Source organism: Girardinichthys multiradiatus, chromosome 23, assembly GCF_021462225.1.
Source record: "Girardinichthys multiradiatus isolate DD_20200921_A chromosome 23, DD_fGirMul_XY1, whole genome shotgun sequence".
Classification (NCBI taxonomy): domain Eukaryota; kingdom Metazoa; phylum Chordata; class Actinopteri; order Cyprinodontiformes; family Goodeidae; genus Girardinichthys; species Girardinichthys multiradiatus.
The window spans coordinates 27,042,813-27,310,985 of record NC_061815.1 but is presented as its reverse complement, the minus strand read 5'-3'; the positions used below and the strand labels follow the sequence as shown (position 1 = coordinate 27,310,985).

General features: G+C 39.2%; 3 protein-coding genes and 1 long non-coding RNA gene across 8 annotated transcripts; 1 reads left to right on the top strand and 3 right to left on the bottom strand.

Annotated features, from left to right (window-relative positions):
• Nucleotides 1-6,126: 6,126 nt before the first annotated feature.
• Nucleotides 6,127-7,015, bottom strand: LOC124860426. Its single transcript, XR_007036349.1, has 2 exons — nt 6,617-7,015; nt 6,127-6,543 (listed from the first exon to the last, which is right to left on the bottom strand). It is a non-coding gene; the product is annotated as an uncharacterized LOC124860426 (long non-coding RNA).
• Nucleotides 7,016-19,958: 12,943 nt separating this feature from the next.
• Nucleotides 19,959-25,337, bottom strand: hrh2a (histamine receptor H2a). 2 transcript variants are annotated; one of them, XR_007036447.1, is made up of 4 exons: nt 23,851-25,337; nt 23,572-23,726; nt 23,184-23,337; nt 19,959-20,441 (listed from the first exon to the last, which is right to left on the bottom strand). XR_007036447.1 is itself a non-coding variant. In XM_047354404.1 (3 exons), exons 1-3 carry the CDS (start codon nt 24,854-24,856, stop codon nt 23,325-23,327), a joined length of 1,191 nt encoding a protein of 396 aa, XP_047210360.1. In that variant the 5' UTR covers nt 24,857-25,337; the 3' UTR covers nt 23,200-23,324. The 2 variants fall into 2 exon arrangements, 1 of the variants encoding a protein (XP_047210360.1); XM_047354404.1 differs by lacking the exon at nt 19,959-20,441 and having other exon boundaries at nt 23,200-23,337; nt 23,555-23,726.
• Nucleotides 25,338-60,654: 35,317 nt separating this feature from the next.
• Nucleotides 60,655-204,105, top strand: LOC124860244 (dedicator of cytokinesis protein 2-like). Of its 2 annotated transcripts, XM_047353368.1 has the most exons (52): nt 60,685-60,827; nt 62,437-62,503; nt 62,589-62,672; nt 64,282-64,322; nt 64,442-64,497; nt 64,586-64,682; nt 64,775-64,923; nt 65,167-65,302; nt 67,284-67,441; nt 69,743-69,824; nt 70,000-70,135; nt 71,001-71,076; nt 71,301-71,377; nt 73,579-73,829; nt 74,082-74,180; nt 74,349-74,421; nt 74,720-74,823; nt 78,804-79,002; nt 82,295-82,392; nt 82,495-82,584; nt 82,833-82,933; nt 86,935-87,069; nt 91,198-91,306; nt 91,619-91,689; nt 93,481-93,587; nt 122,690-122,832; nt 129,212-129,307; nt 177,787-177,885; nt 177,989-178,083; nt 180,384-180,462; nt 180,589-180,689; nt 180,971-181,029; nt 182,734-182,882; nt 183,147-183,232; nt 183,379-183,535; nt 186,269-186,309; nt 191,176-191,266; nt 191,878-191,988; nt 192,686-192,775; nt 193,559-193,663; nt 193,836-193,977; nt 195,702-195,783; nt 195,972-196,056; nt 196,393-196,479; nt 196,999-197,175; nt 198,686-198,769; nt 198,869-199,006; nt 200,245-200,372; nt 202,010-202,214; nt 202,369-202,474; nt 203,023-203,171; nt 203,441-204,105. In XM_047353368.1, exons 3-52 carry the CDS (start codon nt 62,645-62,647, stop codon nt 203,501-203,503), a joined length of 5,421 nt encoding a protein of 1,806 aa, XP_047209324.1. In that variant the 5' UTR covers nt 60,685-60,827; nt 62,437-62,503; nt 62,589-62,644; the 3' UTR covers nt 203,504-204,105. The 2 variants fall into 2 exon arrangements, with proteins under 2 accessions (XP_047209323.1, XP_047209324.1); XM_047353367.1 differs by lacking the exon at nt 62,437-62,503 and having other exon boundaries at nt 60,655-60,827.
• On the bottom strand, nt 129,684-166,162 carry LOC124860245. 3 transcript variants are annotated; one of them, XM_047353370.1, is made up of 6 exons: nt 166,021-166,162; nt 163,177-163,504; nt 162,699-162,871; nt 140,583-142,469; nt 136,654-136,728; nt 129,684-131,503 (listed from the first exon to the last, which is right to left on the bottom strand). In XM_047353370.1, exons 4-6 carry the CDS (start codon nt 142,130-142,132, stop codon nt 131,320-131,322), a joined length of 1,809 nt encoding a protein of 602 aa, XP_047209326.1. In that variant the 5' UTR covers nt 142,133-142,469; nt 162,699-162,871; nt 163,177-163,504; nt 166,021-166,162; the 3' UTR covers nt 129,684-131,319. The 3 variants fall into 3 exon arrangements, with proteins under 3 accessions (XP_047209326.1, XP_047209327.1, XP_047209328.1); XM_047353371.1 differs by lacking the exon at nt 163,177-163,504 and having other exon boundaries at nt 166,021-166,160; XM_047353372.1 differs by lacking the exons at nt 162,699-162,871; nt 163,177-163,504.
• Nucleotides 204,106-268,173: the final 64,068 nt, after the last annotated feature.

Genomic DNA, 268,173 nt, shown 5'->3' with positions numbered 1-268,173 from the left:
TGTGCAGGACTTGTATATGTCATTCCTAAGACGTATTGACGCTGTATTGGCCGCAAAAGGAGGCTCTACACCATACTAATAAATTATTGTGGTCTAAAACCAGGTGTTTCAGTTTCATTGTCCAACCCCTGTACAGGTCCTTCTCAAAATATTAGCATATTGTGATAAAGTTCATTGTTTTCCATAATGTCATGATGAAAATTTAACATTCATATATTTTAGATTCATTGCACACTAACTGAAATATTTCAGGTCTTTTATTGTCTTAATACGGATGATTTTGGTATACAGCTCATGAAAACCCAAAATTCCTATCTCACAAAATTAACATATTTAATCCGACCAATAAAAGAAAAGTGTTTTTAATACAAAAAACATCAACCTTAAATAATCATGTACAGTTATGCACTCAATACTTGGTCGGGAAATTTTTGGCAGAAATGACTGCTTCAATGCGGCGTGGCATGGAGGCAATCAGCCTGTGGCACTGCTGAGGTCTTATGGAGGCCCAGGATGCTTTGATAGCGGCCTTTAGCTCATCCAGAGTGTTGGGTCTTGAGTCTCTCAACGTTCTCTTCACAATATCCCACAGATTCTCTATGGGGTTCAGGTCAGGAGAGTTGGCAGGCCAATTGAGCACAGTGATACCATGGTCAGTAAACCATTTACCAGTGGTTTTGGCACTGTGAGCAGGTGCCAGGTCGTGCTGAAAAATGAAATTTTCATCTCCATAAAGCTTTTCAGCAGATGGAAGCATGAAGTGCTCCAAAATCTCCTGATAGCTAGCTGCATTGACCCTGCCCTTGATAAAACACAGTGGACCAACACCAGCAGCTGACACGGCACCCCAGACCATCACTAACTGTGGGTACTTGACACTGGACTTCTGGCATTTTGGCATTTCCTTCTCCCCAGTCTTCCTCCAGACTCTGGCACCTTGATTTCCAAATGACATGCAGAATTTGCTTTCATCCAAAAAAAGTACTTTGGACCACTGAGCAACAGTCCAGTGCTGCTTCTCTGTAGCCCAGGTCAGGCGCTTCTGCCGCTGTTTCTGGTTCAAAAGTGGCTTGACTTGGGGAATGCAGCACCTGTAGCCCATTTCCTGCACACGCCTGTGAACGGTGGCTCTGGATGTTTCTACTCCAGACTCAGTCCACTGCTTCCGCAGGTCCCCCAAGGTCTGGAATCGGCCCTTCTCCACAATCTTCCTCAGGGTCCGGTCACCTCTTCTCGTTGTGCAGCGTTTTCTGCCACACTTTTTCCCTCCCACAGACTTCCCACTTGATACAGCACTCTGGGAACAGCCTATTTGTTCAGAAATTTCTTTCTGTGTCTTACCCTCTTGCTTGAGGGTGTCAACAGTGGCCTTCTGGACAGCAGTCAGGTCGGCAGTCTTACCTATGATTGGGGTTTTGAGTGATGAACCAGGCTGGGAGTTTTAAAGGCCTGAGAAATCTTTTGCAGGTGTCTAGAGTTAACTCGTTGATTCAGATGATTAGGTTCATAGCTCGTTTAGAGACCCTTTTAATGATATGCTAATTTTGTGAGATAGGAATTTTGGGTTTTCATGAGCTGTATGCCAAAATCATCCATATTAAGACAATAAAAGATCTGAAATATTTCAGTTAGTGTGCAATGAATCTAAAATATATGAATGTTCAATTTTCATCATGACATTATGGAAAATAATGAACTTTATCACAATATGCTAATATTTTGAGAAGGACCTGTATATATACACACACATATATATATATATACACACACACACATATACACACATATATATATATATATATATATATATATATATATATATATATATATATATATATATATATATATATATATATATATATATATATATATATATATATATATATATATATATATATATATATATATATATATATAAATATATGTATATATATATATATGTATATATGTGTATATATATATAAATATGTGTGTATATATATATATAAATATGTGTGTATATATATATATAAATATGTGTGTATATATATATATATATATAAATATGTGTATATATATATATATAAATATGTGTATATATATATATATATATATATATATATATAATGTGTATATGTATGTGTGTATATATATATATATATATATATATATATATTCAAAAATCTAAATAAATGGATCTGAATATATTTCTGAATATATGGAATGAAAGTCATCAAGGATTTATGGGTAATGTGGTCCGTGGTCCTAAACAGAGAAGGGAAGGGCAGAAACTTCAAATTTTTATACTATCATGGCATTGCTGCTAAATTAAGTACTTTCCAGATGTGTTAAGCAAGAAAATAGACCTTAATATGATTCGGTTCACAGATCGCCTTGGCTGCTGAACTAACCGAGCAGTTGGAGTGGGGTTTCCCCTCTCACTCCTGTCGTATGTCGGATAAGCACGCTGTCATTTCCCACTACCCGTTACTTGTTAGCGGCGGTTAAATTTCAGTTTTGTGGCGAATAACAGCAACTACCAGAAAATAGAATATATAATTTTTCTCCTTAATTTTTTGATATTTAATTAATTTTCACATTTTGTAATCTCACAACTCAAATAAATTTTTTGTATCTCCCCAAAATAATTTTGGGTCAAATTCATAGAAACAATGGTATGGTGTATACTGTGGCGATCAAACACTTTAACCGTTCCTTGTACATAACAGAAAAAAAAATCTCTAAGTTTGACTTCATGTAAACCTACCTTGTGTGAACTCTTGTTTTTGAATTTTTCAGGAGGATAGACCACATTTCTAAATTTGAATCTCTAATCTTTTTACCTTGTAAACATTTGTAGACAAAAGCAAAATAATCAAATTCAGTCTCTACCAACAGATAATTGAGTTTGCAGAAGACTCATTCTGGATAAAATCAATTGACAAACCTGTCAGGAGAAATAATTAAATGTGTTAATAATTTCTTGGACTGCCTTAAGATTTCCACAAGCAGAGTTTGGACCTCAATCCTTTGATCTTAAGTGGTTAACATAATCCATCCATCCATCCAACCCGTTTATTGTTTTGGGGTCGCGAGGGTCTACTGGTGCCTATCTCCAGCAGTCATCGGGCGAGAGGCAGGGTACACCCTGGACAGGTCGCCAGTCCATCACAGGGCAACACAGACAGACAGGACAAACAACCATGCACACACACACCTAAGAATTTAGAGAGACCAATTAACAGTCATGTTTTTGGACAGTGGGAGGAAGCCGGAGTACCTGGAAAGAACCCACGCATGCACGGGGAGAACATACAAACTCCATGCAGAAAGACCCCAGGCTGAAATCGAACCCAGGACCTTCTTGCTGCAAGGGCTAACATAATACAAAGCAAAAATGTAATGCCAACCCAATCCTGCACTTGGCACTACTAAACACTTATGAACACACTCTTTTCTTTTATTACCATCTGGTAAGCTCATTTCACATATATAGCACAAATGTAGGAAAAAGGTTTTAGTAAAAACTTTATTGGAATTACAGATACAGTCAGCAAGTACAGGGAATTGATATCTTGGATGTCAAAACACCAGCAAATAATTAAATGAAGAACATGAGGAAGAAGGGGAGTAGATGATGTCAAGACATGAGGGTGAAGATGCCAAAAATGTTGGGAGGATAATGTCACACAGATGGAATATGAAAACTGAGTAAAAGTATTTTAAGATGTAGGAAGAAAATCATGCATTTTATAATTTGGTACTTGCAGTTATTCACCTTATACCTAAAAATGCGTACTCTCACTTTCAGCGGCCACAAACGGAAAACAGGTAGCAAGAAATGACAGCCTACCGATCTGAGATAAGGCAGGGATGAGAGGAGATCCCATTCCAACTCCACTTAGATTACCTTAGCTTACTTTCGCAGGTTGACCGGCTTGTGAACTAAGCTGTGGTGCTCCCAAAACCCCAGAACATATTTCAAAGGTTGCCCATTGTTGATGAACTGACTGGTCACATAAAAATTTTTGTTATACTTCAATGCTTAAAACATCTCGAACGTTTCTGCGACAAATTCAGAAAAGTATGAAAATGCTAAGTGTCCACACTCGCCTTCTCTGTTTACGACTATTGGTGGTGCAATGCATTGTGGGATATGATGCTGGCCCAAGTCTGCAGAAGGATGGATCCTCAATAAAAGAAGAACATATATGGGTTCTTTTAGAGTACTTCGTTTGATGCGTACCTAGGTTTGGAACAATGCTTGAGCCACTGCGATGAAGTTTCAAAAGCACGCGAAAAACACACCTACAGACAACTATGCATGTTTTGAAGCACATTACCCATAAGTCCTCAAGGCCAGTCCAACTTTCATTCCATATATTCAGATTTTTGACATATATATATACTGGTCCTTCTCAAAATATTAGCATATTGTGATAAAGTTAATTATTTTCCATAATGTCATGATGAAAATTTAACATTCATATATTTTAGATTCATTGCACACTAACTGAAAAATTTCAGGTCTTTTATTGTCTTAATACGGATGATTTTGGCATACAGCTCATGAAAACCCAAAATTCCTATCTCACAAAATTAGCATATCATTAAAAGGGTCTCTAAACGAGCTATGAACCTAATCATCTGAATCAACGAGTTAACTCTAAACATCTGCAAAAGATTCCTGGGGCCTTTAAAACTCCCAGCCTGGTTCATCACTCAAAACCCCAATCATGGGTAAGACTGCTGACCTGACTGCTGTCCAGAAGGCCACTATTGACACCCTCAAGCAAGAGGGTAAGACACAGAAATAAATTTCTGTACGAATAGGCTGTTCCCAGAGTGCTGTATCAAGGCACCTCAGTGGGAAGTCTGTGGGAAGGAAAAAGTGTGGCAGAAAACGCTGCACAACGAGAAGAGGTGACCAGACCCTGAGGAAGATTGTGGAGAAGGGCCGATTCCAGACCTTGGGGGACCTGTGGAAGCAGTGGACTGAGTGTGGAGTAGAAACATCCAGAGCCACCGTGCACAGGTGTGTGCAGGAAATGGGCTACAGGTGCCGCATTCCCCAGAACTGGGCTACAGAGAAGCAGCACTGGACTGTTGCTCAGTGGTCCAAAGTACTTTTTTCGGATGAAAGCAAATTCTGCATGTCATTCAGAAATCAAGGTGCCAGAGTCTGGAGGAAGACTGGGGAGAAGGAAATGCCAAAATGCCAGAAGTCCAGTGTCAAGTACCCACAGTCAGTGATGGTCTGGGGTGCCGTGTCAGCTGCTGGTGTTGGTCCACTGTGTTTTATCAAGGGCAGGGTCAATGCAGCTAGCTATCAGGAGATTTTGGAGCACTTCATGCTTCCATCTGCTGAAAAGCTTTATGGAGATGAAGATTTCATTTTTCAGCACGACCTGGCACCTGCTCACAGTGCCAAAACCACTGGTAAATGGTTTACTGACCATGGTATCACTGTGCTCAATTGGCCTGCCAACTCTCCTGACCTGAACCCCATAGAGAATCTGTGGGATATTGTGAAGAGAACGTTGAGAAACTCAAGACCCAACACTATATATATATATATATATAAATAATTTCCTGAACTACCTACACACACACATACTAATACAAACTCTAGACAAGACACAGTACAATAATTTAAGCACAATATAAACAGAACATGTAAATGAGATTAATAAGTATTTGCTGTATTGTACATGATGTCTGTAGCCTAAGCCTAAATGGTCATCTACAACACCCCTATCTATGAAGTCCTCTGGTGTGCTGCCATCTCCTCTCTAGCTTCTGAATGCAGCAGGTACCAGAGCTGCTCACATTCCAGGCTGGTGCTAAAAGCAGAGGGAACCACGCATTGATCTGCTGAGGAATGCCAGTTTGCACTGTGATTCCAGGCTAAAACTACCTTTCAACAATCCTCTCTCCTCCATCAGAAGGCTCTTCTCCTCTGGCCAGTTTGGTTTTTTCCAACTTTTTTTCTCTATTTTGTTTTTGCCTTTTTACCAAATCTCTTTAAACAATCACAGCAAAATACTGAATTTTAATATTAGTATTAAATTAATATGACATAGATGCAGTATGAAAATGACCAGCATGGCAAGCAAACATAAGCAAATCAAAATAATGACGAGCGTGTAAATAAGCAACATGTTCAAACATGTTGATGCTGTGTGACAATTTAATTTTGTTGTGTTTCATCATCATGATTTACACATTTCTGAATCCAGTCTACATTCCATCATTTGTTAATTTCTGTCCATTGATTACTAGGAGCACATTTTGTTTTGTCATTTAACAGCCAATCACAGCTCTTAGAAGACAACGTCACAGACGTTGCGAGAGGACTCTGAGAATCTGTAAATATGAGCCCTAGTCCAGTATGAAAGTCACATTTACAAGTAAGAAAGAACATCCTCTCCAATACCCCATAGCAGTGGTGTCCAAACATTTTGCACCAAAATCTAAGTTTACAAAGGACATGATTATACCCCCAGTTTAAGTATTTATTAACAATAACAATGTATTAATTCAGGCAATTGGGTTTATCTGTGTCTGGAAAGGGAGAAGAGAGTTAGCAATAGTGGTAGAGATCTCTGCCAGTATGATGATCAGACAGGTGGCTTACCAAGTTCAGGGGAAGGCGAAGGCTGAAAGGGAGGCTAATGATCCTGGTAGCAATTGATCCATGTATTTGAAGGCATGGGAGCCAAAGGGTCTTAAGAGGTCAGTGGGTAGCATGCACAGAGTCAGAGTGGACAGGCAGGGAGTGCCTGGAGGAGAAAGAACTGTTTGTTTGGCCCAAAACGTCTTTGAGAGGTTCTTGTTCTTCTGCCACAGGGATTCTGGTAGACTAGGCAGTAACCAGACTTTTCCTGAGAGGCACAGAAAGCAACAGATGGTCAGCTTACAGATGAAACAGGCAAAAACATGGAACTAGATAAAACTATGAAGGAACGAGGTTCATTGGGAATCAGCAGCAAGGTTGATCTTCAGGCAAAGACTAGTTGGCAAACAGCTCCTTAAATCTCCAGCAGCCTGGATTAGATGATTGATAACAGGTGTGCTGTCAGAAGCCTGCAGTCATCAGCAAAGATCCTCAATTCTGGAAAGAACTCAGACTCCACACAAAAAACACTCACACACAAAAACCCACCAAGATCATAATGCACAATGCCCAAAACCTTTAGCATCTCAGGCTGTATTTTTTCTACACCTGGTGCCGTGCGGCTGGGGAACTTTTTTAGTGCCTCGGTGACCTCTGCCACTGTAATGGTATTGCCTTCTCCTGAATCTCCTTCATGGAGGAAGCAGAGCCTTAAATAATCATTTAATAAACAAAAATGGTATTTTAAAAATGAACTGATATCCAGACAACACCTCCGGCATTACAATGTCATTAATTTGCCAAGACCTTGTAAATTTCTGTTAATCACCATGACTGATTGTATGTAATGCAACCTCTGTTGAAAAATATGGAATCACTACTCTTGGAGGATGTTCAACGAGTTTTAATAAGAAAAAAATCCTACAAATACCATGACACTGTTTTGTTTAACAACTTAACATAACAAAATAAATTAAGATTTTCATTTAAAGTGCAAAAACGACTTGTTGCAACCACCTTCTTAATATGGTGACATTATTTATGAGCACTCATGTTAGCTCTTGACAGATGTTGGATGCAGTAAGAATTATCAAAGGATGTAAACCTCTAAACCACCTTTGCAGTTTATACTCATTTACTTTTGGCCTCCACTGTCCACTTGCAGACTATTGCGTTGGTGTATTTGCATTTATAAATCAGTAATTGGCTTACTACCAGTGTATCTAACTTCCTATATAACATCTAAACAGATTAACTGCAGCCATTGATATGCTTTTATTACATTCAGCATTCCTTCAGTATGTACAGAACAAGCTCCTTCTACAGGAAACAAACTACAACAGGACCTGAAGCTGTGCAGCTTAATTGAACAGGTTAAGGACAATGAGGAAAGCATCATTGAATGGCTGATCCTGTTCTTAATGTTTTATTAATACTGTCTTTTTTTTATTTTTTATTTTGTTTTCAGTTGCATCTTTGCACTTAATTGGTTACATTAACTGTAATGAATATGCTATACTATAATATGTAATTTTGTATGTATATTTAAAACAGATCGATCGTGAAAATTAAACCTTGTGTCTCACGATCGATCTGTTAAAAAACAAAATTAAATAAAATACCTAAATTACATTGTTTTGAGCTAAGTACAGGGTACAAATATGGAATCATGAAAAGGCAATGAAATTAAGACTTCAATTTTTTGAGGTTCTTGAATTCCTTGATGCATGGTCATTACAAAAATAACCACATTTTTATCTGTCAGCTTGCAACATATATATCAAATTTTAAAACAGTTTTGTGTCATGTATGTGATTTGCTTTTGATATATATATATCTATATATATATATATATTTTGCTCCACAGTAAAACAACTGACTGAACACCCTTCAAAAGAAGATATTTTATTCATATTTTTGTGAAGGATTGTAAATGACAGTGTTAGGCAGTTTACATGGTCTCAAAGGAGATCACAAAGGAGATTTCAGCTTGAGCTGAAAAAATTTGTTCTGATAATTAAGAACATTCTAAACGTTTGCCATAAACTGGATGTCGCTTTAAGTTTATTGTTGCAATTGAGACAGACAAATTAGATCGAGTGAAGCAAAACCAAGTTGTTTGGCTACAAAGAGCAGAATCATACATGAAACAGAAATGTATAGGCACTTAATCCCAAGAAAATTAGGAAACTTCATCATTTTGGGCTCCTTTGCTGTCAGTGGAGCAGAATTCTCCAGCCTAACAATAAACTATTTGTTCAATAACCTTGAACTCAGTTACAAAAATAATCATAACAAACGATTTTTGACATAAATAAAGCAAACTTTGTCCTTAGAGTTTATGTTTTTTGCCAAGCCAAATTCAGATATCAGGTAAGTGGGAAGTATTTAATCTTTTTTGCATGTATGTAAACGTTTGACCAACAATGTAAGTAAAAGCCAAATAATAAAATTCTTTGCTTCCTTTAAAAAACTGTGTGTTTTCTGTCATTGTGGTTCAGGGACAAGACCAGTCAAGATGCGTAGCTGGAAAAACCTCCATTGCTGTGAGATTAATGTGCACGATGACCGAATGTAAACTTTCTTGTCTGTGCATGTGCAATTGTTTCTCCTTCTCTATTTGATGACATACATGCAAACAAATCCTCGCAGCATCATTGTAAATGGCCCTGATATCTTATTCATCAGGTTTATTCGTCCTCCTACTGCCGTATTTCTCTGCACGTTCACAATCATTACTGGGGGGGGCATTTCAGTTGTTGCCTTTGTTTGTTGAATGTTTATAGCTTCCGTTAGCACAGTCTCAACGACCACTGAGGAACCAGTAGATACAAAATCCAAATCCTCCCATAAAAGAGGAGATGCCCTCTGGGCAGCCATAGCTCATAGTTGGCCTGATTTAGTGGCAGCCAGGAATCTGGGCTTGAATAAAGACAGAGAGAGCGAGGGCAGAGTGGGAGAGATAGAGGAAAAGATAGCTCCCTGCGTGATAAATAGCCCTGGCTCCCTCTATTGCATTAGCCGTCCAGGCCGATAGATTGCGAGCCCAATAGACCCAGACGTATGCGATTGGTTTCTCATATAAAAGTTGCATATTAAATTCCTCCACAGGACTGTGCCCCCCAAGCATGAAGGAGGGATGGGAGAGATGGGAGTTAAAAAAGCAGAAAGTGGAGAAAGAAATGGAAGAGCAAGAAAAAGGCTTTTTATGAGAGATGAAGCGAAGGCAGACTTGGGGAAGCCTGAGAAGAAGGGGGAAATCTAATGGCAACAGGAAAGTAGTTTGATGGTAGGAAAGACAAATGGTGATGTCATGTATTTAATAAGTCCGTGGATATTGGGCGATGAGTGCGACCGTACGTCCATTTAATCAGTATTGCCTCCCAATGAAGATTTCTCTCTTGTTTTGCACACGCCCTCCCTTCCATCTGTTCTCAGCCTTCCTCCACACACTAACGACCCCTCTAATTGTTTCCAAGCTCATTAAGATGCTGCTGTTTTAATAGTAATTAATCCGTCATTTGCCTACATGCAAACGCAGGCCACTGAGGTTTGTTCATTGCTGTTTCAACACACTGATAATGCAGTGGATGATTCAAAGCAGATAATATCCAGCTAATTTAGCTCATCACTGTTAATTGGTTGTTAAGTGCCTTTAATTACCAGGCAGGCTTTGGGATTTGGGTGTGCAGAAAGAGAGCATTCACTGTGATTGTCCCTGCCCATATGATGAATCTTGAGTGAACTTTGGAAAGTGAATCAAATGACCAAAGCAGAGACCCACTCTGACCCTGTTTTCTCTTTTATATAGGCTGTTTTCTCTCCCTTCTTTCTCCTTTGTCCTCCTGTCCCTTCCTTCATCTCCTTCTCTCTCTCTCCATTTCTTTCTCCAGATATTATTAACTCATTAAGTTTTTTTCATTATTTTTAATAAAAGATGAGTTATGGCTTTAGCCTCACTGTGGCAGCACACCACACCCCTCCTCTCTCTCTTTCCTCTTCAACCATTTACTCCCTCCCATATTTCTCCTCTTCAACCCCCCACCCCACCACAAGTCCCTCCACGTTTTTGCCTTGTCTCTCGGCCATGTTGCACGCTGTCGCTCTGATGCGTTTGACCCCTGAACCGCGGCTTCCGACCTCGGCGCATCCTCTCACAACCTTCTGTCCATCTCCTTCGCTTTTGCCACAGCTACACTCGTCTATCAATCATCTCTTTCTCATAGTGCTGAGCAGTCTTTAGATGGCATTCATGAGATTTATGATTCATGATCCGCTCTGTTTTTGTGTGTGTGTCTGTGTGTTTGTGTTTGAAGAGAGAGATAGTGGAAAGAAAAGGGGATAAAGCGAAAGACAGACTATAGAGATAGGAAAAAAGTGTCTTGTCGATGACACAGAATAATGACAATATCCATGATTTATAGCCTATCTAGAGAGAGTCGCATGTGTGCCCGCTTTTTGTGCTTTTGTATGTATGCGCATGCTGCTCTGTTTCCTTCACATTCATCGGCTGTTAAAGAAGCAGTGATAAATGGTTTTCATGGGGTTTGAGATGTCAGTGGTCACAGGAAAAGGGTGTCAAGTGACCAGGATTATCAAGGGACAGGGTATTATTTTTCTTGCAAAAGAAGGAGAAGAAGAAAGCTGAATCAATTTGTGGCAAATAGGAGCAGTTAACCAGCGTCCACTTGTCTTGTCCTCTATACTACAGGCAATATTAGATTAAAAAATCTTTTTAAAGGCTCTTATTACATTTGGGTTTGGGTGTTTTGCTGCTAATAAATACTCACAGTCCTCGTGTCGATGGAAAGATTTGTGTACAGTAATCATTCTTCCTTACTCCTCTGAGCATTATTTTGGTGTGAGCCTTTAAGGAGAAAATCTGCAGTTACTGTGCAAACAAAGGCTGAAGAAGAGGTTCAGGCAGCGTCTGCACCAAAATCAAGAACGGTTTTAAAACGGTTTTGTTTTGTGTTTTAAACTACGACAGATGAATGTATCTGAGATTAACATTTCTATTTTTTTACCTAAGCAAAGCTCCAAATTAAAAGACTAAAGATGGTGAAAAGTATGGTGACATTTTTTCTGTTTGTTTAATATGTTCTGATTGCAGCCCCAAAGACAGAAAAATATTGGTTTGTCTTGCGATCAGTTTTCAAGAACTGCAACTTTATTTTCTTGGGCGTCAACATAATACCATGATCCAAATATATTCTACTTTTCTCTCTATTGAAAGAAAACGTAAGACTGCTGTAGAACTGAGAACACCGTGACTGTGGGTTTTTCTAACATATTTAGATACAACAAAATTCAAGTTATATAACAAAACAATAAGAACTGAAAAAATACATGTTTGCAAATGTTTTTAAATGCAATAAAAATTGCAATATCTGGTGAGAAATAACTTTGGACACATTTATTCACACTTAAAATTATTAAAACTACACTCAGGCGTATACTAATTTGCATGCTTAACACATTCCTAATCCGTATTTTTGAAGGCGGTGTACATATTTTAATCTTTAGACATTCAGTTTGAGAGTGAACACCATGGTAAGATCTTAAGAGCTTTCCTAATCCTTCAGAAAGAAGACATTTTCATTGCTTGATGATATGGCAGTTTTTCTGAGAGAGTCATATAAGCGTATGCAAGTGTCCTCTGAGGACAGGCATCACAGGAGACTGATTCCAATGAAACCAGCTGGTGGGCCAAGGATCGGCTTCTCGGTAAAGTCTTTGGGGGCTTTGGTAATCCACAACTTGATGTATTGTATGCTGTTGACCCTAAACATAGTTATAGCAGATGGGGTTATGAAGCATTAAGGGCAAAAGCAAGGGGGTTCATTGCAACTCTTCTAAAACTGAAGAGCTCAAATCTTTCTACGCATTTTTCAACACATTCACTTTTCTCTATACTTGCAGACCCAACGCATGGACATTTTGTCAGATCATAGGCTTGTTGGGGAAACAGAGCAGAACCTTAAACAATGTGTCAGAAACTTTAAGGCAGTGAAAGAGCAGCTGATGTGTTTGTTAATTGGGCTAATGAAAAGCTCCAGGAGATGGAAAGGTGTGAGCTTGTGGTACAAGCTGTACTTCCAGAGAAATGGGTGAGAAAAAAGGAAAGGATGCCTGGAGAGTTTTTAGAGGATTGGCCACGAGCCTCACTTGAGGTTGCTTTTAAGGTGAATGTCCAGAATGCAATTCTGGACACTGTGGCAAGTAACATTCCTTTGAGGCTTATAGCCAACGCCAAACTTGTCTCGGATTTAGTTTGCCTTGACCCTAGAAACTTTTCGAATATCAGGCTTAATGGACTCACCAGCTCAGCACTTCAAGAAATAAGTAAAAGTCTGTTTAGGTGTGACGAGAGAACCACTGTGAGTACTTTACATACAGATCTGTGCAGTCCAGCATCCCAGTGATATATGCTAAGAAATACCCCTTTGGAAGATTTGGAGTCAGTTGAACCAGAGATAGATCTTGAGAGCAGGACTCAATCTTGTTCGCTATATACTGACACAATATAACCATTTCACGCCTAAATGTGTATGCCTACCCACTTAGTGGGCTGGCATACACATTTTGTTGACCCTTTTATTGTCTCGGGTTGCATGTGAGAGAAGCTTCTTTACTCTCAAGTTCATCAAGAATAAGCTACAAAGCAATGTTCAATTGAGCCTTAGTTTACACAATCAAACAGAGAAATATTTATGTATCACCCTACATTTTTTTAACCATCATTATTTATGATTTTTTTTGTCGTACTGCAATAAAAAAAAGGTATATTACATGCTGAGCTTTTTTTTTTTAATGGGAAAAAATGGGCTGGTCTTGATCATTAAACTCCTGGGCTGAAAAGTTGCCCCATTCCGCCCCTGCCCCCTACATAAATAAGTGATTCATTTATTTAATGATGACCAAACCAATTCAAATTCCTTTTGTTGGTTGTTCTTACAAACAGACATTCTGCCCATGGAAATAAAATCTAAAAACAAATTTTCAAATAAATCATATTGAAATTCTTTTCTCTTCCAATTTTTAAATGCTGTGTTTTTGCAGTGCTTAGAACTGAAAGAAGGGCGCAGCACCTATTTTTTGTACCCAAGAAGACAAAGAGAGGGACTGATTGGGACTGTGTACTGTAGGAATGTTGATAGATCTTCACATTTAACCAAAAGTCATGGACAGGTGGACACTGCCTGAGAGCCTGTAGATAGTCATGAGGTAAATTTCCCATGCAGTTTGGACATTTATTAAGTGAGAAACCTGGAATAATGCTCTTTGAACAGATTAGTCTAAAACAGAGTCAGTTGGACACTGGAACAGAGGGTATTTTGGCACAAACTAAATATATTATATATTATTATTAAAGAACCTTGTACCAACTCTGAAGCATGGAGCTGGAAGTGTTGTGGTTCAGGGATGCTTTGCTGCAGCAGGAGCTGGCCAGCTCACCATCAAGAATTCAATATTAGTTATACATTGTAGCATAAGTTAAACAATGTTGAGCTTGCAAATAATTAACTCTTTAGGTTAAGGCAGAAAACTACTAAGGAACTTATTATGAATTTGATTTTAAATGCTCAGTTATTTTACTATGGTATTTTCTTATGCAGTCCAGGCTATTATATTAGCCTGTAAAGCAACCCTTAAGTTATCGAGAAATAGGTGCTTGCGCTTTTAACTAAGGATTTGATGTATTTTAAGATAAATGAAGTTTGGACAGAGTGTTGTTTTCAAGCTCAGTAATTTGTCCTAACATATCACTATTACCATAGATTTTTATTTGCTCATTCTTGCATTGTTAAAAATGATCTATTCTTTGTAATTATTTATTCACACTGATTGTATTATCTAAAGGTTTTGCTTCTGTTGGACCACTTGTTTGCTGAGTATTGGACTATTTGCACGTTGTTGGACGTCACTGTGCCTCTCCAATGGCATCGGCCATTTTGTATCCAGGACAGCCCACTACTACATATCCCGTCGAGCATTGCAACTGATATGACAAGCGTCCCAAGTCTGACGTCACAAGACGCTAAATAGGAAGGCCCCTGTTTTAAACACCCCGCCTTCAGCTGGAGATCGTGACCCGATCATCAACATCTGAAGCATCACCTGGAGAAGAGTTCTGAGTGGATTTCATTTATTCTCTCTCGTTGACCAACGAACAATTCATAACTGAGGTTTCTGGACTAAGAAGGCCAGAAATTTCACTTTGCCGATCGAAGACGTGAGCTTAACACGTAACTAAAAACACGGAGTTCGAGGAAACGAACCGCCACCGTGTTTCATCCTAAGTCGACTTTGATGGTAAGATCATATTTTTCCTTTTCGCCAAGAAGGCCAAAGGACGAGGACTGACCGCTTTCTTGGAGTTTAACTGCGGACGCGCAGCAACGCTTCACCCCCCTTTTTTTTCCCTCTCACTCGCTGCCCCAGAAGGAAACTTCACCAAGTAAAACCCATCCTTTATTTTAATCTTTTATTTCTTTATTAGGAATAGCCGGGTAGAGGAGATTTTTAGTGCAGTCAGAATCTAATGTGTTCTGAATGATATGTGCATGTAACCTTGTTTATTGAGACTTTGATGTACTGTGTTGATGTCTGAAGCCGCTGTGCTCCTAGCTCTGGATGTGTTTTACCATCTGAGAGTCAGCGCAGGTGTGCTGTAAGACTTGACTGTTAAAATAACCTCATGGTGAAATTCCCCATTTTCCTTTGTCTCCAATCTCACTGCTCGCTAGCTTGCCGCCAAAAGTTTAATAACTCTTTGTGTGCTAAGGAGTTGGGGGTTTTATGATTGGACATCACTGAGTTACAGTGGAGCTGCGCCCCACCTCCACTCGCCACCACACCCCTTTTTCATATTCTCATTCCTTCTTTTTTTTTTGCCATAGCTGCTGGTTGATTCAATACACACCCGCTGCTGTTTGCTTTATTTTTGCTTAGTTAGATGTGTTACCCTTGTTATGTAGAACTTTGCATGTTGAGTAGGTGAAGATTAATAAATATTCACATAGATGGTAACAGAAGGCGTTTTGTGTTCATTGTGTGCAAAAGCGATTCGTCAGTCAAGATAAGGTTAAAGTTCCACACGTTTCGGCAGAAACGGTCGATTAAACAGTGACATCTTCGGCAATAGTTATTAATTATTAGGGAGTATTTAACGGTTGTAATTGTCAAAGGCGTTGAGCCACAATTACAACACCAGAAACCTCTCTGGTCTCGATTCAGAAATGAGGATTTTGGTTAAGAAGTTGATTTTGTCAAATTATGATTTTTAATTATAATTATTGATCAAGATTACTTAATCAATAATCATACTTCCAACACTTCCCAACCTCAGGACACTCCTGTCTTGCATATTTTAAATTTATTCCTGATTCTGAGAAATTATGTACTTTGACAGCTTGTAATCAGGTTCTGCAAAAGACCTACAATTTAAATCAGGTTTGATAGTTTGGGAAACATTAAACATGTAAGGAATTGTTCTCTTGAGTTACTTTCAAACACCATTGTTAGCTTGTGTATTATATAATAATGGAAAATAAAGTAATTACATTGAAATAAATGAATTTCCTGCACTATGTAACTAGCAATAAGTTTTGTAAGTTATCTTACAGGTGGCATTACAAACTAAAACATTAGCGTTTTTTCAGAGCAGCAGTAGTCTTCACTTTCAGTATCTGGTACTTATGTTCAGTTAGCACTTCTGTCAGAGTCTGAGAGTGCATGTGTGTGCGTGTGTGTTTTGTGTACTTGTTTAACCAACCACTCAGTGTTCCAGTTGGTGCTGGAGTTCTCAGGTGCGCTGGACGACAGGTGTTTCCTGTCTGCTGATTGCTTGGAGGAGTACTTAAGCGGGAGGCTGCCAGCACTTCGATGCCCTCAGTGTTTGACTTAGTCGTAACAAGCTCTTGTAATCTTGCATTTTTGTTCCCTCGCAGATTTCTACCTGAGGCTTTGTTTACTTTGCTGAGTTCCGGCTTCGTTTCCAAAGTATCTCTGAGCTTCTGGATTATTAACTACTGAGTTAAGGAACTACCTTCATGTGGATTTCTGTCACTTCCGTCTGAACCTTTCGGACACGGACCAAGCTGGCGGCTTCCCGTTTCCTTCGACTCCAAAGACCCAGGCATCAGCACACCCTGCTTCTTTCTCCTTCTCGAACATCGGCACCTGAGCTCCTTTTTGCTGGCACCAAGCTCACAACAGAAAAGACAACTGGACAATTCCCCTTCGCAAGTTAAGACTCTGAATCTCTCTAACCCTGGCGGTTCTTGCTACAACAATTTAGTAAGTCATTTCTCAGATCTAAGTAAATAGTTGCCTCATATCATTCGTTTGTTCACCAATCCATTCTGCTTCCTTAGTAGTGAGGAGAATGAGGAGATAGATCTCTCACATGTACCCTTAGAATGTCATGACCTCAAGGGAGTCTTTAGTAAAAACAAAGCTTTGTCCTTACCACCCCATAGGCCTTACGACTGCGATATCGACCTTCTCCCTGGCGCCCCATTACCATCTAGTAGACTATGTAATATCTCCCACCCAGAACAGAAATCCATGGAGAAATATAGTAGTGAGTCTTTATCAGCAGGGATAATCCGACCATCTTCTTCGCCTCTTGGGGCCGGATTTTTCTTTGTAGGCAAAAAGGATGGTTCTTTAAGACCATGTATTGTCTATAGGGGTCTTAATCAAATTACCGTCAAAAATAAGTATCCTCTTCCACTACTTTCCTCAGCTTTTGAACCGGTTCATGGTGCTACAGTATTCTCTAAACTAGATCTGAGAAATGCTTACCATCTTGTTAGGATCCGCCAGGGGGATGAGTGGAAGACGGCCTTCAAGACTCCTCTCGGTCATTTTGAATACCTGGTCATGCCTTTTGGACTATGCAATGCTCCTGCTGTTTTTCAGGCACTTGTTAACGATGTGCTTAGACACTTTTTGAACATTTTTGTTTTTGTATATCTTGATGACATATTGATTTATTCTAAGAACACTGAGGAGCATCGTTGCCATCTATGCCAAGTACTACAACGTCTTTTGGAAAACCCTCTCTTTGTGAAGAGTGAAAAGTGCGAGTTTCATCAAACCTCTGTCACTTTCTTAGGATACATTCACGAGACTGGACAGGTTCGATCTGATTCCGAGAAGATTAAGGTGGTCCTGGACCAGACATCTGCAAAACACTACAAAGATTCCTCGGGTTTGCAAACTTTTGCAGAAGCTTCATTAGAAACTACAGTCAGACAGCCTCACCACTTACTGCTTTAACCTCTTCCAAGGTCCCATTTTCATGGTCACCCGAGGCTGAAGAAGCATTTCAGGCTCTTAAAAGGAAGTTCTCTCAAGCTTCCATCCTAATTCACACTGACTCTTCGAAACAGTTTATTTTAGAGGTTGATGCCTCTGACATTGGGGTAGGAGCAGTCTTATCACAGAACTCTGAAGATGGAAGATTACATCCTTGTGCCTTTTTTTTCACGCAGACTGAACAATGAAGAAAGAAACTATGACGTCAGAGATGGGGAATTACTAGCTATTAAGCTAGCTCTTGAGGAATGGCGCCACTGGCTTGAGGGCGCGGAACATCCAGTCCAAGTCTGGACGGACCATTACAATCTGCTAAACGATTGAACCCACGTCAGTGCCGGTGGTCTTTGTTCTTTTCACGTTTTGACCTTTGTATTTCTTTCAGACCAGGAACAAAGAACGCTAAACCTGATGCACTCTCCAGACAGTTTGCAGATGACGAATCTGTAAAGGAGCCTGCACCCATCTTACCGCCAAATTGGACGGTCAGGCGCTCAGGTGGGAGATGGAAGACGTAATCCGCAGAGCACAACAACAAGAACCTGAACCCGGCACAGGACCACCCAATCATACTTACGTCCCACTTCAGGTTTGTCATAGACTCATTGATTGGTTAGACACAGCTAAGTTTTCAGCCCATCCTGGAGTTAACAGGACAATAGCACTAATACAGAAAAGGTTTTGGTGGCCTTCAATCCATAAAGATGTTAAAGACTTTGTTCAGGCTTGTTCCACATGTGCCAGAAACAAGACCAGCAATCAACCCCCCGCTGGTCTCCTCCAACCGCTCGGTATACCTGGCTGTCTGGAAGCAATTTTGTTTAACTTTGGGAGGTAGAGTTTCACTAACCTCCGGCTACCACCCCCAATCCAACGGACAAACTGAGACTCAATCAACAACTTGAATCCACCTTACGCTGTCTCACTTCTACTAATCCTACAGACTGGTGCTCATACCTACCATGGGTCGAATATGCTCTGAACTCTCACGTTTCCTCTGCTACAGGACCTTTTGAAGCACCGCTAGGTTACCATCCACCTTTGTTTTCTGCGGATGAGACAGACATCACGGTCCCTTCAGTCCACCAACACATCCGTCGCTGCAAGACGATATGGAACTCCACCATTCAAACCCTCTAACGAAATGCAGAACAGAATAAACTGTTCGCTGATCGTCGACGCCGACCTGCCCCGGACTATCAGCCTGGCCAAAAGGTTTGGTTATCTGAACGTGACGTAACATTGAAGTCCATGTCCCGAAAACTTTCACCTCGTTTCATCCAATTTTCCAGTAAGTTACTTTTTGGTTTGGACAGACTGCTGCTTTGGCAGAACCAGAACAAGTTTTAAGTGTTTTATTGATTTTCTTACGTGAAGTTGCACTGCCACTATATCTACTGTTAAATTGGTGCCCATTGCCTCACAGTCTGCAAGCTGAGTCTGCCATGTCAGCTGTCAGGAGACCACATCAGGATTGGTAATGCATTCAGAGTGTGACACATTTGAATAATTGGATATGTTAAAATGGGCTCCAATCAAATCTGTACGCAACTTATATTCTTTAAGTGCAATGAATATACACTAAGTTAATGAAATTATTTTATGTAAATTCTGAATAAAAAATCCTGTCACATAAAAAAAAAAGACTTTTCAGCTTTAATGCCCAACTGAAATAATTTGTAAGATAATTTTTTAGAATTCTGATTACATACAACTAATACTTCCTTCTGGTGAAATACACTGTAAAATACTCTTTTACAGAAAATGTCATTGTACACCTCCAAATAGTTCCTCAAAGTAAATAACTTACTGCTTATGTCACATTTTGAAGCTGTGTTTTTTTAGACAATATGACCTTTTTCCATTGCACTCATCCTTCAAACACATATGTATGCACATATGCTAAACAACCTGTATTGTCACCAAAAAAGGTACTGGATTTTTCTTCCTTTGGAGTTGCTCTTTTTTTAGCATAACTATATTTTTTATTACTTATTTTGTAGGAACAGCACATATGCTTTTTTTCAGTCACTGGTAGTGTTTATATTGCAATTTAATACATACAGTTGTCAACATTTCACAAATGTATAAACAAGAATGTCAGGGGTGGGTTGTAGTTTTCAAAATGAACACATATCACTACATTACTTGCTACACATTCAACTCATGGGACTATTTACTGAAAGTCTTTTCATTGCATTTCCTCTCTTATAAACTGATTTTTATAGAACATGCATTTGCTGGTAAATGTCTCTTTCCAGAAAGCTCTCTACAAGCTGGAGATGCTGTACTTCAAGTTTCCACTGGAGTGCACTCTGGAGTCAGGATGAAAAATATCCACTAGTTAATAAAGTGGTGATCCACAAGCTAATTTCCTGGTGTCATTTATTCCTGCAGAACTTCAGTACTTTTCATTTGGCATCCTGCTGCGAGGGCACATTGATTCTTACTGATGAGGTCTGGAGTTATTGATGCCTTCGGTTCGCCTTTCTTGTTTTAAGATTAGCTGTGTTGAATACTATAGGAAACACACAAAGACAATGAAAGTTTTTCTTTTCATTGTAACATATGATGAAAAAGTAAACTGATAAAGTAACTGTAACTGAAACTACTTTATTTCTTTGTGATAAATGTGTCAAACATGGCAGCACTCAAAACCTTTAGAATGTAATCATTTCATATATAAAACTACGTTCAAATATAAGAAATATATTGCTGCAGTAGTGCTCTGGTCTGTTGTTGTGAAGAAAAAGGTGAGTTAAACAGCAAACCTCTCTATTTGAAGGTCTGTCTTCATTCCAATCCTTTCCTATGATCATGAGACATGGATCATGACCGAAATAAATAAGTACCTGAACCCTGAAATGAGCTAAATGCTGCATTTGGGGTGCAGGTTGAGGTAGAGCTGCTGGTCCTGTTAAGAGAGTTGGGCATCTACTCAGGATGACCTGGTTTGGAACATGTCTCACTTAGAGGAGACCCTAATGCGACCCAGAATTTACTGTGGAGACAATATATTCCTTCTAGCCTGGGAATGTCATGGGATCACACATAATAAGGTGGAGAGTGTCACTGGGAGGAGGGATGTTAGGTTTTTCCTACTGGGCCTGTAAAACCAGTGGAGGAAAATGGATGGGATCTGTAAAGTATGTACTTCTTTCTTCAAACTTGAAAATTACTGACTTTGTGTTGGTCTATGACATACAATTTCAATGAAATGCGCCAAATGTTTGACAAAACAGTAAAATGTTCAGTGGTAGTGTTATTCAATAAGTATTTACATATACAGGTCCTTCTCAAAATATTAGCATATTGTGATAAAGTTCATTATTTTCCATAATGTCATGATGAAAATTTAACATTCATATATTTTAGATTCATTGCACACTAACTGAAATATTTCAGGTCTTTTATTGTCTTAATACGGATGATTGTGGCATACAGCTCATGAAAACCCAAAATTCCTATCTCACAAAATTAGCATATTTCATCCGACCAATAAAAGAAAAGTGTTTTTAATACAAAAAACGTCAACCTTCAAATAATCATGTACAGTTATGCACTCAATACTTGGTCGGGAATCCTTTGGCAGAAATGACTGCTTCAATGCGGCGTGGCATGGAGGCAATCAGCCTGTGGCACTGCTGAGGTCTTATGGAGGCCCAGGATGCTTCGATAGCGGCCTTTAGCTCATCCAGAGTGTTGGGTCTTGAGTCTCTCAACGTTCTCTTCACAATATCCCACAGATTCTCTATGGGGTTCAGGTCAGGAGAGTTGGCAGGCCAATTGAGCACAGTGATACCATGGTCAGTAAACCATTTACCAGTGGTTTTGGCACTGTGAGCAGGTGCCAGGTCGTGCTGAAAAATGAAATCTTCATCTCCATAAAGCTTTTCAGCAGATGGAAGCATGAAGTGCTCCAAAATCTCCTGATAGCTAGCTGCATTGACCCTGCCCTTGATAAAACACAGTGGACCAACACCAGCAGCTGACACGGCACCCCAGACCATCACTGACTGTGGGTACTTGACACTGGACTTCTGGCATTTTGGCATTTCCTTCTCCCCAGTCTTCCTCCAGACTCTGGCACCTTGATTTCCGAATGACATGCAGAATTTGCTTTCATCCGAAAAAAGTACTTTGGACCACTGAGCAACAGTCCAGTGCTGCTTCTCTGTAGCCCAGGTCTGGGGAATGCGGCACCTGTAGCCCATTTCCTGCACACGCCTGTACACGGTGGCTCTGGATGTTTCTACTCCAGACTCAGTCCACTGCTTCCGCAGGTCCCTTAAGGTCTGGAATCGGCCCTTCTCCACAATCTTCCTCAGGGTCCGGTCACCTCTTCTCGTTGTGCAACATTTTCTGCCACACTTTTTCCTTCCCACAGACTTCCCACTGAGGTGCCTTGATACAGCACTCTGGGAACAGCCTATTCGTTCAGAAATTTCTTTCTGTGTCTTACCCTCTTGCTTGAGGGTGTCAATAGTGGCCTTCTGGACAGCAGTCAGGTCGGCAGTCTTACCCATGATTGGGGTTTTGAGTGATGAACCAGGCTGGGAGTTTTAAAGACCTCAGGAATCTTTTGCAGGTGTTTAGAGTTAACTCGTTGATTCAGATGATTAGGTTCATAGCTCGTTTAGAGACCCTTTTAATGATATGCTAATTTTGTGAGATAGGAATTTTGGGTTTTCATGAGCTGTATGCCAAAATCATCCATATTAAGACAATAAAAGACCTGAAATATTTCAGTTAGTGTGCAATGAATCTAAAATTTATGAATGTTAAATTTTCATCATGACATTATGGAAAATAATGAACTTTATCACAATATGCTAATATTTTGAGAAGGACCTGTAGACATGTTTGCTGATTAAAAGCTTTTGAAATTTATGAAATATCTTTTAGTAAAACATAGAAACATAGAAATAATGTTGAACCCACAAAACCAGTGTTGGCAGAGAAACAAGCAACCTGCTCTATGAAAACAAGCCCAAAAAAGGCCCAACGGGCAACCACCACACTGTGTAAAACAGAGGCCACTTGTAAACAGTAAAAATGTATACATGGAAAATAAAAGCAAGCAGTGAAACTGGATAACAAGTGTTTAAAGATATTTTCTTGGCCTAATAAATATATTGCCATATGGCCCAGTGCACTGAGGATGACACAGCAAGGATCTGTGTCACAGTTCATTTGTTCTGGGCAAGACATGGCCTGCAGGGGCTATAGTGATGTCAGTATGTGGCGTATATCTACTTACATGTGGCATTATGGTTGGTTCTGCTGTGGCACTGAATATGTGGGGAGTTGTCAGTTCATCTTCATTCATCTTCATCTGTCTGTTGTTTTTTTTTCCTCGGGCTGACTAACGCCAGATCAGGGGTGTATAATGAGTACAGGCTCAACACAGCCAACTGAATACAAAGAGATGACACACATATATTTAAAAAATCAAATTAACATTGTTTAAGAGAATGACAACATAACTTATAAAACAGAGCTAATCTTGATGTTTTAGCGTGGGGCCTTTATAATACATGGCAGATACATTATCAAAGTATGTCAATTATGAATTAAAAGTTTAAGTTTAATTTAAATACACAAAGTTCCAAAAGCTGAAAAGCAAATTACCCCTGATTGCTACTAACTTCTTTGGTAGCTGTGCCATTTGTAGAGTGAGTGGTTGGAGCAGTTTCACTGCTGCTCGTGTCTTGAAGCATGATGTTCTGAGCTGTTACTGCTGCCGTGCAGGTGACAGAGGTGTGACCACACAGCAGTGTCACCTCTGTGAGCTGCTTTCTTGCTAAGGATTAAAAGAAGAAAGGCAAAATAACTGTAGAAGAAAAACAAGCTGAAAGAAAAACAGCATAATCTGGTTTCTGGTTTTGCTATGGCCCAATTTAAGAGCTTCAAAGCAGTTGCATCACCTGTTGTAAAAGTGGGAGAGGACTGCTGATTTCTCCAGCCACTGTAAGTAGGGAACCGACATCTCAGTAGATGGGCATAAGCTGACCTGAAGTCCCTGTTGAGGGCTCCATAGATGACGGGGTTAAGGGCTGAGTTGGCGTACCCCAACCACAAAACAATAGGAAATTCTGGTACTATGCCAGGGTCTGGATGCTCCTTTAGACCCAGCACTGTGAATAGTATGAAATAAGGCAACCAACAGACAACAAAAGCCCCAATCACAGCTGCTAATGTCAGTGTGGCTTTGTGGTCTCTCAGTGCTACAGCTGTAACACCAGAAACCATAGCTGTACCTGTGGTGGGGTTGTTCCTGCAGCTATTGCTTGTGGTGCATATAGGTCGGGTGCTGATAATACGCTTGGCCTGAGCCTGAGCTATGCAAAGTATCTGAAGGTAGATCCAGCACATAGCCAACAGAGGCAGGTAGAAGGTAAGAAGAGAGTCTGTGAGTACATAAGGCCTGTTCAGCTCAAAGCGACATTTTCTCTTAGAAGCCCTGGGCCCATGATTCTGTACTGTCCCATTAACAGTGTTCCATCCCATTTGAATTGGCAAGAAAGACACAGCCACTGACACTGTCCAGACACTCACCAGGCCTACAGCAACTCTCCATGGCAACACCAGAGAGGCGTATCTCAGAGGCATGGTCACTGCCAGGTAGCGGTCCACACTTATGGCCAGTAGCGTTAATATAGAGGCTGTGCACAGCATGACATCCATGGAGATGTAGAAGTTGCAGAAAGCTGGGCCGAATGGCCACTCGTCAGTGAGCTGGAGGAGGGCAGAGAACGGGAGGACCAAGAGGCCGAGCAGGAGGTCGGTTACAGCTAGCGACACAATGAAGCAGTTTGTGAGGCAGCGGAGGCGTCGTGAGGCACAGACAGCTAGACACACCACCACATTACCACCCACAGTCAGAAGAATGAGGAGGGACAGGATGACACCCAGCATCACTTTTGACAACATTATTACTGGTGCTGCACTGGAGACAACTTAAAGTCACTGCTGTTGAAGCTGCTTGTAAACCATTGCTTTATGCTCTGTCTTTTAATTTGGAGAGAGATGCTCACTTTTTATGAAGGAGACACATTTTATAAGCCTTAAGCTGGCAGTATAAATTTAAAATGTTCTGTTGATGTTTAGGGGCTCCATGTTTAATGAAGATCTTAGATGCTGTTCTTTCAGCTTCAGCTCTCCAAGTATGTGCTTATTTTCCTGATTAAACCCAGAGGTTCTGACTTTTCTGTTTTTCCTTGTAGACTAACACTGACTTAAAGGTAGAACCCTTTACTTTCTGTTGGCTGGTTTTCGGCCTCCCCTTCAATGTCATTTTCTGTGGATGTAGTGATACCTAGTGGACAAAGATGATAAGTACAGTTAGAAACATAAAAATGTTTCTTTCAATCTTATTCCATTACTGAATGCAAACTAATTGGCCATTTTTTCCCACTGAGCTGTATAATCTGCTGGATTACAAAAAGCCTATCAAATCTCAGTTTATATGATTCGGATACATGTTTTACACATTGGTACTAAAAATACACTAAATAGTAGCTAAAAAATGCATTTAAAGAAGATAACAGTGATAAAATATGACATGATTTTTTTCATTACAAAGAAAAAAAACGCACCACATTATTCAGTGAGCTAAGTGACCATTAGTCTGCAGGAGGTGGATTATTCATTACCTCTAATGAGAAAGCTTGATATACAGGTCCTTCTCAAAATATTAGCATATTGTGATAAAGTTCATTATTTTCCATAATGTCATGATGAAAATTTAACATTCATATATTTTAGATTCATTGCACACTAACTGAAATATTTCAGGTCTTTTATTGTCTTAATACGGATGATTGTGGCATACAGCTCATGAAAACCCAAAATTCCTATCTCACAAAATTAGCATATCATTAAAAGGGTCTCTAAACGAGCTATGAACCTAATCATCTGAATCAACGAGTTAACTCTAAACACCTGCAAAAGATTCCTGAGGCCTTTAAAACTCCCAGCCTGGTTCATCACTCAAAACCCCAATCAAGGGTAAGACTGCTGACCTGACTGCTGTCCAGAAGGCCACTATTGACACCCTCAAGCAAGAGGGTAAGACACAGAAAGAAATTTCTGAACGAATAGGCTGTTCCCAGAGTGCTGTATCAAGGCACCTCAGTGGGAAGTCTGTGGGAAGGAAAAGGTGTGGCAGAAAACGCTGCACAACGAGAAGAGGTGACCGGACCCTGAGGAAGATTGTGGAGAAAGGCCGATTCCAGACCTTGGGGGACCTGCGGAAGCAGTGGACTGAGTCTGGAGTAGAAACATCCAGAGCCACCGTGCACAGGCGTGTGCAGGAAATGGGCTACAGGTGCCGCATTCCCCAGGTCAAGCCACTTTTGAACCAGAAACAGCGGCAGAAGCGCCTGACCTGGGCTACAGAGAAGCAGCACTGGACTGTTGCTCAGTGGTCCAAAGTACTTTTTTCGGATGAAAGCAAATTCTGCATGTCATTCGGAAATCAAGGTGCCAGAGTCTGGAGGAAGACTGGGGAGAGGGAAATGCCAAAATGCCAGAAGTCCAGTGTCAAGTACCCACAGTCAGTGATGGTCTGGGGTGCCGTGTCAGCTGCTGGTGTTGGTCCACTGTGTTTTATCAAGGGCAGGGTCAATGCAGCTAGCTATCAGGAGATTTTGGAGCACTTCATGCTTCCATCTGCTGAAAAGCTTTATGGAGATGAAGATTTCATTTTTCAGCACGACCTGGCACCTGCTCACAGTGCCAAAACCACTGGTAAATGGTTTACTGACCATGGTATCACTGTGCTCAATTGGCCTGCCAACTCTCCTGACCTGAACCCCATAGAGAATCTGTGGGATATTGTGAAGAGAACGTTGAGAGACTCAAGACCCAACACTCTGGATGAGCTAAAGGCCGCTATCGAAGCATCCTGGGCCTCCATAAGACCTCAGCAGTGCCACAGGCTGATTGCCTCCATGCCACGCTGCATTGAAGCAGTCATTTCTGCAAAAGGATTCCCGACCAAGTATTGAGTGCATAACTGTACATGATTATTTGAAGGTTGACGTTTTTTGTATTAAAAACACTTTTCTTTTATTGGTCGGATGAAATATGCTAATTTTGTGAGATTGGAATTTTGGGTTTTCATGAGCTGTATGCCAAAATCATCCGTATTAAGACAATAAAAGACCTGAAATATTTCAGTTAGTGTGCAATGAATCTAAAATTTATGAATGTTAAATTTTCATCATTACATTATGGAAAATAATGAACTTTATCACAATATGCTAATATTTTGAGAAGGACCAGTAGGAAGAGCTCGCTAGAGGATAAAAAAGAACAGGAATCAGAGACATTGCAATCAACCTAAAGAAAAGGAAATCCTCAAGATCCAAAAAAGGTGTAAAAAAAATCACGTATTAGAATTACTAACAAAATGGTATCAAGAATGATCAGACTGGCTTTTAAATAAAAAATAAAAGAAATACAGCATATTCTGAAAAAAACGTGGCACCTGCATGATCCGTGCATTTAGTGATGCTGGGTCATCAAAGTGGTGTTGGGATTATGAATCTGAGAATATTATTTAATATTAATAATTTATCAAATAATATTTTGGTCTGTTAAGGTTTGTCCTATGAATACCAGTCCAGTAAGGTGATGGTATTAGGACAAAATAGAAATGTGTGAGACAAGCTTTGACATTATTGAACAGCATAAACTCTGCACACACATGGAATGAATTCACACAATTTCTTAAAATACAAGAATTTATTAACAGAAATAAGTAAACTCAAAGTCAAACATATTTCAATTAACAAACCCTTTACTATGCTAAAACAATCCAACTAAACTACCAAGCATAATTAAAAGACTAATGGGCTATGTAAAATATAAACAAGTTGATTAAAGATGATTGAAACCATGACCAAAAGATTGATGCAACATTACCATGCAATGTTATTTATGTTTGAGAACCAATGATTATCTTGAAGAATCTGGAAATGAAGTTAAGTTAGTCTTGGAACCAATTTAGGCAATAATCAGCAACATCTAGACAACCCTTCACAATGCAAGATCAGATCAAATATTATTTTAATAAAATAATGTTTTAAAGAATGATCTTCTGAATAAAACCAACCTTCTGGATGACCATTTCTCAATGGTGTCTCATTAGCTGCCTTTATTTATTAAAATAATATTTGAAGAAATATTATTAAGGGAATATTTTGGAAAGAGCCAAATCTTTCTGGAGAAATGGGGCTTAATGGTGTTTACTTAGTTATCAAATTTAGTAAAATGATGTTAGGGACATATTTACTGGATTGAAAACTAAACCTTTCTGGGTAAATATTATTTAGCAGCAAGCACATGTCCTTAGCTGTTAGCAGTTAAGCTAACAAAGAAGCTGCTAGCTTAGCACCAGATTCAAACACACACCTTTAAAAAATACCGTTAATAAAAGGGTTAAAATGCATAAGCGTGGACGGCGCGTTATGATGAATCTGTTGTTTAAAATCACCCTTTAATAAAGTTTGTCTTAACTTTAAAAACACACAATGAACACAACCAGAGCACGTGTGCTGCAGATAGCCTGCTAGCATCAAGATAGCTGAGTTCAACACAAACAAAACTTCATAAAATGAAAAACGTTTAGATCATTTCAACCTAAATCACTTCTGTTTTTCTGCCCAAACACTTATCCTCATGAACTGTGGTGAGGAACGTTGTCCAAGCGACGATAGAGGTTTGAAGAAAGCTCTGTGAACAAAGGGTTAGCTTCCAGCTAACTTCCGTAGCTCTGGATGGAAGACGGCTCGTTCTGTCCGCTGATCTGTGAACAAACGGTTAGCTTCTAGCTAACTTCCTTAGCTGTGGATGAAAGACAGCCCGTTCTGTCCGTTAACCACACTGCACGTTACCACGGTGATGGGGTCTTTGTTGTCTTCCTTCCAGACTGAGAGACCGCTCCGCTCGGCTTCATATAGACCGCTTCTCTGTAGGGGACTTCTCTGGGACAGTTTGCTTCTGCAGGCCTCAGAGATAAAGTAAGCAATTCTTACACCTTAATTTCCCCATTCATGAATGAAAATACCGGATACACAGACAATATTTCATTCATTCTTAACTTTGCATATGATTGATGATCGTATGACATCCTTGGATCCAGTTGAAGAGTTTATGTCTGTTTGCCAGCAAAGAGAGATCAGCGCGCTTGTCTCCCCTATCCGGTCCATTTCAAAGCCCGTGTGGAAGAGGTCAGCTTGTTGGAGAGGGGGTGCTCTTATTCAGACAGTGGCATCATGGGAAGTTTGCTGCTATCCCCCCTTTCCTCAATTGCTGGAAGTCAGTTAAATGCAATTTATTTTGAAAGTTCCAGAAAAGTGTGTACCGGAGTTTTAATGTTGAAATCCATGGCTGGGTCCCAATAGTGGTTTTTGAGACGTTGACAAGGTAGAAGCATTTGGATAAAGTGTTGAGTGTATATGCACATACTCTGTCAGCTAAGAATAAACTACATCTAATACCTTTGATTGCATCTGCCTTGCAAATGACTAAACAAAAGGCACACACACTTTAAAGATGTTTGTTGATTCTAAATAGCGTGAATTGTCTGCCTTTATGCAAAACGTTTCATACATGATCATATGCACATCATTAATATTTAGGTTGTTTTACTTATTGTTTTTTATACCATTTATCTTCTAGATACAGTAAATCTTTTACAGTAGTACATAAAGAGACATACACTCATATAAAATATGCCTTTCTTTATCTCCATTTTTATGCTCAAAAAAACTGCACAGCAAACAATTCATTGAAGCATGATAGAGACTAAAGTACACCCTTCAATCAAACTTTTTGACAGGTGACCTTTGACCTTAAGGGGGTCATGGCGCCATTGGGGCGGGGAGGTCATGGTGTCAACAGGGGGTGTGTCCGAGGGACGTAACCGTGGATGCTGATTGGTTGTCGTCATTAGGGGCGATACCTTAAACGAGCCAATTAAAACACAGGGGTGTGTTTAAGGGTGTTACGGGGAAGGCCTTAAATGAGCCAATTAAAACACAGGGGTATGTTTAATGGTGTTATTAATAATCTGTAATCTGTATAATCTGCATTAATACATCTGTGAAACACTACAATTTTTAATACAAAAAAAAGACATGCATCCTTTTATATTTTAAAGGTATAATAAACTTTAATGTTGACCTGTCACGTGAAATTCTAATAAATGAACTGTGTAACCTGACAGAATTGTGAGTTCATTTTGCTTTACAGCAGGACCTATTTGCTGAATATATGAGCCAGTCTAAATCAGTTCAAAAATAGAAAAGACCTAAAAGTAAATAAAGATTGTGCTTCCCTACATCGATGGAACGAGCAAACCTTCCACTTCTGCATCAACAGACTGGAAAGCAGGAGAAAGAGGTAAGACAAATATGAGATTAACAGAAAAAACTTTACGAGCCCTCAGTATACTGTTTCCAAGTTATAAATCGACTAGCAATGATGTGTTTGTTTTGAATCATGAGAGACTCCATTTTAGGAAAAGAAATGATAATTTTAGTTACCTGTAGCTTTTCTAAAACATTTTCTTTTCATCTTAGAGCAAAGGTTATTGAGAGACATACTGAAACAGTTAATCTGTAACTGAAGTCCCAGTCAACATCAGCCCTCGGCCTTCTGATTCAGTTTCCTGACCAAGGGTGACACAGGGTAATAAAGTAATTAGAACTCTCCCAGCCCCCCGTTCCAAAAAGAGTCAATACACAGGTTCATGAACAGGTGAGACTCCCAGGGCCTGATAAATATCAAAGTTTGCTGGTTTCTCATTGCTAATACGTGCTTCTAAAAGAAAATTCTAGTTTTTGATTTTGGTAACGTCTACAGACACAGCGTCCCCATGTCAGACATTACTGACTTATGTCCACAAGAAACAGTGCAATGAATAGCCAATATGGTAATTGGACCTCTTTTTTGCATTTCAGTGTGCTGGCAATAAAAAACAGGTTTAGTTTCACAGTACTCAGAGCAGAGACATCAGAGCTGTGTACATCGTCAAGCGTCAAGTCTGGTACAGCTAAGAAAGGTTTAAACTTGTTACACTGAAAATGCTAGTAGAACTCTAGTTTAAACTTGTTACATTGAAAATACCAGTACTGACAAGAAAAATATGTCGGTGCATATTTCAGAAAACGAAGAAATTGCTCCATCTGCTTCTAATGATTCACAGAAGTACAATGACATCTTTAAAAGTAAGTAAGTATTCATCTTTAAGAAATCATTAAATGCATGTCAATGTTCTCTAATATTGTTATACATATATATATATATATATATATTGTTTCTTTGTCATAGAACCCACCACTGATGACCTTGAGGATTTCATCTTGACACAATCAGAATATGGTAAGTAAATGTTAAATGCAAAAATATTTTATAGTTAACCCTTGACAATGTTGCAATTTATAGATTTGATGAGAGAGGTAAACCCGAATGATCAAGTTGGAGAATTCAGCGGCTGGAATCGACAGTCAAAATTGAGAAGGCGAATTATTTCCAAAAAAGAAATACCAACAACAACATCTGAACTTTCTTCTAACAAAGAAGTTATAGCTGAATCTTTAAATACCCCTCCGCCAATTATCATCATTTCCCCAGAAAACACACCGGATAAGTTACCAGCTGCTCCCGGGCCAGAAAGTAAGCCCTAAAAACTATTTGTTTTCTTTGAGAGTGAATGTGCATTATTAGAGACTCGTTTCAAACCTCAGATAAAACTGTTTACAGATTCGACAGAGAACTCTCTGGAAGAAACAGCACCAGCTGATCTGATCAAGCAAACTAAAGCCGAACTTGGAATACTGCCTTCAGCTGTCGAGCAGCAAGGTGGTTAAAAATAAATAAAAACAACAATATATATATATATATATATATATATATATACATATATATATATATGTGTGTATTTTAAGCATAGTTCAATAAAATATCATATAAATCTGTTTACAGATACACCCAAAGATGCGACCCTGAAGATCCCTACCAGAAGGTCACTTTTCAAAGATCAAGACAGCGTTCAACAGAAACGCATCTGTCCTGTACAGCAAAAAGCGAAATCTGGATGTTTTATCGCACAGACTCGGAGTAAGATAAAAATTCGTTTATAAACCTACAAGTAATAAAGTTATAGGGGTTCACTTCCCCCTTAAAAAACTTGTTTATTTTAAAACTATTATCGTTTATTTATGAATGCTGTGCAGCGTAAGTTAACTTTATTTTATTCTGTTTTTACAGAATATTTAACCCCGGCCAAAAGACAGCGACTCTCTGTTCTGCATACTAGGGCGACCCTCGTGAGAGGTTTAATGAGCGGTACGTTTTAATTCATACCTACTGAATTAATTTGAATTCCCCCTTTTTTCAGCTTTAATTTGTTTATTTCAATATATATATATATTTTTTGTTGTTCATTCTCTTTACAGAGGTAACGTTGATGGTAGGACAGATTGGTTCCAAACCCGGACAGCAACGTCGCAGCAAGAAGGCCTCGCAAGCTGCATAGAACCGTCGGAATAAGGTCTCATCCTTAACGCTTCTGGCAGCACATCAGATTCTGTTACAGAAGCAGTTTGGTGACATCAAGGTGATTTTAAAGTGAACTGATCACTGTGTTTTTTTTTTTCTTTTCAGTTGGTTTTTTCTCTGTAGGTTTGTCTGATTTTTCTTATTCTCATATAAATGGATAGCCAGATCAGACTTGCACTGGATGAAATAAGGAATGTTGTTGCTCAACTTAGTGAAATTCCCGTTAATGCTGATGTAGCACATAACATCGGGTTAAATGCATCTCCTGCTAACAGTGAAAATGTAATAAATCAAAATCTGCACGGTGACTTTTTAAGCTCATTAGAACAGGCTGTTGAAGATTTAAATAGAGCACCGTCTCCACTCAGCATTCAGCAAAATGAATCAGCTGACTTACAAAACCCTTCAACGTCACACGCCGCTGATCATACTGGGCAGCATGGGGGTCATTTCAATCCGGAGGTAGCAGTCAGTTTTGATCAAATAGGGCGAGATCCTCCAGCGGTTGTTGTTGAACTTGAACGTTTTAATAACCATGAAATAAGGAGACCTTTTACCATCCCGCCGCTCTGTCCAGGAAATGTTCCAGATTTAGCTGCATTCTATACAAACATCATGCGTATTCTCATTGAATTAGCCGACGCCGCAAGATCTTTAACCAGACGTAACGACGTTGTGCAGCTGGAATTAGTGGGTGAAAATCTCAATCGTCACGTCACATTTACTGTTTCAGATGACGAAATATGATCCTGCCTGCTTTTGAGAACTTTCTAGATGATTTAATACAATCGAATGCAGATGTACCTGTAGATAATAACCTGGAATTTGTTCTTCAGGTTGTTAATGATCCTGCAGGAGGGGTGAAACGTAAGGCTACAGGAACGTTAGACAGTGAACCGATTAATAAGAAAATGCGTCATCTGTATGTTATAAATAATACCGGTAATCAGTTATGCTTTGCAATCTGCCTCGCACACGTCTCTGACCCTGAGCTTACGGATGGCCGTGCTGTAGAACTGGGGAGGAGATGGCAGGACCAAGCAGGCCTCGATGAGCAGACAGCAGTTACTTTTAATGATATTGGTAAATTTGAAAACATTCTGAAGAGAAAAATTGTAGTGTTTCACAGAACCACGGGCTCTACTGCTCTGTGTAAATTTGAGACCAGTTTCCCTGATCGTTCAAACCCTTTGTTTTTGCTGTTATTTCAAGGTCATTACTATGGGATAAAAAATCTCAAAGGTTTTATGGGGTGCAGATATGTCTGTGGTTACTGTTACACCAGCTATGAGAATGCAAACACACACCATTGTGAAGGTTATTGTTCAGTGTGTCAAACATATAAATGTATGCAAGAAATTAGCAATCCTGTAAGCTGTACAGGCTGTCAAAGAATCTGTCGTAATTCATCATGTTTCAGCAGACACAGGGAACCGCGCATCAGAAATAGTGCTCACCGTCCTATGAGTGACTGTGACTTGGTAAAACTAAGTAAAGTATGCAAAAGGATATATGTTATTCCAATCAGTAAACTGAATAAACCACACTTGTGTAATGTAAAATGCTGTATTTGCGGTGAAAATGTACCTCCCAGCCTAGACATTACATGCGATGATCATAAGTGCTACATCCAACCTTGCAGTGCAATTAATCAGCTTGATGATAAACTGATTTTTTATGATTTTGAATGCCTCATCAATGAGAGCGGCGTGCATACGCCCTTTCTGGTCTGTGCTAAAACGTTGAAAGGAGATGAATAGTACGCTTATGGGTTAGACTGCACCCAAAAATTTCTTCTACATTTCAGAAGGCCGATGTACAAAGGATTCACTTTAATAACGCACGACGCGCGTGGATATGACAGCTACCTGATTCTCATAGCTATGCTGAAGTTAGGTATTAAACCTCATCTCATCATGCTAGGAAGTAAAGTTCTCTGTTTAACCGACCCTGATTACAGGTTAAAATACATTGATAGCCTGTCCTTCATGTGTATGAAGCTGAGTGCCATGCCGAAAGCGTTAGGTTTTAGTGATCAGACCAAAGGTTTTTCCCCCATCTATTCTCATCCGAAGAGCACCTCCGGTACATGGGGTCATATCCTGCATCATCCTGCTACGCTGTGGAACGCAGGAGTCTTCAAGAACAACAGGTGTTTAACAGCTGGTACAGAGAAGCGAGCAAAGAGGTTTTTGACTTCAAGAAAGAAACTATTCGTTATTGTAAAAATGACGTTGAAATTCTTTCTCAAGGATGCTTAAAATTCAGAGACGAGTTCTTTAAGGAGACAAGTGTGGATCCATTTAAATGCATCACAATAGCATCAGCGTGCATGAAGATTTTTGTAACCAATTTCCTTCCTCCTAAAACCTTAGGCATCCCATCACCTCTGGATTACAGACGTAGCAGTAAAATGTTCTCCAGCGCGTCCATTCAATGGCCCGGCTGGATTGCAGACAGCAGAGTCATATTTATCGAGCATGCATAGGGGTGAAAAGAAAATCGGCCCATATTCTGTGGATGCGTTTGCAGAGATTAACGGTGTCAAAGTTGTGTTTGAATTTTACGGCTATTTTTTCCATGGCTGTAAAAAGTGTTACATGCCTCATGACAAGTGTCCGTTGAGAGGGGTCGCATTTGAACAGTTTTACGCTGCGACAGTCGAGAGAAGCAAGGTGCTCCAAACTGTGTACGGCCTTCGTCTCGGGGTCATCTGGGAGCATGAGTGGACTGAAATGAAAAAAACCCACCCGGGGTGATCAGCTTTCTTGTGAAAGTTAACGCACCCGAACCGTTATTGCCCCGGGATGCTCTGTATGGTGGACGCACCTGCGCAATGAGACTGAGGTACACAGCGGGGCCGGGTGAAACTGTACACTATGTGGATTACACATCTCTGTACCCTTATGTAAACGCCAACTGCGTTTTTCCCCTCGGTCACCAGACCATCATATGCAAAGATTTTGATGACCCCAGCAGCTACTTAGGAATAATCAAAGGTGTGGTCTACCCACCACGTTGCCGGTTGTACCCCGTTTTGCCCTACAGAACTTCCCGAGGTAAACTTGTGTTTACTCTCTGCCGCACATGCTCTGAAATAAATAACCAGTCAGGTCCCTGCAGGCATAACGATGAGGACAGAGCTCTGACGGGTGTGTGGGTGAGTGTAGAGTTTAGTAAAGCGTTGCAGTGTGGTTATCGCCTTGCTAAAATCACAGAGGTGTGGCATTTTGAAAAGAGCAGTGACACAATCTTCAAAGGGTATATCAACACCTTCCTGAAGGGTAAACAGGAGGCTTCAGGCTATCCGTCTGAAGCAGTGGATCAGGAAAGCAAGTCAAAGTATGTAGCAGACTACAAACTCCATCAGGGTATCCAATTAGACCCTGAGAAAATCGAGGTGAATCCTGCCAAAAGGCAGGTTGCAAAATTGTGTTTAAACAGTTTTTGGGGGAAATTTGCGCAAAGAAGTAATCTGTCTCAGACCACAGTCATCACTAACCCTGAAGAATTGTTCAGCTTCATGTTCTCGAGTAAATATAGAGTTAACTATTTTCATTTTTTCAACCCTGAAATGTGTGTAGTGCAGTGGAATTTTAGTAAATGTGTCATCTCTCCACCAAGCAAGGCAAACAATGTGTTGCAGCATTCACCACCGCTTACGCACGTTTAAAACTTCTCAGCAGCATGGAGAAATTACAGGACAGATTGATTTATATTGACACGGACAGTTTGATTTATGTGACAAAAAGTGGTGAAACTCCTTTGGAACTGGGGAATTATCTGGGTGATTTAACAGATGAGTTAGATGGTGACAGCATTTCGGAGTTTGCATCGACAGGACCCAAGAGTTATGTATACCAGATCAAAAACCGTAAAAACGTAGTGATACGTGCTAAAGGCATCACTCAGACGCATGAATGCAGCGAGAGGGTCAATTTTGACAGCATCAAAGGGCTGGTCGAGGGCTACTTACAGAAGTCAGGCGAGAGTTTCATTGAAATTCCTCAGCACACGATCAGGAGGGATAAAAAGAGATTCCACTTGACAAACGCAACATTTCTTAAAAGGTTTCGATTGGTCTGTGATAAGAGACGTCTTTTTTCTGACGGGGCAACTCTGCCTTTAGGTTATTAGAGCTTAAGAAGAAGAAGAAATAAAATAAAAAGTCACATGGATTTACAGGAGATTGATTTTGATCCTAGATTTAGAGCACCGTTCTCATGTATGATTGTTGGACCCAGCGGCTGCGGGAAAACTTTCTTTGTAAAAAGTATTTTGCAAAATTGTAATCACGTCATGGATGTTGTTCCAGAAAATATTGTATGGATTTACACATCTTTTCAACCCATGTATGCTGAATTGCAGAAGATGAATAAAAATATTACCTTTGTGGAAGGATTGCCTCATTCTTTTGAAGATGAAAACCTGTTTCCTCCTGATCAGAATCATCTGATCATTCTGGACTATGTTATTGCTCAAGCCTCAGATGATGAAAATGTGATGAAAGTCTTTACCTAGTTTCGTCACCATCGTAATATGAGCGTCATGATGTTGACTCAGAATGTATTTCATCAGGGAAAGTACATTCGCACCATCAGCCTGAACGCTAATTATATGGTGTTGTTTAAAAACCCGAGAGATAAACTCCAGCGGAACATACTGGCCCGCCAAATGTTTCCATCTCAAAAGGGTCTCTTCTTGGAGAGTTTTGAAGATGCGACGAGAGAAGCTCGTGGATATTTAATCATCGATTTTACGCCTACCTGCCCAGAACATTTCAGACTGAGAACGGGGATACTTCCTCACCAGTGGCTTGCTGTGTATGTACCCAAAACAAAGTAAGTCATCATGTCTGCGCGTATAAAAAGGAATGTCCCATTATTCAGAACTACCAGGTTACTCCGTAGAAGCGCAAAGATATTCTCGCACACTGCTCACCCGACTTTCTTCAGGCTCTGTGTGAGATTGCTCTGAATATTTTAAAAGGTAACATTAAACTATCGCCCTCTCAACACCGACAATTGAAGAAACAAAGAAAAAATCATCAGATTGTTGGGTGATAAAAGAACCGGAATAAAAACTAAACAGTTAGCCCTCAAAAGGCAACGAGGTGGTTTTAATCTCCCCATCTTAACGGCTCTTGCTCCCTTGATCGGTGATCTAGTGGGTGGTATAATCAGGAGATAATGTCTCTCAGAACATCGCAGAAGATGTTTCTCATTTCACCTCATCAATTCAAGCGTCTGACCCAGTCAGACATGTCCATCAGGCAGACGGCGGAGGAGAATTTGGATGCTGAAATGAGAGCGATATTAAATGAGCCCGGTTTGACTTCTTATGAAAAAATCAAGAAAAATATCTCCACATCCTTGTTTTTAATGTGCGGTTAAATCTCTCGACCACTAAAGCTTTTGCTTCACTCGCTGTGGCAAAATGTTCAATACCGTGTTTCTCCATTAAAACCTTAAATTTCTTGTTATAAAATTCTTTACCGGCATCAGTCTGAAGTTTTTTTGGGATCTGACTTTCTTTAAAAACTGATTCAAATGCCTTTACCACCTTAGCGGCTGTTTTCCACTTCAAAACTCGTACATACGCCCTTTTTGAAAAGATGTCAATGACGGTTAATAAATAATTATAACCATCATTTTCCTTGGCCAAAGCTTGCATGTCACAGATATCGGCTTGGAACTGTCTCAATGGTCTGGTGACAAAAACTCTGTTTCTCGGGAACTTTATTCTTGCAGGTTTGTGTAGAGTATAGGTATCTTCTCCTGATAAAAAATCTTTAACTTTTTCAACCGCAACCTTCTTTCCCGTTTCATCTTGCATAACTCTCCTCAGCCTATCTACACCCCCAAAACTTCCCGGATTTGAAGGGCTATAATATACTTTCTTCATCAGCCGTCTTCCTGCCATCTCTGCCTTATGCTCACTCTGACAATTACTTGTTAAATAATGACAAAAAACACACCGGAGGGTAGATTTATCCCTTTTTTTATTTTTTGTATTTAATAGTAAAAAAAATCAGATAAAATGCAGATTAATGCAGATGAATTCAAACACTACTAGCTTTTAAACAACACTTTTGGGAAAGGTTAATATGTTCCTACTTTAATTGTATTTAATAGTAAAAAGAAAACAAAGAAGAAAAATCATATAATGCAAATTAATTAAAGTACTGGAATACTAAAAATGACACAACAAGTCATCAAACATGTGAGATCAGTCCGTAGCACTCTGAAAGTTGTTTGAGGTGTTTCTCTTCGACCATGCGATCATAAACGTGCGCTATTGCACTGTGGATGCCTTGTACCGATTTCAGTTCATATAAAACTGTCTCTGCAATCATCTTCACTCTGAAGTCATCCGCTTGTATGCGTCGAAGTACCAGAAGATTCTGAATAGCAGGAACGAGTTTGGGGGTTACGAGTCGTCGTACGATGCGTTGAAAGTTGACTTGGTAATAATCCTCCCCCAATACCTCCAGGCATTGGTGCTGACGCTGGCTTGGGTGGTTCGTTATACACCCATAGCAGGTTTCTCTGAGATAGTTCAAACAGGTTATGTTGAATAAATGAAGTATCGCTGTTTTCACCGTATTGATGAGGGTGGTTGAGAACCAACCGTCAATTTCGTCCCCTGGTTACTCTCATCCTCCGCTGAAGGCTGAGGGTCCTCCATCGGTTCCAGGGTTTGTGTAGGGGCTTCGGTAGAGGGTGAGTAGCTGGTAGCTACCTCATCCTCCACGACCATCTTCATGTCTTCAGGCAGGACATTTGCGTCTACAGACTCGGCCATGAATAGCGGCGATGGTGAGTGGAGGTCTGGAGAAAGCGGTTGATACATTTTCATGTTGTATCCTGTAGGTGATGCAGGACTGAAGTGGGTCTCTGAGAATGAGGACGTTGAGGTGGATGGTGAGAAGAGGTCAGGGGAAGGCGGATGATATGGTCCAATGTTGAAGCTTTCATCGTGCTCAGGAGAGAAGTGGATCTCTGCTCGGTGGTTGTAGAGATCCCTGTATGGTGTTGGCTCACTCATTCTCAGGATTCAATTGTCAGTGTCTGTGAGCTCGCTGTTATCCCCCCGTATATATATCATAGGAAGGGGGCGGGTCCTCAGAAGAGGGTTTGTTCTAGACGTAAAACAGGAAACGTCAGCGTTTTTTTCACTGACATGACATCTATCCAACTGCGTGAGTTGTGGAAAAGGTCGGAAAGACGCTGTCCAATTTCACTCATCTTCTCTGCCCAAGCTTCAAACGGCAGAGCCAGCATTGTCTTGAATATGCCGCAGTCCTGATTGAAAGCCTCCAACACAAACAGATCTGAGGGGTTCGTCCGGTTGTTCCTGCGTCTGCTTGCCCGAAAAGACCAGCGACCATTTTCTGTGGTTTTTGACCCCCACACTGCGCTAAAGAGAGGTTCTCTCTCAGCTATTTCAACATCGGATGGTATATGAAACATTCTCGCTCGTTTTGCAAGTCGAGGAGACAGTTCATTTTCTTCTACCTCCCTCTCCTGCATTGAGACTGTGTCAGGGCTATCATTAAGGTGCGGGATTGCAAGCCTTAACACAGCCCAGTCGCTGTGGGTGAGAGTACACAGAGCCAGTGATCCATTAAATACCTCGTCTTGATCCAATTGATACAGGCAAAGCTCTCCTATTTCATACCTGAAAATATAACCCCAGCTACCAATCAGGCCATATGGCTCCAAAGACCATTCTTTCTGCAGAGTGTTGAATGGGGGTCTTTGTACCCTGCAGATGTAGTATGTTGATTTCTTAGGAGCATTCAATTCACGGGATGAATGCTGGTAGACGGTCACTGGGGTTTCGCACAGAACTGACATACCTCTTGGCCGACCCGAGGTCTGATTTTCAACCGTGGTTGTTGAAGTTGATGTTGGATCCTCATCATCGGTAGAGTATGTTATGACGGGAATTCTGATAGGTATCTCAGATGAGGAAGTAGATGATATAGATGATGCAGTTGCTTGTTCATCATCATCTTGGCATGCGTTGCGTTTCTCCTCCGCTTGACGATTAACTCTCTTAACTCTAGCCATTGCTGAACGGTTGTTCTTTTCCAACGAATGCTGCATGTAAAGTGCAGAGTTTTATCCCTGTATTTAAAATAAACACTAAAGCACGCCCCATTGTTTTCATTGGGTTATTCAAGGTTTAACGAGGCTTACAAACACACCCCTCTATTTTTAATTGGTTCATTTAAGGTATCGCCCCTAATGACGACAACCAGTCAGCATCCACGGTTACGCCCCTCGGACACACCCCTGTTGACCCCATGACCTCCCCGCCCCCATGGTGCCATGATCCCCCTTAAGGTCAAAGGTCACCTGTCAAAAGGTTTGATTGAAGGGTGTACTTTAGTCTCTCATGATTGCCACTGCAAGTCCTGATACTTGTTTGTTTTCTTAATGAGTGGGGTGAATAGTAATGTTTTATCCTGGTTTTGTGTTGTTTTGCAGTTCTCCCTTTGTTTGATAATCTTTGGGGACTTCATGTTTTTTTATTTTTTATTTTGCTTTAATTATCTTCTACACAAAGAAATGTATTCATTCCTACCATTCATCTGCCATTGATTGTTGAGACAAGACTTAAAGACTTAGTGTGGGAACCTAACATCTTCAGACCTATTTCAAGAATTTTCTTTGCATAAACTCAAATCTTCTGTATTTTTATCTTTCCTTGTTTCACAATAAACACGTAAAAACCTCTATCTTAGCGGTCTTTTTAGCATTACTATTTTAGATGAGAGGCAGTTGTCCTGTGTCATGCTTTAGTTTGAACCAAGAAAACAACTTTTGCTATGAATAGTGCGGTCAAATTACACCACATCTAGTATCTTATGTAAATAAAAATACCAACATGCAAGCCTTCCTATATGCATAGTTTTATTGCTTAAATTTAGTCTTGCTGTTTTTGCAACGTGTCAAAAACTAATGACTAAATCATTAGCAGGCTGACAACTTAGAAAGCAACAGGTATGGGAGGTTTAAACCACTACTTTTCTCACGCTTTGCCATTTGTCAGTTGACCGAGCAGCTCTGGCTTCACAACTCTGTGCTTCACGTTAACACGGTTGCTAGGCAACAGAAGTTACCCTGAGGTAAGGGGAAACGCCAACCGACATAACACAGGCATGCTGATCAGGCAGGTTAAGCTAATAGCTACAGGTAGCATAAGTGTTACTGTTTGACCATCATTTGTTTACATGGCACTTCTTATAGATGATCAATTGACTTGTTTGATTGATGTTTGCCAAGCTCATGTATTCTGCACTGCTCCAGCTCAAAATGCCGTAAAGGAACCTGATGTAAAATGTAAATTGATGAATCTATGTTTGATTAATCTGGCTTTCATCAAGGAGCCGGATGTGTGACACAAAAAAAAAGATATTTTGGAACTGAAGTTGAATTTACGAACTAAAAGTGAAAGTAGTCAGACTGAATTTTTATACAACAAAATACATTTTAAAAGCAAATTAATTCAGTTTTAAGCCATTAAATTCAGTTTCATTTTGGTGAAATTAATTTTCAAACCAATGGATTTGATTTCAAATTACCTGAATACAGATTCAGTCTGAGCAATTCAAATTAGGTTTCTGATGGCACAAGTTTCTGCCCATAGTACAATGTCTTACACCAATGTACATCATGGAGCTATAAAAATGATGAGGACTCACAATGTGTGTTCCTTATTATCTAATCAAATTGGATACTTATGTTTTCTCTGTATATATGTGAGTATCCAGTTTTTATTTGTGAGGTTTATAGTCCAATTCAAATTTGTTTTAAAATGCCTTAATAGTATTCTGTCTTAACCAGACACCATTCAGAATTTGGTGACTGCAAGTCTAAGGGAAGGATGTAAATGTCTGACCTTCAATATATTTAGTAACGTGCCCCTGCCAGAGTTGCTTCATTGAAACAAAATCAAATGACTCATGCTGAGACATTGTCCTATTGCTGAAAAAGAAAACCAAAATGAGCAAAAACTGATACATTATTTATACTTTGCTGTTTTAACATCTGCTGTATCTCATAAATGTCTCCTTATGGTAGTCCCTAATAAAAAACAGCTGCAACGGTCACTGCATCTTTATTTATAATCTCAGGGACACATGGTCACAGTGGCTCAGATTCTTGCACAACCAGTACCATATCCTGGGTCAATGGGTTTTAAGGACAGTAAAGGGCTGGAAAGGAGCACGGAGTGCTCTGTTTTTCAGATGACACAAAGGCTGTGCTGCTTTCAGATGTTTTCTGAGTAGGACTGTTTCATGTTGTCGCACAACAAAAAGATCTCTACCTGTTTGTAGTTTTAAAATGTTCTCCAAGGTCTGCTCACTGACCCTGCCAGTCAATGATTAGATGGACGCAGACAGCTAAAATTCTTTACAGGGTGATTCCCCATTGGAACAAAGTGTGTCAGTAACAGTTAAAGCTGTAAAGTTGCACCTATATTCTCCAATCTTTCACAAGCAGTTACATGATATACAATCAGCAGTGACACAGTTCATGCAACAACCCTGACCACATCATACTATGTCAAGCAGGTATTATTTTATCTTTTTTTATATATTATTTGTATTTAGACAGACATCTCATTGAGACTGGTAGTTTAATCTAAAAGAGTGGCCTTTAAACTGCTACTAATTAAGTTTTTTTTTTATTTTTAAAAAGGGCAAACAAAACAGCACAAATTTGCCAGGTCTTAAGATATGTGTTAGTAGCCAGGACTTGGAAGATTTGGCAAATGAGTTCCCAGTTCTTTATCCATAGAATAATATTGCAATACAAAACTGATTGCTTTACAAAAGCCATGGTGCATCTTGCTAAGAAACATTTATCCAAATATTAGTGAAGCTGTACCTAACTAATTTGTATATATAAATTTTACCATATATGGATTAAAGAAAGTTCACCATAAATTCAAACTTGTGCAACAAATTCCTGTTTTAAACATTCACTCATGAGTCATTAATGATTGTGTATCTGAACTTCTCATTGGAACTGAATTACCGGTATATGGTAGAACAATGTGATATTTATTTATTTATTTTTAATTATGGCAGCATGTGATATTGAGGTTTTTGACATTGGAAAAAATGTTTTTATTTCTCATCTAGCTAGCTTTGATAAGAGTTTGCCTCTGGTTTAATTTACAAACTCCCACTTCTTGTAGCTGGTTAAAAATCCTTTCTTTAATACCGGGCTGTTTCAGGCTTAAAAGTTGGTGGTTCATCAGTTAGAATCTATATAAAAAGTGGCGTTCTCTTTCCATATTCTTTTTGAATAAAGCCTTAATGATAACGAAACGTGTGATTACAAAAATAAAGGGGCATTTCAAAAATATTTGCAATTAAATTTATCCCTAGTTTTATTGCCTAACTTCCATGTCACATAAACTACTTCACTGATCAATTACTGGATACATTTGCAAATGTGCAAAAAAAAAAAAAAAAAAAAGATGAACCTCAAAAGATATTTTAAGTACAAAATTTTTGTTGCTTGTTAACAGCTTCCTTTGCTTTTTGTCTATCCTCCAAAATAAAAATGCAAATGAGCCCCGTAGGTTCCATTTGACTTTATGTAGACCCCCGCTGCTCAGAAAGTCACTGGTGAAAAGAGTCCAATTTTGCATATGATAAAAGGCAAGCACAAAAAAGAAGCAAAAATCTGCAGCAGTGTATCTTCAGATTATATAATCTAAAATCTGAAACAAGTAATGGGGTATTCATCACTCAGCTGGGATCGTTGCTTAAATCTCATGGTTGTGAGCATAGCAGGTGTACATCCTTTGCCTTTTTTGTTTTCTATTTGTTTCACCACCCTCATTGGGATTTATGAAGCACCAAAGCTATATTTCTGATCTCTAACCTTTATCAGAGCAATCACATCTTCTGTCACAAATGCAGAGTCATTTATTTGTCATGTTTATGCACAGATAAAAAAGTGGGAGTTAATTTCACACCTCGCTGATTTGTCAGTGGATTGGGAAATCAACTTTTATATTAAACTTATTCTCATGAAACATGAAAACAACTATTTAAATTATTTACTGTAGAATTTAATTTTATGAAGACAATGTGAATGCCAGAGAGTAGTTCCCGGTTGATTACAATGAGAGGTAAGGTGTAAATATTCCTCAATATAAATTATCACTCAACAGATCTAAGGCTGAAAACAATATCATGAAACCTATTACACTAGGTTAAACAAAACTACAGATAATATAATCTAATAGGAATAGAAGTAAGAAATGATCTGATTAAGTGATTTCAGGTAAGTAAACATTATTTTTAGTTCTTGTAATACTGAAAAGGTCTATAATCATGAAAGCAAACACATGGTTCATCAGAGCAGCATAATGCAATCAGGCATCTGAATGCTTTATTTTTCCTAATTAATTTCAACATATAGCCAAACAGTAGGCTCACTTGCCTCTTTTGCTTCTATAAATTACCGGCCTGCAGTGTTGTGTGTGCAACTGTTACAGTGTGTGTGTGCGTGTGATGGCCTGTGCTTGTTTGTGTGTCCATATCTGTCGACTTGTCTTTTCTTTGTTTGGGTCTAGACAGAAGGACAGAGATAGTAGGGAAAAGGTCTGGGATGGTGGGTTGCTTGGTAACCATTGTTTGTTCTACCCAGTGGAGGGGACCTCTGGAAGCAACTCAGGTTTTATCAGAGACCGAGAGAGGGGATCTAACAAATGAAATATTAATGCACACTAACAGCACGTATTTGTCACACACACCTAGACACACATAGGTGCGCTAATGAGTTCAGGTCAGGTAGGGATAATTGATTGGCCTCAGTTTCAGTCTCAATGCTCTTCTATTATTGTAACAATGTAGCTGTACAGAAAGCTTCAACAAAATGGTAAAAAAAATAATGGAAAAAAATACATGGAGTGTCAGATCTTGAATTTACATTTTTTTTTTTGCAGATCTTTTTAAAGAGATGCTTCCTCTAAAGAGCTCAGCTCGATTTAATGCTCTGACTGTGTCATAAGACTAAACCACATGATCCCAACATATAACAGGTCCACTATGCAGATTCACATTTCTTGCTAAGAGGGGTTTAGTCTCCACTTTCCCACATGTAATTAGTTTTCAACAACTTCACTGCAATCAGTTTTCATACAGACCATTTGAACAAAAAGTCTGTAAAATAAAGTTCTAAATCAGACAGTCCTTCAAAACAAAAAAAGGAACAGCAGCATAATGGTTAACAGAACCCATTCTCTCTCTTACATTGACACATACAGTATCAGTGCTCGTCCAGATATTGACTGCTAAAGGTTCCCCTTTTGGTTGACATTTTTTTAAATATGTATTTATAGTATACATAGAAGTACATTAATATTGCTACGCTATAGATGTTTATTACAGAGAAAAGAATATTAAAGGTGGAAAGGTGTTTCCTTACAAAGTTAAAATGGCCACAGAGGATATTCAAACCCTCAACCTGATATTTTCCCAAACCTTGTTTCTGAACTGAAACTTAAGAAGGCAACTAATATGTTTAAAAAAGAAAAGTGAAGCCTGAATAGTCTAACGTGGGAACAGACTAAGGTTTGCTGTGAATCTGGTTTGTTTTTATGTTTGCTTTCAGTAAGATGTTGAAAATTAGGCATAATTAAATCTGACTTAAATTCTTATTCCAAGGTCTGATTAAGAATGTCTTATTCAACTAACTTTCTTATTTAATGGCTCCAAAACATTTGCAGCTAGAAATTAACAAACCATTTAAAATTACCATTATTAATTTTGAAGAAAAAGGTTTGCTTTAGGTTCTCACTTTTCCTAGTATCCCCAATGTTTATATTTGCTCAGTCTTTCTCTTTGTTCATCTACCTGTCTTCTTTGCCTGCAAGACATTGTGCTTCTATGGATACGATTTTTGAACGGACAAGTCTAGAGGAGAGGTTAAATTCAAACCATCTACTAACAAGTAGACGACCTGTATTTTTTCCTACAGGAGCTTCATTAAATGTCTATATCCAGCTTTAATTTTATTTCAAACTCGTACATATAACACTTTTAAAGCAAAAATGTAACCCAAAGTAGCAAACAAAAAGTAGAGAAATAAAATCATTACAATAAAGCAAAATTATAAAACAGACAATCCTGATTAAAAATTTTGCATTTTCACACCAGCCTCACAAATGAAAATGTGTGAATCTGAATTCATTGGTATTTTCTCTTATAAACCATATACCTTTGTGTGAGCTGATCTGTTAAAAGAAAAAATAAGTAGTTCTAATGTGGTCAGAGTATTCCTGAGCTAGGACACATAAAACTTACCACAGATTCTGCTTCTCTAAACTGATGTTTGTCTGCATCTACATTTGAATTCAAATCATTCTAAATCAACAATGTAGAAAGGCTCCTAAATCTCATAACAAGTGAAATAACAATAAATTTAAATGTTCATTATCTTGGAAGCATTTAAGTAAATAATAAAACAGACATTTACTGATATTAAATAGAATAAGATGTGAAATCATTGAAATACATTACTAGGAATTAGCTAAGAAAATACTGAAAAAGCTTACCTATGCATTTGCACAAAAAAGGAAAAGTTGAAAATCAGAAAAGCATGTCACTTCCTTTCCCCCACTAGGTCATTTAAGTTTAAATACACATTATATGTAAAAAAAAAAAACAAATATTTTCTGCAAACATGAATGTCTGAACTCACCTCGGGGCTGCTCCCCTCTGACTGTGCTGATACTCCTGCTTCTCAGCTGCTCTCTCAGAGAGAACCACAGTGTGACTCATGAGGAGTGTGTGTAATGAGGGCTTGAAAGAGTGAGAGAGAGAGAAAGGAGAAAAGAGCGAGGAAGGTTTCTAGAATAACTCTCTCTCTCTTTAACTTTCATTGAGTCTTCTCTATTGTTCTTCCTTTACACAGCTCTTTAGGCTAATTTGCTTCAGTTAGGATTTAGAAAGCTTCTTCATTCTCTTGTCATTTCTTCAAATCTGCTTGTGAAAGCTACAGGAATTTAGCAGGTTCCCCTTGATAATATGTTCTTCTTAATATCACCTTTTAATTCAAGCAACCTGCTACTTTCAAGCCCTAATGGAAATGCTGGTGAAGGGGTCTGTGAGTTTGACATTAGACATTCTTTCTTCACCTCATGTCTTATAACACACACATACATCTGCTATGTAAACTCAATGAATCTTAAAGGATTTTGGTTAAATCTCTGAGAATCAGTCACAGTTCCAAAGGAGTGATGTTATCAATAGCAAGGTTCTTTAGCTCAACCTTCCATTTCCTCAGCCTTTCTATCTATTTTTCATGTGCTTAGGTCACTGTCGTGAGGTGACCCCTTTCTCCTTTTCTTTCCTGTTACAATTCATCTTCTGAGATCAAGGCAAAGTCATTATCATTTCTCTTTTTATTGCATTTGTCCATATTTTCTCTCTCTTATCACTCTACCAGGCAACTGTGGCTCAGTGAGAAGAGTAGTTGCCTTCCAATCTGAAAGTTGTGTGTTTGATTCCAGCTTCCTCACATGTCAATGTGCCCCTGGGCAAGGAATTTAACCTTAAATTGCCTACCGATCTGTGTATTGTATGAATGTGTGCGGGTTACTGAGTTTATCTGGGTGAACATGGCTCTAGTGTAAAGCGCTTTGAGTGGTCAGTATGACTGGAAAGGTGCTATATAACTTCAGTTCATTTACCATTTTACCAGAGTGGATCAAACCAGAAATAGAACATCTGGTTTGATCCAAACCCATTCTGTCCATGGTCTTGTTCTAATCTTAAGTTAATTATTCTTTTTCTTTATGTGTCACCTGCCTCTCTTTATGTCTTTATCGTTACATCAGTCCATCTTAGCCAAAATCTGGAAGTGTTTCTTTTTCCCTGCTTATTGAGACTCCATCTGCAATGCTCAATGTGGGTCATTGTGGGCGGCACGGTGGCACAGTTGCTAGCACTGTTGCTTTGCAGCAAGTTTGACTGCCGGGCGGGGGTCTTTCTGCATGGAGTTTGCTTGTTTTCCCGTGCATGCATGGGTTCTCTGGGTTCCTCCCACAGTCCAAAAACATGACAGTTAGGTTAATTGGTCAGTCTAAATTGCCCTGAGGTGTGAATGGTGCTTGCATGGTTGTTTGTCCTGTGTTGTTTGTCTCCCGCGACCCTATATGGAAGAAGCGGGTATATAAAATGGATGGATAGTTTTGTTCTACTACAAAACCCTGTGAGAGAACCTATCTCTCTTTATCTCACTTTTCTTTATCTCGAAAAGCTCAGATGTTTCCCTACATCTACCAGGTTTCCTCCTCACCTTCACCAGAAATTCTGTCGCAGTTAGAGTGTAACGTCTATTGATATAATTTTTGTCTTTCAGACTGTCGAATCCATAGTAATTTGATATGTGTGACAACAGGAGCACCTTTGAATATTCACAACTATGACAGACACATATAACCATGAGTTAGCCTGTGGCATCTTCTGGAGATGTTCATTGGCTGTGATGTGAATAAAGACAACAAGAAAGCATAAAAAGTAAGAGGAAAAGGATAGAAGATATAACAAAATTGAAGTAAGAAACAAAGAATAGATAGGAGCTATTGATTTGCGAAAATGATTAAATGTGGTCCCAGAAGAGTTGATAGAACAGCAAATCTTACTCACTTTCCATTTCAGAGCCTTGCTAAAGTATTCTCACCCAATTTTTCCACATCACAGCCACAAACCTCAGTGTAGTTTACATATATTTTATGCAATACACAAACATACAGTAATGACTAACACTGAAGTGGAAAAGAAAATTGTACATGTTTTTTTTTTTTTTTTTTTTAATTTAAAAAAAGATAATCTGGAAAAATATGGCCTGAATTTCTATTTTGCACAGAAACAACTTTCCCTGCAGTTACAGATGCAAGTCTTTTGGCGTATATGGCTTAAGACCAGTCAGATTGGATGCAGACCATTTGTGGACATCAACTTTCAAGTGTTTCCACAAATTCTCAATTGGATTAAGACCTGGACTTTGAATGTGCCATACTAAAGCATAAACAGATCAGAACCATTTAATTGTAGCTGTATTTAAGGATGATTGTCCTGTTAGAGTTTCTCTGACTCGGTCTCAAGGCTTTCGTAGCCTCCAAAAATTGTTTTACCAGGATCTTCTTGTATTTAGCTCCCTTTATTTTGCCATTAACTCTTACCAGCATCCCTGTCCCTTTATGTTGGGGATGGTGTGTTTAGGGTGTTCAGTTTTAGCTCTCTACCAAACACATCCTGTTGGAAATACCACAACAAAATTTAAATTTAGTTTTATCCAGAGCTTTTGTTTTCACATGTGCCCCCTACAAGGCTTGTGGCAAACTGCAAACAGGACTTACTACTCTTCCATAAAGGTGAGATTTGTGGAGTGCATGAATAATAGCTGTTTTGTAAGCAGATTTTCCTCAGTGGAGGTTTTCTTATGTGTGCAGTGTAGCAAACTGCCCAGGAAGCCATTGACTTGGTAATGCACAAGCCAAGAAAAAAATGTAATAATCTCTCACTTCTGATACTATAACATATGATTTTTTTGCTTGTTTGTGTCTGCAGTCAATAAGGCATGTAAGGGATATGGTTCTACACCACAGGTGGCCACTGAATATGGTATTTGATTGCAGCTTCAAATTCTGTCCATATTGAATGGATTGTATTGTTATTGATGCTTTTAAGGACTTTGGACAGCATTTGATCATTTCTGGTTTAGAATCTAAAATACTTATACTGGTCATCCCTGAAATGCGTTAGTCTACACTGATCATAACCTTTAAATTGGTTTAAGGGTTTCACAAGCCTTTATAAAACTTAATTCTGTTTTTAAAACTCTTTATGCAAAGTTAAATACTACTGTAGATTGAGACATGGACTTGATTATCTATACAATTTTATTTTAAAGCACAAGACTAACATTGAGCAGATTCATCTTTTTTTTAATTTGTGGATGTGTAACCAAATGTTCGTTTTTTGCAAAATGGGTTTCATTAGGTGAGTATGGATTTGGCCGCATTGGGGTGGTGTAGGCCACAGAAAGAAATGGTCACCAAAGGATAATTAATGCCACAACTGTCACAGTGCTTCATTCTAATGCATGCCACATGCATTTTTGGAATTTTATTTGTTAAAAAGGTTTTTAAAACATGCATGTTTTTTCCACTTCACAGTTCTGTACAACTTTGCATTGGTCTGCCTCATTAAATCCCAATAAAATACATTAATGTTTGAGGTTTTAACATCACAAAATGTCACAAAGTCCAATTAATGTAAAGACATTTACAAGGCAGTGTACTTTTTAAAAAATGTAATAAGTCAAAAAAAGGATTGATGGCTCCATCATTAAAGGGCGTAGATAATGTTTGAGTTTACTTTAATTTTTTTGCTCTCTTTTCAGTATAAGCCCCAAGCAGAAGGATGAATAAATTGTTAGCTCCAAGCTGTTTTAAAATACCTGCTCTTCTTTTTATATCATACAAGTACCTGGGTTCTATGCAGAACAAGATTTTTCTAGGAACTAAAACATGTTTTTTCTATTAAAAATTATGTTTGGATTCGAATGGTTGCTCTATATAAAAAAGGGTAATGGTTATCATTCTGGGCAAGTTTAATTAAATCAAAAAGTGATGTCCATGATAAGTTAAATATAAACAGTCATATTTTCAAAAGGTGTTATCTATACCATCAAGGATGCTCTCTGAATAGGATGGTTACCATGGTAATATGACCTGAATGGGTTCAGGAAAAATATACATTTTAGATGAGGGCACACTTTTTTTAACATGTGCTGTCTGGTAAAGGTGCACTCAGAATTGTTGTGTGCCAAGAAGAAGGCCAACAAATTTACTTTCACAAGTGGAGTATTACAGCTAATGCTATAATGCTCCGCTTGATATATGTATATGCCATATATATGCCATGATATATGATATTTATGTATAACATTATTAAAAACTGCTTTGGGACCATTTCAGATGCAATGGACATGAAGGTGGAAAAGAAAAAAAAAAAAAGAAGAAAGAAAGAGAGAGACATCAGGCAAAAAGGAAAAAGGGAGAAAAAGAGAAAAGAATAGAGGGGAGAAAGAAGGATGAACAGAATACAAGATACTAGGAGACAGGTTCTGCACCTGCAGAAACATCAATGTTCAAGCAACAGCAATTTTACCGAAAAGTGCACGGTACTACTGAATGCAAGATGTATTTGGTGGTAACTGCGGTTCAACATATGAACATCTGTGTATCTGTTAACACCTGAATCAAAACACCTGTGGGTGTAAGTGTGAGCACACTTGTGCATTTAAGGTTTCTCCATAAAAATATGCAATAGAGAGTGTGAGGAGCCACAGAACTGCCCCCTGGACCCGAGACAGACATGCAGGAGATCTGAACCACAGACATCCAAAGGCCACCAGAACACGGGAACCCCAGGAGGACCACCCATAGGACTACCGCAATCCCCTAGAGAAGAGCAGAGGAGAGCCCCAGGGGAATCACCCAGCAGTCACAGTGCATCGGCCCCAGGGACCTGCGTCACATCCTCACATTCAATGTCAGGACACACAACAATGGACATCATACACTCACTCACACTCCCCATATATACTCTATACACCCAGGTATAACAGAGGGGTCTACCTGGTCCAAATAGGCCCGCCAACCAAAGCCGTCAGAAGACGAAACAGTCCCTAACCCCCAATGAATTTCAATCTCAACTCCATGAGCCCCCAACCCCTCATAAACCCCAACATGTATTTCCCCACAGGGGTACTCCCAACCAGGACACAGATATCGAACACATGCCCCCGAACCCAAACGTCATGAATCCCCTCTCCACAGGGGCACACTCCCACAGATGAGCTCCACCCCCGAAAAACCGATGAAGACACATCCACACAGCGCAAGCTCCAGACACGTCCCCACTCCAAGCACCCCACAGCATCCTGCCCTCCACCACACAGTGTTCCGCAACGGCAAGGCAAGTGCCCGTGCAACTCTGTGGCATCTGCCCACAAGCGCAACAGAGCAGACACCACCGAGGACTGTACTCACAATTGACCCCCCAACCCCACACAAAGATAGGTCAAACTCATCTGGCAAGAGGTCCTTGGTCAGCAAAATGCACCTGAGGTTGGCGACCTCCACCATGCCCCCGCAACCACACAAACACACCACATCACCGCCACTGCATCGACAGCCCAGGGAGAAACACCAGCCAGCTTAGCTCACCGTCACCGCTCAGCTGATCCAAATGCCCACAACCATGCATCCAAAATGAGGACACAACCCCACACGCTGCAACTCCTCCACACCACCCTCCAGCCCAGTGTCCCGATCAGCCCAATCCCCCCACTCGCTGCTCCGGAGGCACCCCAGCATGCCAGCTGGACAGACTCCTGCACTGCATACCCCGCTGCTTCTAGCAGGCCGGCTAGACCCTACACCAAAGTGAAGCCACATCCTAATCATCGCTGCGCACTGCTTGGCAAAGAACAACCAAGAACAACCACACCAGTACAGTACAGAGAAGCCCAATGCATCAGAAATGTTCCTCTTGTTGAAGAGACATCTTCACACATAAATCCTAAATGAAGACAGCGTGGTGCCGATGGGAGAGAATTTAAGTGCACCCTTTCATCAAACATTTTGACAGGTGGGCGGGACTTCCGGTGAGGGCGGGACTTCCGGTGGGGGCCATGTGGGCGCCATGTGGTTGCCATGTGGACAGGAGGTCACGTGGTCAAGCAGGGGGTGTGTCCAAGGGGCGTAACAGTGGATGCTGATTGCTTGTCGTCATTAGGGGCGATACCTTAAATGAGTCAATTAAAACACAGGGGTGTGTTTAAGGGTGTTACGGGGAAGGCCTTAAATGAGCCAATTAAAACACACAGGGGTGTGTTTAAGGGTGTTATTAATAATCTGTATGTTTTTTCAGGCGTTAATACATCTAAAAAAAAAAAAAAAAAAGACATGCATCCTTTTATATTTTAAAGGTATAATCAACTTAATGTTGACCTATCACATGAAATCCTAATAAATGAACTGTGTAACCTGACAGAATTGTAAGTTCATTTTGCTTTACAGCAGGACCTATTTGTTGAATATATGAGCCAGTCTAAATCAGTTCAAAATAGAAAAGACCTAAAAAGTAAATAAAAAAATTGTGCTTCACTACATCGATGGAACGAGAAAAACCTTCAGCTTCTGCCTCAACATACTGGAAAAGCAGCTGAAATAGGTAAGACGAATATGAGATTAACAGAAAAAAAAAGAACTTCAGTATACTGTTTCCAAGTTACAAATTGACTCTAGCAATGATGTGTTTGTTTTTGAATCATGAGAGACTCCATTTTAGAAAAAAGGAATGATAATTTTAGTTACCTGTAGCTTTTCTAAAACATTTACTTTTTCATCTTAGAGAAAAAAGGTTATTCGGGGGGGGGGGGGGGGGGGGGGGGGGGGGGGTTACATTAGGTCTGTTCCTTAGATAACCATGTCACCTTTGAACTCAAGAAAGGGTTTTGGTCTTAAAAACATAGTCTTTGCAGTTGAGATAACACTGTCGTGTTCTGGTATAAATACTGTGAGTAAATGTTGTCCGGGGGCACAATCAGATTATGGTAAATAAATGTTAAATGCAATAAAATATATATATATATATATATATATATATATATATTATAGTTAACCCTTGACAATGTTTCAATTTATAGATTTGATGAGAGAGGTAAACCCGAATGATCAAGTTGGAGGGTTCAGTGGCTGGAATCGACAGTCAAAATTGAGAAGGCGAATTATTTCCAAACAAGAGAAACCCCCAACAACAACTGAACTTTCTTTTAACACAGAAATTAAAACTGATTCTTTGAATACTCCCCCGTCAATTATCATCATTTCCCCTGAAGACACACCGGATAAGTTACCAGCACCACCAGAAAGTAAGTAAGTCCTAAGAACTATCTATTTTTCTTTGAGAGTGAATGTATTTTAAACCTCAGATAAAAACTGTTTACAGATTCGACTGAGAGCTCTTCCTCCTCAAACCTTAGCCATTCCATCACCTCTGGACTACAGACGTAGCAGTAAAACATTCTCCAGCGCGTTCATTCAATGGCTCGGCTGGATTGCAGACAGTAGAGCCATATTTATCGAGCATGCATTAAATAGGGGTGAAAAGAAAATCGGGCCATATTCAGTGGATGGGTATGCAGAGATTAACGGTGTCAAAGTTGCGTTTGAATTTTACGGCAGTTTTTTCCACGGCTGTAAAAAGTGTTACATGCCTCATGACAAGTGTCCGTTGAGAGGGGTCGCATTTGAACAGTTTTACGCAGCCACTGTTGAGAGAAGCAAGGTGTTACAAACTGTGTACGGCCTTCGTCTCGAAGTCATATGGGAGCATGAGTGGATTGAAATGAAAAAATCAGACCCAGGGGTGATCAGCTTTCTTGAGAAAGTTAATGCACCCGAACCGCTATCCCCCCGGGATGCGCTGTATGGTGGACGCACCTGTCCTATGAAGTTGAGGTACACAGCGGAACCGGAAGCCTCAGATGATGAAAACGTGATGAAGTTCTTTACCCAGTTTCGTCACGTTTTCATCATCTGAGGCTTGAGCAATAACATCGTCTAGAATAATCAGATGATTCTGATCAGGAGGAAACAGGTTTTCATCTTCAAAAGAATGAGGCAATCCTTCCACAAAGGTAATATTTTTATTCATCTTCTGCAATTCAGCATACATGGGTTGAAAAGATGTGTAAATCCATACAATATTTTCTGGAACAACATCCATGACATGATTACAATTTTGCAAAATACTTTTTACAAAGAAAGTTTTCCCGCAGCCGCTGGGTCCAACAATCATACATGAGAACGGTGCTCTAAATCTAGGATCAAAATCAATCTCCTGTAAATCCATGTGACTTTTTATTTTATTTCTTCTTCTTCTTAAGCTCTAATAACCGAAAGGCAGAGTTGTCCCGTCAGAAAAAAGACGTCTCTTATCATACACCAGTCGAAACCTTTTAAGAAATGTTGCGTTTGTCAAGTGGAATCTCTTTTTATCCCTCCTGATCGTGTGCTGAGGAATTTCAATGAAACTCTCACCTGACTTCTGTAAGTAGCCCTCGACCAGCCCTTTGATGCTGTCAAAATTGACCCTCTCGCTGCATTCATGCGTCTGAGTGATGCCTTTAGCACGTATCACTACCTTTTTACGGTTTTTAGTTTGGTATGCATAACTCTTGGGTCCTGTCGATGCAAACTCCGAAATGCTGTCACCATCTAACTCGTCAGTAAGATCACCCAGATAATTCCCCAATTCCAGAGGAGTTTCACCACTTTTTGTCACATAAATCAAACTGTCCGTGTCAATATAAATCAATCTGTCCTGTAACTTCTCCATGCTGCTGAGAAGTTTTAAACGTGCATAAGCGGTGGTGAATGCTGCTATAAACACATTATTTGTCTTACTTGGTGGATATATGACACGTTTGCTGTAGTTCCACTGCACTACACACATTTCAGGGTTGAAAAAATGAAAATAGTTAACCCTGTATTTACTCGAGAACATGAAGCTGAAAAAGTCTTCAGGGTTAGTGATGACTGTGGTCTGAGACAGATCACTTCTTTGCGCAAATTTCCCCCAAAAACTGTTTAAACACAATTTTGCAACCTGCCTTTTGGCAGGATTCATCTCGATTTTCTCAGGGTCTGATTGGATGCCCAGTTTGTAGTCGCTTATATACTTTGACTTGCTCTCCTGATCCACTGCTTCAGATGGATAGCCTGAAGCCTCCTGCTTACCCTTTAAAAAGCAATGAATGTAACCTTTAAAAATTGTATCACTTCTCTTTTCAAAATGCCACACCTCTGTGATTTTAGCAAGACGATAACTACACTCCAACGCTTTACAGAGTTCTACACTCGCCCAAACTCCCGTCAGAGCTCTGTCCTGATCATTATGCGTGCAAGGACCTGACTGGTAATTTAATTCAGCGCATGTGCGGCAGAGAGTGAACACAAGTTTACCTTGGGATGTTCTGTAAGGTAAAACAGGGAACAACAGGTTACGTGGTGGGTAGACCACAGCTTTGATTATACCGAAGTAGCTGCTGGGGTCATCAAAATCTTTGTAAATGATGGTGGGGTGTCTGAGGGGAAAAACGCAGTTGGCGTTTACATAAGGGTACAGAGATGTGTAATCCACATAGTGTACAGTTTCATCCGGTTCCGCTGTGTACCTCAACTTCATAGGACAGGCTAACCTCAGTGTCAGGGTCTTCAAATGCTGAATGTCTTTGAACCATAACACTTGTTACATTGAAAATACCAGTACTGACAAGAAAAAATGTCGGTAAATATTTCAGGAAACCCGGAAATTGCGGAATCTACTTCTGATAATTCACAAAAGCACAATGTGGTGGGTAGACCACAGCTTTGATTATACCGAAGTAGCTGCTGGGGTCATCAAAATCTTTGTAAATGATGGTGGGGTGTCTGAGGGGAAAAACGCAGTTGGCGTTTACATAAGGGTACAGAGATGTGTAATCCACATTGTGTACAGTTTCATCCGGTTCCGCTGTGTACCTCAACTTCATAGGACAGGTGCGTCCACCATACAGCGCATCCCGGGGGGATAGCGGTTCGGGTGCATTAACTTTCTCAAGAAAGCTGATCACCCCTGGGTCTGATTTTTTCATTTCAATCCACTCATGCTCCCATATGACTTCGAGACGAAGGCCGTACACAGTTTGTAACACCTTGCTTCTCTCAACAGTGGCTGCGTAAAACTGTTCAAATGCGACCCCTCTCAACGGACACTTGTCATGAGGCATGTAACACTTTTTACAGCCGTGGAAAAAACAGCCGTAAAATTCAAACGCAACTTTGACACCGTTAATCTCTGCATACCCATCCACTGAATATGGCCCGATTTTCTTTTCACCCCTATTTAATGCATGCTCGATAAATATGGCTCTACTGTCTGCAATCCAGCCGAGCCATTGAATGGACGCGCTGGAGAATGTTTTACTGCTACGTCTGTAGTCCAGAGGTGATGGAATGGCTAAGGTTTGAGGAGGAAGAGCTCTCAGTCGAATCTGTAAACAGTTTTTATCTGAGGTTTAAAATACATTCACTCTCAAAGAAAAATAGATAGTTCTTAGGACTTACTTACTTTCTGGTGGTGCTGGTAACTTATCCGGTGTGTCTTCAGGGGAAATGATGATAATTGACGGGGGAGTATTCAAAGAATCAGTTTTAATTTCTGTGTTAAAAGAAAGTTCAGTTGTTGTTGGGGGTTTCTCTTGTTTGGAAATAATTCGCCTTCTCAATTTTGACTGTCGATTCCAGCCACTGAACCCTCCAACTTGATCATTCGGGTTTACCTCTCTCATCAAATCTATAAATTGAAACATTGTCAAGGGTTAACTATAATATATATATATATATATATATATATATATATTTTATTGCATTTAACATTTATTTACCATAATCTGATTGTGTCAAGATGAAATTATCAAGGTCATCAGCGGTGGGTTCTATGACAAAGAAACAAATATATATATATATATATATATATATATATATATATATATATATATAAACAATATATATAAACAAAATTAGAGAACATTCACATGCATTTAATGATTTCTTAAAAATGAATACTTACTTACTTACTTACGTTTAAAGATGTCATTGTGCTTTTGTGAATTATCAGAAGTAGATTCCGCAATTTCCGGGTTTCCTGAAATATTTACCGACATTTTTTCTTGTCAGTACTGGTATTTTCAATGTAACAAGTGTTATGGTTCAAAGACATTCAGCATTTGAAGACCCTGACACTGAGGTTAGCCAATGAAACAGAGCCCCTGGACAACATTTACTCACAGTATTTATACCAGAACATGACTATGTTTTTAAGACCAAAACCCTTTCTTGAGTTCAAAGGTGACATGGTTATCTAAGGAACAGACCTAATGTAACCCCCCCCCCCCCCCCCCCCCCCCCCCCCGAATAACCTTTTACTCTAAGATGAAAAAGTAAATGTTTTAGAAAAGCTACAGGTAACTAAAATTATCATTCCTTTTTTCTAAAATGGAGTCTCTCATGATTCAAAAACAAACACATCATTGCTAGAGTCAATTTGTAACTTGGAAACAGTATACTGAAGTTCTTTTTTTTTCTGTTAATCTCATATTCGTCTTACCTATTTCAGCTGCTTTTCCAGTATGTTGAGGCAGAAGCTGAAGGTTTTTCTCGTTCCATCGATGTAGTGAAGCACAATTTTTTTATTTACTTTTTAGGTCTTTTCTATTTTGAACTGATTTAGACTGGCTCATATATTCAACAAATAGGTCCTGCTGTAAAGCAAAATGAACTTACAATTCTGTCAGGTTACACAGTTCATTTATTAGGATTTCATGTGATAGGTCAACATTAAGTTGATTATACCTTTAAAATACAAAAGGATGCATGTCTTTTTTTTTGTTTTTTAGATGTATTAACGCCTGAAAAAACATACACCCTTAAACACACCCCTGTGTGTTTTAATTGGCTCATTTAAGGCCTTCCCCGTAACACTCTTAAACACACCCCTGTGTTTTAATTGACTCATTTAAGGTATCGCCCCTAATGACGACAACCAATCAGCATCCACTGTTACGCCCCTTGGACACACCTCCCTGCTTGACCACGTGACGTCCTGCCCACATGGCAACCACATGGTGCCCACATGGCCCCCACCGGAAGTCCCGCCCTCACCGGAAGCCCCGCCCACCTGTCAAAATGTTTGATGAAAGGGTGCACTTAAATTCTCTGATGGGCACCACTGCTTAGAAAGGTGAACCTGATGTTGTTTTTACTGTACTTAGATATTTAAACAATTTTGGTTAAACCCACTTAAATATACCCTTTTTAGTAGTTTTATTACTTTCTTTAAAGTACCATTGCTTTTAAACTTTTTTTCTCCTGTCAGAACTGTGTACAGGTTAGTGTTTATGTGTCTCTGTAGCTGAAGCTCACTAAGGAGGCTGCACCTGGCTCATCAGGAGGAGCTTAAATAGGAGCTGGTAATCAAGATCTTAATTCTTGCTGTATATAACTCCTCAAAGTACTAATAATTATTTTCGTTGTTTCTCCTCAGCATTAACCAGATTCCTCCTTAGATGTCCAATGTCGGGGCTCCAGTGGTCTGCTGCCTTGCTTCTAGTTTTTCCATGGAGAAACCCTTTTGGGCTCCCTTCCTCTTCTGCTCCTCTGGCAGCTCCTCTGGTTATAACAGAACCGTAGTCGTAGTTTTATCAGACCAAAGGACATGTCTCGAAAAACCTTTTGCTTTTGTTCTGGGATTGATGCATACATTTCATACCAAAGCATGTTCATCTCTGGAATCCAGAACCTGTCTCCCTCCCAATGATCACTGGATATTCCCATTGTGTTGATACTTGTCACCTTCAGGCATCTAGAAAATATTACTGAATGATGAACAAGATTTGCTCAACAATTCTCTTCCTGACATCTTGGCAAATTTATTCTGAATGCCACACAAGGAAGGAGTATGGATTTTTGCCTTAAAAGGCCTTCACAGGTATGCATGTGGTTCTGATTTTAAAGAAAGTTGTAAAACATTTATAAAAAAGATTCTTTTATTCTGGCATTTAGGAAATAGAAATAATTGTTGTAACACTAAGTGGCCCATAATAGGAAGGGTTTAGCTTATTTTTAATACCAAACAGTGAGGGAATAAAGATATGTTTTTTTATGTGCACTGTGCTTGTATGTATACTTCAATTTAGCTATGTGTCTGAATATAAGGTGGATCTATTTGTAGGGTAAAATGCCTGGAGATCACAATTGTTTTGAATTGGTTTTATTTTTAAATAAACAGAATTGAACTGAGCAGAACTAAATATGCTCTTTTGCATTTTTACATGTACTGTGTTGGACTTTGAATAGTTGATGATGTTACAGTCTGTCTAAATTAGCAATCTGGAGGCACTGCATAAACCTGGGTGTGACTCCACCTTGTTGTATTCTACCACTTCCTCTTAACCGCTCAGAGGCAGGAAGCGAGAAGAGACAGAAGAGGAAGAAAGGCAAAAGGGGTAGGGCCTATTGCTTTCAGTTAATCTACAAAAAATGCAAAAGAGAGAAGTTTAGAGGAGAGATAAAAAAGGAAAGGAAGTAGAAACACACTAGTAACAGTGGCTATTGTAGAGCAGACTACATGAAATCATGGCTCCTTGGACAAGGACTACTACACAGCGGTATGGTGTTGGTAAGTCAAAAAAAAAGGTCCTCAATTTTTAGTTCCTTCTTATGTGTCTGGATGCATAATCTGATAAAGTACATTTTGCTGTCCTAAATTACTGTTTTATTGAAGAGTCTTTGAAAAAGAAGTAAAAATGCATAAATTCCTGTGTGTTGCTGGTGCAAAAATCTTCAGAGGTCTTCAGGATGAGAACATTCTCTTCAACTCCAACCTGCAGATTTGTCAAGCTCAAATGTTATACAACATTGACCTTCGACACAAGGAAACTCAAGGGGGTTTGCAGTAGAATGGCAGTCCTTTGTAAAAATTCAGACTGTCTGGGACATGATCCAACAGAAAAAAACTAAATGTAATTTTAAAAGAAGTTCTTAGAGTTTGGCTTCGCACAAGACTGTTAGCACAACCTCAGTACAGTCTTTACAAGGTGTGTGGTTTAATATGGCGGAGCTTATCACAGTGTGTTTCTATTAGATTTGCAATGCTGCCAAAAACTTGTCAAGGACACAGATTTTTTATCTTTCATTTGGGCTGAAATTGCTGGAACGGAAAAGCTTTTTGCTGCCATTACATGGCGTTATTAGTTGATAAAATATGCTGCGTATTTATTTCCTAGGAGGAGTTAAACCTTTTACCAACCCGGTAGTCCACCTTTTAACCCGAGACTGATAATGAAAGGAGCATTGACTGATGAAAAGAGTTATTTGAAACAAGTATTGCTTCAACATTTACTGTATGTTAGAAAATAGTTGATATTCTTAGCTTGTGTGAGTCTAGAACACAGGAAGTGCTGGCAGATGGAAGGAAGTTTGTATGAGTTTAAAGCTTTAAAACTGAAATGTGTACCAAACATTCATGTTAAGATGTACTGACCACATGTTACAACACAAAGCTAAAAGGTTTTAATTGTAGCCTAAAGTCTTTCTCTGTGGGGGAGAAGCTAATACTAATGCTCTGCTACCCGGTTTGCTTTTTCCTCCATCATCCTAATATCGTAAAACACACATTAGGCTGTTTCTCAAACTGTACAGAGCAGTAAAGCAGCTTTTTCCCCCCTAACAGTAAAACCATACCAACAAAATGGCAATAAAATAACAAAAGATTTTAAAAATGTTTATCATCAAATAAAAAGATATCAATTTTTGTAATGGATAACATCAACATTTTGGCTTATTATTCCAAACAGAATATGCTATGTATCGTTTTTTAACCTTTTTTTAGTTGTAAAACTATATAAAATATTCACTTGTTTCAAATTAAATATTTCCTGCTGCAGTTTATCTTCAAAGTGAATGTGGCAACTGTTGCAATAAGGTTAGCAATGGACCAGAGTGTCTCATTCATGAAACTAAAATTATGGCTGTGCTAAAATTTGAAAAGGAACATCTTGAATGGCCCAGTCTAATTTGTTGGGTTTCTTTAGATGGATAATTTTTTACCAACTGGCATTGCATGATCAACTGAATTAGATTTTATAGCAATATAATTTGGACTGGATTGGATCGACATTGGACAATATGCTTGGGTTGTATTATGAAAAGGACTGATCTGACATGAATTTGGACTAATGTGGAATTTATATACTTTTATATTAACTGAATCTATTTTCCTTTTAAAGTGCCCCTGGGTAACGTTGGCTATGAATTTGGTGCAATGTAAATAAAATAAAATGAACTGAAATAAAGGTGAATGTTTCCTTTTTGGGCAATTTGCTATTTCATGTAATCGTGAAACATTACCCTTTAATGGCAGTAATTATTTATGTTTTAGTTAAGTGGAATTTTGTCAGCCGAGGAGAGAAGCAACTGTCCCTGGAAATAGGAGACATGGTCCACATCCAGGAAGCCTGTGATGGTAAGTGTTGTGATAATAATGCTCCTATGCAGTGATGTTTTTATTTACTAGTCAAAGTTAATACTATAATTTATGATGCAAATGATAACGGTCTAATGCATGGGTGCTACTTTTAGTTATTTAAATTTCATGGTAAAACAGCAACAGGTTAAAATGTGAAGTTTTTACATTTTACTCCCGAATTCTATGAGAATACGATTGATTTTGGACCAATAAATGTTTAAAAAGAATGCACAATTTGGCCCAGGAATGATGATGAACAAAGTTATTTTACACTCTGACTTCTTTACATACCGAAACACATCAGTTGGACAGATGGTGCCGAAAAGCATATTTGACATATGAATGAGAAAAACAGGAGTGGGGATAATTTGCTAATAAATAAAAACTACTAGATATAGCATTATACATTAGTAATTACCGATGTGCACTGACCTTTAAGGGTGCAGCTGCCCATAATGCAGAGGGTAATTTTGATCCCTTTTTGAATGTAAACAGTACTTTTTTTTCAGATAAAAACACCAGTCAGCATTTCTAGTATTATGTTTTATTATTATTGCATTACATTTAGAGGCTCCTCAACAATACTAAAGTTAAACGTTATCATAATGTAAAGAATTTGAAGAGTTACAACAGACAGATACTTTTGTCAGATTATATCATATAAACACTAAAAGAAGTTGGGAACAACACTTGGTCATGTATTTTCTTAAGTAGATGTGAAGCAAGATTTCAGTGTTAGCTGATAACAATGACAGATTGCATTTTATTACAAATTTATTACAGATTAAGTTTACAAACAGTGTCCAAAACCTGGCAATACGGGAAAATAATGTCAAAGGAAGATAAGCATTTCAAAGCTTTGCATCATAATCATAAGCTCAAAGACAAATGACTCTGAGTAAATATCTGCTCCGGATCAGTTCGCCCCCCTTTTAAATTTCATACTCTCATTTCATACTCATGAGTTGCCATTTCGATGTTTCCCACTTCCATTTTATTCCCTTGCACAAAATACTTTTGTATATATTTTTCTTAAAGTAGAATATCTTTATGAATTATAAACATAAACATTCATAAAATTCTAAAACTAGTTCTGTTTTTAAATTGTATTGCATACTAGCTCTAAATTACACCCCATTTAGTTGATTATGGCTGGGATTCCTGTTTGGGCCAGTTGAGTCCTATGAAATATGGTTATTACCCCTGATGAAACCAAAACTATGATGGGACTTCCTGCTGGTAGATCTTATTTACTGGAAATACAGTACAAACCCACATTTACCGTATTTACTGTAGATTATAAAAAGACTAAATAAATTATTTCAAAGCTAGTATGAAGTATGAGTACTAAGTGACACAAGGTCGGTACAAAACGTTTCTCAGCATATGACTCTATTTTGTTCCCAAAAATGTTGGGTACAAAAGGTCAAAACTACAAATGTATCAAAAGGTAAAGGGGTAAAATGACCAGAACTCTTAAATATCTTATCACAAAAAAACACTGTAGAATGCCTGCGTTCATCCCTTTGTTTTATTACATTGTAAACATCCTTTATACATTGTTTTTCTCATGCAGTCTTATGGTGATATTTGGACTGTTTTTCAGGGTGGTACAGAGGATACCTGGCAAGAAACAAATCCCTTAAGGTAAGAGGCCACATCGTGTTTAAACTGTGCATCACAATGACATAATTTACAATAACATGATTGTCGATCTTTTACTGACTTCCTTCTTGTCCATCCCTGACACATGTTTTCCACTCCAGGGAGTGTTCCCTTCATGTTTTGTCCATCTGAAAGAGGTCACCATTGAAAAACGAGGGTGAGTGAATTTGTAAGACCACCTCCTACAGTTAAAGAAGTTCAAAGTCCATAATGTCCATAATGTCTTTTTGTTTGTGCAACGTTAGAGATGAGGAAATTGTGACATCTGCTGAGATGCCCTTGGTGAAAGAGGTGACCACCACACTGAGAGAATGGGGCACCATATGGAAGCAGCTGTTTGTGGTACAAACCAAACCATTACAGTTTTGTTTATGAATGTTTGCTTCTTTGTGTTTGAATTTAACACCATATTTTTTGCCTGTCTATCTTTCTAGAGTAACAAGCAGGCGCTTGTGAAGCAGGTCCAGAGGCTGATGTGGGAACTGATGGAGTGGCGCTCTCAGCTGCTGTCCGGAACACTGCCCAGTGACGAATTTAAGGAGCTCAAGCAAAAAGTTACTTCTAAGATTGATTACGGCAACAAGTATGCCTACACTGATAATAAAGTCACTGTTTTAATCTAATATTTTACCCCTGCTGTGTCACAAGCTATTAAAAGTGTCTGTTCATCTTCTGGTTTTGTCACCTGATTACTTTGTCTTTCGACTCCTCTTTTCATGGTCATCCAGTTGCTCCTCAGTTAATTGCTTTCCTTTGTAAAATCTCTTTATTTTCTTCATCCTCATTCTAATTCCATTAATCCTGTTTTTGCTATTTTCCCATCAAGGATCCTTGAGCTGGACCTGGTTGTCCGAGACGAGGATGGGAATATCTTGGACCCTGAGCAGGCTAATGTCATCAGCCTTTTCAGAGCACATGAGGAGGCCACAACCAAGATCAATGAGCGCATTAAAGAAGAACAGGTACAGGACAGAATGTGAAGAGGAGGGCTACACAAAGGGTTCAAAAGCTTTGACAGTAATGTGATTTGTTGTATGTCCATAAGATCCTTGAAAAAAATAGTTTTTTGAATGAAGTATACTTATATAAAATTGCAGGTGTATCATGTTATCTCTTTTGTCTCTAGTTTTGCACAAAAAGCCCTACAGTGAAACTATTTGTTTGAAGCGAGAAAATCGGATATTTTCCTCTCTCTTTCTCAAACCAAAAGCCTGAATACTGTCGTTGATTTATTTCAAATTACTGTCACTACAATGCCAGTGTTTTATAAAGATGTGTAACAATGAAGAAATTAATATTTTTTTTATTGCAGTAGCACACTTTCACACTGAAAATTAAAGAAAAATCCAAAGTTACTGTGTCCCCAATAATTGGGGTCATCTACTCTTCGTAAGAATGATTAGAGTCAACCATTAGGTTTGGAGGCTTACTGGTATAAATTATTTTCCGTCCTACCTCCACCTACATAGACATGTGGAGTTTTCTGAATGCTAATTGAACTTTAATTGAAAATGTGCGATTTGGTCAGCCGACACTAAAATTGAGCATTTTTGTAATAAACCCCTGGGTGGTTGCACACAAAACAAAGTATGAATCTATAGGAAAGCACCTCATGCCCACTGTTATAAATGACGACAGATCTGTAATACTGTGGGTGTGTTTCTTTCAAAGTTCCTGAAAACCATGTTAGAAGTTATGACATCATGAACTCTTTAAAATACCAGGAGATTTTAAAGAAAATCGAAAATGAATAATCACTGGGACTAACATATGACAAAGCAGAAGGTGCACCATACACAAAATAACCTTCTACCGTGGTGATGTCAGCCGTAACACCCAAATATTACAGAAATCCTGGTGAGCTGAATGAGCTCTCTTTATGCAGGGGCAGCTCTTGGTGTGGGCCCAGTGCACCAGCTCCTGAAGGGGGTGCTGCTTTTCCAAACCTACATAGAGACAGAAAACCATGTGAACTGGAGCTTCCACTTTGATTCTAAGTTTTATTCTTACACTTATTTGATCTCATCAGAATGACTCTGTTTTAGAAAAACCAACAGCATCAATCATTTAAAACCTTTTTTCAACCTTCTATTATTAGTGTAAAGATGTGAAATAAATTGAAATAATTGTTTACACAGGGGGCTGCACGGTTGCGCAGTTGGTAGCACTGTTGCCTTGCAGCAAGAAGGTCCTGGGTTCGACTCCTGGCCGGAAGTTTGCATGGAGTTTGCATGTTCTCCTTGTGCACGCGTGGGTTCTCACTGGTTCTCCGGCTTCCTCCCACAGTCCAAACACATGCCTGCTAGGTTAATTGGTCACCCGAAATTGCCCTTAGATGTGTGAATGAGTGTGTGCATGGTTGTTTGTGTGTAGCCCTGCAATGGATTGGCAGCCGGTCCAGGGTGTACCCCGCCTCCTGCCCGTAGACTGCTGGAGATAGGCACCAGCTTCCCTGTGACCCACTATGGAAGAACCAGTGGAAAATGACTCACTGCCTGACTGTTTACAGAGGGACCACAGACTGAAACCATAAATTAATTTGGTATAATAATCAAGTTTTCTACATAACATAGTAAATATTAAATAGCTTGTATACATTAAACTTTTACACATGCTGCTGTGGAGGGGGGCACCAAACCATAATCTTGCCCAGGGCACCAAAATGGATAGGGCCGGCTTTGTCTGTAACCTTGTCAATTGTTATGGAAGAAGACTAAGTGCTGCAAGATTGTACAACGTTTTAACAGCAAGGAATGTTAATAATCATCACACACATGGGTTCAAGTAAAACATATTTTATATATAGGATATTTTCTGTCCTGAAGAGACATACTGAAATTAAAGAGTTGATTTTCAAAAATCAGTAACATAAGATTATAATATTGCAAGAAAAGACAAGATTCCAGATAGTGATCAAATGTATATTTTTGTTTTTCTCTGCAGTCTAACATCCAGACAGACCACAGTGGGATCTCAGCACGAATTCAATCTTCCCCCACCCACAGCCTCTATGTCTTCGTCAGGAACTTTGTATGTCGCATAGGAGAGGACTCAGAGCTCTTCATGTCCCTCTATGATCCCGTCAAACAAACCATCATCAGGTATCAGTAGTCATTCTGCCCCGCTTTTCTCTCTAAAGGATTTCTGTACATGATATGTTTTGGAAATATTTCCAAAACATATCATGTCTGAAAAAGATTGGCATCAATAATTAATTTGTTAGGACTTTGAAACTCAGCTTTTCAATAAATATTAAATGCTTTTTTGTGATTTTACAGAAAATTGTATCTCATGATTTAGACATGTTGAAGGGAATTTAGTTTTCTATTTTTCATATAAAATCATATGAACACTTGTTGAAAATAGAGGACACTTTGGAAATGCATTTAATGGTAAGAAAATCTAAATTTCTCTTTAAACCATTTTATCTTTGCCTCCATCTCTAAGTCGCATAAAACAAGTATGAACACTCACACTCCAAACTAAACATACTTTCCTCCATGTTTTCTTTATTTTCTGGTCCATATACCTTGCCTTCGTTCCTCCATTGTTGAGCGACACTAAATTATGACAATTTGCCAAAAATAGACATAAGGAAATTAAAATTATAGGCCAGCAGAAACTGAGTGGCAGGACTGTATGGAGCCTGACAGAGCTGATGTTAAGCCCCATCACTCACTGTCATGCTGGGTATATCTGTTTCTCAGCCAGGGTGGCTGTAAGTATTACATTAGACCTAAATCAGTCATCGCTTTTTCAGTACAAATCAACTACTATAAGATTGTTCCTTCACTGCGCGGTCATTTGTTCAGAAGTTTTATTCGCTTTCATCTTATATGTTCGCTGTGTTTCTTTCAATTGGCTTTTATTGTTGCACTGTCTTTGGTTTGCTTCATTCTTACACTTTTTTATCTGTCCATAGCTCTATAAAAAATTATTTACAGATATTTGGTTTTCATGCCTTTCTCACATTCAGTCACATTTCAACCACAAATGTCACTGTTTTTTGTTTTTTTTAATAGATTTAATATGACTAATATAAAATAGCGCATGATTGTGGGGAGGGAAAAAAAGTATATTGATTTAAATTTTTTTTTATAACCAATAAAATTTGGAAAGTGTGCTGTGCATTTGTCTAAAGCCCGTCTGAGTCAATACTGTATGGAAGCACTATTTGCTGCAATTATAGCTGCAAATGTTTGGTGTTATTTCTCTACAAGACTTGGTAAACTAGAGACAGAAATTTTTGCCCATTCTTCTTTGCAAAATAGCTTAAGTCCAGTTAGATTGGACAAAAGAGTATCTCTGGAAATTCATCTTCAAGTATTACCAAATGTCCTCAATTAGATTTAAGTCTAAACCATTCTACCATAAAAATGTGAATGAATTCATACTGTTCCATTGTGGCTCTGGCTGTATGTTTAGGGTTGTTGTCCTGCTGGAAGATCGGACTCTGCCCGAGTCTCTAGTCTTCTGCTGACTCTAACAAGTTTTCTTCCCACATCGCCCTGCATTTAGCTCTGACCAGCTTGTGTGTCCTGCTGGAGAAAATCATCCTATCAGCAAAATGCTGCAACCACCATTTTTAACTGTAGGAATATTTTCTTTTGCATTGAGGCCAAAAAGTTCAGTTTTGGTCTAATTTGCTCAGAGCCCTTTTTTCCACGTTTTTGTGTCCTTTTCACAGCTTGTGGAAACTGCAGATGGGACTTCTCTTGGCTGCTTCTCTGATTTATGAACTTTTTATGTTGCCTGTCAGTTTAGTTTAAAGGCCATGTTTTGGCAAATAAGCAGTAATGCCATATTGCTTCCAGTTTCAGATTATGGAGGAAATGCTGGGTGAGATGTTCAAAGCTTGGGATGTTGTTTTGTATACTAATGGGGATATAAAGTTCTACAAAACGTTACCTGCTGTGTTCCATGGTATTAAAAATGCTGTTTGCTCACTAAAGTTCTCTAACAAACATCTGAGACCTTCAAAGAGCATTTATATGGAGATTCAGTTACAAATAGGTGGACTCTATGGACTAATGAAGTGATTTTTGATTGTTTCCAAGGGATTTTATCTGTTTAGGGGTTGAAGAATAAAGAGAGCATTTTCTTCATAATCATGCATAACATTTTGCCTTTCTTTGATAAAATAAAGTTCAAAGAGTATCAACACTTTTGTAACACACTGTATATGCACATCCGTTTTTTCTGTCTGTCTGTTTATACTTTACCCATTTGAACGGCACATTATTTTTTAGCTGTAAGAGGAAAATGTGTTTAGAATTTAAAGATTGAGACATTTTCATTTTAGTAATAACTCTTTTTATGTTTTAATACTACACTAAATAAAATAACAATGGAAGAGTGATGAATATTTTACATAGAGCTAATGTTTTATCATCCTTTTGCAGTGAGAACTACTTGGTTCGCTGGGGCAGCAGTGGTTTCCCAAAAGAGATTGAGATGCTGAACAACCTGAAGGTTGTCTTCACAGTAAGTGACCACAGGAGGGCACTCTTATACTGTCTTTCATATTAGCAAGATACTGCACAGCAGGACAATGAATGAACTTGTTACCTGTCAGAGGATTACATTGTTGTCTTATTTTCCTCTTTGGCTTGCCCCGAGGGGTTGTTTTGCTTACTTGTTCTCTGCCTTTGTCCACCAGGACTTGGGAAACAAAGACTTGAGCAGAGAGAAGATTTATCTGATCTGTCAGATAGTGAGAGTAGGCAGGATGGACTTAAAAGAAGTAAACAACAAGAAGTGCACTATGGGCCTCCGGCGACCTTTTGGGGTGGCAGGTAATTCAAGTGCAGAGAACTGAATTTGTTTTGGGCCAGTGTTGAGCTAAAATGACATTCCCAGAAGTCCACATATTTGCATGTCAGTGGTTAGTGACCATGTGTACCAGCTATTTTCAAATGTTTCAACTTAATTTCATAAGGAGTTTACAACAATGAAGCAGTGACTTAATTTCATACAAACATTCATGTTGGTTTAGGAAACTCCTGACATGTTACAACAAATAGTCTAGGTGTCACTGTAACCTATTAGCAAACTAATACACCAACAATGAGGTAAAGAAAAATGCAAGAATCTAGATCAGTCAGTAATCTATTCTTAAGGGGAAACCATTGGCATTTTAGTAACTTTTAGCATAAAACACAAATCTTATTCTTAAGAATGCAGCAATGTGCTTCTAACCTATTTAAGAATTTTTAGAATAGTTTATAATAGAATGACGTATTCTGTTGTTATTTTATCAGATTTTACCAGTTAAGCCAGCAAGTTCGACTTTCAGTCAAAACTGCGGCGTTTTATTTTTTTTGGACAATTATTATTATTTATTTATAAATGAAGTAAATTATGCTTCAGTTATATTTCCCCATTAGTGAATTACTTAACAGGGCCAAAATTATTTTGCACAGGTAGCATTAAAATGGGAAATATGATGTTGATGATGACATTTCTTTTTCCTATTTATACTGCTGTAGCTCACTATTGCTTAAACAAGTGCTGCTGTTCTCATATAACTTGTTTTTGGTTCAGATTTGTTGATTTATTCCCTATTTGTTCAAGGAGAATCTGACATATTTAAAAAATGGCTGGGCAGCGTTTGTTTAGATTTTTTTCATCAATGACACATTTACTTTCTCTTCTTGGTAGTGATGGACATCAGTGACATCATCAAAGGGAAGATTGAGTGCGATGAGGAGAAGCAATTTTTCATTCCCTTCTTCCCGTACGTTTTATTTTCCTGTCGCCATAGCTTTTTCCCTTTGTTTTCTTTAAATGTCCAAGAAAGTATCTATTTAAAAGCTGTTTTTTGGATTTCTCAAAAGTTCCTTCATGTTGTTAGAACTGAAGGGTTTTGTGTTCTTGCAGCTATCAACAACCACAAGATTTAGAAAAGTTTTTTTCTGTACATTGAACTGTATTTCCTTGTTGTTGTAAATGTGGTTTCAGGGTAGTGGCTGAAAATGACTTTCTCCACTCCTTGCTGAACAAAGTGACAGCATTACGAGGAGACAGTGGCGGCCAAGGTACTGTTCCGCTCTAAGAGGCTTTTTCTTTGTTTTACCATCCGCATGACATTTCTTGCTGAAGTAAGTTCCGGATGCAGCCAAGACGTCCACAGGTCTGAGGGTGCTGCTGTCATTTGTGGCCAGATAAACTTGTTAGTCATTGACTGAATCCTTCCTTCTTCTGTCTCCACCTTAAATGGGACAGGCAACATTTTTCCTTGATCTTTTGTTTTTAGGTACCTACTACACCATGGTAACGTATGCAATCTGAGTTGCTGACACCGTCATGTTCGAGAGTAACTTTGCATGTTAAACTGCACTGTTATATCTCTCAGGCTTTATCTTTCCCTTGTACCCATCGGCTCCAAGCATAGCCTAGATATGAAGGGAGCACCTGTGGCAACCACATTTCAGGCTCTAATATTACTTGCCTCTAATCTCCTTCTCTTCTCACTTCAAAATGCATTTGCCATAACACACACACACTCCACACTAACACTTGCAACATTACAAAAATCAAAAAACAACCCAATTATTAAATTTCAATTCAATTCAGTTTATTTATATAGCGCCAATTCACAACACATGTTGTCTCAAGGCACTACACAACAGTCAGGTACATACATTCTAATTAATCCTAACAATTGAACAGTGCAGTCGGAGTTAGTTATTTATTCAAATTGGATAAAAAGTTTTTCTGTCTAAGGAAACCCAGCAGATTGCATCCAGTCAGTGACTTGCAGCATTCCCTCCTCCCAGATGAGCATGTAGAGACAGTGGACAGTCACTGGCGTTGACTTTGCAGCAATCCCTCATACTTAGCATGCATGTAGCGACAGTGGAGAGGAAAAACTCCCTTTTAACAGGAAGAAACCTCCAGCGGAACCAGGCTCAGTGTGAGCAGCCATCTGCCATGACCGACTGGGGGTTTGAGAGATGCAAATTTGAATTATGTTTGTCTGAAGCTGTCTATAAATGTTCAGGTATTGTATTTGCGCAAACTGATCAGATACAAAAGCATTTTTTTTTTCAGACATATACCTCCTTACACTTTTGCGTATGTGCCTTGCTGCCAATCTCAAGTAAATTACCATCACCTTCCTACATATTTGAAACTTTATCATATATAGTTTTATCATCAGCTAAGATAAGCTGCCAAACCTTGATTAGCAGGCTGAAAAATTTGCAATCTCACAGAGAGAAATGCAGCACATAGGTGCCACTACTGCAGAATTGATAAAAGTGCTACTTAAGTTTTGTACCAATGACCGAATATTGTTACTCGGTCTGACGTTACACCATGCGTGTGCAAGGTTTACTTACCCTTGAATACTAAATGCTTAATCTGAAAACTCCTGACTTGCTTCTCTTTACAGCCAGATAGTTCATAGATGTGACAGGACTTGATGCTCCACAAAATCCACCTAATTAATGTTTCAGGTTTTAACTCAGGTAAGGTGGGTGTTTAGATGCATGTGGATGTATGGCAAGATAAGAAACAGGGGGACAGCAGTTTTATTCTGAACTAGCTTTAGTGTAAAAAAATAATTTAGCTCTCATGCCTCAACTTTAATTTGTGTTGGAAACACTTTCAAGCGCTGTTTTGACACAGACTGAAAGTTTCATTGATATTCTTCTTAGCTTTTTACCTTTTTTTTAGCTTTTTTCTTAACACTTTTTTCCTTGAGCGTTTCTTTAAAACAGGCTGAAGTGACTACATTTGCACAAGTAAAATGTAATAACACTGTTTTCTTAATTTTTTTAAAAGTTTTCAGTTAAACTGTCATATTTTTATTAACTTTTTATTTTCTTTAGACTGAGCTCAGTTTTGCTTCCAGCTCAAACAACTGAAGTTCCCAGGCAAATATCAACATGGTTTGAGTTTATGTTAGTTATTTTTTATGTGGTTGATCACATGCAGGCAGTATCACAGAGAAAACCTTCGTTTGTTTCCCTCTGGACCTGCAACATTTTCATAGTAGTCCATGCAAATAATGTACAATCATCTGGAAAAAAAAGAACATCAAATGTGTAAGGATCAGATTTTGCTGTGATTAAAAAACATCTTAAAAATGCTTCATCCTGGTCAAGTCTCATGATCATTGAAGGATTTTGAGACTTTTTTAATAAATGTCTTGCTTAACATAGAATATTTTCTCACGGAAATATTCATTTATTTTAAAGGACAGCTTTTCAATATCTCTAACTGTGCTCTTCAGGATTATGGGTCACCATGAAGGCTCTGGTGGGCGACATAGTTCAGATTCGAAAAGAATACCCTCACCTCGTGGACCGCAGCACGGTGGTTGCACGCAAGCTGGGCTTCCCGGAGATCATTATGCCGGGAGACGTCAGGAACGACATCTATCTTACCTTGCAGGGCGGTGACTTTGACAAGTACAACAAGACAACACAGAAAAATGTGGAAGTCATCATGTGGGTCTGTGACGAGGAGGGCAAAGTAATACAGGTGAGCAGCACACAGCAGAGATAGAGCGTTGGTGGGTTTAAACTGAAGGATTTGGCTTATGTGTGGGGCAGTTTGAAGCTGAGTTTGCAGGTGCAGAATTATGTGTCATGTATTATTAGTCAGCAGTAAGTATTGACATCTTTATCCAACAATGGCAATCCATCTAATACATATTCACCTCAACAGACAGATGTGTCTAAAACAAATCTGACATGTTACACTGACATATTTTTCATTGACCTGTTTTCATAGAACTCCATATGTCTGGGAGCTGGGGATAAGGCGGTCAGTGAGTACAGGTCCGTCATCTACTACCAGATCAAACAGCCCCGCTGGATGGAGACAGTCAAGGTAGGTTTGCGGGTGTGTGTGCGTGTGTGTTCCTCAGTCCTCCCCAACCACCTATTTAAGTCTTTTTGAAATAACTTGCCATACATTATTTGCATTGCTCACTTCATTTTACAGGGCCTTAGAACATGCATAGCATTATATTCTCTTATAACATGAGATATCCTGCAGGTAACAGTCTCTCTGGAAGAGATGCACCGAATTCATCTACGTTTCATGTTCAGACACCGCTCTTCACAGGAGTGTAAGTAGGATCCTCTGTTCCTCCCCAGCACCTCTCTGCTTTCTCAATAAGATCAGCACCCCTAACACCTCTCCTCATCCTTGTTCCCTGGAGCATAATGCGATACTGAAAGCACCTAATGATTGTAACCAATTTGCAAAATGACCTATGGCATCATTACTCATGCCTGATTATTCAAATGAGCATTTTTCCCTTCTAAGACGTCTGAAGTCTTCACCCTCCTTGCTCTTTTTCCATTTTTCCCTAATGTGTTTTTTTTTTCTGGTTTGTTTTACACGTCCCACTCCTTCCTCTACAGCCAAGGACAAAAGTGAGAAGAACTTTGCGATGGCATTTGTACGTCTGATGAAAGACGATGGGACAGTTCTGCAGGATGGACTACATGATCTTATTGTCTTTAAGGTGGGACTTTATTAAAGATAAAACAAATGTCTTAACATGTGCATGCTGCATAACAATTCTCTGACAAGCTGGTTCACTTTGCAATGCTTATTCAAATTATTGCTTATTGAGTTACATCCAGGAAATGATAGCGATGCAATCCTTCATTTGTGTTTTACACAACATGCTCAGTGCTGAGTAGATTAGGTGCTTTTTTTTCTTATTTTTTAACCAAAACATATAAATCCCTCAAAAATAAGCAATCAAAGCGTTGCTATGAGTTTCTGACAGAGTAAGCTATGTATGACAAAGTTTTTGAACTAAACAGCACCACCTTAAAACCATAAATTGGATAGAAAGTTTTTCTGAGTTTTTCTATTTTATGAAACAATAAAAAACAAAAAGACAAGGATTACGGTTTTCCTGGTAATTTGGCCTTAACTTTATACATAGTAGCCTATTACGCAGCACAACACTGAAGCAACTTTACTTCAATTAATCACATGCGTATGATTACCTCTTATTTTACAGGACACAACCAGATTTATTAAACAACAGGAGATATTTTGTTATGAACAATTTACAAGGTAAACTCCAAGCAAATTGATTGCTGCCACTGTGATGGAAATAACTGTCTTATAACAATGCTTCCAAACAAAAATCACAGACAAGAAAATTGCAGTAAAAAAATAATTATATAACCTAGTGAACGAAGTTAGTTGTAGTGGTTACTAAACTTAAGCAGCATCAGTAAAGCCTCTAGATCTGCTAGCAAAATAGTAAGTAACTTTGCAGCATATTGTTTTAAATTTGTATTCAGTATGAGCTAAGAAAAGTGTGTGGCCTGCAGCTTTTTCTTCTATGAATGCATAAAATCATCATATCTTAATGACTCCTTCAGCCAAAGATAAACAAATGTTGGACAAAAAGGTTTTTGTGTATTTTAATTAAAAAAAACAAAACAAACTGAACAAGCTCAAGTTCTGCATTCAGCACTGAGCTGGCACAAAAAATACGTTTACCATTTGCCCGTGAGAGACACATTGACGTCTCCAAGCCTCTAAAACAACATCTTTATTGGGTAAACCTTACAAAAACCTTATGATTTCAAAATAAAACCTACAATTTGCCATAAGAAAGCTGTGCAAAACTTAGATGCAGCTTGTGATTTTCTGTAAATAATTTCAAAACTTTGCTTATGACTTATTTAGTGTCATGTAGTGGAATCACTAAAACCTTGATGGCAAATTGTTGCTGTGAATGTGCAGCCTGAAATCGGGCATTGACTGTGTCATACAATCATATGAATATGGATCAAAATCTCCAGTTAATGTTTCCAGGACTATGAATCTGTGCCACAAAGAATAAAATAAAACTAGCAAATGTTGTAGCTCACTAAAATTGTAGATCTATTCAATAAAAGCACGTGTGCATCCTCTCCTGGATGAAAGTGATCACCCGTGGCTCGTTGGACTGCATATATCTGTGACATCTGTACTGGTATTGTTTTGTTTGAATGCAGGTACAGTTACATTTCTAATCACACATACACTACATAAAGCTTTATACGTACACATACTGATTTAGAGCTTTTAAAAAAGCATTGGCAGCTGTTACTGCTTCAAACCTTTGCTGCTTAAGCATCTGAACTACATTAAATTAGACATGTTTGTTGAAAAAGACTCAGCTGGTCAAATGAACGTTAAAACCCATGATAAAGGTTTTCTCAGAAACAAAAGAAGTTGGCAAACATTTCTGCCTACAACATGCTTGGAATACAGATGCATCTTCAAAACTTATTAAGCCAGTAGAAACATTTTGTAATGTCACTGCAGTAATAAGAGTCATCAAAGCAGAACTAAAGATATAGTGAGTTTGGGCAGAAGATTACGGCCTCACTGACAGGTTGAGTGAAACCAAATAGACTTCCTGTTAAATGAGCCCAAGCTAAGATTGAATCCCCATATTGATTATGTGTCAAACGCGGAGAAGATTAATTACTCATGATTCACTCAAATACCAAATGGATGGCCCCACTGTGCCCTCTTAGGCGATTATCTCTCGTTATCCCGACATTCCTCTTGATCTCTCTGCCACCCTTGGCTTGTGTCTCTTACTCTGTGCTGGGGTGACTTGCTTATAGCAAACTGGCAGAGGTGAAAGGAGAGCAGGGTTGTAAAGATGAACCTTCCTCTGTTGTTCTGGTAAAAGTTTTCTCTGTAAAAAGTATGGCACATGTATTCTTTTTCGTCAAAATGTTTAATGACTTTATTCACAAATAGCATTTGAACACATACAGGTACATCCCCCCAAAAAATTAGAATATTGCATAAAAGTGCAATATTCTTTGCCAGTCATCTCAGAAAGTGAAACTCACATACTATATAGAATCATTACACATATTCAAATGCTTTGTTTCTTGTAATTTTGATGATTATGGCTTACAGGTAAAGAAAACCCAAAATTCAGTGTCTCAGAAAACTAGAATACTGTGAAAACGTTAACTATTGGACACTCATGGTGCAGCTAATTAATTCAAAGCACCTGCAAAGGTGATTCCTACCTGAAAGGAGAGGTTGGCTTCCCTGTCATCAGGATGACCCCAAGGGCTAATTAATATATTGTTTGTGGCTGTTGGTCTTCAACAATAATAAAAACACATTGCTTCAGTATTTACACATTTTCTCATGTTGCACTCTATTTTGTGAAGTGCACCAGTCCCTCTTGCAGCAACACAGCCACACAACATGATGTGGCCACCTCTGTACTTCACAGATGGCATGACTGCAACCTCTAAATCTAATGATGGTATTCATGGCTGTAAACATCTCTCCAAAAATCAAGATGTTTGAGTGCATTTGCAAAATTTAATCTGGCTTTTTATGTTGCTTTTGGAGTAATGGCTTCTTCCTTCATGATAGGCCTTTCAGCATAGCTCGGTATATGACTCATTTAACTGTTAATAATCTCCAGCCAGCATCTTCACAAGGTTTTTTGCTTTAGTTCTGGGATTATTTCACACATTTTGCACCACAACGCATTCATCCCTGGGAAACAGAACCTGTCTCTTTCCTAATCGGTATGTTCGCTGCAATTTCCCATGCTGTTTATACTTGCTTTTAGCTGTTTGAGGAGAGAAATGTGGAAATCATACTCAAGGATGACTCCAAAAGTATATTCCTTATATATTGCCTGATATAAGGAAGAGACTTCTTGACTTTTGATTTTTCCGTGTCACACAACCAAGCAGTGTGTTTGAGCTGAGACAAAGCCATGATATCATTATCTGGGCCTTCCCAAATTGTTTAAAAGCATGTTAATCTAATATGTAAACTTCTAAATTTGAACACAATAAAAAAAACATATTCTTTTAAACATGTTCCCTCATTATTTAAAAAAAAGTGCAGTATGACTGGATCTCAGACAGTGAAAAATAAAAGGTTATGTGTCTTTTTATATTGTATTTGTAAATATCTGGTGTCAGCAAGTTTCAATTGCATAATGTTCATTAGAGCTGGTGTTGTTAAAATATCTATTACATTATGAGGTAAAATATATTGTTGTCCATATTTAATTAAATACAGTAACCTTAAACGTTGTGACTCCTACCTGTCATATATGTAACAATAGCAATTTGTTAAATTCATGTAGGAACAACTGACAGTACAGTATTTAAAAGGAAATGAAAGCAAAATTTTATTCCATGAGAAAGATCTGTATCTGATTTCATTCTATTTTTATTCTAAAATCAGGATAAAAAGGATAGATTGTTATTGCTGCTGGTGACCTCAATCATTTTTGTGATTTTTATTCAAAGATTGAACAATTACGTTACAATTGGAAATTCCTAGACTCCGGTCTTTTTCATATTTAACTGAACACAGAATAAATCATTCTTGTTCCTGTGCTGGAACACCTTTTATCATACCATCACGTTTTTACCAAAGCTACGCTGCATCACTGTTTCGTGTAATGGATTGAAATTTACATTGTCTTGCCAGGGCGACAGCAAGCGCATGGAGGATGTGAACTCCTACTTGTCCTTGCCCTCGACCCGCTACCATCACAGTGACACCCACAAGGGGGCAGGGCTGAACCGCAGTGCCAGCAACTTGTCTGGAGGAGGAGGCCTATCAGTGAGCTCCAGAGACAGCTTTACCATCTCTACCCTGGTCTGCTCCACTAAACTCACACAAAATGGTACGTGCAAGTGTTGGTCTAGACATGTGTGGGCTTGTGGAACCACAGAAAATTACACAGGCCAGATATTAGGAGCAGAGAGGATGCTTGAAATTAAGCCTGGCATGTGAAAAAACGTTAATTAACACCTTCACTCGAAGAGGATATAAGGCCAAGCCTAGACAGTGAATAATCAGCTGGCGGTGAAGATGACAAAGGTCAAACTTACTGCTTCCAATGAAAGTTCTTTCAATTCTGTGGATATAAATGATTAAAACTTTACATTTCTGCTTAGAAGTAGAGAGGTAATGCAATGCAAATTTTGGTTTAGGAAAACATCTTGCCAGTTAACACTGAGTGGAACGATTTTGTCATCATAAGTATTATATTCACATAAATATAAGGACAGGCTTTTTGTTTGTTTGTGTTTCTAGATATATTGTAGGTTTTAACAGTGACGAGTGTTTTGCTTTTGTCTATAATGCCCACTTATGCAGCTCCACAGGCAAAATACATTTACAAAAAGAACCTCATCAACAAGAGCTTAATTGCATGTCCACTCCAGACAGAAAGGTGCATCAGACACAGGTGCAGAGCAACAGCTGTTCTCGAGGAAGTCAGTCCATCACCATAATGAACATTTTCCAGAAATATTAATCCCTTTTATCTCATTCACAAACACACACACAGACTCTTAGGCCTGTTTGCTCACAGGTTGGTTCAGGGCCACATTCCAGATGTGCTAACTTGGCATAGTGTGTCAGAAACTGTTGGACCGGGAGAACAGAGAGCTCTTAAATATCAGACAGAGAAATGTGTCCCATGTCAAAAACTGTAACAGATTTGTTTTACAGAAAATTGAATTTGGATGCTCAGGTGTAAACACAAGTAGGGACACTGTGCATATTTGAAGCAGAGATTTTGCTGATTAAATACAAGAAAGATGGGCATAGGGTAACAGGAAAAACCTTGTACAAATAACAAAACAGGTTATTCGCCTGATGAACCACAGCAGGGGTTTCAAATTCTGAAAATTAAAGGATTATTTGTTTGAGCTAATTTGGCCTTAACCTGACTTTTATCCATAGTTGCCAGGATGCTGGATGGAATTGCTCATTGAAATCCAGCGTGGTGCCGTGATGAGTGGCCTCCTGTGCAATAAATCCAGTAATGTAACTTCCTCACCTCTAAATATTCTTCAGTCAATTGTTAGTGGTATTGTAAGAAAGACACAGATAGGTAGGCCACTTAAAATCAGAGGGTAGTCAACGTATTCTGAGGCACATAGAGCTCTAGACTTCATGTGGCCTTTAGATTAGCTCACATACCATGCATAGAGAGCCTCATGGTATGAGTTTCCAAGGCCAAGCAGCTGCATCGAAGCGTTACATCACCAAATGGTGTAAAGCATGTAACTGGATTTAAAGAAGGTAGAGACATTTTCTTCGAAGCAACAAATCTAATGAATGAGTCTGGGTTTTCTGGAGAATGGTCAGGAGAATATAATTTGTCTTACTGCATTGTGTGAAGTTAAAGTTTAGTGCAGAGGGGTTTATAGTGCGCAGCTGTTTTTCAGGAGTTGTATCAGGCCCTTAGTTACAGTGAAATGAACTCTTAATCCTTCAGCATATCAAGGCATTTTATATAATGACATACTCCCAACTTTGTGGGAGATGCCCCCTTCCTGTTCCATCATGACTGCACACCAGTGCACAAAGCAAGGTCCATAAATACATGATTGAGCGAGTTTGGTGTTAATAAACGTGACTGTTCTGCACAAAATCATCATCTCAACCTGATAGAAAACATTTGAGATACATTAGAGCTGTAAGCCTGTAGGCCAGACCTTCTCTTATAACATCATTGTCTGACCTCACATATGAGCTTCTGGAAGAATGGTCAATATTCACATAAACACCATCCTTAACCTTGTGGAAAGCCTTGGATTTAGAATGGGATGTCATTCAATTTCATGTGTGTGAAGGCAATAGGGTGCATGTTGCAACCACAAACCTTATTATATATTTTATTTCAATTTAATGTGGTGAAACAATACAAAGTAGAGCACACCATTAAAGTGGATATAAATATGGGATAAAAAATGTTATAAGTAAAAATCTAAAATGTGTTGTGTGCTTTCGTTTTCTTTACTCCAACAGCCTTAAATAACATCAGTGCAACCAGTTGCTTCTAGAATTTACCTAATTAATCAACAGAGTCTACCCATGTGTAATTTATTGTCACTATAAATGTATCTGTTTTGTGAAAGTCTCTGAGGTTTGTTAGAGAACATTAGTGGACAAACAGAATCATGAAAACCAAGGGATACAGCAGACAGACCAGGGATAAAGTTGTAAAGCAGCTTTGATTATAAAGCAATATCCCAAGCTCTGAACTCCCTCACTGAGCACCAGTTAATACATCAACCAAAAATGGAAAGTGAATGGCAACAGTGGAAACAACATCATGCTGCTGGGGATGCTTTTACTCAGCGGGCAAAGGGTTGATGGGAGACAGCTGAATGGAGCTGAATACATAAAAAATACGGTAAACTCTTGGAAATCCTGTTAGTTGTTGAAAAAGATCTGAGACTAGGTTGGACTTTCAGCTTTTAGTAGGACAACAACCCTGAGCATGCATCCAGAGGAATACAGCAATAGTTTAGATCTAAGCATATGCATGTGTTACAATGGGCCAGTCAAAGTCAAGACCTAAATGTAATTGACACAAGATGCCATCCTTCCAGTATGACTAAACTTGAGCTATTTTGCAAACAATTGCCAAATATATCTCTAGATGTGCAAAAGGGAAGAGCCATACCTCAAATGGCTTGCAGCTGTAACTGTAAGGAAAGCTGAATACTGATTCTGTCAGGCTGACAATTTGACTAATCTTTTCAAAATGTTATTTGTAAAAAATGTCCAAATTTATTTTTTTAATGAACTGCTTGTGAAGTTGAAGGTGTATGAAAACTTTTGCAAGGCACTGCATCTGTCTTTATGTACATCCTGTATATTCTGGTAAATCCACAACCAGACAGATTTCATTTATCTGTGATAAAAATCAGTGAAAAGAGGCAAACTGCTGATTTCCTAAATTGTCAATTTTTGTTTTAAATGTTTTAAATTAAAAAACAATAAGAAATTGTTAATTGTTTTAGTAACCCAATTACACATTGGAAAAGCTTCCCAGTGAATTAGGAAATGCCTTTTAATTATTTTACGTTTTGAGCAGCCTTATCAGCCAGGCAGTATGTGCAGCCACCTGTATACAGGAAATACATCTGGACTGAAAATGTTCTTTGGGATTTCAGTGGGTCTTTTGGGGCTGCTCAAATGGAGAACCAGGCCTGAACTCCTAAGGGAAAACCTGGAAAAACTCAAAATCATCGATGGAGAAGAGGTGGTCAAGGTCAGTGTTAAAGAAACAATGATGACTAAAAGCAAATATGTCTCTGTATAAGTGTGTACACCAGCACTGAATGTGTGATCCCGTTGGCTCTGTTGCATGCAGTTTCTGCAGGACACTCTTGACGCTTTGTTCAACATCATGATGGAGCACTCTCAGACTAACGACTATGACATCCTTGTGTTTGATGCCCTGGTGAGTGTGTGGGGTGTTTCCTTGCTGGGTACAAATTTTTAAAGGTATGACTCTGCATGTGTGGCGCGTCAACTCACACAGCAGGGTTTCTTGACAAGCTGTCTGGAGTATAACATATCTATATGCCCATCTTTCCAAAACAAGTGCGTTAGTCAGATGATTGTACCTCTTATCTGCCTTGTAAACGTTTGCTGCAACTGTATGTAAACATGTCACTAACTCTGTATGGCCTATTTTTTCCATGGCAGATTTATATCATCGGGCTGATCGCTGACAGAAAGTTCCAGCATTTTAACACTGTTCTGGAAGCCTACATAAAGCAGCATTTCAGTGCCACACTGGCCTACAAGTAAGTTTTTCTTTAAGACTCTTGTCGTGTGTTTTTTAACTGCAGCCATGCCTCTACCAGTTTAACAGTTATAAACTCTATCTTTGGGAATCCTAACTGTTTTAAATATGCTGATTTGTGTAGAATAACAGTGCACAGGGCAAACAGGTTTTGTAAATTTGTTCATTTACTTTGTTTGTGTTGACTGATATATTGACATTTTAATCATAACTTCAGTGATCTCCCTGCTCTGAAACAGCTCTACCTATCTTCCTAGCTTAACTTTGCAGCGAGAGTTGAATGATAGGTGTCTAGTTTTTGCAATGCTGTTAGAGATTGATGAAAATGTTGATATTGTAGCTCAATGGCATTAACCAGAGTTTTTATCTGTTGTTATTGTAGCATGATGAATGTATGTCAAATTAGTTTAAGGCTGTAGTATATTCATTACTACAATGATAAAAATAAACCATGCTCATGATGTCAAAGTCAATCTGAAGGATGATTTCTTTGTTTTTGTAGTGTGAACTTTAGCACATGTAAAAGAAAACTAAGAGATCTTTATATATCTATCATTCATTTAGCCCGCTTATGCTAAAGATTATAAAAATCTGTGAGACCTAACAGTCACTGAAATTGAGAGTAAAACTTATTGATCAAACTAATATTTACTCTTAAAGACCTATTGATAGAAGTAAAAGAAGAAGGACAAATGAATCTAAAGGCAAGAAAACTAGTAAATTAAAGATCCAGAGCAATCTGTGAGCTAATTTACATTTCCTCCTTCATGAACATCCTAATCTTCATTTGTCTGCACTGATTTAACCACTCCCTGCTGCCTGGAAGTAATTGATTAAAAATTAACAATTTCTTCATGCTCATTATTCCATCATTACATCTCTCTTCGTGTTTGCTCCTTTTCATAAAAGATTGTTGCATTAGGGTCTGGTATGATGAAGATACCAACAAGATACTTTTAACATGAACCATTTAACAACATGTAACAAGCATTTTTATTTTATGTATGTCCAAAACACAACAGCAGTTTTCAAAAATACTTCAATTAGGTAATTTTAGATTATTCTTTGTTTGTTTACCCCACTGCAAGATATCTAATATTTCAAAATATACTTCAAAGTCACGAGAAAGAGCAGTCATGTTAACTTTTACGTGCCTATTGTTGTTTGACAACTTACAGCTACAAAAATGAACCAAACTAACAAAGTAAATAGAGTATAGATAGATAGATAGATAGATAGATAGATAGATAGATAGATAGATAGATAGATAGATAGATAGATAGATAGATAGATAGATAGATAGATAGATAGATAGATAGATAGATAGATAGATAGATAGATAGATAGATAGATAGATAGATAGATAGATAGATAGATAGATAGATAGATAGATAGATAGGTAGATAGATAGATAGATAGATAGATAGATAGATAGATAGATAGATAGATAGATAGATAGATAGATAGATAGATAGATAGATAGATAGATAGATAGATAGATAGATAGATAGATAGATAGATAGATAGATAGATAGATAGATAGATAGATAGATAGATAGATAGATAGATAGATAGATAGATAGATAGATAGATAGATAGATAGATAGATAGATAGATAGATAGATAGATAGATAGATATAAATGAAAATCATTAGACTCAATGACTACAACTCAAAACGTTTGATTATGTAGCCAAATTCTTTGTTTAAAATAGTTTGTTTAAAAATCTTAATATACAGTACATCCAACTCTTGCTTTCCTACTTTCTTTCCTACTTTCTTGCTCCAGCTGTTTTTACTTCTGGTCTTACTGTTATATACAGTTATCCTCACCCCTCTTCTCCTCCTTCCCCTCTTCCTCATGGCACGTCTTTCTTGTCTCTGCCCCATTTAAATATCTATTTAGGTTGGCCACACAACTCTGCAGTTACTTCCTGGTGTACTTGTATTCACACTGTTTAAAAAAGGTTATTGCAGTTTAATGCCTGTCAGCTGAGAGGCTGTTATGTAAAAGTCTTTAACTCCCTTATTACCACATTTTAAACTGCTCTAAAAAAGAAAAACCCTCTCGTGATGGTCCTAAAGCCAGACATATGTAAACAAGACTAAATGGCATTAAATTGAATAAATCTTTACAGCCACCATGATGGCAGCAAGACTAAATCACAGTTTTCTTTTTTTAAAGGATGAAGTAGTTTAAAACTGGTTAGGGTGCGATCTTGTTTTCAATTTCATAAAAATGATGCTGTGACACAGACAAACTTGACCTATTGTATTCCTCGTGTAGATATACAGGGGTTGGACAATGAATCTGAAACACCTGTCATTTTAGTGTGGGAGGTTTCATGGCTAAATTGGACCAGCCTGGTAGCCAGTCTTCATTGATTGCACATTGCACCAGTAAGAGCAGAGGGTGAAGGTTCAATTAGCAGGGTAAGAGCACAGTTTTGCTCAAAATATTGAAATGCACACAACATTATGGGTGACATACCAGAGTTCAAAAGAGGACAAAGTGTTGGTGCATGTCTTGCTGGCGCATCAGTGACCAAGACAGCAAGTCTTTGTGATGTATCAAGAGCCACGGTATCCAGGGTAATGTCAGCATACCACCAAGAAGGACGAACCACATCCAACAGGATTAACTGTGGATGCAAGAGGAAGCTGTCTGAAAGGGATGTTCGGGTGCTAACCCGGATTGTATCCAAAAAACATAAAACCACGGCTGCCCAAATCACGGCAGAATTAAATGTGCACCTCAACTCTCCTGTTTCCACCAGAAATGTCCGTCAGGAGCTCCACAGGGTCAATATACATGGCCGGGCTGCTATAGCCAAACCTTTGGTCACTCATGCCAATGCCAAACGTTGGTTTCAATGGTGCAAGGAGCTCAAATCTCGGGCTGTGGACAATGTGAAACATGTATTGTTCTCTGATGAGTCGACCTATACTGTTTTCCCCACATCCGGGAGAGTTACGGTGTGGAGAAGCCCCAAAGAAGCGTACCACCCAGACTGTTGCATGCCCATAGTGAAGCATGGGGGTGGATCAGTGATGGTTTGGGCTGCCATATTATGGCATTCCCTCGGCCCAATACTTGTGCTAGATGGGCACGTCACTGCCAAGGACTACCGAACCATTCTTGAGGACCATGTGCATCCAATGGTTCAAACATTGTATCCTGAAGGCGGTGCCGTGTTTCAGGATGACAACGCACCAATACACACAGCAAGACTGGTGAAAGATTGGTTTGATGAACATGAAAGTGAAGTTGAACATCTCCCATGGCCTGCACAGTCACCAGATCTAAATATTATTGAGCCACTTTGGGGTGTTTTGGAGGAGCGAGTCAGGAAACGTTTTCCTCCACCAGTATCACGTAGTGACCTGGCCACTATCCTGCAAGAAGAATGGCTCAAAAACCCTCTGACCACTGTGCAGGACTTGTATATGTCATTCCCAAGACGAATTGACGCTGTATTGGCCACAAAAAGAGGCCCTACACCATACTAATAAATTATTGAGGTCTAAAACCAGGTGTTTCAGTTTCATTGTCCAACCCCTGTATGTTTGCATTATATGCCATTGAGACATCTTAGAAGGGGGATTTGCTGGGGAGCTCAGGTAGGTCATAAACTCTGTGCCTCCCACACCTCTCTCCAGCTGCTCTGACACACTGAAGTATTTCTGTCTGTGTCTAAAGACGCCTGCAGGGTGTACATTTGTTGGAGAGATTTCTTTTTCCACAATGCCTCTGAGTTCAAATAAAAATGTCTGAGTGTGACAGGTACATCTGTTAATGTATGTAGAACTATTTGGCTTTTATGACAAAACCAGCAACCTCCCATTTTTTCTGTTTCATCGGTTCACGTTGTCTCTCTGCTCTATGGAAGATAAAAAGATTACTTAGTGGTTAGCTTTTCAAACTGTTAAACATCAGGAAATTAATAAAAAAAATGTCCGAATGGTTTTGATTTACTTCTGTCCCTTCTTTATTCCCTTACAGAAAGCTGATGTCAGTTTTAAAGCGGTACCTAGATGTGTCCAGCCGTGGAGAACAGTGTGAGCCTATCCTGCGTACCCTGAAAGCCCTCGAGTATATCTTTAAGTTCATTGTCCGTTCACGCATGCTCTACTCCCAGTAAGTTCTCCATTTTTCTATTGACTTTTTTTTACTAGAAACCCTTCAGATTTTGTTGTTCTGTTTTCAAGAATGAAAACACGATGTATTGAATGCATGCGGCACCCTGTGACTCTTCATTGTTTAGATAATTGTGTTTGACCGCTGTGGGAGAAGATCCTGCTGACAACAGCACTAATGTTGCTAATAAGCATTGATGATGAAGTGCAGCATCCAAATAAAAGCTAATCCAAGTACAGGACTGTAGCCAGCAGACAAAAGCTCCACCAGGAGAAATGTTCTCTCTACTGGGAGAACTTCCAAACCTGCATCATGTAATGAGGGCAAACACTTAAGTTTGGGTCGATAGGCCTGGCATGCCTAAGTATCGCTTAGGTTCTTATGGTTGTGAAGTGTGTAGAGAATATTAGGCAATTATCTTGTTCATATGTGAAAAGCTGGTAGCTTTGTTGTTATGTTTGGTAGGATCTGTATTTGAGCAGATAAAGAAAAAATAAAACAATAGTCATTTTAAATCCCAGGGTTTTTCTTGGTATTTTTTCTAAATATGTTGGGTATTTGGGGTGAACTTTTCACAAACTTTTACACTTGAACTTAATCTGTGTCTGATAAATAATGACATGGTGGAATCTATGATGTGTGGTTTGTTTTATTTTGTATAACTTTAGGAACTGGTAGAAATCAAATCATTTATGTATTGGAGCCCTGGAATTAACAGAGATTCATTTCTTTCTACCATGACTGAACTAATTTTATTGAGTCTATTCAGTCAACATGGAACAACTGTCAGTTTTGTTTTTGTGTGGTTAATTATTTTAGTGAAGCCTGTTAATTAAACTATAGTTTGTTTAGCAGATTTATCATATATCTTAGAAGCAATAGATTAAGAGAAGATTTTTTACACAGGTTAAGATATTTGTGATCAGTAACAGAAAATCCAGGCAACATTGGTAAAATGAAAGAATACCATTGATATAAAAGACAAAGTGCAAAGATTTATTTAGATTTTCAGTTTAGTGTTTATTTTTGTGAAATATCTTGCTGCTTTGAAAACAGGATGTTCATATGCTTTACATACATGTGTAGGCATGTGGACATTAATGGCAGAGTTTTAACAAGCCTCAGTTTGTTTTATTTCTTTGCATTTACCTTCCTTTCTTTGGATTGATTTTCTTTCTGTCCCACTCTGGTATTGTTTTCTCTACCTTCTGCTTTGTTTATAGTTTTGTCACTATATGGGCTATATGTAAGGCCTCATCAAAATCAAGACAACCAGTTGTTAATTGCTATCTAGCTGGCCTTTAAAATGGCAGTCTTCTGAAATTGTCTTTAAACTCATGGTATGTAAACCAGAAACGTGAGATATTTACCTCAACATAAAGGAAGCGCATGGGCCCTCACGTTGACTTTCTTAAGCTACTTGATACAGAGTTTCTATGCAGTTTGGAAAAGCCTGGAAGAGTATGGGAAACCTTTCTTTCACAGTTCTTTCATGAATGGCGCCCTAGGGAAGCCCCTCCTTATAACACCAAAAGTCTCCCTGTTCTCATCAACAAGTAGATGGCACCAACTCCTCATTGACTGTCCACACATAAAAGCAAAATAAAACCTGTTTAAGGCCCAACTGACTGATAAGTTATATATATTTATCTGGTGATTGCAAGCCTTCTTTCCAATGCCACCCTGTGCAAATGCCCAAATGGCCCATAACAAAAACTGCCTCCAGTTGTATCTAAATCTCAGTCCCTGCTCTTCTGTGTCAGTTAGCCTCCCTCCTCCAGTTGCATGCTTTGTCTCTTTCACCAGCTGCTCCTGATTTCCCCCTGATTAACCTGTCCGTCCATGTATGTTGAGACAAAATACTCACTTGTTCCTGCTTGTTGGATGTTTGCACTTTTACAAGAGTATTTTTAATTAGACGCAGGTCATATTATCCAAGATGCAGCAGTTTTAGCTGAGTGTAAATGCATGGTGTTAGTGCACAGCTGACTGTGATAACACAAACACTGACCCTGATACAACCGGATATCTCTCTAAACACACCGTTAAACACAGATAGAGTTCATGGATTAAACAGGACAATGCATCTGTAATCATAACTATACTCTGCAAAGAGCCCTGTGATAATACCTCTGTGCATTACTGCCTAATCTCTCTCCACCCATGCTAAATTCACTGTGAGCCTCTAATCCATCCCTCCAGCTCTCACAATTATAATTAACAAATGCACAGCCCAACTGAATCACACAAAGATAGTGAGGAGCTGGAGGGATGTGGAGATAGATGAGAGTAACATTTGCTAAGGGTTGGTAGAGGAGAAATGTAATAGATGATGGCCAGTGTGGGTGTTTAAATAGATTGTAAATAGCAGCGACAAAGACAACCAGCTTTTTTACGTTAATGGTTGTTGTCAACTCAGCGGTCCTATAAATATCTATCTATGACTTGGCAGCATAATGTCTTGCTAGCATGATAGTATATTTGTTTGTGCCTGCTTGTTGTGAAGTTAATATGTTGCTTTGTCGTATAATTACTCAGGCAGCCTGACTCTGATGTCCCATTTCCATATGAACACAATTTCAGTTCATAATTACTGTAGTTTAAGAGCTAGCTCTGGCTCTCCTGGTTATTATCACCATCTGAATTAATATTAGATCATGGATTAAAACAAAGATGGCAAGATAGTTTACACATAAAAGAAGAAACAAAATGTTTCACAGGACTGCTATGAGTGTACAAGGGTTGTAAACGGTCGTTTTTATTTTTTATATTATTCAGGGACCTCTATATTTATAGGTAGCCCTGATAAAGATGTAAAAAATGCTTTAAATATGTTTGCTGTGTTATTGAGATCCTTATGGACAATTCTTTTCAGCTCATTGATCTTGAATAGTGACTGCGATGGCCATGAAAGAAGATTTATTGTTTTATCAGCAAAGGCATTTTTGCAATTATTTGGTCATATTTTGGTTCATTATCTTGCTGAAACATCCAACTGCAACTCATTTCTAGTGTTTCCAGCAAATCATATCACATTTTTACTTCAAACATCCTGACATTTCAAACAGTTTTCCATGTCATGCTTTCTAACAAGGTTTCTGGGTCCTGGAGAAGAGAAATAAGCCAACAGCATCACATATCCTCCACCATAATTAATAATGGGCATGAGTCACTTTTTCTCATATTTATCTTTTGTTTCACAACAAAGCTCACATAGAGAGGTTGATATGTAAGAGCCCAATTTTAGTCTCAGCTGGCGAAAGAAAGAGTTCCTGTCAATGCACAACTAGTGTTTGCATTTGTAAAGGTAAGACAAACAAGGGCTGGCTCCCAATTAGCCCACTGGCATATTAATGGTTGTTGCAGAGACTGACCTCTATATGCCACTCTTACTGAAGTAAAAAAAGGGAACTTTTCAGTTGGTTATGCCTCACTTACATCCTTTACCCTGTGTTATGTTAGCAAGATACATTTGGGTCGTTATCCAGCCTAGTGGCCAATGGATATGGAAAATGGACTTCTTAGTCAAGTCATATTTATACCACAGGGAAACAAAAAGTCATGGATTACTAAATATAACTTTCCAGAGACATTTAAAGAAGTAAAACACAAATATATTTTTTTTCAGCCACAATAATGTATGTTCTCTTTGAACCCATGCACTCAATTTTTTCAAACAAATGTTTAATGTACGAATATGCTGCTGCAAAGTCCTTCATAAGTATATTGTTTACTAAAAGTAGCTTGGTCTAAAATCTCCTCAGAATGTCAGCTGATGATTCACGATGATCCACAGTTTTCATCACAAGAGTAACCTCATGTTCACTCCTGTTGCAAGTGAAAGATAATGTATGACTTCCCACAAATGTTGTAAATTAGGTTTTGTGTTTGTAACAGACACTTCTTGCTAAAGCAAAATATAGATAAGGACCCTTTTTAAAAAAATATTTACCACACCTGTTGTTTGCCTTATCCTCTCCTTTTAAAAAGGCTGATATTTTTTACGATCACTTTGGATGCTGCATTGGCATTCTATCATGCCCTCTCCCTTTGTGATGGATAATGTTTTATTTAGGTTTTGGTTGAATTTTTTGTTGCACTTCCATAAACTATCTCCTGTCTTCTCAGGCTCTATGAGGGGAAGGAGCAGGCTGAGTTTGAAGACTCGCTGAAGAGGCTTTTTGAGTCCATCAACAGCTTGATGAGAACAGACTACACCACCACGCTTCTGCTCAGGGTAATTACATGTCCTCAGACCTCTTTAACTTTTGCTATATTTCCTGCCTTTCTTTGTTTTATCTTTTCCACATTTTCACACTTCTGGTTGTATCTGATTCTGACAACATCAGTATTCCACTGCTTAAATTGTTTGTCCTATTTTGACTACATCAATATATTGAAACAGATCCAGGCACAAAACGTTAACAGAGAAGCCGTGTAGTGGAGAAATGAGACAGATCAGTTTTAAATGTGAAAAGAGCCTGTTTGATGGCATAGTCACCTCCTAAACCAGTGATTTTAATGTGTTTTGGTACATGTATGTCATCAGGTTGCTGCTCTGAAGTACCTGCCGACAGTGCTGCATGATGTCGAGAAGGTTTTTGATGCCAAACTCCTCAGGTAAACTCACCATTAAAACAAAGTCTTACTAGCGTCATTCAGGTGCATTGTTGGATGGGATGTGTGGGAGCTCTTAAACTTCTCTTAGTTTTGTTTACTGACCTCTGTTCACCTCATTTTCCCACACACTCCTCAGTACTTAAGCTTTACCTCTTTTCACCAGGAGATATAAATCTCATCAAACTGATGCAGAAAGAAGGACAAAACTCCCAGCTGCTGTGCTGCTCTTTCTGTATGCCCTTTGCAACCTAACTATTCTGTTTTTCTGTCTCTTAAAGATCAAAATGACTTGGAATGACCCACTTAACCTCTCCTTGAACCAAATTCAAACATGCATCCTATTTCTTTTATCAACAAAAAGACATGTTTGCCCATTCCTCTTCACTTCTTATAATGTTTTCAGCTTCATATGTTTTAAGCATTTCTTTATTTATCATGAGGCAGTCCAACAACCAATAGATCCATTTTCTTTAGATGACCTTTTTACTTTACAGAAATAAGATGTTAACTGATGTTTTCTTGACGATCTGCGTTCCATTTCGAGGACTTTTGTCCTTATAATTTCTCATTTCACCTTTCTCTGACCCGTGTGTGTCCTTTTATAGGCATGCATTATCTACAGCCACCTGTTTATCTCTTATGGCTTCAATATTTTTATCCGCTTAACTCACAGCCACACACAACAATGCAAAGACACTGAGGTGTAAAGTTGAAAGTCAAGACATGCATCCTCATATTCTGTCTTCCGTCATTTAGTTTTCCTTTTCCTCCTTCTGTACACAAATTCCCTCACCCTTTTTTGTCTTATACACTTTCTTACGCTCTCATTCACAAACCTATCAGAGCCATCCAAACTTGAAAGCAAGGTCCCCGATGCATTTCTGATAAGATTTGCCCCAAGCATTTTCCACAAGCAAACAGTTTGAATTACAATCATAGTGCAGGAGGTGGACATCAAAGCTTTGTTATATCCTCTATATTTCCTGCACATTGTAAACGTAGCTGCAGTCTGATCCACATAGTGCTGCATAAAAATATTTTGTCATATGTGCCTGTGTTTTATTGTCCTTTCCTTGGCATTTCAGATTTTAATTAGATTCAGCTCAGATTATTAGAGGGCCTGATAAGTCTCTGATGTGCCTCAGCATGCACCCATGTCAGCTTACGCACATCAAACAGTTTACAAACCTTTCTGTTTTGTTATCTTTCTTTGTTTTTTTTTTTAGGGAGCATGTTTTATTATTTCACACTGTTGTCCAGGGAGGCATAAGATTAGAAGAAGAGTGAACAATTTAGAGAGCAAATGAAAACCTGGGACAGAAGGTTTGCTGGGCTCAGAGTATTCAGTCTTTTCTAAGTGACATCAGGGCTAGCAACCAGGCTGTTTAATTATTGAGAAATTGAATTAGAGGTGCTGGCGTCATTAAAGAGTGTATATGCTCTGGCTCATTTGTTTTCATGCAGCAAACACTGCTCCCCTCATGTTCCTGACTCATGTTTTCTCCTTTCTACAAATGTTCCTTTAAGTAGCTGTGCAATTTTAACCTTTAAGGTGAGATGATTAAAGCTAGAAATACTAACAAGGTGCTTAAAATGCAGATGTTAGTCATGACTATGTACAGAGGATTGCCAAAGACAATTCAGACAAAATTAAACATATGCCTTAATAGAATGTCTAAAGAAATATCAATTGTTTGCTCTGATTATTTCCTGGAAGACAAATTTTTGCTGTTCACACATGTACTTAACACTCCTGTTATCAATACCCCTCCTATTGGTTTCTTCCCTCAGCAAGCTGCTGCATGACTTTTATTCCTGCATCCCGCCTGAGAAGCTCCAGAAACAGAAGGTTTCCTCCATGACTGAAATCGTCAGCAGCCAGCTCTTCCAGAGACAAGGTTTGTCTTATTGTTTTGGATTTGTTTTCCAATGTCTTTCCTTTACACTGCAGTATTAAACAACAGCAGGCCTAATCCTGTGTGGAGAACCAGTCACAAACTCACTTTATGTCAGAAAAGTGTGTTAAATCCCAGGAAAATCTCTTTGAGCATTTGTTTCTTGTCACATAATTGAATACATTACAACGAAACTCTGTGAAACATCATCATCATTAATTCCAACAGAACAGTTGAGAACTGCCTCTACTCTGTTTTTGAAAGTGAAAGGTTTTTTTTAGCTCTAATACAATGTATTTATGTTTTTATACTGAAATCTTAATGTTCCATTTTATTTGGGGACTTCTTAGTCAAGCATTATGCATAAAAGCGTGAGCCAAATAGATAATGAGTATGAGCACCTTGAACCAATTCAAAATTGAAGGCTGAGCTATATGTTAATATTTGGACAATATTGCTTTATGGCTTGCATGACCCAATTTCATATACGCTTAGCATTCAAGCAGATGGCCTCACGTTTGACTCTAGAATCACCGCATCATCATCCTTTCACCACCTTGCTTGACAGTTGAAATAAGTTTCTTGTGTTCATATGCTGCCTTTTTTTTCCCCAAGTATGGGGCTGTACATTATGGTCAAACAGATCAACACATCTGTCTCACCTTAGAATGATGTATTTCAGATTATTTGAAGACAATCCTGCATGGTGGCACAGTTGGTAGCACTGTTGCCTTGCAGGTTCTGGGTACGACTCCCGGCCGGGGGTCTTTCTTCATGGAGTTTGCATGTTCTCCCTATGCATGCGTGGGTTTTCTCTGGGTACTCCGACTTCCTCCCACAGTCCAAAAACATGACTGTTAGTTTAATTGGTCTTTCTAAATTGCCCTCAGGTTTAACTGAGTGTGTGCATGGTTGTTTGTCCTGTATGTGTCTGTGTTGCCCTGCGATGAACTGACGACCTGCCCAGCGTGTACCCTGCCTTCCACACATAGACTGCTGGAGATAGGTGCCAGCTCCCCTGTGACCCACTATAGAAGAAGCGGTAGAAAATGACAGACTGACTGAGGACAGTGTAGAATTAGTTGTCTGTGGGACCTGTTAGAGAGCAGATATTTTTTATTATCTCCTGGTTAGAGTTGCAGCAAACAACTGGCCAGACGTAGAACCTTCCTTTAATTGGCTCTGATTAGTGATTGGCAGGTCCAATTCTAAAAAAATCCGATTTTTTTTGTCCTATTCATCAAATTCATCAAAAATCAGAGCTCCCACCATTTATGCTCCATAAATGATCCAACAGAACATATGGTTTCATACATAGACGTGTACTTAAAACTGTGTTAGTGTTTTGTATGTTTTAGTCTGGAAAAGAAAACATAATCTGTCAAAACTGAAATTGTCAGACCTCAAAAAAAAAAAAAAAAACAGAAATAGGCTCCAGTCAGGAAAATCCTGATTCTGAAATCTTACTTTTATTCTTTAATGCATAACTAATTAGACCTAAGTTGGTATGTTTATTAAATTTATCTTTGTTTTATGTTTTTTTGTCCTGCATTCTACACTGCATCAACTGCATCCCTTAAGAAATTATTACATTATTATTCAAATCCATTTATTTCATTCCAGTTCGCTTCAATAAGATCAAATTGTCTTCATCTACAGTTCCACGGGTGTCCCTTAGGATCTATTTTTATAGTTAGAATATAGATGTTTGGTGTTTATATCATAACATACAATTTTAGGGCTGTAAAGTTTACCCACAATCATAACACAATCAGAGCAATGACCCCAGTTAGATACCATCTTATTACAATCAGTCCAAGTGGCACTATTAATGTAGACATTCCACTGATGGTAAATGTCACTTTAAGGCCCTCTCTCTTTGATTAACCTGTCTCGAGGTTAAAAATAACACAGACCTGAGCAGATATTTACAGGGCATTAGTCACTTCTGACTTAAGGTTTTCTTATTTTTGGCTCCAACCCAACATTCTGTCTGGACTTTTAAATTGTGGGCAATTCAAATACCGCAATAAGTGCTGATAGAATATTAGTCAAATTTATGTCACTGGTGGTACCTGTAAAGGGAGGTATATCATGCATTGATTGTAAAAGAATCGGGGGAGGAAACGTTTTCATAGCTCGGGGTTTTGACTTTTCTGATTTTAGACCACAACTGCTTCATTTGAAAACATTTACAAAAGATTTTTCTCATGGATGCCACATTTTAAAAGCCCATCATGCATTAGTGATCACCCCTTCCCCCATTACACAGCCGCTTTTTAGACCTGTTGTAGCTATTTAATTTTCTTGTGCTGAGCTGATAAATGCTTGCTTTCCCCACTGAGGTCCAAATAATGATAGGTGAGATCGATCAAATGTTGTGATGCAGTGTACACAATAATTGGAACAATAATCGGACTCCTGTGGACTCTAAAAGGCTGTGGTGGACTGATATAGTTTAAAACAGAAGCTGCTCTGTGCATGATGGACTCACAGAAAACCCGATTTACTATTCTTGATTTGATATGCATCTCATAGTTTGTACAATGGTAGTTGTCAAGTTAGCACTGCACTAAGGATTTTTGCCAGGCAGTTGCTGCAACTCAAATTTGTAGCAAACAGCATGGGTCCAGGATATGGTTCTTTGGTATTGATTCTGGCTCAGATGATTGATTCCCCTGGGGTAGGGCCCTCTGGGTTGCTGTCAAAATGCTCTGAGTTGTACTTTGTCACTAAAAACAAAGGGAGAAAGAAAAAGGCAGGAAAGAAAAATAGAAATCTGCATCAAGCAGTGCACAAATCTATAAAAATGCACATCAACCTTCTTTAAGCATCTCTATTACAATATCTGTTCACATTTTACACTGCCTGGGATCAGCCAAGTGAAATCAGGTGAGATAAAGTTAAGATGTGATAAAACAGTGAAGGGGTAGATGGAAAAGTTTGACTGATACAAGGATTCATACTGTAGAACAACAAAACAGAATGGGGAGAGTATACGTGTGTTTTAAAGAAACTGGACTGTTGGCCATGGAGAGCCAGTGATGGTTGGTAACAATGGACCAGGCAGAGGGTTAAAGATGGAATGTGAGAGCTAGATTATAGATGAACGAGAAAGAAATAAAATCTGATTTATAACATGAAACAAGGAAAGTAAAGGCTTTTTAATAGTAAGTTGTTCTCACTTTCAGGTAGAAATACCACTAAACTTTAAATAGGTCACAAGGTAGTGAACTGTTTTCATTTGATACAGCTTTTAAATGCCCTTTCAAATGAAAAAAAGAAAATCATAGCTTAAGTGTGTTTCAAAAAATACATGCGTTGCCATGGTTGCCAAGAAAGACAGTGGGTGACAAAACTAGAAAACTTCTCCAAGCAACCTCAACTTACTCCCACAAATTTCACTCACTATTAACCATTTTCAGCTCAAAATGTAGGCTTTGTGTCTACTTTCATTCAATGTGCATTTCTTGTGATTCTCTTTAAAATTCCCCTCAGAGCTCAGAGAACTCGAGCCTGGTTTTCCTTTCTATTCCATACAGTCTTTCATCTCATTTCTAACTTGTTATATTTCCTATTTAAAAAAATGTAGAGGCATTAGCTGATACTGTTTAGACTTCAGACGTTTCTGCCACTCATGTTCACGTCACATTTATAGTTAAAACCAGGTATTTATTCACTGTTTAACAGACTCGTGACCTTTTTCCCTCACTGTCTGTCATTAAATCAGAATAATTAGCAAGATAATTTTTAGAGATCTCTTCGTTATTTTATTTATTAAATTTATAGGTTTACATACAGTATATCAAGATTACTAAGCCCTTTGAAAAATTTTAAAAGCCCAGATGATTATGTACCTGTTTTTTAAGCTTCTAATTGGTCATTTTCAACAGTTATGATATTTACTGGCACACTTTCGATTGCATTTTAGGAAAACTACTGAAACACACTGCTTTCTTGTGTGAAATCATAGAAATATAAAAAACTATAGTCAGTTTCATCTTTGGGTACAATTTCCTAATGCATGAAGTTTCCACATAATCGGTTCCAACAAGCATAAAAACCATGATAATGTCTAGCCATCATGTCTTTCAGGATCGAGACAGTTTCTGTGTTCTATAGATGAATGTGTTGTGGTCAGAAATATAAGAAAGAACGGCAGAAAAAAGGCTAGACATCTTGTGAACATGCTGACTGAAGCTGGTAAGAGTCATTATCCACAGTGAAATGAGACCAGTACCAACATGAGTGTGGAGGAAGAAGCCAATCCACAAAGCAACATAAGAAGACAAATTAGAGTTTTTCCACAAACCTGACTCAGCTACACCAGTTCTGCTAAAAAGGAATGAGCCAAACGTCCAGCAAACCATGGTCAAAATTTGTGGAAGGACCAAAAGCCTTTGACCCGAGTCTTGCCGTTTTAAAAATAAAATATCTCAAAATTATTTTCACACATTATTCTGGTATTTAGATTATAAATAAGGTAATTAATAAGGTATAAGGAGTACCAGTTGGCCTCGAAGCGATTCTGGCAAACCGTTCGGCGTCTCAGGAGGGGGAAGCAGTGCTTCGCCAACACTGTTTATAGTGGGGTTGGGAGGCTGCTGACCTCGACTGAGGACATTATCGGGCGGGGGAAGGAGTACTTCGAGGATCTCCTCAATCCTGCCATCACGCATTCCCTGGTGGAAACAGAGGCTGGGGACTCGGGGTTGGACTCTTTCATCACCCAGGCTGAAGTCACAGAGGTGGTTAAAAAGCTCCGAGGTGGAAAGGCTTCGGAGGTGGATGAGATCCGCCCTGAGTACCTCAAATCTCTGGATGTTGTGGGGCTGTCATGGTTGACACGCCTCTTCAACATTGCGTGGCGGTCGAGGACAGTACCTCTGGACTGGCAGACTGGGGTGGTGGTCCCTGGACCAGAGGGTGTGTTCCAACTACAGGGGATCACACTCCTCAGCCTCCCTGGTAAGGCCTATCCCAGGGTATTGGAGAGGAGAGTCCGGCGGATAGTCGAACCTCGGCTTCAGGAGGAGCAGTGTGGTTTTCGTCCCGGCCGTGGAACACTGGACCAGCTCTACACCCTCTACAGGTTACTCGAGGGTTCATGGGAGTTTGCCCAACAGGTTCACATGTGTTTTGTGGACCTGGAGAAGGCATTCGACTGTGTCCCTCGTGATGCCCTGTGGGGGGTGCTCCAGGAGTATGGAATCGGGGGCCCTTTATTAGGTCCCTGTAGGAGCGGAGCAGGAGTTTGCTCCGCATTGCCGGCACTAAGTCGGACCTGTTCCCAGTGCATGTTGCACTCCGGCAGGGCTGCCCTTTGTCACTGGTCCTGTTCATAACTTTTATAGACAGGATTTCTAGACGCAGCCAAGGGCCGGAAGGGGTCTGGTTTGGGGACCAGTGGATTCCGTCTCTTCTTTTTGCAGATGACGTGGTCCTGCTGGCCCCCTCTTGCCAAGACCTACAGCATGCGCTGTGGCAGTTCGCAGCCGAGTGTGAAGCGGCTGGGATGAAGATCAGCTCCTCCAAGTTCGAGGCCATGGTTTTCGACTGGAAAAGGGTGGCTTGTCCTCTTCAGGTTGGAGGGGAGTTCCTGCCTCAAGTGGAGGAGTTTAAGTATCTCGGGGTCTTGTTCACGAGTGAGGGAAGAATGGAGCGGGAGATCGACAGACGGATCGGTGCGGCTGCCGCAGTAATGGGGGCACTGTGCCGGTCCGTTGTGGTGAAGAGAGAGCTGAGCCGAAAAGCGAAGCTCTCAATTTACTGGTCGGTCTATGTTCCTACCTTTACCTATGGCCATGAACTTTGGGTCATGACCGAAAGAACGAGATCCCGGATACAAGCGGCTGAAATGAGCTTCCTCCGTAGGGTGGCCGGGCACTCCCTTAGAGATAGGGTGAGGAGCTCGGAGTAGAGCCGCTGCTCCTCCACATCGAGAGGAGCCAGTTGAGGTGGCTCGGGCATCTATATCGGATGCCTCCTAAACGCCTTCCTCGGGAGGTGTTCCAGGCACGTCCCACTGGGAGGAGGCCCAGGGGACGGCCCAGGACACGCTGGAGGGACTATGTCTCTCGGCTGGCCTGGGAACGCCTTGGGCTCCCCCCGGAGGAGCTGGAGGAGGTGTCTGGGGAGAGGGACGTCTGGGTGTCTCTGCTGAGTCTGCTGCTGCCCCCGCGACCCGGTCCCGGATTAATAAATTTTTTTGTTGAGCAATTTCATTATATTTCATTTAGATCATGGTAATGAAAAATCTGAGTAAATCGAAAAATTGTTGGTTTGTAGCAGCTGGTTTTACGTCTCCTTTCCTTTCCTGCATTTTTATGCACAGTGCTCTAATTTTTTTTTTCTTGGATCTATCGGCTCATTCCATTTGAATTCTTGCTTCCCCAAATGAGGGCTGACACTCAGTCTAATTGAGATGCATTTTAGTGTTGGGATGCTAATCAGTGAGCTTGTATAGTCAGGGAGCCCTCGTTCAGCAGGCAGAATATATGCAGCAGAGTTAAATTACATATTTATAATAGCTAATGGCCTGGTGTCCTATCACTGCATAGTAATACATATTTAATATCCCACCTGTCTGTCCAAATAGAGTTGCCAAGCTCACTCTTCGGGGAAAAATAGCAAATCCACTGACTCCTTTTCAGCTGTGCTGTGGAAGGGGATGTTGTGTTGAACAGGGAACAGTTGCTTGTTCAGATGTGACTCAGCAGCACAAGTTTTTCCTAGGCTCCTACACTATCACTGCACAAGATTAGGAGATGTTTTCTCCGTGTGCAAGTCCTGTTTCCAGCAAGCTACTTCTGCAGCATGTTTTCGCTAAATCTTAAGGAAACTCTTGGTTTTGGGAGGACTAAAGTGTGGAATTAACACACCCCTCGCTGAAACAAATATTAGAGTATTTGGGTGGGCATCTGTGAATGCCAGAATTGTGTAAGTCCCCGAATAACATATGTAACATTATCTTAAAATCATATATAATGTTTACATTTTTATTTTAATTTTTTGGAACAATTCATTTCATAGACAGTTTCTATGTCTATGGATGAATGTTTTCATTTTCTACTATAATTCTGGTTTTGAATGTTGGTACCTGTGTGTCAGTGTTCTTAAAGGCGTCTGCCCATGTGCATAACTTTGTGATGACCGGTTTCATCCAGGGGCAGTATTTGAAGAGATTTAGACTTTTTACCCTACAGTCACTCAGAAATGCTCATTGGACTTATTCAGCATACGCTCCAGGGATTAAAAGTCTTGGCAAGCACATAGTGTATCCCCACACACATATAAACATGCTCAATGTGTATACACCCATGCCAGTCCACATGCACTGACAGACATGTGCATCCTGTCATGTGGGTTAATCTGGCTTTGAGACCAAATTAAATTCACAAGGCGCATTATGGCTCAATTTGGGCAAATTATTATTTCATCAGGCAATCAGTGTGACAGATTGAGAGCAATAAGTGAAAAAGAACAGGAGATATGAAGTAAACGCAAGATATGAGTCAGTAATTTCTCTGCCTCCTCATTGATGGACCATGTGTCCCCATTTCTAGTTTTCATCTACTTTAAACATAAATAGCTAAAAGCAAACTTCACACGTAACATAAAGCAGCTTAAAAAATATTCACACAATTTGAACTGTTACTCATTTGCCTCATTACATTAGAATTGTGTGTGACAGAGCCAAACAGTGGTGTCTGATTCTAAAGTGGTGACATTATTTAAATTTGTTTTTTTACAACTAACAATTTGAAAATTGACAGTCCAGGCAGGGTGACCATTAACATCAAAGAAGTGGTTTGAGAGGCCCATAGATCCTTTGGAGGATCTGCAGAGATCCAGTGCTCAGATAGGAGAATCTGTCAACAGAACAACTGTTTGTCATATACTGCACTAACTTGGCCTTAGTGAAAGGATGGCAAGATGAAAGATTTGCCATAACAAATGTGTGGTAAAAAGGTTCCTTGTTTAGATGAGGCACTCATGACACTTCTGGCCTACATAAAAAATGCTATTTTTGGCTTCAGACTAATGCCGTAAATCCCCCTGAACACACAATTCTTATTGTGTTCCGTGGTGGTGGGAGCATCATGCTGGGTGCATGCTTTTCTTCAGCATGGACAGGAAAACTGTCTCAGAACATATTAAAACATATTTATGTCATAAAATGACCCAAACCTATAACTGCTGTAATACTCGAAATGTCCGATTTAATTTAAATCAACTTCAGCTTTCTTGCAAGAATGACTGAGGAAAGATTTTAGTCTGTATACATGCAAACAGGTACTGTAGAGACATGCCATAACTGAAGACTTGGGTGGTTGTGGAAAAAAAGACTCTTGCAAAAGGAAAAAAAAAGTTTGTTGGTTCAGTTCAAACTTCCCCCACAAAATGTTGAAAATTTTAGGAGGAATGAACACTTTCAGAAAGCGCAATACTGTTTTTGTAAAAGTAATGCGAAAAATAGCCCATATTGCTGAAAAATTAGATGCTGGCTACATCAGAACATGTTTCTCTAACCTTTATCAATTATGATAAAAGACAGCAGACTCATTACTGGAATTGCTTTTGTTTTACCACAACAATCACAGAACGCTGTTGACCCCAGTATGTGTATTTCCCCTGTTTTAATTACTTAGCAGAGGTGTACAAGTGCTTGATTGAATATGGGGGAATGATGCACTGTAGATTAATTATTTTCAGGATTTAATCATTGCTGAGTGTTCACAGTTGGGCCTACTTTGTCAACCAATCAGTAATATTGATATGTCACTCAAGGCTACCTCTTGGCTATAACGGCGCTTAAAGTGACAAAGTAAACTTGCAACTTTGTGTGATTTGCCTACAAAAAACATACACATGTTCTATACTAATTTTAAACAAGGGTGCAATAAGGTTGTGATGTGCTACATGTAAGTGTCCAGCTTGTATCTCAGCAAGTCTATGCATAAACCTCGAGAGTCTTGCAATTACCGTGATGCATATTTAGCAGTTGCCATAATAACGCAGCAGCTTGAGCTGTAATTTCAAATCTGTCTTCTGAGCTGCAGCAGTCAGTGTGTGGGCATAAGCATATGAAACAGGTTGCCTGTTCATCAGAGAGCTCTCCTTTGCACCATGCTGCATTTGTAAGCTCGAATAAGAGCTGCAAACATATAACACAGTAGTAAAATCACTATCCCTGCTGGCTGTCGCAAATTACTTCTCTTTCTTCTGTCATATTTTCCTGCTTATAAGCTAACTTGTTTTTAGTTCTCATGCCCTTCTTTTTCTTTTCCTCTCATAAATATTGCCATTAAATGCTGTAACAGATCATATTAGTATTTGTTATATCGCAGTAGTATTCAGATCATGCTTTTCTCTACTGCTCACAAACACCCATGAAGATTGATGGCCAGAGCTACGGAGAGTTACAAATGTAAATGAGGTCGTAGCGGTGACATGTGTTCGTAAAAATCTATGCTGAGGTTTGACAGCAGATGAGCCATCTGCTTCCTGTGATTTTAAAATGTTGCTCAGGCTGACCCAAAATAGCTGCACTTATTGTGGGGCTGTGGCTTGATGGGCTTGGAAGGTTAATGAGAGTGGAAGAGGTAGTGGCTGTCATTCAATTTCTGTAGAGACCATAGTTTGGGAGGATGTGATCGGACAAAACGAGGGATGGATGAGACTAATGGAGTAAAGTGAAGGGAGTTTAATCATTTTGGGAAATGCCTCTGACTCACACCTTCCTTCTGTCTCATTTATATTCCCGTTGCCTGCGCCTGTGGGATGATTTCAGTGGAAACTGAATGCAGACAAGGACAGCAGAGGGACACTCACGTATATTTCATCTGGTACAGATGTGCAAATGTGTTAATGTTAAATACAGATGGGAGCAACATAACAGAGCACTCTTATTTGGTATACATCTCTCTTAGATCAGTTTTCCAGCTTATAGAAACACATGATTTCTGGGAGTGCTAAAAGCTAAAGATACTCCAGTCAGATGCTCTCTAATTGTACAACAACTGCAAAAACCGTTGCAGCAGACTGGATATACTTCACTAATATATCATCAGTGGAGATTTAAGGCTTGAGCATAAGTGCCTGCCCTGTTATTCAATCAGAACACACACAAAGCTGGATTTGAGAAGAAAGATCAGATACAGGCTTTGCTAGAGCAAGCAGCTTTGTGACATAATGCTTTCTGGTTGTGGAATAAATCAACTTATCAGCCGAGGCATTGACTTGTTAGGGCCATTTAATTCACCTACTTTTGATCTGCTTTGGTTAAATGATTGAAATGTTGGAATTTAAGTGATTTAATGGAGGATGGAGCAGAGGAAAGAGGAAGAGATAAGTGGAGGTATTCGAAAGATAACTCTATATACCAAGACAGATTGGTGGAAAACATCTCCATTAATGTTTGCACAGTTTGTCACATAACAAGCTCAAAGTTCAATGTATTATATTGGGATTTTAAGTGATAGACAAAAACGCAATAAACATAAGTCTCAAGGAGAAGGAAAGTAATACCTGAACTTCCTTTTTATTGTATATATATATATATACATAAAGGGAACACTCAAATAACACATCCTAGATCTGAATTAATGAAATATTCTCATTGAATACTTTGTTCTGTACAAAGTTGAATGTTCTGACAACAAAATCACACAAAGATCATCAATGAAAATCAAATGTATTAACCAATGGAGGCCTGTATTTGGAGTCACACACAAAATTAAAGTGGAAAAACACACTACAGGCTAATCCAACTTTGATGTAACGTCCTTAAAACAAGTCACAATGAGGCTCAGTATTGTGTCTGGCCTCCATGTGCCTGTATGACCTCCCTACAACACCTGGGCTCCTTATGAGACGGCGGATGGTCTCCTGAGGGATCTTCTAACAGACCTGGACTAAAGCATCCACCAACTCCTGGACAGTCTGTGGTGCATCGTGACGTTGGTGGATGGAACAAGACATGATGTCCCAGATGTGCTCAATCCGATTCAGGTCTGGGGAACGGGCGGGCCAGTCCATAGTTTCAATGTCTTCATCTTGCAGGAACTGCTGACACACTCCAGCCACATGAGGTCTACCACTGTCCTGCATTAGGAGGAACCCAGGACCAACCGCACCAGCATATGGTCTCACAAGGGGTCTGAGGATCTTATCTCGGTACCTAATGGCAGTCAGGCTACCTCTGGCGAGCACATGGAGGGCCATGCAGCCCTCCAAAGAAATGATACCCCACACCATTACTGACCCACTGCCAAACCGGTCATGCTGAAGGATGTTGCAGGCAGCAGATCTCTCTCCATGGTGTCTCCAGACTCTGTCACGTCTGTCACATGTGCTCAGTGTGAACCTGCTTTCCTCTGTGAAGAGCACAGGGCGCCAGTGGCGAAATTGCCAATCCTGGTGTTCTCTGGCAAATGCCAAGCGTCCTGCACGGTGTTAGGCTGTGAGCACAACCCCCATTTGTGGACGTCGGGCCCTCATACCATCCTCATGGAGTCGGTTTCTAACCTTTTGTGCAGACACATGCACATTTGTGGCCTGCTGGAGGACATTTTGCAGGGCTCTGGCAGTGATCCTCCTGTTCCGCCTTGCACAAAGGTGGAGGTAGCGGTCCTGCTGCTGGGTCGTTGCCCTCCTACGGCCTCCTCCCGTCTCCTGGTGTACTGGCCTCTCTCCTGGTAGCGCCTCCAGGCTCTGGACACTACGCTGACAGACACAGCAAACCGTCTTGCCACAGCTCACATTGATGTGCCATCCTGGATGAGCTGCTCTACCTGAGCCCCTTGTGTGGGTTGTAGAGCCCGTCTCATGCTACCACGAGTGTGAAAGCACCACCAACAGTCAAAAGTGACCAAAACATCAGCCAGAAAGCAAAGGTACTGAGAAGTGGTCTGTGGTCCCCACCTGCAGAACCACTCCTTTATTGAGTGTGTCTTGCTAATCGCCAAAGATTTCCCCCTGTTGTCTTTTCCATTTGCTAGACAGCTGTGAAATTGATTGTCAATCAGTGTTGCTTCCTAACTGGACAGTTTGATTTCACAGAAGTTTGATTTACTTGGAGTTATATTGTGTTGTTTAAGTGTTCCCTTTATTTTTTTTGAGCAGTGTATAAATATATAAAAAAACAAACAAAAAAAAACAACAATATTTGGCTTGAATTAGTATAAATACATCTGTTCTGTAAAGGCTTTAGAGGTTTGTCAGAAAAAATCAAAAACATGTCGAACACCCAGGAACACACCAGCCAGGATAGTGATTATTTGTGAAGAGAATTGTGGAGAAGTTTTGGAGAAGTTGGGGAGCAGTGGTCTAGTGATTAGAGAGCAGGGCATTTGCGTCCTGGAGAGGCAAAATTTGGATGGTATTCTGGTTCAATCTCCCCAGCCTGCCAGTCTCAGTGCCTGAGCAAGACCCTTAGCCTCTGAATGCTCCCTGGGCGCCGCACAATGGCAGCAGCCCACTGCTCCCTAGGGGATTGGTTAAATGCAGAGGATAATTTCTCCATTGTGAGATCAATAAAGTCTAAATTATTATTATTTGTTGCCAGGTTGTGTTATTAAGCAATATCTCAGGCTTTGGACATCTCATAGAGCACTGTCCAATGAATCATCAGACACAGACCAACCAAATATGGCCATTGATCAAAACTGACAGGACAGGCTGGGAGAAAATTAATCAAAGAAGTGGACAAGAGGCCCATGGTAACTCTGAAGGAGCTGCAGAGATCCACAGCTTAGGTGACTGAACAAAATACGGGGGTTGGACAATGAAACTGAAACACTTGGTTTTAGACCACAATAATTTATTAGTATGGTGTAGGGCCTCCTTTTGCGGCCAATACAGCGTCAATTCATCTTGGGAATGACATATATAAGTCCTGCACAGTGGTCAGAGTGTTTTTAAGCCATTCTTCTTGCAGGATAGTGGCCAGGTCACTACGTGATACTGGTGGAGGAAAATGTTTCCTGACTCGCTCCTCTAAAACACCCCAAAGTGGCTCAATAATATTTAGATCTGGTGACTGTGCAGGCCATGGGAGATGTTCAACTTCACTTTCATGTTCATCAAACCAATCTTTCACCAGTCTCGCTGTGTGTATTGGTGCATTGTCATCCTGATACACGGCACCGCCTTCAGGATACAATGTTTGAACCACTGGATGCACATGGTCCTCAAGAATGGTTCGGTAGTCCTTGGCAGTGACGTGCCCATCTAGCACAAGTATTGGGCCGAGGGAATGCCATGATATGGCAGCCCAAACCATTACTGATCCACCCCCATGCTTCACTATGGGCATGCAACAGTCTGGGTGGTACGCTTCTTTGGGGCTTCTCCACACCGTAACTCTCCCGGATGTGGGGAACAGTAAAGGTGGACTCATCAGAGAACAATACATGTTTCACATTGTCCACAGCCCAAGATTTGCGCTCCTTGCACCATTGAAACCGACGTTTGGCATTGGCATGAGTGACCAAAGGTTTGACTATGCAGCCCGGCCGTGTATATTGACCCTGTGGAGCTCCCGACGGACAGTTCTGGTGGAAACAGGAGAGTTGAGGTGCACATTTAATTCTGCCGTGATTTGGGCAGCCGTGGTTTTGTGTTTTTTGGATACAATCCGGGTTAGCACCCGAACATCTCTTTCAGACAGCTTCCTCTTGCGTCCACAGTTAATCCTGTTGGATGTGGTTCGTCCTTCTTGGTGGTATGCTGACATTACCCTGGATACCGTGGCTCTTGATACATCACAAAGACTTGCTGTCTTGGTCACAGATGCGCCAGCAAGACGTGCACCAACAATCTGTCCTCTTTTGAACTCTGGTATGTCACTCATAATGTTGTGTGCATTTCAATATTTTGAGCAAAACTGTGCTCTTACCCTGCTAATTGAACCTTCACACTCTGCTCTTACTGGTGCAATGTGCAATCAATGAACACTGGCTACCAGGCTGGTCCAATTTAGCCATGAAACCTCCCACACTAAAATGACAGGTGTTTCAGTTTCATTGTCCAACCCCTGTATGTTGACTGAACAACTATTTTTCATTCCTCCCAAAGGATCTACAATGGCTTGGTTTAGTTTGAATCAAATTAATGTCTTTAAATGGCCCAAATAAACTACTGATCTTAATCCACTTTGGAATCGGTTCCAAGTAGTGGGCTTTCCATCCAAGCTGACTGGGTTTGAGCTATTTTACAAAGGTGAATATAAAAAATCTAAATCAGGTGATATGTAAAGCTGGTGGAGTTATACTGTGCTACAAAATACTTGTAACCCTAACTGCAGTAAAAGTGGTTCTACAAGGTACTGTCTTAAGATGGCTGAAGACACATGCATGCCATTTTAAGCCATGTTTTGTTGGTATATCTCATTAAATTCCAACATTCCTAAAGGTTTGTGGTCCTAAAGTTGCGAACTGTTAAAAAGGTTCAAGGGGCATTATTTTTTTACTGGCATAAATAAGTAAATAAATAAATAAGTAAATAAATAAATGAAGGGTCTAACATATAAAGGTCCTCATAAATTGTTCCACACTCTTCTGTCACTATCTTTGCAACAGCATAATGTGAAAAGCATGACAGTAAATCATGTTTACCCTAACCCAAACCCCTAACAGCTGTTTAATTCAAGAAAGCATCCTTTGAAGTCACTCTATTTACTATTATTTTGCTATCAGCATGTGTTCTGCCCAGTCTTATCAACATCACAGCAAGAAGTATAGAGGAAAAAATTTGCAAAAACATAATTTACTTGTGCATGGTTTTAGGCAGTTGTTTCACAAAACAATATAATGTACTTTGTAAAGATCTTAAGACATCTTTTCTTTCTTTGTCAATCCACACATGCCACATATGTGTACGCAGACAGGCAAAGTCTAAATATAAACAAATAAAATGTGTGAATTTGAATGAAAATGACACCTTACGATGGTGCATGGAAAAAAACTAAGAAAGGAGGGAGGATTATACATGAAGAATGGAAGGCGAATGGATGATAGGAAACACCCACAGTGACATGAAAGAGACATTTAGTCATCGCAGAGCAAGACGACATTTGGCACGGTCCCATCCCCATTTCAACTCAAAAGATTTACTTGTCATTGCGCCTCTGAACCTCCTCATTATCATCTTTCCTATCACTTTATCTTCCCGACAGCAGAGAACGACAGACAAAAGAGGGATGAGACAGGGATGGAGAGACAGAGGAGGAAAAGTCTGATTTACATACCTCTTAGAAACTGAGATTGCATCTCATTATTACGTGCTGTAGTTTATTGTGTTTAGCCACAAAAAAGTAGAAAGAAATGGAAGAGCAAAGGAATGAGCTGGCTGCTGAGCCATCAAAGCTGCTCTCAGTGTGGCGACGTGCCAACATGGGCGACTGTCTGCCGTTTCAAACTTGGTAACCCAAACACATAACCACATTTTCACACACCCGAAAAAAGATCCAAGTGTGCACACATCAAATGACAACAAAGCACCAAGCCAGACACAGACAGAACTATTCAGGCAACACACATACGCTGGCATCAATAATCACCATCTGGGTTTGAGGTTAAAAAATAGAAAATTTGATTTGAATGTAAATGAGTTCACAAGGGTCTGTTGGTGTGTGCTTTGTGCTGTATGTCAGCACCTGTGTGTATGTGTGTGGTGATCCGTGCAGACACATATACACACCAGTGTGTTGGAACAAACGCACTTATACAGTTTAGTAAATGCCAGAAAAGGGTGAAATTCAGTCCAGTGTCTGTGGCAAGATCCTGATTTTCATTTATCTGTCAGAGCAGGTTGACAAAGGTTTTTTCAAAACATGGAAGAATTGATTTATTGGACCATTGCACCACAGGCAGTGACCTACAACATATAAGTAAATCACAGGCAACTGGAACATTGAAATGCTGGAACGTTCCAAAGTGCTTATGTTAGTGAAGTAACTAATACATTATAATGTTTTATTTCATACTTTATGAATAAATATATTTAATTAGATACATATTCATGCCTGAAAATTGCCACTGGATAGACTATTGTACACTGGAGATCAGCACCAGCCCCTCTAAAACCCTACAATATTTAAACTGGTATAGAGAATATTATAAGGCTTGACGGCAAGTGTGATGATGTCACATCTGGTGTTAGTGGCTCAGTTATCAACAAGGCAAATAGTGATCCTACTTTAGCAACCACCTTTATTTCCATTTGGGATTAATAAAGTTTTTTTGAAGTCACACAACTAATAAAAATATTAATGTGTTAATTGTTGTCACTGAAAAGTACTGGCTTGTGCTGATTGAGGTGACCACTCCATGACCTAGTGACAGCAAGGAAAGACCCCAGGCAGTGCAGCAGGTATAGAAAAGGAATAAATGAATTGATCTAACATCAGGTAGCTTCAAAGATAGGTAAAATAAATTGATTCTTCACCCCTTAAGGCTCTTGGAAAATCTCTGTTTCTTGCCTGCATCATTACAAATTAGCAGCCTGTGGGCCTGTGCAAATATGGTTCAAGTTTATATGATTAGGAGTGACATTCTTACAGTTCTTACAGGTTGATAATCACTTTTGGCTTGTTGGATTACTGTACAACAACAAACACAGCAGCTGCAACAAATTACATTAAAAGAATTCTGGGAACAAAATGCAAAATTGGAGTAAACTGCAGACACTACTGATATAAGGTTAATAAAAGCAGGGTCAATAGAGGAAAACAGATAAGAATCAGATACATTAACATAAGGTGAAATTCCAGAATATATTTTAAAGACAGGACCAAACAACAGAATGAAAAATAACAGAATGAGGGAATAGATAAAGATGTGTATAAAGATACACAATGTGAACTGTACCCACTACTGTACCACATATTCATGTCAGAATCAGAGGTCTTCAGTGTTTTTGACTTAGACAAATCATCATATGGTAAATATTCTATATTATGCATGGTAATGAGAAACAGCTTTTTAGTGAAAGTCTGAATAAATACTACCAAGAAAGCCTGTGCTCTTTCATATTTTACATATTTATATATTTCAGGTATGTTATGCACACACACTCAAATTCGTCCATTACTTGCCAGACTGGTAAAAAATAATTGTTCATGCATTCTTTGAAGGCTCTGTTAAAACAATTGGCCATAGTTGAGCTGATTTAATTACAGCAGTGCATAATGTTTCCATACTGCAGGTGAGGGTTGCATGACTGTGAAGCATAGATAAAAACACACAAATTAACCAACATTAATTTAATCAACAATGAATTCAGTGAGGGCTGCATGGTGGCGCAGTTGGTATCACTGTTGCCTTGCAGCAAGAAGGTCCTGGCTTCAATTCCCAGCCTGGGGTCTTTCTGCATGGAGTTTGCATGTTCTCCCCGTGCATGCGTGGGTTCTCACCGTGTACTCCGGCTTCCTCCCACAGTCCAAAAACATGCCTGTTAGGTTAATTGGTGACTCTAATGAATGTGTGTATGGTTGTATGTGTGTTGCCCTGCGATGGACTGGCGACCTGTTCAGGGTGTACCCTGCCTTTCACCCATAGACTGCTGGAGATAGGCACCAGCTCCCCCGTGACCCACTATGGAATAAGCGGTAGAAAATGATTGACTGACTGACTGAATTCAGTGATTTTTACGAGAAAATAGATCACTATATTCCTTCTACACTGCTACTACATGTTTGTTGTGCCACATTATTTATGTACCACATTAAGTTATGTATTAGCCATTTCAGCTGTTTGTCGGGACGCAACGAAATGAAGCTGTCTTTTTCTCAGCCAGAGTAGAGGAAATATAGCGAAACTACATAACAGTATAGTCCAAATTATCTGCTGAAAGTTTAAAGTGAGCTCAGGAGTTAATTGGGGTTAAAAACTGGTGCATTCAATACCTTTGGTTTGCTTTATATTAGCAGAGCACACATTGTCGTTTAAGTGTCAGAAGATAAAATTTGGACTGGAGCTTAAATTTAATTAGTTGAACAATGTGCTAAGTTTGTAAAATGACATGTTAAAAAACACATTTGACACAAGTCATTAAACATTAAAATAGAGGCTCCTACTTAGATTTTCCACTTTGCAACCTTCTAACCACAATGCACCTAAAATAACAATAGGGTTTGCTTATGTCAGTATAACAAAAACAGGTGAAACTGGGTTTTCTTTTGCATGGAACGAAGCGTGCAGGTCCACAGGTTCAGAGTTACATCCTCCCCAGAAGGCAGATGGATTATTTCTTAAGCTCGTTCAACAATAGTAGCATAAAGCACAACCCACTGTGTTCTATCTGGAAGGGCAGAAGATGAATTTCTGCTTTCATGGATTAACAGGATTTAGCAGGATTTCTAGGTAAATACTCAGCTGGTAGCATCTATGGTACCAACTGCTGTCCATTATCAACAAAACAGGATATATCTTTATTTAATGGTGCCTCTATATTGTTTTAAAATTACCTTAATTTGTTTTTTTTTCCATCTCTGCTTTCCCATTGCCTCACTTAAATGTATTCCATCCACTGTCTTGGAGGCCTTTCAGTCACTTGTGCATTTTCTCATCTCTCAGTGATTTGCCTGTATGAGTTTGTGTTTTTGTGATTAGTTTGTGGTTAGGGTCCAAATGCAGGCATAAAGTCTTGGCTCAGTTAATAATTTGCCTAATGAGCATGAGCCCAAATTAGCTTTTAATGGTCTCTGTCTACCTAAGGCTACAGATAGAGGGATGGGGTGGATGATTTGAAGTAGCAGAAAGATGGCAGAAGAAAACATACAACAAAGAGGTCAAGGCTATAAGAAGGATCAGTTATTAATAAACATATTGGGATTATATTTTGTTCTTGTTCTCGGATAATAAATGTTTTCTGCTGACAAATTGCGCTCATACCGGCTCATAAATGGGCTTTAGTTCTGGTGACTTCAAAAAATATTAAAAGGATAGCCTTGTTAAAGGAGCATTACATTCATTTCCAGTGGCAACAAGCTCTGCAAATCTTGTTTGCTCTGAGCTTGAAGTACATGAAGGCAGCTGTTAATGCAAACGGTAAAGCACTTTTTCATGCCTTCTGGGATTTCTATTAGTTCAAAATTATTGTGGTATGTTTTTCAAAATCAGTTCAGACTTTAAACTTGCTAAACACAACTGATGCCTGAGCTGAAAACACGTTGTTTTGATGATGATACTTAATTTTTGAGCCGTTAACACTGATGAGATAACTTTGTGAGCTTTAAAATCATCCTTGCATGCATCTATTCATTTAGCTGCCACATTCAATTGCTCTGGTTGGTATTTATATTTTATTTTCAGCTTTTAAAGTGAATATCATATTTAAGCAACAACACAAGGTTATTGTTTAAATATTTGAAATCAACAATGAATATTGAAATTAAAGTCAGTTCAATATATGCCATGTTTGTTGATAAATGGCTTCCTCCAAACTCCAAACCAGAAGCAGTAGATCAGGGAACAAGCTACTAATTAAAATGAGAAATAGTTTCTAAATCCAAAAGGAAAACATAAATCCAAAGCAGTCATAGTACAAAACTACAAGACTGAGAATGATGTAGAAGGTAGAAGGAAACCCTGATGAAGATCTTCATGCTCAACTTGGGAAACCAGTGTATTCTGGTACACTGGTGGGCAAGCTGGACACATTGAGCAGGTGAAAAACTTAAAGCATAAACAAGATAAGAGTAACTTAGAATAAGCTAGCGTATTACATGTAGCCAAATACACACAGCCACATAAAATGCTCATACAGTACAGTAGATACAGAAGAAATACTTAGAAGCGGCAAATAATAATACAACAGGACAGTTAAACCTAAACAGGACACTCACGCTAAAATATGCCAAGATCAATAAATAAGTAAAGGAAAAAGGAAGCTTGTCTGGACTAAATATCATTTGTTTTCGCAAAACTACAGGGGCATGTATTGCATATGTTTTATAAACTCCAAGATGAACAGGCAAAATATGGATGGTAGCCTGGGTACTTTGCTCTCTAGTATTTTGTGTGATTTTTTTGTAATTATTTTTCTAATGTCTTCAAGTGGAACTAAAGTCAAATTAGTTTGTGTGCAAAAACCTGGTAATTCCAATAACATTTTTTAAACCCCACTGCAAATTATGTGTAAATGCAAAATCCATAATCATCCATTTGCAATAACAAAAGATCAATTTAAATAACTCAACACAACTAATATTACAAGTGGTTTCTGCAAATTAAACACAAATTTCCAAAATAAATTATCACTGTATTCCCAAAATTATTAAACCCCTTAATGACACACATATTGTGAACTTAGCATCCTTTCGCTGTTCTGACCTTAAAAAGGCTGTTCTCCAACAGCCTTTTTCATAACCCACCATATATTTTTAATATGTCTGGGATCATTGTGCTGAATCTTCAGCTTCCTCACTAATAGCATGCCATTTTCTCCCAGGACATCATGATATTTGAATCAATCCCTCAGGTTTCTAGTGCCACAGCAAGCAAAGCAGCTTCACAGCATAGGTGAGCCAATGCCATGTTCTATTGTTTGAATGGTGCTCTTTTCAGCTTACTGATTCCAACTTTTATAGCTGATTGTTTATTTTTGCTTTAGGTCATTATACAGGTCCTTCTCAAATTATTAGCATATTGTGATAAAGTTAATTATTTTCCATAATGTCATGATGAAAATTTAACATTCATATATTTTAGATTCATTGCACACTAACTGAAATATTTCAGGTCTTTTATTGTCTTAATATGGATGATTTTGGCATACACCTCATGAAAACCCCAAATTCCTATCTCGCAAAATTAGCATATTTCATCCGACCAATAAAAGAAAAGTGTTTTTAATACAAAAAACGTCAACCTTCAAATAATCATGTACAGTTATGCACTCAATACTTGGTCGGGAATCCTTTGGCAGAAATGACTGCTTCAATGCGGCGTGGCATGGAGGCAATCAGCCTGTGGCACTGCTGAGGTCTTATGGAAGCCCAGGATGCTTCAATAGCGGCCTTTAGCTCATCCAGAGTGTTGGGTCTTGAGTCTCTCAACGTTCTCTTCACAATATCCCACAGATTCTCTATGGGGTTCAGGTCAGGAGAGTTGGCAGGCCAATTGAGCACAGTGATACCATGGTCAGTAAACCATTTACCAGTGGTTTTGGCACTGTGAGCAGGTGCCAGGTCGTGCTGAAAAATGAAATCTTCATCTCCATAAAGCTTTTCAGCAGATGGAAGCATGAAGTGCTCCAAAATCTCCTGATAGCTAGCTGCATTGACCCTGCCCTTGATAAAACACAGTGGACCAACACCAGCAGCTGACACGGCACCCCAGACCATCACTGACTGTGGGTACTTGACACTGGACTTCTGGCATTTTGGCATTTCCTTCTCCCCAGTCTTCCTCCAGACTCTGGCACCTTGATTTCCGAATGACATGCAGAATTTGCTTTCATCCGAAAAAAGTACTTTGGACCACTGAGCAACAGTCCAGTGCTGCTTCTCTGTAGCCCAGGTCAGGCGCTTCTGCCGCTGTTTCTGGTTCAAAAGTGGCTTGACCTGGGGAATGCGGCACCTGTAGCCCATTTCCTGCACACGCCTGTGCACGGTGGCTCTGGATGTTTCTACTCCAGACTCAGTCCACTGCTTCCGCAGGTCCCCCAAGGTCTGGAATCGGCCCTTCTCCACAATCTTCCTCAGGGTCCGGTCACTTCTTCTCGTTGTGCAGCGTTTTCTGCCACACTTTGTCCTTCCCACAGACTTCCCACTGAGGTGCCTTGATACAGCACTCTGGGAACAGCCTATTCGTTCAGAAATGTCTTTCTCTGTCTTACCCTCTTGCTTGAGGGTGTCAATAGTGGCCTTCTGGACAGCAGTCAGGTCGGCAGTCTTACCCATGATTGGGGTTTTGAGTGATGAACCAGGCTGGGAGTTTTAAAGGCCTCAGGAATCTTTTGCAGGTGTTTAGAGTTAACTTGTTGATTCAGATGATTAGGTTCATAGCTCGTTTAGAGACCCTTTTAATGATATGCTAATTTTGTGAGATAGGAATTTTGGGTTTTCATGAGCTGTATGCCAAAATCATCCGTATTAAGACAATAAACGACCTGAAATATTTCAGTTAGTGTGCAATGAATCTAAAATATATGAATGTTAAATTTTCATCATGACATTATGGAAAATAATGAACTTTATCACAATATGCTAATATTTTGAGAAGGACCTGTATGTGTTGGAGTTCAGCTATTGATTGCTTCAGTGTTGTGTTGTGCAATGGAGCAACACAACAAGTTGAAGCCAATACATAGAAGTCAGAAAAGAAAAATAAACAGTAAAGCCTTTAACTTTTTATTTATTTAAAGTTGGTTCCAATTCAATTCAATTCAGTTTATTTATATAGCGCCAATTCACAACACATGTTGTCTCAAGGCACTTCACAACAGTCAGGTACATACATTCCAATTAATCCTAACCATTGAACAGTGCAGTCAAAGTTAGTTATTTATTCAAATTGGATAAAAAGTTTTTCTGTCTAAGGAAACCCAGCAGATTGCATCCAGTCAGTGACTTGCAGCATTCCCTCCTCCCAGATGAGCATGTAGAGACAGTGGACAGTCACTGGCGTTGACTTTGCAACAATCCCTCATACTGAGCATGCATGTAGCGACAGTGGAGAGGAAAAACTCCCTTCTAACAGAAAGAAACCTCCAGCAGAACCAGGCTCAGTGTGAGCGGCCATCTGCCACGACCGACTGGGGGTTAGAGAGAACAGAGCAGAGACACAAAGAGAACAAAGAAGCACTGATCCAGGAGTCCTTTCTATGGGAAGGAAAAGTAAATGTTAATGGATGTAGCTCCTTTAGTTGTTTCATCCAGGAAGAAAGAACAGATAAACTCTGAACCAGTTTTTAAGGTAAGAGTCTGAAAGAGAACACATAGAGTTAGTCACAGTAAAAGCTCAGTCAATTGCCATGTCTAGGAGAGAGAAAGGGTTAAACACTGAAAGACAGGGCTATGTGGATCATCGGTAGAGGGTGAGCATTAAGTTGTTGCCAGCAGAAGCTTGGACGATGCCCCTCTCCAGAAAGGTGTCACAGGTAGACACAGAGTCAGGCCAGGTGTAGCTTCTAGGAAGAGAACAGAGGGAGAACATAAAGTTAAAAACTGAAATAACAGCAAATAATGCAGAATTAGAGAGTAGTGTGAGAATGTAGCAAAGAGGGTGAAAGTGGTCATTCTGTCCTCCAGCAGCCTAAGCCTATAGCAGCATAACTACAGAGATAGCTCAGGATAACCTAAGCCACTCTAACTATAAGCTTTATCAAAAAGGAAAGTTTTAAGCCTAGCCTTAAAAGTAGACAGTTTGTCCATCTAGAGCCCACTGATGGCCATTGTTGTACTAAAAACCACGATTGGGATACCTCTCTCTGTCAGATTGACCATAACCATTGGAAAAGAGACGGGGTCATACAAGTAGCAGAAATGGAGGGTGTGTTTGCACCTCAACCATAACTGAGCCGGTTTAGGCTAAACCTGACTCCCCCTTACTCCATCCAACAGGGAGAGAAGAAGATGGAGGTAAAAAATACGGAAGATAGCTCAGGATAACCTAAGCCACTCTAACTATAAGCTTTATCAAAAAGGAAAGTTTTAAGCCTAGCCTTAAAAGTACACAAGGTGTCTGCCTCACGGACTAAAACTGGGAGCTGGTTCCACAGGAGAGGAGCCTGATAACTAAAGGATCTGGCTCCCATTCTACTTCTAGAGACTCTGTAAAACCACCAGTAAACCAGCAGTCTGAGAACGAAGTGCTCTGTTAGGAATGTACGGAACAATCAGATCTTTGATGTATGATGGAGCTAGATCATTAAGGGCTTTATATGTGAGGAGGAGAATTTTAAATTCTACTCTGGATTTAACAGGGAGCCAATGAAGGGAAGCTAAAATAGGAGAAATATGATCTCTCTTTTTAATTTTCATCAGAACTCTTGCAGCATTTTGAATCAGCTGAAGGCTTTTAACTGCATTTTGTGGACATCCTGATAGTAACGAATTACAATAGTCCAGCCTTGAAGTAACAAATGCATGGACTAGTTTTTCAGCGTCACTCCTGGACAGGATATTTTTAATTTTGGCAATGTTCCGGAGATGAAAGAAGGAAACCCTAGAAACCTGTTTAATATGGGATTTAAATGACATGTCCTGGTCAAAAATAACACCAAGGTTTTTATTTTGTTATCGGAGGTCAATTTAGTGCCATCCAGGTTAAGTGATTGACTAAGCAGTTTCTTTTTTAAAGACTCCGGTCCAAAGACGACAACTTCTGTCTTGTCTAAATTTAGAAGCTGAAAATTTAAAGTCATCCAAGTTTTTATGTCTTCAAGACATGCTTGTAGTCTATCTAACTGGTTGGGCTCATCAGGATTCATGGATAAGTAAAGCTGAGTGTCATCAGTGTAACAGTGAAAATTTATTCTATGCTGACTGATAATTTGACCTATTGGAAGCATATATATAGTAAAGAGAATTGGCCCAAGTACTGAACCCTGTGGTACTCCACAATTAACCCTGGAGTTTAAAGATGATTTATCATTTACATGAACAAACTGGAATCTGTTAGACAAATAAGATTTAAACCAGCCTAGCGCTGTTCCCCTGATCCCTACAGCATATTACAGCCTTTCTAAGAGAATATTATGGTCGACTGTATCAAATGCAGCACTGAGATCTAACAGAACCAGTACAGACACAAGTCCATTATCTGAGGCCATAAGAATATCATTAGTGACTTTCAGCAGAGCTGTTTCAGTGCTATGATGAGCTCTGAAGCCTGACTGAAACTCTTCAAACAGGTCATTGCTGTGTAAATGCTCACACATTTGATTAGCAACTATTTTCTCAAGAATTGTAGATAAGAATGGAAGATTGGATATAGGTCTGTAATTTTTCAAGTCATTTCGATCAAGCGAAGGTTTCTTAAGTAAAGGTTTAATTACAGTTAACTTAAAAGCCTGTGGTACATATCCATTTACTAAAGATAGATTAATCATATCTAAAATGGGGCTGGTAATCAGAGGGAACACTTCCTTAAATAATTTGGTTGGGATAGGGTCTAACATACAAGTTGAAGGTTTAGATGAAGCTAATATTTCTGATAACTCAGGAAGCTCCACAGGATCAAAACAGTCCAAACACAGATAAGGTTCTACAGTTATTTCCAATGTTGTCTCACTTGCTGAGGATGAAGTAATCATCTTCGGGAGTATGTCAAAGATTTTGTTTTTAATAGAATCAATTTTATTTTGGAAGAATCCCATAAAGTCATGACTGCTGAGAGCTAAGGGAATGGATGGCTCAACAGAGCTATGACTCTGTGTAAGTTTAACAACTGTACTAAAGAGAAACCTAGGATTATTCTTGTTCTCTTCTATTAATGATGAGAAATAAGCTGTTCTAGCTTGGTGAAGTGTCTTTTTATACAACAGTAGACTATTTTTCCAGATTAAGTAGGAATCCTCTAGGTGTGTAGAGCACCATTTTCTCTCCAATTTTCTAACATTGTGCTTTAAAGTATGCAGCTCTGAATTAAACCAAGGAGCTAGCCTCCTATGAATAATTACCTTCTTTTTCAAGGGGGCTGCATTGTCTAATGCACCACGCAATGATGAAGTAACACTATGAACAAAAAAATCAATTTGTGAAGGGGAAGAAACAAAATTATTGCCCTCCAGTGTGCTATTCGGTGATAATGAGGAAATTAAAAGTGGAACAGATTCTTTAGAGGTTGTTACAGCATTGTCTGATAATGATCTACTATAATGAAATTTTCTTTCAGGTGTGGAGTACTCAATTAAATTAATCTCAAAGGTTATTAAAAAAAGGTCAGACAGGACAGGATCATGAGGAAATATTGTTATGTCTTTACACTCAATGCCATATGTCAGCACAAGGTCCAGAGAATGAAGACAAAGGTGAGTAGGTTTGTTAATGTTTTGAGCAAACCCAATCGAGTCTAAGATAACATTAAATGCTATATTTAAGCTATCACTTTCAGTGTCAACATGAATGTTAAAATCCCCCACTATAATAACCTTATCTGTATTTAACACTAATTAAGATAAAAGGTCTGAAAACTGATCTAAAAATTGAGAGTAAGGACCTGGTGGACGGTACAAAACAACAAACAGAAGTGGTTTTAGTGCTTTGCAATTTGGATGAGGAAAATTAGGATTAAATATTCAAAAAGTTGTAGCTATTGATTGGTCTGGGACTAGTCAATAAATCAGACTGAGAGATGGTTGCTACTCCTCCTCGCTCAGTATTTCGAGGAATGTGAAAATTTAAATAATTAGTAGGAGTTGACTCATTTATAGTAACATAATCCTCTTGCTGCAGCCAGGTTTCAGGGAGGCAAAATAAAATAATCTAATTGTCACAAATCAGGTCACTAACTAGCAAAGTCTTTGAAGAGAGAGATCTTATGTTCAGTAAGCCACATTTAATTGTTTTCTTTTTCTTTTTAGTTTGAGTTGTGTTTATTTTTATTAGATTTTCCTGATTTCATCGATTGAGATTATTTTTTAATCTATTCAATTTTGGCCGTGGGCGTGACACTGTCTTAATAGGGTAATGGGTGGGTAGCAGTACAGAAGCTGCAGAGAGGAGTGTTAAACTACGACCCCGCTTCCTGGTCTGAACCCTGGGTTGTCAGAGTTTTGGAGAACTAATAAATTCGGCCAGATTCCTAGAAAGAAGAGCTGCTCCATCCAAAGTGGGATGGATGCCGTCTGTCCGGATCAGACCAGGTTTTCCCCAAAATGTTTGCCAATTATCAATGTAGCCCACATTGTTTTCTGGACACCGCTTAGACAGCCAGCGGTTGAATGACAGCATGCGGCTAAACATGTCGTCACTAGTCAGATCGGGGAGGGGACCAGAGAAAATTACGGAGTCCGACATTGTTTTGGCAAACTTACACACCGAAGCAACACTAACGGTGACCTCCGATTGACCTAACCGGGTGTCATTACTGCCAGCGTGAATCACAATCTTACTGTATTAACGCTTATCCTTTTCCAGCAGTTTCAGGTAGGATTTGATGTTTGATGTTCAGGCCCCATTTTGCACAAGGAGTGGTTTGGTGACTAAACAGAAGCACAAAAACGCACACTTAAAATAGTAGCTACTACTAGTAAGAAGCTGGGCATCAATCTGAGTAACTTACAAGGCATCTACAGCATTAAATCACCAGCAGAACATATTCTCAATAATTAAAAATATCCCTGGCTTTTAAACCGTTACCTTGAGGTAGAAGGTATTCCTACCCTTTTAAAACAAAACCTTGACAAAACAGCCCTGAATACCAAAAGTAAACAGTTTCCTAAACAATCATTAAAGCAACAGTTTGTTTTCATTTTTTTTCATCAGTAGGCCTGGTCAATTTGTATTTCTTGTATTAAAAGATGTTTTATCATTACAGAACTTCTCCTTTGTGCATTATCGGGTATTATGCACCAGAGCCTCTGGTTGCAAAGGATTTTGTTGGTGTTTATAGTGTCTCCATATTGTCTGTTTTAAAGTATGTTTAGATGGAAATTGTTTGTTTTAATTTTTGTTTTAAAGATAATGTGAATGGAAAATTTCACATTACACTCACTGAGCAAGCCATCTAATTTGGGAAAATAAAGTACCTATCCTATTAAAATGTTAAAATTTGAAGAGAATTAAAAAATGTTTACATGAAAAAAACCTGAAAATGTCAGCATCTCTGTTCAAAAAAATGTAGTTCATTTTCTGAGAAACTGCAGGTTAAACTATGTAAAAAAAACAAAAAAACAAAAAGATTTTAATATTGTCAAAAGCAGGTAAAATTTCGTTGGCAAACATAATTAAAGAAGAATGACTCCATGGGGTGTAAAATTTTTCATTTGATTTATCACCCATCACCAATAACAGCCATATCTTAGTGAATTGTTGGATTATGTCTATAGAGCTTTACTGAATTCATTTATGCTATTTAGTCTCTCAAAATATATTTTTGTATTTTATGTGTTCACTAATGATGGAGCTATGACAATATTTCAATATTCACACAAATGTACAAATATAATAAAAAAACACAAATTCTACCAAGACCAATCTTTAAGTCACAATTTTACTTGGTAGTTTGTATCTGTTCTTCCTAACAGTGAAACAGGGAGCACAATAACAAAGTGGTTCCTCACTTGCTGAAGAAATGAAGACTAAGATTAATTCGAGAGATACGCAAAAACAAAAAAATGTTAGACAATTGAGATTAATGTGTTGACTGTATATCTGAGAAAGCAGCAGAGTGACATGAATTGGACAGTAAATATTCTTGATTGATACAACCTCGTTGTGCTGTCTGGAGGTAGATTTGACGTTCTTCTTGGGGGTCCAGTAGCATCATTTTTCATAGCTGTGTGGGTTCACCTTTGTTTAAAGGAGCAGCAGCAATGGATGTAAATCATTGACTTTTTTCCTTTGTGGAAAAGATGTCCACAGAGGGATTAGTTTGGATGCAACCTTGTTGTTGTGCCTTTTAAATATATTTTTTGCCCTCTGCCTCCAGTTAGATAATCTGTATTTTGCAATTAGTCTGCTTATCAAACAAATAATATTATGTTTAATGTAATTTCTTTTTTTATTAGAATATATTATTCTTGTTTTATTAAGTCTATTCTTACCTTTTCTTTTATCTGCATGGCACGGGTAACTTTCAGCCAAACACAAATCTTGTTTTTGGCTGAAACCAGATCTGTACAGAAGACTATAATCATCTTGGCTGATGGCAGCCAGCCCTTATAGGGAGAATTCCTTCTGCTACTTTCAGGAAGGAGGTATAGGATGCTACACTGTAGAATGAACAGACTGAAAAAAATCTTTTTTTCTGCTGCTTACAGCTTGGTGAACTTGACAGTGTGAGGATGAACTCACCTTTTTTCTATTAATGTTCTTGTTGTGTGCATGTTTTTATGTGACTGCTGTCTGAACAACAAATTGCCCCTTGAGGGTAATAATGTTTACCTTCAACCTTTAAAACCATCTTTAGACATTTGTTCTTCCTTTTTCACAGAATGCCGTGATGTGTTATTACCCATGATGCTGCGGGAGCTGAGTGGTGCACTGGCCAGCATGGCTGATGGTCCTCATGATGAGAGGAGAAACAGTTTGGAGCTTCTCAACAATATTCTGGAGGTCCTTAGCAGAAGAAATGTGGTAAGTTACACAGTGGGGGATTTATTATATTGACTAAGAATAGAATGTTATATGATCGCTTATCGTAACAAAGATAAAGTTATATTGCAGAATCCAAATCTGCAGGCCAAGAAAAGCTTGGACCTGTTGCTTTTATCACAAGTTTGAGGAGAAACTATTTGGATAAAACAACGTTTTCTCCTGCGTTTTCTTCAGCTGTCAGTAAGGACACAAAATTACAAAATACTACATGGTCACTGGAGATGTGCTCAGGTTACTGAACAGCAAGCAGCAATAAAGCCAAACTGTATGTGGCCCTAATCTAAATTTAATAATAGATGAGAAATAAGATTAAAAAGTCAGCCACAGTTATAAAAGCTACTGTATCTGCTGACAGTGAAGCCAGATCCATGAATATAACTGATGATTAAATTGTCTCTCCTTGCCTGGTTTAACTTAAATTTCAAATATAATCAAATATTACATTATCTGGTACATGGAAGTTTTTGTGATATTTGTCAATGGCTCCTCTTTATCAGAGGATAAATTTAAACATACATATGCTCTATTGCTAATGTTGTCCTGTTGTCATCCAGTTGTGCAGTGAGGAGACCTCAACTGGCCTTGACCAATTACTTCATTTTGTCTGACACATGTTGCTTGTATTTTATTGAATCAAATCAAAGTAAGCTCTTGAACTGAACACCTTTAATATAAATGCACAGGCACACTCACATGCAAAACAAACACATAATCAGCATCAGGATGAGGGCTTTTTAATTGCCTGTGCAAGTTGTTGAAAGCCTGCCTAGACTTTGAAGTGGAGATATGGCTTTTTTTGGCTTTATTTATTTGAATGTGCTAATGAAGCATGAGCCAAGAGAAGAGAAGCATTGGGAAAAAAAAGAGCAAATGTAATAAGTGAACAGGAATGGAGTTAATTCCATGAGATACATGTTGTGCAGCAATATTTTGGTTTAGCTATGAATAGCTATTTTATAAGTGCCAAAAGCAATTATTAACAAACTTAGTACTTTTAATTAAAAGTTGGGGCACCACCTGATTATCAATAAATAATAGTTGAACATCTCTCAGTATCATAATTCTTGGGTGTTAGGTGTTTTTCATTTTTGTTCATTATGTTCCTTATTTTGCTATATGTTGCGTTCTTTATCATTAGATAGATGTTGCTTTCTTTGTTAGTCCTTGTGCATACTATCCTAGGTTGTTCCATGTGTATTCTAGTTTATTCCCTAAGGTTTATATTTTGTCTTTTCCCTCTTTATCTAGTGCTACTGTATATTTCTGTTTAGCTCAATGTTGTGTTAACTAACTATCACAGTGACTGATTGAATGGAGTGTCGTACTACCAAGATGGCAGCAAAAAAAGGATTCACAAGATGATGAACAAACAAACTGTCACATTTGGAGTTAGCAACTCAGTTAACAGCAACTCCGTATGAGCGCTGGGCCGTGCTACGCCTGATGGCAACATGAACAGAACAAGCTATGCCATAAACACAGCAGAACAAATGGTAGCTTAGCAGCTTTTTGGCGCTGGCCGGGAAAACAGAAGAAACAATTTAGCATGTTTTTAAGGACTAGAGGACATATTTTTGGGAAAGTTAGGAAATTGAAAGGGAGAACACCAGTAAAACGGGGCAATCTTAAAATAATTTTATCCCAAACCAGTTTTCTCTGCTCAGAGACAACATTTTACTGTGAACTGTTCTGATAAACAGGAGAGCACATTGAATTTAGGAGGTCTGATTAACAGAGAAGACGTGGTGGCCCGCTTTCTATGTAACAGCTGCGGCAGGCGGTTCCTCGGTACCGGTACATTCATTTAGTGCCTGGTGCTGTGGTTTCAAATGTCATCTTCTTTAGGGCAGTGGAAGGACCACCCGCTTTGTAGTTAGTGACAATCCATCTCTTCTTGGATAATCTATCTATCTATCTATCTATCTATCTATCTATCTATCTATCTATCTATCTATCTATCTATCTATCTATCTATCTATCTATCTATCTATCTATCTATCTATCTATCTATCTATCTATCTATCTATCTATCTATCTATCTATCTATCTATCTATCTATCTATCTATCTATCTATCTATCTATCTATCTATCTATCTATCTATCTATCTATCTATCTATCTATCTATCTATCTATCTATCTATCTATCTATCTATCTATCTATCTATCTATCTATCTATCTATCTATCTATCTATCTATCTATCTATCTATCTATCTATCTATCTATCTATCTATCTATCTTGTACCCCTCATTTTCTTGGATTTTTCACGGTTCTTGGTTTCTCACTATGGGTGGTACCTAATTAAATTGTCACACCACAGATGTCCTCAAACCACATTGATATTCAGGGAGAAAAATAAAGACAGGCGAAAAGATTATGTGAAAGACAGATGCTCGTGTCTATTGGTTTTTGCCTTAAATTTCTAAGTGACTTTGTCACTTTCAATTGTGTATGCTGATTGTGAGCATGTGTGTAAAAAGGGGATACTGACAGAGCAAGACAAGCGTTGCTTATCAGAGCCTTCCTTCTTTTTTCCTACCACACACCTAAAAACAATTGTTTTGTTAGAGAATAACTACTTTTTTCTTGGAGAGTGGACAAGAACAGCAGCAGGGGAAAAAGCTGTGTCGACAAAACCTCTAGCAGCTTTTAGAGCAAACTAGCAAGAGGTAATAGAAAAACAAACTTGTACTTGAATATCTTCCAATTCTTGATGCAACCTTTTGGTAATTATTGAGGATATTTGGTTAAATTTGCTAAATAAATTACTGTGGTCCACCTAATGATGTAGTCTTACCAGATATTGTCACTAAGCTAGGTATATACAGAAGGCATGGGTTTAATATGTAAAATATAGCATGTTTTAAAACAAACAAACAAAAAAAAGCATTTAGCCTTTGCACTGCAAAGTGTTAAGTACCTCCTGCTGAAACTGTTAAGGAAAAAACAACAGTTGTCCAGTTGTCAGTTGTGTTCCCCAGGGCTCTATATTTGGCTCCTTTTTGTTTATTGTTTATTTGTTACTTCTTGGACCATTTTTAAGGAATATAACAAACATTTCTGATTCTTACTCTGATGATACCCAGCTCTCTCAACTTACCAATCCTTTTATTTCCTCCTATTTTACATTTGTATTTTCTTTTTTTTTAGTAGTTCTAATATGGTAGATTTTTTATTTTCTATCTTGTATCAACTTTTGAATGTTTGGTGGTTTGGAAATTTCATAATTTATTTGTCCTTGGTGTCCTTGAGAGGCTTGAAAAGTCCCAATAAAAAAAGGCAATATTTTTCAAAGATTCAGTCACTTTCCCCATTATGTACAGGTACGTGCATTGGATGTTCTTATACTGTATACTAAGAATTAACCATCTTAGTAGAACATAGAAAAGCATAGGATCCTTGTTCAATAATATATATTATGTTTCTGATGAGCATTTGGCACATTTCACATTCTGCCACTATGCCGCTCATAACACCCTGTGTGATTTGGCCTCTCAGCAACATTCATCCAAATTGTGTATTGTTTCATAAATATCAACCCATATTCAACCCAAACATGACTAATTCTAGGATTTAATGTAATATTGCATTTGTTTGTTATTTTTAATATGTTTAATTTGTTTTGCCAGTAGATTTGAAAAATATACTTTGGCCAAGATAAGAAGCATTTTACCTCTTAGTGCTCTTCCGGGTCTCTGCCTGTTAGAGGACGTCTTTCCAGGAAGCCAAAATACCTACTGTGAGCCAGAAAGATTTACTGATTTATTTAGTCTTAACAGCTGCTCCTCAGCCATCCTGAGTTTGTGTGTGTGTGTGTTTGTGTGTGTGTGTGTGTGTGCAGGACAACACACACATACATAGTTGTTTATCTTGCCCATGCCCCTGGGTGGTGAGTCACTGCTTTTAATGTAGTTTAATCATATCTACCTAATATTTGTCAGATGCTTCAAATAATCTGCCGTCATGCTGGCACACGTGCACAAAAAAACATTGGAAAAAGGTCAACAGATGTGTTTTTCTGTCTACATCTCTTAGTTTTGAATCCTCCTTTTTTACATACATTTTGGTCATGTTATCCTTAAAGAGCTTCACAAATACAACACACATTCATACCCGGCAGTATTAGAGAGTATCCCACAAATTTCTGTCACATTCGAAAACTATGACTAGTTATTGCTTGGTTTGTTGTTTTTTGCCCTAATTGTCTAAATCTGTTATTTTACAGTCTGGAATAAAAGATTTACAATGATAATGCAATGTCAACTAAAAGAGATTTAGAAAATGTACACTTCATATTTAAGAAATACACTTTATGTGATTGAGTATGAACAAACTTTTATGGTGCTACAGATAGTTTTACTTCTTTCCTTTTAATTTTTTAACACGAAATGTATTTATTTAAACCTGCAAGGCTCTCTCTTGCCATGAAACTAATTTGACCAGAACTCTGATGTTTTCCTCAGACAGAGGAGGTGGAAGAAATGTAATAGGAATGTAGGTTCAAAGAGGTTAAAAATGTAGTAGAAAACAGATCTGTTCAGAAAATCCACATGCATGTATCAAAAGTATTAATTTCTTAGGTGTGATGGTCACTGTCGACACAAAAAAGAGAGTTGAAGTTGACCTTCCTCACATTGGGAGAAAGTCAAGGGTTTATGGGCCATAATACAGGTCCTTCTCAAAAAATTAGCATATCGTGATAAAGTTCATTATTTTCTATAATGTAATGATGAAAATTTAATATTCATATATTTTCGAATCATTGCACACTAATTGAAATATTTCAGGTCCTTTATTGTCTTAATACGGATGATTTTGGCATACAGCTCATGAAAACCCAAAATTCCTATCTCACAAAATTAGCATATTTCATCCGAAAAAAGTACTTTGGACCACTGAGCAACAGTCCAGTGCTGCTTCTCTGTAGCCCAGGTCAGGCGCTTCTGCCGCTGTTTCTGGTTCAAAAGTGGCTTGACCTGGGGAATGCGGCACCTGTAGCCCATTTCCTGCACACGCCTGTGCACAGTGGCTCTGGATGTTTCTACTCCAGACTCAGTCCACTGCTTCCGCAGGTCCCCCAAGGTCTGGAATCGGCCCTTCTCCACAATCTTCCTCAGGGTCCGGTCACCTCTTCTCGTTGTGCAGTGTTTTCTGCCACACTTTTTCCTTCCCACAGACTTCCCACTGAGGTGCCTTGATACAGCACTCTGGGAACAGCCTATTCGTTCAGAAATTTCTTTCTGTGTCTTACCCTCTTGCTTGAGGGTGTCAATAGTGGCCTTCTGGACAGCAGTCAGGTCGGCAGTCTTACCCATGATTGGGGTTTTGAGTGATGAACCAGGCTGGGAGTTTTAAAGGCCTCAGGAATCTTTTGCAGGTGTCTAGAGTTAACTCGTTGATTCAGATGATTAGGTTCATAGCTCGTTTAGAGACCCTTTTAATGATATGCTAATTTTGTGAGATAGGAATTTTGGGTTTTCATGAGCTGTATGCCAAAATCATCCATATTAAGACAATAAAAGACCTGAAATATTTCAGTTAGTGTGCAATGAATCTAAAATATATGTATGTTAAATTTTCATCATGACATTATGGAAAATAATGAACTTTATCACAATATGCTAATTTTTTGAGAAGGGCCTGTATGTATGGGAAGAAAGATAATCAAGAACTGAGTGTGACATGCCCAGCAAAGAGCAGCAGCATGAGTTTGGTGGTGGAAGACAATTTGCACGACTTTGTGATCCTCAAATCTTGGTCTGATCTGCTGATCATCAGAATCTATTATGGATAACAACATGTTGAGGATGGCACATAACAACACTGCTTGTATGTGATGTACTGAATGCAGTTGGGACATAATGATTGTCTCGACACAGAGGTCTGATGGACTCTATTGAGTATTTTGGAAATGCCCCACACACATTTTATGTAACATGTACCTTTGATTCTGTGAGGCCTGCTGCATGCTCTGAAAACTCACACAGGCCTGCCATCTTGCTGGATAGAGTTCTATGATGTAAATGAAAGAATTATTATCAGCGACGGTACATAGTTGTTTATTTATAGTTTATTTATTTATTAGAAATGTGCTACAGTGTTGATTAGCTAACACTGACATCAAATTGAATAAAATATGATCAAAAAAATCCAAAAAGGTTTACACTATTAGAAGTGAAATGCCTTAAGAGGTAATGTGACATTCTTTTTTAGTGTGCAGTACACTAATCTGTATGTGTTTTTTACATTTTTATCAGAGAAATTAAAGGATCTCTTGACTTTAATATATTTCCCCCCGGATTTTCCTAATCTTATTCCTTTTGCAATTGTTTTGTTTTATCATCTGTTTCCATTAGGAAGAAACATTTCGGCATATCCAAGACATAGTGGTGTCTCTGCTGCGGATAATCAACAGAACAGTCATCACGATGGGCCGAGAGCACGCCCTGATTGTAAGTACATACTATCATTCCTTCTTATTTAGATCCAGGGTTCCTACATTGGAAGAAATGGAAAAGCGTGGGATCTAATCAAAGTATTTTCCATGTCTGGATAAGCTAAAAAAAAAGAAAAATGGGGAATGAAAAAATCTTTGTGATTGCAGAATTTATTTCCTATTGATTATCTAAATGTGTTATCCATCCGCCCTTATGCCGTAGATCTGTAGATATTTCATCATAGATTGGCTTTACATAGATTTATGAAGGATTTGTCTTCATCATATCACATCTATTGTTTAAAGTTGACCCGAAGAAATCCTCCACTTCTTTATGTACAGTGCAACATTCATTGTCATTCTAAAACACAAAGCATGGTCACAACAGCAACTTTTGTTCAAAATACACGTTTTATTGGACATACAAGTGGAAGATCAGAGGAGAGGGCTTTGCTGGAGCTGACGCGCTGTTAAGGAACAGATTAGAAAAATGCTATGACAGGGCATTCTGGATATAGATTGGATAATTAGTGAGTGTGCTGTCATCCAGGATTCTAATTGGGGGCAACTTGTCAGCCACAACATTCTGAAGTAGGCCTTTGTAAGATTAGTGGTTATACCCTCAATGGCTAGGAATCAAGCTTGGTACAAATAATGTGAGAGTATAAAAAAAAAATGCCCTCTTTGTACATAGATGGTAGAGAAGCGAACAATGCAGAACCTAAACAGCTTTTATTTTTACTAATTTATGCATCCCTTCCCATGTTAATTGTGTTTCCATTGTCATTATACCCAGTGTTGCATAAATTCTCAAAATTTTACTACCTAATAATTTTTGAACTTTTTGAGAAACATTTGCAGTACCTGAACAAATAATCCTTCTGTTCTTTTTGAGTCATTCAAGAAAAATTCAGACCTAAACTTTTAGTTTAACTCTTGATCTTAAATCAGTTTTACCGTATTGACTCCAAAGGCATAAATAATGATGCAGTTCTACATTATTAATGCTCGCTAAGTTTTAAAAGCAAAGTGATAGATGGTCTGGATCGCAAGTGGAATAAATTTTGACTTTATGCATGCATATGTAGGGAAGTTATGTCTTGTGATTCAGTTGGTTTATTGAAGGTGTAAGTCAGTGCTCATAAACCCTTTTTGTGCAAGTATTTGTATGCACACTGTGTGAAACTCTTTAAAAACAAACTGAGCTTTCCGTTTTTGGATGAAAAATAAAAGAGAGAATCAATCACTCTGTCAGCCAGCGTTGACAGATTTATTTTAATTATCTGACACAGACTTGTCAGTCTTTCATCAACTTCCTATCACATTGTCCCTTCATGTATTCCGAGTTCATTCTCCGTTGAGCAAGCATTGTGTTTCCAGATGGGTCATCAGCTCGTATTCCCCAGCATGTCTCTAGTAATACAAGTGCTGCTACATTCACATTTCAGCGGTCAAGACTTCCAAATGAATATTGCAAGCAGTTAAAATCCATGGATTTACATGAAGTCTTCTGCTTATTGCTGCAACAGCCCATAGATCTGTCCATCAATTTAGTCAGTTACTCAAGCCATTTGTATGAAGTCTTAGTTAATCCTCATTTATCCTCTATAGCTTTGGTTTAAAAAATAGCATCCTTACTCTAATTGTAAGTTAGCTGAAGAATTGCTGTATCCCATGAAGTCTTTTTCTTGTTGCAAAAAACAGGGTCATCTTTTCAGGCTGAGGGGAAATCTCTGTGGCTTCTCTGTGGCTTTAAAGAAACAATGGTATTCCTTTTTGTCTCTGTATTTTGCCTGCGTGCTTACCATTATATTCTGTCAGGCCCTAGGATAAGCAGCTGCAGACAAAAATCCACTTACATGGAAACTTTTGGAAAGAACATTTCGGTTTGGGTCTGATGAAACTTTTGCTCTTTGCACATCCACATGAAGACATTTCCGCCACAGCAGAACATTTTGGTTCATGTGAAATATAATTAAGTACACCTGCACCTGCTACCCAGAAAGGTGTTTATGATTTCTGTGACACTTAGAGCCACCAGAAACACTTCTTGCGCAGTTTCTTGACACGTGCCTTGGTGTTGGGGCGGCTGGAGGACAAGGGAGCTGGCGTGGGCTTGGTCTGAGTTGGGGCAGGCACATCATATTCACCCTCGAGGGCTTCAATCACCCCCTGGAAGTGTCCCTCCTGCTGTCGGAAATCATGCTCCACACTGGAGAGGGGAGACAGAGATCGAGTGAAAAAGAAGAAAAGGAAAAAATAGAAAAAGTAGGATTACGAGTTGAGGCTGGGTTTCTCTATATTCAAGTTGAATATATTTAAACTAGTTAAACTGTGTAAAAAGAAGAAAGATTAAATGAAAAATGTAAGGATAAGTAGAACAAGTATGTGAAAAAGTTTTTATCACAGTCACAATAGTCACAAAATGCTGACATTGCACTACAGAGGGTTGCAAAATGCATCTGAAATTAAATTGTGCTTTTAACTTAGGATGTATGCACCTTCAGCACACACCCATGCTTTCAAACAGGGCTCAACTCAGCACTCATTTCACGTCCAGAGTATACCTCTGCACTTCATGCACCAGTAGATCACAGACTGGTGAGATGAGAGTGGGAGGAGAATGAAAAGGGGATCTAGAAAGAGAAGAGAGGAACATTTGCACAATGGAGGAGCTTAAGGAAGGAGTGAGGGAGGAACTTCTTTACTCTTCGGAACTGTTCAAAGCAGACCCTCCTGGCTCTCTTTTTCTATGGTCTCATTCCCTCTCCCCTCTCGTCTCTCTCTTGCGCTCCGTTTCTCTGAAGTGCCCATCGCTGCAGGTCATAATGTAGTAGTGTATGAGCTTCTCGCTCCATTTTGGTAACAGTATTTGTGTGTTTGTGTGTGGGCGGCAGTATGCTGAGCTGGATTAAAGGGGTGGAGCTGAACAGGGCCTGGCATCTGGGGTTAATGAGGCACATGATGAGGCAAGGAGAGCAGATACTACTAACCATCCTTCCCTCCTCCTATATCCAAATGCCACAACATAAATACTCACTGAGAAACACAGTATAAAGGCACAGATGCACTGCTCTGCTAAACAACACGTACAGTACTACATCCCTCAGTAAAGGCTCACAGCTAAGTAATGAGGAAAAGTGATGCTGTGGAATGTTTGAAAGATGTAACGCCGAATAAATAAAACTAGAGTGCACTACAGATTAAAGGACAGACAATAAACTGAGAGGTATGAGTGCTACCAGAGATACTGACAAGTAAAATATGACCTATCTGGGCTCCCTGAAAAAAAAAAAAAACCCTCAGAGATAAAGAAAAGGAAGGGAGAAATAATTTAGTAAAAGAGGAAGCTAAAGTCCTACTCGGCATAGAGGAAGGAAGATGTCTTCATAAAGAAATTATAACAATAATAGTTAAAATTTAGACAACACATACAAGTAGATACTGTTCTTTGATTAAACTATACCACACACAATACAAGAAGTTCCTCATCAGACCAACATTTAGTTTTTATTGTCTTAGATGTCTTGGAATAGATCTTTTTTTTTTGTCAATCTTAATTTATGTCTCATTGTGTCTCTATTGCGGTTTGAATTGCCTCCTCAATCACTACTTAGAATGTGAGTCAGCCATTTTGTTTTGTTCAAAACTTCAACCATATATTTTTATACAGTGCAAGGTGATCCGGAAACTCATCCTCTTGTGCACTAAAAGTACTGTACCACAGCTGGACAGTAATTCAGATGAAAATGACCATCATATGTTTGCAGCAAAGGAACTAACAAATCATGCTAATGTTAACTTTAGCATGTTCGCTTGTTCTGAATTTGACCCAATGAGCAATCTCTTGGCCAGATGACTTGAAATATATATTTTCAACCTTAATTATTACATTTGATTAATCCTCCAAAAACTGGATGTCTATGGACATCTTTTTATGGTTATTTCAGGTTATCTATTGTGTTGTGCTGGATGTATCGTTACACTGCTAACATTTCTACATTCTTTACAGTCTTACTTAATCAATTAGAATATGTGTTCTAATGAGGCTTGTTTTTCAGATTAGAAAATAATCTTTAAGCAGGTATTAAACACACTGTTCATTAAGCCCATATTTCTGTATTAAAATGTCTTTTTTTCAATTGGTCTGATGTAATATTAAAATTTTAAATGTTGTGTTTTCATCAAAATAATCATAATTAACAGAAATAAAGGCTTGAAAACATCAGTATGTTTAATTAGTCTATATAATGTGAACTGAGGTACTGAAATAAACAAATTTTTCAAAAATCTAATTTATTAATATGACTGTAGAGAGAAGGCTGTATGATCTTTTTCTGCAATTTTACTAGGAGGGAACCTGTCAATGATAGCTTTAAGGGCTGCTACATTTTGGTAGCTGTTTGCATACAAAAAGGTAAAACAATTTATGAAATATATTTCTCTATAAACTGCCTCTTTTAATGGCAGACAGTAAACTAAAAAAGACATAAAATCATGCAAAAAAAAAAAAATCTTAACATTTAGGTTGTTGCTGCTGACACATTAGTTATTTTCCTGCTGATGTTTGTTCATATAGCATGTAATTAAAACAGAGCAGTACTAAATTAATGTCTGAAAACCAGTTGCCTATTCCTGTATCCTAGTAAGTCTTCTGCATAGTAAGTATTTTATCATGGTTAAGTGAGCTACCGACAGAACAGAAAATTCCAACACAATCTGGATTTTAGTCCTAACTGTTGCACTTATATCGATAGTGGAATTCGGTCATTGTCGAAAAATCCTCATACTTGTAATTCACACTGCAGACTGTCTATTTCAATATCAATTCAACAACTTGTTTGCCATTGTATTGTTGTTACATGTATCCTTGTATCCTTGATAAAAGCTGTGACATTTTTTTATTTTATTTTTTTATATTTTATTTTGTAGTTGAAATAGGATGAAGTAGGATTAACATGCAGTGGAAAAGGTTTATGCATTACATGTGTGGATATGACACATAATGTATGTTTCCATAGTAGTTCATTGCTCAGGAAGAAAAAAGTGACAGTAGAACTTTGATTGGCAGGTTTGCAGAAGACCTATATATTTAATGTGCATTTATGTTGTTTAAGTTTTGGGTGTAAACACCAGCCTTCTAATATTACTCTTTCACTTTGTCTCACATCTTAAAGATTCATTAGAACTGACAACGATAGAGGATCTCCTTTAAGCCAGCCTCTGTCAAACCCCTGTTTTTTTCCAATGCAAATCATTTAGATGGATGTTTCAGCCCCACTCATAAATTATCCTCTGCTTGTAGGTATATTCTGCTATGTCCTTTCCTTTTTACTCAGCTGAACATATCTAACAACAACCAAATTATTGCTATGTTGTTTTTGAGTAGTATTTTCTTCATAGATGGGCACTAGGTTACATCAGAGGGCTTTTGCACCATATGTCCCTGGCAGGTCCCCAAGGTCATATGAACAGGGCCTGCTGGTGGTGCCCAATACTAAGTCAAAGGAAGCAGAGCATCCTGTTCAGTTGCTGCAGACTCTGGAACTCTGTTGGCCCTTTTAAAAGTCAGTTAAAAACAAATATTTTTAAATCAGCTTTTTGTTCATTTCTCTTGTTTTTTATGCATTGTTAACTTTTGTGAAGCACTTTGTAATTTTATATCTTGAAAGGGTCTATATAAAAAAAGTTTTACCTACTTAATTACTAGTCATTTCTTATATAGTCATATCTCTTTTTTACATTCTTGTTAAGTGGCCACTCTGTATACTCACTGCAGTTAGTGGTTTCTTAGAAGCTATTTTCCCTACCTTTCCATTGAGTTTGATCAAATTTATTACCATTTCACTGTCTGTGAAAATGCCTCTGGAGGTTGTGATTAAATTTGCATACAAAGCTTTTTGTGTGTTTTCCATTTAAGTGAAATGCTGTGTAATTTAAAGTGCAGTCACATCCTAATTTCTGTTCAAAAGATGGTGGTCAGTCTTTGTCATGCTAAAATTTTGTGTTTTAGCTCAGAAAAAAGGCAACAAAAGCTCACTATACACTTTTATATTTGAGAGAAAAAGTAAACTGGATCTGAGTTGAACAGTTTTTATCATACTTAAGGTCAAGTGTATGGCCTGGAGGCTGGTGCAGGAATTGGTGTGTGAGAGGTGGGGTCATTTTTGACATGGTTCCATTAGGATTCAGTGCTTATTAAATAATTATTTTATAACAAACTAATTAATTTGCAAACTCTTTAAGTTTCACTATGTTTTATTTAATGTAACTGCATATTTCTCATCATATATCCATATAAACGCATGTGTGTTGATCAGTCTGGATTCATACGTGGAGTCTGTTTTCATGTAACTGTCCCTCCCCCTTGATGTTAATTATCACTTAATGGGAAAATAATTCTGCTGCTGCTTTAGATCAAAATGAAAGAATGGATGGAAAAAGAAGGGGAACCAGCTGCAAATGAGCTATAAAGAAAAGAGAGGTGCATTAATGTAAGAAAAACAAGCTGTGAGGCCCTGAAGTAAATGGCTTACAAAGTTAAAGAGAATTAAAGAAACAATGGTATTCAGAAACATTTCTTTGTCCTCAGGGTTAGACACACAGTAAACTAGATAAAGTGAATGATTTATATAAACACAGAGATAGTTTACAAGTCTAAAAAGAGAACTAGGCCTGCAAGGGAGTTTTTCTGTTGACTGTAAACTACATCTATTTATTTCAAGCCTGCTGTGTGCCTGTGAATGTATTGGGGTTTTTTGTTTTTTTGTTTTTTTGTCTTTTATCATAACGCAACATACAGTATGAGAATCTGCATTTCTCCATTATATGTGCACCTCTTGGCTTAATGTTGGGCAGTGATGGCAAAAACGTTGCAAGCAACAGATGAACAGATGGAATACTATTCATAATAAAGCTATGTGAATGAAATATAAGATTTGATGGAAGTAAGAGGAGGATTAAAATAGAGCTGATCTAAGGGAGTAGCTTTCCGAATTGTATAGAACAGTTGTGTTACTTATTTAGGTGAGTTACATATTAGATGGCTGTAGCTGTACAGATGCATCTTCTAAGTCCCTGAATATTTGGCTTGTTTGCATAGGACATTTTTTAAACGTAAGTAACTTTGTGGATAAATCATTCGCCTGTAGTATAAAGTTTGCATTCCATAAGCAGTTCTTTAGGAAACTCCTAATGTTTTTTTTCTTGTAAAATAAATTTAGGAGTTAATTAGTCATATAAGTGCAAGGAAACAATGAAGAGAGAGTACTGGAGAGGCAAAAAGCTAAAAAAACATCCAGCTAATTTTGAGTTGTCTATCCTTGGGATGTGACATTAATTTCATTTATTTATTTTGGTTACCTGTAAATGATGCAGGCCGTCTTCTGGCAGGCGGAGCAGTTGTTAATGTCTTGGCCAGTTCTGTATGAGCTGCGACTGCAGAAATGACAAATGTCGACACACATAAAGACATGGAAAAAAAAACAATGAAGCATGCTGTATTTGACAATGGTAAAACAATTGTCTTTATCTATCATAATATCATTATATATGAAAACATTTTAAATATTTCATTTTCAATTGATTTGTATTTTTGTCCCTTAGTAATATTGTTTGCCTATGCTGCTGTCACACTTGTTTTATATTGCTCCACAGTTGTTGGTGTATCTTAAAAGAAAAGAAGTGCACTTTGTGAAACATTAAGTCCTATCACTTAAGTATATGAAGTACATCACTCCAGATGTGACCTTTTTACACGCATTGCATGTTTATTGGGATGCATAACATAAATGTGTGTGCTACTACATAAAGAAGTGCCTATTCTTGTTTTAGTTTTCCTTGCCTCCCCCCTCACATGTCTCCCTGATCCTACCCTTATGTGTTACACCTGGTTTGTAATTTCCTTCTCCCCTATGTAGGCCTGCAGGTTTCCTCCTTTCTTTGCTAGTTTTTCTTGATTTCTGTTAGCAATCCAGCATTTGTTGTTTGTCATGTACCCTTGGATTTTTGACCTTTGACTCGTTTTTTTGGACTTCCCCTTCTGAATTACTAACTATTGTTGTGAACTCTTATCTCCAGTAATAAAGACAGAGTCCGTACATTAGATTCTATTCTGTGCTCTTGTCAGTTACTTTTGATGTAGAGTCATCATCTAATTTTTTTCTTTTCCTATACATATTACTCACCTACGTATCTAGGGCTAAAAGGTTAGTGCTCAATAAGCAGTCTATTCGAGCGTCCAAGTGGTCAAGTAATAATTAACTGAACTACTTAGAAGGAAGGGCCAAATTGTCTGCTACTTCAGCCACTTCAAGAATTCACAATATTAAGGTGAGGACATTTTTATCAGTGGAGACAGAGTTTGTGCATGGTGTAGCATTAGATAAACTAAACAGTACCAGATGATTGGTGATACATTTGTGTAGCACTTATGCATTTTTTGGCAGTTGCACATATGCTCATACCACTGTATTTTTTGGCATGTCCAGCTGGAACATATTCTACAGTATCAGATGTACAAATAGGTGTTGCTGGACCCACTAGCACCTGTTTATGTTTTAAAATGATTTAAAATGGGGAGAAAAGTTGAAGAAATACATAGCTATAAGCCCACCACAGCCCACCCTCATTGACCACCTGTTCTGTTCTGCAACAGACATGTACGGCATAATTCCTGCATGCCTTCATAAATTGCTACTGCATACTTTAAGGGTCTAAGCAGTCTGTAGCCTCCAACTGAATAGTCCAATATTGTGCAAAATACCACAATTTTTAAAATGGGGGAGCAGTTGCTACCCTTGCTCCATTTGCTGGCCGCATGTGACTATGGTGCTATTTACCTGAAGCCACATTTTTTTATAATCCATTGGAATACAACGCAGAAAAGCAATAATGTGATTGTGGTATAAAAGATATATCACAGATGTTGATGAACTATGTTATGCTATCAAAGATTAACACATTTTGCATTAATTTGTCAACACCATTAAGAGTTGCATTGTCTAGACTGTCCTAAATGTTAATACTTCCTATGTTAACATTTATTCAGTGAACGTTGAGTTCAAACATTGATTCTCTAAAACTGTGTTTTTCAACCCTGGTCCTCAAGGCACACTGCCCTGCACGTTTTAGATGTTTCTCTGCCTGGACACACCTGATTTAGATGATTGCAACTCAGTAAAAGCCTGTTAATCAGTCATCAATTGAAATTAGGTGTGCTGAAGTAGGGAAATATCAAAAACATGCAGAACAGCATTCATTGAAGACCAGAGTTGAAAAATATTACTCCAAAGGCAATCCAAGACAATATCATGTTTGCAGTACATGGGTAGATCATGTCTAGAGCTTTTCATAATATGACACAAACATAAAATGCAGAAGGTCTGGTTAAATTAAACACTGATTTCATTTTCTGTTTCAAAGTTGTTCAGGTAACTTAAAGATGCTAAATCATAGCATGAAACCTAAAAACACATTTAAATATCATCACACAAACTGTGTGTAATCAAGTGTAAACAAGGACACAAAGGCATGGAGTGTGAGAATTTGTGAAGCTGATAATCACTTCCATGTAATTAAAATACTTTTTTGCTGAGATGCTTTGGTTGGCCTTTGGTTGAACTGATTAGATGAAAGAGTAACTGATTTATGTTGATAAAATTGACATTTTAATTACAGTTATGTTAAGAGAAACAGCATCACTGGCATCATTCTTCTCCCATCCCACCAACCTTTTCCCAAAGGCAACAGCAATGAAGACATGTATTTGCTTTAGGAAAGAAAATAATATACGAAGCAGAACAAAGCATCAACCTTTAAGCTCAACTGATGCTTTTATCACAACAGTCCACTTGGAGACCCTCTAACATGGTGGTTCTGCTCTGTCTTTCATGTCTATCTGTCTCTTAATTCCCCTCTTTGTGTCTCGCTGTTTCCCATCTTTCTCTCAGTCTGCCTGTTAATCTTAGATATAACCAAATACACTCACACCGACACACCCAAAAGCTAGGATTCATGATATTGGACAGGGCAGGACAGCTTAAACACTAGGTTTAGGAGTCTTATTGTGCAGCTTAATGATTAATTGCAGGGTTTTCTTATAGGGATTAGTCTTTAGAGAAAAACATCTGTTAACCAGAAGGATGTGCAATAAAAATGGGCTAAAAACATGTAAAGCTGAAGATGTAGTTCTTTCAGCAGTTGATGTTTTGCAGACAAGATGGGTCAGGCACAAATGTAGTTTTGTGTAGAGGAGTGATCAATCAAAATATGAAGATTTATTTGATTTAAAGTTCCCTCAAAGTAAATTTGCAAGGTTTTATTTTTCAAATCACTGTCCTGTTACCATATTATGAAGATGACACGCTTGTGTACATAGCTGTATAACCATGCAATTTACTTAATGAATTCACATAATTCAGTATTCAATATGTTTTGTTAGTTAATTGAATTGATATAATTGTTGTCCTATGGTAAGGTGGTAAATTGTTATGCTATCCTATGGCGGATGGTGAAAAAGCAGAAGGTGGTAAATTGTTATGCTATCCTATGGCGGATGGTGAAGAAGCAGAATTAAATATTCACAGCTTTGAGAGGCAGAAATAGTTCATATGTGGAACTGTGAAAATGAAGATGGGGAATTAAAAACAGATACTAACAATGAAGTGTTAGTATCTGATGTAAAGGTGGAAGATAAATTGCTTTAAGAAATTTAAACAGCAGGGATGAAGAATTTGCACATAAACAGACAGGGATTATTATTGGAACTATGACTGCTGCTCTGAAAGGGGAATTAAAAGAAAGACCAAGGGATCTATAAGGATACTAATATTGACAAAGGGTAACCAAGTAAGTAACTCTGATATTGCATTACACAGTTGGTTTGCCCACATGCACACACATACACACATAGCATGGCTATTCTCTACAGACATAAAATTTAAGAATCTATTACAAAAACTTGAAAGCTTGCTGGTATATATTGCTATAAAAACTTAAATATACTCTCTTCTCAATCTTTTGCACTTCCTTGACAATCTCCTCGCCTTCTCTATTTACTCTTTTTATCACTCTACAACACTATTGCTTGAACACTTACTCTTGCAATAATTGTTTTTTAAATTTTTTCTTCTTCATTATCATTGACTCCACTTCTTCCCTTTTCCCTTTGTTTTTAGTGCTTAGTCTTTATTCAGTTTTACCTTGCATTTCCTCTTCCCAAACCTTTTTTTTTCATTTCCCTAACTCACCCCTCTCCTTGCTATTTATTTTTATTCCCCCATTGCTCTTACCCTTCGCTTAAAGCTTTGCTCTTCTCCAGGTCTTGAATCACATTGAGAAGCACCTTGATCTTCTCCTGATTGGATAGAAGGTTCTCCTCTACACTCTGTAGCTGCCTCTCCAGCCCAGGTGGTGCATAAACTGTATGTCCATCTAAAAGTCCTCCTGGTGCCCCATTACATTGTGCTTTCATATGAGTCTTACAAGGGAGAGTGTTGTCATCAAATGATTTGCTCTTCTGCTTTGTGTCCTTGAATTTGATACGTTCCGAGGATTGTTTAGGCGACTTTGTGGTCTCTTGTGTTATTGTTTGCGATGCAGGTGTGGCTGGTTTGGAATGGGTCACCTTAGGAGAGTGTTTTGGTGGAAGGGGTGGGATGCTGCTGGATTTTGAGTCACTGAGAGAGGAAGGAGTCTGAGGTCTGGAAATGTTGCTGACTGATTCATCAGTTGTATGGCACTGACCCTGATTGTTCTTGTTGTTATCTATTAGATGTGGTTGGGTTGCCTTTGTATTTTGTGTGTGTGGTGCATCAGCTGTTGTTTTCTCTGTGTTGAAGAGTGTGTGTGTTTCTGACGTTTGTGTGGCTGAGTCCTTATAACAGGTAAAGTCTGCTGAATGTGGCCTTGTCTGCAATTGTGACTCTTTTGTTTGGCTATGAGTATGTACTGTGTGGTTAAACTGAGAACTGTGTGTTTTTGGCATGGTGTGGGACAGCTGGGGTATATGAGCAGTCTTTATTGATGTGTGCTGCTGTGGGTTGGCTCTGTCTGTGCTTTTGGAACAAGACTGAGAGCTCAGAGCAGCAGAGGCTTTCCTTAACTGGGGGGGAGCTACAGATGTTTTCCGTGCTGGATTAGGTAAAGTCTGGCTTACTGTTATTTGATTGACTGCTCTTCTGCGACATGCACCTGTGCACTGTGTAATCTGTGAACGTCTCCTCCCACATGTTGCACAAAGACGTTGCGGTGAGGTTGTCATTTTTTGACAGGGCCGAGGTGTAGTGGCGTGTGCAGCTGGACAAACGCTCGCTGTCTTTAACACTGAGCGATGGCCTTCCCCTCGCAGAGATTGCACCCTTCTCTTTTCCTGCGCTGGCTCCTTAATTTCTGTGGCTTCACTGCAAACTCCTCCCACCAAATCCGAGGCTACCACACTCCCATTTATATACCGAGTGGTCCTTTTATCTTTTGTGTCCTTGAGATTTGTTTGTATGGTCCTGATCTGGCAATAAACTCCACTGCCTGACCCTTGCGACCCCATGTCGTCTTGTGTAAGGCTGTTGATTTCGTTCTGAGATGTCTCTTTGGACACTGGCCGGCTCTTGCTGTCACTTCTGATGGCTCCTGCTATGTCCGCTGCCAGTGCTTGTTCTGTCGCCATGGTGTGTGGATGATGAGTGCTGATCTGTTGGCTGCCAGGTTGTTTGATAGAGGGGAGAGTGTGCAGTCTGGGAGATGTCTGCACCCCAATGCTGCAAAGTGGACCCCATCGCCCCCCAGCTAGAGGAACTCCCAGCGCAGGCACCGGATTAGTTGGATCTGCCACTCGTCTGCCCATGCTCCTCTGTAGGTTGGCTCAGCCCCCGGAGGAGCTGAAAGCGATGGAGGCAAGCGATGACATGAGCCAGCCTCAGCAAGGTTGTATCCAATAAAAAGGGAAGAAGTTCTTGCTTATGTTTACCAAAATAAATCCAAGTGTTGCAGTGGCAGATTAAAAGAGTTATCTATTGAAGTTGTAGACAGGAATTCAATGTACAATAAACTCTGGGGATTCTTTCATTATTGACCTCCTTAGTAGTTTAGCCAACTCTGATTGGACATCACTGTCAGAGCCTTTCTCACTTTTTGACCAATGGCCTGCAGGTGATGACTTCCTTGGGCATTCCTGATTAGTTCTAGACAGAAAAGAAAGAAAGAGAGAGACAATAAATGGGATAAATAAAAGAAGGGACAGAGGTAATAAATGCTAAGGCCGGCAAGAAGACACAGACATTAGGCACATTAAGCACCGTATAAAAGCTTCGACCTCCACTGAATGCTCCCACTGACCAGATCGATAGAAGTCTATCAAGTTCTTATAACCAAGAAGGAGAGTTGCATTTATAGTGGTAAATCGTTCCATCTCATGTAAAAGAAAGTGTATTATTTCCAGAGATACTTTAATAGACATAGTGCATATCTAGTAGTTCATCACACAGTTAATTCCCAACAAATCTTACAAGCATTTTGCTGCAGATCTTGCAGTCTTTTATCACAAGGTGACACTATGTGTAGCTCGCAATATATGATACCAATTATTGATTAGAACATTTAATACATTCACCATAATTTCTGCAACAGTCTCCATGTCCCTGTCAATCCAAAATTCTGATGACACCAAAATAAGCCTAAAAATATGGGGACCATGTTTGCAGAAAAACAATGCATTTTCTTATTGTGGTGGAGAAGGTCAAAATAAGTATGTTTGTGTGTGTGTTTTTTTAAAGCTGATTTGGCCATCTAATCATTGTTGCTTAGTGGACACCTCTGTTTGGAGGTTTTTCAGACACATACCACCAGGAGGAGCCTGAACGCTGAACCATAACTCCCTAGAGGTACTATAATTATCCTCTTTGGTCTTTGTATATGTTAAGACCCCCTAGAATAAGCTGGTGGTGAGAGGGAGGTCTGGGTTCAGCCCTGCACAGGTTGCCTCTGCGACCTAGCACCTAATAAGCATAAAACAATGCATGGATAGAAAAATTATTTGCCTTGAAAGTGTTCAGTTTTCATAGCAAAATAACACCCACTAAGGTGATCTTTTAGCATGAATCAAATATATTTTGTCTGATAATTCCTCTTATCTTCTTATCTATCTGTCACCATAACCATAAGCAAGTGAAGTTGGTTAGCATTGGTCTATGTTTCCAGGATCCCGTTTCATAAAAGAGCATAGATGGTAACTTTAAATAGCAAGGTGTTTTCTTTTTTTTTATTTGCTCAGGCAAATAACAGCAAATGTTGGGATATTTAAACTCTGTGTTTGAGTTCAGAAACCCTGATTATGTAAGAACTAAATTTAGTGGCAAAGACAGCTAAGTGTCTGAGCCTTGACAATCTTCATGAGCGGACACAGATTTGTGCAGTGTCACACTGTGAAAATAAAAACCTGGGGTAAATATAGTTTATTAGCTTCTAAACTAGTTGAGAAAACAAATGGTGGTCCTTTGCATATCCATATCGAATAGATTCTGTATTTAAGAGCATCGAAAAGGGATTGAAGCCTCATTTGTTTAGAAGCTTTCATTTTGCTGAATTGAATTATGGTGTTAGACAAATTTAGCTCTTAGTGTAATTGGCAATTTAGAGTGTTAGCTTTCTGACTCTGCACAACATAAAATCCCTAATACATTTTAGACGTGTTCAAATTCAAAATGGAAAACAAATTTATTTTGTTTTGTGTCTCCTCTTATCCCTACATTTAAAACATTACAAACAACGGTGCTCTTTAGAAAAGTTCAGTTTCATATAGAATTGGAGAGTACTAAAGTTCTTATTTAAGGTCCTGAATATTTCTTCTCCTATAAACAAAATGACCTTTTTGAAAGATTGTGCTCAGAATTAGCATTACAATGCCTGAGCATCTAGAAGTGCTTCCTTAAATGATCTCTGAAAGTCTAAGTTTGCCTCAGAAAACAAAGATGGGATGCAAGCAGGATCTTTTGCATAGCACCTGGCACTACATGCATGTTTTTACTTTGTAACAGAAAAGAAAGGAGCTTGAATAAGAGATAGAAAGAACACCAGGCAAGTCATTGTGGGTAACTTATTTAGTCGTAAATTTTAAAAGGATTTTTCTCCGTTTAGGAGAAGCATGCTGTTCTTGGAATATGAGGAGGAGTTGCCTACAGTTACAGCAGGAGCAGAGTGACTGCTGTGTATGGGGGCTTGGTTACCTTCAAACTGCCAATGGGAGAATGGACACTGTTGACAAGAACCATTTTGAAAATAGTATCTGTGCTCTGATCTGTAGGAGTCTTAAGCCAATTGTAGAAGAATTCCCACACAGCTCCTCTTTGTAGGCGTACAGACAGCACACAAAGTTTACCATTTTTGGCTTTGTTACCTTTTAAGCATTTAGCTAAAACTACAAGCACAGTCAGGCATTCATACCTCACCTTTTTTTGGTAGCTCTGAGCATATGGCTTTGGTTTAGAAATGTGCTCCAAGCCCAATCTGAGGCCTCAAGGTCTAATGTGTTATCAGACACTACATTACTCCGCTTAATCTACAAATTCAAGTTGGTAAAAGAAGGAGTCCTTACCTAGCTTGTCTGACATGCTATTTTCTACCAAGGAAATCACTTCATGAAAACAAGTGTTACTTTACACAACACTATGAATTAATAATGAAATGCAAGCAAGATCTTTTGCGTTTTCTTAAACTGGGAAACTGTACTGTTAGAGCAGATGGTAAGACTAGTAGCTGGTACATTACAAATGATTCTAAACATAGCTCTGGAAGATAAAATGAAAAAAAAAACACATCAAAAGCATTGCCCAAAATTCAAAATGCATGTTTTGAACAGTAGAACAAACAGCAAAAGTTCAAGAATTTAAAACTAACTTTTAAATATTGCATTTAGGATCAGAAAGCAGATTATTTGATAAGATTGTTGTTGCTGTGAGATTTTGTTATTTTTTTTAAGTGTGACTTTAGAGATTAGAGGAAAACAGAAGAAGCAGAGGAGATGAACAGTGATGGAAGCACACAGATGGGAACACATGATCTGGATTAAAGAAAAGAAAAGAAACAGATTTATCACAATTTGTCAAACTAAAGACAACCCTAATAGAAGCAAAAACTTTGAGGCATCAATTGGTGAATTATGTCTAGTAAATGATTTTGTCATAAGAGATTATGTTTAAATTTCCTCAGGCATTATCACAAAGTTGCAGACTAGTTCAATCTGTACTTATTTTGTTTGACTTTATTTAATATTCAGCCCTTGCAAATCAGTGGCAAAGAATTTTACTTTTAGATAGCTTGAAAATGATGCAGTATTTGTATAAATGTTTATAAATTTCTGACCTGTTTCAGTAGCCTAAAAATGCCTCCAACAGGCAATGTTAGGTGCTAAATCTGCAGCTTCATGCAGCATGAGCTGTTTAGTTTATCGAGCTAATAAGAAAGCAGTAAAATATTTTACAACTTAATATAAAACAAAGTTTATGGTAGTGGTAATAGGGACATTTTTATGTAACACTATATCTAAATTTCTTGGAGTTTTCCACTGAGGTTGAGAAATGTCTGATGAAAATATTTATAAATATTGTAGTGTTCTCTCATATGTCCTGTTTGATTAAAACATTGGGGAATGCAGATAATAGGAGAAGTAGAAAAAGTAAGACATTCAACTCTTGAATTGACTTTTTAACCACCACTGCTCCCAACAAGCTCAATAAGTTTTAACATTAAGGCATTTATTCAAATATGGCATTTCACTTACTGTATTAGTTCAAATCAAAGTGTCCAAATGTTTTTTTTACATGAGTCGACATTGCCAAATCAAAAATGTCCTTGGGCCAAATAAAATACAATATAAAAAAAACTAAAATCCCCAAAAATGAAATGTGATTTTGTTTTACTTTAAATATTTTAAATATTTAAAGTGCAAATAATTGAAGATCTAAAACTTATTAAAGGTTTTTCCCATTTGTATTATTTAATGAAAGACATGCAGTTTAAAGATTGAAAAAAAGTCTATTCTCAGCAATAAGAACATGGCTAGGGTCACTTTCTTTAAAGATGCTTGGTGTATTTAGCTAAGTGTAAGAAATAATTACTTTAATTGCTTTTGGTTTAAAGTCATCGAATAGATGGAGTCCTATTGGCTATGACATTACACAGAATACAAAAGGTGTGGTAATTAAAAGACAAAGACCTTGTGTCATGCCTAACATTGTAAGATTTGAATTTGTCAGTAATAATTTTGTCCCAATTAAAAGCAGAAAACTCCATCAGTGTCAACCATCTGTGCTGGCGAACCAAATGTGTATCATTTTTACAATGCAGTGGGGCTGCAAATGGCTCCCAGGGCTGCAATCGTTCGCAGGCCGCAATTTAAACACCTCTGGTTTAAATAAACATATTATCAATGACATTATTGACAAAAGGAGGGAAACACTTATATAAGAGCGGCATAAATATCACCAATCTGTTTAGAGGTCACACAGTCAGCAGTAATTACAAATATATTTTCATTAGCTGACAACTCTTAACTCACTTTGACTGCAATGAGCTTCTCTAATTGTTCTTAGGTATTACAGAGTCACGCACATGTTCCATCATACCAATGGCCCATCATGATTTATAGTGACTCAGACTCAGCCTGATGTCTCCACGCTGTTGAGCAGAATGACAATGGGCACTTTACTTTCCTGTTTTGGCAGTAAGTGAAATGAATATGATCATTCTCTTTTAGCTTTCAGTTTTCATTCAGGTGTACAGTGTTAAATATTAAAAAACTGAATTAATACACTTCATTGTGATTGCCAGCATACCCAAAGGGGGGCAGCACTACAGAACATATTGCTGTGTAAGTTTAGATTGGGCTGAGTCTGCTATATTATGAATGTTTTACCTGCAATTTTTTAAGTGTAGAACAAGTGTTGAATATTACTTTGTTAATGCTTTAGCATGTCTTCCAAAAAAATGACTGAAAGTAGTGTTTCAGGATTGTTTATGGCTAATTAAAGTAAATCCTGGTGATCACTTACTTGCAATAGACAGCAAAGATATTGGGCAAGAGTGTACATCACTATAGAGTCACAGTGGATCTCAAAAGGGTGCAAATGTAAAACCTTTTCTTTTCTCCACCTTTAGTGTGATATCTGTCCTCTGCAACTTTACTAAAACTCAAACACATTTATTAAGAGCTCATTTTATATAAAGTGGTGCAACAACCTGGTTGTAGAAGCATGTGAACCCTTAAAATGATCCCTGATCTTGAAGCGGTTTTTCACTGAAAGCTGCAAGGAGCTGCTAGTGATAGGAGCTTGCAAACATCCCATATCTTCACTTGGCAATATCCACTCTACTTATCTGGCATATGTGAAAATATCTTATGTTCACAGCTGTTTCCAGGTGACCCTAGATTTCTGTTAGATTTAGTTCTGGACTCTGAGTTGGCCATTCCAAAGATGTTATATTCTTTTGGTGAAGTCATTCCTTTGTTTATTTGGATCTAGGACTTGTGTGATGTCTGGAGTTTACATAAATCACGCATTGATATGTTTTAATCCCTTGCATAAGTTCATCATGAATTCAGCTCAACTTGGAGAAAGGAAGGATGTGTCCAACCAAAGAAAAGAAACAAAAAAAAAAAACAGCTGTGTCTGGGAGACATAACCCTTTCCCTTAGCATAGTAAATCTTGAAGCCCTGTGTCAAGATAGTGTTCATCCATGCAAGGAACGGAGAATGCCTGGTCCTCTCCGATAAGATTGACATCCTGAGAATTGAGGCTTCCAGTTCTGGTAATGTCACGGTCTAACATTTTTCTCCAGTTTCTTATTAGCTGTCCTCTGGTATATATGTGTAATACTGATTAACCTTTTTGTACCTTTGTTCTCACTGATACCTTTGTACACGTATTTAATTTAAATTCGTTGAAATCTCTCTGAAAATCATGGCTTTAGCTAAAGAATGCAAACATGATAAAGTCAGAAAAATCCTATGAGGACAGCTGAGCTTTATTTCAGGTTATTCAAATTATTAAATTAAAACTATTAATTGATATTAGGTGTGTAATCTGATTGTTGTAATTTAATCAAAAGGTGCGTCTGCAAAGTATTAGTTTAACACATTTCTGCAATCAGGGTGGGTTTTGCACCTATTTCATTTTTCCCCCATAAAAGATTTGTTTATTTTACAGTTCACCTTTACAGGGTTTATGTAACGTTAAAGTTGGGAATCTTTAAAACAACCACTTAAATTTTGAGATCCACTGTAGGAACATTTTTTATTTATTTTTTATTTACTAAGAATTCAAAAATTGCTGGGTGGATGAGATAAGTACAGAGGTGTGCTGCTTGCCTGTACCAGTTTGCAGATGACAATGATACTTATCCAGATAGAAAAAAGATGAACACTGCTAACAGTAGAAGGGACTTAAGAGAAAAAGGGACAGGAGATATGTTAAAATACACAAGCATGTGTTTCATCTTGGTTACATGAGCTGATAGGAGTTTTTAGGATTCAGCTTAACTCGGCCAAAAATTGTTTTGTTATTGCTTCAGCAGACGCACAACAGATTAGAGCCTCTGTTCAACAACGTTTCACATCCATTTTCTCTTTCTCTCTTTTCAGTCAGAATCTGTGTGTGCCCCTTTGTTTGTGTGTGTCTGTCTCAAGTCTCACTCTTCATCTTTGAACTGAGGGCTATCAGGCAGAAGGAGGTACCATGTCCTCAGAAATCAGTATTCATTCCCTCATCATTTTCTGTCTTCCTACCTCTGACTCTGGATTTTCTGTCTCCTTTACATCCCATTGGATAACGCCCTATATCCTCATGTCACTCTTTTATCATTACCTCTGTTTGTTGTTGCACTTTTCCACACAACAGCCCCATTTCTGTCATGCTGTCTCTAATACGTTGTTTTTCTCCATCGCCTCTTTCCATCTCTATATTTAATCTTAGTCTCTCACCCACACTGCACCTCGTGCTGTGCTAAATAAACAGGGAGGAGAAGGGGAGGAAACACTGTCAGCTCTAGAATGAAGGTGAGGCTACAGGGGGGTGAACAGGGGGCGACAAAATAAGCTGAAAAGTGGTGGGATGATTACGGATGAAGAATCACAAAGAAGGACAATTGGATGTGTGCTCCTGCATGTACAGTGCCTTGCGAAAGTATTCGGCCCCCTTGAACTTTTCAACCTCTTGCCACATTTCAGGCTTCAAACATAAATATATAAAATTCAATTTTTTGTGAAGAATCAACTACAAGTGGGACACAATCATGAAGTGGAATGAAATTTATTGGATGTGTCAAACTTTTTTAACAAATAAAAATCTGAAAAGTGGGGCGTGCAATATTATTCGGCCCCCTTGCGTTAATACTTTGTATCATCACCCTTTGCTGCAATTACAGCTGCAAGTCACTTGGGGTTTGTCTCTATCAGTTTTGCACATCGAGAGACTGAAATTCTTGCCCATTCTTCCTTGCAAAACAGCTGGAGCTCAGTGAGGTTTGATGGAGAGCGTTTGTGAACAGCAGTCTTCAGCTCTTTCCACAGATTCTCGATTGGATTCTGGTCTGGACTTTGACTTGGCCATTCCAACACCTGGATACGTTTATTTGTGAGCCATTCCATTGTAGATTTGGCTTTATGTTTTGGATCATTGTCTTGTTGGAAGATAAATCTCCGTCCCAGTCTCAGGTCTCTTACAGACTCCAACAGGTTTTCTTCCAGAATGGTCCTGTATTTGGCCCCATCCATCTTCCCATTAATTTTGACCATCTTCCCTGTCCCTGCTGACGGAAAGCGGGCCCAAACCATGATGCTGCCATCACCATGTTTGACAGTGGGGATGGTGTGTTCAGGGTGATGAGCTGTGTTGCTTTTACGCCAAACATATCGTTTTGAATTGTGGCCAAACAGCTTGATTTTGGTTTCATCTGACCAGACCACCTTCTTCCACATGTTTGGTGTGTCTCCCAGGTGGCTTGTGGCAAACTTTAAACGAGACCTTTTATGGATATCTTTGAGAAATGGCTTTCTTCTTGCCACTCTTCCATAAAGGCCAGATTTGTGCAGTGTACGACTGATTGTTGTCCTATGGACAGACTCTCCCACCTCAGCTGTAGATCTCTGCAGTTCATCCAGAGTGATCATGGGCCTCTTGGCTGCATCTCTGATCAGTCTTCTCTTTGTTCGAGATGAAAGTTTAGAGGGACGGCCGGGTCTTGGTAGATTTGCAGTAGTCTGATACTCCTTCCATTTCAATATGATTGCTTGCAGAGTGCTCCTTGGGATGTTTAAAGCTTGGGAAATCGTTTTGTATCCAAATCCAGCTTTAAACTTCTCGACAACAGTATCTTAGGTCTGCCTGGTGTGTTCCTTGGTCTTCATGATGCTCTCTGCACTTTGAACAGAACCCTGAGACTGTCACAGAGCGGGTGCATTTATATGGAGACCTGATGACACACAGGTGGATTCTATTTATCATCATCAGTCATTTGGGACAACATTGGATCATTCAGAGATCCTCACTGAATATCTGGAGTGAGTTTGCTGCACTGAAAGTAAAGGGGCCGAATAATATTGCACACCCCACATTTCAGTTTTTTATTTGTTAAAAACGTTTGACACATCCAATAAATTTCATTCCACTTCACGATTGTGTCCCACTTGTTGTTGATTCTTCACAAAATATTAGAATTTTATATCTTTATGTTTGAAGCCTGAAATGTGGCAAGAGGTTGACTAGTTCAAGGGGGCCGAGTACTTTCGCAAGGCACTGTATCTTTGTCATAGAAAGATGTGCAGGGACCTGTTGTAACAGTAAGTTTTAATCCATGACACTCAGTTGATTGACAATATTAAATAACCACATAATAGAGATGCACAAAGAGAAAGACAATGAAAGTGAGGGATACAGAAATCTAAAATGTGCTTGCCAGAAATCAATACACACTACAAGTGTGTTTCAGCATCTGTTTCCTTGCATGCAAAGTCACTCAGCCCTTAAACGCCGCAGGGAGCATCTTGACAGTGCACGACATTGGTTTATATACACAATGATTTTAATTTACCAGTTGGTGGCTTTGCATTTTTAAAGAACTGTCAACAAAACATCCTATGTGCGGCCCTATGGGTCTTCATGCATGTGAGTGTGCACCTACACCTTCGCAGTAGCAACAGAGCACTGAATGCTCCAGCGAGTCGAGTGCACCTGTCGTTTCAAGGTGAGACTCATTTTTCAACTGCCGATTGACAGGCCTTCTGTGTGTGCGTTTGAATGTGTGTTACGGTGACTGAGATTTGCTTTACTGCTCTGTAATCACTGCTTCTCCCAGTAACTATCTCTTACCCACTCACTGCCAGAACAGAACAAACACAGCACGTTATTGGCCTTTTGGGACACGGCTGCAGTTTAGGTTGTACAGTCAATTTTTCCTCTTTGTTGTCTGGGGTGCAATCCAAGGCAAAAGAGAAACTTTGTCCTATTTACCACGTAACAAACATGGAGAAATTTGGTAAAGCTGTGTAAAAATCCTTAAAATTATATTTCATTGCAGTAGAATGATCTCACACTGAAAAATCCAGAGAAATCCAACATTTATTTAAGAAAATTTATTGAGTATGGGGGGAAAAATTAAGAAATATATTTTTTTCACAAAATCTCCAGTGCCGAACATATTATTGTTCCTTCTGTTTAAACTTTATGTGACTCTGGTTGTTAGTACAATGGGATTTATTTTTCTCCTACAATAATTCACAAAGTTGGAGCATTCAGACAAATAGATCTTTGTCCATTTTTTTTACACAGTCTCACTTGATCATCCAGTATCCTGGGGTGGATCTGGTTTTCTCTTCTCCTCTTTTCAGCTCACCATACTGGGTATTTTATTAAATGGTCATATAAGAAGTTTGACTTTGTGTCTGGTGAATCATATATGTGTCGATTAGGCCATACATTTTAGGCCATTATTTTATTCAGAGACACCAAAATTTGTTGAGGTTTTGTTGAAAGACACTCAAATTAAGAGAAGGCTCTGACTGATTGAATTGATCGAACCTTGGACTCATGAAGAGAAGGGTCTTTGGTCCTGGCCACAGAACAGTGGAAGGGGTTTTCAGCCCACTGGACATTGTGAGAGGGTTGTGGTAGCATCCACAAGCATTTTGTGGATCTGGAAAAGGCCTACAACCATGTCCCTATCTTCGAAGGCTGGTGTCCTGCAACCTTTACATGTATCTTTTGTCCAACACATCAAATGTGTCACAATATTCATGCTCTTCACAGGAAGGGTCAGAGCAGACTATCTACTAAGGAGACTTTTGGTGTGCAGGTCGTGCTCCTGAAAACCTTTTTTTACTTTGTGGTGGCATCAGCTATCTTCTATGGTGTAGTTTGTTTGAGCAGCAGCTTATCTACAGCTGAGAGGAAGCAGATAGATAAGTTAATCAGGAAGTTCAGCTTTGTCCTAGGATGCCCTCTGGACACAGTGCCACTGGTGTTAGACAGAAGAACTCTAGCAAAATTACATCAATGTTGGACAATGTCTCCCACCCCATGCATGAACCTGTTGCAGATCTGGATAACTCCCCTAATGAAAGACTACTGCATCCTAAGTGCACAAAGAAGCTCTATTGCAGGTCCTTCCTCACAGCAGCTGTTAGACTTTATAATCATCACTGCTCCCAACAAGCTCAATAAGTGTTTACATCCCTGCTGTTTTTGCATAGTTTTTCAATTTTTGTAAATGGCCTGTTGTTTTTTTTCTTTCATAAGTATACATGCATTTTGTACCTTTTTAAAATCCCCCTACTCAGTTGCACATTTGATTTAATCTGAGTATGCCATTTTTAATCACTGTACAGTATTTTTTTTATTGCTGTATTTTTTTCCCTATAGTCTATTATTATTAATATTTATAGTGTTTAACTTTGTTTGTACCTGCATGCTTCCTTTGGCCTTTTACTTTGCTGCTGATACACCTGAATTTCCCCACTGTGGAAAAAAATACATATCTATTCTATTCTATTCTATTTTAATTAAAACAATTTAAATAAATAGTTCATGATGCTATTCACTCTAATAAGATGTCCAGGGCATTTGAAAGATAAACAGACCCACAGCGTCAAAAATCCTCCACCATACTTAACAGTAGGCATGAGGTGCTTTTCCAAATATCCATCCCACACTGTGCTTTGCGACAAAATAAATATGGATCCTTGACTAGCCTAATGACCAGTAGCTAGACGAAATAAGCTTTTGTCTCATGTTTTGTTCAAACGTCATTGATCATTACATTCCTAGAAACTCTGGTCAACTTGAATAGTTATTGTTGGGCATCCTGATAATGGAAGAACTTGTGATTTTGTTAAAAGCAGTGATGTGAAATTTTCTTCCCCTTACACAAAATATGTATTCAAATTCAAGGTTGGATTTTTGGATGTGTTTCCTCCTGATATTGTGAAAATATATTAAATAAATTATTTTAATCTATTTTATGAGGAAAAAGTCTCAGATTTAAGTAGCCATTTACAAAAACGTTATTTCATTTAATATACTGGATATAATAAGACATAGTGATTTTCATCATGTGTTATTTTTACATTTTGACATAAAAAGCATTTGATTATGACATAATTATAGTGCAGAAGGCACCATGCATCCCTTTATCTAGGTAAGCAAATAACCTTCCTAGTTAGACTAGTTTTTTTTAGGTCAGTGATACTAAAAAATACTAAAACATCACAAGTTACTGACTTGTTTTTAAGTCAGTTAGACTTGTACAAATATTGTAAGTATCAAGGAAGTATAGTGTATAGAGTTGTACCACACTAAAACGAAATTGGTTACAAGGTAAACAGCAATACGAACATGCCTTATAGATATGCATCCAAATACATTCACTTTGGCATTGAATACCCTTTAAAACCTGCCTTTACAACATTTCCATCTATCTTGGGAAGCTGTCCCAAGCTCCTTGGGAGCTCGCCACACTTCCTTAGACCGTCTTAATGTAATCTCTCACTGAACCGATGATGCTGAGATCAGAACTCAGTGGGAGGTTCATTACTTCTAGCAGGACTTTAGGTTCACTGCTAGACTTCAGGGTGTTTTGTGAAAAATGTGAAAAAGGACAAACAAAGGACAAGTTTTTGATTTTTTTCTCACAATTAATTGTTTCTCATCATTAAATAAGCAAAGGCACTTTCCCACAATTTGAGACTTCCACGAATCACAGCGAGAGCCATTATCCATATATTGAGACAACGTGATATAGTGGTCAACCTTTCCAGGAGTGGTTAGCCTACCAAAATGACTCCAGGAGCATAAAGATGACTCATCCAGAAGGTCACAAATGAACCCTGTACAACATCTGAATACTGGCCTCGTTGCCTTAATTAATGTCAGTGTTCATGATTCAGCAATAAGAAAAAGACTTGGCGAACATGGCATTATTTGGAGTGACCAATAAGAGCACCGAGGCTTGTCTCGCATTTACCAAAAACTGATGATCCCCAAAAGATTTAGAAATTTTAGCATTTTAAAAACTGCGTTTTGCATTTACTCTGTTTCTTATGCTATTTGCTTGTGTCATAGTGTCCAAAAATAATCACAGACGTGTCTTGAATAAAAATGCCTGCATGGCCATAGGTTTCAAATGCAGCATTGCAGATCTAATCATGTATGCTCTGGATTCGCTGTTTGCTTTTTTCTGTAATCGGCTGCTGATCTGGTCTGTTACGCTGTAACATTTCATTTTTCCTCACAGAAGCACAAATCTGGCAAAGATCATTGAAAAGAAACAATAAACTGGCTCAGCCTTTTCTGCATCTGGCTTCTGATACAATTTAATTGAGTCCAGCTGTATTGCGTGGTGACAGTGCACTTCAATCAGCATTTTTAAGTGAAGAGCCAGATGTCATAAAAGGTTAATGTTCATATGACAAGAGCCAAACATCTCTGCTGAGCACAGATAGTAAAGGATGCAAGTGTCTCTTCAAGTAGTCCAATGAAACTGCCAAACATAAATCATAAGACATTAATAAGTGTTCATACACACAGTTCCTCTAATCCCATTTGTTTTACAAATAACTGAATGGGGGTACAAACCATTGCCCCCCCCCTGCTCCTTGTGTGGTAATTGTCACAGTAAAATAAGTCTGGACAAACTCCTTTATGTGTGTAGGGTTTGGCATGTGTTTTTCTTTTCCATTATGCATACAAGCTAAAAACAAATTAAATACTATATTTGGCAGAGAAAATTGTCTTTTTCTTTGAGAAATGTTCAGATTAGGACAAACACATTCCAGCTTGAAGTCCATCTAAAGAACATTTGTGTATGTACAGTAGTTATATTTAGCATCCATAATATAGGCAGGGATTGCTTCTTGTTTTGCTCATTTGCATCCACTCAGAAATGATACAAAGGTGAGGAATTAGTGAAGTAAAATGTAATTTCCCAGTAAGTTGCATATTCAAACATCATAAATAACGTGTCTATAGTCTTAGAGTCTAATGCTGCAGCACAGATCAAGGAGCAATATGCAAATTCTGTAATGATACAAAAACAAATTTATTATCAGTTTTATTACAAATTTAGAGCCTTGTTAAGCCGCCTTTTATAAGATGGAATTACAAATAGGATGGTTGAGGAGCAGTGTGCCATTTGAATTGAAAAGCCTTCAGAGAGTCCTGACAACAAACAAGAATTTAGAAAAAGAGCCCAATATTGGCAAATCCATCTGCTGGTCTGATTCATTTGTTTTGTTTCTGGTTGGAGGAATTTATGTGCTGTGTTGGTTGAGCAGCAGAGCAGAGAAACAAATGAAAAGCTGAATATTTATGAGCTATTTGCAAACAAACATCCAATAATAGGAGATAAATTTGATATGGTGAAGAAATCGTTCCGGTGAGCTAACACGGACAAAACAAAATGTCGGACTTAAGCGACATAATTCAAATGCAAACCAAAAATAGTGGCTTATAGTGTGTGATGTGTAGGGTTTTTTTACTCTATCTCCTTCATTTCAGCTGTTGTTTCAACTCAGCTCTAAAATATTTGCCTTCTTTTTATCCCGGTTACTCAACCTTCTCCAAGTGCTTTTCAGTCATTACAACTTTGACAACTCTTGAATATTAGGAAAAATGCTGCTTTTAAGGGTTTAACAGAAGAGTGTGCAAGGCTAAACATTGCACAAATAAACAGATTATCAGCAAATTCTAGATTTCTTCACTATGAAATGTAAAAAAATCAGTTTTCCTTGGTTTATTACCTTTTCTTATAACTATGTGTTGCCCATATCAGTTTCTCTCCCACATTCTTATCATTCTGCCCTTCTGTCTTCCCAGTCCTTTCTCTTTTTCTGCATCTCATCTGTGTCTCGTCACTTTATCACAGTCTGCCGGGCTAACAGAGCAGCTAAAGTGCCAGTGACACACACACACACACACACACATTTTTTTTTATCCTTCCCGTTGTCTCCATGTCAGTCCTCCTTTAACCTCCATTTGCTCTTTCTCTCCATCATCCGTCACTCTCTGGGGAAAGGCAATGGACTGAAAGCAAATGCGGTTTTAATGTTGTCACCTATTGACGTGCTTTGTCTGCTGTGATTTGCATTAAACTCTTTTCAGATTTTAACTTTGCCTTCAATCTGTGCTCTGTTATGTTTGACAGCCTTTTTATTAATAGACAGGTAAGTATCTACTGCAAGTTCCTCGTTTGTAATTACAAAATGCATCATTTAACATCAGTAACAGCAGAACTATAACGATACAACCCGCTGTTGAAGTAAAACAAGTAAAAAAACAAAACTGTTACAGGAAACTTATCAAGTAATTCATTCTTAGGAAGATCTTTTTTTTTGATAAGGAAAAGTTTTAGATCTCTTATCATCATGTATTTCTTCTACTTTTGTCATTTTCGATATAGCACTGAGCCACATACAGAGAACACTCAGAGAAAACAAGCTGAAAGTGTAACGGTGTTTATTTACAGTACGTGAACACAGGGACATGAATGGGTAAATTCGCCAACTGAAAGAGAGGGGAAGAGAACTGGTGAAACAGGGAACGGTGTTAACGAAAACGATACTTGTAAACAAGAAAGTGTCTTACTAAGTAAATGCCGTCAGGTCGCCAGGGGTAGAGGGAGTCAGAACCTGGGTGTGCGAAGCTATGTTGTCCAGATGTTTCAATACGAGCTGGGGAGTGAATACTGGTGAGTTCATGAGAGAGTTCAATGTTCAGGTACTTGCATTGGAGGGTGGACAGGGTACGCCTCTGCCTTGGTTCAGGAGTCAGGAATTTCCAGGAAGCTGCCAGCTTAATCCAAAACGCGAAATCCAGAATGTAATCCACAAAACGTAGGTAAACTTGAGACGAACCACTGGGGATCACCGGCTTAATCAGAGACGTGGAATTAGGGAGAATATGAAGGCTGGCTGGAAGGCAAAGGTGAACTGCAGAGGGGCTGATAACAGTCTCAATTTCGTAAGGACTAATGAAGCGAGGCAAAAGTTTCCTAGACATAGACTTGAGTGGTACATCTTGTGCCGATAACCACACTTTCTGGCCAGGCTGATACTCAGGTGCAGGTCAGCATCTTCGATCAGCAAAACGCTTATTTTAGTCAGCAGTTTGTTGGAGTGCTTGAATGGTTGTGGTCCAGATCTTACGGCAGCGACGAATGTGTTGTTGAACTGATGTGACTGTAATGTCCTTTTCGTCGGCTGAGAACATAGGTGGCTGGTATCCGAGAGATGCTTCGAAAGGTGAACATCCAGTTGCAGAAGATATGTGAGAGTTGAGGGCATACTCAACCCAGGGTATATATGAGCACCAGTCTGTGGGGTTTGTGGATGTGAGGCAACGTAAGGTGGATTCCAGTTGTTGGTTTAATCTTTCTGTCTGACCATTGGACTGAGGATGGTAACCAGAAGTGAGTGAAACTTTAGCTCCTAAGGCTAAACAAAACTGTCTCCAAACCTGAGAGATGAACTGTGGGCCGCGGTCAGACAGAATGTCCTGAGGAATCTCATGGAGGCGAAAGACGTCCTTGGTCAGGAGTCTTGCTGTTTGTAATGGTGATGGAAGTTTTCTGAGGTGTATGAGATGACATGACTTAGTAAAACAGTCAACGATTGTGGGTACAGTAGTCATACCTGAAGAACGAGGCAGTCCTGTAACAAAATCTAAGGCTATGTGGGACCAAGGTCAATTAGGTACACTGAGGGGTTGGAGAAAACCTGCAGGGGGCTGATTGCTGGACTTGTTCCTGGCGCAAACGGCGCAGGCCTCAACAAAATCTTTGACATCTTTATGTATGGATGGTCACCAAAACCTTCTCTGGACCAAAGCTATGGTTCTGCTCACACCAGGATGAGCCGAACATTTGGCTGAATGAAGCCAATCAATGAGTTTAACATGTACAAGAGGGAACATAAATGCGGTTCGGTGGTCCCGTGCCAGGATCAGGTTCCTGTTGTTGAGCCCTGTTAATGACATCCTCAATCTCCCATCTAAGGGCTCCTACTGTCCAGTTGGAAGGCAAAATGGGAGTTGGTTCCTCCACCGAGTCGTCAGTGGCAAACTGTCTGAAGAAGGAATCTGGCTTAACATTCTTGGGTCCAGGCCTGAAAGAGATACATAAATCAAAACGGGAGACAAATAAAGACCATCGTGACTGTCGAGGATTGAGTCTCCTTGCTGACTGGAGGTAGGCCAAGGTTTTATGATCAGTCCAGACTTGCACAGGATGCTTGGCTCCCTCCAGCTAGTGGCGCCATTCTTCAAGGGCCAGTTTTATGGCTAGTAATTCTCTGTCCTCCACATCATAGTTCTTTTTAGTGTTGCTTAATCTGCGAGAAAAAAAAAGCACAGGGATGAAGTCTCCCCTCCTCAGAGTTCTGAGAAAGAACAGCCACCACACCGATGTCAGAAGCATCAACTTCAAAGATGAACTGTTTTGAGGAGTCGGGGTGAACTAAGATAGGGGCTTGTGAGAACTTTACTTTTAGGGCCTGAAAAGCCGCACAAAGTTAGTGCGGTGAGGGGTGCAGCTATGATACTATAGTCCTTGATGAAACGCCTGTAGAAATGAGCAAAACCAAGAAAACGCTGAAGAGTTTTTCGGGAGTCTGGTTCAGGCCATTCCAGAACTGCCCTTATCTTCTCCGGATCAGAACGTACCTGTCCACCCTCAAGGATGTAGCCCAAAAATGTGACAGACGGCTGATGAAATTCACACTTTTCGGCCTTAACAAACAGGCGGTTCTCCAGGAGACGCTGAAGTACCTGGCGAACATGTGTGCGATGCTCCTCAATGTCCTTGGAGTAAATCAAAATATCATCAAGGTACACGAAAACAAAAATATTCAGAAAGTCTCTGAAAACGTCATTGACTAAAGCCTGGAAAACAGCAGGAGCATTGCACAGTCCAAATGGCATGACCAGGTACTCGAAATGGCCCGACGGTGTTTTGAAGGCCGTCTTCCACTCGTCCCCCTAGCGGATCCTGACAAAATGGTAGGCATTTCTGAGATCTAATTTGGAGAATATGGTAGCACCATGGACCGGTTCAAAAGCGGACGCTATGAGAGGAAGTGGGTATTTATTCTTAATCGTGATCTGATTTAAACCTCTATAGTCAATACAGGGCCGTAGTGAACCGTCCTTCTTACCTACGAAGAAAAATCCTGCCCAAAGTGGTGAGGAGGAAGGCCGAATAATTCCTGCAACTAAAGAGTCATTAATGTAATTTTCCATTGATTTTCGCTCGGGATGTGAGATATTGTACAGTCTGCTGGACGGCAGGGGGGCACCAGGAAGAAGATTGACGGCGCAGTCATAAGGTCTATGGGGGGGTAAAGACAAAGCCTTATCTTTACTAAAAACTCTTTAAATCATGGTATTCAGTGGGCACACGAGACAAATCTATTATTTCATCCTGTACTTTAACCTGTAATGGGTAACTAGGGGTGAATGCTGACTGAAGACAAGACGAATGCCAATTAGTGGACCAGGATTCGATACGACACTCAGACCAGTCTAGGTGAGAATTATGTTTCTTTAACCACGGGAAGCCTAAAACCATAGAACCCTGAGATACTGGAAACACGTAAAACAAAATCTCTTCCTTATGGTTTCCTGACAACAGCAGTTCAAGCAGTTTAGTTTGTTAGATTATCTGCTGTAGTTTCTTGCCATCTAAGGCTAGGACGGAACAAGGTGAAGTGAGTGGTTCCACCTCAATTCCAGCTCTTGTAACCAACTCGGAATCTATAAAATTTTGTTCACACCCAGAATCAAGCATGACAGACAGAGTCACCGTATGCTGATTGACTCTAATTGTAGCAGGCAAACTGAATCTGGGGGCCTTGTTCTCCTGTGAATGGTCCACCAACCCCCCCTTCATAGCTGGTGGACCCTGCCTTTTGGTTGCCTAGGACAAACAGGACAAGACGCTACAAGGTGGTCAGGTAAACCGCAAAAAAACATTGTCTTCTAAGCCTGCGTTTCTGTCTTTATTCAACTGATAACCGTGTGCGACCCACTAGCATGGGTTCAGGTTCAGATTCAGACTGTTGGGGCGGAGTTCTGACTAAGTGTGGTGAGTTGGTTGCAAATTGTGGTGTACGGTTTACTTTTTCTGCTCTGGATCTCCTTCTCTCCCTAATCCTATTGTCAATTCTAATACCCTGGGAAATAGCTACACCTAGTGTAGAAGAATCGTCAATCAAAACTAACTCATCCTTTAAGGAGTTGTCAGAGCATGAAAAAAGGTTGAATTCAAAACGTCATTATTCCAGCCAGAAGCTGCGGCCAAAGTACGAAACTCGACTGAAAATTCAGTATGGGGTCTATTATGCTGCTTTAAAGCCCTCAACTGTCGTCAATTATGAGTCTTGTCACAAACAGGTGAGAATGTCTGTTTAAACTCTTTAATAAATTCTTCAAAAGTACAGCCAAAGTCCTTGCAATTCGAGAAACGGGCCTCTGCCCAATGTAAGGCTTTGCCAGTCAATAAGCCAATAACATAAAAAATCTTCATGTCGTAATGGGGAAAAGAATGTGGCCACACTGAAGCAAAAACTATGGGGTAAGAACGCTGTCAAAAACAATGTGCATGTAAAGACGGAAATGTGTGCATATTAGTCAATAGTTGTGCATAAGTAAAATCCAAAAGAGGTATTGTATATTTTCTCTGTAAGAATACAAAATAAAATTTTACAGCTTCAAGAAATTACAAATACAAAGTTCAAGTTTACAGTTGTGGTTTATTCTTTATGAATACAATATGCTACAACAGTTTGTGAATACGATTTATTTTCTTTGAGAATACGAATTTACATCAGCGACTTGGTGTCATGTGATCTCAGGCTGGTTAGTGGAGCATAGAGTTAGTCGATTCGCGTTGCGCATGCGCTGTCACACTCCTCACCGCCAGTAAACGTAGTGCCGGAATGGGAGGTAATTCAGTCTAAAAAGAATATTAGGAACGGAGGGGATATAGGGAGGAAATCAAGAGTATTATAAATAAAGCATTGTTCTTATTTTTATGAAATACAAAACTAAAACATAGAATATAGTGGGTGGAGTTATACAATGATGTACAGTAGGTGACAGTATGCACCTCTGAATTTGTTGCGAACCGCCAGCAGAAGAAGAAGCAGCACTAGCGCCAAAAGAACGGACCAAGAAACTACGGTACAAAGCCAGGTAATGTTAAAACGTTTGTATATATCTTAATGTCGTTAATATATGCTCTTGGTCCGTCATATTGGCGCTAGTGCTGCTGCTTCTTCTTCTCTTCTTCTGCTGGCAGTTCGCAACAAATTCAGAGGTGCATACCGCCACCTACTGTATATCATTGTATAACTCCACCCACTATATTCTATGTTTTAGTTTTTGTATTTCATAAAAATAAGAACAATGCTTTATTTATAATACTCTTGATTTCCTCCCTATCTCCCCTCTGTTCCTAATATTCTTTTTAGACTGAATTACCTCCCATTCCGGCACTACGTTTACTGGCGGTGAGGAATGTGACAGCGCATGCGCAACGCGAATAACTCTGTGCTCCACTAACCAGCCTGAGATCACGTGACACCAAGTCGCTGATGTAAATTCGTATTCTCAAAGAAAAGACATCGTATTCACAAACCGTTGTAGCATATTGTATTCATAAAGAATAAACCACAACTGTAAACTTGAACTTTGTGTTTGTAATTTCTTGAAGCAGTAACGTTTTATTTTGTATTCTTAAAGAGAAAATATACAATACCTCTTTTGGATTTTACTTATGCACAACTATTGACTAATATGCACACATTTCCGTCTTTACATACACATTGTTTTTGACAGCGTTCTTACCCCATAAAAAACCCCTTACATTTACCAACCTCTCCTGAAAATTTTTCCGGGTTTGGTGAGGTGACGTCACGGACATACAGAAGCTGTTGCGATGGTGGTGATGCTGCAGCGCCATCTACCCATGGGGCGGACTGAGTATTCGAAGCCTGTTGAAGCATGGAAGTTATCTGCTCTAACTGTAGGTTTGTTTGGTGCTGTTGTTCTGAAAGGGAACAAAGAGATGAGTCAAGAATATGGATTTGTTTAGTGTGTTCAGATAGGTTTCTTCTGAGCATTTCTGCTGGGTCTCGTTGGCCAGAGTGTTCTGTCATTTTCGATATAGCACTGAGCCACATACAGAGAACACTCAGTGGAAACAAGCTGAAAGAGTAACAGTGTTTATTTACAGCACGTAAACACAGGGACATGAATGGGTAAATTCGCCAACTGAAAGAGAGGGGAAGAGAACTGGTGAAACAGGGAACGGTGTTAATGAAAACGACACTTGTAAACAAGAAAGTGTCTTACTAAGTAAATGCCGTCAGGTCGCCAGGGGTAGAGGGAGTCAGTACTTGGGTGTGCAAAGCTATGTTGTCCAGATGCTTCAGTACGAGCTGGGGAGTGAATACTGGTGAATTCATGAGAGAGTTCAATGTTCAGGTACTTGCGTCGGAGGGTGGACAGGGTACGCCTCTGCCTTGGTTCAGGAGTCAGGAATTTCCAGGAAGCTGCCAGCTTAATCCAAAACACAAAATCCAGAATGTAATCCACAAAACGTAGGTAAACTTGAGCGTCCAGGAAATTACTGGAGCCAAAGACGAAGCTCAACGAAGATAAACAAGGTTCAGGTTTCAGCCTGCAAAAAATCAAACACAATGTCAGCAAAGATTCATGGAATGAAGCATTGCTTGGGTAGTGGCTAAGTTGTTACCACTGAAGGCAAACACTGGCATCGAAGTGCTGGCAGCCTCCTGTTTAAATACTCCTCAAGGCAATCAGCAGATCAGTCGCACCTGTCACCCCGTGCACCTGAGAAACTCTGGAACCATCTAAAAGCTAAAAACAAAGTGAACACACACACAAAAACCCAGAACCCTGACAACTTTTAGATCTTGATCATTTTTAAGAAACACCATATTGGAAGATTCTCATCAGATTAAAATAATGCAGCGTTTTTCCTTGGAACATCTTTAATTAGTGATCATTAAGCCAAATACAGAAAAATATTTTTGTTTGCCATTTTATTAAATGCAGCAAGTCTAAGAACTCCCACCATTTTGCACCTATAAACTTGTCAAAAACCAACGCTTTTTGAGTTTACCACAAAATCAGATAAAGATTAGCAGATGTGCTTTGGTACATCAATCGAGGTAATATTGCAATTCCTTTAATTTTTGTTAAATTTTTAAATATTGCCACAGGTTATTAACCAGCAGCCAGGTTTGTTATTTTATGTGTTGTAGCCCCTATAGTAGAAAATCAGGATCAGTCAAAATCAGAATTGGCAAGGTCAAACCGAAAACAAAACAAAATTAGTATCGACCATGGAAAACCTGACAGGTGCGTCTCTTGGTTTCTTGTGTGTTGGAGAAAAAAACAATTACAGTTCAAAATAATTCATAAAAACTCTTTAAACTTTGTGTTGCAGCTAAATAACTAACTTCTATAAGTAAATCATAGAGGATCTTTGCTCAGTAATGTAGATGCTAAAAGATAATGTGTCAAACAATATGAAAATGATAGCAACTTTTAGTATCAAAAATCTCACTAGAACTTAAACTGACAAAAACTGAAAAATCAAGGAAATTTTCAGATAATAATGTGTCTCTGCTGGGCAGAAATTGAAAGCAGAACCAACAATAACAGTGATTGAGCAAATAAATTCCTATGCTGACTTAGGTGTACTGCTGCATTATTAAAGTGTGCTGGAGCAATGTACAAACAGCAGTTGTTTGCACATGGAAGAAAGAGACTGTACCCCTGCCTTAACACAGAATCCAGTACAGTTTCTACCAAAAAAGAACATCTTAGAGTTCTCATATTGAAAAGCTCTGCTGCATGAAAGTGAATTTGGAGATGAGCATTTTGCAGCAATCAACAAATATCCTCAGAGGAAAAAAAAATTTGATCCAAAGCAAAACAACTTTGACAACTCATGAGTATTAGAGAAAATACTACTGTTAAGGGTTTTGCAACAGTCTGCACCAGAGGAAACACTGCACAGATAAACAGATTATAGGAAAATTCCAGATTTGAACAACATACACTTAGAACATTTAACAAAATCAAGAAACAGCAGAAATCTACTTTTTTAGATTCACACTTTGTTTAAACAGGTCTAGAAAATATTGTGCTGAGAGATTTTAACTCATACATATGTATGCAGGGCTTTTTTAAATACTTTCCTTAACCGAGTCATTAGACTACATAAATTTAAGGAGCACAGATCTTATTTATCCAGAGTGTCTCTGCAGTACATTCCTGTGTGCTCTCAGACTGTACTCATTGTTCTGTTTAAATCATTTTGGTGGACATTTACCTTGCGTTGACCTAACATCCACACAAGCAGCTAAGTACTTCAACCATAACTTGAACATTAGGATTCAATTACATACATTTGTGGGACTTTAAAAAGGAAACACAATGCTATGATGGGACCACATTAACCAGATTTATGTCTCCACAGTTAAAGTCCAACCTAGACAACACAAACAGCGGACACATAAGTGTCCGCTTTGAATAAAGATTTAGAATCCTTATGTATAGAAAGAAATACCATTAGTATTGTGCAACACAACACGCAAAAAAAGCACGCACTGAGCACAACGACACACACTGTACGCAAACACACACTGATGCCTTCGTATGCTTCAAATCCTCCTGTTCCAAATGGATGGAATTTCATACCTGCTACATATTTACAGTGAAGCTCAGTGTTGATGTGATCACACAACCTCCTTAATAAAAGCACACTAAAAAAGCAGTTTATACTCAACATACAGGTTTTGTGAGTAGAAATAGACTAATTGATAAAATACTAATTATAAAAAGAAGACAAGCGCAGGTCAGATAGTGTTTTTTGATATTTAGTTGTATTGTGCAGAGGTTTTGCCCACTGTTGCAGCTGCTACCAAACAATCCCAGTTCCCTCCATTCAAATATCCAGCCAGCGTCTTTAATCTTAAATGAAGTGCTTTGATTCAGAAAGTAATAGCTATAAGCTATCAGACCAGGAACATTCCTGAGGTCAATTTAGACCTGGAAATAAAAGTACCTTGTAAGCTTTAATGCCATCAATCTTTACACACTCCTCTTCACACACAGTGATATTTTCTAACAGCTGTCTTTGCTTTCGGTTTCGGAGTCACTTACCTTTTCTTATGGTCGTTTTTGGTCAGCATGGTTCTCCTCCCTCATTCTTGGTGTGCGTCTCTTGTACCTTGTAGTCCTTCAGTCCTCAGTAGCTCCGCTTCGCTGCTCTCTATCTCTCCCCGTCTCATTCTGACGCTGCTGATCCTCGCCTGCTCAGTGACTCTCTCCCTCCCTCCTTCCCTCCCTCCATCCCTCCCTCCCTCCATCTCTCTCTCTTTCTCTTTACTTCCCTCTCATTCTTCCTCTCCTTAATCGATTTCTATCTCTGCTTCTACCTACTGCGCTTTTCTCATTGTCTCTCACATGTCTCTTAAAAAATAATCCTGTCGCTCTGTTGTTAGGTCCCCCTCTTTGACTCAATCTTTTTCCGTGTGTTTCCCTGTTAGAGGCTTATCCCAGTGGAATGCTGTGGTTTTGACTTTCGTGTTTGTGTATTTCACTACATCGACCCTGGCACGAGAGTAGACCCAGTGAAACTTTGGCAGCACAGAAGTGTCTGCTCTCGGGAGTTCAGCCAGGACACACACATACACAGAAATGTGCACTGTTGCTTGGGTTCCTCACTTTATTTATACCTTTGCTTTTCTGTCTGAACAGTCTACTACTGCTCACTTAGTGACTTTCTTTCTGTCATACATCCTCTGAGCTTTTTGGCCTCTTTCGTTGCCCCATTTCGCCATCCAGTCCTCCTCTTTTACCCTTGTTTCTTGCACTTACCTAATTCTCTGCCCTTGACTTCCCTGCCACTCATCCTGCTTTGATCTGATCTCATTCCAGCTGAGGATGACATAATTGTCTTGTGACAATAACAGCAAAGTAAAAGTAAACACTACTTTGCATCAAGTTCTAATTATGCTTAATGATGATTACTTTGTCTTCTCAGCGTGGCAGAAACTCTCTGATCACTAATTAATTTCCTCATTTGTCTGACATGGTAAAATACTATAATGTTGCACGGATTTTAACCTTCGCCAAGGAGGTCATGATTTTGTTGCCGTCTGTCTGTCCGCCTGTTTGCAAAATATCTCAAAATGGATTTGGATTAAATTTCCAGACAAGGTGTATATTAGTACAAGGAACAGATGATTAGATTTTGGTGGTGATGCAGAGTACCATCGGGATTTTTTTGAAGGGTTCTTTATCATTGCCAGACAATGATGCAACAACTTGGAATTCCCACATGGTTTGTCACCCAGTCAGCAGCTGACATACAGTGGCCAGGAGTCACCCAGAGTATAGCTCATCAATATAGAAATAGCTGACATGCGTCAATGACCCTATTGCGTTGGTGGAGGTCTGCGCTCTGTGAGTGCTTTTCTAGTTAGTTAATATTTTATCAAACATATTTTGAACACATCTCTTCCAAAAGCAATCATAACCTTTTAATTTTTCCCACATTTTGTCACCTTATTATTGCACACAAACAATTCTTTACACCCTAAATTTAAATCCAGTGCAATCAGCTCCCTTCAGAAGTCACTTAATTGGTTAATAGGGTCAACATGTTTGTAATTTCATAAATATGGCTGTTCTTTGAAAGCCTTGGAAGTTTGATAGACCAAAAGACCAATACACACTCCAGACAGGTCAGGGATAAAGTTGTGGAGTAGGATTATTTTATAAAGCAATAAAGCAACCTAAACTGAAAGGCCATGCCATGCAGAGAATTAATCTGAGAAGCAAAAGCACCTACGGTATCTCTGGAGGAGCTGGAGCTCTGGTAGGAGAACTCCATAAATCTGGCCTTTATGGAAGAGTGGCAAGGTTGTTGAAATGCTAAATGAAAGCCATAAGAAGTCACCTCTGGTTCACTACAAGCACTGTAAAGGACACAGTATGCAACCCTAACAAACCATACAAATATGGTGGTGGCAGATGTATACTGTTAGGTTGCTTTTCTTTCGCAGAGACAGGGAAGTTGGTCAGAGTTGATGGAGGACCCTGCTGGATGAAAACATGACAAAGGAAAAAGACTTGAGACTGGGCTTAAGGTACCCCTTGCAGCAGTACTACAGCCCTTAATATACAGCCAGCGTTGTGGTTAATACTTAGATATTACAATGGCCAGTTCAAAGTCCAGACCTAACTCTTTCTGTAAATCTTATGTAAGACTATAAAACTGATGTTAACAGAAGCTACGTTTACATGGACATAAGTAATCGGAATGAACGGCCGATCGGAGTAAAAATATGTCATGTAAACATGTCAGTTGGAATATTGTGATCAGATTTGGCAGGATCAGAAGGAAAATGTAAACCTATTGTGAGGGGTTGTTTATGCCGATTGACAATCCGAAACCTGCATGTAAACACTTGACAGGACCAAGTTATTCTGAATGAGGCAAACTGACCTGAGTGATATATTTTCGCCGTGAGTGGCTAGTCACTCTGGCTAGATGCTAACAGAATATTCAGATCAGCAGGTTTACGTGACACATTTTTTGTCCGACTGGCCGTTTTATTCCAATTACTTATGTCCATATAAATAGTGCAATCCAATTTTTTGTTTTTTAATGTGAATACATTTTAATCAGATCGTGAAATCTTGTGCATGTAGCTAGAGACTCCTTATCGAATCTGAATACAAATGTGTGCCACACTTTTCAGATTTGTATTTGCTGAAACTCTGAAAACCGTGTATCATTTTTGCCACTTCACAAAGATGCACTACCTTGTGCTGAACTAGTCACATAAAATCCCAAGAAAATACAATACATTTTGTGGTTGTAATGTGAAACAAATTGAGTATGAGTATTTTTGGCAAGGCACTGGATTATCACTTTTGGAGATGCACCACTTGATGTTGTATCAGTGTGTAAAATGTTTTTTTTTTATGTTTCTAAGACTTTCCAAACACCCTGAGTGACATTTTATGTGTTACAATTGACTGTTTCTCTTATGCAGCATCTCAGGAATGTCTCTGGTGGACCCCTTCCTCATCTGAGAATAACCAGTGATATATGCACCAAAGCAAAGTGGTTGACTCACCTTGTGTTGTGTTTTGGTTGACCTCTAGTAAGAGAGAGAATAGTTCCTGTATGTGTGCTTTTAGTGATGTAAATGAGTTTTGCATACACTTACAGGCTAAGCTGCAAGCAGGGTTTGATACAAGTGATAGCCGTGTTAGAGCATGGACACAGCTATTTGATTCTGGAGTGCTGGAAGAGAGGAGAAACATGTCATTGTCGAACAGGGACAGGGAGGAAGAGTACGCTGTCTAGGTGGGACCAAAAGGAAAATCTCCTCTTTTTAGCCTGCAAATATTTTATTCTATCCCATCGTTCTATTCCTCCTGTCCTCTCATCTTCACTTTTATTGCTTCTTTTGTTCCTTTCTCCTTGAACTCCCTCCCTTACTAGCTGTTTTCTCTCCTATTAGTATCACCTGAATTTGTCTCCTTGCACTTGACTTGGAAAAAAGAGAACGAGGACACATTTATCTGTTTCTTTACCAGACCTCTATATTCACACTCATGCTCCAGATGCAGAGACCCCCTACATCTTTCTCTCAGACAAATATAACAGCTCTAATTAAACCTCCTGACAATCCATCTTTACCTTTATCCCCGTCAGATTTATATCTCTGTATCTGGGTGTCGGAAAACATGTGGGCTTATGTGTGTGTTTTGTGTACCAGAGCGAGGTCAGAGGAGCATGTGTCTGTGGAGCAGTTGCCGCAGGCTCCCAGTGAGGCTTTTTTCTTTTTAAATGTTCTGTTTAAAACATCTTGGAAAATCACAGTTGAGAGTAATGTAATGATTTCCCACCTGGGAGGATGCCTCAAATGGGGCTATAAAAGATGGAAAATGGAAAGAAAGACTCATGTACTAATATTTTAGCTGTGTTATAACATGTCTTCTTTTCCCATCACCAAAACCCTAAATGCCTCATACAATTGCAATCTTAAATGTGAAGACCTAAAAAGACATGCTAAAATCATCAATGTGCACCTTCCTTTTTCACACTAGTAAGAATAATGCTTGCCCATGTGACGGTCATTTCTTTGGATAACAATCCCTTCCAGCTTTTGCATTCAATGCTTACCTCATTCACCTTAGTTTAAAAGTAACGATATGTTAATCATATTAAATTGCCTCAATCGTGTTTTTTTGTTTATCCCTCTGTGTATCTTTGGGGAATACTTCATGCAAAGGATTCAAACTTGGCAGCTTAACTTTTAAAATGAATGCAAGTGAAAGATCACTATATGTTCTGAATCCAGGGAGAAAAAGAAATGGTTCTTCCTGTTCCCTTTCAAACTGATTTTGTTTTTCTTTTACAGATCATTTTGTTGGAATCTTTTTATTCAAGTTTTTCCATGTCCTGTTTGTTTTGTTGAAATTTTAATTATGTGGAAAGAAAGTTGGTAAGCACGCAAGTTAAATCGTTCTTGACTCTTGCTACACCAATCCTAAAACCTGTATTTTCTTCAGGTATAGACATTCTTTTTTTGATTAAAATTTTTTAACTCGACTCACTGAGATGCTGAAAAGTAAAACTCCTCTTCTTGAGTTTCTCTTATTTCAAATAAATTATGACTGGTAGTGTATTTGGAACTGTTTGCAATTTCATCAGCCTTTCCAAAAGAACAATTTCTAGATGAAAAAATGTAAGCCCACAGCATGATCCTGCTACCACTGTTCCCCTGTGGCATTGTTGTTCTTTTGGTGATGCGCATGGTTGGTTTTGTGACAAATATACATTTTATAATTGTGGCCCTGAAGTTTTAGTTTGGTTTCATCAGACCCTGACACCTTCTCCAAGAAGGTTTTAGGAGATTTAAGTCGGACCTAAATGTTTTTCTTTGCAAGGAAAACCCCTGTATATACAATCTAATAAACCATGTGTTTCAGTTAGTCATCACAAAAGCCGCAATGTTAGCTAGTAGATCCTAATATAGAATTGATTTCACTGTATAATTGTAATTAAAAGTCACTGGTGTATTTTGAGCAGTACCTGCATATACAATGAGCCAGTAAAGACCAGTATGCTCCACTAGTGCAGTGATCTGTTTCTAGTTTGGCTGTTCTTCACATTTATTTATTTATTACGTAGCAAAGTAAGTCTAAATACATGTTTTATGATTTAGTTCAGGTGCATGAAAGAGAAGATTACAAGTTTATTTTTTTATGCTGTAAGCTCGCTGGTAAGGCCAGCCTGATAAAAAATGTATTCAAACTAGTCAGTTTAAAGGATGAAAAGTTTTTAACATTTAATGTGGTAATTTCATCTCTTTGACGCCATGAGTGGGGTTTACATAAATATGTCTACCTTCACCATTAGTGAACCCATAATGTGCTTTGGCACGCAACAGCGGTCCTATTATAATGACTAAAAGTACTTTTTCTAAAAAAAGGGAAATAGGATTTCAATTATTCCCTTTTCCTAACTTTTTCCTTAGTGCCACAGTGAGGCTTAAATATTTATAAATCCCTGACACTGCTATGGTTAAACAAAAACTAAAATGTCATTATGCTGTAAAATTCGACCAATTTCCACCATGCAGTTTAGTGAATATTGAATCTTTTGGGCGTTTCTACTGCAGTAAAGCTGGTATTTTTGTTGTTTTCTGTATCACAGACGTTTTTCAAGCAACTGTCATTTTGAAAGCAAGTCAGAAATTTCAGTTTTTAATATATTTTAATTGACTCCGGCCAGAGTGAGAAAATGAAAGTGAAGGACATTGCCTCAACAAGTCTTGAGATCCCTTCTTTCTCTGTTTGGCATCAATGATAATTTTATTAGTATGCAGCAGGCAAATGTGCTCTCTAGATTTTTTAGCATCTCCTTGAAGGTGTTAATGAAACACATTATTTATAGAGAAGACAAACAGTTTGTCCCCTTGATGGAGTTTTAAAGGAGATGTTGATGGTAATTACAGTGAAGTAGGACAATAAAGCACATGACCTGCACTTTAAAATGCAAACATGCACAGACAAACACACACAGTGATCATGTAGGCCAAACTTCTCCGTGGATTAAAATTTGTAAGTGACCAAGTGTGTGGGTGGGTTCCCAATCTTGTTACCATTCAGTGACTGCACACTAAAGTGGAAACGATGAAGGAGAAAGGCAGAGGGAGTTAATTGTGCACTTTAGCCCCATCTTTAGATGCTTGCTGTTTGGGGAAGGTAGACACAAAAAATTGTATAATCAGATTAAACTCCTGATATGATGTAATTGGAACTGCCAATAACAGTATTTTCCTTACCAAAGTTAGGTTTTAATGCCAGAAGTTAATTATATTATTTTCACAATTGAATTCTGAAAGAACACTAAGACAGCTGAATAACAGATACTTCCGCTAATTAGTTAGTGTTTGGATGTCAGATTAAAATGGTCTCCTGGCACATTTAATTGGAAGGCATGGAGGGTAGGAGAGGTAGAGGAGAGGAGAAAGATCAAAGATGCGAGTCTTTTGAAGTGGTCTCTGGTGCCACTAAACTGCAAAAGTTACGAGGAGGTTGAGGCTTCCCATGTACCAAGTTGCTTCTTAGAACGTTCGAGTCTTCATACCTGGTCAGATATGTATTTAAATAACCTTTTAATGTAATGGAAAGGTGCTCTGATGTTCGTTTATGGCTCTGTGTTTGATTTATTATTGTAAGAAGCTTCTTGATTTCCACTTTAGAGGAAAAAAAGCACAAACACAAACCCTGCCTCTTAACGCAACAAGATGAGGTGAAAGTTGTCACCACACTGGATGCAGTTCATCTTTCATCTTCAATTAACCATCCATCATCTCTCATCTCTGTTGCATGTTTCCCTTTTTTTGCTGCCAACTCGGGGGGATAATTTCACCCAAGTGCTGGCTTGCAGAAATACCTGTGTATCTGTGGTGTTCCCTGAAACAGATATGTGAACTTTATGTAGGCTTCAAGGGGTAAGCAATGACACGGAAAAACATCAGAAAGCACTGATGCAGAGGGAGAAAAAAGGCTAATAATAACAGCCAATAAACAAGGTTATTGGTATTGTGCTCTGTGCTTGTCAGCCTCCCATAACTGTCTATATGATATCCAAAATAGGTGGTCATGATTTTTGCTCACCATTTACTGATTAGGACAATAAATGAGTATGTGTCCTTGCGGGATCTACTTCTTTTAACTCATGATCTAAAATCTGTAGTACTCCCTATTCCACTTGATGATATGGTGACAATTGGACATTAACTTTGTAACAAGTTAGTAATTTTGTTTAGTTACTGAAATAATTACAGTGCAATTATCTGGCAATAAAGCTTGTAGTAAGAGGCTAAATGGGTAAAACTATTAAATGATTATTATAATTAGAGTGTGATAAAAAGGTAACGATTGGTAATATTGTGTACATGTGTACCAAAATAACTATAATATTATTACATACCAGTAACAGCTTGTTATGAGATTTTACCAGTAAAATTGTAACAACTGCCTCATAGATAAATTATAATAACTGTGTAATTATAATAATGCATAATTTTTGTAATGTTAAGCAATTACCAAAATGATATTACTATTTAATCACCTGGCAGTAATAGAATGTAATAACATAATACAATTTTAATATAGTAAATTTATTAGTTATTGTTCGTTCGTTCGTTCGTCGTCTTCCGCTTATCCAGGACCGGGTCGCGGGGGCAGCAGACTCAGCAGAGACGCCCAGACGTCCCTCTCTCCAGACACCTCCTCCAGCTCCTCCAGGGGGAGCCCAAGGCGTTCCCAGGCCAGCCGAGAGACATAGTCCCTCCAGCGTGTCCTGGGCCATCCCCTGGGCCTCCTCCCGGTGAGACGTGCCTGGAACACCTCCCGAGGAAGGCGTCCAGGAGGCATCCGGTATAGATGCCCGAGCCACCTCAACTGGCTCCTCTCAATGTGGAGGAGCAGCGGCTCTACTCCGAGCTCCTCCCGGATGGCCGAGCTCCTCACCCTATCTCTAAGGGAGTGCCCGGCCACCCTACGGAGGAAGCTCATTTCAGCCGCTTGTATCCGTGATCTCGTTCTTTCGGTCATGACCCAAAGTTCATGGCCATAGGTGAGGGTAGGAACGTAGACCGACCAGTAAATTGAGAGCTTTGCTTTTCGGCTCAGCTCTCTCTTCACCACAATGGACCGGCACAGCGCCCCCATTACTGTGGCAGCTGCACCGATCCGTCTGTCGATCTCCCACTCCATTCTTCCCTCACTCGTGAACAAGACCCCGAGATACTTAAACTCCTCCACTTGAGGCAGGAACTCCCCTCCAACCTGAAGAGGACAAGCCACCCTTTTCCGGTCGAGTACCATGGCCTCGGACTTGGAGGAGCTGATCCTCATCCCAGCCGCTTCACACTCGGCTGCGAACCGCCACAGCGCATGCTGTAGGTCTTGGCTAGAGGGGGCCAGCAGGACCACGTCATCCGCAAAAAGAAGAGACGAAATCCACTGGTCCCCAAACCAGACCCCCTCCGGCCCTTGGCTGCGTCTAGAAATCCTGTCCATAAAAGTTATGAACAGGACCGGCGACAAAGGGCAGCCCTGCCGGAGTCCAACATGCACTGGGAACAGGTCCGACTTAGTGCCGGCAATGCGGACCAAACTCCTGCTCCGCTCGTACAGGGACCGGATGGCCCCTAATAAAGGGCCCCCGATTCCATACTCCTGGAGCACCCCCCACAGGGCATCACGAGGGACACAGTCGAATGCCTTCTCCAGGTCCACAAAACACATGTGAACCGGTTGGGCAAACTCCCATGAACCCTCGAGCACCCTGTAGAGGGTATAGAGCTGGTCCAGTGTTCCACGGCCGGGACGAAAATCACACTGCTCCTCCTGAAGCCGTGGTTCGACTATCGGTCGGACTCTCCTCTCCAATACCCTGGCGTAGGCCTTACCAGGGAGGCTGAGGAGTGTGATCCCCCTGTAGTTGGAACACACCCTCCTTCTTATAAAGGGGGACCACCACCCCAGTCTGCCAGTCCAGAGGCACTGTCCCCGACCGCCACGCAATGTTGAAGAGGCGTGTCAACCATGACAGCCCTGCAACATCCAGACACTTGAGGTACTCAGGGCGGATCTCATCCACCTCCGAAGCCTTGCCACCGCGGAGCTTTTTAACCACCTCGGTGACTTCAGCCTGGGTGATGAAAGAATCCAACCCCGAGTCCCCAGCCTTTGTTTCCACCACGGAATGCGTGATGGCAGGATTGAGGAGATCCTCGAAGTACTCCTTCCACCGCCCGATAATGTCCTCAGTCGAGGTCAGCAGTCTCCCGCCCCCACTATAAACAGTGTTGGCAAAGCACTGCTTCCCCCTCCTGAGGCGCCGGACGGTTTGCCAGAATCGCTTCGAGGCCAACCGGTAGTCCTTCTCCATGGCCTCACCGAACTCTTCCCAGGCCCGAGTTTTTGCCTCTGCCACAGCCCGGGCCGCAGCACGCTTGGCCTCACGGTACCCGTCAGCCGCCTCAGGAGTCCCACAAGCCAACCACAGCCGATAGGACTCCTTCTTCAGCTTAACAGCATCCCTTACTGCCGGTGTCCACCACCGGGTTCTGGGAAGGCCGCCACGACAGGCACCGCAGACCTTACGGCCGCAGCTATGGGCAGCAGCATCGACAATAGATGCAGAGAACATGGTCCACTCGGACTCTATGTCTCCAACATCCCCCGGGATCTGGTCGAAGCTCTCCCGGAGGTGGGAGTTGAATACATCCCTGGCCGAGGGCTCCGCCAGGCGTTCCCAGCAGACCCTCACTATGCGCTTGGGCCTGCCGAGTCTGTCCGGCTTTCTCCCCCTCCAGCGGATCCAACTCACCACCAGGTGATGATCAGTGGACAGCTCAGCCCCTCTCTTCACCTGAGTGTCCAAAACATGCGGCCGAAGGTCTGATGATACGACAACAAAGTCGATCATCGACCTCCTGCCTAGGGTGTCCTGGTGCCAAGTGCACTGATGGACACCCTTATGTTTGAACATGGTGTTCGTTATGGACAATCCGTGACTAGCACAGAAGTCCAATAACAAAACACCACTCGGATTCAGATCGGGGAGGCCATTCCTCCCGATCACGCCTCTCCAGGTGTCACTGTCGTTCCCCACGTGGGCGTTGAAGTCCCCCAGCAGAATAATGGAGTCCCCGGGAGGGGCACTATCCAGCACCCCCGACAGGGACGCCAAGAAGGCAGGGTACTCTGCACTACCACTCGGCCCGTAGGCTGAAATGATAGTCAGAGACCTCTCCCCAACCCGAAGGCGCAGGGATACAACCCTCTCATCCACTGGGGTAAACCCCAACACGAGACGGCTGAGCTGGGGGGCAACAAGCAAACCCACACCAGCCCGCCGCCTCTCCCCGTGGGCCACTCCAGAGTAGAAGAGAGTCCAACCCCTCTCAAGGAGATGGGTTCCAGAGCCCACGCTGTGCGTGGAGGCGAGCCCGACTATTTCTAGTCGATATCTCTCGACCTCCCGCACAAGCTCAGGCTCCTTCCCCCCCAGCGAGGTGACATTCCACGTCCCTAGAGCCAGCCTAAGCATCCGGGGATCGGGCCGTTGAGGTCTCCACCTTCGTCCGCCACCCAATCCTCTTTGCACCGGTCCCTCACGGTTCCCCCTGCAGGTGGTGGGCCCTGTTATTGTGATTGTGAAATAACAAAGAATTAATTTGGGAATACTACATAATTACTAATATAATCACCCCGCTTGTATTAAGATGCTAACCATTTAGTGACTGTTCGGTAGTCCAAAGGTAAATATTGTATAATATTATGCAATTATTCAAAATATTGCAATGCCATCATAAGATAATAACAGAGCACATAAAGTTGATTCTGTCAGGGAGAAATATTTGTGTCTGCAGTCAAAATGGTGGTTACTGTATTATACTGATAAAATTCCTAAATGTCACCAGGGAATCCAGTGGAGTCTGGAAATAATAGCCATGGATTCTTATTTTAAAGTGATGAAGTAACTGTTTCTGTTTCAGTGCAAGGTAATTTTACATTTAGCCAACAGTAGAACACACAAAGACTATTAGCAAGCAACTGCAGTAGTTTAAAAGCAATCAGAACGTTAAATGGTGATATATCGAAGTTCACTGATACCACTGAGAATTTAAACCTTATCGTTGCATCTCCATTAATTGAACAGAAGATACAATAAAAGTTGAGGTATGTGTACATTATTAATGTAAAATGAATCATACTGAAACTATTAGGCTGCTGCAACTATTCACTACAAATTGTTGCTACCATTATGTAGCAGTAGTTTTAAAGTAGTTTCAATCCTTAGATGATATGTTCTATTGTTAACATATCAACACCAAGATGAAATAGGAAGTACACCCATAATGAATTAAAATTCTGACAGCTTTAGTTCCTTGTGTGTTTGAGTCATACAGAAACCTCTGATAAATCTTTACCCACCTCATGTAAACCGATGTATGTATTCTCAAAATATAAAAGACCTCCAGACAAATTGGCAACAGTTTTGTTTGCTTGTAGCAGTTATAATAATTTAAGAATAACATTTGGTTGCCCTCTCGTTGGCATATGCAGCCGCTTTAAAAATATCAGGAATATCTCAGTTTCCTGCTGAGTCCGCAGTCCTGTATCACGTCATTGTCGATGCTTTTTGACTGGAATACTAATGACATAAATTAGAAAGTGGCAGAGCTGGTCTGCAGGTAGTTACCTTGAACAAGAACCAGCAACAATTGCTTGTTCAATTATTGGTTTTAGAAGAAAATCCTGCAACAAAAGTAATGTTGTTTTTTTCCCTTTCTGTTTTATTTTTCCTTACCTCTTTAGTCAAGAGTTGTTGCCTGCATGACAGCTATCCTGAGTCAGATGGATGATCATCATTATGCCACATACATAGAAACCTTCACTGGAACTACTGATCTAGTGGTAAGTTCACACATGCCTCTGAATTTGTTGGTAATAAACAAACTTTGCAACTAGATTGCTTAAGGTTTTATAGAAGGTATTCACTTCTTTTTTTTTATCACAGGACTTCCTGATGGAGTCCTTCCTGCTTTTTAAGGACCTGATTGGAAAGCATGTCTATCCCTCTGACTGGATGGCTATGATCATGGTGCAGAACAGGTATAGTACTTCACCATGAACAAACACCATGCTTGCATTTATACAGGAGACCAGAGTTTGGAGGGTACACATTATGAGATCTCTTCATTCTGCTAAATAGGCCACGGTAGCCCTTGTAGAGCCTACTGTTCGGCCCATGAGGCATGGCACTGCATCTTAAAGGACTGTCAACATCCACAATGAATTGTTCATCAGCAGTAACCCACACTGGGATGAGTTAGAGATAGTAAAGCTGGGATCAAGGCTGTAATGATGAAAACGGCTGATGAGACAAATACGCTGGTGTGTGCAGGCTGATAGAGTGAAATCTATCAACGAAGCCAGAAGAGAGGCTAAAGCTGTGTCAGAGGAAGAAGTCAATAGGTAGAAGAGAAAGCAAAGTAGAGGAAACAGCAGGCTGTTCAGACTGAGGTTTGGGAATAAGTGTGCAAATAGAGCATGTGAGTCCCACTACATAGAAAATGTAGGAGGAGGGGGAAAGAGATGGGGATGTCATTTGGCTCTTGATAATGATGATAGATAGTGTTTGGGCCCAAAGAGGCTGGAAGCAGTTTCTCCGTAAGTTCAAAAATGCATTAAATAACATCTCACTGATACCTCTGCACTCTGTGTGTTGAGCTCTTGTCATGCTTTTACTGAGATAGAAGAATTGTAATACTTTAAAAAATCCCTGAGCAGTTTACATTGTGAAAAGCCATGAAATACCTTATCTAGAATAAAAAACTGTTTTGATGCATTACATCTTTTTTTGTTGGATTTTTTTCTTCCACAAGGTTAGTTTGGTATATAATTGATCATTACAGTGCCAATGAAAAGGTTATGCACATTTACATTTATCATGTACCTAAATGTGTTATGTAGTGTGGTTTTGAAATAGGACCCATAGGGAGAAAGAAAGGTGGGGTGAGCATAGTAAAGTTTTAATAATAAAATAGAAAAACACAAGGAAAACAGGACTGAAGCACAGCCATGAGTCTGAGGCGAAAATGCGAGGAGTGTAGGGGACATAACAGGCAGACTAACGGGATGATCCAGCGAAGAACAATTCGAACCAGAGAGCTTATATGCTGAGGGAGCTGTGGAGAATGTTATTGGATGCCAGTGTGTAAATCAGGGGTTAACGTGGAGCAGCTGAGGAAGAAGGTAAGCAGGGAGACTGAGGGAGGGAGACTAAGACACACAAAGGGTTAAAGATCCAGTCCAGTTAAAATTGACTGGTTTTCTGAAACAGAAACATAGTTGTCAAATATATATTAGGTGTTGAGATTGAGGGTATTCCAAAAACATGATGTTAGTCTAATTAGTCCATTCCAAAACCAGTTTGATGTATCATTTGCATCATTGGAAACACCCAATTGTGCTCAAGTTTTCACCATCTGACCCAACCTTTCACAGTCATATAGAAGGTAACCAGGAAACATCAAAGCTAAAGCATATTATAAACTAGAAGCAGAGGGAACACCAGTGTCACTGTCCACAGTGAACCATGTTTTACATATTTATGTACTAAGAAAGTCCTGACCAATGCTTTGCTCTAAAACACCTTCAAACGTTTCCTCTAAACAGTTAAAAGGTTTAACCTTAGACGCAATTGGGTGTTCTAAGGGAAACCCAAACACACCCTAAAACCGGTCATTTTATATAGCTTTTGGAAAGGCCTTGATCTTAACCCTATTAAAAATTTGTAAGTTATAAAAGATTGTCAGAAAATCAACCAATTTTGTTAAACTTCCCATTTTCTGAAATCAAGAGTTCTTAAACATTGCATCAGATTTATGCCAAAAGTTTGGTGACGGTTCTAAAATGTTTCTTTGTTTCCTTGCAACTTCTTGAGTGGCAGTTATCCACATATTAGTGGAGGTGTATGTATATATTTGAAGGAGCATGTAAATTTACTATGTGTGGATCAGAGAAAATCTACAATAAATTCAGACTTGTGCAACCTTGCTGTCTGTTCTTGCTTGTCTGTTCTTCAGTAGTGGTGATTTTAGTGACATGTTAGGCCAAACAACTCCTCTGAACTTTTCTAGTCTTAAGTTTTATGGGGGAAACAATCATCACATTCCTTAAAAAAAGTTCAATACATATCAAAGCACTATTTTTCTATTATACGCACCTGTGCTAGTAAATTTTTAAATTTACAATTTATTCCCAACACTTGAAAGAGTACACATTTCATCTAACATTTAAATTAAGAATTTACAATACTGTCTAGAAATATCTCATAATACATTTGCAATTAAACAACATAATAATAAACAACATAATAATTGCTGTTTTTACATGGATTTGTCGATTAGGGTGTTCCTGAGAGCCATCAATACATATGCTGACACAATGAACCAAAAGTTCCTCACTAATGATGACTTTGAAGTACAGGTAAATGTGTTTTGCATGCTGTAGGCATAAATACTATGTAATTATGATAATTTTTCTGCTTCACTGTGTAACTTCTAGCATCCTTCCTAAAGACTTTCACTGCTCCCTCTCTCTCTGTCTACCTAGCTGTGGAATAACTACTTCCACTTGGCGGTGGCGTTTATTACTCAAGAGTCTCTGCAGCTTCAGCATTTCTCTCCAACCAAGAGGAACAAGATTCTGGTCAAGTGAGACTACAGACATTTAATTTCTTCCTTTTTACCACATCTGCTCCTCCTGCACTAATGGTACTCCCTATTAAAAACCTTTGTTACCTGTAGACAGGCGATCGATTTTGTTGAGGTAGAGCAACACAGCATTATCTTTCCTAAGGGGTTGTTCAGTTTCTGAAAGTGAAAATAAGTATTGATTAAATAATTGTTTACAATCTGAGGGGCTGACCTTTCTTTTCTTATGCATTTCTGTGTACTTTTCCTTTTATTTTTGCTCTCACACATTTTTTTTCCAGATATGGAGATATGAGAAGGCTTATTGGCTTTGCTATACGTGACATCTGGTACAAACTTGGTAAGAAACTATAAGACAAAGTAAAAAGTTTGTATATTCTAGTATAAACACAGCTTTTTTTTTACGGAAGGTTCACAGGTTAAAATTTAAAATCCAGAGCACTCAGGTGATGCTGTATGCTAAAACAGAGACGTAAATGTGGAAAATACTGTGAGAAGCAGAGTGAAAAGAAAAGGAAAACATTTTCTTCAGTTTTGTGCACAAAGACTCAGGGAATGAGTTGAAAGAAACTATAGGGAACCAATAGAAACCATGCAATGTTTTTTTGTTTTTCCTATTTTCTTTAACATTTTTTCTTACAAAACTCCAAATCAGGCTTAAATGAGACATAGTAGCTCCCATAGATAATGTAATCTGTGAACTGCCTCAAGGGTTTAGTTCAGGGGTTCTCAAACGTTAAGTTCACAGGTTTAATCTGATTTATATATAAGGTTAAATGTCCAAAAAAGTACTTCAGAGCAAAACCTGATTATTTGTTCTTACAGCTTAAAAGCAAAAGCAATAGCATTTTATGCCTGTAAGTCAATAAAATGTTTGACAGAAAAGCATAATTAGCACTCTAACTTTATGAGAAGTATAAGATGAATTCAATAAAGAAAAACATTAACTTAACAGTAGATAGTAACAGCAATATTTACTAATATACAATATTTACACCCATAATATTTATGCATAATCCAAGTTTACTAGTGTTTAAACTTGATCAACTTGTTTATTATTCACGCCTTAGAAAATTAAGTGCTGTTCTTTACACACACACACACAAAAAAAAAACAAACTTAAATATAAAATGTACACAGCACTGTTATGTAAAATGGCACTAGGTGCCTAAACCTAGGGTTTTCTGTATTTTTTATTTTATTTTAATGTTTTTAAAAATTCTGTTTTTTGATGTTTTTTATTTTTCAACATTTTCCGTTTTAGAAAGTAATGACATTTTGTTTTGTGGTTCTGGTTTGTCTGCGTCCAGTTTTTTTGATTCGTGTTTGGATTTCTCTATACAACATTTTATTTTGTAAAAGGAATGTGACTCCTTTGATATATTAGGTAAATAACCCATGTTTAAAGATGGTAGATGAAATGTTGTAGAAGAGAAGGTTTTACGGAGAGAAATTGCAAAGACTTGCTGTAATTAATACATATTAGGGTTATGACAACACGTAAAAGAAAATTAAAATAAAATCCTGCAGACAATCATTAGTTTGAATACTCATTTTAAAGATGGGTGACATGGGTTTCAGTTTTTCATGAAGATATTTTGGTATTTATAGTGATAACAATAAAACTGATGATTAAAACTATGTAAAATGTCTTCTATTTGCCAGGGCATCTGCCATTGCCCCAGAAAGCACATAAATTGCTCTGAAAACAAAACATTATCATATAGGCTAGTTCAGGTATGTTAAGTAGTACAACTGTATGGTTCGTAAGTATGCAATACTTGCATTCACTTATATTTTCAAATATATATAAATTTTATTTATCCTCTCATGGAACCAGTAGTGAAAAACAATAACTGAAACAGCAGAAATAACAATCACAACCATTCTTTCAGTATTTGGGGCTTACAAATGTCATTAATTAAAAATTTGTGTTAATTGAGAAATCACAATACTTATAATAATGTTTTTTTTTTCCATTAATGATAAAAAAATATGATAATTACGCATCCTTTCTTCTTATGCATATATGTATCTTTTGTAGGAAGTCATAAGATCTGTTTTATCCCTGGTATGGTGGGCCCAATCCTGGAGATGACTTTGATTCCTGAAGAGGAGCTGAGAAGAGCCACAATTCCCATCTTTTTTGACATGATCTCCTGCGAGCATACCCAGTTTGGAAACTTCCACAAGGTGGATAAATACTGAATATGAAAACAGGCAGGAGCCAGAAGTGTCTATATCAATACAGTGAATCCATGGACACTTTACAGAGAAATATCTGGTTTTTGTTGGAAAACAGTAAACACACATTAAATGCTACTACACTAATTTCCTGCAAACAAGGGGCATCTTAATTGCATTTGCATAATTCATGTTTCTTTTACGGTTTTTGTTTCCCTATCCTCAATTTATCCACTCCTTTGCATTCTTTCCCACCTTTGCTTTTCTCAACAGTTTGAAAATGAGATCATCCTGAAGTTGGACCACGAGGTGGAAGGTGGAGGAGGAGATGAGCGATACATGCAACTTCTAGAAACCATGTAGGCCTGAGTTCTTTAGTGTGTCTGTAACTAGTATTGTTTTTCTTGTTTTGTTAACATTAGACAGATGCAGAGACCTTGGAGCACTGAAAAACAGACCTTGTTGTAAGTCGTTGATGATAAAGCTGCTGATTCTTTTTTACCAGTTTGTTGGACTGTGCAGCTGAGAAATCCACTCTGAAGCCACAGGTCCAGCACTTTGTCTCTTTGGTCAAGGGTCTCCTCACTCGTCTCCTTGACTACCGCACCGTGATGAGTGATGACAGCCGCAACAACCGCATGAGCTGCACTGTCAATCTTCTGGTAAGTAAAAACACCACTAAAAAAATAAATAGTCAGGTGTCAGAGATGCCATTAACTTGCTTTTGAAAAACATATAAGCATATTAGGCTGTATAGAGTGGTTTACATGTAAAAGGGGAGCTAACATGGGCTTTAAGTGGGTCCTAGAACTTATTTAACTTTTTTTTTTATTATTGTTGAAAGCTTGCTGAATTTTTTTTAGACTCACATTTAGCCATGTGAAGAAATAGGAAACCCCAATAAATGTGTTGTTTTCTATTAAGAAAGGATCAAATATTGAGGTGTATCCTTGTTTTTTATTTATCTTTGGAAGTAAAACTGAATGAACTGCACTAAAACCACCAAACAATATTCTTTTACTCATTAAAGAAAATATAGCAGGAAAAATGTGCTTTCTAGCTGAAGAAAATATGAGAAATGATTAGAAAACCTTACCCTCTAATAGTTGGTGTTACCACCTTTGGTTGAGATAATTTCAGTTTCCAATCCTTTCCCTTTTACAGATGCTTCTTGTATTGTTCTGACTGCTGTGTCTGATATTGCTCCGAGGAATGTTTGCTCCACTTCTCACTGTTATGTTTGAGGGACTTCTTACATTTGCACCCCATTTTAACCACCCTTTTCTTTTCCTACTTTTCAGACACTTTTTGCTTGATTTACCAGCTCTTGGGAGACTTCTTGTAGCTTCTTGTGGTCTGCTTTCAGTGTGAAATTATTTGATCAGTCAGACCAGAGCATGCTGGCAGTTGTTTAGAATATCCTTCACTTATGTACTATTTTCTATACGACAGAATAGCTGATTTCTTTTCACACCTTTTTATATCCACTACCAGACCCTTGGGCTGTTGCAATCTTCTGTCTGAAGGCTCTTTCAATCTCACTATGGTGTTCACTCTCACTTTAAATGTCTGAGGTTTAAAGAGGGCAAGCCTCATTCACAATGCTGAGTAACAATGTTCTAGTCATGTTCATTTGATCTGTTACAGCTCGTTTCAGTGGGAATAAATGCAGGGTTTTCGTAATGTGTTCCCGTCTAGTAATTGCATTTTGTATTACATTTTACTATTATTTACTTTGAAAGTAAAAAGAAAATCTGAATATATTGGTAATGTTGTTCTAACATGATTATTATGCTATGTCTTCGATGATGAGATTATCTTTAATATTTCTTTTTACCTCATTTGATTTGAGGTGACTGATCTAAAGAGTTTTCAGTCTTTTGCTTCAGGCTGTTTACACTAGGTTTCATCAGCCTAGGCCTTTTTAAAATATTTCCCTTTAGATGTCCAACTAAATTGTATGCGGTAATCTCAAGGTTGGTCATTTTTTGTTAAAAAGTTAAATCATCATTTCAAATTATGTCTTCATTCTGCTTTCTTTAATAAGTAATTTATAACCATCTGAAATATACTCATAGATATTCTGTAGAATTGCATAAAAATTCATCCGTGTGTCGTTGTTCACATCTAGTATTGTTGCTGCTGGCAAATGGCAGAAGTATTTAACTTAAAGCTTGTGGCAGTTGCCCATTAGGTATTCTATGTATTTATTTCATCGGCTGAAAAGTCCTTTCTCCAGGCCAGCAAGCACTCCCATATTTACACTCCAACCTAGGCTAACACACATAATATTTCTCATATAGTATCTGTCGAGCCTCCTGATGCAGATGCATTTTCAAAGTAACGGACATGTATTTTTAAATGTATAGGCATTTATACTCCTCTGGCCGAAACAAGCTCTTCTAACTAGTGCATACAAGTTTCTGAGACATCTTTGTGCTATCAGCGTTATACCAAAGGTTTTTCATTCTGCTGATGTAAATCCATCCATCATCATGCACATGCTTGCAAAAATACATTTTTGACCCATCATTTAAAGCTTATTTCAGTCACTTTTGCTATAGGTTACATTTTTCTGGTTGCTAAGCATAGCTCTAAGCAGCTGAAATTTAAATAGACAGCTTTACCTTTTATGTCAGCTCCCTCTTCACCAAAGCAGTTGTGTACAACATCTTCATCTCTGTAAACACAGCCCCAAGGCCCCTGTCAATCTCCTGCTCTGTTCTATCACCAAAGACGAACAAGACACTTAAACTGTCCCTCTCATGGCAACTTCTTTCTTCCAACCTAGAGTGGAAAAACAGCACTTTTCCAACTGAAGACCAATGTGCAAAATTGGAGGTGTTCATTGATATTCAGGCTGTTTAAGATTCAGTTGCAACCTCCCCTCATTGTATTTTATCTTGAAAAATGAAAATGTAATCTGAAAAACAAAACAACAGACTTTCTACTTGGCCATGTTGTTCAAAATATACATTACAGAATTTAAATAGCTCTAAACAGTCAGTGATATATATATATCAATGTCCAACTCTTCTCTTTTTGCATGTTTGGTGTTGTGTTTAGGTGTGTTTATTGTGTGTCTCTTTCTCTGATAATGAGAGGTGGAGTTGAATCAGTTTGTTCCACTTCTCAGTTCTCTGTAGATGTCATTAAACTTAATTAAACTGGGAAATGCAGATACCGTCACACATTAACACACTCAAGATACCAGAAGCATGCAGTGCAATATTTGTGCTGTAGGACAGACTTGCGGACAAACTTGCAATGCTTGAATGTAAAATTTTAAACTTAAGGTTTATCTAGCTCCACAGAACTGCTGTAGACATTAGGTACTCTTTTCTGTCAGGCACACACTCAAAATGCACTCCAAGTAAACTTCTTCTTTTTTGCAGAACTTCTACAAAGACATCAACCGTGAAGGGATGTACATCAGGTATTTGCATTATGAGCTTGATTTGACCTGAAATGCTTTTAAATGTTGCACGTCTGTCGTACAGTTTGCATGCATCTGCATGCATGCCTAGTTCCCCGCTGCTCTATGTGTGTGTGCGGCTTCATAATCTGACAAGGGATTATATGAGTTCTGCAGAGCTAATGTCAAAATCCAACAGATCAGGTGGTGGTCTGACTGCAGAGAGAGCAGAGGAGAGGGAGACATGATGAGCACCAGCGAGATGTAAAGGCAGAGAGAGGCAGGATGTTTGTAGGGGAAGAGACAAAAATGACTGACAGAGAACCAGACTATACAGTTTCTATCAGGTCATGTAACTCATTTTGCTTGTGTTTTGTTTTTTTGTCATTGCCTTTTAGTTATAAATGTTGACTGATGACTGCCTTTTATTTATAAGGCAAAAAGTTCAGATTCTAAAAGTCCTTGATGTGCAGCTATAAGTAATGCACTTTTTGCTTACTACTGATAAACAGGTCCTTCTCAAAATATTAGCATATTGTGATAAAGTTCATTATTTTCCATAATGTAATGATGAAAATTTAACATTCATATATTTTAGATTCATTGCACACTAACTGAAATATTTCAGGTCTTTTATTGTCTTAATACGGATGATTTTGGCATACAGCTCATGAAAACCCAAAATTCCTATCTCACAAAATTAGCATATCATTAAAAGGGTCTCTAAACGAGCTATGAACCTAATCATCTGAATCAACGAGTTAACTCTAAATACCTGCAAAAGATTCCTGAGGTCCTTAAAACTCCCAGCCTGGTTCATCACTCAAAACCCCAATCATGGGTAAGACTGCCGACCTGACTGCTGTCCAGAAGGCCACTATTGACACCCTCAAGCAAGAGGGTAAGACACAGAAAGAAATTTCTGAACGAATAGGCTGTTCCCAGAGTGCTGTATCAAGGCACCTCAGTGGGAAGTCTGTGGGAAGGAAAAAGTGTGGCCTGGGCTACAGAGAAGCAGCACTGGACTGTTGCTCAGTGGTCCAAATTACTTTTTTCGGATGAAAGCCAATTCTGCATGTCATTCGGAAATCAAGGTGCCAGAGTCTAGAGGAAGACTGGGGAGAAGGAAATGCCGAAATGCCAGAAGTCCAGTGTCAAGTACCCACCGTCAGTGATGGTCTGGGGTGCCGTGTCAGCTGCTGGTGTTGGTCCACTGTGTTTTATCAAGGGCAGGGTCAATGCAGCTAGCTATCAGGAGATTTTGGAGCACTTCATGCTACCATCTGCTGAAAAGCTTTACGGAGATGAAGATTTCATTTTTCAGCACGACCTGGCACCTGCTCACAGTGCCAAAACCACTGGTAAATGGTTTACTGACCATGGTATCACTGTGCTCAATTGGCCTGCCAACTCTCCTGACCTGAACCCCATAGAGAATCTGTGGGATATTGTGAAGAGAACGTTGAGAGACTCAAGACCCAACACTCTGGATGAGCTAAAGGCCGCTATCGAAGCATCCTGGGCCTCCATAAGACCTCAGCAGTGCCACAGGCTGATTGCCTCCATGCCACGCCGCATTGAAGCAGTCATTTCTGCCAAAGGATTCCCGACCAAGTATTGAGTGCATAACTGTACATGATTATTTGAAGGTTGACGTTTTTTGTATTAAAAACACTTTTCTTTTATTGGTCGGATGAACTATGCTAATTTTGTGAGATAGGAATTTTGGGTTTTCATGAGCTGTATGCCAAAATCATCCGTATTAAGACAATAAAAGACCTGAAATATTTCAGTTAGTGTGCAATGAATCTAAAATATATGAATGTTAAATTTTCATCATGACATTATGGAAAATAATGAACTTTATCACAATATGCTAATATTTTGAGAAGGACCTGTACAGGGGTTGGACAATGAAACTGAAACACCTGTCATTTTAGTGTGGGAGGTTTCATGGCTAAATTGGACCAGCCTGGTAGCTGGTCTTCATTGATTGCACATTGCACCAGTAAGAGCAGAGTGTGAAGGTTCAATTAGCAGGGTAAGAGCACAGTTTTGCTCAAAATATTGAAATGCACACAACATTATGGGTGACATACCAGAGTTCAAAAGAGGACAAATTGTTGGTGCACGTCTTGCTGGCGCATCTGTGACCAAGACAGCAAGTCTTTGTGATGTATCAAGAGCCACGGTGTCCAGGGTAATGTCAGCATACCACCAAGAAGGACGAACCACATCCAACAGGATTAACTGTGGATGCAAGAGGAAGATGTCTGAAAGGGATGTTCAGGTGCTAACCCGGATTGTATCCAAAAAACATAAAACCACGGCTGCCCAAATCACGGCAGAATTAAATGTGCACCTCAACTCTCCTGTTTCCACCAGAACTGTCCGTCGGGAGCTCCACAGGGTCAATATACACGGCCGGGCTGCTATAGCCAAACCTTTGGTCACTCATGCCAATGCCAAACGTTGGTTTCAATGGTGCAAGGAGCACAAATCTTGGGCTGTGGACAATGTGAAACATGTATTGTTCTCTGATGAGTCCACCTTTACAGTTTTCCCCACATCCGGGAGAGTTACGGTGTGGAGAAGCCCCAAAGAAGCATACCACCCAGACTGTTGCATGCCCAGAGTGAAGCATGGGGGTGGATTAGTGATGGTTTGCGCTGCCATATCATGGCATTCCCTTGGCCCAATACTTGTGCTAAATGGGCGCGTCACTGCCAAGGACTACCGAACCATTCTTGAGGACCATGTGCATCCAATGGTTCAAACATTGTATCCTGAAGGCGGTGCCATGTATCAGGATGACAATGCACCAATACACACAGCAAGACTGGTGAAAGATTGGTTTGATGAACATGAAAGTGAAGTTGAACATCTCCCATGGCCTGCACAGACACCAGGGTGTCTGTCCAGGGTGTGGTCTAAAACCAGGTGTTTCAGTTTCATTGTCCAACCCCTGTATTTCAGAATGTTTTTACAATGTGCTGGGTAAAACCTACCAGGATGTACAAGGTTTTTCCTTGCAACAAAACACGGTACTTAACTGAATGAGCCATTAACCGTCTTCTGCAGAAATGGATGACATGTGGGAAAATTGTTTAAATGTCTCAACCATCTGTGGTACAGCAGGAAAGCATAAATAAAACGCAGGACAGTAGGCTCGAGAACATGGATTGGGATCCTCAGTACTAAAGTACAAATATCAGTAGATGTATCTCACCCCAGCAGTCGGTGCAACCAGCAGGGCAACACAAATCATGAAGATCTGCAAGATATGCACTAAAAACACCTTAAGCCATAAAGTAATGTTGATAAACAACATACTGTTGTTGTGAAGAAGTATTATCCCCCCTTACAGACACACAGTGATAGACCCCCTAAGGACCGACTGGCCCACCAAAATTACTCCAAAAATGCATAAATAACAACACCAGAAGGTTAGAAAATAATTCAGAACAGTTACAGCAATGCAGGGAATCACTAAGGCCTCACTTACCTCAGTAGGTCAGTGTTCATGATTCAGAGAAAGACTGGTAGTAGACATGTTGCAGAACCCATGTGAAAGTTCCAAGGCTGAAACCACTGATGAAAAAAAAGCATATTCCAACAAATATCATGATGATCCCCAAGATTTTAGGGAAAATATTCAGAGAATAATAAGACAAAAGTGGATCTTTTTGGAAGGTAACACAGTATTTTAGCGTTGTGGCGGTGGCTTTGCTTTATTGAACATGGATGACTTACCTTTATTGATGAAATAATTCATTCTGATCTCAACTATAAAGTCACATAAATTTTCACATGAATAAAATAAGCCAAAAAAGTTTCAGTCTTTTGATTGAGGCTTTTTCCTGATTTACTTATCACTAAAACAAAATCTAAAACCTGTGGACAACTAGAAATGCATAACCTGTGGTGTTTATGTATGTTAGCCAACATATATGACATGTTGCTGCACCTTAGCATTAATAACACATGCTGCATTGACAGCAGTACAATGTTGTTTTTCTCTTGCCTCAGACTACCTAGACGATCAATTATTTAAATGGGCGAAAGGGCATAATAGTGATAGCATTTACTAAATGATGAAAAATCCTGCTCTTTTTGACTGAAACAACATTGCGACGTCTAACATTAGCCCTGGGAGCATGGCTTTTTTGCCGCATGATGCATGCATCCTGGACCATTACAACGTTAAATATCACACAAACACATGAATATTTGATGAAAGACAGATTCTAATGTTATGGCTCAGCAAGTAAATATTAAAGACTGCACATGTATATTCAACTTACCTTTATATTGAACATGGTGAAGCTAAACCATTTCATGTTACAAAGCACTTTATTCATTTTGTATTCCAATAAATTTCAAATGATGGTATCACTTAAGCAAAATATTCTACATGCTCTACAAAGCTTCACAGTCTGATAAACAGTTTCATTTTTGGATGCACTTCCAATTTTGTATTTAAGCACCCAGCAAGATGAAATGAGTACAAATTAAAGACTATTTTTCTTAAAAGCACTTATTTTTACCTGCAAGTCACTCATAACACAATGTTTTTTCCCTCTGGCATGCTCATAAACATTTAAATTAGCATTTCCATTCAAGTAACCTATATAACATTATTTCCCTTGAAGCGGAGAAAATACTTTGTCATACCTCTAAAAGAGATACAATATGCTTTGTTCGCATGTGTGTGCTCTTGAATGACCTTGTGCTGTGCTCATATTTCAAGGTTTGTACACTCAGAGTAATGCTGATACATGCTGTGTACTTTGGTAATTGCTTTATTCGCAGATGTTCAAGCTGTCCAACACTGGCATCTAGTGGAGTGATGTTTAAAGTAATTTGTATGGATTTGTGTGCATTCAGGTATCTGTACAAATTACGAGACCTTCACCTGGAGGGTGAAAACTACACAGAGGCAGCCTACACCCTGCTGCTGCACTCCCGTCTGCTCAAGGCAAGCCTCACATACAAACACAGGAGGATATGTTTTCTTGTGTAATGCTGCACCCACTACCTCGCTCAGCCTAATCACTTGTCTGCCTGCAACAAATGAGAGAGTTTCTTACTTGCTGATAAATGGTTGCTACGTTGCTGGCCTCCAAATGATGAAGCCCCGAGGTTAGTTTATGGCTCTGCGTCGGCCACGGCAGTCATATCACTATGGTGATTGATGCAGTGCACTTCCACAGTGAGTGTGTTTGTGCGCGAGCGGATGCGCACGCGCTTGTTGGACTGTGTTTCACCTCTTTTGTCCCCTGATCATTGTTATGTGACGTTTACAAGCTAACAAAGAGGTCCTAGGAATTTCTTTCTGTTTCATGTGACTGCAGCACAGTAACTCCACAGGTTTTTTTTTTTTTTATTCTTGCAAAACTCAGTTTGCATGGAACGTCATTCACATTACTGGAAACTTAAATCTTTAACACATACTGTATGATATAATAAAAAAATAATAATCAATATATTTTGATGTTTTGATTAATTATATCCTGTATGGCTTGGTTATGTCATGAAAGATGAACTATTAATTAAGATAACTTTAGATAATCGCCGTCTCTGTTCCAGTGGTCTGATGACATGTGTAGCCCCCAGTTTGAGTTCCACGGTTCCCAGACACAACGGCAGCTCAAAGAAACGCTCTATGACACCATCATTGACTACTTTGACAAGGGCAAGGTTTGTACTGAAGTCTTAAATTATAACTCCTAACTGTATGCCAATTGACCATGCATGTATGGTGTAGAGCAATTATTTGATGTTCTGAATAATGGTTAAGAATTACTTTCAGTGAGACCTGTAATTACAAAGCAATGGTTTCCTTAAAGACTGGTCAGTACACTCATTAGGCCTGTAATTTATAAGCTGACATGATTTAATAAGACTTATACAATTTATATGACTTGCTCTGAGGAATGCTTTCAGAAGGTGAGAAGATTACTATACTGCAGCATTTCTTCTAGCCTTATCTTTATGCATTTAGGTTGAGAGAGCATTGGGAGCCACTCAACTCCAAACTATGCTTCTTTACATTAGCAGGCAAACTAAAGTTTGGAATCAAATTAAACTTAATGACTCATTACACATTACACTAACACAGATTTGAACTGAAATATACAATTTAACAATGATTATTTAAGTTGTCTGTTAGGCGTGTCACAACACAAGGACATCCCTTGAGTTCAAGGAGCTATTTATGGCACAATGATTTCCCCATCATCATCAGTAGCTTAGCAAATAAGATAGTCTTCCAATAAAATAAGCACAACAACTGGTCTTGACTATTACAATTGATGACTTCTCTGAACCAAGTTTAGCTGCAGATTGTGTATAAATGCACTGTTCTGTTTCTCTTCTTTGTGTTCTCTTGTTTTAGATGTGGGAAGAGGCCATTACTCTTTGCAAGGAGCTAGCCGAGCAGTATGAAAATGAGATCTTTGACTATGAGCTACTCAGCAAGAGACTGGTAATACATCATAGCTTAAACCTTCAAATCAGCTGCACAGCAGTGCTGATCAATGGTTTGGCAGCTTCTCATTTCCCCAGCCATCTTCTGTTTATTTTTTTTTATTGATATTTTAAATGTTGTTAGATCACTTGAAGGAAACAGCTTTGAAATAGCAGTGGTTAAATTATCCACAGCTGTTGCTTGTTCAGACGGTGTTGAAATAAAGATTTAGGAAACAGCCTACATACGTATAGTATGTTTGACTTCAGCTTCTCGGTTACATGCATACCTTTCAGCATACCTAGTTGTTCATGAAATGGATTTAATTTTTGAATTTTGTTTTGGAGTTTGGTAACTAATTACCATTTCAATCACCATCCATAACCTCCTTGGTGCCACATATAGACTTGCTGTAATAGTATTTTCTGTAAACTGCTTGTTTCATATCTCGAATGCACTAGGTCACATGCTAACTCGTAGCCCCTCTCCTCTTGTTCTCCTGTTTTCTTCCCACTTTGTATATATTACTATATCCCCTAAAAACCCTTTTTTCTCTTTATATGACTGCAGCAGTGGCTCTCTCAGCTGTTGCTGAATTTATGTGGTTATATAAATGACAGACATTGTCCTTGGAAGGGGTGCAGATTTTTTATGCATCTATCACCCTCACAGAGCCAGCATTCTGCTGATGGTAGCTTTGTCATTGGCCTGAGCTGATTAAACTGCCCTGACTGCACACATTGCACATCTGAAACTCTCCCCCTGGACACATCCTTGGTTTCTCTTTATCTCTCCCTGCAGGAAAAACAAGCCAAGTTCTATGAGAATATTATGAAGATCTTGAGACCTAAGCCAGACTACTTTGCAGTGGGCTACTATGGACAAGGCTATCCTCCTTTCCTCAGGGTTTGTAGTTATATGTCCGGTATAAATCATTAAATCAAAGGGTATTTACCTATTTTCTGTTATCTAATAAAGCAGCTATCAATACTGAAAGTAAATACATTAAAGTTTGCTAACTCTTATAGAGCCTAATTCAGTATCACCACTATAATGGGCTCTTTTCTTCCTGCTATAGAACAAGGTGTTTATCCACCGAGGTAAAGAGTATGAGCGCAGAGAGGATTTCCAGAACCAGCTGATGAGTCAGTTTCCCAGCTCTGTGCGCCTGAACACCACCACCATGCCGGGAGAAGACATCAAGAACTCTCCACTGCAATGTATCCTTCAAGAAGCTAAAGTGTTTTAATCTTTATAAGTGCATACAAAGGAGGAAATATAAATGGAACACATGGACTGCAGCCTTCACAGGCAAATTAATGCAGGAACGGACATTTAATTACACACAGTACCTGTGGTATTAATACGTAATTGGTCACTTGAGGAGTCTGAATAGATATCAGTTAATATTGAACTTGACATAATATCTTCATTTTCATAAAATGACACAATTTTCTTTGGGCTTAAACAAATCCAGTGACGTGCTTCCCTCAAGGTTCAAAAAACAACCCTGAAATACTCTTATTCAGTCGTTCTTCTGGGATTTTATTTTCTTAGAAAATATTAGGGGAAATGATAAATAACTGATATGCAGATCCGTAGAACTTTTCCACATTTTGTCATGATACAAATCACAGACCTCAGTGTATTTTTTGAGATCTAATGCAATAGACAAACACTTATTAAGTAATTGTAAAGTAAAAAAGGAAAATTTTTCCATGATTTTCAAAACAAAAGAAGAAAAAGAAGAGTGTACTTGATTTCAGCCCCTGATTCAAAACATTATAGCACAATGATTTGCTGCAGTTGTAGCCGCTTGTCTTTTAGAATATATCTCTAGCAGATTATTTGCATATGGACACATTATTTTCTAATTCTTCTTAAAAGAATAGCGCAAGCTCAGTCAATTTAGATTGGGAGGATCTGTGAATATCAATTCCCAGATCTTGCTATAGATTCTTAGTTGGATTTAGGACTGGACTTTGACTAGACCATTTTAACATATGTTAAAAATATATGTTTTGATCTAATTTCCCGAAGTCTTAAGTGTTTTGCAACCTGTAACTATCTTCATCCATCTTCCCATCACCTTTACCTCTCTGTCTCTCCTAAAGAAGTGCATTATGCTGCCATCGTCATGTTTCACTATTGGAATAATGTGTTCGAGGGATGTTCAGTGTTTTCCCCCACACTGAGCTTTTTGCATGTTGAACAGAGAAAGACAAGAGCACCTTCTTCTACATGTCTGGCCTGTCATTGACATGTGGTAATAAACTTCTAACTTGACATCTTATGGATTTTTCGACAATGACTTTATTTTTGCCTTGAATCAAAGTCCCAATACAATTTGTGGGAGTTTGTTATTGTAAAGTAAACAAAATGTGAAAAGGTTCAAGCAAGTTCCTGTAGCCTAACAGATTCCATTATCACACACAGCCCACTGAGGGCTCGGAACACCCTGGGATCGCACATCTACCTGCCTAAATATAGGTATAAACAAACCAGGACAGACTGAGATCCAGTAACTCAGTCCCAATCAGAGGTGTTTGGGTCAGTCTGTTCACCTCTAGCTGGGAGAGCTTTTTATGTTCCCCGAGCGAAGATTCTCAGCTGTTGGTGACTTTGGAAAATGAAAAATAGTTATGGTAGTTCCAAGATAGAAGAACACATTTTTCATGCTCTCTATAGAATATGTGGAAATGCATTGTTTTATAAAATAATATAAAAGACCTCTTTGCTTGAAAAGAAAAGACATTACAGCCTAGATGCATTATAACCTTTTGACGTATGACGTTCTTTTTGATCAGAATTTTTTTTTATTACATCTGTATCATAAACCTAGGCTATGGACCTTAAAATCACATAAATCAGAATGGCACAAATATAGTAGGACATTGTACATCATGTGGCAGAATATTTAGTTTTTCTGAGCATTTTGAACCAGATATCCAGTGTTTCACTGTTCAGCCAGTTCTGGAGATCCCTCCTCGCCTGAAAAACAAGCCCGTCCCTGACCAGATCATCAAGTCAGTGGTGTCTAACAACAAATGCTTATGCAAAGAAGTTTGCATTTTTGTGAAGTTAACACTGATAATTCTGACTAATGCCCATTTACTACATCACTCACCTTTCTCAATCATTTCTTTATACTTTTGATGAATAATTTTTTTGAATCCCTATCTCTGCTTCGTCCTCTCCCTGTTGAATAATGTAGCTTCTACAAGTCCAACTATGTGCAGCGTTTCCATTATTCAAGGCCTGTGAGGAAAGGACCTGTGGACCCAAACAATGAATTTGTGGTGAGTTACTCCTTGAATGTCGATTTACAGCTCCCACCACTGGGACTGTGAAAGTATATCATGAGCTTTCGTAAATTTGCATTGTCTTTGCTCTCAAATGAAATGTTCCCTCTTTAGCAGATAACAGTTTTATAGCAAACTGCAGGGTGTAAAGTACACAATTAAAGACAAAAATACCAGCTTATATTAAAATATTTCAGATGAGCTGATATGATTAGATAAGATAAAGAAGGACGAGTTTGATAAGAGTTAAGACGTATAACAGTATTCTCATGTGGAATAAAACTCATTAACAGATTTTACTCTTTTTCTATGATCTGTTTCTGTTTGTTTCAGTCCATGTGGATCGAACGCACCACTTTCACCATCGTGTATAAGCTGCCCGGGATCCTGCGCTGGTTTGAGGCTACAGACATAAAACATGTAAGTCTGTGGGATATGTTTTTTTCTATTCTATGTTTTACTTTAATGTTTGCTGTAAGACATGCCGTCCATCTTGTTTCCCAGCTTAACTTTTTCTTTTTTAATGATGGCTGGGGTGAGCCTCCTCCAATAAACTGCAGAACAGTACAAAGGTTCCATCATTGTCAATTTGCATTTTAATGTGTCTCTGCTCAGTGCAGAATCATCCAGCTTAGTATTTACAATTAAGATCAAATACTATTCAGATCCATTAAAACATTGAAATTGTCTTGTAATTAAATGGGAGTAAATCAGATAGCATTAAAAGAAAACTGGGTGGTAGAAGTGATAGATGACCACAACCCATTCACCACCCCCTAACATCCCCAACCCTTCACCCCCAAAGTAACTGCATGGTCCTATGGCATACCCCCCTGGACAGTCAACAACATGGCCTATATCAAAAAAACACACTTTGTACATTAAAACTTGCCTTTGCTGATTTTGTTTTCTCCTCTTTCCATCATTGTCCATCTCCAGACTACTTTGTCTCCTCTAGAGAATGCCATAGAAACCATGGAGTCCACCAATGAGAAGATTCTGACCATGATTAACCAGTATCAGGCTGACTGGACCCTACCCATCAACCCGCTCTCCATGTTGCTCAATGGCATTGTTGATCCAGCTGTCATGGGAGGCTTCGCTAAATATGAAAAGGTAAATAATCAAAAAAGATTTAATTCTATGAGAGTAATAATGCAATGGTTTATGAAAGTTGCTTTAGTGGGTAGAAATCCATCTGAATTTTACCCTTTGAACTGTTTCACATTTTTTTGCTTTACAACCACAAACTGCAATGTTTCTGGGAGATTTTATAAGACAGGCCAACACAAAGTTGTGCACAAATGGGAGAAAAATCCACAGGGCGTTTTAGAAGAAGGCAGTTTACTTTTGGCCTAAACTTCTTTGAAATGCAGTGCCTAGCAACAGGAGACCCTTAACGTTTTTTGCACGTTTTTGTCATGTTATAACCACAAACTTTTAAATATTTTACTGGGATTTTATGAAATGGACCAACACATAATCTCATGGAACACTGTTCATAGAATATGCCACAACAGCATATCTGCTACAGGACAACACTTCACAAATCTGGCCTCTATGGAAAAAAAGACACAAAAAAAGGCATTTTAGAAAGAATTGTGTATCTTTTTTTGTGCTTTTGAGAGACGAGACTACAAATGAACTGTTTGGCATGCATGCATAATTGCATACTATCTGAGGTGAAAAAACTAACAATGGATATCACCTTGGTAAAACATGGAGGTGTCTGCGTCATGCTGTAAGCTTGCTTTTCATCAGCAGGACAGGTAAGTAGACCAGAGCTGAAGGGAAAGTTCGTGGAGCTAAATGCAGGGCAATACTGCTGGACGAAAACCTGTGGAGACAAAACAAGTCAACAACCCTGACAAAACAACCGGAGCTACTCTGGAAACAGATGATCACAGACACTCTCCATCTCATCTGACTGAGACTAAAATATTTTGCAAAGGAGAATGTGCTTTAATTTTAGTTTTTAGATGTGGAAAGCTTGTAGTAACATACCCCAAAAGACTTGCAGCAGCAATCACAGTGAAAGGTGGTTGTACAAGGTATTATTGAATTCAGGCAAAGCTTTTCAGATTTTGTTTTGTAAAACACTGAAAACCATGTATAATTTTCCTTCATTACTTTATTACTTTGTGTTGGTAAGTCACATAATAATACATAAAATACATTTAGGTTTGTAGTTGATGCATAACATAATGTAAAATAACTTAAAGGGGTATAAATACTTTAACAAGGCACTGTAGAAAATTATTTTGTAATAATTGCAGTCTGAGAATCAAGAAGCAGTTACTCTGACAAAATGTGAAGCCACAGTGGTTCCCTAAAAATTACTAAACTTCAGGAGCTTTTCATCCTGCAATACTGAGGATGTCATCAGTATCTCAAGTCTTTATATCTTCCTAAAGCTTTGAAAAAGATTTGGGACAAAGTCTGCAGCCATTAATATTGTCAAACATGTTTGATTTTATTCTCAGCCCACACTTTTAGTACCTCATCACTAATAGTTTGTGCTAAAATCTCTACCACTTGAATTTTAAAACTCAACTTTGCAATCTGCCAGAGGTAATACCTTATGTGGTATTCTCTAAACAAATGCTAAAAATGTCTTCTGCATCAGGCATTCTTTACTGATGAGTACACCCAGCAACACTCAGAAGATCGAGACAAACTTCTGCGGCTCAAAGACCTCATCGCATGGCAGGTACAGAGCATGTTGAACCAAACATTTGCACATCCACCATGTTTGAGGTCTTACTTCCATATGTTTGTTCTTTTTACATCATAATATTGTCATTTGCAGATCCCGTTGCTTGGTGGAGGAATCTCTCTGCATGGGAAGAGAGTAACAGATGACCTGCGGCCTTTCCATGAACGCATGGAGGAGTGTTTCAAACAGCTGAAGAAAAAAGTGGAGAAGGAATATGGAGTGAGAGAGTTGGTAAGAATTAATTAGAAATAATATAAGGGGAATAGACGTAGAAGTACTAATTGTGAAATCCACAAGACTGCCTTTGGACGACTGGGCGAAAGAGTTACTTTGGTGGAACTTTATAGTGAAGATGTAAATTAGTCCCCCCCCCCCACCCCCCCCCCCCCCCGCAAACTTAGCAATTAAAATATTCCTAAGACCTCTTGAGTAGAGCATTGATTGGGTTTTGTACTTTTTAAATTTCTCCACAGCCAAAACAAAGTTGAATCTGTTTTAAAAGAACAGTCTAAATATCTGACTTCAATAACAAAGTACACTGATGTTTGAACAGATGATGATGTCCTGTTTTATTTAGTCATTGTTGCCTTTTGCTGTTTTATTTTTATAATGCACAGCAACCTTAAAAATCTTGATTTTTTGTGATGCAAATTTTTCTTGTTTCACACCAAACCCACCAGGAGTGTTTGTTTCCAAAAATCTCAATCTTACTCATGTTTCAGCCATTTAAGACAACTTCTGTTTAAGTTCTTTAAGACAGCTTCTGTTTAATGCCACATTTGAGTTAGAGTTTAGTAATCAGAACACAATTATGTGTGAGATGGTAAGTGCCTCCTAAATTGATTAGCATGTTCTGTAGATACCTTCTAGTAGTTGTTGTGGGCAGACTTAGTGACCCCTTTTTGCAGTTCTTTGCTCTTAAATTTATTAATTATCTTCCTTAACCTTGCATTGTGTTAAGGTTGTAAAAAACTCCATGTTTTTATTTAATTTTTTTATTAGTCCCCTAGACATGCTGACTTTAGGTGAACACTCTTTTCCAGTGGCAGTTTCCTTACTTATGAAGGCCAAGACACATCTGCCTCACTTCTATCCCAGGTTCTCACGTTTTTTCCAATTTGGAAAACAGGGTCCCAATCACTGTTACTTTTTATTTTAAGACCTGTTCTTGTACCGAATAAAAGTACTCAAAATAAAGTTAGATTTTTTTCTGTATCTTTTGGTATGGGATTGTAAATTATAATAAAATATAAATCAATCTTATGCCTTTTTTACACACCTTTATCAGAGGTGTCAATATTTTTTAAAGTTGCTGGTTATTTTAAGAAACCAAAAAATAACAAATTACTGTAGTCCTTATCAAAACAGTATATTATATTCTGTTCCACCTTTATACACAGTCAGTACTATAGCGATATACAATTGTATATCCTTCTACATGTTATATATATTTCTCTGTGTTTCTGCAGCCGGATCTGGACGAGAGAAAATCTACACGTCCTCGATCAATGCTGCGCTCCTTTCGACAGTCCATCATCTCCATCTCTTCACTGCAGGGATCTGAATGTGGAACACCAACCAAGTCTCATGCAGACAGGTAGAATAAAAGTTTAAAGCCATTTGACATTTAACCTCTCATCTAGAGCTACAAAGATTTTCACCAACAAAACAATATTGATATCAACACAGCTGAAAAAAATAGAAGCAATACTTTGATCAGATTGCAATAGGAAAATATATTCATATATCTGTACCGATATGGAGTGATTAATTTATTTGCTGTAAATAGATTCCACATCATTTCATGAAAACAAAACATAAGTCTTAATTTTAGAGAGTACATGTGTAATCATGTTGTGTTTTTGTTTTTAATTGCCAATGACAATACAATCAGAATCTGAAATTGATTCTGATTCTAAATTTAAAGACACCCCAGAAATCAATGTAAAAAATTGACAAACCTTTATTGTAGGAACTGAAAATAATACTCAATACTTTTAATGGCTAGACTGACGACCTGTCCAGGGTCTACCCCGCCTCCCGCCCATAGACTGCTGGAGATAGGCACCAGCTTCCCCACGACCCACTCTGTAAGAAGCGGTAGAAAATGACTAACTGACTGACTGACTTTTAATGGTTTCCACATCTTTAAATACATGCCTGACAAGCATGCTCCTAATGCAACTAGGGCTTGTATCCTGGGCAATCTCCTCCCAGTTCTGGACCGGGGTGTCACTGAGTTCCTGGACAGACTGAGGTGCAACCTGACCTGGACTGAACAGAACGTCCTAGAGGCCTTCTATTGGGTTTAGGTCAAATTAGCATGGAGGCCAATCAACTGTATCAATTCCTTCACCCTTCAAGAATTGCTTGCTTACTCACACCACATGAGACAAAGCATCGTTGCTCACCAGGAGGAACCCGGGATCCATTGCACCAGTCATTACTAACCTCCCACCAAACTGGCCATGCTGAATGATGAAACAGGTAGCATCTACATACTCTTTCACAACTTTCACAAGTGTGCAGGGATGAACATTCTAGGATGTGTGAAAAGCATTGTGACCACAGGGCCCACAAGAGGATAACGGGCCTCCAGTCCAGCCTCATCAAGTCTCTTTCTGATTGTTTGGCCAGAGAGGTTCACACCAGTGTCCTGCTGGAGGTCTTTTTGTTGTGTCTGGTAGAGCTTATCCTGGTTCTCCCTGCACAAACGTGCAGGTGGAGGTCCTGCTGATGGGTTAAGGAGCTTCTATTGCATTGTCCACTTTTTCTAGAGTAACTCCCTGTCTCCTACTCTTGAGAATCTGCTGGAAAACACAGCAAACTGGACAAACTGTACACCCTCTACAGAGTTGAGGTTTAGCGTCAAGCTGGCAGTAGTAACACTGACCATGGACAAATCCAGTACTAGTGAAAAAAACAGCAAGAAAAGATGAGGGAAAAATAGCTGTGGCCTTTACTTGTAAATCCATTCCTTTTTAGAGGGATTATCCTATTGTGGCCCCTCTACTGCAAATGTTGTTAGCTTTAATAACAACTAAGTTACTGAAACTAATTAACATCCACATCTGCTACATAGCAGACAAGATCAACATTCCAGGTGTTGAAATGACTTGGGGCTATAGCCTGAATAAAACATTTGCCTTTAGTCTTTTGCTTTTGAGCCATGTAAAACAGTCTATAACCTAAGACAATATTTTAATAATATGCTTTATTCTGTCTCCTTTTAAGGGATATCCCAGAATCACCAAACTCCTGGTCCTCCACCCTGCCACGCTCCAGCGGTAGTGTTAGTGTGAGCATAGATGAGGAGAGCGTGGTGACAGTGGGTGATGCAGAGGTCAAACTGAGGAAGAGCAAGAAGAAGAAGAAAAGAAGCAGCATGATTTTCATCACAGAGGAGAGAGAAAGGACAAGCACGCTAGACTGCAAGCGGGTAAGAGTTATTGGCTGTAGAACAAGACAGGAAAATATAAGAACAGACAGATCAGGTGGGAGGTGCTGTGTGTATATGCTTAAGCCAGAAAATGCAAATGCAAAGCATAGGCGAAGTTGTTGTTGAGTTTTCTGTGATCTCTGTCTCCCTCTAGCTGTCCAAGAAGCAGGAGTTCCGCAGTGACACCAACTTGTCTGAACCAAATAATGAAAATGTGCCGCTGACCCATGCCAACTCTCGATCCCTGCCAGCCATCACAGGTAACAGACACACAAACTAATTCACCTGTCCTGGAGGGCAATAACCACACAGAAACTCATGGCCCTAAGAGAAAGATCTGACTGAAAAAAAATACAGGCCATGGTGGGAATATTACATGTTTACTACAGGCAAGCATAAAAATGTGGCTCTAAAAATATAACACACAGCTCAATGTAAAGCAGCAGAAAACAAACGCTGTAATGTTTAAAACTAAAAAATGTAGCAGTTGCATCTAGTTAATGTCATTTTATCATTTACATGACCTTGCACTTGTAGTTGTGCATCACAGCACTGTTCACTGATGCTCCGCTGGCCTCCTGCCACTTTCAGACAAGCTGAGCCAGCACAGGCGACGTTGTTAATACACTAACTGTGTTTAGTCCTGCTGGCCACAACTGAGCAAACACACATATCTGGCAATAGCAGATAATCATCACCAGGACAGCTGCAAGAGCAAAAATGTTTTCCCAAAAAGTGTTTGCAAAAACAGGCAGATGAGTCGATTTAAGAAAGCAAATTATTGAGTCCTGCATCTTCCTTTCTGTAGGTCTGTCTCTGTCAGTGGTTGGTGGGGCAGAAGAGGTGGACGCAGCCAAAGCCAAGAGGGACAGTAAGACCATGTCTGCCTCCGGGACATCTGACCGAACAGCAGACAGACGCTCAAAGGGCGTCATTAACCTGCTCTTTAAGTCCAAGGTAGGCAAACAAGACAAGATGTTTAATGATTTTTAATAGCATATTATTTTGTATTCATTGGTACCCATAAAAAAAGGTACTAGAGTCAAATACGTACTATGTATACATGTATTGAATTTTCCACTTGTATTCCTCTTGCATTAAAATGTTTAAACAAACACTAAGAAGTGAAAGATTAAATTATGCTCAGATGCATTTTTTTTTTATTGTGTATTGTCTTCAATAATTAAAATTATATTCATACTAAATCGTCCTGTTTGTTTCAACAGAGCTCCAGATCAGAAGATCCAAAGCCCAGTGATCCAGCCAAAGACTCTGACAATCATTTCTAAAATGTCCTTCATTAATGTTATTTTTACTTTACTTTAACTTACTTATCCACACGTATTTTAACACCATATCCACATTTCCACACTCACTCCCAGTCTCTGTCACTCTCAGCATCTCTGTTGCCTTAATCTAATTGATCCAACCTATCAATAAAGGCTATTTTTATTGGATGACCTTTTTTTTCCCTGGTAATTTGAATGACGCTCCGCAGATGCTAAATACCACATTACAGCTTTTAAATCAATTCAGCTTCTACAAGAACGAGCAAACACAAACCAGCCTCCTGATGTTGCTGTTTGAAAAGCTTCTTATTATATGGTTTCCAGCCCTGTTGTGACAGGCAATAATGAGAAAGTGATAATTTAGTAAAGCGCTAAGGGTACCATGTCCTCACGTAGGACTCTGAGCCCGAATAACATGGCAAACAGCACTGATGCACTGATTCAACAAATGAGGAAGACAGGAATAAAATGCAGACAACAAACATTGAGATTAAACTGCTGTGTTTTTTTTTTTTTACTTCATTCAAGACCATTTAACTTTTATGTATGCTTTTGGCATTATTTGTAAAACATTTCTTAAAATAAAATATGACTGTAGTACATTTGGGTTTGTGTAAACCACTTCAATATGTAGAGATGTAGTTTTCTGAGCATTCTGTGTGATACTGGTTTTACTTGTAAAAGTCTTCATACCCCTTGAACTGTTTCCTATTTTTATTTGTATTAACCCACAAACTTTAACATATTTCAGTGGGACTTTATTTAATACACCAACATAAAAGAGTGCATAACTGCATGATGAAAGGAAAAGGAGACATGATTTTCATTGGTGAAAATCTCGTACTTGTACTCGTCGTCTTCCGCTTTATCCGGGACCGGGTTGCGGGGGCAGCAGACTCAGCAGAGAAACCCAGACGTCCCTCTCCCCAGACAGCTCTTCCAGCTCCTCCGGGGGGAGCCCAAGGCGTTCCCAGGCCAGCCGAGAGACATAGTCCCTCCAGCATGTCCTGGGCCGTCCCCTGGGCCTCCTCCCGGTGGGACGTGTCTGGAACACCTCCCGAGGAAGGCGTCCAGGAGGCATCCGGTATACAGGTCCTTCTCAAAATATTAGCATATTGTGATAAAGTTCATTATTTTCCATAATGTCATGATGAAAATTTAACATTCATATATTTTAGATTCATTGCACACTAACTGAAATATTTTAGGTCTTTTATTGTCTTAATACGGATGATTTTGGCATACAGCTCATGAAAACCCAAAATTCCTATCTCACAAAATTAGCATATCATTAAAAGGGTCTCTAAACGAGCTATGAACCTAATCATCTGAATCAACGAGTTAACTCTAAACACCTGCAAAAGATTCCTGAGGCCTTTAAAACTCCCAGCCTGGTTCATCACTCAAAACCCCAATCATGGGTAAGACTGCCGACCTGACTGCTGTCCAGAAGGCCACTATTGACACCCTCAAGCAAGAGGGTAAGACACAGAAAGAAATTTCTGAACGAATAGGCTGTTCCCAGAGTGCTGTATCAAGGCACCTCAGTGGGAAGTCTGTGGGAAGGAAAAAGTATGGCAGAAAACGCTGCACAACGAGAAGAGGTGACCGGACCCTGAGGAAGATTGTGGAGAAGGGCCAATTCCAGACCTTGGGGGACCTGCGGAAGCAGTGGACTGAGTCTGGAGTAGAAACATCCAGAGCCACCGTGCACAGGCGTGTGCAGGAAATGGGCTACAGGTGCCGCATTCCCCAGGTCAAGCCACTTTTGAACCAGAAACAGCATCAGAAGCGCCTGACCTGGGCTACAGAGAAGCAGCACTGGACTGTTGCTCAGTGGTCCAAAGTACTTTTTTCGGATGAAAGCAAATTCTGCATGTCATTTGGAAATCAAGGTGCCAGAGTCTGGAGGAAGACTGGGGAGAAGGAAATGCCAAAATGCCAGAAGTCCAGTGTCAAGTACCCACAGTCAGTGATGGTCTGGGGTGCCGTGTCAGCTGCTGGTGTTGGTCCACTGTGTTTTATCAAGGGCAGGGTCAATGCAGCTAGCTATCAGGAGATTTTGGAGCTCTTCATGCTTCTATCTGCTGAAAAGCTTTATGGAGATGAAGATTTCATTTTTCAGCACGACCTGGCACCTGCTCACAGTACCAAAACCACTGGTAAATGGTTTACTGACCATGGTATCACTGTGCTCAATTGGCCTGCCAACTCTCCTGACCTGAACCCCATAGAGAATCTGTGGGATATTGTGAAGAGAACGTTGAGAGACTCAAGACCCAACACTCTGGATGAGCTAAAGGCCGCTATCGAAGCATCCTGGGCCTCCATAAGACCTCAGCAGTGCCACAGGCTGATTGCCTCCATGCCACGCCGCATTGAAGCAGTCATTTCTGCAAAAGGATTCCCGACCAAGTATTGAGTGCATAACTGTACATGATTATTTGAAGGTTGACATTTTTTATATTAAAAACACTTTTCTTTTATTGGTCGGATGAAATATGCTAATTCTATGAGATAGGAATTTTGGGTTTTCATGAGCTGTATGCCAAAATCATCCGTATTAAGACAATAAAAGACCTGAAATATTTCAGTTAGTGTGCAATGAATCTAAAATATATGAATGTTAAATTTTCATCATTACATTATAGAAAATAATGAACTTTATCACAATATGCTAATATTTTGAGAAGGACCTGTAGATGCCCAAGCCACCTCAACTGGCTCCTCTCGATGTGAAGGAGCAGCGGCTCTACTCCGAGCCCCTCCCGGATGGTCGAGCTCCTCACCCTATCTCTAAGGGAGTGCCCGGCCACCCTACGGAGGAAGCTCATTTCAGCCACTTGTATCCGGGATCTTGTTCTTTCGGTCATGACCAAACGTTCATGGCCATAGGTGAGGGTAGGAACGTAGACCGACCGGTGAAAATCTAAGGCATGTTTTTGTATTCAGCAGCCTTCATACAATATTTTGTAGAGGCATGTTTTTAGGGGTGTGCCTCCAACAGCTTTGCACAGACATACACTCTTACATACTCTTATTTGCCCTATAGTTCAAGCTCTGTCAGATTAGATGAAGAGCAGCTGTGAACAAGTCTTACCATTGATTCATTATTAGATCCTGGTCTGGACTTTGACTGGGTCCCTTTGACACATTAATATGCTTTAATCTAAACCATGCAATTGTAACTCTGATTTCATGTTTAGGTTCATTGTCTTGCTGGACAATGAACCTCTGCCCCCGGTCTACAGGCTTTGGCAACCTACATGTTTTTTCTTTGTAGGACTTCTCTGTATTTTGCTTCATCCATCTTCCCACCATCTTTGAATAGTTTCCTTTTCCACGATGAAGAAAGCATTCCCACACCATGATGCTGGCACCATTATGTTTTGTATTAGGGGTGGTGTGTACAGAGTGATATGCAGTATTCGTTTCCTGCCAATACAGAACATTTTGAATGAAGGCCAGGAAGCTCAATGTTGATGTTATCTAACCAGAACACCTTCTACCACATGTTTTTTCTTTTTACTTCTTGGCTCTTGACAAACCTTAAACCAGACCTGTTTTGGCTTTTTTTTTTTATTTCTTCCATAAAGGGCCAATTTATGGAGTGCACAACTAATAGTTATCCTGTCAACAGATTCTTCCACTGGAGCTGTGGATCTCTGCATCTTCTCCATGAATTTTTCAGCTGCCTCTCTGATTAAGGTTCTCCTTGCCTGACCTTTCACTTTGATTAGCTGGTTTGGAAGATTTTTGTTTGTGCCATAGTCTTTCCATTTTCCTGATGATAGATTAAACAGTGCTCCATTAATTGTTTGAGGCTTGTGTTATTGTTTTATAACCTTGCCCTAGTATAGTAAAAAGGGCTTGATAAAAACGCACACCACACTTATAAGACACACTTGGCAGCCATTTATCATTTTATTTTGTCCTCACAACTGTTTACCACTTTGAATTAGTTTTCACTAAGGTTTGTGGTTATCATATTCTAAAATGTGTTAAGCCTCAATAGTTATGCCTTTGCAAGGCATTGTATTTCAGATGGTTTTAGGCCTTAAGTTAACTGTCTCTTTGTAAATTAAAGCACTAACCTCATCATCTACTGGCCTTTCACAAAAATAGTCACCTGCCTTGAGAGTAAAGTCAGGAATTTTATTTTTCATTTACCTATTTGTGATTTTTCCCCAGAAATATGCAGAAAGCTTGTATGTTGCACCTCTGTTTTTTCCTAAATTTAAAACCTGAAACTTCTGCTGTGTAAGGTTGTTTTTAGATTTGTAATTTGCTTCTGTGATGCCGCTCCAGCGTTACTGTAAAGCGTTCACTCTGTAAGTGAATTAAAACAGCCATTAAAAATGAAAGCGCAGCCCAGGAAAAGGCCAGTCACCAGAGATGATTTTGGTGAACCACCCCACGTCTGAAGAACTGAATGGGGCCAGAAAAAAATTCAAATAAACTAAAAGCAGCTCAGTGGGTGGTGAGCAGATTTCTTCAAATTTTTCAAAGAAAATAAATATAAGAGACCTGATTACCCTTAGGTCAGTTGTGCGGCTTAAAGTGTGCTATTTCGTTCAGCTGTGCGTTGGTTCCGGTTTATCCTAAATCCATGCAGCTACAGCACTCAAAGTCCTAACAGAGAGTGAGCAAATGGAGTGGCCAGTTTATTGGCAGTCATCCTACTATCCTCATTGAATTTACTGACATTTTAATAAAGATGTTTTGCTCAGTTGTGAAAAGGAGCTGCAATTGATGAATATAAATTAGTAGCTTGTCTAGTCAGATGGGAAGTTAATACCTCTCCTGCTCTAGTAAAGTGACATTAAGTGAGAAAATATAATTTCAAATTAGGCTATTTTGACGATTCATAGATTGGATGAGTATCTCACATTTGCCCTCTGGAGGTTTTATTTCTTCGTGGCTCTCTCTGTGCACTGTACTTTGGAACTACATATAATCAGGAGGTGATTAAGAGCAGTCGAAGCATGGCTTCCCTACCTTATTAATGCTGCCATTAGTTGCTTTCACACTGACCACAAGGCTGCCTCCCAGCCAATTTAAAGTTGCACAGTAGCCATTTAAAACTCTTGCAAAGTCGTGCCCCATGACTCTCTAGTCTGGAACATGGGGTTTCTGATTAAACTATGTCACCAGTCAACGATTTCACTCTCAAACACATACATCTTACAAGAAAAGATGGATTGAGTTAGTAGAGTCCCATCCAGTTTATTCTCAAAGGAAATAATGGTGGTGCATTGCTTGACTGATAGAGTGATTGATTACCAACGAGATTATTCTGAACAGTCTATAAAATCATGAAAACCAAACAAAAATAATCCCTGATAGATCTCAGAGAGATAAAACAAAATAACTTGACAATTTGAAAAACAGCCTTTAAATGCATGCTAAAAAAAAAAAAAAACACAAGCCTCCTTGTTGACAGGTGATATTTCTCAGATAGAAAATCCATCAGTATTGTAGTATTATAAATGTTGCTTCTGCCTCTGACAGGAAGCAAAGTATTTCCTCATGGCTCATCATTTTCATTTACATAATATTTTTTAGGCTGTAGTACATAAAATGTCACATTTATGGATGGACAGAATTACACGGTAGCACAGTTATTAGCACTGTTGCCTTGCAGCAATAAAAGGTCTGGATTTGAATCCAGGCCAGGGCCTTTGTGCATGAAGTTTGCACATCAAAGATTTTTTGATTTATGTCTGAGTAACAGGTAAATATTAACAGTGAAGTTGTGACAACAGTAAATATTCAGTGTTATATGTCTGAGAAAAGCCGCAATAAACCTGAGTTCTGTTGGGTCTTCTTCAGTATTGTTGGAGCTGTGTGCTGTAACAGCCTGACAGTAAGAGAAAGGACTGACATGGCAGAGCACTTCCACTGTGTCTGTCATATCATGGTGGTGATTTGTAGGACCAACATGCAAGAAGGAGCGTGGGAGTCACATGGTGAGTTGAAGCTTTGCAATAATGTCAAAACAGGTGAACTTACAGATAGGACACAGGCAATGGACCTGGCAGGCAAACAGTCATGGACAGATTGGACCTGGTACACAGCAGGATCCAGTTGAGCAATAAAGACCAGAGAGTTTAAATACAGAGAAATGACCAATAAACTAGTAGGGCTAATCAGGTGAAATGGGGAGCAGCTGAAGGAGGGATGCTAATTAACACAGATGAGTGGGACTACTAAGAAACCCAGGGAAGCAACAAATATCTAAACACAAAAATGAGCCCAAACCCTAATCTACCATGAATAAACTAAAATAACCGCAACTAGGGAACATAAGCAGGGAAGTACAGAGAAGCAAACAAGATACTCAAACAAAGGGGAATCATGACAGTGTCAGAATTAGGAACATTTGATGGAAGAATAAAGGATGTGGTAATTTTAATGCAATGATGCAAAACTATGTTGAAAATATATCTGGTAAAATTACAGCTTGTTTTAAGAAAATAAAAATGTATAGCTTTACTCTTAAGGTTTTGTCAATAACATAAGTGAAAGCCAAAGCTGTAGTCACAAAATCTATCCACGAGGGGGCAGTAAAACACAGAGTTTTACAGCTACAGAGTTTCAGCCGATTACTCAGTCCATCTACATGCTGGTAGTTTATATTTAAAGGACAAGATGAAAGTTTCAAAATATTAAAATAAGTTCTCCAAAATGCTGTAAAAATGTTTGCACATTACAACATAGATGATCAAATATGCCCTTACGATATGGTTCAAGAGCGTGAGAAGTAAACAAGTGGATTTTTCTGTCGAGAGTTTGTTTACTGGAAGGAGAAGCTGTGCCTGTGGGAAAAAAAAAAACTTCAAAGAGTTTTCACTTATACCTGTAAATACAACAACAAAGCCGGGGCAGCTACTGCATCACGACACAGTTCAACACACCACCATGACCAGCCAGCATCATTTTCAAGTTTCCACACATTGGTTTCATCATATAAGGATAACTTTTCTGTGGATCTTGGGTATTTATGAAATGCTGCTCCACTGCTGACCACTGAACCTGGAGCTATAAACCTTGGGAGGGCTAACTACACGTGTTGCAACTTGAAGTTTTGGCTCAGCTTTCTGGCTAAGGAAAGAACAAAGGGCACAATGAGTATACTTTATATTTTATACATGAAATGCATTGCAGCTTCTTTTTAATAGTCAAAGGGTGAGAACAAAGTTTAATTTGTGCACAAAGGGCAGTTGTGCTGCTCTTGCAGAATGGCTTTTCTCAGCAGTATTTTGAATTAAGCTTCTCTTGTTCCAGACAAGGACTTGAAGTTTAATCTGGTAGTCTTCAGAGTGTTTGTGAAGGAGTGAAATAAAGGAGTCGGGGTCAGTGGCATCATATCATTTTGTCCTTGGTAACAGATCACAAACAGAACCTTTGTTAAATAAAGTTCAAAACCTGCTTGTTCATATTTTTTCAAAGAAACCTATACATATTTTTTCCCAGATATGGTGAAATGTTAGGTTGTCCTTTGTCCCAGAATATGTTTTTAAACACCTTAATAAGGTTAATTTATAACATTTTCTTTTTAGCCTCTAGAGTGCAGTGTTGACATATTCCAGCAACAGATTCTCTCTTGATCAATGCTTGGTCAGCAGAAGTTGCTGTGTTTGGAACACAAAGTGTTGAATGCCCTGCAGAATGGAAATCAAGGCAGATAACATGGGCAACAATCCTCGCCCCCTAACTCCTTTAGTATCGGTTCCCTCTCCTCTTCATGTCTCCCTGTAATTGCCTGGGTCTTCCTTTGTCAACTCTTTTCCCTTCCCTTGACTCGTTGTGGCCTGTTTTGCCCTCCCCTATAATACTCCCTCTGCTCTCTCTGACAAACAGTTGATAGGGAAGCAGATAGTGAAACAGTAGTGTGCGTTTTAATGGGGCTCCCTGATAAACCTCTATCTGACAGTTGATCAAAGAAAACCAGGTTGCTCACATTTCCTCCCTAAAGGATCATTCAGAAGGTTGAATCGAAGTAATACATCCCAGTAATGTGTGCCTGCAGACTAGGCCCGATGTATATGCATATCAGATTTGATTTCCAGAAGAGTTATTAACCCACAACCCAGTGTGTTTATGGTGTAGAGAACAGACTTTTAATAGACTGAAGAAGGACTTAGACAGTAAGATGTGAAAAGACAGTGAACCAAACTTCTCACCTGTCTGTGGCGACATTGATAAATGTGGAGTAAACAGTATTTAAAATAACATGAAAGTTTCGTCAAACAGCATGACTTTATGTTTGGAAGTCAGGCGTTTTTTATCATTTACTAAGAGGTTCTGTTTTTGGAGATCCAAGCTTTCATTCTCATGGCAATAAAATGCTAAATCAATGTATTTTCAAGGAAAATATCAGAATCAGAATCAAGTTTGTGCACACAAACAAGGAATTTGACTTCTGTTCAATTTTGCTCTCAATGAAGAAATATAACTATAAATATAACTATATAAAAAAGGGAAATGAAACAAAAAAGTTGTGTTGTCAATATAAATGTAAACTGTGTCTTTACAAAAAAAGATGGTCATGGTTGAATTGGTGCAAATATCCATGGTATGGATGGATCTGAGCACTCTGAAAGCCTGGGGAAAGACAATGTCACTGTGGTGGCTGGTTTTAATCTGTGAACATAATACTTTGCTCTATGTATCTGTTTTATTCAGCCATGGAGTACCATGAAAAAAGTGATTCCCCCTTAATGATTTATTCTGTCTCTGTCTATTTGATGTGCTTAACTGTTTCAGATTGTAAAATACATTTTTGAATAAAGATAACCAGAATAAATACTAAATCAGTTTTCAAAGCCACAGTGGAGAGTTTTAGTATGAAAGGCTTGTTCATGTGCTCCATCTGGGGTGGTGTGTGTTGTTTTCTTACAGAGCTGCTGTTTCTGCTGGCAGTCAGATGCATTCAACTCACCTGACTCACTCAACAGCCTTGTTAGCAAAAGATTGGTTTCCTTGAGCCATTAGACAGTTCTCCACTCCGTGGAAAACCTTCATACTCACCTGCTTTCCGGTTTTCCTCTGCAACTTCTTCTTCCCTGGTCAGCCGCTAACAATACGTGCCTGTTCACTCTCCACCCATCCAATGTCCTCAGCAACAGAGAAGCTCATGCTAATGCCAAGCCAGACACAAGACCAAATGCCTCCTGCAACAGCAATCAAAAATTACTGGGCTGAACTTAATTTTTCTGAACCCTCCTATGAAAACGAATATTTAATACTGTGTTCTGTGTGACATCTGTACACAAGTCAGAAAACTAAATCCAAACAGAATGGTTAAAGGTCATGCAACAGCATTTTATCTGGGTTCATGTCCTGACTTTGACTAAACCTCTTCAAAACCTACATTTTTTTAACCTTTAAAGGTTGGACTTGCTGATATGCTCTGGATATTTGTCCTGCTGCATAACCGAAGTGTTCTTCAGCTTCAGGTTACAAACTAATAACTGGACATTTCTCTTCAGGATTTTTTTGGTCGAGAGCAGAATTGATTGTTCTATCAACCATATGAAGTAGTCCAGCCTCTAAAACAGCAAAGCAGTCGCTTACCATCAAACAACAACCGACATGTTTGGCGGTGGTATGTTATTCTTTTATTATGTTGCTGTGCTGGTTTTATACCAAAAGGTTCAATCCATCCATCCCCGAAGCCCTGCCAGCGCGGAGCTTTTTAAACCACCTTGGTGACTTCAGCCCGGGTGATGAAAGAGTCTCACCCCGAGTCCCCAGCCTCTGTTTCCACCAGGGAATGCATAATGGCAGGATTGAGGAGATCCTCGGAGTATTCCTTCCACCGTCCGATAATGTCCCCAGTCAAGGTCAGCAGCTTCCCACCCCCACTGTAAACAGTGTTGGCGAAGCACTGCTTCCCCCTCCTGAGGTACCGGACAGTTTGCCAGAATCGCTTCGAGGCCAACTGGTAGTCCTTCTCAATGGCCTCACCGAACTCCTCCCATGCCCGGGTTTTCACATCTGCCACAGCCCGGGCCGCGGCATGCTTGGCCTCACGGGAGCTGTCGGCCGCCTCAGGAGTCCCACAAGCAAACAACAGGCGATAGGACACCTTCTTCAGCTTGACAGCATCCCTTATTGCCGGTGTCCACCACCAGGTTCGAGGATTGCCGCCGCAACAGGCACCGCAGACCTTACAGCCACAGCTACGGGCAGCAGCATTGACAATAGATGCGGAGAACATGGTCCTCTCGGACTCTATGTCTCCAACATCCCCCAGAATCTGATCAAAGCTCCCCCAGTGGTGTGAGTTGAATAAATCCCTGGCCGAGGGCTCTGCCAGACGTTCCCAGCAGACCCTCGCTGTGCCTCTTCAACATTGCGTGGCGGTCAGGGACAGTGCCTCTGGACTAGCAGACTGGGGTGGTGGTCCCCCTTCATAAGAAGAGTGTGTTCCAACTAAAGGGGGATCACATTTCTCAGCCTCCCTGGTAAGGCCTACGCCAGGGTATTGGAGAGGAGAGTCCGGCCGATAGTCGAACCTCGGCTTTAGGAGGAGCAGTGTGGTTTTCGTCCCGGCCGTGGAACACTGGACCAGCTCTATACCCTCTACTGGGTACTCGAGGATTCATGGGAGTTTGCCCAACCGGTCCACATGTGTTTTGTGGACCTGGAGAAGGCATTCGACTGTGTCCCTCGTGGTGCCCTGTGGGGGTTGCTCCAGGAGTATGGAATTGGGGGCCCTTTATTAGGGGCCATCCGGTCTCTGTACAAGCAGACCACGAGTTTGGTCCGCATTGCCGGCATTAAGTCGGATCTGTTCCCGGTGCATATTGCACTCTGGCAGGGCTGCCCTTTGTCACCGGTCCTGTTTATAACTTTTATGGACAGGATTTCTAGGCGCAGCCAAGGGCCAGAGGGGTTCTGGTTTGAGGACCAGTGGATGCAGATGACATGGTCCTGCTGGCCCCCTCTTGCCAAGACCTACAGCATGCGCTTCGGCGGTTCACAGCCGAGCGTGAAGCGGCTGGGATGAAGATCAGCTCCTCCAAGTCTGAGGCCATGGTTCTCGACTGGAAAAGGGTGGCTTGTCCTCTTCAAGTTGGAGAGGAGTTCCTGCCTCAAGTGGAGGAGTTCAAGTATCTCGGGGTCTTGTTCACGAGTGAGGGAAGAATGGAGCGGGAGATCGACAGACGGATCGGTGCAGCTGCCACAGTAACGGGGGCACTGTGCCGGTCCGTTGTGGTGAAGAGAAAGCTGAGCTGAAAAGCTAAGCTCTCGACTTACTGGTCAGACAACGTTCCTACCCTCACCTATGGCCATGAACTTTGGGTCATGACCGAAAGAACGAGATCCCGGATACAAGCGCTGAAATGAGCTTCCTCCGTAAGGTGGCCAGGCACTCCCTTAGAGATAGGGTGAGGAGCTCGGCCATCCGGGAGGGGCTTGGAGTAGAGCTGCTGCTCCTCCACATCGAGAGGAGCCAGTTGAGGTGCCTCGGGCATCTATACCGGATGCCTCCTGGACGCCTTCCTCGGGAGGTGTTCCAGGCACGTCCCACCGGGAGGAGGCCCAGGGGATGGCCTAGGACACACTGGAGGGACTATGTCTCTCGGCTGGCCTGGGAACGCCTTGGGCTCCCCCCAGAGGAGCTGGAGGAGGTGTCTGGGTAGAGGGACGTCTGGGCATCTCTGCGGAGTCTGCGGGGTCTGCTGACCCCGCGACCCGGTCCCCGATAAAGAGGAAGACTATGAGTACGAGAAGGTTCAACTTTTATTATGGAAGTCCACAGAATGTTTATCCAAATGTCCTGGGGCCCATATAGATGTTTTTTTGGTAAATATGAGGCAGGCCTTTGTGTTCTTCTTGGCCAGCAGTGGTTTTGACTTTGGAACAATGGAAGCAATTTTTGCCCAGTCTCTTTCCTTTTGAATCCTGAAGTAATGTAGTTAAGTCATGTATTTGTACTTACATTCGGTACTAATTTAAAAACAGAAACAGCTGACAAGTGATATAACACTTATATTGTCTACAACTAGGCACTGAGTGCCTTGTTGCTAAAAAGCGCTATATAAATAAACTTGACTTAACTGTGAGGTCAGCACTTTCCTCTTAGTTTGATCTGACAGCTCACCAGTGTTTGAAATTAAAGTCTGGAAAACAGAATCCATGTCAGCCTGAAACTTGCTTTATTAAAGAGAAACTAACAAGCATGACGTTCACAAGTAGCTACAGGGTTCGACGGCAGCGGATCGGTATGAGTGGGTTAGATATCTACCACGTAATTGGTGATGGCTGGACTGTCTGTAAGCCGATACAGAGAGATTCCACAGGAGATCTGTTTGTGTGTATGTGTTATCTGTGAAACAGACATCTGCTTGGCATAATGGTGATGATGATCTGTGTGTGCCAGCCAAACAATGGCTCCAGAAAAAAGGAAATGGAGAGAGAAAAAGATGGGGGTGAAAAGGAAAAAATTTGTTTTGGAAGACAAAAAGATGCTTCTTTGGAATATGGCTAAATTTGGATTGAAAAAAAAGTAAACAGTCAGTCAGTCAGTCATTTTCTACCGTTTTTCCATAGTGGGTTGCGGGGGAGCTGGTGCCTATCTCCAGCAGTCTATGGACTGGACAGGTCGCCAGTCCATTGCAGGGCAACACACAAACAACCACACACACACTCATTCAGAAAAGCAGCAGCACTAGCGCCAAGATGACGGACCAAGAGCATATATTAACAACATTAAGACATATATAAACTTTCTAACATTACCTGGCTTTGTATCGTAGTTTCTTGGTCCGTTCTTTTGGTGCTAGTCCTGCTGGTTCTTCTTCCTCTTCTCTTCTTCTGCTGGCGATGCGCAACAAATTCAGAGGTGCATACCGCCACCTACTGTACATCATTGTATAACTCCACGCACTATATTCTATGTTTTAGTTTTGTATTTCATAAAAATAAGAACAATGTTTTATTTATAATACTCTTGATTTCTACCCCTATATCCCCTCCGTTCCTAATATTCCTTTTAGACTGAATTACCTCCCATTCCGGCACTACGTTTACTGGCGGTGAGGAGTGTGACAGCGCATGCGCAACGCGAATCGACTAACTCTATGCTCCACTAACCAGCCTGAGATCACGTGACACCAAGTCGCTGATGTAAATTCGTATTCTCAAAGAAAATAAATCGTATTCACAAACTGTTGTAGCATATTGTATTCATAAAGAATAAACCACAACTGTAAACTTGAACTTTGTGTTTGTAATTTCTTGAAGCTGTAACATTTTATTTTGTATTCTTATAGAGAAAATATACAATACCTCTTTTGGATTTTACTTATGCACAACTATTGACTAATATGCACACATTTCCGTCTTTACATACACATTGTTTTTGACAGCGTTCTTACCACATATTTAAGTGTTTCCTTTATTTTTTTGAGCAGTGTATTTCAAGGCAGATATCATTGAAAAATCCAAATAAATCAGCCAAGATTTCAGAAACAGAATGGGCTATATGCACGTACGAACGTGACGTAATTTCCGCAAAAAAATCAGGATGGTTGTTTATATCCGGTAGTAACTGAAAGCACCCGCTGTGCTAGCAAGTCACCTCACCGCTCTTGTAAATCTTTTTGTTATTTATATGTGAGTCTCTTCTACTCATCACCTGTCCATGTACATGTCCTAAACATGACATGCAAACAGGCAAAATTGTCGTTTCAACAACGTACGGACAGCAAGTCCAACCACCACTGCTCTGTGCCATTCTGCACTGCATCAACGAAGTCCAATTCTTACCTGAGCTTTCTCACCTTTCCAAAGGACTCCGAATTGCAGAAGCAATGGGCGGTTAAGATCAGGAGAGATCATTTTATCGTCACAAATACTTCCCGAGTGTGTTCACGACATTTTGTTACTGCTGATCTGATCGAGCCTCCCACTCCTGCTGGACGTTGACGACTTCAACATGGAGCTGTTCCTGTGCTTTTTCATTGGAATAACTATAATATTCCAACACCACGACTTGGAGTATGGGAAAGAACAAAGCGTCCACCGAACACCGATGATCTGAGTTATGATTGGTGATTACTGACTATAATTTCAACCGGGCTAGTTAGAAAAATTGGAGGCAGCTCATGTCATCTGTCCGACAGTGCAAGTGGTGTGCAGTACAGCTCAGTGATAGTAATCCAGTTGTGCAATACATTAGATGAGAGGCACAGGACAATGTGAGGAGATAGTATATGTATAAGTACTGGATTGGCCTTCTCTGGGGTCTGAAATAAGATGTGAATGAATTAACCTGATCAATATAACTTACAGGGGTTGGACAATGAAACTGAAACACCTGGTTTTAGGCCACAATAATTTATCAGTATGGTGTAGAGCCTCCTTTTGCGGCCCATACAGCATCAATTTGTCTTGGGAATGACATATACAAGTCCTGCACAGTGGTCAGAAGGATTTTAAGCCATTCTTCTTGCAGGATAGTGGCCAGGTCACTACGTGATACTGGTGGAGGAAAACGTTTCCTGACTCGCTCCTCCAAAACACCCCAAAGTGGCTCAATAATATTTAGATCTGGTGACTGTGCAGGCCATGGGAGATGTTCAACTTCACTTTCATGTTCATCAAACCAATCTTTCACCAGTCTTGCTGTGTGTATTGGTGCATTGTAATCCTGATACACGGCACCGCCTTCAGGATACAATGTTTGAACCATTGGATGCACATGGTCCTCAAGAATGGTTCGGTAGTCCTTGGCAGTGATCTAGCACAAGTATTGGGCCAAGGGAATGCCATGATATGGCAGCCCAAACCATCACTGATACACCCCCATGCTTCACTCTGTGCATGCAACAGTCTGGGTGGTACGCTTCTTTGGGGCTTCTCCACACCGTAACTCTCCCGGATGAGAGGAAAACAGTAAAGGTGGACTCATCAGAGAACTATACATGTTTCACATTCTCCACAGCCCAAGATTTGTGCTCCTTGCACCATTGAAACCGACGTTTGACATTGGCATGAGTGACCAAAGGTTTGACTATAGCAGCCGGTTGTGTATATTGACCCTGTGAAGCTTCCGACGGACAGTTCTGGTGGAAACAGGAGAGTTGAGGTGCACATTTAATTCTGCCATGATTTGGGCAGCCGTGGTTTTATGTTTTTTGGATACAATCCAGGTTAGAACCCGAACATCCCTTTCAGACACCTTCCTTTTGCGTCCACAGTTAATCCTGTTGGATGTGGTTTGTCCTTCTTGGTGGTATGCTGACATTACCCTGGATACCATGGCTCTTGATACATCACAAAGACTTGCTGTCTTGGTCACTGATGCGCCAGCAAGACGTGCACCAACAATTTGTCCTCTTTTGAACTCTGGTATGTCACCCATAATGTTGTGTGCATTTCAATATTTTGAGCAAAACTGTGCTCTTACCCTGCTAATTGAACCTTCACACTCTGCTCTTACTGGTGCAATGTGCAATCAATGAAGACTGGCTACCAGGCTGGTCCAATTTAGCCATGAAACCTCCCACACTAAAATGACAGGTGTTTCAGTTTCATTGTCTAACCCCTGTATATGTTTCACAAATTTGCACCTAATGGACTTTTCGAAGCAAATAGAGCCAGCCACCCTCAACATTATACGGGTTACAAGGGCACAGAGTGTTGCAAAGACTGATCAAGTCCCTCACTCTGCCAGTGCAACGGTAAATATTGTAGATATGTTTATACTGTTTAATTTGTACTGTATTGCACCGACTACGCCAAAACAAATTCCTTGTATGTCCAAAAACGTACTTGGCAATAAAGCTTTTCTGATTCTGATTCTGATTCTAAATGTTTTCCTGTTGTCCTTACAAAGCAGTTTTTTTCCCTTAGTTTATGAATCATTTTATGTTTTTTATCATTTGATCACTTTATTATTCATTTTTATTCATAATTGTATGACCTTTAATACCTATTGTTTTCTTACTATGCCACTGCATTGCCCGTTTGTTTGTTTTTCTATTACAGGTCCTTTTCAAAATATTAGCATATTGTGATAAAGTTCATTATTTTCCATAATGTCATGATGAAAATTTAACATTCATATATTTTAGATTCATTGCACACTAACTGAAATATTTCAGGTCTTTTATTGTCTTAATACAGATGATTTTGGCATACAGCTCATGAAAACCCAAAATTCCTATCTCACAAAATTAGCATATCATTAAAAGGGTCTCTAAACGAGCTATGAACCTAATCATCTGAATCAACGAGTTAACTCTAAACACCTGCAAAAGATTCCTGAGGCCTTTAAAACTCCCAGCCTGGTTCATCACTCAAAACCCCAATCATGGGTAAGACTGCCGACCTGACTGCTGTCCAGAAGGCCACTATTGACACCCTCAAGCAAGAGGGTAAGACACAGAAAGACATTTCTGAACGAATAGGCTGTTCCCAGAGTGCTGTATCAAGGCACCTCAGTGGGAAGTGTGTGGGAAGGAAAAAGTGTGGCAGAAAACGCTGCACAACGAGAAGAGGTGACCGGACCCTGAGGAAGATTGTGGAGAAGGGCCGATTCCAGACCTTGGGGGACCTGCGGAAGCAGTGGACTGAGTCTGGAGTAGAAACATCCAGAGCCACCGTGCACAGGCGTGTGCAGGAAATGGGCTACAGGTGCCACATTCCCCAGGTCAAGCCACTTTTGAACCAGAAACAGCGGCAGAAGCGCCTGACCTGGGCTACAGAGAAGCAGCACTGGACTGTTGCTCAGAGGTCCAAAGTACTTTTTTCAGATGAAAGCAAATTCTGCATGTCATTCGGAAATCAAGGTGCCAGAGTCTGGAGGAAGACTGGGGAGAAGGAAATGCCAAAATGCCAGAAGTCCAGTGTCAAGTACCCACAGTCAGTGATGGTCTGGGGTGCCGTGTCAGCTGCAGGTGTTGGTCCACTGTGATTTATCAAGGGCAGGGTCAATGCAGCTAGCTATCAGGAGATTTTGGAGCACTTCATGCTTCCATCTGCTGAAAAGCTTTATGGAGATGAAGATTTCATTTTTCAGCACGACCTGGCACCTGCTCACAGTGCCAAAACCACTGGTAAATGGTTTACTGACCATGGTATCAATGTGCTCAATTGGCCTGCCAACTCTCCTGACCTGAACCCCATAGAGAATCTGTGGGATATTGTGAAGAGAACGTTGAGAGACTCAAGACCCAACACTCTGGATGAGCTAAAGGCCGCTATCGAAGCATCCTGGGCCTCCATAAGACCTCAGCAGTGCCACAGGCTGATTGCCTCCATGCCACGCCGCATTGAAGCAGTCATTTCTGCCAAAGGATTCCCGACCAAGTATTGAGTGCATAACTGTACATGATTATTTGAAGGTTGACGTTTTTTGTATTAAAAACACTTTTCTTTTATTGGTCGGATGAAATATGCTAATTTTGTGAGATAGGAATTTTGGGTTTTTATGAGCTGTATGCCAAAATCATCCGTATTAAGACAATAAAAGACCTGAAATATTTCAGTTAGTGTGCAATGAATCTAAAATATATGAATGTTAAATTTTCATCATGACATTATGGAAAATAATGAACTTTATCACAATATGCTAATATTTTGAGAAGGACCTGTATGTTTTGTTCATGTAAAGCACATTGTCTTGTTACTGAAATGTGCTATATAAATAAACATGCCTTGTCTCACATCAAAAAGATTTTTGATAGTCAAATTTGGGTTGCCAAGTGTAAAATAAATGTCACTAACACATTTGCATTATTTAGCTAACAGTGACCTAAATAACAAGAAAATGTTAGTGGAATTTGTTTTACTATGACTTCACACTCAACATGAGCTAAATAATAATTTGTTGGTGACATGCTTTGAACATTTTATTTTACTGGTCATAATGCATTTCCTGCCAAAGGGTAACTTTTGTTTTTTTCCAGGTTCTTCAACCAATTGATAAGTTCTTCCTGTTCATGAACTACCTGTCATTGGGACTGATGCAAAAGGATTTGGCCCACAGATTTAAATACATCGGTCAACTGTGAGTCGCATTGTTAACACCTGGGCCAACTTCCTTTATACTGTATTGGGAGTTGTGAATATTTGGCTAGATGAAGACACTGTGAAAGCTCACCTCCCAGATGTGTTTCAGGACGACGCTGACACTCAAGTCATTTTAGATTGCACAGAACTGCGATGTCAAACCCCAAACTCCCTTCTCCTCCAGAGCGAGGTGTTTTCCACTGTTAAATCAAAATGCACATTCAAAGGGTTGATTGGGATAGCCCCTCATGGTGCAGTGACCTTTGTGTCTTCTCTGTATCAAGGTGCCACCAGTGATAAAGAGATCTGTTAGGGTTTGAAAACTTTTGTATTGTTTATCACTCATGTCTGCTCTAAGTGCTTTTCCCTCCTACATGCCATAGAAAGGGATATGTGGGAGACAAATGAGTTATGAGTTATGATTACCAAGTCCTCACTGCCTCTGTTTAAAATCAAGACACATGAACCCTAACCTTTCTGACCACCACCCCCCCCCCCCCCCCCCCCCCTCACACACACACACACACACACACACACACTCTGAATGTTTGTTGAACTGTGTGTGAACCAGCATGTATAAATAGACAGGGGTGCCAACACTTTTGTAGTCTGTACTGCAGAGCTACACTTGCAAGTAAAATTGACTGTATCGTTCTTGCCTCTGAGTTGACTAAATAATACCTAACATTAACTTGGTCTTTCGAAGCCGGATATTATAAGAAATAAACTGATCTTATTTTTCTTTGCAGTGACTAGCGGATCTACGGGAACAGCCTGACGTCGAGTTAAGCGCTGCCGCACAGCCGCACCTAGGCCTGGTGGCTGAAAGTCCCGGTGTGTGACATTCACATCTGGCCGGTGGATTATTGTCTTGCTCGACGCCAGGTGACCCTGGGGGGTCTGACAGAGTCACCTAGAAGTCAACTCCGAGGTGAGATAGCTTTAAAATACAGTACATGAGACAAGAATAAGCGCTATATAAATAAAAGAAGAAAAGTACTTAAAAGTCGTTGGTAGTGTGTCGCTGGTAAGGACACTGCATTGAATAGGTTTTATTTCGCCGGAAAGAAATAGCGATAAATTTAGGTAGGATCTCGCCGCAAGGAGATCAGAAACAACTAATTCAGCCGTAAGGGAACTGGATAATTTGGTTGGTAACATTTCGCTGCTAGGAAATTAAATTAAATGTTGAATAATAAGGGAGCTCATAAACTAAGCTAGGTCGACCATGCATATTGCTGAAGGGACATAAATATGTTAAAATACTAACTGTGTGAATGCTGTTGTGTGTTTGGAGGACTAAACATTTTTGGAAGAATCTTAGCAAGATTCTATTGGTCCTGTTTTCTTTTGCCCAGATTAAAAATACCTTTTATCTGGGACATTCATATTCTACAAATATATCTGGGTGAGAAGTTGCTCTGTATTATTATTATAATTTTTTGTTTTATAACACATTAACCATCATCTCCTAAAAAATGAAAGGAAAAGGTGGGGATGATTGTGTTAAATGTGCTTTAACTTGGGAAGATAAGTTTGGTTTTTCACAGAGTGGAAGTTTGAGTGTAAATAAGTTAAATAGTTTAAATAGTTTCAAGTAAAACAGTTGATGGATGGACATGAGAAAATAAAAAAACATAAGAAAAAGATTAAAAAGCACAGAGTGCATCAACTAAGGTGTTAAAGAGTTAAAACTTTCCTGCAGGAAGTTTCGTTTGTCTTAAATATTGCAATCAGTCAGAAAAGAAAGGAGTATAGTGCATGTTATGGTGGACAACTGACTGACTGACTGACTGATAATATTTCTGTGTGCAAAATCTGAACCTATACTAAACTTTTTCATCTGCCTCTCTCACACACACATACACACATGTATGGGATTTGAGTGTAACATCTGCGTTTTTGAGTGTGGACTTTAGAAACCTGCCCTTCCCATGGCTACTCCACCAGAGATGCTTCTTCAGCATGGCCTGAAAGAGAGGGAGCCTGTCTGCCTGCCTGCTGCAAATCATAGTGTGAGTTTCCACCAGAACAAAACTCTGTTTAAAATCAAGACACATGAACCCTAACCTTTCTGATCCCACACACACATACCCTGAATGTTTGTTGAACTGTGTGTGAACCAGCATGTACAAATTAAGAGACAGGGGTGCCAACACGTTTGTAGGGTTTCCTTGTGGAAGACTGTACCATGCCCACTATTCTCTCTCAAAGAGAGCTCAACTGTCTAGGTCAGATATCAGAAAGACACAGTCTATTGCAAGACTGAGAGTCCATGTAGAGCGTGTGATTTGCAGAGTCAAAGAACATAAAATATTCAGCACACTGATTCCTCTTTCAATCACAGGCAGCATAAATCAACTTTTTGCTGTTGCCTGTCTTTTGGTGAATTATCAAAATGGTCCCTTGGTGAAAGCCTGGGCCGTATTTTTGCCTGATACGTCCATCAGAAATACAAACATGTAAAAAAAAAAGGCATTTCTACTACCAGGATGGTTTGGTTCATGACAAAAAACAACAGTCACATCCCTAGGCAGCTATCTCAGGCTAGCTAGCTAGCGACTTACCTTCAAAATTGCAGAGGCAGGATGAAACATAGAACTTGAAACCCTTTTCAAGTTTATTCTGTGGCGTTGTACTTGATGCTTTCACAATGCGACGGACATCGTTAACTGTAAACTTCGGTAACTCCAAGAGGCACCTTGTGAACTTCGTAGACTCAGCCATAACACTGGCATACCGACCAGAAACATTGTACCATCCTCATTCTAAATGAGGAAGTGATGCATGCACTGAGCGAATTGAACAATAACACCCTTGTTAACACCTTCTTCATATCAAAAATAAAATATATCTGGTTATATCTTAAATTTATATTCTCTTTCTCCTTTGTAATCTTTTTTAGCTCTAACAACCTAACAGTGCAAATGCTATCCGTGATAACATAATAAACAACACTTCCTGCAACCATCTCACTTAGAATCATCCGAGTATTTCTGCAGATGACAGGAGTCTGTCTTGTACTGGAAGTCTGAGGTGTACAGAGTGAAAAGGAATGGTGAGAGTACAGTCCCCTGTGGTGCTCTGGTGCTGCTGACTACCTGGTTAGACACCCAACCCTGCAGTCTCACAAACTGTGGTCTGTTTGTCAGGTAGTCTTTGATCCAGGAGATTGTTGAGGCCTCCACCTGAGTCTTCTGGAGTTTCTGACAAAGCAAATCAGGTTGGATTGTATTAAATGCACTGGAGAAATCAAATAACATGATCCTCACAGTGCTACTGGCTTTGTCCAGATGACAGTGGGTTTGTTGAAGCAGGTGTATGATGGCATCTTCAACTCCAACTCCACAGCGATAAGCAAACTGAAGGGGGTCCTGATGGTTTACTGTTTGCTTACTCAGGTGGGCCAACAGGAGTCTCTCTAGGACCTTCATGATGTGAGATGTCAGGGCAACAGGTCTATAGTCATTGAGGACTGATGGGTTAGTTTTCTTTGGTACTGGAATAAGACAGGAGGTCTTCCACAACACCGGAACCTTCTTCTGGGCCAGGCTAAGGTTGAAGAGGTGCTGCAGTGGTTTTGGGTCAATGCAGATCCTTGTTTTCCCATTTGGTTTAGTCACAGACACCATACTGCTTATCTAGTCTGTGCTGTGCTCCACTGGTGCAATGATGCCTTTGTTTTCTAGGTTCTTTAACTCTTCCTTAAGCGGTGGCATCATAGGAACAGACACTCTGCGCTTTGAAACTTTCACTGGTGGGACACTTTTGTCGATTTCTATCTTATATTTTCCTTCTAGACAGCCCACACCAGTAAAAACATCTCTGAATTCAGTCTTTAGTTTGTCCAAGTTTGCTAGCTCTTCATTTCTTTCTTGTGTCTGCTCTGTATGCTGCTTTGTCACAATGTTGTCTATGGCCAATATGTTTTCATACTGAACTTTAATCAGCTTCATTGCCTCACTTGCTTTTCTCCCAAGTAAGGGGATCCTGTCTTCCTGGTGTACACCTTGCAACTCAAGTCTGTATAACTTGTCATTTGTCGGATTTCTGAGCTTGACTTTACACTTCCCCAGTGGCTTGATTTTACTCTTGTTGTACATCACTAGTACTTTCTCAGTCCTTTCTAGTTTTGTGTCTGGGTTTAGCAGGTGCATAGGTATCACATTACAAGTAGCGCCACAGTCTATTTGAAAGTCAATCACTTTATGATTCAACATCATACCTGCAAAAAGTTGTTGGCTTTTACTGTGCATCTCTTTCACTTGGTTTATAGTCTCTTGGCTCACACACATATCTCTAATTATCATGATGTCCTCACACGATTCACTTGACTCTGAGACGATGTGTATTGGTCTGCCTGTCTTAAATTTCTCCCATTTGGATTTCGTCGTTTCTTCCGCACCGGGCATGATTAGGTCTGTATACAATGTGAACTCCACTTTCCAGTTCTTCCACGTCTTTGCCAAGTTGTTAGAGTCCAGTACTAATGCAGGCGGTGGCTTCTGACCCTCCATCGCGAAGTCCGCCGATCTCCTTGCCTCACTGGTTGACTCCGACATCAGTCAGTCTTGGGCTCGGCTTACAGCCGACAAGCTAGCGGCAACTCTCTCAAGCGGCAAAACTCTTCACGTCGGGTACGTTCATGTCCGCTGCCATGTTTCATTCTCGAATGTTTACTCAGTCTCAACACATACAGAATGGAGTATAAAGTTTCTCAGTGGTATTTATTAACATAAAGCAGGGTCACAAACAGGTTACAGCAGCCTAACCTGTTACCTCATGCTACTCAGGAGTGCACCGCTCTAAATGGTCCCACTGGAACATAAAACATAAACATTCCTCTTGACGCAATGTCCAGAGAGTGATCCACTCCAGACCGCATTCCTTAACCTTCCACAAACATTTTTATCACACTAAAAAAGCAATCATAGGAATTAGAAATCATCTTAACTATAGTAGAACTTCAGACATAAACATGACTTAAACTAAACAACTTATATCAATTTTCCCAACAATTCTCTCCTGTTTATTATTGATTAGTTTAATAACACATCCATGTATACACTTCCAAAAAGTTTATGCATATACTTCATTAAAACATTAAACTATTGTTAAGTTTAGTGATTCCTCCTCCATTATGTCATCATAGTCCTGGTCCTCATTCAGAAGTTGGTAATCCTGGGACAGCATTGTATCAACAATTCCTCCAACCATCCTTAATATCCTTGCTCTGATACAGGGAACAACGTACAGAGAAAAAAGGTAGAACAACAATAACACAGCGATGACAGGGGTCATGATTTTCAAGAACAGTTGCCACCAAGGTCCTGAAGTAAGCCACGAAAAAAGGTTTCCTCGGCTGGGATGGCCATCCTGCTGGATACCCCTTTTAATTTCATTTAATTGCCGTATAGCATCACTCACTCTGTGTCCATCTTCGCCGTTGGTCTCATCAGGAATGTAGGTGCAGCAGGTCGCGTTCAGGAGAGCGCAAACTCCCCCAACCGAGGCCGTCAGCAGGTCCAACACCATCCACTTCTGCAACACCACGGTTCGAAGAGCTGTGACTTCTCTGGACAGTCCTGTAAGAGCTTTTGTGGTTACATTAACAAACAGTCCCAGTCGATAATCTATAGTTTCTAGCCTCAAGGTATTTTTCTCTGCCTACCCAGGGGAACAAACTCATTAAAATCTACTGTCCATCTGTCCAATGCTTGAATTCATTAGGCATGTCTGAGCCCCACACACTGTCATGTGGCTTCACATGGATGAGTTCTCTCTTACTCCTATTTAGGGAAGGTTGAAGTGTGATCAGTGACATAAACAGGTGCACAAACACCACTCCAACTTGGAGGCAACTGCAAATAAATGGCAGCTCCACACATCCAGTGAAATCCATCTATTGCATAAGTGCCCTTTAGATCATGGACCTTTCCCCCTGGTTCAGCTAAGTGCGAAGAATAATAGTAAGTCGTGTTACACATGTGCATTGGAATAGTCCCCACTGGGATGGAACCAGTGCCTACGACACAATGAGAAAAATGGGAACCTGCAAGAAGCTCAACATAGTTGGACACAGGGGTTGTAACATTAAACAGTTTAAACTCTGTAACATCACCGTTGTAAAATGTTGCATTACCCATTACCACGCAAAAACTGGTACTGACACAAGAAACGCTATTTCTGATAAAACACTCATCTCTCGGGGCTGGTACTGGTCTAGCTGTCAACCTGGGCTGGCTGGAAGAGATAGGAAGTTCAGTGCACACATAACCACCAGAAATGTTACAGGACTTGGTTACAATTTATGTATATTGGTACCAGCTGTTAGTCTCATACAAGTTATTTTTATCTTGTATAAACATTCCATGGAAATCTTCAGTTATCCACCTCTTTAATTTCTGGAGATTATGAGATTATGTTCCAGACATATCCAACAAGATGCACAAAATTGTTTTTGAGTAAGTTTTAAGTAAGTATTAAATCCATATGTAGTGAATCGTTTGTTCACTAGGCCAATCATCCCCCCTCTTGAGACATGGCCCTGCCCATGGCTCACATTTGCAACCCAGTGGAACATTGGCTTAGGTAATATAGGCTTTCCTTCAGGGCATCTAGTAATCCCTTCACGTTTACACTCAACTAATTTAGCTGGTAACAGAACAGCATTTAATAATTTCAGTAATAACTCTGCAATTTTCCATTGTGTTACCAATTATTCCTTTTTTTTATTATTTCTTTTCATACGTAAAAAGTGCCATCCAAGATGTTAATAAAACCTGTATGGTATCACGATAGATAGGGTTAAATAAAATTAAGTTGGATCTTTCCTACAAACGTTTCTGTTTGGCCATGATAAAGTTGCTCTCTTTTAATCATCTGGTTCCATAACAATTTTTGTGGTATTCATCAGCAAGATTATAACAGCTCTGAATGTTATATTCTAATCTAGCTTTATTTAGATGTATATATCTATCTTTTGTTTTATGCAGTAAATCCTCATTATAATTAAGAATGAGGTCACTATTTTGTTAGTTGCTATTATTTTAATAATGCTTGGTTTAGTTTAGGTTTCATTAGTTCTGAAAAAACTCACTCCTCATTAGTTTAGAAGGCTTAATAAAATTGATGAACACAAAAATTAAGGGCATGTTATGTCTTATAATCTTAGTTTGTCTTACCTAGTTTTATAAACACACCGTACAGTTTCAGCCAGCTATAGTTCTATTAGAATTGACCTAATATTGATGATTGTTGAGGATCAGACTTGCTCTTGTAATCTTTAATTATTATCATGCACATATACCCTAATTTTTACATAACATGAAACAGACATTCATTTCACAAAAACACACAGACAGACAAAATGGACAGACATTGGCCACATAAAAGTTCAATTACCCTGTTTGTAAAAGAATTATGAAAAATTTAAGACAGGTCTATGAGCTTTCTTATGTTTATCAGTACTTTCAATACAGGTAGAACTGTTGCTATCTTTATATGATTTTGGAAAAATTCTGGAAACCTTATTGAGATAAAAGTTTGGCAATGATCATCAGAACATCAGACCTTTATTAGCGCTTTTAAGGTCCCTCAAAGACGCTCTTTAATGAAATCAATCATTCCCATTTACATGCATTCACACACTGACAACTTTTCCCCCATGACTGTCATGAATATCCACTTGAGGGTTTTCAGGATTTTGTGTTTTTATAATGTAAATAATAATTTTGAATTGCCCTGCCTCTGAAATGTGCTATACAAATAAATTTTACTTACTTCTCTGTCAGAGCAATTTAATTTGCAAAAATTCCAATATAATTTTCTTTTTATATTCTTAAAATGCACATTGTTTTCTCCATAACCCCTTTTGTTTCCACTAGGTCTGTTTTGAATGCTTCAATTCTTTTTTTTATCCACCAAGGATCAATAAGGTGGTCTTAGTGGGGTCCACCTTGAAGGCGTTATCTGTTGGGTCCATCCAGTCTGGAGAAGTGCCATGTTATCATTGTCAGGTCAGCGAGGTTCATTTGGTCTTGGGTCGTTTGGTCATTTGGTCAGTGCACACAATGTTTTATAGATCCAGCCTATGATTAGTCAACAAAACTTCCACACAGTGTGATGTTATTTTTCCAGCTTCCACCTATGAAAAATGTATTGTTAATAAATGAGCTGCATTTCCTAGGAACACTGTCTTCTTCCTGGATGAGCATCACCTGTTGAAAAACTTTCATCATTGTATTAGTCAGTTTGTTTCACATATTCAATCAGATATTTATGTTATACCAGTAGGTGAAGTAGGTGAAGTTGTTAGTATCCATCATTTCTTCAACTAGTCATGGTTGACTGGGGTGCCCATTTGGACAGTTTCTAGCCCAATGTCCATGTTGTCCACAGGACCAACATGTGTCATTATAACCTCCTCTTGCTCTGATTCTACCCCTCCCCCTACTTACTGGTCCTGTATAAATATGTCATCTTCAGCATAGAAGGTATCAGTAGGGGGTTGTTTATTCTTTCCACTGACCACCTTTTCAGCATGCATTGCCCAGTTCTGCCAACTGCTAACCGAGCAGGTGGGTAGATCAATATTATGTTTTGTGACCCAGTTACGAATCTTAGGTAAAGCATTTACCTGGAGGGCATTTTTTAACTGCTGTTGATAGGTACTGTCATCAACATTATTGTGTTGCAGTCCACTATTACTTTTAAATACTTCTACCATTGTTATTCTGTACTCAATGATAGGCTCCCCTATTTTCTCTTTAGTCTGTTTAATGATGGTATAATCTGCTATCAGTCTAAACTCTCCTTCTAACATTTTCCCACAACATCGCAAGTCGTGGATTATCTGTTCCACTGTCGCTAAGGGTTCAGGGCAGTCGCAGCTGCAGCATCGCCCTGGGGTTGTGGCTGCCTGCCTCTCGTCCTTAGTACACAAGCATCGTTATCTTCTTCTTGGCTTCTGCAATATAAACCTCCTTGCTCTTTTTTCGTTCCCTGTCTTTCTTTTATAAGCTTCAACAAGCCATTTTTTTTCATTTTTTTTAAGTTTGACTTTCTGTTGTAGTCTCTGTACCAAATGGGTACAAAGGGAACCGAAAGATCTCCTTTGAAATTGTAATCTTTCCGCCATTTAGCGAGGTTTTATTACTGTATCTGGATTTTTTGAGTGCATACACTTTGCATCTCCTTGTAACGGGGGCTGTTTCCGGACACAGTTTCCCATTTTAAGTGTTGTTTTTTTTTTTTATCTATTAAAAACTATTGTTAAGAACTGAGTTCTACTTCTAATAATTTATATTAGTGCCATTTATTTGATTCTTTGTGCTTTATTATACAGGTCCTTCTCAAAATATTAGCATATTGTGATAAAGTTAATTATTTTCCATAATGTCATGATGAAAATTTAACATTCATATATTTTAGATTCATTGCACACGAACTGAAATATTTCAGGTCTTTTATTGTCTTAATACGGATGATTTTGGCATACAGCTCATGAAAACCCAAAATTACTGTCTCACAAAATTAGCATATTTCATCCGACCCATAAAAGAAAAGTGTTTTTAATACAAAAAACGTCAACCTTCAAATAATCATGTACAGTTATGCACTCAATACTTGGTCGGGAATCCTTTTGCAGAAATGACTGCTGCAATGCGGCGTGGCATGGAGGCAATCAGCCTGTGGCACTGCTGAGGTCTTATGGAGGCCCAGGATGCTTCGATAGCGGCCTTTAGCTCATCCAGAGTGTTGGGTCTTGAGTCTCTCAACGTTCTCTTCACAATATCCCACAGATTCTCTATGGGGTTCAGGTCAGGAGAGTTGGCAGGCCAATTGAGCACAGTGATACCATGGTCAGTAAACCATTTACCAGTGGTTTTGGCACTGTGAGCAGGTGCCAGGTCGTGCTGAAAAATGAAATCTTCATCTCCATAAAGCTTTTCAGCAGATGGAAGCATGAAGTGCTCCAAAATCTCCTGATAGCTAGCTGCATTGACCCTGCCCTTGATAAAACACAGTGGACCAACACCAGGAGCTGACATGGCACCCCAGACCATCACTGACTGTGGGTACTTGACACTGGACTTCTGGCATTTTGGCATTTCCTCCTCCCCAGTCTTCCTCCAGACTCTGGCACCTTGATTTCCGAATGACATACAGAATTTGCTTTCATCTGAAAAAAGTACTTTGGACCACTGATCAACAGTCCAGTGCTGCTTCTCTGTAGCCCAGGTCAGGCGCTTCTGCCGCTGTTTCTGGTTCAAAAGTGGCTTGACCTGGGGAATGCGGCACCTGTAGCTAATTTCCTTCACACGCCTGTGCACGGTGGCTCTGGATGTTTCTACTCCAGACTCAGTCCACTGCTTCCGCAGGTCCCCCAAGGTCTGGAATCGGCCCTTCTCCACAATCTTCCTCAGGGTCCGGTCACCTCTTCTCGTTGTGCAGCGTTTTCTGCCACACTTTTTCCTTCCCACAGACTTCCCACTGAGGTTCCTTGATACAGCACTCTGGGAACAGCCTTTTCGTTCAGAAATTTCTTTCTATGTCTTACCCTCTTGCTTGAGGGTGTCAATAGTGGCCTTCTGGACAGCAGTCAGGTCGGCAGTCTTACCCATTGTTAGGGTTTTGAGTGATGAACCAGGCTGGGAGCTTTAAAGGCCTCAGGAATCTTTTGCAGGTGTTTAGAGTTAACTTGTTGATTCAGATGATTAGGTTCATAGCTCGTTTAGAGACCCTTTTAATGATATGCTAATTTTGTGAGATAGAAATTTTGGGTTTTCATGAGCTGTATGCCAAAATCATCCGTATTAAGACAATAAAAGACCTGAAATATTTCAGTTAGTGTGCAATGAATCTAAAATATATGAATGTTAAATTTTCATCATGACATTATGGAAAATAATGAACTTTATCACAATATGCTAATATTTTGAGAAGGACCTGTATATACTTTTATCCTGTTTACTCTAGTTTATTATTATTATTCGGACTCCACTCTTTTATATAGTTGGTAGCACTGTTGCCTTGCAGCAAGAAGGTCCTGGATTCGATTCCTGTCCGGGGGTCTTTCTGCATGGAGTTTGCATGTTCTCCCCGTGCATGCATGGGTTCTCACTGGGTACTCCGGCTTCCTCCCACAGTCCAAAGACATGCCTGTTAGGTTAACTAGTCTCTCTAAATTGCCCTTAGGTGTATGAATGAGTGTGTGCATGGTTGTTTGTGTGTTGCCCTGTGATGGACTGGCGACTTGTCCAGGGTGTACCCTGCCTCTCGCCCATAGACTGCTGGAGATAGGCACCAGCTCCCCCGCGACCCACTATGGAATAAGCGGTAGAAAATGACTGACTGACTATATATATATATATATATATATACTGTATATAACAGGGGTCTATTTATTATTCATATATTTTTGTAGCCTACCATCAAATCAAAACAGAATTCCTCAACGGGCCCCACCATCTCCCAGAAAACAGGCTTTTAGATCAAACACCTAGTTTTGATCCAGTTTTCCGCATTGAGTCTTACTTTCGGAGACTGCAGGGGTTTTAAACTGAGATTTGATGGCACCTAATATCCAAATCAGAATTCTCCACGATACACCTCAGCAGTCAACAACTTTATGTTAACACCAGCAAGGTTTCAGGTTGTCTCACTGAGTGAATCATGTGATTCTGCATTCATACACACACCACTTGTTTATTATCAGGCCTCTTCAAAAACTGCAGTTCTGTTAAACGCTGAGCATACCAGCTCACGTACTTATCTAGCGCTAACGCCAAGCATACCAGCTTGCGTATTTCTCTTTATATACAGTGCCATGTGAAAGTATTCGGCCCCTTTGAACTTTTCAACCTCTTGCCTCATTTCTGGCTTCAAACATAAAGATATAAAATTCTATTTTTTTGTGAAGAATCAACAACAAGTGGGACACAATCGTGAAGTGGAATGAAATTTATTTAATGTGTCAAACTTTTTTAACAAATAAAAAACTGAAAAGTGGGGCGTGCAATATTATTCGGCCCCCCTTGCGGTAATACTTTGTAGCGCCACCCTTTGCTGCAATTACAGCTGCAAGTCACTTGGGGTTTGTCTCTATCAGTTTTGCACATCGAGAGACTGAAATTCTTGCCCATTCTTCTTTGTAAAACAGCTCGAGCTCAGTGAGGTTTGATGGAGAGCGTTCGTGAACAGCAGTCTTCATCTCTTTCCACAGATTCTCGATTGGATTCAGGTCTGGACTTTGACTTGGCCATTCCAACACCTGGATACGTTTATTTGTGAGCCATTCCATTGTAGATTTGGCTTTATGTTTTGGATCATTGTCTTGTTGGAAGATAAATCTCCGTCCCAGTCTCAGGTCTCTTACAGACTCCAACAGGTTTTCTTCCAGAATGGTCCTGTATTTGGCCCCATCCATCTTCCCATCAATTTTGACCATCTTCCCTGTCCCTGCTGACGAAAAGCAGGCCCAAACCATGATGCTGCCACCACCATGTTTGACAGTGGGGATGGTGTGTTCAGGGTGAAGAGCTGTGTTGCTTTTACGCCAAACATATCATTTTACATTGTGGCGAAACAGTTCGATTTTGGTTTCATCTGACCAGAGCACCTTCTTCCACATGTTTGGTGTGTCTCCCAGGTGGCTTGTGGCAAACTTTAAACGAGACTTTTTATGGATATCTTTGAGAAACGGCTTTCTTCTTGCCACTCTTCCATAAAGGCCAGATTTGTGCAGTGTACGACTGATTGTTGTCCTATGGACAGACTCTCCCACCTCAGCTGTAGATCTCTGCAGTTCATCCAGAGTGATCATGGGCCTCTTGGCTGCATCTTTAATCAGTCTTCTCCTTGTTTGAGATGAAAGTTTAGAGGGACGGCCAGGTCTTGGTAGATTTGCAGTAGTCTGATACTCCTTCCATTTCAATATGATTGCTTGCAGAGTGCTCCTTGGGATGTTTAAAGCTTGGGAAATCTTTTAAAATCCAAATCCGGCTTTAAACTTCTCCACAACAGTATCTCGGACCTGCCTGGTGTGTTCCTTGGTCTTCATGAAGCTCTCTGCACTTTGAAAAGAACCCTGAGACTATCACAGAGCAGGTGCATTTATATGGAGACTTGATGACACACAGGTAGATTCTATTTATCATCATCAGTCATTTGGGACAACATTGGATCATTCAGAGATCCTCACTGAACTTCTGGAGTAAGTTTGCTGCAGTGAAAGTAAAGGGGCCGAATAATATTGCACGCCCCACTTTTCAGTTTTTTATTTGTTAAAAAAGTTTGACACATCCAATAAATTTCATTCCACTTCACGATTGTGTCCCACTTGTTGTTGATTCTTTACAAAAAATTCAAATTTTATATTTTTATGTTTGAAGCCTGAAATGTGGCAAGAGGTTGACCAGTTCAAGGGGGCCGACTACTTTCACAAGGCACTGTACTTAGTTGGTTCTGTCTTACCTGTGCGTTCGTTCACACTGTCTGTCGGAACGCGTTGATCCACCCCCCGGTGCCCCTCGGTCGATCTGGCGGATACCAACACAAAATTCACTGTGCAGGATTTTCCATCTCCAGACGTTCTGGAGGCTGCGCAGACTGAAACCCCACACTCACCGCAGGGCCCCGGGCAGCAGATTTCTAGCGATCCGGGTCGGAGGACCACAGAAATGTTAGTTAGAAAGCTGATAAACACAGATAAGTGTAAAATAAGACACAAGTGAACCAAGCAAGTTTGACTTGCAAGGGTGCGACAGTCCTCTGCCAGAACAGCGACTTCCATCTCACAAAGGGAAAATCCTTGCACCAGCCTCTTATTTACAACTCACATTCCTACAAGCAAAAAGCGGGAATTGGTTCAACCAATTCTTACAGAGATTTCAACCTAAAAGTGTAGTCATTCCCATATATGGTATATGCTTGTCATGTCCAGAGTGATCCACTCCAGACCGCATTCCTTAACCTTCCACAAACATTTTTTCACACTAAAAAAGCAATTGTAGGAATTAGAAATCATCTTAACTATAGTAGAACTTCAGACATAAAAATGTTTAAACTAAACAATGATAACTTATATACATTTTTCCAACATGCCTTTAGTTGTATTTCGTGCAATTGATGCTTTTAGGCCCATATTTTCTCAACATAAAATCAAACATTTCTCCCTGGGGAAGCAACTCCTTAGAACTGTTTTAAACCATTATGTGTCTCAGTAATGGGGGAATATTCTTTTTAAAACTGGTCCACATCCTACACTGCCTTAATTGGCCTCTTTCCATGAGGAGGAGCAGCAGTTTGTTCTGTACTCTTTTCGTATACCCAAGCTTGTCTTCTTTTTCCTAAGTGTTACTCCAGTCTCTCTGATGAGTGAGGTTATCTCTGTTTGTTTTCACAATCCAACTTCGGTCAATACACGCAACTCATGGCCATAAGTCAGGAATAAAACATCAATACAAATGACATGACATGAATGTGCCCACATCACTTTTTTTGGCTCAGTAAACCACCTCACTTCTTGTGTCTGTCTCTAAATCTGTTCTGTGCCCCTTCTTAAGCAACTTGAGCAGTGACTAATTTCCAATTTCCAGTTTGACTGACCTCATACTTGGGTAAACTAATCATCATATTATCGTAGCTTCTTCATAGAATGACCCTTTGGTAAGCTTGACTCATCTTCAAGACACTTAGCACCAGAAAGAATGGCTCCAAGCAGCCCAAGCTCACTTTCAGCTATGCGTCCTGTGAATATTAGTAAGGATGGGCCACCATCACCTAAACCAAATTCAAGTGTTGTAGTTTTGACTGTTTAGCCTGCCTGAACAGCCCCTGGACCACCCTTCCACCTGCCCAGTTTAGGAATGTACTTTTTTTTTTGTCTCTCTAATAGATCTATTATGGTATGGTGGATTGTATGTTGGTTTGTTATGCGTGGTTTGTGTTTCCTATTTGTTTTGGTTTGTTCTGTGTGTCTTCTCTTCTCTTCTCACTCTCCCTCATTAGATTCCTTTAACTGTCTCAGTTTCCAGCTTACCACATCTCACAGTCATCCAGCAATTACATTCCCTGTTTTTCTCAGTTCTTTGTTAGATCATCTTGATACTCACCCATGTCCAGTTTGTAATCTTCCTAGTTATAATTCTGTTTGCAACCTGCCTCCCTTGTACTTGCTTTTGGGTTGTCAAAATACCCCGAATGCATCTCCACACATTCCTGCCCAGCATTTCTTTATTATATTTTCATAAACTTGAAGAATGTGTCCAGTTTGGGAATCAAGGGCTTTTGATTGGTGTTTAAGGGTTTGTTTGAGAATACAGTCGTTATTAGAAAGCAGTTCCAAGTTGTCATTAATGTAAGATGGCTCCAGTGATGCACTGGTGAAATGAGCATACGTTCTGGGGGGAATTGCCATGGCTATCTGACTGGTCTCTGATTAGGCAGTCACCGCTAGAGGCCTGGTTGCCACAGTAACTGTCCTCTGTCACGTCGGCGTCTTATTTGCTTCCTGCTGCTCCTCAGTATCTGCTGTATTTCTGCTCTTTTTATATGCTCTTATTTTCCTTTTGTTTCAAAAGGGCAAATGTTGATAAACTTGCTCTGGATGCACATGCGTTTGTGCGTCTTCATTAGTGATGATAGTGTGTGTATTTGTGTGTGTAAGTGACAGGGCAGTTGTGTTATCAGTCGCCCACGGTGGCCATTACTTTCCCTGGTGATGGACTGTGATGGCAATCTGTTACAGCAGCTAAAGTCTGTCAGGACCTACTTGAACATACAGAAAGACAAAAGGGCATTCCCACATTATTCTTCCTTCTCTTCCAAACAAAAATCACTTTTTCTCTTACTAGTGTTTACTCTGCTCTTGTTTCAGTTCTCTTGCAATTGTGTTCAATGTGTTATTCACTTTTATGCTTCATTAATAACCATAATAATGAAAGTTCTTTATAGGTCAATAGATTAGGTAAACATGCTTTGTTATTATTCAAATAACGCAATTAAGTCTGATTTTGATATAGAACTACCTTTTAATGGAAGTAAACCACCATGTTATGTTGTTGAAGACCTCAATAGATTGTGTAGCCCACTCGTTCAACTTCTGTTTTCATTTACTAAATTTTGAGGCCGTTTATTTCACTGGTCTTTTAAGGATCTCACCCTTAGGATTTCAAAAAGTTACAGTTTAAGTGTTTCTCCAGGCCATTATCTTGAATATACTTGTGGTTATTATCCTGAAGCATAACATTATTTTATGCTGTCAGAAGGATGGCATTGCACTTAAATTTGCAGAAATTCGTATTGCAAGAGAGTTTGGCTGGCTAAATGACATGAATGTGCCCAAGTCTGTGACTGTAAAAAAAAACTGCATGTCATTAGCCCTCCATCTTCATGCCTAAAAGCTTGAAAGAACTAAGTCCTGTATGTTATTTTCAACTTTGGTTCAATCTGTTTAAATGTGATTGTTCAAGAAGTTTTGTGGTTTGATCAGGTACACTTTAGCAAACTTAATGCATATAGACATGTTCTTTTTCAGTCACATGACGCCTGATAAACCTTTAAGCAAGCCATGACAATTTGTCAGGTTTAACCAACCTAACAATACTTATAACAACACAAAAAGAAAAGAGAGACAAAGTATTAGTTCCTTTTACTCGCTTTGCGAGGAGAAACGGTCAAGATATGCTCAGTTACAGATCTCGCAACGCTCTGAACAGCATCTGTCCGCCTCCTCTTTTTATTGTCTTTCGGGGGTCCCTAGTTTACAAAAACATTGTTCTCTAAAGGATGGGGGAAAACAACAGCTGCATCGTAAACAGGTCATAAACAGCTTTATACATTAACAACACATTTCCCACAGTCTCCTCCAACTTGTAGGGTCAGTTGTGCCTTTTGTTGAGTGTAATCAGCCTTCATCTTTATGACCTCCTTCATCTTTATGACCTCCTCAACTGGACTGCTTCCTTCTCTGCTAGTTCAGCTCCATTTATTATCCTGCAGACAAACTCATCACATCCTTTCTCACACATACATCATGAAAGGTTATGAGATCAAATAGACAAGTTAAAGAATAGGAGAAAATATAAGATAAATCTATATTCAATTATTCCAACACAATTTATTCATGATATTTTACATTTCACGTGCTAATTGCAACTTGTAGCCCTAAATGTTCTTAAGGGTTTGTTTTAATTCCTCAGAGCACTGTACAAGTTGACCTCAGGTGTATTCAACAGTGAACTAAGAATGCTTAAATTCTGAGCCAACATTTGACAGGAGATTTGTGTCAGGAACGGCTCATGGACTGGACCCAAATGCGGACAGCCAGGAGCAGATTGGTGAAAATAAAAAGGTTTTATAAATAAACAAAAACTTACAGGCAGGCATGAGATAGGCAAAGACATGGTGCAGAAACGAAAAAGGCTCGACCATGAAACTGGCTTGGCTTTTCAAAAACAGTTGTCAAAAACAGAGCAGCAGAGATGAATAAACCAGCCAGGAACAAGCAGAAATGAGGAGTATATATGGGGCATGGCGCAGGTGATGAAAGGACACTGATTGACAAGTGCAAGTGGACCGAATGAAGCTGATTGCAAGCTGACTGCGGCAGTTAGTGGAAACAAGACATAGCTGGAACAGGAATACCAGGACACAGTCAAACCTAAGGAACATCTTACAGGTAAAGCAGAACATAAACTGAAATGAACTATAAACAGAATACATGAATTATAAAAAATTAAACCTAAGCAATGAACTAAAGCAGCACCTGGAAAACAATGATCAGAAGCAAGATCCAAAGCTCAACTGTGGGAACAGAAATAAGAGAAAACCCCAAAAACCAAACACCCCCAAATCATAACAATTTGGTTTGATTTAGCCAATTTATAAAATCTTTATACAGCAATAAAACCATGAGAAAATATTCAATGAGGTTTATGAATTCAAGATATGGAATTGCAAATATTTGATAATCAGAAATAAATTATTATTATTTTTTTTAAATCACTTTGGAGTTTTTTTATACCATTAAGTGGATGAGTTATTCTATAATGCCACACCTGGCAGGTAAAAACTCTCCTGACACACTTTTGACATACACTGTTTTGCCAAAAGTATTGGGTCACATCCACCAAATCAATGAATTCCGGTGTTACGATCACTTCCATTGCTGCAGGTGTATGAAGTTTGGTGTGGAGAAACTTGGCTGCATGAGGTCCTGACCTCAACCTTCTTGAACACCTTTGGGATGGATTAGAACAGAGCCTGTGGAACATGTTTACAGAATGGTTAAAGTTGCTATTGCTGGCAATGGTGGGTCCATCAACAAATTAGACCTTTTAGATTAAGAAAAGGATGTCATCAAAGTTCATGTACATGTAGAAGGACACTGATAAACACTTTTGGCATTATAGTGTAGGACTTTAGATGTCAGCTGCCATAAAGACTCATATTTTTTGGAGCTGGTTGAGTGTTACACCCATCTGGGTTAGGACTTTAGCAGATTTTCCTACTTACTACTTTGCTGGACTTTTGGCTGGATGTTGTCTCAGGTGAGTAAAAACAGAAAGCGTTTTGGTTCGGTCCACCTTTCTTCTCCAACGTCACTATAGCAGAATGCAAAACCTTAGAGTTCACATTGCTTAGATATATTGCCACTTTTTAAAGTTGTGTGGTGAAACATAGAATTCTGCTCTTTAGTCCTGTATGTGTACAGGAGTAAAACAAGGCTGTAATTGTTTGGTACATATGTACACAGAACCAAAAGGGCTCTACTGAAAATTTTTGGAAAGTGTAGTGTTACTGCCCTGATACAGTATATATAAGATCTGCCAGTGGCAACAAGATGTTTTCTATCTCTTTAGTTTTCTAGCTGTGACTATTACTACATTACAACCTGTTTTGTCATGTTTTGAGGTTGAGCAGGACCAAAATGCAGGCAGGAGGATGGGAGCAGCATGGTGAGTTGACAAGATTTATTAAGAACTGAAAATATGCACACGGGGAACTCAGACAGGGTTACAGGCAAGAACACAAAGACGTAGAACTGGACGCTGGTTGCACCCACAGCCCTGGAGAGTGGTACAGGAACTGGCGGAGCCCTGAAGATCTGTGGTGGAGCCCTTGAGGCTCTAAAGACAGAGGCAGTTCATCTTCGAACCCCTCCAGAACACGAATAGTTACAGAAAGGCGTTCCTCTGGAGCAGAAAGCGGTGCAGTATATGATGATGTTAGAGCCAAAAGTGTAGATTATGAGGACAATAATGTCCTGTAATAGTGTAGACGATGAGGCTAACAATGTCTGAGCCAGGAGTGTAGATGAAGAGGATGCTGATGCTGATGACTGAGCCAGGAGTGTAGATGAAGAGGATGCTGATGACTGAGCCAGGAATGTAGATGAAGAGGATGCTGATGACTGAGCCAGGAATGTAGATGAAGAGGATGCTGATGACTGAGCCAATAATGTAGATGAAGAGGATGCTGACGACTGAGCCAGGAGGGTGATGATGACTAAGCCAGGAATGTAGATGAAGAGGATGCTGATGACTGAGGCAGGAATGTAGATGATGAGGATGCTGATGACTGAGCCAGGAGTGTAGATGAAGAGGAGGCTAATATCTGGCGTCGAGAAGACCCTCACTAGTGGAACCAGGTGCTGAAGTGTCTAGCTGACCTCCAGCGGAGACTGAAGCAGATGCTAAAGCATCTAGTTGACCTCCAGCGGAGACCGAAGCAGATTCTAAAGCGTGTAGCTGACCTTCAGCGGAGACTGAAGGAGGTGCTAAAGAATTTAGCTGACCTCCAACGGAGACTTAAACTAGAGGTGAAGCATTGAGCCGATCCTTGGAAACAGGTGGGACGATCTCATTCATGCTGCAGTGCTTCAGCTGGTCTGCAACCTCCAACTTCCGCCAAAGCGAACTAGGAGAATCCAGGAGGTGGAGATACAACTCAGTGAGAACCTTGCCCCTTTTAACCGCCTGATTCATACGGTCCAAAGGGCTAGAAAGATCGGCTGCGGACGTGGAAGACTGGGGACGACATCTTTGGCTGAGGCGGAGGAAACAGAAGACAGAGAGACGGGAGGTGGTTCACAAGGCTGTGGCAGATGTGAGGAGCCGTGCCAACCCAGGCAGAGAAAGTGTGAGGCACCGAACACAGGCTCCAGTGGCGAGTTGGAAGAGGAATGGCGGTGTCCTCGGCACAGGGTGGGAGACTCACTCCGGGAAGGTGGAGAGACGTAGCGCAGCGGGCCGGTTCCTGGGAGAAGAATCGCCAGCCTCGAGCCCCAGAATGGCGATCGCTGCTCCTCTGCCACTTCAGCCTGGCGTGCGCGGCTCTCCGCAACACACCGGAGATATTCCCACAGAGTTATTATCTCTTCTCCTGCTGCTGGGTCCTTTTGGTGATCGGATTCTACTGTCTTGTTTTGAGGTTGAGCAGGACCAAAATGCAGGCAGGAGGACGGGAGGCGCATGGTTAGCTGACAATATTTATTAAGAACTGAAAAACACTTACACTTGGAAAGCAGGCAGGGTAACAGGCAAGAACATAGAACAAGGGATGTGAGCAGCAAAGGCATACAGAAAAACAGAGGCAGCAAATGCAGAGAATCCAGTGGCGAACAATGATTAAAAGAGAACTTAAATACTGATGGGAATACAAGGAGAATGAATGAGCTAGAACCAATCAGGAGAAACATAAAACAGCTGGTAGATAAGAACTGCTCAACACCAGGAGAGAACTACTAATTGATGTGAAGAACATGGAGAGCAGAAATGTGACCAGAACACAAGAAAACAATGACTAGACTTAACATAAACAAGAGGAAACCAGATCTATCAGAATATAACTAAACATATCTAACACCGGAACACAGAAAGCAATGAAACTAACCAAAAAGGAATCTAAATAAACCTAAACAGAAATGCATCTGGTTAAGCGGAAAGTAAACGTAAAAACAGAGACAGATCCTGACATGTTTGGTATTATTTAAAAAAATGATTATTACTTGTCTTTCACTGTTGCATTACTTCAACAACAGCATGAATGAAAAATGTGCTTCAAAGGGAAGAGAATATTAGGTATTTTTGTCTTGTGATAGCATTAGGACTCTTGGAAACCTGTTCATAACAGAAACCTACAGAAACAACAGATTACAGATTACAGAAATATGGAAACAACTATGACACCATTAGACAAATATAAGATAAATCAGACATGAGATATAATTAATTTTATGCTACTCTAGTTCCATAAAAAGGCTTCTCACTTAAAACAGACTAAGAGAAGATTTTTTTTTTTTTGGTCTGGAGTACACACTGAAGCAGTATGCATAGATGACAGTAAGACTGGCTTAAGTTAATCAACAAACACTGAAGGATTACCAATGAAAACTCCAGAACGTCTAGATCCAGGAGAGGCATACAAAGCCACAAAGCACCAACCCTCCTACCCTTTGCTTGGCTGCCAGATGGATGCTGAGTTCTGGCCGGCTCGTATCGCAGAAAGGCAGACCAAGAGTCACAGCTAACTGCTGCCAAATGTGAGGGTGGCAGATTATTTTCCTCATGGTCCAGCTGTTTAGCTCTGTTCATATGTTTTTCACTGAAGTGTTGGTTTGAGCCATTGCCTCATGACAATAAAAGGTGTTGCAGAAAAGAAAATCGAATGAACAGTTGATGAGTGCTGAAATATGAAATATTTATTTAAAATGAGAGGTTTACATACAATTAATATTTGCAGGCATTTCATTTTAATTTGGTGCTTTTTTTTTTTTTATTTGAACTGGCATAATTACGGTTCTGGCATAATTATAACTGAAAATTTGACCACTCTACTTGATATCAGCTCCCTTTTCTTCTCAGACATGTGAAATCCCATTTAAATGGGTTGGTTTGTCAGCACTTAGCTTTTAACCACCGGCCATATGTTTATAATAGGATTAAGGTTGAGACCATTCCAAAAGTTTAATGTTAGCTGCATTATCCATCTAAAAGCAGTTCTGGTGGATCTTTTGGGCCATTGTTCTGTTGCAACATTTGCTTGTGCACTGCTTTCAAGTGCTTTCAACTGGATAGCTTTTGGTTTGACCTGAAGCAGAAGAATTTGTAGATAGTCTTCTGTTTTCATTATTCAGTCTCCTTTGTGCAGTCGATCAGACTGAACGTTTGTAAAGTGTTTTTAGGTTCAAAAGCCTCACCTTGACCTCACCAAACATGCTTGCAGTCTTTGTGGCCATATAGCTCTAACTTGAAGGTATCTGTTAGATTGTTCTTTCTTGTTCCATACCCTTTAGTCTATGTTGTTAAACTTACTTTACTGTGGTCAGTGGCAGAGGTGTTCCAACATATTCCAGGTCATGAAAGACTTGGTTATTCCTGGGTTGGTCTTGATCATCCTTACCATTTTCGTTCTCTGTTTTGGTCAGAGGGTTGAAAGATAGACACTATATGGTTTCTAACATGACAATGATCCCAATCACATGTCAAAACTAATTTGGGAATGGATAACACAAGATGAAATTAACCTCCTGGAATGGCCCAAAATGTCTTTAAGCAATGCTTAAAGTCTGGTCCGTAAAAGGAAACCAACCAATATAAATGAGCTACATCAAATATCAAGCTAGAAGAAATATGCCAGGAGCCAAAGACTACAAAAACCTTGTGGCTGAGGTGTAGTTTACTAAGGGACATTTATCAAATGTAAGTGGGCTTGTATGTACAATATAATTTTTGAATCATAGAAAATTCACAGTAAATCCTAACTTGTCCACCCATGTGTTTTTAAGCCTTCCATCTGGAAAACAAACAGTCCAAATGCATTTATTAAATGTGCAAGTATATTTCACATTTACACCCATGGTAAGTGAATGTAAACTTCCAATCAGAACTCTGTGCTACACTATCACCCACTAATCATGTTATTTTCCCAGATTTGTTTAGTCTTTTATTCTTTCTGTCCATTTGTTTGTTTTCTCAGCAGAGTATCCATTGGTTTAACATTTTATGGACGACCTGCAGGTTCCACAAGATGGCCATTTCTCTGCATGAGTCTAATTAAACACAACTTTCTTATTGGCGTCCCTGCTTCTTCCCCTCCTCCCACTTCCCTCCCTGTGATGCACACAGGGCTTATTAATCACTCTGGAGTATACAGATTAGCAGGTGCCGTCTCTGTGCAGCATCTTACTAGCACACATGGAAGTGAGCTGTTTACATTACTGCTGTTATGTAATTAAAGAAAGATAGTAGTGCCCCTGTGTGTTTTTAGTTGTTATTTTGTGTCTAGATGGTGGGCCACTATGGAGGACAGATCCTGACAAAATTAAAAATAAAAGCAGAAATATATACATTTTGTTTTTTTCTTTTCCTTAGACATGCATTTTCATCAAGAAATGTATATATTTTATTTTTCCTTTTCCCTAAACATGCGTTTTCATCAAGAAATGTATATATTTTATTTTTCCTTTTCCTTACACATGCCTTTGTTCTTTTTACATTTCCTCATCTTTCTTTTTCCTTTACCGTATGCATTTCTCCTTCATTATGCAAATGAGGAGGGCTGCCTTCTTCTCTCCAGCTCCTCTACTGTTGGTCAATAAACAGGAAGAAGGAGGATCCATGTGCAGGCCGAGGGTGTGTCCCAATTCAGGGGCTGGATCCTTCCAAGTCCGTACTTGCGGGCCGATTACGTCACAGCGCGGCACGGAAGGGCTGTCAAATGCGGCCGACAAATGTGTCCTTTTTTTGCCCAATTTGAAGGATGGGTTGTGGGTATCCTTCGCGGTCCATCTTTTCCCATGATTCATTGTGGGTCGAAGCAGTTTGGTCAAGCAGGGGCAGCCATGGCGGACCACAGTGGCAAAAGCTGTGAGTGAACTGTGAAAAATTACACTTTCTGTGATACAAATGAACTTTTACAATGTTTTTAGTGCGGGAATATAACTGTGTAGACGTGAAAAATCTGCTTGATTTCTCTAGACATCGCTTAATTTCAAACGTGCTCCGACGTGTTCGGAGTTTTCCGATCCCGACGTAGTAACTCCAGGCTTGCCTCGCCAGCCCTGCCAGCGGTGAGGCGAGCTAGACCCGGTAGAGATCTGACCGGACTGTCGGCACTGAGCTCCTGCTGCCAGTCATCACAGTGAACGTTAAACACAAGTGATTTCTAACAGTTTCTGTTAGTATTATTTTAATGTATTGTGTCATTTGTTCATGTAAGTCGATTTGACATTACAGGTGATATTAAAGTTAACCTGAATAAATGGACAATTTTATGTAATCTTACCGTATCGCTGGAGAGTGTGATTGAGAACAAATAAGCTTTTAAATATTCAATTTTGATGAAGAAATGTGCTATACGTGTTTTTTAAAGTCAGTCAGTCAGTCCTTTTCTACCGCTTATTCCATAGTGGGTCGTGGGGGAGCTGGTGCCTATCTCCAGCAGTCTATGGGCAAGAGGCAGGGTACACCCTGGACACGTCACCAGTCCATCACAGGACAACACACAAACAACCATGCACACACTCATTCATACACCTAAGGGCAATTTAGAGAGACCAATTAACCTAACAGGCATGTCTTTGGACTGTGGGAGGAAGCCAGAGTACCCGGTGAGAACCCACGCATGCACGGGGAGAACATGCAAACTCCATGCAGAAAGACACCCAGTCAGGAATCGAACCCAGGACCTTCTTGCTGCAAGGCAACAGTGCTACCAACTGCACCACTGTGTTTTTTAAAGTGTATTTATAATTCAGCTAGCATTATAATTCATGATTCCAGGTACAGCGGAAGAGAAATACACTTTCAAATGCAAGCAAATCTCAGTAAAGAAGTTAAAAGTTTGAAAGAGCTTGTTTTAGGCATTTGCACAGACATTTTTTAATATGTTTTGCAAATTAAGACAAATGTAAAATTAAAGGCTTTTTTTACACTGATATTGAGCAAGATGGTTTTTTTTTAATGTTTTTGTTGTTTAGGGACAAAGGAGCAGACGGGCCAGTTTATTAAGCTCAGGGGTGAGAATGACCACCTTTTTACTGGAGCTAAAAACTCAGCCAACGTGGCTTGGAGGTACAATAACAACATTCTTTGCAGTCAGTTTCTGTCCAGTTTCAATAACTCTTATCTTTCTAACTTTCATAAATATCCATCCAGTGATTAACATCTTTTGGTTTTCCCTCTTTCTTTTGCTTGTTTAGGACAGTTCTGGAGAAGATGGACCAACAGGGGAAGGTCACCCCCTTGCAGGCCAAAGAAAATTGGGACAATATGAAAAGGAAATATAAAGTATGTTCAGAAGTTCTCATGTCACACACAAATAAAAAAATATTTCTAAAAGTCTTATTGGTTTCTCAGTTTAGTCAACTATTTTTTTCTTCCTTCTAACTTTAGGATTGCAAGTATTCAGGGTCAGGAGAGGGAGTCAGTGAAAAGCCAACTGCTGCTACTTGGCCCTGGTTTGTCCTTATGGATGAGGTGTTGGGACAGAGGTCTTCCACAACACCTCCTGTCCTAATTGCCTCCATCCCTGAGGACACTCCAGGGCCAAGCGGAGCGGTGGGCAACCAGATGGAGAAGGAAGACAGTGAGCCAGCAGGAAGGGGTCAGAAAAGAAATAGGGACAGAGATGAGGAGATGATGGAGTTGATCAGGGAGGACATGAGGGCACAGAGAATGGACAGACTGTTTTCCATCTTAGAAAGAATAGTACCGAAATAAGGTGCTACATACGAAATAATATTAAGTTTTGTTCAGATAGTTTCTTAACATTTTAAACTGTTCTAATACATTTCTAAATTGTTTTTGTCAGGAATGTATTTTATTTCCATTTGACCTAACAATACATCAACTTCATTTAAATTTCTAAACACAAAGTTTATTTCAAAAATTACAAATAGCATTTTAAACAGAATATGGAAAAACACAACATTCAAACAGATCAAGATTACAAGACAAAAGGCATAAAATAAAACTATGTACAAGTATTTACAATGGCGACAGCAGGATCAACTTGAGTGACCAGTTCCTGAAACACCTCTTCAACAGAACAAAAAGGCTTTCTGAACAGAAAGTCTGGCGGTGTTGCTAAATCTCTCGCAAGGTCAGAGACATGGATGGGATGCTGCAACTGAGACCTGTGGTTTGTCTTTCTGGATGGTGAGTGAAGCATCACACAGGTGGTCTGCAGATGTTTGTGATGCCTCTTTCCGCTGTCCACGTCATCAAGTTTAAAGGCCTGGCTGGACCACATCACTTACATGTAATCAGAAATATGCAGAATTAGAAGATGGTGCTCACAAAATATGACAATTAGTTATACCCCTTAAACATTGATCACATCTATAATATTATACTTGCCTGCATACAGCAGTAATGTTTTGGTGGTATATATATATATATATATATACACACTGCTCAAACAAATAAAGGGAACACTTAAACAACACAATATAACTCCAAGTAAATCAAACTTCTGTGAAATCAAACTGTCCACTCAGGAAGCAACACTGATTGACAATCAATTTCACAGCTGTTGTGCAAATGTAATAGACAACAGGGGGAAATCTTTGGTGATTAGCAAGACACACTCAATAAAGGAGTGGTTCTGCAGGTGGGGACCACAGACCACTTCTCAGTACCTATGCTTTCTGGCTGATGTTTTAGTCACTTTTGAATGTTGGTGGTGCTTTCACACTCGTGGTAGCATGAGACGGACTCTACAACCCACCCAAGTGGCTCAGGTAGTGCAGCTCATCCAGGATGGCACATCAATGCGAGCTGTGGCAAGAAGGTTTGCTGTGTCTGTCAGCGTAGTGTCCAGAGCCTGGAGGCGCTACCAGGAGACAGGCCAGTATACCAGGAGGCGTGGAGGAGGCCGTAGGAGGGCAACAACCCAGCAGCAGGACCGCTAGCTCCACCTTTGTGCAAGGAGGAACAGGAGGAGCACTGCCAGAGCCCTGCAAAATGACCTCCAGCAGGCCACAAATGTGCATGTGTCTGCACAAACGGTTAGAAACCGGCTCCATGAGGATGGTATGAGGGCCCGACATCCACAAATGGGGGTTGTGCTCACAACCCAACACCATGCAGGACACTTGGCATTTGCCAGAAAACAACAGGATTGGTAAATTTGCCACTGGCGCCCTGTGCTCTTCACAGATGAAAGCAGGTTCACACTGAGCACATGTGACAGACGTGACAGAGTCTGGAGACACCATGGAGAGCGATCTGCTGCCTGCAACATCCTTCAGCATGACCGGTTTGGCAGTGGGTCAGTAATGGTGTGGGGTGGCATTTCTTTGGAGGGCTGCATGGCCCTCCATGTGCTCGCCAGAGGTAGCCTGGCTCTGGCTCTGGGTTCCTCCTAATGCAGGACAATGCTAGACCTCATGTGGCTGGAGTGTGTCAGCAGTTCCTGCAAGATGAAGACATTGAAGCTATGGATTGGCCCGCCCGTTCCCCAGACCTGAATCCAATTGAGCACATCTAGGACATCATGTCTTGCTCCATCCACCAACGTCCCGTTGCACCACAGACTGTCCAGGAGTTGGTGGATGCTTTAGTCCAGGTCTGGGAGGAGATCCCTCAGGAGACCATCCACCATCTCATCAGGAGCCCAGGCATTGTAGGGAGGTCATACAGGCACGTGGAGGCCACACGCAATACTGAGCCTCATTTTGACTTGTTTTAAGGACATTGAGTGAGTGAGTGAGTGAGTGAGTGAGTGAGTGAGTGAGTGAGTGAGTGAGTGAGTGAGTGAGTGAGTGAGTGAGGGAGGCTTAAAGCTTTGTTTGAGTAAATTAGGGAAAGGTTCTTGGCGAGAGGAAAAGACTAATGGGCTTGTTAGTGCAGTTCAGCCAGGAAATCTCATGACTGCAGCCAGGTCATTGTGACATTGGAATTCAGCATCCATATAAGTGATGAAATTGTTATTGTAAACGGTCACGTAGGCTAACTTGATGTTTTCTAGATGTGTGGCTGATAGTGTATTCCTGGAAAAGTAATAGAGATTTAATATTGTGGATGCCAAGAAGTCTTACATAAATGAGTATTATGATTTCAATTGGTCAAGAGGACCCCAAGACCTGTTCGTCCGCCTCTAAAAAGTCCACCTCCACTCCACTTATTATGTTAAATTAGAAGCACCTGTTTGAGGTCGTTAGCTGCATAAAGACACCTGTTGGCCCATCTTCTCCAGAACTGTCCTAAACAAGCAAAAGAAAAGAGGGAAAACCAAAAGAAGTATGTTAATTTGCAAAACATATTAAAATATTTCTGTGCAAATGCCTAAAACAAGCTCTTTCAAACTTTTAACTTCTTTATTGAGATTTGCTTGCATTTGAAAGTGTATTTCTCTTCAGCTGTACCTGGAATCCCGAATTATAATGCTAACTGAATTATAAATATACTTTAAAAAACACGTATAGCACATTTCTTCATCAAAAATGAATATTTAAAAGCTTATTTATTCTCGATCACACTCCAGCGATACGGTAAGATTACATAAAATTGTCCATTTATTCAAGTTAACTTTAATATCACCTGTAATGTCAAATCGACTTACATGAACAAATGACACAATACATTAAAATAACACTAACATAAACTGTTAGTAATCACTTGTGCCGACAGTCCGCTCAGATCTCTCCGGGGCTAGCTTGCTGGCGAGGCAAGCCTGGAGTTACTACGGCGGCATCGGAAAACTCCGAACATGTCGGAGCACGTTTGAAATTAAGCGATGTCTTGAGAAATCAAGCAGATTTTTCACGTCTACACAGTTATATTCCCGCACTAAAAACATTGTAAAAGTTCATTTCTGTCACAGAAAGTGTAATTTTTCACAGTTTACTCAAAGCTTTTGCCACTATGGTCCGCCATGGCTGCCCCTGCTTGACCAAACCGCTTCGACCCGCAATGAATCATGGGAAAAAATGGACCGCGAAGGATACTCACAACCCATCCTTCAAATCGGGCAAAAGGACACATTTGTCGGCTGCATTTGACAGACCTTCCGCGCCACGCTGTGATGTAATCAGCCCACAAGTACGGACTTGGAAGGATCCAGCCCCTGAATTGGGACACACCCTCGGCCTGCACATGGATCCTCCTCCTTCCTGTTTATTGACCAATAGTAGAGGAGCTGGAGCGAAGAAGGCAGCCCTCCTCATTTGCATAATGAAGGAGAAATGCATACGGTAAAGGAAAAAGAGAGATGAGGAAATGTAAAAAGAACAAAGGCATTTCTTGATGAAAACGCATGTCTAAGGAAAAGGAAAATGGAGTGTGTGTATGTATGTCTCTTTGATGTAACGTGTGCAACACAAAAGTCCAGGCACCATCTTTCCCAGTTCTATCAGATTTAAGCCACAAGTGCACAGCCTGCTCTTATCTCTCCAACTGTTATTTGACAACCAGCAAGATAAAAGGGAGGCCAATAAAAGAGGACAGCAGAAAAAAACAACAAAGGCAAAAATAAACAATGGACAACCAACTGAAGGTTTTAGGTAATTCAGAAAAAATGTAAAACTGGATAAAATCTTGCAGAACACAATGACTAAACTTCTCAAAAACATTAGCAAATTTAAAAATATGAAGGAAATGCAGTCTTGGAGAAGGTTGGTCAGGTTTGTACTGAATGCCAAACAGGTACAAATCTACACTCAAAACCCATTTGCTAGTCCCTCAGTCTTGATATCAGCCTCCAATAGTTTGTTGGCTGTAAAGATCAGCCTCGGTATATGTGTTCTGCAAAATCTAGATAGTCTGAGGTTCCAGAATATGCTAGGGGAAATAAATTAGATGGAGGTATTTGAGGTGGCCAACAGGTCAGGTTGCCTCAGGAGTTGTATGGTCATGTTGAAAAAAAAACATAATGAAAACATCAGAGCAATAAATCCGAGTTTTGTGTATTAAACTGACCAAATGTCAGCAGCATCAAAATAAATTGCTTCATCAACACTATGATGTATTCATTAAGGTAAAAATAAGATTTAAATAAAGAACAGTACTGTGCAAAAGTTTTTTTTTGTTTTTTTTTATCACGCTTAATTGCTTTCTGTTTTGCATCAAAGAAACCAGATCTTCCTAGCAACCCTTTAAGGTAGTCTTGGTTAAAGTTCTGTCAATGTCATTTTGTCTTCTGCTTGTTGCCTAAGTGAACCACAAATAAGGGAAGAGCTTAAAAAAACCTTAGCAGGTGAAAATAATTTGAAGATTATGTTTTATTAAAACAGGAAGATGAAAGTCAATATCCACTACAACTTTAAAAGATCTTGTTAAAATCCAGAAGAAATGTTTTGTAGACCACCATGGACTACTTAAGCAGTTGTCAAAGGAAAGTAGGGCTTTTCCAGCAGAGCACTGTATTGTGATAAAAGGAGCTGTGTTAAAGGTGTGAATTCATACATTCCAGTTTTCCTGTTTTCTTCAGCTTTCATGCTGGAGGTGATGTTGTGTTGCCCTGCAGAGGAGAGTTTAAAAGGTCCGACTGAGTTGTGGTCTAATATCAGAAGGGAAAGTTCGTGTTTACATGAATTGACGAAAGACTTCTGCTAAGCACTAGAGTAAAAAAAACCCGAAATGAATTATTGAATTACATTTTTACAAATCTAGTTGCTTGTACTGAATAATTACTCTGCTGTTAGTTTAGTTATTTTTGCCTTTTTCATCTTTTTTGTTATCTTTTCTTCTCTGTGCTGCCTCACTCTTTTTTTTCACTCCTCTCATCTTGGGTGTTGGAAATGCAGCGAGCATCTGTTTTCAGCGATAGCATAGAACATTGTGAGGCATTACCCAACTAAAGAGGCAGATATTTCCCTGAGGATTACACAGAGACCAAAATATGGTGGAAAAGAAGCAGTAATAGTGTGAAAGGAAGTGGAATAACAGACTTATATAGCACCTTATCTATATATACTTTTTTGCTTGCTCAGTTGTCCTGATATTCGATTACAACTATAATTGTAACAGCGCAAAATATAAATTAAATTTTTGCAAGAAACCATTGTGGATATGTTCAACTTATTTGAAGGTATCTGGTGTGCCTTTTGTTAGAGAGACAATATAGGTTTTGCACTTAGTTGTTTGTGACAAACAACACTGCTAAAAGGGTGCTTTATTTATTCAGTCACCAATCTGTGATATTAAACCAATCTCCACTGGTTACAACACAGTGTTAACATAATGATTATTTGTAGGCTCCTCCTATTTTGCTTGCTGACTCACTGCTGGATGTCACACTTTTTGAAACGTAGCTGGTATTAACAAATAGGCATCTCTTATCTTGATAAAATGTTTGCTGGGCAAAACGTCACAAACCTGCCATATATACTGTAAGTGAACAGGAGGATGGCCAGGGGGAAAGCTTTACACCATAAGGGAGCTGACAGCTTAAAAAGTGTGAGAAAGATGGAGATGTGAAAAAAAAACATGAGATGAAAAAGAATGAGGAGCAGGAAGGAAGAGGAAAAATACAGAAGATCAAATGTTGTTAGACAAGTGTACAAGAGTAAGGCTAAAACAATGTTAAGGTCAAAAATTGTTTGATGTGATTAAATGCCAACAAATCATGCAGATAGCATTATCAACATTTTGGGAAAATTAAATTACAACATGAAATGCAACCACTAATTGAACAGTTTTTCTTTCTCTTATGTTCTATATTGTTTTTCCTTTATACAGTTTACTCTTAGTTTTGTACTTTTTTATGTTTGTATCTGTATGCTTCAATTTGTCTTTCACATTGCTGCTGATACACCTGGATTTACCCATTGTGGGACAATAAAGGATATTTCTATTATTCTCTAAAGACTAGCTAAGGTAAAGCTTTTAAAGTTTGCAGTCATTCAACAAGGTCAGTCATCCATATTGATATATATACAGGATGGATCTGTAGCCTTCTCTTTAAGCCTTAGTTCGCAAGGACCTGGGGAATAAGGAGACCCAAGACAACCTGTTTTTGATGCATGGCTTCATGTTAGGCAAGGTTAACATTCACAAAATTGTTTCAAACAATGCTAAGGTGTGAAACATCCCAAAATTTGCATTAAAAGGTTGACTCTGTGCATGTAATAAAATGAATAACTAATAAGGGGAATAAAACATCTACCAAAAATGTCACTTAAAAAATCGCAGACAATTGTAGAATCTGTAGAAAAACCTAAAATCTAATTTTGAAGAGCAAAAGTATTTATATTAAAAAATAGCACAATAACAATTTAAAAGAAACAAAACAAGGGTGGTTGAGAAAAAAAGACGTTTATAACTTGTTGCTGCCTCATCCATCCTTGCATTGTTTGTGCAATGTGAGCAGGTGGTCTAGTATGTCATGGTCTTTCTAAAGAAAGAAAGCAGAACTAAAAGCTTTCTGACAATAAAAGACAAAAACTGCTGTAATACATATATCTTTTCCTTTTAGGATATTGAACATTTTATGAGCTTTTCATTCATGAATTCAACCCAAATACACAACATGAAATCTAGCAGAAGTAGAACAAAGGAGGTGCCATTTCTTCCTCTGTTTGCCTTTTTTGCTGGCAGCATCTTTACTTTTTTATTGCGTTGTCAAATTGATAAACCTAAGGTACAAATGTAGAAACACAAGAGTTGCTATTAAAAGTATCTATTTTAAATGTGATTTTTTCTTTACTCTGAACCTTTTAACTACCTCAGCCTGAAAAACATGTCATAAATAATTATATTTGGGAGATTTTAACCCGTTAAAGGCCAGTAAATTTACCCAGTGCCACTGTTTTTAATAATAATAAAAAATAAAATCCCTAGTATTGGATTTTTTTGCACCCACACCACTACCCAACATCAGCAGTGACACCCACTTATTTCAGTAACAAGGCACCCTTGTACAAAGCTGAAATATGTGAAATTCTGTTCCATGCTTTGAATGTGGAGAAGCTTCTGCCATCTGCTGGACAAACGCAAACATTAAAAGTTGATAGCTAGTAGTCCAAAATGAAGTCTCGACATAAAGAATGTTTTGTTTTGTCAATATAAATGTGGGTTTAAAAACTTAATTTTAGGTGGATTTTATTGTGACATTTTTCATACTTAGGAACAAATGTGTCTGTTTTTGCGTAACTTGGCTATTTTAGTGTAAATGAAGAAACTGAGATGACAATTCTAACCTGTTTAATAAATGTGTCTGGGTAAATTTGAACTATCTTCATTCAACAATCCCAAAACAACTTGAAAATGTAAAAGAATGTTTTATTTGCTCTGTGGGAGACCATTTGTTTAAGACTGGTCAAAACGTCATACACTAAATTCATGCAGAACATCATGTGTTATTGGAATATGGTAGCAGGGTCTCCCGTAGACAAATTAGCCTCAGGGAAGGGTCAAATTAAAAATGAGTTCAAGATCTCTATGGTGAACAACCAGAAAAAGACCACAGATATTGGCAAACCTTGCCTGGGTTAGGTATACCTTGGCATCCTACTGGACATAAGCCTGGGGTGGAGGGGTGTGTAGCTCGCCACCAGGAAGTTAAAGATAATAATGCACTATTAATGAAAAGTTTTGTAAGGTTGCTAAGCAAAATGTTTATAATAAAGCAAAAATAGAGATAAGGGAAAAGGAAAATGACTGGGTTTACATAATTTGAGAAGACTACATTTAATTTACCACCATTCAGCAGCCAGAAATGATCAGCATAAGTAATTTAGCAGCAATATCATCTGTTGTTGGGGGCATTGTTTTGCTCTATGAAAGACAGATACCAGACACATTGTGCTGCACATTCATTCAGCTGCTGTTTGTATCTGCTAGTGGATCTGAGCTGCTTTACCTGTAGGAGGAGATGGAGACAGATTACATCTTTCCCTCACCCAGCTCCTTATCACAGCAGCTGCACTTATCTACCCCGAGTGGAACAATGTTATTAGAAGCTGGAGAGTGAGACAGCAAGAGGGCACATGAATGGAGATGGTGAGATGGAGAACTGAGAGGTTAATTGATAAAAGTTTAGAGTCAAAGTTATGAATCAGACATTAGAGGTTAGAGAATAAAGCAGAAGTCTCCAAAAAATTAGACTTTGAGTCTATCAACAGCAGATTTCATATGAAACATTGAAAATGAGGTACAAAACGGAAAGGACACGAATGTTAGTTCAGCAGTGCCGTTTTTATGTTATGCTATCAGGACAATATTCAAATGTCTTCTATAACAGATGTTCTTCCTTTAAGTTGTATTGATCCATTTTTTAATACAGCAGGATGAGTTAAGTTTCAGTGGGGTATTGAGACTAATTGCTGGAGATTCTTCACAATCATGTGACAAGAAAACAAAACCTCTGTGACTTCCACACTTGGAGCATATCTGCTCCAGTACACATGAGGCCGCTGTATAGTTAATTACTTTCCTCTTGTCCAGCTAAAGCTTCTAATTGTGCCCGTATTCGTGTTTTCAAGTAAGCCTGTGCGTGTATGTGAGACTGTGAAAAGAGGGACGGCATTGTTGAGACAAATTCAGTTCTAGCTCTGCATTTTCCAAAGAGCGAGACAACAAAAACAGATAAGAACCATTGCTGAGAGAGTGTATTAAATGTTTGGGCTCCTGGAGACTGTATGTGTGTGAGTTTTGCTGTTTCTGCTGATGATAAAGGCTTGCAAATACCAAGACAAAAGAGATTCAAAAGAAGGGAATTCATATTTCCAGCTGATAGGTTCTTGGGCTCAACTCCTGCTTTCGATCACTTTGAGAAAAAACAGAGGGCGCAGAGAGTGGCTGGATGGAAACTGTTAGGCATTTAAGAGCTCATGAGAAACAGTAACACATTAAAGAGAAAGAACACAAAAATGCTATGTTATTTTATTTACATTTAGCAAAGGCTGTGTGTCAAAAATTAATTCAATTATCATTGAAAATGTTTTTTTTTTTTTTGGCACGGCAGCATTCAAATGCTTCCTATAATTGCTGTTTGCATGTTTCCACTGGTATTATTTGCTTTTCATTTTTTGTGAATAGCTGCAAGTCTTTTGGATGGCCTCCTTAATATCACCCTAGACTTTGGCAGCCTCCACAGATTCTCTACCAGATGAAAATCAAGACTCTGGACACTCAAGTTAATGTTACTTCTAGTTAGAAGATGTTGGTCAAATAAAAAGATTAGATTACATTTAAATCTGCAGGCGGTATTGTTTATTTCTTTTTGGGTGGTAAAATATAGCAATTTTGGTTATAGCATGAAAACCTTATGACAATTGTATGCTGCATTAAAAACAACACACAACCCGAAATCAATGTGTGTCAGTTTACATAGGCATCATTACACAGAATATCTCCTCTGCTCTTATAGAGCATCTACTACAGTATGTTGAGGAATTTCTCTGATTTCACTCTTTTCTTTGGTCATTTAAGAAAAAGGTTGACCTTGTTGAGATTGGGTTATTTATTTTTTTATTTTTACTAATAAACAGCTTGGCCAGAGAACTTGCAGATTCTTCCACGTTTAGAAAGATGTAAACAACAAGAACTAAATAAAGCATAGTGTTTACCAAGAATTTAAGCATGTGGAGGTCTCAAGTTCTGCTGGTTGTGAAACCTTCGCTCCTTTGGGGTTCTGGCTGACCAATGCTGCCTCAGAAGGGCTTCAGTCCCTCCTGAAAGCAGGGAATTAACCACTTCGCACAAAAACACAGAATTTAGACACTAGCTTTACGCATAAATGAAAAGAACCTTTTGTGAAGTCTTGTTTTTAATTTCAGAATTGTAAAGCTATTACCTTTTTACTTTAAAAATCGGAGGGTCCCGATCTTCGGGTGTTTGGGTTTTAATTTTCTTGGTGTTTGTGCATATTTTGATTATTTCTATGTTCCTATTGAATTTATTTTTCAGGGTTTATTAGTTAAGGAGATGTTCTCTTAGTTTAGACTTTGGTGTTTGGTTTCTTAGTTAATTCTTATGTTATGTTCTTTATACGTTTAGATCTATTCCTCTTAGATCTCTGTTTGTCTTTCTACTCATTTCTTGTAGTTTATTTGAATCTCTTTTCAGATCCACTTATGGTAATTGGTCTTCATATCTCACCCTTAGCCACCGTGCAATCACATTTATTCTACTCACCTGCGCCACCTTGTCCTCTCCATTGCGTGCACCTGTTCGACCTCCTTCATAAGATCCCTGTTTGTCATTGTTTCCTGCCAGATTATACTGTTCTGTTCATGCCTTGCCAGCCTATGCCTGCCTCCTGCCAGTTTTTTGCTGGTGTCGCTCTGTAAGTTTTTGGTCTCATTCATTAAATTGTTTCAGCTCACCGTGCTGCTCCTGCCTGTCTGTCTGCATTTGGGTCCATCTTCAAGTACCACACATCATTGCAGAGAAGGTTAAGGAGAATTGTTAACAACTTAACATTGGATCCTTGTTTTGCAAAAACATTAAACAATGTCAACATTGTGTTTATCAAGGTTCCTTGTTTTACTCAACCTGTGTACTAAAAACCAAGGGACTGTCGCCTCTAAGTGCATGGGTGAATTTCAGTCAATATCTACAATAAAATGGTTTCTAAAATCTGCAGTCATTTTTTGCATCAACACATTCCCCTTATTCCAGCTTAGCATTGCAACAACTGTATTCATGTCTACAAATTATAATTGGTTCCAAGAAATAAAAACACAATCCATTATTTTTTCCAACAAACGCTAAATATCAATGCAGTGCAGCTGAATTATTCTCCAGTTTTCACTACAATCCACTTCTCACACAACTTAAATTAAAGCTGGACCTCAGCACTTTAACAGAGTTTCTGTTACTCTACTGTGGATTAAAGGTCTTGACAGACGTTTAAAAAAAGAATATGCAACTATCAAAATAATAGTATGCTTTACATTGTTCTGAATTAATTAGAAAGTTTGAGTTGTTTTCAAAATGGCTGAGATATATCTGCTTGAATTTAGTTAAAATACACTACACTAGGTTTTAGATACACTTTCCCACTTAATGGGTCCCCTTATTGTCATAGCTATTAACATTTGTAGGTTTTTTACCAATGGAAACAAAATTGTGAATGAAAACACATGGAAGTATGTAATAAACAAATAGTGTAAAATAACTAAACATTTTTATATTTTAGATTCTTCAAAATAGCCACTCTTTGCTTTTATGACCAATTTGCTCTCTTGGTATTCTCTCCATGAGCTTCATCAGGTGGTTGCTACATAACTCCATATGTGTTCATTCACAGTTTTCATCCCTTTGGTGAGAATCTATGTACAATGTAAATAGTCGGGATAATAAAGAAAAGCTTTAAATGAGAAAGTGTGTCTAAACCTTTTGACCAATCTTGTAAATCATCTTTCGTTACTTTTTGATGAAAGCCAGAGTCTAAGATTTCCTAAGCACTCTTGTGTTTGCACATTTGTTAATAAGAGTGTGTGTTTTCATGTCCATGTTTGTGTCTGTGTATATTGGAAATCTGATAGTGATAATAGGTTTCATAAATTACCAGGAGGTCCTTGCAGAGCCTGCTAGCTGATTAATCAGCTGTTATGCTTCTCCAAGGGCTCTGTGAGCACTTTAATATAATTATTTCAGTGAGGTGTAAACCTCTTTGGGCACATTTATGTTTTTATAAAAATGTAACATGTCTTTGATGCATTGCAATGCCTGTAATATGTTTCAGAGTAAGTAACTGTTATTTTTCATTACCTACATACTGAAGATTATGAGATATTTCAGCTACTTGCCCCATTACATTGTTCTCTGATGTGTTTCCTAACATTTGCATTTCTGATTATCTGCAGCACAAAAGATGCTGTCAGTAAATCAACCTTCGAGCTTTTCTGATGTAACCATTTATTACTAGTCATCACCGATCTGTATAAAGAGATGTCATGCATGTAAAATCATCACCTATATTTTGCACTGGCATGACTTCCTGAGTGGCCGGAAGACACATGAAAACAATAGCAGCATAAACAGAGAAAAGAGAACTAAAATATGAAAGAGCTGCTCTGTTTTTCCCAGAGAAAATGTATCTATTAAACTGAAATTTAAAAACAGTAAACAAATTGCTGCAATACATTTTATTCACTTTCAATAAACACCTTGTTCTTTAAGGTATTATAGTTGGTATGAAATCTATAATGAAGTTGAACTTTCTGCGGCTTCATAATAACAACATGGAAGACAATGGATTTGGAAAACCAAACTCCTTCAATGCTTCTCCAGCTGATCGTGGCACCATGGCTCTTACAGTCATTCTGGTGTGAGGAACCTGAGTACTGAAGTTGGATAAAAAGATTAGTCCTTTTGTGAGATACTATTATTTTGTAAATAACTGTGAAGATATACAAACCGTAAGATGTATCTTGCCTTTTCAATTATTTAAAAAGTGCACGTATAATTGCAATGTTGGCTTCTCTCTGCTGGCTCCCTATCTTTTCCCATGTTGATTTTAAGATTCAAATTTCTTAAAACTTTAAATAATCTGACTTGTCTTAATTATTTAATCTTCTTAACATTCGCACACCCGTGAGCACACTGAGGAAAACGACCCAGACTGATGTACTGTATAAAGGTGATCGGTAGCTCACCGCATAGCAGACTGTTTCAACTGTCTCCAAAACTCAAGGACTATGTCCCTTCATATATTTGCATACTGTGATCTGGTTTTATTATTTTGCATTTGGAGGGATGGGTTCTTCCTCGATAAGAGGCCTTTTAACCCATGTTCATTCAAGACTTGTTTCACAGAGGATAATGACACTCTTATCATCTTCAGCCTTAACAACTTCAGCCAACATCTTCAAAAGGTGTTTTGTTTTTGTGTTGTTGATGCACACATTTTGTGCCCAAACTCATTCAACTCTGGGACACAGAACCAGTCTCTGTCCTAACTGCTATGATGGCATTTCCATGGTGTTAATACTTTCATGTATAGTTGTTTGAACAGATGAACGTGGCACCTTCAGGCATCTGTAAATAGTGTCGTAGGATGTACAAGTAAATGTGGAGGTCCAAACTTCACTTTCTTATATCTTGATATTAGGAGTATGATCTCTAATCTTTCCTCAACCTCTCCAACACAATCATGAGCATGAAGGGAAGAAGTCAGAAAGCACCAAGTCCTGAAGAATCTAACCCTCACCTTCCAATCAAAACCTCTATATATAGGACTGTTGGTAATTTTAGGACTAGATATAAAACTGTCCTCCCACTCCATTTCTCCGATGATGATGTTAGCCTTCATCTCTCACTTTCCTTTAATATACCTGGTGTTATCGGTTACATAGAGTTTTAAATGTACTTTATATGCTTTAGATATGCAGTGTTTTGGAATGCAGTTATTTTCTCTTAGGTCAATTAAATATTATTCCACATCTGTAGGAGGTGTCCTTGCCATGTCGCACTCATTATTAGTAGTTATGTGGTGCCTTCTTTGAAAATAGCGGAAAATGTCTTGGGAGGGTACGTCATAAGTTTCCTGTAACTGCAAAAATGCTTTTCAATTTTCTTCTTTATATAGCTCACTTCTCAACCACTTTGTTCCCAACTTGTTTGGAGAGTTCCTTATAAAATCAGATTGTAACATATTACAGCTTGGAATGTAACAAAATGGGTAAAAAGCACAGTGCAAACTGAGAGCAGAAAGCATGCACTGTATATGCAGTATTTCTTAAATCCAAATACATCTGCCCTTTGGACACTGTGATTATACTGCTGTTAGACCTTGTGCCCCTGCAGTAAACTAATGAGCATCGAATCTAAGAGCAGGCACAACTTGCCAACAACACAGCTCAACTTACTGCTTGCTGTTGAGCTTGCCTGATCAACTGAGATTTTAATCATGCTTTGATTTAGTATCCTTCTCAGACATGAAATCATCAATGTTAACAAACAAGGTGTGGTGTACCTTTCAAATGACAATTGTTGTTGTTCAGCAGATCAGTTTTATTCATGAGGAAAACAATAAAAAAAATTTTTTTATACAGTGCACAAAGACAATCATTATATTGATTTTTACATGTACATCAGGCTACAACAACACAAAACACTGCAAATGAATGATGACAAATTATTGTTTTTTTCTGTTATAACTCAAAAAGGGTGCTAGGAAATCCTACTAAAATAAAACTGCGTGTCTGTGAGCACACACAGACTACAAATTCATCTTTATTAGAGTGGTGATTAGGAAATGAGGCCTGGGGGTGTTATTGGTTGAACTGCTGCTGTTCTCTGATGTTGTTCACTTTGTCTCTTTCAAATCAGGACATATACTCCTTTCATCTTCTATTCTAAATCATATCTGCTGCTTGTGTCTCATGTCTAAGTAATACACAAATCAAATTAAAGCAATAGAAGCTGACATCAGATCAGATAAACTGCAGCTTTTGGATTTACTGAGAGATTTGTGGGAGTCCCATTTATCTTGGGAGGTATCTGTTGGTTTGAAGATGCTGCAGACAGCTATAGCAGAAAACTGTATGTGTGTGTGTATGAACAACCTAGCTGTAGTTTAAATATTACTGCACTAACAGCGTGTTTTTTAAGGCCTGGAGAAACTATGCAGTGCATCCGATATGCTAAATGACCTGATCATTGTGGAAAAAGCAACAACTTACCTGCCATAAAAATTAAGGAAAGCCTCTTCTTTTCTCAAAATGTAGGGTTACATCTTACACACAATAGATCCCTTTTATACTATTGTAAAGAGTAATAATGCAACTATTTCATGCTATGACTACCTAAAACCAGGTAAGCTTACAAATGGCAGAGGTGTTTTACTTTAGCCACCAAATTAATATCCTATGAAGCAGCTGTTTTTTGTGATCACCATCACATGCAATCCCTACTATATCTTCAATGTCCAAAGCAAAGGTTTAAATTATTAATACTGAAATACTGTGAAACCTGAGGCTTTCACATATAACAAAAGCAAACAATATTACCCACTATTCTTCATGTTGTTGGTCACATTGAATTAGGTTTGCTCAAATATGTCAATGAGGGGTAGATATGACCATTAGGTTATCACATTGCTTGCTCTTATTTAGATAGACTTTAGTTACTTAAACATTTACTTCATTGGGTTAATTGTCGGGATGCGACATTTTGGACTTTGTTTTTGGCTTTCTAGTTTGGGTTTTGTAGTCATGTTTGTTTATTTCCTTTTATCCCTGATAACTTTGTTCTCTCTATTGCCTCCTAGTGTGTGGTGTTTTCTATCCTCTCGTTCTTAGTTTCTTAGTCGTTGCTTTCTTATTACTTTGTGTGGTTTTCTTCTTCTTCTTATTATTATTATTTTTATAGTTCTCTGGTTCCCTAGATTTGCTTTCGTTTAGTGTCTCGTTTTATGTCCATGTGTTAGTATTGGTTTCTTTGCACTCTCCTATTTATTAGTTACTTTTCTCTTACTCCTCTCGTCATTAGTTTTTCTCTTTTAGTTATTTATTTCTCGGCTTTAGTCCTCTTTACATTCATTGTCCCTCTTAGCTTTGTTCCTCTAGTTTATCTTTATTCTCCAGTCCCTCCTTTATTAGGTTAGCTTTAGTTATTGTTTACTTTTATTCTAGTCCTAATTTCCTCTGCTTAGTTATTGTTTACTTTTATTCTAGTCCTAATTTCCTCTGCTTAGTTATTGTTTACTTTTATTCTAGTCCTCATTTCCTCTGCTTCATTCTCCGTTTGTTCTATTAGTGTTGGTTTAGGTTTTGTTTATTTTATGGTCAAGGTTTTCTGTTAATTATTAGTTTATGGTGTTTTCTTATATTTCCTCTAGTTCTCAGTTTACTTTCATTAATGACTATTTTAGGTTCCTATGTTTCTTTTAGTTATCCATCTATGTCCATAGCTTCGCTTAGTTCTGTTTCCCTGAGTTTTGTTATGCAGTGCTTACTTTTAGTTTGGTTTTCATAGTCTAGTTCCTCTCTCTAGTTTGGTCACCTTAGCAACTATTCTTACTCCCTCAGTTCTCGGCAGCCTGGTTCACACCTGTTTACTATCTCTTCTGATTTTCCTACCTCTCAATCTCATTGGTTCATACCTCACTTCCCTCTGTTTATTAGCTCCCTGGTTTTCATTATTCTTCACTGGTTCCTCCCGTTCACTACTCTCGACTATGTTCAGAGTTTTCCATGTTCCATGCAGAGTCAACTTTTGTAAGTTTGGGTTTTGACTATGTTTGTACCTGCAGTGTTCTTTGCTTCATTTCTTTGAGAAGAACTTTTGGAATTAAAGCTTAAGCTTTTCTACAACATGCTGCTGCCTTGCTCTTGTCTGCGCTTTGGTCAACCTAAACCTCAGAACGTGACATTAATTTTATTTGGTGGTGTGCAGAAATGTGAAACGAAAAAAAATAAAATCCTTAATTTTTCAGGTATTCTACCACATTGTATAGTTTGATACAATAAACATTTCTCCAGTTCTTTAATTTAGCTTTATGTTAACTAAATCTGTCTGTCCTTGTAAAGTGATGTAAAGGCCTCCGGTGGATCTAAAAATGTACACAGCCTTGTTAAAAGGCCATGTTTTTAAAAAAGACGTTGATAAATATTTCAAAGGCTTCTCCAATTTTATATTAACACAAACATAATTATTCAGCTAAACAAAAAAGAAATAGCCAAACATAAAATACTATATAATTTGCAATATTTGCATTTGGATGCATAAGTGTGCATGCCCTCTAAAGGATTAAAACTGGTTCAACCACAATCTGATTAAGTTTCAGGATTCAATTTTCTTTTTCAAGGTCAAGTCACGTCTTGCTCTTACATTGTCACACCTTGACTTGGCAATATTTGCCAACTCTACTCTACATAAGCTTTCCGTGTCTATCAGATTGTGAGGACATCTCTTGTCCATAGCCTTCTTCAGGTTACTCAATAGATTTTCTGTCAGATTTTAGATTTTCTGCATTTTTCTGCATTTATTTCCTGCATTTTAATTGGTTGGGGGACTGTAGAAGGAGGTGTACCCAGTGCACCAATCATGCAATAACCTCCTCTGAAGACAATAATAATCAGTTAAACTGGATCAATGTGGAAAAAAGGAGGAAGAGTTGCCACAGATTAGGGAAGTTTACCTTGCAACATGTAGAAAAAATATAATGTATATTAAAAAAAAAAACATGGTTGTTTGCATGGTTATTTGTTTTTAAAAATAAATTTAAGAAACCAGTGCAAAGTTTTCAGAAAAAAACATTGGTTGCACATGAAGCCCAAGCTTGAGGAATTTGGCTTGCAACAGATGTGAGAGAGAGAGAGAGAGAGAGAGATAGATAGATAGATACAGTCCTCATAAATAGACCACATGGAGGAGGTATCAGTCCTCCCAATGACCCTCATTGCAGTCTGAACCAGACGATCAAGTTTAGATTTTAGTTGCACAGATAGATTACCATACCACACTCATTTTTATGCTTATGCAGTACAAAAAACAAGCGAATACGAGTTGATCATACTTGCAGAAGTTTCAGATTTGCATCCTTTAGATGTTATGAGGAGTTTTGGCACCAGAGAGTTGTATGTGTCCCCAAAATACAAAATCTTGTACCTTGGTTGATGACTGTACTGGATTGTAAATACATGTTGCCCTTTGAGTGCAATTGGAAAAACTGATTATTATTGGAAGGGACTGGGATTCTTTTTAATTATTTCTTTTATGAAATGTATTGCCATGTTTTTCATAGATGTTCACTGAATGTTAGAAAACATATTTTATTACACAGACAGTTAGGGATTTTTAAAAAGGTTTGGTGTTAATACCTTAGAAAAATGGGTATTTTGTTTGCTTGACTTTGTGATATGAATTTATTTTAAAACTTTTTAAAATATTTTAGCTGCCCCAGCATTATTGTTGTAACATACTTAATTGTAATAAAAGTATCTCTAATATCCTCAAATGAAAATTCCCAGTTTTTATTTGACCTTATCTATGAAAACACATTTTATACATAAATGACACAACATGTGTTGTCCCTGAGCTGATTCAGCACATGTGTTAAAATTGAACACATCATGTGTTGTTTTTGACATATCTGTTTTAAGAGTGCATGCTGACATGCCAATGTCAATATTTATCAACACAGAGAGCTGGACATTTAGATTTTTATTTTCCTTTAAATTGTTTTTTTCTGTCTTGCCTGTTTAGGTGGTTTCCCAACTGCTTCTCATCAGCGTGATGATGCTATATTTAAACTGCTGCCAGCTGTTTTTTTTCCATTCTCTCCTCAGTCGTTATTTATTGTTGGAGCTCCCACATAAAATTGTAACCAAATAGTAACAGGGGCAATAATACTAAAAGAAAAACATAATGACCGATGGAGAGGTATGGCAGTGGTTTAGTATGTGTGTGGTTACAGATCAGAAATCTGTGGTGAAGGCTAATGAAAAGCAATTCTAGCTGAAAATAAGGTTTGACAGGAGACAAGAAACTGCGAACGCCAGCCTCAATTGTCATTCATCCCTCGTTCCCCTCTTACTGCCTTCCAACCATTATCTTTCTCTTTCAGTTTCTGTCACTTTCTTTCAGCCTTTGTCTTTGAAGAACAGGAGCAGATATTGAGCCAAGTAGGGGCAGCAATGATGGAAGGTTTTCTAATATCCACCAATAGGTTATTTATAAATTTTAGAGCCCAACTTCAAATAATTTAATTAGCTGTGAGAACAGAGCCTTTTGTGCAAATTGTATCAAAATGTCTCAGCCAATTAAATCCTCCTTGCTTATTCTAAAACTCTGTCTATATTTGTCAGCTAACTGCCTTATTTCACAAATTACCAATGTAATTTCAAAAATTATCAATCCTTATTTATAAAAGTTAAAATAAGTATCAAGAAATATTGGAACATTTACCACACTTAGCCTCACAAATGCACTTATTTCTGGCAAAAAACATCTCTTATAATAAAAAAAATGGGAATAGATATTAAAAGAGGTAGGTCCAAAGTTTTAAATCCCAGCATAAAGCTTTGGTATCAACTTTTGGCTCAGCAATAGAATAGTGAGCAAGTTCCTCAGGACTGCCCATATCTTCTGATCCATTAGTTTCTGCTCCAGGGTTCCACCACCTCCATCTCTCCCTCGGCTGAAGGGACAATCAGCTATTCTCCTCTGCTGTGTTGGTCGTTTCTGACACTGGTTTTTGGATATCCTAGAAGTTCTTTAACAAACACATTTGCACATTACAAATACTGTAGGTTGCACTTATATTGAATGAAAATGCTTTCTATTCACAAAAGCACATTCACTTACAGTCCTGACCAGCATTGCCATATGAGCTAAGAGAGAAGATCAAAATGCAAAATGGACAATCACACATGGTGCCTCCTGAAACTACGGACATATCTCAAAAGAGCTGCCTCCTTAAGATAATCTCCCAGTAAAATAAAACTAGCTGCATAACAAACGGGGAAAAATGCCTCAAACAAGAGCCAAGATATTATCATCTTGCAAGAATTAAGTGCTAAGGAGCTAAGACTCAACAAAAGACTTATTTAAATAGTATTATCTTTGGCATCTTATCTTTTTTAGAACTAAAGCTCTGAATTATTTTCTCTTTTTGTTACTTTTAAGAAGGATGATTTGGGGATTTAAAAAAGTAATAAAACTGGAGACGGCAATAAACAAAAATCTGTTTCTTTTGTCAAGCTTGACCTAGCTGCTGGCAGTAACATTACTGTTACTGCCAGCCAATCTATATTGATTTACAGGGAAAGCGGGACCCAGGCAGTAATAGCTCCAGACATTGATGCTGCATGAGATCAAACTTCTGACATTTAAAAAGAGAAAAGCTTTCTTCCTGGAAGCACAGAACGTGAACTTTAATGTCTCCTCTTTAACAGAGTTCAGAGTATATCAACTTGCCAACTTGTTCCCATTACTCAAAACTCAGTTAAATCATTCAAACTAAACAATTTGCAAGTCTGTGCACACCTCTTTAAATATCTCATTGATATAACAAAGAAATCAGCTGCTTTAAAAATCAAACTTTTAGTTTCAGAAAGTAACTTATTTTAACTGCGTAAAAGGCAATGCTGCATGCTGCTTACAATACAGTCATTCTGCATTCATCCACAAATGACTCATGATAGAGAATTGACGGATAGTATTTAAAGCCTCTCCGTTCTCCTCTGACCAACACCCTTAATAAATAATTTAAATGGTGTTAGATGGGATCCAAACTTTAATTAGTTTTATTTCCCCCTACCAAGTTAAGCTTCTTTAGCTCTTGTCCTTTTGTCTTTTGTCTTTATGTATAAATATATATGGATGTTGCATAACAAGTGGAAAGGAAAATAAAAATGAAGCAAATGTTTTGCAAAATAAACATATGGTTGTTATCTTTATTGCTTAGGCAGAGCAACAAAAACAGCTGGGACTATCTCACCTCTCTTGTTGGATCTTTCTGGATAAGCACGGTAAGCTACTGTAAATGAGTCTACCAGATAATAACCCATAATCACAGAAGGACATAATGAACTATGACTCGCCCCTTACAACTGTTTACTTGGACAAAAAGTATCAACAACCTGAACCATCCCTGGCAAACAGCAAGCATAGCAGTATGCGTCACCACTTGTTTATCCTTTAAACAGCTTTTTGAAGACTGTTTGCTCAGCGCTTACATAAACCCAATCAATTTTCTCATTCATTTTTTTAAAGGTAAATAAACTAGCTTTAAAA

What these genes read in the sequence shown, in the direction of transcription:
- hrh2a (XM_047354404.1), bottom strand. Translation starts at nt 24,856, where the DNA reads ATGTTGTCAAAAGTGATGCTGGGTGTCATCCTGTCCCTCCTCATTCTT. An exon ending in CTCTCCCACTTTTACAACAG is followed by an intron (nt 23,727 to 23,850) that starts GTGATGCAACTG and finishes TTTAATCCTTAG; the next exon opens with CAAGAAAGCAGCTCACAGAG.
- LOC124860244 (XM_047353367.1), top strand. Translation starts at nt 60,785, where the DNA reads ATGGCTCCTTGGACAAGGACTACTACACAGCGGTATGGTGTTG. An exon ending in CCACCACGCTTCTGCTCAGG is followed by an intron (nt 91,307 to 91,618) that starts GTAATTACATGT and finishes GTATGTCATCAG; the next exon opens with GTTGCTGCTCTGAAGTACCT. An exon ending in TGACATCTGGTACAAACTTG is followed by an intron (nt 181,030 to 182,733) that starts GTAAGAAACTAT and finishes TATCTTTTGTAG; the next exon opens with GAAGTCATAAGATCTGTTTT.
- LOC124860245 (XM_047353370.1), bottom strand. Translation starts at nt 142,132, where the DNA reads ATGGGCAGACGAGTGGCAGATCCAACTAATCCGGTGCCTGCGCTGGGA. An exon ending in AGCAAAGCTTTAAGCGAAGG is followed by an intron (nt 136,729 to 140,582) that starts GTAAGAGCAATG and finishes TCATTTCTGCAG; the next exon opens with TCGCAGCTCATACAGAACTG. An exon ending in ACGGCCTGCATCATTTACAG is followed by an intron (nt 131,504 to 136,653) that starts GTAACCAAAATA and finishes TCCCCTCTCCAG; the next exon opens with TGTGGAGCATGATTTCCGAC.